At 43.7% G+C, this 227,367-nt stretch overlaps 1 protein-coding gene and 1 pseudogene across 1 annotated transcript; one reads left to right on the forward strand and one right to left on the reverse strand.

The window, feature by feature from the left end:
- Positions 1-49,589: 49,589 nt before the first annotated feature.
- On the reverse strand, positions 49,590-193,511 carry ST8SIA1 (ST8 alpha-N-acetyl-neuraminide alpha-2,8-sialyltransferase 1). Its single transcript, XM_061638386.1, has 5 exons — positions 192,622-193,511; positions 144,402-144,546; positions 121,350-121,459; positions 103,050-103,142; positions 49,590-51,837 (listed from the first exon to the last, which is right to left on the reverse strand). Exons 1-5 carry the CDS (start codon positions 192,870-192,872, stop codon positions 51,351-51,353), a joined length of 1,086 nt encoding a protein of 361 aa, XP_061494370.1. The 5' UTR covers positions 192,873-193,511; the 3' UTR covers positions 49,590-51,350.
- Positions 133,063-133,181, forward strand: LOC133363476 (5S ribosomal RNA; annotated as a pseudogene).
- Positions 193,512-227,367: the final 33,856 nt, after the last annotated feature.

The raw sequence follows: 227,367 nt of genomic DNA on the forward strand, positions 1-227,367 counted from the left end.
GATTGCTCTGCACTCATTAACTAATAGTGCTCTTAGTGTGAATGGCATGTCGTCTCAGAGAGTTAATGAGTTTCCAATGAGTGTGTGTGTGTGCTCTCGCTCGAGAGCATAACAGCCCTGTAGAAATGCACTGCTTTCTTTTAGTCACAGTTTTTCATAAGAAAATGAGGCTGGAGACTATACAATGCCTAGTGGGTAGCGTATACTGCTACAGGGCCCTAGCTCATAGGTAAAGTCTCTGCTTTTTTGCATGCAGAGGGTCCCAGGTTCAATCCCCGGCATCTCCAGGTAGGACTGGGAATGATCCTTGCCTGAAACCCTAGCAAACTGCTGCCAGTCAGGGTGGACAATACTGAGCTAGATGGACCAATGGTCTCAGTCGGTATAAAGCAACTCCCTATGTTCCTATGTCCAGGATTTGGTCAACCTTAAGTTTGAAAAATCCTTCCTAACGAAAACAGGAGAGGGCCTCCTCTCGGGAGCAGTGTGTTGGGGCACCAGCCATATGCCAATGGTAGGCAGGTCTGAAGCTGGTGGCATGTGGAGCCTTGATGTTGCAGGTTGACCAGCCTTGACCTCGAAACTAGTTTTCTATAGAGCTATGCATAGCGGCTAATATCTTTTTATTTATTACTTCTTCATCCCAGCCTTCATCTGAAGGTGCTCAGGGCAGCCTATTGTTGGCTTACTAGGCCGTACTACCAATGTGTTTTTTCATCAAGTCTGAAATGTTTCAAGATGTATGGGAGAGGAGCTGTGTTATCAGCTATGCCTGGCCTGAGAGAGCAGACTTCCAAGGCCAGACAGGTTGTCATGGTAACGGGAGATAACAGCTGGGAAAGTTGTAACAGCCTGCTGCTGGTTCCTTCTTCTGCTGTCTGTGTCTTGTCTCTGAACTGAGAGCTTCTCCATGAAGGGGGGGAGAAACTCTACTTGTATCTATTCTCTTATGCCTTTGGCCGTAATGTCTTGGTAAAGACTCTTAAAACCTTTGTCAAGCCTCTGTGAAGTTTCTTGCTCAACTGAACTCCAAAGTAACGTGTTGTTTCACGCAACAACGCTCACACATCAACAGGGTTATGGGCCCAGATCCACAGCACATTACACAGGAGTAAGTGGCTGGTCTGAACGGCAGACGGAGATCCAGAGGGCAGCTTGATTGATTGTGCCAGACAGAGGTGAGCAGAGATGGCTGCTGTAAACATGTCTGGAGGCTTGCTGATGGAACGACTTATGGAAAAGAATTATGGCAGTTGGAAGCCAAGGATGCGTGCTTTCCTAATAAAAGAGGACTTATGGGAAGCTATTGAAGGAACACCCCCTGCACCCCTTACAGCGGCCTGGGTACGGAATGATGAGAGGGCGCAGGCTTTTATTACTCTGGCTCTATCAGACTCTCAACTGCTACACGTGAGAGATGTTACAAACGCCAAACAGATGTGGGACATGTTGGAGGCCCTTCATGTGCAACAGACCGCGGGATCTAGATTGTGTTTGGCACGGAAGCTGTATCAGATGCACTTCACGGGTGAGTGCAAAATGAGTGAGCATCTCACGGAATTCAGACGCTTGTTTGCAGAGCTGACGGACCAAGGCGTCGAACACAGTGAACTTCAGAAGACCTATTTGATCCTGGCTTCACTCGATGGGAGTTGGAATAATTTTGTTATGGGAATTGAAGCCATGCCCGATGGGGGGCTCAATGTTGCGTTTATTGAGGAAAAGCTGAGCCAGGAATGGCAGCGGAGACAAGAGGCGAAGAAAAGTGCCGTGCCAAAGGAAGCAGTCGGAAGCAAGCAGGATTACAAGCAGGAGCAGCAGCGGCTAAAGGCTTGTTATGTCTGCGGAGCTCGTGGGCATCTCCAGAGAGACTGTGCAGTCAGGCGAAACTCCAGGGATGGAGGCTGGAAGCAGGGAAGTGTGAACTTTGTTTGTAAACAGACGTCTCAAGATTTAGGACCTGTTAACTGGATTCTTGACAGTGGTGCAAGCCATATATTAATTACAGACAGGAGTTTGTTTTATTTGTCTACAGATGAGCAGGACTTTGTTCAACTAGCGGATGGATCACAGAAAAATGTGGAGGCTCGAGGACTGGTGAGATTTGATAAGCTTGGAATACTGTCAGATTGTTTGTTTGTACCAGAACTGTCTCATAACATGTTGTCTGTGAGAAAACTGACCGGTTGTGGGTTTTCAGTGTTGTTTGACAGAGACAAATGTTATGTAATGAGGGGAGATCAAGTGTGCTTGCAGGGAAGCCTGAATGATTCCCAGTTTGTAATAAAAAGCAGTCGAGCAGGGTGTGCTGTGTTAAACGCTGAGGCACAGACACATCAAGGCTGCGTCCATGAATGGCATCAGAGGCTGGGGCATGCAAACTTTGATACGATAAAGAAAACCCCAATGCATAGTGAAAACATGCGTTTGAAAGACTGTGGGCAGTTAATGATGGATTGTGATGCTTGCCATAAAGCGAAAATGACAATTGCACCCATAAACCGGGAGGCTGAAAGGACCACATCAACTCCCTATGAACTCATTCATGTTGATTTATCAGGGCCAATAAACACTTCACGAGGAGGTGCTAAGTTTTTTATGGTAGTGGTAGATGATTTTTCAAGATACACTCATCTTTATTTGCTCAAGCATAAAAGTGAAGCTGAGCAGAAGCTGAAACTGTTCATTAAGAGAATCGAAACTCAACATGGCACCATGGTGGGGGCTATACGCTCAGACCAGGGAGGGGAATTCACGAGCAAAGCATTGAGTGACTTCCTTGAGAGTAAGGGAATAAACCAGAATTTCACAGCTCCGTTTAGCCCGTTTTCCAACGGAACTGCTGAGAGAAAAAACAGGGTGCTTCAGGAAGCAATGAGAGCCATGTTAATGGATTCCAGTTTAGGGAATTCTTTCTGGGGAGAGGCAATCATGTATGCGAATTACATTCACAACAGGGTGTTACACAGTGCACTTGGAATGTCACCTTATGAGAAACTCACTGGGAGAAAGCCGAAAGTGCAACACATTCAGAAATTTGGAGCTAGATGCTGGGTCCACATTCCACAGGGAAAAAGAAGGGCAAACTTGCACCCAGAGCACAACAGGGATTTGTTCTGGGGTTTCAGAATGCATATTTCAGAGTGTGGTTACCAGAAACACAGCAATTAATTCTGAGCAGAAGCATTAAAGTTGCAGAAAAGCCTTGGGATCAAAGGCAAACAGTCATTCTTACAGGGTCAGCCGACACACAAGCACAAACACAAGCACAAACATTTAAACCAAACCTAGATGTGAAAGTGGAAGGCACACAAATTCCACTCAGGGATGCATTAAATGAACTCATTTGTGGGAAACGAAGATCAAAGAAACGTAAGGCTGAGGAAATGGAATATCCTTCGCAGGCTGTACCAAGCACCAGCTCAAATGGGGGGGCTGAGAGAGCAGAAGCTCCAGTGCCTTTGAGACGTTCTGAAAGATCTAACATTGGAAAACCACCAGAAAGATTTACGGTGGGATTAATAACCAGTCCAGGGATGCACAAAGAGGTTGAGATGGATCCTGAGACACTGTATCTGACTTGTGTTCAGCCGAAGTTTGATTGAATCAAGGTCAAGCTAAATGTACAGAGATGTTCTGAAATGTACTGAAATGTAAACTGAATCTGTATGATGCAATGTATTGTAGAAATGTATTGTTATTGTTGTAATGGATTTACAGACATGATGAAAGGGGGAAATGTTGGCTTACTAGGCTGTACTACCAATGTGTTTTTTCATCAAGTCTGAAATGTTTCAAGATGTATGGGAGAGGAGCTGTGTTATCAGCTATGCCTGGCCTGAGAGAGCAGACTTCCAAGGCCAGACAGGTTGTCATGGTAACGGGAGATAACAGCTGGGAAAGTTGTAACAGCCTGCTGCTGGTTCCTTCTTCTGCTGTCTGTGTCTTGTCTCTGAACTGAGAGCTTCTCCATGAAGGGGGGGAGAAACTCTACTTGTATCTATTCTCTTATGCCTTTGGCCGTAATGTCTTAGTAAAGACTCTTAAAACCTTTATCAAGCCTCTGTGAAGTTTCTTGCTCAACTGAACTCCAAAGTAACGTGTTGTTTCACGCAACAACGCTCACACATCAACACCTATGTGGTCTTCCTCCTCCTCCCTTTTATCCTTGTGGCAGCCCTGCGAGGTAGGTTAGGCTACGAGATGATGACTGACCCAACATCACCCAGTCAGCTTCATGGCTGAGCAGAGTTGCACCCAAGTCTCTCCAGTTCTTGTGAGTTGCACCCAAGTCTCTCCAGTTCTTGTTTGACACTTTTCCATTGCAATCCTCCTGCTTAGACTACTGTAATGTGTTCTGTGTGGGGCTGCCCTTGAAGATGGTCCACAGGCTGCTTCTAGTGCAGAATGAAGCTGCTAAGTTAGTAAGTGGGGCAGTCCAATGGGACAATGCGTCACCAGTTCTGAAAGCTCTGCACTAGCTACCAGTGAGTTACTGCACCAAATCCAAAGTGTTAGTGATAGCATACAAATCCCTAAATGGCTTGGGACCCAATTATCTAAAGGAGAAACTCCCCAGATATCAACCATCTTGGATCCTACAATCAGCAGGGGAGGCTCTATTGGTGGTTCCGCCTCTGGCTGCTGTCTGGTTGACATTGACCCATGACAGGCCCTTCTCAGGGGTGGTTCCCTGTCTGTGGGATGTCCTCCCTGTTCTGTCTCCTTCACTACTTGACTTTCACAGGAAATTTAAAAACACTCCTGCTTACCCAGGAATTTGATGGCTGAAAGATACTGGCCATGGCAACCTTGAAATTAATAAATGAGGGTATGTGATTGCTTTTAAATGTTTTTTGGATCATTTTAAAATTGTTTCAGAAATGTTTTTAGATGGTTCCTAGTTGTTTTTAAATGTTATAGATGATTTGTTTTAAACATGTTTTTATTTTATTTTAAATGGTATAGTTTTAACATTTTTATCTTTGCCATCCTGGGCTCCTTTGGGAGGAAGGGCAGGATATAAATTTAATAAATACATAAATGTCTACTCAGATTTAAGCCCTACTGTATTCAATGGGAATTACTCCCAGGTCAATTAGTATAGGGCTAGAGTCTAAGAGCATATGTTTATTCAGAAGCAAGATCAGATTTTAACCTTAAGTAATCCTGTGGTCTCTTCTGCCTAAGGCTGTAGCAGTCCTATGTAGATTTACGACTGATCATAGCAGGATTACCTACCAAGAAAATATTTTATTTATTTACTATATTTATATCCTGCCTTTCCTTCAAGCACCTCAAGGCAGCATTCTAGGGTTGCCAGGCTCAGGGCCTGATCCTGTATCTTTAGGAGAAGAGAAAGTCAGCCAAGTTTGTCCAACCCTAGTAAGGGACAATGGGAATTTTGGTCTGGCACCATTTGAAGGGACACAGGACCCTACTCCTGTTTTATGTAACTGAAATAATGTTGTTGTTTTATAAAGCACATTATCTCAGGTATAAGAGTGATGCATGCTCCCAGTTTAATTTTTTAAAAAAAGCACAGCTCAGTGTCAGACATTTGGGGAACATTGGCCTAAGTGCAACTTTAGGCACTTTCACCGTCATCATCTTGAAAGATACTTGGGTCCCAAGCCATTTAGAGATTTGTATGCTAACACTAACACATCTTGAAAGGTTATAAAGTTTACCTGAATCCGGGTGTGGAATTGTCCCAGTATTCAAAGGCCTACTGTTATTTATCTTGGACTTCATACATATTTTTTTTCACATTTAGTAAATTGTGCAGACTAATGAGAACAGGATGACATGATGACAGAACAGCAGATTAGCCAGGCTTTGATTAAGACTTATACATCTCATTGAACTGGATGCCCTTAAGTCAGTATTTTTCCAGCGTTTTAAACTTGGCCTAGCCTTCTAAATTTTACACTACCTTGGGGGCGGAACTGAACCAATAACCTGTTCCTAGCCTCTGACTATGTTCATGCAGGCTAATTGGCACTCACAAAGATCTGTGGGGACCTGCAACAAAATGTTGCAGCATGGTGGGCCCCTGTTTAGGGCTCCAGCATACCAACCATAAGCTCTTCCAGGATATTCCATTCAATTCCCCCCCTTGTTTTCTGTCTCCTCCCCACACACACACCTGCAACAGAAACTCAGCATTCTGTGGCCACTGAGTACGGTTAGTTCTCATAAGGCTGTTTTGGGTTTCCCTACTTTACTAGATGTCCCTACTGTAAAATAATGTTTCTAACTGGGAATGTGTTTTAGAATGTTTTTACTAACTGTGTTTTAAAATGTTTTTAACTGTTTTTAGACTGCTTTTCTTTGTCTTCTTGTTCAGTTGTTTTTGTTGATGTGTTTGCTGCCCTGAGCTCCTTCAGGGAAAAGGGCCAGATATAAATTCTAATTCTAATAGTAGTAGTAATACTTGTCCAACTCTTGGGGTTCCCCTAAAGCCTGTTGATATATCCCTCTTGTGTGTGCGTGGTGTGTGTTGGCTACATAAGGATCAACACTCACAGGGCTTATGTTGGGAACATAACTTCATGCTAAAGATGCTGTTTTTACCTCCGTTTTCTGTTTGCAGTAAGGGCTCAATAGCTGCAAACATGGTGTTTTCTTGTCACACTTGGGGGGTATTATCAATCAAGCAGTTTCCTACAGACCATGCCCTCTAATTTAGCATTTGCGCTCCCTCTGATTACCTGGCAACTGAGCATGCTCAGTTTGTTCTACCAGTAAGTTTCATTTAAAATAATAATAATAATAATAACCCGGAAGTGCAATTATTTGTATTTTCACTGGTACAATACAGCTGAAATACAAATCTTTGTTTGAGCAGTGTTATGCTTTTGTGCACAAGTTGGGGGGGGGAGAAAATAAAGGCACCATTTGCAGCAACATAAAAAAGCCTTGCAGAACAGGAGAAAGCAGCGGAAGTTGTTTGTCAGCCCACGGGAAATGAAATGAACAAAGGGAGGAGGAGGGAGTGGGTGTGGCGAGAGGAACGATTGACACACCCACCTAAAAGCATCAGAGCAAAGCGTCTGCAAGCCCTAGAGATACAGAGCGAAGACTTTTCCCCTTCCCTTTTCGGATTGTCAGAGGAATGGGTTAGTATGGATTCACAGGGAGAAAACTGTGTGATAGGTTATTTATTTATTTATTTTATTTATTTATTAAATTTATATACCGCCCGACTAGCAATAGCTCTCTGGGCGGTGAACATAAAACAACATAAAAATACAATAAATAACAAAACAATACTAAAATACAAGCAACAATCCAACACAGTAAACATTTTTAAAATTAAATCAGTATAACTTAAAATGCTTCAGAGAATAGGAAGGTTTTGACCTGGCGCCGGAAGGAGAGCAGAGTCGGCGCCAGGCGTACTTCCTCAGGGAGACTGTTCCATAGTTCGGGGGCCACCACTGAGAAGGCCCTAGATCTTGTCATCACCCTCCAGGCCTCCCTGTGAGTTGGAACCCGGAGAACAAACCTGTTCTGTTTGCCAGTAATGTAATGTGAACCATGCAAATTAAAAGGGGATGCAAGTAGCACCAGACACACAGTAAAACCCTGTGTACACGAGCCCCAAGTTCACTCTTAGTATATGGGGTGGGGAAGTGGATCTGGCCAGTGGGCCAGATTCTTATCTCCATATGCACTCACATAGGCTAAGTTTGACAGGGGGTGGGGCGACCAGTCAGGTGACCCCTTTTTGCCTGCGCAGTTTGCAGTCAAACAGCAAGGGTAATAAAGTATGCTCAGTGCTGATAATCAGCTGATTGTGACACTGGGGGAACCCCTGAACCAACTGCTATCAGCTGATAGTAAGTTCTTGGGTAGCTCCCCTCTCCCTGATGTTTTCCACCCATGTGATAAGGCCATGGCAGCATTTCATGGAGGATAAGGCTATGAATGGCTTCTAGTCTCCACAAGTGGAGGTGGCACATAGCCATCATGGCTAGTAGCTATTCCTCACCTTATCCCCCATGAAATGCTGTCATGACTTTATAACCTAGGTGGGAAACATAAGGCCTGTCCACCCTCAAGACTGTCTCTAGGCCACACCTTCCCAGGCCACACCCCCTCTGCTCAGGCCACACCCCTCACCAGCTCTGAAGCCGCCTCAAGTGCTTTTGCATTGCTGTACCATGTCCTTGAAATTCAGTAACAGATTAGTCAATCTGGCTCAGAAAGGTGCTTAACCTAAAGAAAAAAGAAAAATGTGCTTAACCTCAAACTACCTGCAACAAAAACACATCATATGCCAGAATGCTCAGGAAGATGAGCTCTATCACACATTCAAAAAGTCTGCTGGAATCACCTCCTAGGAAAATTACCCACCCTTCCTTTTATGGTGCTTTTGGTGGACATTTGTGGGGGTTTTTTACATTCCTCTTCTTACCACCAGGAAAAGAGGTAATAATACCATCATTTCCCAATGCTGAGGTATCACTAGCCTAGCTGCTAATAGACAATATGCGATTGAATCTTTATTAGAAAAACCATCCTCATTGTCAGAAGCACCCAAGAGTTCTGAGTATGAGTCACACCTCAATCCATGGCTGAATTATCAGTCCAGTGTTCAGCTCTGCCTACAAAGCGTCCATATTCTGGGGGTGTTGAGCCATCACGTTCCCAAAATCTACCAGAAGGGAAGAGGGGCATCACATGGCAGTCAGGAAATGTAGACTTAGATGGATAAATTTTGCAATGAGTGCAAGTTATCTTCCTTAAGTACATCACCACAGATGTTCACCAATAGGTTTTGTTCCACTGGTTGATAACATTTAAACTATGCTGTTATTCTGCTTTCTAAAAAAAAGGCAATTATGCCAACAAGCATGTAGTCTGTGTAATTTCCCAAAGGGATTGTCACAAGCTCCAGAGAACAGCCACTTAGTAAACTGGTTATGTATGCAATTAACAAGTGCAGACATTAGCTCACCCCTGTCTTGCAGCAGCCTGTAAAAAGATGTATATATATCTTTGTGAACAATACAACCTGTCTGACTAGGAGCCCATTCCTTGGTCTTGGAGGAATCTGTGAAGAACATAAGAAGACCTCTGTTAAATCAAGGCAAAGGCCCATCTAGTCCAGCATCCTGTTCTTACAGTGGCCTATGGCAAGGCTACATATAGAATCTGAGCACAATGGCATTCTCCCCAGTTGTGTTTCCCAGCAACTGAACGTTGGAAGATTCAGGATTCAGATTTCCTTCCATCAGGAGTCCAGCCAGCAATCTAGATGCAGACTTGAGAACACAGACATAGGACACTATGAGATTTATTTATTTTAATTTATTTCCTTACATTTATATCCCACTTTTCTTCCTTCAAGGAATCAAGGTGATATACATGGGGCTACCAGGAGGTCATCCAACCTGCCTCTCCCTCAAGAAAATGTTGCTTGCTACATGAAACAGAGCCTTTTTGGTGGTTGCACCCTGGTTATGGAACTCCGTTCCCCTAATGGCATAGACAGCGACACCCTTAATGACCTTCCTGTGCCACATAAATAACATTTTATTCATCTTCGGAAGCTAAGCAGGGTCAGGCCTGGTTAGTACTTGGATGGGAGACCGCCTGGGAATACCGGGTGCTGTAGGCCTAGAGGAAGGCAATGGTAAACTCAATACTCAATCTTTATTTGTGGCCAAAGACCCATACAACAAGATTAGATACAGAAAAGGAAATTATAAAATACATAATTAAAATTCCAGCTTAACAAGAAACTAAAACTCTTCATGGTTAAAAGAAAATCAGACATAAGGTTGTGTTGGCCATTTAGGGTACAAGGTTAGTTCATTTACTTTGGGCTGCATAGATGAATTTGGCTACAGCAATTGTAAGATTCCTGTTTGTACCATTTAAAAGCTGTTCTATCATCCTCGCAGGGGGTCTGTTAGGAAGCCGATTGATGTGGGGGTAAAGGAATTTAGACCGTTCAAAGGAGTATATTGGGCATGCAAGAAGGACATGATACAGAGATTCTATCTCTCCCACCCTACAGGGACAGGTCCTTTGTGCATGCGGTATCCCCCGAAATCTCCCTTCCAATACTGCTGAGTTAAGGCAGTTAAATCTCGCCTTAGAAAAGGCTTGTCGGAATTTGGGAATAGTTAAAAAGTCTAAATAGTAAGCATGCGAATTTATGTTGAAGCTCAAGTTATGGAAGAGTGGGGAGCATATTTTGGCTGCTGCTGTAATTGTACTTTGTCTATCTATGTCTTTAAGTCTGTTTCCGATAAGATGGTTGGCCGTTGATGGCTGAGTTGAAGATAACTGTTCTAACGAGTATCCTAGTCTAGGGAGCTTGGAATGAAAGGTTTTCAACCAGTTAGAAGAATATGTATCTTCCCAGAAGCCTTTTAGGTATCCATTTACGAGACCAAAGGAAAGTTTAGTCCAAAGTTTAAAAGCATACGACCATGCAAAGCATTCGATCGAGTTTAGTCCGGCTTCAAGTCTAAGGGCGGCACTTGGGATGCACCTTGGTACTCCGAAAAGGTGACGTAAAAAGATAGAAAGAACTGCCTCTACTCAGATATTGAAGGCAGCGATCCAGATTGGAACACCAAACAAGAGTTGGGGGATTACCTTTGTTCTAAAGATCTGAATGGCTGCTGGGATAAACTGCCCTCCTTTGATGTAGTAATAGCGTAAGATAGATTTCATTGCTGTGCGGGCCGAAGCAACCGCCGCTCGGATATGTGAAGACCAAGAGAGGGAAGAGTGGAAAATAATGCCTAAGTACTTATAGCTTTTGACCTGTTCAATTTTTTGGCCATTTACTGTCCACTCCTCAGCCGGAGAACGATTTGAAAAGACTAATATTTTGGTTTTGGAGAAGTTTATTTGGAGCTGATTATCAGAGCAGTAGTTCATAAAGACACGCAGTAAACATTTAAGGCCAATTTGAGTAAATGCCAGAAGAGCATCATCATCTGCGTAAAGCAGTATGGGGCATCTAAATTCACCTGTTTTAGGCGAATGTAGGTTTGGGGTAATACATCTTGACCCCAGGTTGTTTAGGAAGAGATTAAAGAGTAGGGGTGCCAATATACAGCCCTGCCTGACACCTTTAGTAGTGGAGATCGACCTGGTCAGGCCCCCATTAGTACCACAGCGTATTCGCTCAGAGGTCTCCTGATGAAGGGAATAAATTAGAAAAAGTAATCTCTTATCTATTGATAATTTTGCCAGTTTGTCCCATAAAATGTCCCTGGGAATAGAATCAAAGGCGGACTTTAAGTCCACAAAAGCAACATGGAGGGCTTTTCCCATATGGTTCTTGTATTTTTCGGCCAAGTGGTGAAGGAGGAGGCAGTGATCCAAGGTTGATCTATCAATGGTAAACTACCTCTGAATATCTCTTACCATGAAAACCAGATTAATATATCCAAAAGTTTCATAGGATTGCCATAAGTTGTAGTCAACTTGAAGGCATATAACAACAACATGACTAGGGAAAGGGAACCTCTAGATGTCGTTGGACTCCAACTCCCATCAGCCCCACCCAGTAGGCCTTGTGCCAGCAGGCGCCAGGTTGGGCCCTGGCCAAGTGCCCTGTAGTCCAGAGGAGCCCTTCCTTAAGGTGCAAGAGTGGAGCTCCCACTCCTCAGTTGTGGAGTGGGAGCTCCCAGGCACCCCCTGATATAGGTGGCCCATGTGCCCACCTCACCTATCTGTCACATTAGTGTGTCAGGCAACATGACATCACTAAAGGGTTGACACCCCACCACCATCTTGGGTGATGGTAGGCATGTGTGGACAGCGTGTGGGGCATGCACACTGACACAGGAAGTAGGTGGGCCTGGTGCCCTCCAGAGGTCATCAAACTTCATTCACCACAGCCACATGGCCAACAGTGAGGGATGGTGGAAGTCCAAGAACATCTGGAAGGCGCCATGTTGGCTATCCCTAGCCAATGCCAAGACCTCCTTCCCCTTCACCATTTTGCCATTTGTGGAGAAAGATGAGATATAAATGAATGAATGCATGCCTAGCATGAAGGAATGAATGACAGGAATAAACAGTCTTGCTCTTGTAGTTTTGGACTTGAGTTTGGTTTTACTCTGCGGGGGTCATCGCACCTGATGGCACACACCATCTCCCTTTCCAGTCCATGGCCCTGCCCTGTCTGGACTTCCGTTTGGTTTACAGTCCTTCAGCAACCCAAAGAGAGGCAAGGAAAAGCCACTCTCCAAGCCGTGTCACATCTGCAGAAATGCCACAGACTTACAGCACAGTTGCCACTGTTGCTATTTGAAGGATGGATGCAAGCAACATCTGCTACCAAGCAGATCAATCTAAGGGCTTCAATTGCATTTGACAGGTATAAATGCTCCCAGTCAGAATCTGCCAGATACAGGCAAATGAAATATTGTGGAAGAAGCCAGGACTGGAGGGAAAATATGAGCTTCGAGTGCCTGGTTATTTGCTGATAGATAATACCTAAAAACATGCCTGTTTCACTTTCTCATCTATTATGGGATCCTTATAGAGCCAATGAGCCTCAGAGGGACCGAACTCTCATCTCATGGTGATACCGACAGCCCCTCGGTTATACCTAGTGTGGCAGATGATGTATGTTTATCCATGTGGGCTTGAGACGAGATGTTTGTTTAATGTCTCTGTTTTGGATTTAATTGGTTTCATAAATCTAGTTGCCTGGGGAAAATGGGGAATAATTAAATGCAGTGGCTGCTGGTGACTCCATGTCAGTGGGACAGTAGAATCCGCTCCGAGTTCGAGTCCGAACTTCGAGGAGTTTCAGTGTTTCAGTTCTCATATTGTTTTGGAAAGTGCAACTGGAAAGATTCAGCTTAAAATGCGAACCGAATCAAACATCTCTCCCCCTCCTGACTCCTAACGGTATTATATGCTGAAGAGAAGTCATTCCTTCCCTCATTTATAATACAACTTGTATTACAAACACTAATACAAAGGGGATTGTGTAGGGTTTCAAACTCCCTTCCCAGAGTGTGAAACTGGAGCGTGGCCTTCCACCAGCCATGCAAGGGATCCAAGTTATACCCAACCTGGCAGAGCTACCTCTCATGCTGATGCCATCCAAAGAAGTTTGTGGCTTCGTCCAGGCCGGAAACTCCCAGAATCTGTGGGTAAGGGGCAAACTAGCATCCCAGGAGAGAACTGCTGGTATGTTCTGTGACAAAGAAATAATTAAAGGCTCTTGTGAGTGCAAAGCACACTCCCGTAGAGGAGGATGCATGAGTTATCTCTGAATGATTACAGTGCTCTGGCTATCCTTCCTTCCAATCAGCCTCCAATGGAGGTCTGCAATTCTGATTAGTGCTATGCCAAAAGTTCTCCCCCATTTGTTTCATTGCTCTCCATCAATGAATGAGAAAAGAAATTGCGTTTGAAAATGATCAATAGGGAAAGAAAAATCTCAGTGCAGTTTGCTCTTACCTTATTTTCAAGAAATGTTTGTGAGTAGGGATGGGTGAATCCGCCAAAGTTGGTTTCTTTCTGTTACTCATTTTTCCAGTCTTAAATTCAGTCCTCTACATTTCCACATAGAAACATATAATTGTAGAGTTGGAAGGCACCTATAAGGCCATCGAGTCCAACCCCCTGCTGAATGCAGGAATCCAAGTTAAAGCATACCCGACAGGTGGCTGTCCAGCTGCCTCTTGAATGCCTCCAGTGTCGGAGAGCCCACCACCTCCCTAGGGCATTGGTTCCATTGTCGTATGGCTCTAACAGTTAGGAGTTTTTTCCTGATGTTTAGCTGAAATCTGGCTTCCTGCAACTTGAGCCCATTATTCCGTATCCTGCACTCTGGGACAATCAAGAAGAGATCCTGGCCCTCTTCTGTGTGATAACCTTTCAAGTACTTGAAGAGTGCTATCATATCTCCCCTCAGTCTTCAGTTCTCAAGGCTAAACATGCCCAGTTTCAGTCTCTTCTCATAGGGCTTTGTTCCCAGTCCCCTGATCATCCTTGTTGCCCTCTTCTGAACCTGTTCCAGTTTGTATGCATCCTTCATAAAGTGCAGTGTCCGGAACTAGAAGCAGTACTCAAATTGAGGCCTAACCGGTCTGTGGTTGTTGTGTTGTTGCTTTTTTTTTTTTTTAAGTCCTTATGAAAATTCATCAGCATTTTAGTTTAAATTTCTCCTAATGTACACATTTTTGTATGGGTTTTTTGCCAAATTTAGACATTTTCTATAAATGCACAAAATAGGAAAATTAACTTTATAAAAGGACCAAAAAAAACCCCTTCAGGATTTTTGATAATATTTCTGACTGAACTGCAAGTCCTCTCCTTAATTTGCCAGCTAATTAGCTTTGCAATGGATGAAATGTAATTATGCCTGGCTGTGTATGATAATGCTTGCCTCTTCTTCTTAAACAGTCAAATATTTACACAACTCTGAACTAATGATTCACATTATCTGACAGCTTTATAACATTAGAACACATCCTAGTTTTGTCAAGGGACCAGGAAAAGGATGTGTGCCACCTTGTTGTTATGTGCCTTTCAGTCAGTTACAGCTTATGGCAACCCTATGAATCAGTGACCTCCAAGAGCATCTGTCATGAACCACCCTGTTCAGATCTTGTAAGTTCAGGTCTGTGGCTTCCTTTATGGAATCAATCCATCTCTTGTTTGGCCTTCCTCTTCTTCTACTCCCTGCTGTTTTTCCCAGTATTATTGTCTTTTCTAGTGAATCATGTCTTCTCATGATGTGTCCAAAGTCGGATAACCTCAGTTTCATCATTTTAGCTTCTAATGAGAGTTCTGGTTTAATTTGTTCTGACACCCAATTATTTGTCTTTTTCACGGTCCATGGTATGCACAAAGCTCTCCTCCAACACCACATTTCAACTGAGTTGGTCTTATCTGCTTTTTTCACTGTCCAACTTTCACGTCCATACATAGAGATCGGGAATACCATGGTCTGCATGATCCTGACTTTAGTGTTCAGTGATACATCTTTGCAGGAAGGGGTCACAAACCGCCATAAACCATGTTTAAGGGTGGCACCCCAAAATAGCACTTTTGGGGGAAATCCTAAAGCGATCCTAAAAGAGGGTGGGACTTCTGGTGAAACGGGGGTGGGACACATCACTTTTTGGTTTGAGGACACATAGTACGTCCTGTATTCTTCTAGCGCATAAAGGTCCCCTCCCCCTTTTTTTGCTTTTGTTGAAAGGCACTTTGTGCAACATGTGACTGGTGTGGTTCCAAAGGCTGAACCTCGTCCGGATGTATATGCCTTCTCTCCCCACTGCCCAGCTGTACTTTCTGATGTGTGGCACTGCAGCTGTTCAAGGCAAGCAAGCAGTTTTATTCCAGGAAACAGGCAAGGCCAATCAATCAAGCGGCTTCTTCCTTGCGTCTGATCAATTGGCACCAGCATCTGCGATGCTCCCTGTGGGCTGCCAAGCAATGGTCAGGAAGACGAGCAAGTAAACAAAGCCAACCTAATTGCTATTTCGCCTTGCTCTCCTCTGACAAATGTGTTAGGATGAAGCAGAGACACAACTGAGTTACACAACTCTTGCTTTCTTCTCTGGTGGATTCTCCATCCACCCCACCTCTCCTGTGTGCAGAACATCAGCAAGAAGGTCCTTCAGACAACCTTGACTGTGCATCACATTTACTGTGGTTTGATCAAGATACCCAGGCCGGGGGCCAGCAGGCAGCCAAGTCAGGCATGGGCTGAGGACCCCTGCGGCTGGGGCTGGGAGGGTGGAGCTTGTGCTCTGCGATCTCCGTCCGCCAGCATCAGGTTGTGGGGTAGGACCAGATAGTTGTGCAGATGGGAAGCTCCACTCTCTCAGGCAACCCCACTCTTGCACATGCGTGCAGCTGGTGCGCACTTAAATACTCTTGGCCATGCTATCTCTTGTGTCAGCTGTATCAGTGCACTATGCACACATGCCTGCCATTACCCAAGATGGCGGTATCAACATGCCCCTGCCGCCATCATGGGTGATAGCAGGCATGCACGCTGACATGACAATGCAAAAGGTAGTGTGGCCAGGCATATTTAAAATCGCATGGGGGCCATGGGGGGGCAGGGCCCCATGGCAGTCTGGTGCCCAGGAGTCCTCAATGGTCTGGTGCCAGCCCTGGACATGCATATCTCACTCAGGAAGTGCTCAGAATATTCACTCGATCAGTTGACAACGTTGAGAGAGTTGCCAGGCCCTCACCCAGAGACATTCCCTATCTACATTATAATGCACTAGTGGTGGTGCCTTTGCTTGTGATTGGCTTAGCTGCCCTGATGTCACGGAGAAGGCAGGCAATCTCTGGGCTGCCCTAGGAAGCTGCCTTATATTACCCAACCATTGATCCATTGATCCACACCAGTGGGCATCCATCTAGCTCAGTACAGGGGTTCAGTACATCTAGCTCATTAGAGGGGTGACTGACCTGAGGCCCTCCGGCGTGACCAACAGACAGGGATGATGGGAGTTGTAATTCAACAGCATCTGGAGGGCCACAGATAGCTACTCCAATAGGCAACAGCTCTCTGTGTTCTTTAGCAAAGGTCCTTTTAATTAGAAATAGGAAGAGTGAGACTTCTGGTCTTCTGCATGGCATAAGCACCGCAATTCAGTCTCATCTATTGCTGCTTATGCCATTGGCTATGCTGCTCAAATCTCAGAGGAGGGGGGGTCCCTTCCAAGGGACACGTGCAGGAGAATGATCTAGGTAGGGGTTCCCAAACTGTGGTCTGTGTACCACTGATGGCCCGCGAACTTCATTCACGTGGCCCGCAGCGTTTGCATTAATTGTTCATATTGATTTTAAGTATCTTTTTATTGCTTCTTCCCCCCCTTATATTGTATTTTTATATATATAAGTTCATTTCTATGGAATCCAAATCGCAATACAGCATAAGCAATGGAAGAAGCAATGAAACACCATTAAAAATCAGACAGCATCTAGTGTAGTGCAGTGCACTGCAATTGGTACAGCAGGCAGACAAATCATTGAATGGTCTGCCAAGACCCTTGGCCATTTTCAAGTGGTGCCTGGGAGGGAAAGTTTGGGAACCACTAGGAAAGGCGGATTGGAACAAGGAGCAGTGTAAGGAAGTGAGATTAAGAGGAGAAAGCTAGAAACAGGAGTGGGAAAGGAGAAAGCAAAGTTTTACTGATTATAATGGTAGTGTTTCTGTCCTGAATTCTAACATTCCTTTCACACTGCAGCACTCGTCGCATTACGGAACTGTGGAGTTTTGACTGTGGAGTTTTGCACCACCACTTCGAGCTAAATTTCATTCACACCAGCGGGCATGGTGTGACACAAGAATGAGCACCATTGGACATGTCGCTACTCCCCTGTCCTTTCCGTGCATGCGCACTTCAGTTCCCTCCTGATTCCCCCATGAAAATGGCAGGATGTATGCTAGTATACTGCCCTAAATTCCATCTCTTTACCCCTGTGAGTTTCTGGGTTAATGGGGTTGCAAACAGATTTGTCCTGGAAGCAAGTTAACACATAAGCGAGTGCTAAACGTCCACTATGTTCTGCTCAATTTCCACAAGTGGCTCTGATGTTGTGGGAAAGATCAAATAAAATGTGGAAATTTATCAGGTGTGGAAGAATCAAGAAAATGGAACAAACTGGTGTCTGAATATAGCCTGGAAGAAGAACAGGCAGAGAGAAGTGGTGTGCGGGGCCAGGAGCTGCAGAGGTGAGTACGGTTAAATTTCATATATTGATTTGAAATAGCTGGCCAGCTTCTTGGCTGCCAACCTCTCCTGCCTTTCAGCACAGAGGTTGAGGGGAGCAATGAGCAGTCATGACATGATGAGTCTTGATGCCCTGCAGATCTCCTTCACCCCTTTCCCTTTTTTTCCTCCACACCTCTTGCCATAATATTCCAGGTTGTTTCAATTCAGCCTGGAAGGGCCATAGTAGCTCAGCAGTGGAGCGTCTGTTTCACATGCAGAAGGCCTCTGGTTCAATCCTTGGCATCTGCAGGTAGGGCTGGATATGTCCTCTGTCTGAATCCTGTCGTTAGGCAGGACAGCGTTTGCCCACTCTCTGGTCTCCCTATCCCTGTCTCTCCCACCCTCCCGCTATTGTTTCCATCAATTTTATTTTCGATTGTAAGCGCCTTGAGGTCAGGGACCTTTGTATTTGGCCTATATAACCTCTAAGGCAGCCTTTCCAGACCTTTGGCTCCCCAGATGTTGCTGGACTACAATTCCCATCGTTCCTGACCATTGGCCATGCTGGCTGGGGCTGATGGGAGTTGTAGTCCAACAACACCTGGGGACTCAAAGGCTGCCCTAAGGCAAGAGCAGCCAATGTGATGCCCTCTAAATGTTATGGACTGCAGTGCACATCAGTCTCAGCCAGCATGGCCAAGGATCAGGGATGATGGGAATTGTAGTCCACACTTGGAAGGCACTGTATAAGCTGTCCCTGATCTACAGGTACATTGGTGACACCCTGTATAATAATGTTATTATATAATTGATGATGATCATTAGCTAGCCTGTCTTTATGTTAGTTATATTAGGGGGCCCTAGGAATTGGGCCATCTCAGTAGCAGTCATTGGCATTCAAAAACTGTATTTTAATTGAGTTGTTTGTATTAGATGCTGCTGAAAAATGGCTTCTACTGCCTGAATCCTATTTTAAAGTGTTGTTGCCTCCCTTTGCATGTCATTTTTAAAGTATTCCCCCTCCCGCCAGGCCAATATCACGCTATCTCGTAGTAATTTTATGTTCATCTCATCATTCCCCACTGTTTGCTGCCTTGAGAGGGCCTTGCTGTGATGACTAGTACTAGCTACTAGCCATGATGGCTATGTTTTCCTTCCACTAACAGAGGCAGTAAATGCTAGGGCTGTGCATGGGCCCCTCCCCCAATCTGATTTGTGGCTCCAATTTGAAAATCTAAATTGGGTCCAATCCGGTCTGGACCAATTTGGACCTGATCCAACCTGAATCCAGATTGTGATCTAGATATTACACATCTCAGGAAATTCTATTGTCTTGCATTGCAAAACCAAAATGGCCATAACATTTTTAGTTTTTAACATAGCAGTATGAAATTTGGGGATGTGGAAGCCCCTATAGAGGGGATTAATCCTGCCAATTGTCAGATGGGTAACTCCCAAGGTTTTCATGCTAGCCACCTTTGAATTTTAAAATATTTTAAAATGAAAATGGCCAAATTCTTTTCGTTGTTCCACATAGGGTCATGACCTTTCAGGACATGGTAGCCCCTATAAAGAGGATTAAACTGGCAAAATTTCAATAGCATCTGTTCAACAACAACACGGTTTTTTCATGCTGTTGTTGTTGTTATGTGCCTCCAAGTCGACTACGACTTATGGCGACCCTATGAATCAGTGACCTCCGAGAGCATCTGTCACAAATGCTAGTCACCTTTAAAATCTGCATTTTCCAAAACAGATTTTTTAAAAGAAGACTGTGAGTGCTCAGTCATGCCAATCCCCATGCTCCAGTGTTTGCTCTGTTCTATCCACCAAGATTTTGAAAACATCTGAGTGTTTTTTTAAAGCTATATCTGAGATATTAGACATAGGCAGCCAGCATCAGGCAGGCACGGGCAGCCAGCAGCATAAAGATAAAATACATGTCGACACATGAAATTGAGGGACGTGGTAGCCATAGAGGGGGTTAACCCTGCCAAATGTCCCAGGGATTTCATGCTAGCCACCTTTAAAGGTTGCTTTTTTAAAAAATTTCCCCTTAAAATCATCATTTTTTGAAGTGTGACCCTGAGTTCTTCTTGTCATCTGAAATAGGGTGTTCAGTTACCATAAGACACCTCCTCGATTTTGACAGTCCTGTGTTAGGCTATTGAGCGCTGGGAGGAAGAAGAATTCAGCGATGTCCAAGGGCTGTGGCTCAGTGGCAGAACCTCTGCTTAGCATGTGGAAGGTCCCAAGTTCAATCCCTGATATCTCCAGGTCAGGCTAACAGAGAACCCCGCTTGAGATTCTGGAGAACTGCTGCACATTGTAGACAACACTGAGCTAGATGGACCGATGGTCCAACTCATCAAAAGGCAGCTTCCTAAGTTCCTAACGTTCTCCCCCGTACAAAAATGCAGCCTTCCTGAAGTCAAGAGCTGTGCTGTTAAAGACATGGAGATGTTTAAGAGCAAACAGAGTAAATGCTTTAATGGCTGGCACCAATGTGTTAATTATAATCCATTTTAGTAGCTTAGCATGCTGCTGGCTAAGAGGAGGCGTTCTGCTTCTTTAAAATCAGGGGAATAAAAGGTATTGAAAGGTTACAAACTCCCGGCACATGAGCTTTTATTTCATTTTTATATTTCTTTCTTTCTTTCTTTTTTTTCAGCCTTGTCAATGCCAAAACATGTGCCACCTAGCTGGGATAGCACTGCCTGGGTACTGAATGAATAGTTTCACAGGGGGATTTAAGGGCATGCGGCAATTACAAAATGAGTCACATTTACAGTGACTTTGCTCTTAAACAAATCTCAAGAAGCAGATTGGTAGGAGGGTTGCATTCTGCCCATCCCATTCCCCACCTCGCCATGGGGTAAAAAGAGGCACAATTCTTCTTGGTTTCAACAGCTTTAACACTACCAGTGTTGGGGAAATGGGATGGTGCCGTGGGAGGGGAAACTATATACAGGAGACTGTTGAGCAAAGCTATTTATTTATTTAAAATAGCATTTTTACTCTGCCTTTGCCTCCCTTCCAAAAAAGTCTCCCTGAGCAATATACAAAGAACAGAAATAAGACAGACCTCAGGCTTGCAATCTAAAAAGACATGACATAAAAGGAAAATAGAGGAGGAGGGAGGAGGGGAACAAAAGCAAAACTGGACACTAGTTACAAAGTTCAGCAGGTCATGGTGCTGGATCTAATTACAATGGAAAGGCAGCTGCTTTCTCTTCCTTGGCTGGTCTCGTCAATGGCAGTTTGTTGCTGAAGGAGGTCAAAGGAAGGCTCTCTGCTGTTGCTATAGGGAGGATACCTGGCAGCCATTTGCTCTTCCTTGGCTGGTCTTGTTGGGTGAGATTCAATATCAATCTCACTGTGCCTCCTTCCCCAGGTAAGGCACGAGCTGGATTGAACCCTGAAGCTAACTTAGGAAGGAAAAAACATTTACACACAATGAGATCTTTTGCCAAAGGTCCCACCTGCACAAAGCCGCCCTCAGTCCAACCGAGTGATAGTCTTGGTCAGATGGGCAACTTTATTTAGGAAGCATCAACAATTTATAGACCGCTAGGGCACGGTGAACAGTAAACAGATGAAAGACAGAGTCATCAAACAAAGCTGTAAACAGACGTAACAAAGGAACAAAAGGTGCGTTTTCACTCTTCCCGTCTTGCTGTTTTTAAAGTTATCACCCCCTTCAAACAGACACTTTGTGACCAGTGGTTAAATGCATCTTTGAAATGCGTCTCTGCAAGGAACATTCTCTGCCTTTGTCCTAGATACAGTAAGGCAGTTTCAACAGATTATAGATGTCATTGCTTTGCTAAGAATTAACACATACTTAGCACAAGCCTAAAAAGTTAGGGAGAGATACATTTTTTTATAACAAACATAAACCTCAGAAGAGGGAGAATTCAGATCCGGAGAAATTGCTTCTGAGGCACTCATATTTTCCACACCAACAGTCTCAATGATGGTGGTAGCTGCAGAGAGGAGGGCTGTCAGATGGAGCTCTATCTAGGCATGCATTTTCCTTTGAGAGTGGCCGTCCTTCAGTCCAGTTCTTTCCTCTAATCAGATCCACACCATACATTTAAAGGACATCCAGTGCACATTTAAAGCACATGACATCCCCCAAAGAATCCTTGGAACTGTGATTTTCCCATCACAGAGCAACGCATTCACAGCACCCTTAACAAACTACAGTTCCCAGGATTATTTGGGGGAAGTTATGTGCTTTATATGTGTGTGGATTTTCTGCGACCAGTTTCAAAAGACTGCTAGTTTCTACCTCTCTTCGTACATGTTCCAGAACTGAAGAAAAAGGGTGCTTCCAGGCTGTCACTATTTTCAGGTGGGATTCCATCACATAACACCAAATTCAGGTTGTGAAATTATATTGGATTGGGAGCTCTTGCACAACAAACCCATTTCCCCCAAAGATTGGACATTTTTGCAATAAAGAAAGTGAGGGGGAAATGCACTGGAAAGTATGTGATAATGCTTGTTTGACACATCATCAACTAATCTCCCAACATACAAATCAGGATAAATAATTAAATGGCTGGTATCCTCTCTGCAAACAAATCAGGTTGAATGCTCATGAAGCAGGTCATCTGGAAATGAGTATTGTCCCCATAAACAAGTAGACAGTATTCCCCCTAATTTGTTTTTATTTCAAATTGGCTAGGATGGAGTAAGACAGACACACAAATATGTATTGGATCAGAAGTCTATATGTGAAACTAGTAATATGCAGGCAGTTGGGATACATCCCACAGTTGTCAGAAACTGGAGCTCAGAGGTAATGCATAAATACATCACAAAAGGTTCCCTGTCATTAAACACATGGAAGTGATGGGAAATGCATTGCTACATCAACATTATCCCCACCCCCAAAATTGCCTTTTTTAAAAAGCCTTTTTTTAAAAAACACAACACAATGCCTCATCAAGGGCTTGGAAGAAACTCTCAAAATGTTCCATTCTATCAGACTAATGGTTATTTATATGTGGCCCAGCAGCAATTGGAAATGATTGTCACTCTGTCCTTTACTGTGATGTATACACTGGCCACATTCACACCATACATTTAAAACACGATTATAGCACTTTAAACAGTCATGACTCCTCCCCCCAAAGAATCCTGGGAAGTTTCGTTTGATAAGGGTACTGGGAGTTTTTAGGAGACCACTATTACTTGCACAGAGCTACAGTTCTCCGAGTGGTTTAACCATCAATCCCCCCTTCCCAGGGAACTCTGAGAATTGTAGCTGTTTGAGGGGAACAGGGATCTCCTAACAACTCTCAGCCCCCTTCACAAACTACAGTTCCCAGGATTCTGAAAATTTCTCACTAAGGATGACAGCTGATAATCTTGCTAAGAGTCTGTTTAACTTGTCCAACCATCTGAAATGCATCGCTTACAGAGTAGGCAGATTTACAGAGACTTAAAGGGTGAAGACAGTGGGGACAGTGAACTTGTTTGCCCCTCTCTCCCAATAATACATGGTCACTAGGGATGGAAGAGGAATTTGGTTTGATTCACATTTTAATATGAACCCACCCAGTTCACACTTCCCGAAGCGATACTCAAACCAACATGCAGCTATCCTTTGAAATCCACACTGTTCCAAATTTTGTAATACAGTTTTTCACCAAAACAAAGTGTAGGAAAATGCACATGTTAGGGAAAAGCATGCAATGAAGGTAACATGGAAAATGTATTACAGGAAATTGCTTGCAAAAATGTGTATATAAGGCAAAATTGCATACAACCATGTGTATGATGAGATGTGCTCTAAAATGCTGATGAATTTTTGTAAGGACATTGATTTTTTTAAACACACACACACTAATGCAGGAATGTAGTGAACTAAACTATGCCTTCTACCTTAAATGTTACCTTTGTAGTCCCTTTAGTACTAATCCCTATATATATGTATATATGTGTGTGTGTGTGTTGTATTTATAATATTTATATTTACAATATAAAATATATTGCATTTTATGTATTTTAAGTATTTTAATGTTTATGTGATTTTACTGTTTACAATTTTATTATGTACATGTTTGATTTTATTTTTGTAAGCCACCCTGAGTGCCCTATTATAGTAGTAGAAGGGTGGGATAGAAATATTTTAAATAAATAAATAATAAATAAACTTAAGATGTAAAAAAGGAGAAACTGAAACAAATGTGAAATTTACAGTTTTGTCCACCACACAGGGTCTTTTGTAGATCCTCTGACTTGATACTTATTTTATTAAGGCAAGTGAACACCTGGGGCTTTGAAGACCTTTGGGATCCATAGTGGGAGGGACTAAACTCTCACACTGGATGTGGAAGGATTCCTACATCAGCCCCTTAAGTGTACAGTAATACCTCAGTTAATGAATCCTCCAGGAACAAAGCTCCTTCTAAGGAAGGCTTTTTTAAAGGTAAAACTGATCAGCTTTGCTTTGCTATGGAAACTTTCCAGCCTGTGCCTCTTCTTTAAGGTGAAATTGACCAGCATGTGCCTTTGATTTGCTAGGGTGAAACTGACAAGCATGTGTGTTTGCTTTGCATTAAAGAGATCTCTTGCTTTCTCCTAGGGCTGGGGAGGGAAGGATCCAGTACAATTTCCAGGGGGTGCATGGGGAGAGGTGTTGCATAGGCACCCTTTAAAGCCCCTGTTGAAGCTGACCCCACCATCTATCAGCGGGTGTAGGAACCTGTCCCTATTCTTTCCAAGTTATTCCTACCTCTGATACCAAAGTTTCTGTTAAAGAAGTAATGTCCAGTTACGCATCTACTTTGTTAACTGAGGTATACCTAAAATAATGTAACATGGGCAGCAGCCCTTGGACTGCTTTAAAAAAAAGAAAAAAGAAAACCAGAGTGTTCCCTGTTTTCCTTCTAACTCCCAGCACCTGCTTGTCTGTGATATACAGGCTTGGATAGTAAGATAATTGAAAACAGCATGGCCTACAGGTTAGCAGTGACAGCCCTTGTAGCAACCGAAGCTTATTTGTCATGATGCACCAGGAAAACAGACTATTTAGACTACAACATGACAGTAGGAAAAGGGGGAGAATTTTGGTTCAGTTCACATTTAAAGGCAAACCAACCTGATCTGAATTTTCTGAAAAAAATACACAAACAAAACACAGCCATCCCTTGACATTCACACTCATTTGAATTTTGCAGTGCAGTTCTGCACCCAAGTAATATGTACAGTAATGCATACACTGGGGCAAAGGGTGCATAAAAATGCATATTTAGTGAAAATAACATTGCAACGTAGCCTAGCAAAGCTGCCTTACCCTGAGTCAGACCATTGGTCTATCTAGCTCAGTATTATCAACACTGACTGGCAATGGCTTTCCAGGTTGCAGACAGGGGACATTCCAAGATGTTCTGCTAATGAGCCACACCTCTTCTCCATGCTGAATTTCATATTTTGGGAAATATGCTTTGCAAAGATGTGTATATTTGGCCAAATTGCATGTATCGGGATAAAATTGCGCAAAAATGCTAATGAATTTTCTTGAGGGCTTCTTTTAAAAATAATAATTAAAAGTGATATGGAAATGTGGATAACTGAACTTAAGGCTGGAAAAGAATGAGAAACTGGAATTGACCATTTTGCTCATCCATACTTGACAGATTAGGGTTGCCAGGTCCATGGCCTGAGACTGAGCCTGTATCTTTAGGAGAAGAGCAAGTCAGCTAAGTGCAGGTGTTCTTCCAACCCTGTAATGGGAAAAACCACAAGGTGCAATTTCCCCTTCCCCCTCCACAACTTTTAAAGATGCAGAAGACCTCTTGGAGGCCAGACACTACTGAGATAGTTGGACCAGTGTTCTGACTCAGTATAAGGCAGCTTCCTATATTTTTAACTCTATGATTCTAAGAGTCAAGAGGGCCACTGCCTACAGGAAAGGTAGGAGTGGTGGGAAAAGGAAGGTCCTGGAAATTGTGGGTTAGGAGGATAAGGGATGAAGGAGTGGAGAGAGAGGTAGCTACTGTTGGAAGTGTTAGGGTGCAACTCAGCTTGCAGTGAAGGCTGATGTGTCTGCATGGGAAACAGCAGACAGAGAGAGGAACCTCCATGCTTCCTAGACTGTCCTTTCCCTTCAGTGTTGATCTTCCTTCCAGTGCTAGACTGATACTCTTAGGGTTGCCGACCTCACTTCCTACTTTTCTCTCTCTGTCTTGGAAAGGAGACCTTTTGGATCTGTTTTCTTTTGAGATGCAGGATCTCTTTTCTTTTAAGATGCAGGTGTTGCATCTACACCACTGTTAGCTAAACCTAGGGATCTTTTCTATCATATATATATTTCCTTGAATAAATGCTAGCTTATTGTTTTCTTAAAGCCAGAGTCTCAGTATGTCTGTATCCAGGACAAAGTGTGCTCCTTCAACAGAGATTCTCTGACAGTTTGGCTTCTGCCAGCATTCAACGCCAATGAACCAGATACACACATTCAGGACTCCTGAACTAGATACACACACACCTCTTTTGAGGAGATTCAGTTGGAACACACATTGGGTGATGAAGCTGGCTGCCCTGATTAGAAGTCACTAGCTAGCAGTCAACAGCTTGTTCATCCCCTTCTTCATGCAGAAAAGAAGATACCCAGACCTGTGAATGTAATAAATGGCCTTACTTACTTGCATCACATCTGTGTGACATTCTTTGCGGACCATGCTCTCCTAGAAGATGGACCACAAGGATCACCCACATGAGGGCCAGTTGTCACCCATCCATGTTTAAAGCTCTGAGCTTAAGAGACTAGTTCCTTGAAGACAAATCCACTCCTCTCTATCATGTGGATTTTGGTATACAAACACAGCCCTGCAAATTTGCAAGTTGATTGTCTTTGGGAAGGCAATTTGTGGTAAGTCAAGGAATGAGAGCTCATCCTTCTCTTGTAGTTTAATCATTTGCCAATCTCAAGAGCAACAGAATCACCACGAATGCTATTGATCGGTTGCTATAATCAGCTTTGTTTCACCTGGTGATTTGTTTAGAAACTCATTTCTGAAGGGCATTCCACATAACTGAGAGACATTGGCAGGAGGTGATTAAAAGTAAAGTTTTCACAGAGAACATTGGCTTCCTTTCAGTTTTCCAGTGGTGCTGTGAGTTCAGCCACTGATCAAGACAGAACACCTTAATGTGGTGCCTTCCAGATGCTGTGGACTTCAGCTCCCATCATCCCCAAATGGTACGGCCAGTGATCAAGGATGTGATCAGTGTTGCAGTTTGCAACTTCTAGAGGGCACCACTTTGGTACCCCTGGCTTATGCTACATTTCTTCTTCTTGGGGCATTTTTATTATATCAGAAAATTGCCTTGGTTTCTACATTATTGGACTTCATGATACTTTAAATCAGCCTTCCCCAACCTGGCGCCCTCCAGATGTTTTGGACTACAACACCCATCAGCCCCAGTCAGAATGGCCATGCAGGCAGCGCCTGATGGGAGTTGTGGTCCAAAACATCTAAAGGGCATCAAGTTGGGAGGGCTGAAATTTGAAATAGATGGTCGAATGCATTGGGACTAGGGGAAACAGGGAACACTTAAGGTCTTTTAAAACTAGCACAGAAGCAAATTTGCACCCACCCCTACAAAAAGCCTCCCTTATTTATTTATAAAAAATATTTGTATATCGCTACTTTGTTAAAAACATCAAAGCAGTTTACAACATGTTAAAAATGACAACCATAGAACAAAAAACATTAAAAAATACAATAAAAACAAAAACATCTTCTTATATAAGCCTGGCAGAATAGAAAGGCTTTCAGCAGGCGCTTAAACACTAAAACAGAAGATGCCTGCTCAATCTCTGTTGGCAGAGCATTCCAGAGAACTGGGCTGTTGACATGGAAGGCTCAGTTTTGTGTTGGTGTTTAGTGAGCCTCGCCAACTTGGGGGATGATCAGAGCTACTCCTGCAGATGGTCTCAGTTGGGAAACCTCGAGCTGGGATATAAGGGTTCACTAAGACACCCTGGACATAAGTTGTTCAGGGCTTTGTAAATTAATAAAAGGACTTTGAACCTGGCTCGGTATCGGATGGGCAGCCAGTGCAGATGTTTTAAGCAGAGCTTGGAAAGTTACTTTTTTGAACTACAACTCCCATCAGCCCAATCCAGTGGCCATGCTGGCTGGGGCTGATGGGAGTTGTAGTTCAAAAAAGTAACTTTTCCAAGCTCTGGTTTTAAGAGTGCTGTCACATGTTGTCAGCCATGTGCTCCCACCAGCAGTCTAGTGGCCACATTTTGCACCAGCTGGAGCTCCCAGGGCTAAGGGCAGCCCCACATAGAGAGCATTGCAGAGAGCAATCCAAACCCAAGATCCACTGGAATGAGCAGAGTTTGGAATAGGCAGATCTCTGGCTGAGCTGGGGTATGCCCCATCCTGGCTTAGCCGGAGAGACATGGTCATCAGCCCTCCAACTCAGCTCAGTTGGAGCTCAGCCGCCTGAGCCAAGGACAGGGTGAGTCCCCAAAAAGGGGCATTCTGGGGGAGCGGTGGGGATGGGGGGAGACTTACCCCTGTTCCAAACTCAGCTCAGCTCAGTCACATGACCTAGCAACCCAGGGAAAGTTACACTGACAAAAGGGTGGCGTGAGCCACAATCTGTTTTAAAGATTGTGCCATGCTTGGGCCAGTTCATCTGGCAGTAGCCCCATTCCTGGAGTCTGGAATAGAAGTAAATTGCATTGGCATAATTTCTCCCAGCATAAATTAAGCTGGCATCTTTGAATTTGAATTGCTCTGCCTGATCACATTATTGTAGATTCAAGTGTCTAGTATCCACCAATCAGTATCAGAGGCGTCATCACCACGGGCACACTAGAGACAAAACAGAAAAATCCCTTGACAATGCTATTAGCAACTAAATGCAATACAGAATTGTTTATTCTTAATAGGCCAACGGCAGCAAAGACTTCTGATCATTCCACTGTACAGTGCAAACATTTCCCATGTGGGAAAATAAATTAATTGGCGCATTAGAGTAAATCTGTAATCGCTGTGGAAAGAATTGCTGCACATATATAACTTAATTGTTCAGCATATACCACCATGAAATCAGGCAGAGCCACAAGAGAGAAGAAAAGAAAACCTGCAGAGAAAATAGCAACACACAAGGAGCAGGTAGCATTGAGATTATGGAGGGAGGTGAGAATTCCCATAGCCTTGGAGACACAATGGCATCCAATCCATTCCTTTTCACAATACATTTGTTTAGAACACATTCAACACACAATACAGTCATGCAATAACAAGTGTAGTTCTAACAACTGTTAGAAAGGGATAAGATGCTAATAAAGGGGAAAGAAGCTAGTGAGGGAATTATGAACAAAGAAGGTTTAGACAGAGGGAAATTAGAGCAAGAACGTCAAGGATGTCAAAGCATCTAAAAAGGAAAAGGACCGTAGCTCAGTGGTAGAGTATCTGCCTTGCATGCAGAAGGTCTGATGTTCAATCCCTGGCATCTCAAGGTAGGGCTCAGAAGTCTGGCTGCCAGTCAGGGCAGACAACACTGAGCTTGATGAAGCAATGGACTGACTCAGTATAAGGTAGCTTCCCAAATATACTGGGAGAAGGGACAGAGCTCAGCAGAAGAACAGCAGGTTTGCATGCAAGAGGTCCTCGGTTCAATCCTGGGAATGTCCCCTGCCTGAAACCTAGGAGAGCTGCTGCCAGTCAGTGTAGACTATACTGAGCTAGATGGAGCAACGGTCTGACTTAGTGTAAGGCACCTTCCTGTATTCCTGTATGACTTTTCATAGTCAAAAGCCCTATGCTTCACAGTCCTTCCTTATCAAATGGATCCCTACTCTGAAAGAATCTTGGCTACATGCAAGTAGGGACCTGACACTTGGAGCATTTCACAACATTTAGTGTGTCAGTATTCAGCGTGTCCCCCACACTTATTTATTTCATTATGTTGTCCATTTCTGTGCCAGCCAGCCATATAAATATTCCCAGAGTGTCTCACAACAAGGAGAAAAATAACTCCACAAAAAGCAAACTCAACGGGGAAACAGTAACGCCTGAAAAAAAAATAAAGCTGTGGTTAAAATGGACACCAATTGAAATAGTCACAGAATTAGCAGTTTAGAAGGATGGAAGAAAAATGATTTTTAAAAGACCTTTGGGACGAAACATGGGAGGTGTGTTTGTTTGATAAGTTTCTTGCTCCCTTTCCATTTAAAAATGACTGGGGAAGCTTCCTTATAACAGTGTGTGTGTGCGTGTGTTTGTGTGTTGGTCGAAAAGCTGCCACAACTGTGCAGACAGGAAAAAACTCTGAAGAACTCCTCAGGATATTTATTTATTTATTTATTACATTTATATACCACCCCATAGCCAAAGCTCTCTGGGCGGTTTACAATTAAAAACATTGAACATTAAAAACATTGACATTAAAGCAAATATACAATTTTAAAACCATACCAAGTTTAAAAACCATGAAGCACAGATAAACAAATTAAAAGACCTGGGGTCAGAGTTCAGCACATGCTGTTAGAATGCCTGGGAGAAAAGGAAAGTCTTGATCTGGCGCCGAAAAGATAACAGTGTTGGCGCCAGGGGCACCTTGTCAAACAGATCATTCCATAATTTGGGGGCCACCACTGAGAAGGCCCTCTCCCTTGTTGCCAGCCTCCGAGGTTCCCTTGGAGTAGGCACCCGGAGGAGGAACTTTGATGTTGAGCGTGGTGTACAGGTGGGTTCGTGTTGGGAGAGGTGTTTCGTTGGGTATTGTGGTCCCAAGCTGTGTAAGGCTTTATAGGTTAAAACAAGCACCTTGAATTGGATATCACACAGGGATACCAGGGATTGTATCTGGGACTTTCTGCATGCAAAGCACATGCTCTACCACCAAGCTCTGGCCATTCCATAGCAGAGTAGCTGCCTAGAGAGCAGTAGTGTTGTGGCAAATTCAGAAGTGCAGGGTTCCTTCCATGATAGTAAAATCCACGCCCCCCCTTTTTTTTGCTGCTGGGTTGAGAATGAGATACTTGTCAATGCTTTCTCCCACAACAACAGACATCCCTAGGAGCCAATAAGCATGAAAGGAGAGTGTTAGCCACTGAAAAGAGTCTTCTCAGTGGCTGACTCTCCTCCTTTCACTCTAATTAGCTCCAATCACCAGGAAAGGACAAGGCAGCATGTTAGAAGACTCTTCTCAGTGGCTAACACTCATTCTGATTGACTCATAGGATGCTGGAGATATAGGGTCCCTGCTAGAACCCTGCTCCCAAAAAAGTAAGACCCCCCGAGACCCCAGGCAACTACACCCCTGCTGGAGAGTCTAATTGGGGAAATAATTTCATAAATGGGGCACCCCAGCTGAGAAGGTGTGAACCAGGGACTCCATGGGGTAGTGGCAAAGAACTATAAATGCAACCATTCTGGTGATCGCAGTTGTGGCAGGCTTTGTAGAAAACTGCTGCAGGTTCACAAATGGATATTCTAATCAGATATATGTGTTGATCAACTCTTAATCCTCATGATTTGTCATCTCATGATGACACGTGTTGCCGTGTGCCGTCTGGAGAACAGAAGGATGTTGTGTACTAGAAACCAAACATAACCAAGAGATGACAATGTGAATGTCAGGCAAGGATGTCATGCCAAGACAAAGGCAGACAAATGTTCTGCTGTGCAGTTATTAACTGGAGATTCATGAATAAATCATGGGAGATGACAAGTTGCTCTCCTTGATCCTGAATAGCCTGGAATGTTTAGTGTCACATTTAATCTGCATGCTTGGGTTAATCTGAGGAAGAGAGAGAGATAATAGAGAATGGGAAAATAATTAGTAAATAGAATGTAATGTAGAGAATGCAGGTTCCCTTGGAGCAGGAAAACATATTGCCTCTGAGCTGAAAAGCAAGGAGGCAAGCATAAGCTTTTTACAAAACCCAAAACTGGTGTTGTATAGTGAACAAGGAACAATTGTTTACTTTGGCAAGGGGAACAAGAGGGAATAATGCCTGTTATAATAATCTTTCCCCGGGCTGAGAGGAGCACCATGTACAGCCCCCATAGTGCCAAAATTGAGGCTGCTTGAGGAACTTAGTCTTTGCAAATTCCTACATGAAATGGCCTGATCCACCAACATTAGCTGTCTACTAGTTTCCACACTTCACGATGTTGTGATCCAGCTGTTGGAAGTTTATACGGATCGAAAAACATTCGACTAAATACATCGTTTGAAAGCAAACACACATTTCAATTAACATTTTGAGAGATCATACACATTTAAATACATGTTAAGCGACACATTTGAGAACACATTTTGAAAGGTTTTTTTTTTTAAAAAGAATCCCAGATTAATGCAGAACCAGAACAGAATGGAATGGTGTGTAAAAATATCTGGAATGACAAGGGCTGGAAATAAACATATTCACCCATCCCTAGCTATGACGTTCCTTCCATAGCTGCAAGAATCTCTGATAAGCAACTTATTAAAAAGCTGCACAATACAATCACTTTTTAAAAACAAAAATGCACATCTAATCAGAAATGCACAGAGGGTCTCCAAACTGCATGAAAACTACAAAGTGAATGGAACCCGTGTACAGCACAAAAGGTAATCGTAAACCACCCAGAGAGCTTTAGCTATGGGGTGGTATATAAATGTAATAAATAAATAAATAATCTATGTAACTGACAGATCGGACAATACGATTACAGGAATAGTATATGAGAACACATGTGAAATCTACTGGTATTAAAACATACACATAATTTTGCATATACAAAAAAGCTGATCTTCTAATTCTTGGTCTCCCTGGTATTTCCAGACAGCAGGCCCACTGAGGATTCTTGAGGTGAGTGGTGCTGAGCAGTAAGACCTTGTACGGTCCATGATAGAGCCAAGACTTCCTTTGCTGGCCGTTGGCAATTTTCAGGCAACACTGAGGACCTCCGAGGCAAAGGAGTGGGGCTAATCAGCTAGAACTCGCTCTTCATGCTCAGAAAACCTCAGTGGGCCTGTGCCTGGAGACACCAGGGAAGAGCAAGAAAGAGCACATACAAATATGCCATCTCTGCCCCCTCATCTGCACTATACATTTATTCCACTATTATTCCACTTTAAACAGTCATGGCTTCCCCCAAAGTATCCTGGGAAGTGTAGTTTGTGAAGGGTGCTGAGAGTTTTTGGGAGACTCCTATTTCCCTTCACAGAGCTGCAATTCCCAGAGTTCCCTGGGGGGAGAGAGAGAGAGAGAGTGTTGGGGCTGTGCACAGCCCTCCCTGTCCACCCCGTGGTCCCGGTCTGTAAGCCCTGGGGAAGGCCAATCTGCCCTGTCCCACAGAGGGGTCCACCTGTCCTGCCACAGATCCATCCCTGAAACTATTTGGAGGCGGGTTTTTTTAAATTAAAAATATGGCCGGGGGGAGAAGGAGGCGCTACATCTCCTTCTCCCCCCACCCAACCCCTGACTGAGAGCAGGCGGGTGCAACAAGCAGCACCATGCAGGATGGAGTTGTTCTGCTTACCAACCGGCTACCAATTTGGATGGCTTTAAAACAGGATTCAACAAATTCACAGAGGATAAGGCCATCAATGGCTACTTGCCCATGTCTATGTACTATCTCCACTGTTGGAGGCAGTATGGCTGTGAACATCAGCTGCTGGGAATCCCAAGAGGGAAATTACAAGTTGTTGTGCTCAGATTCTGCTTACAGACCTCTGATAGGCATCTGGGCTGCCAATGTGAAAATGGCTCTTCTAATGTTCTGACAATTTACTGCTCAGCCTGTTTGCCACTATGTGATAAGAGATGAGTGGAGATGTGAACTCATACTTTTCCTGGTCCAGGCTCAATACTCTACATACTACAACACACGAGTATCTCTCTTCTCCAAAATGTCAAGCAATCCTAGTCTCTTAAGTGTCCCTTTCGTTCATAGCAGAATGGATGCATGGAAGGCAGCGCATTGCACATATAAAGGGCACATTTTACAGTGAAAAATCTCAGCATTGTAGCTCACTCTGAGCACTCTACAACTCCATTAATTGTGTAGCTGAGATTGCAAACTACTATCTTGTATAATTCTAACTGCAGAATTTGACTTTGTCAGTTGCAGAATCCAGAAGCTTATGGTTTGCAGAATTTCAAGTAATGACTTGAAATTCTGACTTAATTGCTGATGCTGCAAGGCAAGAGGCGAGGTGGGGTGGTGGAGGTGATGGCAGCAAGTGTGAGGTGCCCAGCGTCAAGAAAAACAAGGCGGCAAGTGCAAGGTGCCTGGTGGCGATGGCACAGCACGAGGTGCCTGTGATGTTCCTGCTTATAGTGTAAATATGGTAAGTGCTGTTTATATAGAAGACATATGGTAAGTGGAGTGAAAGAGGAGGGGGGAGTACATGAGCAGTAGAATGCTGGATGATTGGCTGAGCATTTGAGTGGCTGGGAGTATAAATGGAAGAATGACAGTTGAATCTGGGTGGAGGTCAGGAGTGTGGAGAAAGAGGGAGTTGGAGTTCTGATTAATAATAAGTCAAGTACAAAACAGGAATAGATGAAACCATATGCTTGTGAAACATTCTAAAACTAATCTTGTTATTTCTGATATTTAATAAATACTTATTTGGTTTACCAAAGGCCTGATCCTTGGCTGGCGGATATACATACCAGAAGGGAAGGCAAGGTAATTACCAAGGCTGAACAGAAACAGTATCTAATGGTGGCAGCGGTGAAGGGAGGAATAATAACAATTCAAGTATCCAGAGCAACCCAGAGTTGTATGCGTTATCTATAAAGATACAAGGGGGTTGGGAACAGCATAAGCATGCAGTCACAAAAGTAACCAGCTAGAGAGAGACTCAGGCAAAGTCTCTGGGAGTATTGGTTATAGGACGTGACTGGTGGTGCTGCCTAGCAGGGGGATCTAGTGAGATCTGTGCTAGAGTGGAGTGAGAAACCATATAAAGGACGGTCCGGACTGGTGGTATCCCTGGTGGTGCCTAGTGAAAGGCAGTAGCCACAAGCAGGTGCCCTGTGGTGGCAAAGCATGAAGTGTGTGGCAGCAGCAGCAGTGCGTGAGGTGCCTGCTGCTGGTGCCAGTGAGTAAGACACCTGGCAGTGGGTGAGCAAGCAAGAAGGGCAGAGGAGTAGCAGCTGAGTCTGTGCTTGCTGGAAGGGCTGCACCTTGGCCCTGTGTCTTGGTGAGTGGGTGGAAAACCCGAGGGGGGTGCTGGTGACCCGGGGGAAGGAGGAAGAGCACTGGTGACCTATGGAGGGGGTGGGAGGGAGGTGGGAGCGCTAGTGACTCATGAGGATGGAGAAAAGGGGAGCGCTGGTGACCTGTGGGGGGGAGGGGAGAGTGCTGGTGACCTGTGTGCGGCAGGGAGGGAGGGGAAGTGCTGGTGACCCAATGGTGGGAGGAGGGAGGGGGAGCACTGGCAACCCATGGGGGGAGGGAAGGAGTTGGAGCACTGGCGACTCGTGTGCAGGGGGGATGGAGAGGGAGCACTGGCGACCTGTCACAGAGCTTGGAAAAGTTACTTTTTTGAACTACAACTCCCACCAGCCCAATCCATTGGCCATGCTGGCTGGGGCTGATGGGAGTTGCAGTTCAAAAAAGTAACTTTTCCAAGCTCTGCGACCTGATGGGGGGAGACGGTGGGAGTGGGAGTTCTAGCAACTTGAAAGGGGGAGAGAAGAGTGTTGGCGACCCATGGAGGGAGCTCTGGCAATAGTAGGCAAGATTGGTGAGCGAAGCAAGCAGAGGCGGAGCCCCTAGTAAAGTTAAATTTTCACTGTCTGCAAGCCACCATGAGACTCCATCCTCTTCCACATCCTGAACCACTTCAGGTAGGAGAGGAGAAGTATAGCTAGAAAGCTGAGAGAAAGAAAATGGTTATTGAGTTTGGGAAATGTCTGAGTCTTTTCTCCTGGGAGAGAACTCTTGCGATGCCTTATGACTCTAGGAACAGTAATCCAGAAAAAAGCTCTCTTAGACTGAGTGGAGACCATGCATTTAAAGTGCATGTCTTCCCCCAAACAATCCTGGCAATTGTAGTTTACCCCTCAGACAGCTATAATTCCCAGTGCCCTTAACAAAAACTATGGTTCCCTTTATTATTTGGGGGAAGTCATGTGCTTTAAATGTATATTGTGTAAATGGAAATGGACTGCCTTCAAGTCGATTCTGACTTATGGAGACCCTATGAATAGGGTTTTCATGGTAAGCGATATTCAGAGGGGATTTACGATTGCCTTCCTCTGAGGCTGAGATGCAGTGACTGGCCCAAGGTCACCCAGTGAGCTTCATGGCTGTGTGTGGATTCAAACCCTGGTCTCCCAGGCCGTAGTCCAACACTCTAACCCAGCCTTTCCCAACCAGTGTGCCTCCAGATGCTGTTGGACCACAACTCCCATCAGCCTCAGCCAGCATTGCCAATGGCCAGGAAGGATGGGAATTGTGGTCCAACGACATCTGGAGACACACTGGTTGGGAAAGGCTGCTCTAACCACTACACCACACTGGCTCTTGTATATTGTGTATGTAGCCTTAATGCAGAGTTAAGGGCTATTGTGATGTCATCAGCCAACGAACCAATGCTGCCCCTCTGCCTTCTCCACTATTTGCATGTTTACAACTCCCAAGTTTAAACAGCAAACTGGGTAGTGCTGTAGATTTAAAGCATTCCGATCCGTTGGCCGGCATCTCACTAGTATGATAGTGTATATTATTACAGTAGGATAGGATAGGATAGTGTGTATTATTGCAGGTTTGTACTGAACTAAGCCCTGCTCAGAACAGATCTATTGAAATTAATGGACCTAAGTTAGCCATGTCTGTTAACTTCAATGGGTCTCCTCTAAGTAGGACTAGCTCCGAACACTGCCCTGTATCATCATCTTCTTTTGCAACTGGAAAGCCGGCAGTTGCATTAGGGGTGCTTGACTCAGACGTGGCATTGACTTATCAAGCCTGCCGCATAATAATTCCCAGCCATCTGTCGTTCTGGCACTATGCTGTGGCTGCTTCCGCTTAGCTGCTCTCAGTCATACCCGATGGATGTTTTAACACTGCTAGCAGATTTCGCAGTCATCCTTAAGATACATGCATAGAGGATAGCATCTTCATACTAGCTGAAGAAGAAACTAGGCTTGTAACTTGGACTGTAAAACATGAAATTAACTACGGCTGGATTTTTGAGTCTGGGAAACACACCCACCCACCCCTATTCCTATATTCTCATCCCTGATGTTATGGGGATATAGGCTTAGGCTGCAATCCAGTACACACTTACTTGGGAGTAAGTCCCATTGAACCAAAGTCCTGTTGAACTCTACTCTTACTTCTGAGTAAAGGTAAAGGTGTCTCCGCACTTATAGTGTGAGTCGTTTCCGACTCTTAGGGCGACGTCTTGTGATGTTTGCTAGGCAGACCATATATATGGGGTGGGATTGTGTATTATACAGCCACAAGAGTGGCTGTAGACTATAGCCAACATCTAAAAACTGCTCACTGTATGCACAGAGGGACATGTTACCAAATTCTTCCAAGCTACACGGGAAGTGGATGGGACTGTGAACGACCAACCCAAATTGTGTTTGCATTTTGACAAATTTGTAGGGCAGTACAATATCTCAGAGAGGAGGTCAGGTCTTCTGCTCCCCTGGTGCATTCACTCTAGATGCCCAATTTCCCTGTTTTTTAAAGTTTGATAGAAATATCTGTTGGCTATAGGTACGTTGTGTTTTATTGTACATTATAGGGTTGCCTTCCCTTCTGAGCAACCTTATAGAAGCCATATGCCAGTGGTGGGCGGGGTCAGAGGCAAAAGTGGGCAGAACAAAGAATGCAGGTTTTTACCTTTGTAGGTTAGTTTCTACGCACACTCACACACCCCTCTCTATTATTGACTCATTGATATACTGCTTATATGCCAAAACGGCTTCTAAACAGTTTACAGCATGAAATCAATTATAAAATGCATGCATGATTAAAATACCCTATTACATTTCAATCAAAACATTAACATTTTAATTTTTTATTTAACTAGGCACTCTGCTCCTGCTTGCTTTGCTCACCAACCTCGTCTATTGCTGCCAGCGCTCCTCCCTCTCTCCCTCCCTCTACCCCCATGGATCGCCAGAACACCCCCTCCCCCCCCTGCACACAGATCACCAGCACTCCCCCTCCCCCCTACAGGTCACCAGCCCTCCCCCCCATGAGCCACCAGCTCTCCCTCCCCCCTGCCTCCAGGACACCCCTACAACTACCCTGCCCCCCACTGATAATCTGGCTGAGGGCCAGGCCCAGCCAGCATGGCCACTGCCTCTGGGTGCTTTGCTTACCTCCATCCCTCTTGCTCACTTTTTTGCTCATTGCTGGGTGCCTCCTTTGCTGCTGCCACCACACACCTCATGCGTCACTGCCACTGGGCGCCTTGCATGCCACCTTTGCCATCACTGGTACAGGGCACCACAAATGCTGCTGCCACCACCAGCTGCCTCACCAGTACCAGATGCCTCGAGCGCCGCCATTGCCACCATCACTGCTACGGCCGCCTCTGGGTGCCTTGTGTGCTGCCACTGTTACAAGGCACCTTGCCTGCTGCCGCTGCTACCAGGCACCTTAAACACCGCTGCTGTTACCAGACACCTTGTGTACTGCTGCCACCACTTCCATCAGGCACCTTGAGCGCTGCCGCGTGCCTTGAGTGCCACTACTTTGCAACAACTGGAGGGCACAATGCTGGCTATCCCTGGGCTTCTTCAAGTTGGGAAGCAGAACTAGTGATGGGCGCCATGAGGCGCCATATAATGGGAGCAGGGAACTGTTGGCATTCCAGATGCTGCTGAACTGCAACTCCCACCAGCCTTAGCATAGATGGCCAATCGCCAGAGATGATAGGAGTGAAGTTCATCAACATTTGGAGTGCCAAAGGTTCCCCACACCTGCCATGTAACCTCTGCATAAGCAAATCAGAATGAATGCTCAAGGAACAGCAACGTCATATAACCTCTGTGCAAATGTTGTGCAAACAAATCAGGACGAACACTCAATAAACAGGTAATTGGAACACAGAGGGAAGAACAAAACAAAATATTGTTAGCTTTGCTTCTGCCTCTTGCACACTCTTACACTGTGTGGGACCGCAATACCTTGTGGAACGCCTCTCCCGCTATGAACCTACCCGTTCACTTCGTTCAGTATCTAAGGCCCTCCTCCGGGTACCAACTCACCAGGATGCCCGGAGGACTGTTACTAGATCTAGGGCCTTTTCTGTGGTGGCCCCCGAATTATGGAACAGCTTACCAGAGGAAATACGCCTGGCGCCTACGGTTCTTTCTTTTAGGCGCCAGGTTAAGACCTGGCTATACTCCCAGGCATTTTAATGTTTAATGCTTTATGTTTAATGTTTTTAGTTTAATGTGTTCCTTTGTTACTGATTTTATTCTATATTGTATTTTAATCTCGTTTTGTACACCGCCCAGAGAGCTATTAGCTATGGGCGGTCTAGAAATGAAAATAAATAAAATAAATGATAAATAAAATGACCTGCAGCTGGTTCTTCTAACATTGTCAGAACAGAAAACAATAGACTATACAGGAAAACTCAAAGTGGAAAAGAGAACAATTATTAAGCAAGGGCAATTAACACAAAAATGAATTCTTTGGTTGTGTATGTATTGTTTTATACTGTTCTGATATCTGTATGGCAAAGAAGAAATAAAATGTATTAAAAAACAGAAAACAAAATAATTGTATTTCAGTCTATCAAAAGCTTGCTGTCTCTTTGACCTGTGCACATACAGCATCAAGCACAGCCTTCACATTGACATATTGGTGTGCCTCAGCATATTAAAGGCATTGATAGGTATGTGAGAAGTAGAAAGGTCTAATGAAATCTGACACTTAATCAAACAAACAAAAATTAAAGGTTAACATTCACAATTGCCCATAACTTCTGGGGAAATGATGACAAAATGGTCTTGGCAGCTGAGCTTGGGAATCACATAAAATATATAACATTGGCAGCAGATATTGTAGGTTTTGAAGAAGCATTTATCCATGGTCTTGTAGCATCCAAGTCAAATTATTGTAATGCAGCCCTCCCCAACCCAGTGCCCTCAAGTTGTTTTGGACTAAAACTCCCATCATCAAAGGCTACTAGCCATGATGGCTGGATGCCTCTGAACACCAGTTGCTGGGAATCACAAGTGAGGAGGGTGCTGTTGTGCTCAGGTCCTGATTTCAGGTTTCCCACAGGCATCTGGCTGGCCACTATGAGAACTGAGAGCTGGTGCTGATAGGCCTTATCCAGCAGGGCTCTTCTTACAATCACAGTTGAGAACAGGGCCGGCCCCAGGCATGCCGGGGCCCTTGGACACCAGCCTGCCCTGGGCCCCTCCGCTCCCTTTCCGCGATCTGCGGAAGCAGCCGTGGCTCGCCAGACAGGAGCTTCCAAGCCCCACCATCCCCCGCTTCACCTATCTTTCTCTCTGCTGTTTTTTGCGGCTGCGCACACTGTGCACACAGGTTTGCCATCAGTCAAGATGGCAGCCGAAGTTTCCCTAAGGGGCTGAAGCTCTGCCGCCATCTTGGTTGATGGCAGCAATGTGCAAAAAACAGCAGAGAGAAAGGTAGGTGAACCGGGGGGATGGCAGGCGGCTCGGAAGCTCCTGTCTGGCGAGAGGAGGGGCCTCTGTAGCTCCAGGGGCCCTCGGGCCAGTGCCCCACCTGGCCGCCCTTTAGAACTGGCGCTGTTGAGAAATACCTGTGGTTTTGCTGCAGTGGTGCAGCCCCCCAGATGTCGTTGGGAGTTCAACCCCCATAAGCCCAGCCAGCATGGCCAATGATCAGGGATGATGAGAACTGCAGTCTAGGAACATCTGAAGGGTCACGTGGGACAGAACTGGGTTACAAGATGGGCTTTGTTTTCTCAAAAAAATAAGGGCAACAGCCATCTTTGTTCATCCCAGAATCTGAAGTGTGTACCCTGATATCTCAGCACCTCGTGTCATGAGCACTGCTGGGACGGGATGGACAGATGAGAATGAAACAGAGGAGGAGGACTTAGAGTGGGGTGTTTGAGCCAGTGAAGGGCCAAGCGGGGAGTGGGACCCAGAAGGCGCCCCAGCTGTGGACTTGGACAGTTCAAGAGCAGAAGCTCCAGATACCCCTGTGGAGAGTCAACCTGACCAGCCGGTTGTTTCCCGTACCTGACGCTTCCCCTCTCCATGCACCTGCGTTGCCAGCAGGCAGCCCCCCTCCCTTGAAAGGGGAAGATGGGACGGTGACAGAAGCTTTGTCTTCGCCTTGCGCCAGGAGGCAAATGTGACGGGAGATTCAACAGACATCGTTGAGGTGGAGGCTTCGCTTGCGTGGGCGCTCCCAACAGTGACAATTGGCACATGCAAGCAGGGTGCCTGCCCAGCCTTACTTAAGCCAAGTGAGGGGGGAGAGTAGTTGTTGAGTCAACGTCTTAATGCCACAAAGTAGCGCCTAGTTAGTCCTAGAGAGATGCCAAGTTCTGAGTAAGCCATAGGTAGATTCATGAAGTGCACTGAATTGAAACTGTCTCTTACGACAATAAAAGAAAAAAACACAACAGTGTCGGAGTCGGAGTTCTTCGAGTTCGGACAGGGCACGGAGAACTCTTCAGGGACTTAGACTTAGACAACCTCCATCTGATACTCTGTAAGCAGACCTCATAGCTGTATGCAATTGTTTTGATAGGTGTTTTAAATATTTTGATATATGCAATTGTTTTAACTTTTTGATAGATGCAATTGTTTTGTATATGGTTTTTATCGGTATTGTGAAATCGCTTCAAGATGCTTCATAAGAAGTGATTCACAAATGAAATAAATACACGATGGCATCCAACCTAATTTTCCCACTTTTTTGTCCATCAGTTTTTCCTCGTCCAGCCACCTCCTAACTTGTCTAACATCCTGATGAAAAGTTCAGGAGAACCTGAAAGCTTGTTACATTTTGGTGTGACTTTTTTTATTGGTCCTAATCAAGGTATTACCCGACTGTACCCTTTGGAGGGTTCCCCGGACTCCTTTGTGGACCAACATGGCTACTCTTGTTCCTTTATTGTTTCATTTGATTGATTTTTTCCCCACTGTCGAGTTTCACAAGTCAATTATTTTATAAACACTGACTTCAGCATTTCTTTTAATGGTAAGGGTGGGCAAAAATATTGTGTGTGTGCATGTGGGAAGAGAATTTAATTGCCACTGAACTTTCATATGAAGGAAAATTGGAAGGAAATGTGGCAAAGGAATTTTCCTCCTCAAATGAACAATCCGAAGGCGTTCAAGGACAGCTATACAGAATCTCAAGAAGAGCAATGTGACATTTCCCATTAAGTGGTCACAATTCTGTGCCTAAAGTTGAACAGGAAACAAAAGCCAAAGTTCCTCCTGCAGCAAAACATTTGAGTAATTTTGAGGGAAGCCACAACGTATGTGTGTGCAGATAGAAACTCACACATAGGCATATTTTTACAGAAATGCTTCTGTATTCAAATACCCTGAATTTGCTTTTAAAGAGTTAGGGAGAGAGAAAAGCAGACAGTTGAAAGAAAACAAAAAGAAAAGACATTCAGGCTTTCCAAGTTGCTCTCTGCTTTGCTATTATGAGGAACAACCCTCACATCCAAACGCAAAAAATATTACTGTCACATGCAACTGTATGCATTCATCATTCACATGCTGTATTAGGCTGCCTTCACAGTTTGTCCTCTTTCCTCTTTGATTGTTTTAAAGACAAATTTTATTATCATGAAGCACCTTTTAAAACGTTCATCCATTGTATCAGGGCTGGCTGAGATATAACCGCTTCTACACAAGACATTTTTTTTAGGATTTACAGCACAATCCTAACCACGTCTTCCCAGAATCAAAAGTAAGCGAGACTTACTCCCAGGAAAGTAGGGTTAGGATTGCAGCCTTGGCCCTCTGGAATCCGGGGCGGTGGGCATTTACAACGCAATAAACTATCTTCCAGGAAGATTCAGTGGCTTCCCTTCACATCAGGCTTGGCAATATTGCAGTGGAGGTGCCACTTACATAGATGCCTGGCAACATTCGCCAGATAGATGGACTCAGTTCATCCCCTAATTATTATACCACTGATCCAAACAATATCCAGCCCTCAAAGAAATGTTCAAAATGCTTGCACTAACAATCCAATATTTGTAATACTTTTTCTTCTTTGAACTTTGTGTATATATTGATACCACGCCTTCACATCCACTGGGATTTAGGTGAGTGGGAACATAGGAACACAGGAAACTGCCATATACGAAGTCAGACCATTGGTCCATCTAGCTCTATATTGTCTACCCTGACTGGCAGTAGCTCTCCAGGATTTCAGGAAATCTCTCCCTCTACCTGGAGATGCTCGGGATTGAACCTGGGACCTTCTGCATGCAAAAGCAGATGCTCTACCACTGAGCTACAGCCCTTCCTCTGGGAAACATTGCCAAATTAACAGCACAATCCTACATACTTTACTTGGAAATCAGTATCATGTAGGTCAGTGGGGCTTACTCTCAGGTACTCCCCAGAGTGCAGCCTAAAAGCAGGCGAAGACCTGATCAGATTGTGGAGTTGAGATGAACATCCATGCTCATTCCTCAAGAAATCTTAGGGTAATCTTAGGCACCTAGTTCACTGATCCTCACTTCCCCAATAGGACGAATAGAAATTTGCCTCATAAAGTTGTTTCCAGGACAAAGGAGATAGGTTTTGCAAAATAAAAACACTATGTAAAAGAAGTATTTTATTAAGAACAAGTCTCAAATGGCCCCAGGCAAGCTCAATGTCCCCACCCCAGAGGTTTCTTCTAAGGGACAGTTGAGCGGTTCAGTTCACATTTAATAAGGGCTAAGTACATTTAGACATTATGAAATCAATAATTCAGAATGGCTCTTACATTGACAGTAAAATATATTATGTTGTATCCTTTATTCAAATAAAGTCATCATTTGTTTATGGAAAGGGATGTATAATAAATTCTAATTTTTGTTCTACTCTCCCATGCTCTGCTCCAGCAACTCCCTGTAGAGTAGGAGCTCTGATGTTCATGCAAAGGTCTTTGGCTTGCAGCACTGTTTCTGTTCCGCTGCAGTTCGCCTCACTGTCCACTGTGACAAAATTATGTAACACATTATTCATCCCCATTCATTTCAATGGAAAAGAAACACAATACAAATTGTGGGGAGGGGAAGGTTGAACTGTAATTGTTTGTGGACTGAAAGCAATAGCAGTGAACACTTATCATATTCACTGGATTGATTTCCATTCCAAACATGGGACAAATAAGCAAACACTTGCAATTTCTGCTCCTGTTTCTGTTGGAATTCTTTGACTTCCCAAGTTGGGCATCTTTTTCAGCCTGAGGGCCACGTTCCTTTCTGGGCAACCTTCCAGGGGCCACATGCCAGTGGTAGGTGCGGCCTGAGGCAAAAGTGGGCAGACCAACTAATGTAAACTTTACCTCTGAATAGTAGGCTGGTATCTACACACACCCCTCTCTCTCCTCCACCCAGGCAAGCAAGAGGCATGAACAAAGTTAAATGACACATTCTAGGCAGGCAAAAACACTCAAGGAAGGCATGAGGCAGGGGCAGTGAGGGGTGATGTCTGGGGAGGGCTGTAGTGTGGAGCAAGTCGCAAGGCTCAGATAGAGAGACCTGCCATAGCACATACATTGTTTAAAGGGGGAACACACACACAAAAGATTTCATTTATGAGTATTCTAGGACTATTCAGTGCCGGAGAACAGTCAAACATAAAACAGCCCTTTAGCTGCCACGGAACGGGGTCCCTTATATAATTTACTGATTGCAAATGAGAGTGGCTACATTATGGAAGCCTCCCAACATTTCATTTCATTTTTTTTCTTTACATTTCACTTGCATTTTTTAAAAGAGCCGCTTAAAAACTGTTACACGTTGGTCTAACAATGTTTGGACCGAGGATGATCAAAAAGAGAGAAGCCAGGGATAGGAATCCACAAAGAGAGAGCAATAAATAATCTGGTCCCTCCCCACCTTTTAAAAAAAGCTTCTCAAGTGGGAGAGGCGTGAAAGAACCTTCTTGGCTTTTTTTTTAAAAAAAACCTGTTTGGCCATTATTTAGCACATTACGTATCTGTGTTGCATCGTGGCGTTATCTACATTCAACATTCATGTACGACTCTAAAATATTTGGCCCCGTTTTCTCTGGAACACCTCAGCAGGTGATTCTAAACCATTTCCAGACTTTTGTGTCATGCTGACATCATCCTGCCTTGATGTTATGAAGGGGGCAAACTGTTGCATGATTCCAGCCCCCTCGTTCTGAATTCCCCACCTCCTGACTCAACAAGATCTTCCAGGGGTACAGTCAGCTATGATCTGAAGATGTGTGGAAAGAACGGGCGAGATCCAATGGTTCCCTTTCACCAGTGGAAGGAGTTTCCTCCAACAATGTGACATAGGAACATAGGAAATAGCCTTTATACTGAGTCAGACCACTGGTCCATTTAATTCAGTATTATTTGCACTGACCGACAGTGGCTCTGCAGGGTTTCAGACAGGGAGTCTCTCCCAGACCTACCTGAAGATGTCAGGGACTGAACCTGGGACCTTCTGCATGCAAAGCAGATGCTCTGCCATTGAGCTACAGCACTTCCGACACCTTCCGTGGACAGTAGTCCTTCCAGTGGAAGGAGATCTTTGGCTCTAATCTACACACATGAGCCACCCACCATTTGTTGAAGTCAATGCGGAATGATTTTATCACACACAAAAACAATTGAGCCTAATGATGTCCTGTAAACTGGTCTGAAGCCTCCTCTTGCAGGCACAGGGTGTCTACACAAAATAATAACTAAATGCAACTTCCTCTCTAGCCCCATGGTTCCCTGCCATGTGCAAGTTCATTCAGCGCTAACTCGGGTCTGATTTTCATTTTTCAGGAGCATGCTGTCTCAGATATACACTCCTGCAAATGTGAAGGCCACATGCGTGGTAATTTAGGTCCTGCCTCTTTTTTAAAGAAGTTGGAAGTGGTGGCTCACTGCTTTTTATTTGAGATACAGGCCTATTCCTACATGTGTGCACCATGCATGACTAACATGCATGCATGTTTTGTGTACAAATCCAACTACAAAAAACGTTAAAATTGGCCCACTGGCTTTCAGGGTCAGATGGATGAATAGCAGGGCATACAAGCACTCATTATCAGTTAGAGTTGCCCTCCAAGGACTGTGCTACTTTGAATGCAGACTAGGGGTATAGTCATCTGGGGTTGCAGGGGTCATAGACCTCTTACTTTTTTGGGAGGAGGATCCCAGCCTGGCCTCTATGAACGAGCCAATCAACATGAAAGGAGAGCATGCTAACCACAGGAAGTTTGCTTGTCCTTTAGTGCTGATTGGAGCCAATCAGAGTGAAAGGAGGTAAGTCACCCACTGAGAAGACTCTTCTTAGTAGCTAACACACAGTCTTTCCTTTCATGCTGATTGGCTCCTAGGAATGTTTACTGTAGTGGAGGACAGCAAGGGAGAGGAGGGAAAATGGGAAAGGGGGTATGGCGATGAGGGGGCTTAGCGTGACTATCATGAAGAGACCCTACACTTCTGAGTTTGCCACTACACTACTGATGCAGAAAGTGGCCCAGCTCACACATAATGCTAAGCCAAACTATAGTTTGGTGTGAATGAGCAAATGTACAGGTTCTCAGAGTGTAGATCTCAGCCTTCCCTGTTCCTGCTGCTGCCATACAACCCTGAATCCAGGCTTGTGGTTTGTCCCCTAAGCAAAGATCATGAGTGGTAAACCAAGAACAAACCTTGGTTGCAACTAGTGATTTGTCTGGAGCAAGAAAAATGCAAGCCCAGATTTGGACACTACGCTAAGCCAAACCATGGTTGCTTAGCCCAAGAACCAGAGAAAGAGTGCTCCAGCCACAGTCTTTGGTCCAGGAACCTACATGTTTGCTACTTCATCCTAAGCCATGTGTGAACCAGGCCAGTGTGTTATATAACAACGCTCCTCCTGTCCAACTATTCCGTTCCAAGAAAGCTCACATATCAAGAGAAAGGCTTCTAATCTCTGCCTGATCTGCTACTTTTAAATATGCAGTGAGTATCTGACGTGGGGAAGCATCCATGCACACGACACCTACATCCCTACAGTCTGAAGTAATTGAAGAAAATGAGAGGTATATTGTGACTTTTTCCTGAACACGTAGATTGGCACTGAGTAACTTCTCAAGCATGTATATGCAGAGTTTGTGAAACTAGCTGGCTAGGTATTTCCACTTGCTGACCATTCCACCGCTGCAAAAATATGTGTATATTTAGGATCATTTCACACATAAGAGTAACAAACCCAGGCTTGCAACTTGCTGTACTCTCAACAGGACCTGCATCAAAATGCAGCTCCCTAGCAAGTATGCCCAGAGAGCCATAGGCTAAGGGCGGTATAGAAATGGAATGAAATAAATAAATAAATAAATAAATAAATGCCTGTAAGATAAATACATTTTCAAACACCTGTTTGTCTCATTGACATTTTATGTCTTTAGGTGTACAGTTGGATAAATAAGATTTTAAGGCTTCTTAACAATGCTGTCAAGGTGGTTTGGGTAAAAAGTTTCCCCAATAGCCTGTTCATTTTTCTACCCAAACCAATATTTCAAACTTATACACGTCAGCAAGCAACAGAATAGACTGGGGTTTAATGTTGTACTGAATATTCCCCAGCAAACATTTTTGCAACAAATTTGGAGTTCTGGAAGGTGAAATTTTCCCACCCCCAAGTTAACAATTTCACACTTGTTCACTGGAACTTTGAACCCCTCTCAGCTGTTGCTATAGCATATTTCCCCCTTATGCTGCCTGCTCTTGAGATTGTAATCTCAACCAATCAGAAATCACACTGATATCCAGATGTCATGTAGCCAATCACATGTCACAAAACCAATTCAGAGTGGGTACAATGTTTTTGCCATCACTCTGAAATGGCTTTGTGATGGTGTCACATAGTCAATCAGATTTGGCAATGTGATGGTGTTAAGAAGACAGGTTAGAGCAAATGCACATAGCGCAGTCCTCACTGTTAATAGGTACAGTGAAGGAGCCATGCTCCAAACTCTTTCATCTAGGTTTGCAGCTTCCCTGAAAATCGCTGAAAGGAGGGGTGTGTTTCATGGAGAGAAAATGCTCATAGGATCTCCCCCATTTTGGGTCAGCATTATTCTTGTGTTCTCATACTGATTTTCACCATACAAGTAATTTATAGTGTGAGGTTGTTCTCTATGCAGTGCTGCAGATAGCTCCAGTTATCACTGGATAACCTGAATGCACAAAACTGTTAATACTGATTAACACATGACCAAACGTCCTGTGTTTTGGATTTTTAGGTTGGAAAATTACTCCACAGTTAAACCCTATCACATGTTGGCCGCAGCAACAAGTACTGTAATAAAAAAGTGGTATGCCTCAAACTGGAGGAAAAATGAATGCAAACATTTTAAACACACAATTTCCTATTTTCATTTGTCAAATTCTAAGTGCGAAATTTCAGATCTGAGAACTCAATCCACATTCTGCACACAGACTTTTTACCTCCACATTTGAATTAAGTAGTAGATATCTCGACTGGCAGACATCTCCTATGAAATCTCATACCCTGCCAATCATCGCCTACCACGAACCTCTTAAAATGACATACTGAACATGCCAACTATCAAATACTGAAAAATATCAAATCGAATGTCATCGAAAGTCAAGTGCAGATGTATGTTAGAGTTGCAAGTTTTAAACTGATTAATTTGTTAGACTAAACTTCTGTTAAATTGACTAGAAAGGCATCCCTGGTTAATTGGCTGACACTAATTTTTTTTAAAAAAATGTTAATTATTCTGAAAACTGAAGATAGCAGGCCCCATCGCAGACAGCGTAGAATGCATATGGTAGAGCCAGTGTGTGTGTGGTTAGTGTTGGACTATGACCTAGGGGACGACCAGGGTTGAAATCCTCACTCAGCCATAACGCTCATTGCATAACTGTGGGTCAGTCACAGTACCTCAGCCTAACCTACCTTACAGGTTTGTTGTGAGGACAAAAATGGCTGGGTGAGTGAGAAGAACTATCGATGCCACATTGAACTCCTTGGAGGAAAGGTGGGATATAAATGTAATAAACAAATAATACCATTTCTAAGATGTCACCTCCTGCAACTTGTGCTATCTTCAAATGAAGGGCTATATTCAACTAAGTCCTACCCAGAGTAGACCCAGTGACTAACAGGTTCATTCAATTCAGGGGACTTACTCTGAGTAGGGCTAGTGTTGAATACCACCCAAAGTATACTCCTTCCTCGAAACTATTATGTATTCATATGCAAATATATGCAAACTTAATCAAGTAATTAGTCAAGTAAAACTAAATAAATATTAGGTGTTTAAACCTGTGTAAGAATAAAGCAATAGTTTTGATTGTGGGGTGGGATGGGGTCAGCATGTTGGCTGGACCCTAATTCATATTCAGTGAAGATTCAGCAAATATGTGAGTATCCAGTGAATATGTGGAACTGGGAAAGAATTTTGGGGAACAATTCCCTCCCCCTCAGCTGCACAATTGACATCCATCTGCACCGTACATTTAAAGCACCAAGGTATCAGTTTAAACTGTCATGGCTTTCCCCCAAAGAATTCTGGGAATTATAGTTTGTTCGGGGTGCTAAGAGTTATTAGGAGACCCCTGTTCTCCTCACAGAGCTACAACTCCCAGAGCAGTTTAATAAAAAATCCCCTTTCCAGGGAACTCTGGGAACTGTAGCTCTGTGAGGGGAATATGGTCTTCTGACAACTTTCAGCACCTTTCACAAACTACAGTCCCCAGGATTCTTTGCGGGACTGTTTAAAGTGATGTAATACTGCTTTAAATCTAGATGGGGCCTTTTTGTGGAAATACCCTCAGCAATGTCTAACCCTCTGCTTATTCTAGTGAGTCATGTTAGTTTGCTGAACCCTTGACATGGCTGTTTTCCAATAAGAAGAAATCACTGAAATATTTGCCTTTTGGAATATGTTTAACTGATTTTAGTTTTGTGGATGCCTACATACATGTTCCTTGCACCGAATTATTGGATTTTATTGTGTATATTTATATTCCTCTGTTGTACACCGCCCAGAGAGCCATGCTAGTCGGGCGGTATAGAAATTCAACAAATAAATAAATAAATAAATAAATAAATAGTGGAAACTCGCAACTGGAAATGCACAGCTGACATCATTAGTGGTTTGTGTCCAATAGATATTGGTGCAACATCTTGAAATTTGGAAACCATCCATCTTGGCCTTTAGCTCCTCGGTGCACCTACACAGTTCAAAGCGATGGTTTTAAACTAGATTGATCAGCTCTGTCATTTTCCAAGAGGGTAGATAGGGAGAGTGAAATTGACAATGGTCAGGTTACATACAAACCCAGTCAAAATAAGACAGCATTGACCTGAATCAAGGAGACTTACAGTTATAAAGTGAAATTTGTACATGTGAACCTGCTTTATACTGACCCAGGCCACCATGGTTCTCAGGCAAGCAGGTTCTTCCCCAGTGCTACCTACAATCCTCTGTTCTGGACAGACCAGAGATTGGACCTGGGACCTTCCATAAGCAAAGAATGTGCTCTTCCACTGAGCTATGGTTCTTCCACAAAGTCTGAATATCAGCTCTGACTCTTAAGCGCAAAATGTGAAGGAATGTAGAGTGAGGTCCATACTGGAAACACATAACTTTAAGACATTGCAAATTTCGCTTGAGTTAAGCTCCTACAAAAACCAGGGCTGACTGCCAAGGGCCTATCTACTAGGTCAGATTCTTGTTTATCATTGTGCAGATACCTGACACTGTGATATCACGAGGCCAGCTCAGAATTGTGCCCAGTTCTATATTGCAGGCTCGAATGGGACTTGCTTTTATGACTGGGAGCAACCATGACTGTCAACAGCAACTGTACTCTACAGTAATAGGCCTATGTGGGGGAAAACGAGCAATCATTTCATCAAAAAATAAATATTTTGCTTAAAAAACATTTGCGTTTCTTTACAAAAAGGAAAAACAAGTCCTCCAGTTTGTGCTAAAAGAACCAGAGAATAATGCTATTGAAAGGAGTTATGTTATTTTCTTTAAAAAAAAAAAGGTGGGGAGAAAAATTGGCACCATCCTAGGACTTGTTCAGTACTTGAAGGAAACAAGGATGGGTGACTCCAGGCACCTTTCAAGATCCAGATTTGGAAACAAACCAAGGAAACAAAAAAGAAACCATATCCCCAACTGTATGGGTGATCAGTCTTAAATCTGAGCAACACGAAATAGTCAGCAGAAGCCCTTTGGACCCTACCCCTCTTTAACCCCTTAATGTCCTTGAATCACAACACTGGCAATCCCCAGTCAAATCCCACCATTTTGCTGAGTTAACAGCCGGGTGTCTCATAAAACACTGCACATACAGGCTCTAATTCCACCTTCAAGTTGTCAATGGAGCAATTATCATTGAAGCAATCCATGCAAATCCATTCAAGGTTGGGTTTGGGGTTTTTTTTCCCCCTCACCCTCCCTTTCCCCCCCAGTTTGTTCATTTGGCAGAACATGAGACAGGCAAACTCCCCCAGAACTTCTCACGCTTCAGAGTGAAATGAAGAATCCTCACAACGTTCCAGCTGCATTCGCAACACACCACTTTTGTGAAGAAACCATAGTTGTAAGAATTCTTCAGGCATAGCATGGAACCACGAATCCGGCAAGACGTTATCATAGTAATGATGACTGATAAACTTCCCATGCAAGTCCACCGAAAAGGGCCAGAAGCCATAAATTGTGACTTCTTCGCACAAACCCAGGGCTGCACTGACCAAGAAGAGGCCCGTTGACAGCCGCTTTCCATGAATTCCTTTGCTCTTCCAAAACTTTCCAACGTTGCGCAAGAAGTTTGGGTTGGCAAAAATCACTGTTTGCCTGGCACCAACGTCTGCTAGGGTATAGTAGACCCTGAGAGAGGGCTCTGTCCCCGCTTTCATGGAGAAGGCTGGCATACAGATGTAGCTCCAGTTGTAGACTTTCACGGTGTCCACAAAGGCTTTTCGAGACCAAAGAAGGTTCTGGAACCTGTTCAAATATAGAAGGGGGAATGACAAATTAATGCCTTAGCATCAATTCAAAACTTACATTTGAAAAGGCCTTGCAAATACTGACGGCAAGGACAGGAGCTTCCAAGCCGCCTGCCATCCCCCCGCTTCACTTACCTTTCTCTGCTGTTTTTTGCAGCAATGCACGCGTGTCCCATCAATCAAGATAGCAGCCGAGGTTTCCATAAGGGGCTGAAGCCTCTGCCGCCATCTTGGTTGATGGCACGCGCGCGCGCGCATTGCTGCCATCAACCAAGATGGCAGCAAAGGCTTCAGCCCCTTACGGAAACCTTGGCCACCATCTTGATTGATGGCAAAGCTGTGCGCACTGCAAAAAACAGCAGAGAGAACGGCAGGTGAAGCAGGGGGATGGTGGGCAGCCCTGAAGCTCCTCCTGTCCTATGATCCGTGGCTCCTGCTGTGGATCATGGAAGGGGAGCAGAGGGGCCCCTCAGGTGCCCCTGTAGCTCCAGGGGCCCTCGGGCCAGTGCCTTTAGAACCGGCCCTGCTTGCAGCCTTCCCACAGGCATCTGGTTGGCCACTGTGAGAACAAGATGCTGGACCAGATGGGCCACTGGCCTGATCCAGCAGGCTCTTCATATGTTTTTATTGGGTTTAATGCAGGTGTGGGGAACCTTTGGCCCTCCAGATTGCTGTAGCTAAACTACAGCTTCTATCATCCATAGCCATTGGCCAGATTTGCTATAGCTAATGGTAGTTGTAGTTTGGGAACATCTGAACACTTCTTTTAATGGTTCTACCTCTGGTGTCAGAATTCCTTTTGTGTTTTTGTTGTCAACAGTTTTCCTCCTCCTATATTTCCTCTAGACAAAGAAAAAGAAGAAAACAGTAACTATATATCCCATCCTCTCTTATCTAGCAACTGAGTAATACCGACATATAATGGACATATAATGGAATAACAAAGGTTAACCTTTATTGTCTCCAACTTCCCTTCCCAGGGGTATTCAGCATTAATTCCCAGGCTGTCCCACTATCTCAGAGTAATCATTCAATATCAAAATCACAATGGTAAAAGTTTGCAATGACCTACAGTACAAGATAGACCAGCACCAGAAGTTGGATTTTGTCTGGAATTTCCTTCAACTTCCTTATCTCAACTTTCAGGATTCCATTTTTTTCAGAGTAGTTTAGCGACATTTAAGTAGTACATCATTTAGGGTCATGGAGAGATATTTTGAGGGGTGGGGGTGGGAATGTTAACGTTCGACAGCAGCATACCAGAGCCTGCCATTTAGGGGCAACGTGACCTATTTCTGCCACCTTATTTTGGCTTAGGGGACTAAAATCTCACCCTATTGGTCCGCTATCATATGTGCATAGAAGGATCACATGACTTCCATTTCCGGGACTGTATCTTCTGCGGTGGGATGTCATCAACCCAACCAAAAGGGGTGGGGCTTATGTGATTTGAAAGGAGGTATACTCACCAGACGTGACATTATGTTAATTGTGTGAATGCAATTAATGTGTACGTTTTTTATATGTAAATAGCAGCCCCGTGGAAGCCCGAACAGCTTCTAGACTGTGGTGTGTGTGTGGGAGTTTACTCCTTTCGTGCCACAATCCTGACAAAATTCACCCCTCCAAAGCAGCTACTTGCATTTCAAGGGACACTTCTGTTGGTGCCTATGGGATATCTCCTGGTAGGGGAAGGGCCTCAGTGGCAGAGCACCTACATTGCATGCAGAAGGTCCCTGGCATCCCCAGGTAGGACTGGGAATGCCTCCAATTTGAAACCCTGGAGACAATACTGTGTAGACAATACTGGGCTGGATGAACCAGTGACCTGACTAGTATAAGACAGCCTCCTCTGTATCTATGCAGATGCAGACAGGTGTCGGGGCAGAGGCAGAGAGTTTAATCTCCTCTCCCCACTGCCAAACTTCCTGAGGCTGTTCAGGCTTCCCCAGGACTGTTTTTTACAAGGAATGGAGAAAGCATTTGCTTGGTCTACATTTTAAGGCAAATTGACCAAATTTGTCAGCCCCAGACACATATGCAGATTGAAACACAGCTATCAAATGGATGACACACTTCTCTGAATTTTGCAGTGCCGTTTTGGGTGAAAAAAAATCACACAGAAATGTAGATTTTATGGAAGAAATGTGTACAAAAATGTGTATTTTGTGGGGAAATTAATAGCATGCAAAAATACATGTTTTAGAGGAAGAATGACTATTAAATGAATTCAATTTACATATATCTATCAATCTGCAAAAAAGCGGAATGTAACGGACCTATTATGGAGTGCATGAAAAACTGACATGCAACAGAAATACACAGTTCCACCCATCCTTAAGTACTACATAACAGAAAATTTGCATATAAACTGCATGTATGCCATTATTGTCATGCCTTCTTTGGCCTTGAAGGTACTCAAGGCTAGGAGCTGCAGCCAATCCTGGTTTTTGGATGTGTGTACCTGTATGACTCATATGTTTCCCAAAGTGTGCTTCTATCATTTGATATTCTTGATATGCAAGCAACTTAAGAAATCTTTACTGCAGTGGTTCCCAAACTTCCTTTTCCTATGGACCACTTGAAAATTCTGAGCCTCATGGCAGACCACTTAATGATTTTTCTGCCTGTTGTAGCAATTACAATGCGCTGTGCTAGATGCTGTATGATTTTTAATTGTTTATTTATTTATTTATTTCATTTATATACCACCCCATAGCTGAAGCTCTCTGGGCGGTTTACAGCAATTAAAACCATTAAAAACAAATATTCAAATTTTAAAACACAAAAAACAATTTAATTAAAAAAAAAAACAATTTAAAACACATGCTAAAATGCCTGGGAGAAAAGTCTTGACCTGGCATCGAAAAGATAACAGTGTTGGTGTCAGGCACACCTCATCACGGAGATCATTCCATAATTTGGGGGCCACCACTGAGAAGGCCCTCTCCCTTGTTCCCATCCTCCCAGCTTCCTTCGGAGTAGGCACTCGGAGGAGGGCCTTTGATGTTGAGTGTAGTGTATGGGTGGGTTCATGTCAGGAGAAGCATTCCATCAGATATTGTGTATTACAGTTTGCATTCCACAGAGCTCAAATTGTCATGCAATCAGTGGCGGCTGGTGGCTCCATGTCAGTGGGGCAGTGGAATCTACTCTTGGGTTTAGTCCAAACTTTGAAGGAGCTGTCAAAGTGCGGAACCTATTGTGGGAATAGATTTCAGCACCCTGGACAGCTCCTTGAAAGTTCAGACTAAAACCTGGAGCAAATTCCACTGTCCTACTGACATGGAGCCACCAGCTGCCACCTGCATACAATAGAATACAATACAAGAAATAAAAGAAGTAATAAAAACGCAATTAAAAATCAATACGAATATTTAATGTGTACATGCTGTGGACCACCTGAATGCAGCTTATGGACCAACCACAGTTTGGGAACCCCTGCTTTAGTGAACACCTCAAAAAGGTAAGGTATGAAATAGTCCAGGAGACCTGACTTCAGAAAAGCCTAAGTTGGAAATCAATTGAAACAGAAATGGCCTTTGGCCCTGTTCAGCCAAAGGGGCTGTGGGCCACACTTTCAGCACTTCCCCCATCATCATATGGCTATTTCCGGTTTCCAATCTGTTCAGGGCAAAAGTCTGTAGCAAGGAACCAGCTGTGCTCATGTAGGCTCCCTGTGCAACCAGGGTTCTGTATCAAGCAGGCAACCTGCACAGCCTGCGCACGATTACATCAGGCTCCCAGCTGCAGACCTTTGCCCTGAACATGTAGGCAGAAGCCCTGAATAGAGCTTTTGTCTCTGGATCAAATTATCACAGACAAAAAGAAGCAAGTATGACCCCAGGGCAAGTATGACTCCAGGGCTACCTGACGCCCTACTTTGGGGTTGATTGAATCCAAAGCTGTCGGGGAAAATCAAGGCTGTCACAATGTTGTCACTGTTAGATCTGATCCACCCTGGATCTAGGGAAATTGCCAATCTTTGGATTCCAGCCCAACTGGGAAAGAGCCAGCGTGGTGCAGTGCTCAGAGTGCTGGACTAGGACCTGGGAGACCAGGGTTCAAATCCCCACTCTACCATGAAGCTTGCTGGGTGACCTTGGGCCAATCACCACCTCTCAGTCTAACTTAACTCACAGGGTTGTTGTGCGGATAAAATGGAGAGGGAGGAGAACCATATGTGCCACCTTGAGCTCCTTGAGCTTAGAGAGGGGAAAGCAATGGGGATTGAATCTAGTCCCCTGTTCCTCCTCCCACCCACTTGTGTACAGTCTGTCTTCCTTGGTTTCAGGGGATCCAATTCAGAAGGAAGGAAGGAAGGCCAAGTTCACATTAAAAACTGGCTAAGCAATTTTAATATCTGACTTTGAAAGCCATAATAAATAAACTTAGTATCAGTGAAAGCATTTGTTGCTCTCCATAGGGCTCTGCAGAAGCGGACAAAGTGGATCCCTTTGTCCCCTTATCTCTCCTGGCATCGGGTTGACACGCTGCCTTTCGGTGAGATGGACTTTGGCATCAACTGAATGCTCAAGGGATGACTGCTGATTCTTGTCCTTGCCTCTTCCCTTCATTTGCCATCCTGGCAGAGGAATCTCAACAGGTGCAGCTAAGAGTGAAGCATCTCTAGGGGCCAGCAGGTAACCGACGCCGCACAGAAGGGAGATTTGCAGTTCTCTTAGACAAAAGGGATACAAGCCAACTTTTCAACAGGCACAAGGCCCAGTTCAAAAGATGGGAAGAAGCACAGGCAGCCAAGGGCCCCCCAAGGCTATGCACTCTGCCACAGCATTGCAGGCAAGGTACTACCAGCAGTGACTGAGCAAAATGGCTTCTCCCACTTTTTCTCTCATCTAAAAGATCGCAGAGCTAAAGGTGATCAAGAATGACTTAGGAGTGCGATGGTTATGAGAACAGAGTTTGCACATCAATGGGAACCTTCAGAGGGTTCCATAACGGCAGTAGTGGCCAGTGGGGAAGCATGGGTGGGGCTGCGTTGCTCTCCCGGCTTCCCTACACCATGCATCGTTGCTGCTTACTGAGAAGGGGGAGGTGTGAGGAGCTACAGTTCCCAGGCTTCTTCGGGGGAAATGATGTGCTTTAAATGGATGTCGTGTACACAGCCTCAGTGAGACCATTGATCCCTCTAGCTCAGTATTACCTATACTGATTGGAAGCAGTTCTCCAGGATTTTAGACGGAGGTCTCTCCCAGTCCTACCTAGAGATGCCCAGGATTTATCCTGGGGAATTCTGCATGCAAAGCAGGTGTGCTACTGCTGTCCTGTGGCCCATCTCCTACTTGTTTGATTAGATTCAGAGAGGGAAAAGAGAAACGTTCATGACTTAGATAGCAATCCTAACCCCTCTTACCTGGGAGCAAGCCCCCTGAATAGGATTTAGTTCTGAGTAGACATAGTTAGGAATGTGCGGTTATTTTTGTGGACAATTGGAATATATTTGTTGTTGTTGTATTGAAATGTTCCTTTGGAGGTACTTTTCTTTTAAAACTGTTATGCTGTTATCTTATGTGGACCTTATATTGTAAGCTATGATGTCAGCATGTCTTCTGGTATGGATTTTAATCAATGCAAAATATAATTATCCATACTGGGTAATTAGGTGCTGCCGTAAACAATGATGACCGCACGATCCTAGAACAGATCCTAGAACTGCCATATGCTTACTTACATGCGGCAGCTACTGTATGTTGTGGATTGCACATGTGTGCACATGTTCAGTCACATTATGAAATTCAGAAGCTGATGCTGAGGACATGGTATGGATCAGAGCCACCATGGCACATTCTGGGGCCAACGGCAGTAGTCATCACGTGTAAATGGCCATTTTGATCATGATTAAATGACACTCTTGCCAAGACAGACATCTGTATTGTCTGGCAAAGTAGTGAGGGCAATTTTACTAAGCTGCAGCTTCCTCAGATTTCTGATGAGGCACACAAATGAGATGACATTTGGGTCCAACTTGGGTAATCGTATGTCAGTTTAATAAGCCAAGAGGTACTTATGTCTTTAGCCTGCATGCTCTAGCTTGGTTTGCGCATCATGCTAAACCAAACCATGGCTTAAAGCAGTGGTTCCCAAGCTTTCCTCCCCCCCACAAATGACCACTTAAAAATTGCTGAGGGTCTTGGCAGACCACTTAATGAGATTTTTTGTGCCTTTTGTAGCAACTGTAATACTCTGTTCTAGGTGCTGTGTGATTTTTAATTGTACACTTATTGCTGTTTTATTTCTTATATTTTATCACAACTTGCATTCAACAGAATTTAAATTCTATGTCATATATAATACAATTAAATACAATATAAGAAATAAAAGAAGCAATAAAAATACAATTAATATGATTTTTTAATGCGTACATGCCATGGACCACCTGAACGAAGATTGCGGACCACTGGTTGTCCATGGACACAGTTTGGGAAGTCCTGGTTTAGTGGGCATGTGTGGGCTCTGAAAGAGAAGGTTGTGACTGCTTTGCTCTACCATGATTTGGCTTATCAAATGCCACTCAGGGTGAGAGCCTGGGTGGGTTAGAGAGTGGGGGTGAAAGGTATTCAGTTGCTCATAAGCACCAGAGTGAGATTCTGTTAGCACACAGTGTGGCCTTCTTTGGGTAGGAGACAAAAGGGGAGTGAGTAGGGTGCTCCAGGTGAAAGATGGAGTGGGGGATGTTACTGAGGCCATTTGGTTGTCTTAGTCAGTTGAACGTCCTGTTTTCTTTACCCAGGCATTTGGTTAAACTGGAACTTCCACCTGTTGTCCTCACTACGGTTTAATTTGGCTTTATGTTGGAGCAGTTAATCTGTTTGTGTTACGGATTAGACTTGTTCTATGGGCTTTGTAATTTTTGAATATTGTTACTTTGCTCCTGTATACTTTTCCTGGTATTTTATGTAAGTGTTTCCCACTCTGGCATTAAAATACTCATTGAAGAGTGGGTTATAAATACTGCTACAACTACAACTACAACTACAACTACTTGTTGTTATGTGCCTTCAAGTCAATTATGACTTGAATCTCCGACACTGGAGGTATTCAAGAGGCAGCTGGACAGCCATCTGTTGGGAATGCTTTGATTTGGATTCCTGCATTGAGCAGGAGGTTGGACTTGATGGCCTTATAGACCCTTTTCAACTCTACTATTCTATGATTCTATGACTTATGGCGACCCTATGAATCAGCAACCTCCAATTGCATCTGTCGTGAACCACCCTGTTCAGATCTTGTAAGTTCAGGTCTGTGGCTTCCTTTATGGAATCAATCCATCTGTTGTTTGGCCTTCCCCTTTTTCTACTCCCTTCTGTTTTTCCCAGCATTATTGTCTTTTCTAGGGAATCATGTCTTCTCATTATGTGTCCAAAGTATGATAACCTCAGTTTCATCATTTTAGCTTCTAGTGACAGTTCTGGTTTAATTTGTTCTAACACCCAATCATTTGTCTTTTTCACAGTCCATGGTATGCGCAACTGTCCAACTTTCACATCCATACATAGAGATTGGGAATACCATGGTCTGAATGATCCTGACTTTAGTGTTCAGTGTACATCTTTGCATGTATCATGTATTTTTACTACTACTACTACTACACATTTAGAAACTTCTTCATCAAAAGCCTCTTGAAGGAGTACCAAAACAAAATTACAGATAAAACAAAACAAAACTCCAGAAATCATGAAAAAACAGATCATTAAAAACAGAGATAAAAACCAATAAAAAAATAGGTAACTAAATCATGTCTTCAGATATGCTACTGAACCAGCAAAGTTTTTAGCAGACATCTAAAACAATCTAATGTCAACGTCAACCCTTTTCCTCTGCCTCATTATCATCCTGGCTTATTCACAGCCAGGATTTGATGGTTCAAATGCAGCCACTCTCTTCACTTCTTGGGAGAAGAATGGAGACAATCGGATGGATACGTGCAGAACTAGACGTCACAGAAAGCTAATGGGTTCCACTGGAAGCAGCAGGCTCACCTCTTGCAGCTTCCTCTCCTCGACACGTCTAACAGAACGAATTGTGTTTTGGCACCCCACTTTGTCCTCAGTTTCCTCGCCGCTGCACACAGAAGCAATGAAATGGAGCAAGGAAGGGAAACTGAAGGGTGGGACGACGGGGACGTGAAGGGCTAGCCAAAGCAAGGGCTATTGTTCAGCAGCAAATCATGGGATTTGTGTGTAGAAACTCCCAAGCTCCGTCCCTGGCTTCTCCTATTAAAACGATCTCTGGTGGCAGAGTTGGGAAAGACTACTACAAGTCAAAGGGGCCAACAGATGACCTGACTCAGTCAACAAGACCTTTCTCGGTGTAAGGCAGGGGCACGGAATATTTTTTAGCCCGAGGGCCACATCCTCTTCTGGGCAACCTTCTGAGGGCCTCGTGCCAGATATGAGCAATGCCAGAGGACAAAGTGGCAGGGCAACAACCTTTGTACAAGAGGCACGTTGCTATACACGCACAATGCACACCTCTATCCTCATTCCATGGAAGCAAGAGGCCTTGTCAGAATTCAAGGACATCATCCTAGCCAGGCAAAAGCACTTGGGGTGTGAAGAAGGGCCAGTGAGGGTTGTGGCCTGGAGGGAGGGGACATGGCCTGGGGGGGAGTCCCGAGGGCCAGGAAGACAGAGAGGCCTGGTTCCCCGCTCCTGATATGGGGCAACTTCATATAACATAATATTTTGTTTCATAGCACACTTTTAGGAAGAGAGTGGAACCAACTGCTGCTTTTGACAACAGCCATATGGCTCCTGGTAATTTCTGGTTCGACCCAAAGCAGTTAGACACTGCGGCAAATGGTCACCTCTATGATTCACCCAGCGGAAGAGACAGACAACTAGAGTGAAGGGGGGAGACTGCAGTGCGGCTGGCAGATTTGTCGCAAAGTAATGCGGAGTCACTTAATACAGGCTTTGTAATGGATCTGAAAATAATTGGCAAGCAAGGCCACATCTGCATCACACATTTTAAGCAGTATTATACTTCCCCCCCAAGAATCCTGAGAATTATAGATTTTAAGGGTGCTGAGAGCAGTTAGGAGAGCCCTATTCCCCTCGTAACATTTCCCAGAGTGGTTTAACAATCAGTCCCTCTTCCCAGGGAAATCTGGGAATTGTTAACTGTGTGAGAGGGAACAGGGATCTCCTAACAACTCTCAGCATAGTTAATTAACTACCATTCCCAGGATTCTTTGGGGGAAACGCCAAGGCTGTTAAAATGGTATGATACTGCGTTAAATGTAAGGTGCAAATGTGGCCCCAGTCGATGGTCCTGACATTCCCTTCGTATAACTCAGGGGCAGCCACGAACTGTTGGACTCCAACTTCCGTTAGCTCTAGACAGCATGCTCAACAGGAAGAAAGGGTGGGAACAACACTTCAACAACATCTGGAGGGTATCACTTGGCTACCCCTAATATAAGCAAGAAAAAATTGGACATCTTTTTTTTTTTTGGCAAATGGTTCGTTTTGATTTCAACCCAAGGTTGCGGGTTTGCTTCAAGCCTCTTCTTAGCCACCCTTTCCCTCCTATATTAACTCATCCTGCAATTAATGATCTGAAACGCTGAACTAGCGACTTTGCAGGCCATGCGCAGAAGGGAGAGATGGGGGAGGCGTCATGAGCACAGGATAAACATTTGCCAGGAAGATGAACGAGGCTGAGTTTGGTAGCAAAACATTGCTGCTATTATCCAAAGGTGTGTGTGTGGGGTGTGTGTGTGAAGAACCATATTTAGAAAGGCAGCTGCCTTGGGAGGTATAACTAAATCTGTACAGGAAGAATTGGAAAGGGAACAGCAGGGAATGGGCACATTAAATTGATGGATGTTTTCATATATATTACATATCTTAAGCCTCTGCTTCACCACGTATTTCATACTTTCATTTCTTGCTTCCATTTAAATGCAAATGTTGTGTTTTCAGAATAGCCTCAATGGCAGAACAGGCGGAGGATAACAATGTGTACGTTACAACGGCTGTGAAGGCGGATGAAGGCTGCAGCAGGTAAGAGACTTCCAATTGTCGTGGTATCCATGCCATTGGATCAAAGCCTTTTTCTGTCAAGATTGTGTGTTGATCGTCGTGTGCCGATCTCCCCACATAAAACAAATTCACACACAGGCGTCTTCCAAGCAAAGACCTTATCTTGGAAGACAATCTTACTCAGCCACGAGTGATCACCAATGAATGAATGAATGTTTAAAACGTAAGAACTGCTACTGTGGAGTCAGACTAATGATACCCAGCATGGTATCTAGCTACATACCCCTGGGTTCAAAAACCATGCATGATGGACATCCCCAGTATCCTGTTTCTAAACGTGGGGGTTGTGTTTAGCTGACACGGCTAATAGCCACTGATGGATCCTTCACCAACTCTAAATTGTGGTGTGCTCCAGTAGGCATCCAAGCCATGCCTGGATTTAAACACAGCACATTTAGCAAAAGCCTTTGAATCCCACACAAGCAAGGACTGTTGACTGCAATGTCTACAGGCTTTCACAATCAAGATGTGGCGGCTGCAATGGGCTGGTTCACATTCAATCACAAGTGTTCATTCCCTTGGGTATGGGCCATCACTGATATCTCCTCCTATCACCTCACGCACAACACATTTCAGAGAAGTCTTTATTTATTGTTACATTTTTGAGTGAAGTGACATCCAGTGATGTATATGCATGTGGGAATGAGCTCACTGTGATACTCAAGGTCTAGACCAGAGGTACCCAAAGTGATGAACTCCAGATCTCTTGGACTGGTGCTCTGGGTTTCTTCACTGCAACTCCAAATCATTGGTTGATTTTTTTTGTTGTTACCAGGCAGACAGAAATGTTAAGCACCATGATATCACACATCACATATATTCTTTAATTAATTTTACCAGGGATACAGTGGAGGAGACACAGATTGTTGCTGATTGTACTTTCACAGTAACATGTCATTTGGCCCTTCCCCATAGGCCACATTCAGACATCATGCTAAACCACTTTAGCATGATTAGAATGAATCACAGCAAACCTTGGGCCCATGAATGCACCCCTGGCCTCCTCTAGTGGAGCCACAAAGACTGAAAGTTAAGCATAGTTTAGCATGTTGTCGTCCCCAAATTCTAAACTGTGGTTAATATTAGCTATGGTGTGTTTAAACAAGCCAGCTTTATAGCCCATGGTTTCAAATGGAGATATTTCAAACAAGCCACAGTTAATATTAACCACAGTTTGTTGGGTCTGAATGACACAACCAGCTGTGGTTCATCTACAGTGGAAGTAAGCACCACCATACTACTCCTTGCAGCTGAGCTGGAGGAGGGAAAATGTGAGAACCCAAAGCTCATGATAGCTTGATGAGATGCTCAACTACCATGGTGATCAAACCAGGCCATAGAGTACAGACCTTGCAGGCCAAGTTTGACCATGACATCTATAATAAAAATCCCAATTAGCAAGATTTCCATGGGGATAGGATGCCACCTTATAATGGAGTCAGACTGTTGGACCACCTAGTTTAGGATTGCCAGCACTGGCTAGCAGTGGCTCTCCAGGTTTTCAGGCAGGGTTCTCTCCCGGCCTGACCTGGAGATGCCAGCGATTGAACCTGCATGCAAAGCAGATGCTCTACGACTTTGCCATGGCCCTTGCTCAAAGAATCTACAAAAGGGTACCCTCCCCTTTTATGGTTCCCCTCTCCAAATATTTTTTGAATGTCTTCAAAGGCCTCTGCCTGACAGCCATTTATAGTGTTGGCCTAGATGAGCCAATGGTCTAATGCAGCATAAGGCAACTTCTTCTACTGGAAAACGTTGAGACGCATTAAGTCTTCCCCACTTATTTCATTGTTATGATCCTCTCTCTCCTAGTAAACTAATTTATTCAAGTAAGCACAAACAGTAGTTAATCCGTTTATCCACCCACTTCTGTGCTTCTGGCTTTCCCAGTTGCTCTGCCTCAGGCTATTATCCCAGAACATTTATTTACTACAGAAACTGATAGCATTGCAGTTATGTGGGCTCACTTTCCCCTTGTTTCGTCTAAGAGGAGGAACGTTTCCACCAAACCCACCTCTTCACTATTCTTACTCGCCTCTATTCATTCCTTGGCATCATTAGGCACAGCAAAAACACTCCAGAGTACATGGCTTCTTCTACCCACTTAGCGCTCTTTGCAGTAGAAAAATCCAGTTCATTTGCGTGGTTCCTCAATGAAATGATGCTCTCCGGCATGAGTCGCATCTGGTTTTCAACCAAAATGTACCAAGTCCAGTGTAAAAAAAAAAAAGGCCAGAGAAATAGCACAAGGACCGCTCATAACAAGTGGGAACTGCCACAAATTGTTGCAGTTTCTGTGTTCCTTTTTCCAGGACACTGCATTTCAGCCTGTGTGGTCTTCCGTTCCCCGTTCCTGCAAAAAAAGCCAATCAGCATTCCATGCCTCCAGAGCATGCTCAGTAATCATCTGACTATTTTGGGTCTCCTCTTATGGTTCCCCTCCCCAAATATTTTTTGTACTTCTCCAAAGTTTGCAGTTCTTCCAGGCCTCCTGATACCGTCCTCTTATGTGTGGGTGGTTCCATTTTGGCTACATAGGTACTGGCAGTCACAAGGGGGCTGGAAACAAAGCCCTTTGGGGAAAGACTAAGAACAAGGCGTGTTTAGCCTTGAGAAGAGAAGACTGAGGGGAGATAAGGCACCACTCTTCAAGTACTTGGAAGATTGTCACACAGAGGAGGGCCAGGATCTCTTCTCGATTATCCCATAGTGCAGGACACAGAATAATGGGCTGAAGATACAGGAAGCCAAAATTGGGCTGAACATCAGGAACAACTTCCTTAGAGTGGTATGACAGGGAGGTGATGGGCTCTCCAACACTAGAGGCATTCAAGAGGCAGCTGAATGGCCACCTGTTGGGTATGCTTTAAGTTGGGCAGGGGGTTGGACTCAATGGCCTTATAGGCCCCTTTCAACTCTACTATTCTATCATTCTGTGAAGAACTGAGATCACTCTTACAGTATATTGGGGTAGCCAATATGGTGCTTTCCAGATGTTGATGGGCTTCAACTACCAACAGCTCCAGCCAGCACGGCCAGCGGTAGGGGATAATGGGAACTGTAGTCCAATGACATCTTGTTGGCTACCCTTGGCATAACTGATGATGGTTCTCTTCATGCAGAAGGTCCCAAGTTCATGAACTGGCGCCTCTAATCAAAAGGATCTGAGATAACAAATCTTTGTGAGATCCTGAAGAGTCTCTGAGTAGATAGTATTAGGCTATTTGACCAATGATCTGACTCGGTAGATGGCAGCTTCTTAATAAGTACGCACAATGGGTTGCATTCAACTAACTCCTACTTGGAGTAGATTCATGATATTAAAGAGCCTAAGTTAGTCATATGTATTAACTTCAGTGGATTTCTTCTGAGTAGGACTAGCATTGAATTCTACCCAATGTGCCCATGTTGGGGTGCAAGAACCAATCTCAGTGCACACTTTCCTACTGTATGTAGAAACACTGACTGTGAACAGGGACTAACACAAATAAATGCCTTTATGAATTAGAGAAACGTGGGTGCCAAATTAGGGTTGCAACCTGTTCATATTTTTTGATGGTGTCTCATCATGACCATCTAGAAAAGGATTCATTTAAACTAGTGGATATCTTCTGGAAATAAATGACACTAGTTAAAATTACTTATTGGGTGAAGAAGTGATTTCTTTTACCTGTCCTGAATCAGCTGCCAGTCAGTACTGTGGTCTCAATATACCTGTTAATTGTGTAGTACTCATTTTGTCCCATGTGATGCAATGAAGAACCAAATCAGGTTAAGAAGTTACCTATCTTTAGCAGAAAACAGCAATGTTGGAGATTTGCTAAGGAAGGAAAAAAGAAGCCTATAAACCAGGGGTAGCCAACGTGGTGTCCTCCATATATTGTTGGACTGCACTCCCATCAGTCCCAGCCAGCATGCCCAATGGTGAAGGATGATGGGATTATAGTCCAGCAATATCTGGTGGGGGGCACAGGTTAGCCACCCCTGCTCTAAATGAACATACTGAATGAAACAAAGAGAGCCTGTTGAAGGAGAAATTAGACAGATTGATATAATCCTTTTATACCTGCTTTTGTTTCACTTTAAGTCTATTGTTCAGAGACACCAAGATCTTGCAGGAATTTCCTGCCCAAAGGACCTTCCTCTGTTTTGAGGTAGCTGCTTTATTTCCTTCCTAAATCTGCATCCTTTGGCCCTCATACTCTTTTGCTCCTATCTTTATAAGATCCATTGTTCTCTTGGATAATTGCTGAGAGTTACGTCCTCTTGTTCAGTTGTGTCAGATAGTCTGACCTGGATTATTGTTGCATTGAGCCCTTTCTTAACTCATCTCCCCTATTCAGCTGAGAGGCAGACACTGACAGTCCATTGTCTGATCCATTGCTGGGCAAGGAAGACCAAAGCCAGCCAGATTACAAGCTCCAGGCCACTCGCTTTCCCAAACGCTCTCTGCCCTGTTTCCATGAAACGTAGATGAAATCTGCAAAGAAGCCAAATCCAACAAAACCAATTTGTGTTCATCCAAAAGGCAAACTTGGATCGCAAGATAAGTATCAACCACTTGATCTTCCCGGCAGCTGAGCTCTTTATTGCTTTTTTTATACAATTGAAGCTAGATGATGTGTTTTAAAATGGGCTAACGTGACAAAGGGCAATTTGCAGTCTTCAGAACCCTGTGCGTCACATTCCTGGAGGGGTGCAGAAACGGCATTGTAGTTCTCACACTACATGTGTTTTCTCTCTGAATGAGCTCTGGCAACAGCCTGTGGCAAAATACGCTCCCTGGAACTTTTCTGAACAAAACGGAGATCACAGATAACAGAAAATGGGACCTAAAAGAATCAGACACACTGAGCACTTCAATGCTCAGTTAACATGCAAAGCTAAGCCAAACCAAGGCTTAGCCCGAATGCAAGAGCATGCAGGTTCCTGGAGAGAAGACTGTGACTGCTGTGCTCCTCCCCTTGGTCCTCCTGTTGCCACACTACCCAGAACTAAGCCATGGTTTGCCTTAGCATTACATCCAAACCCATTCTTGTGTGCTGTCTCCTCCAGACAGCTCACAAGCTATAAACCAAGAACAAATCTTAATTACAGCTTATGGTTCTTCTGGAGTGAGACAAACCACAAGCCCAGGTTCAGACTGCATACTAATTCAAACCTGGTTTACCTCTGGGTAGCCTCAGGGGTGTAGTCATCCAGGGACTCGGGGGGTCTTAGACCCTTTAAATTTTGGGAGGAGGGTCCCAATGTCTCCAGTATCCTACAAGATACTCAGCATGAAAGGGGCGGGCATTAACCATTGAGAAGAAATTTCTAACATGCTTCCTTCTACTTTCCTGCTGACTGGAGCCAACCAGAGTGAAAGGAGGTGAGTCAGCCACTAGGAAGACTCTTCTCAGTAGCTAATACTCTCTTCTCTCATGCTGATTGGCTCCTAGGGATGTCTGTTGCTGTGGAAGAAGGTATTAACAAGGATTTCATCAATCCCATCAATCAAGGATTTCACCCTCAAAACAGCAGCAAAACAAAATAAAAGGATGGGAGGGGCATGGTTGTGACTATCATGAAAGGACCCTGCACTTCTGAATTTGCCACTGCACTTTTCGGGGGGAGCTGTCTTAGTGGCTGCCATCTCCTCTCCAGGAACCTTCACATTCGTGCATGCAGGCTAAGATATGGTTTAGCTTAGTCTGACATGTGGGCCAGTCCAATGAGCGTCTCTCACACATAACAAAATTAGAGCCCTAAATTAGACTCTGGTGGAAAAAATACAGAGAGTAGACAGTACATTTGGTGAAATGTCATTACAATTAATAGACATGATACAAAAGTGGAAAGGAATGTGGAGTGAAGAGAAAAATAAGAAAATTCAGGTGCAGTTAAGTTATGTAACAACCAGGTAGAAAAGCAGGTAACAGTTCTGGGAGGGGCCAAATAGCAGTTGCTACCAGCTGAACTGATGGAGTGGGCCTCATTGCCACATCTTTCCCTCTGATGCAGATGGGTGGAATGGCCAAAGATGCGTTGGAAGTGCAACAGCAGAGATCACTCAGTGTGTATCGTAAGGGTTAATTCTGTTGTCAGCAAGTCAGCTAACCAAGGGAGGTGGGGTGGTGGAAGAGCTGCTTAGCAACCAGGCAGAGTAATATGATCTTTAAAGAGGCAGCACATGCTCTGATTACTTGTTTGGTTCTGAGATTTTCCTCTATGTTTTTGGTTGAATGTCTCCCAGCAAGGCCTGAACTCCAAGACAAAACCCATATATAATAGTGGTATAATAGTGCTTTAAATGCATAGTGCAGATGGGGGCTAAATTTAGTGGTGTGGCCAAAGTGCTGCTCTTGGAATAGCAAGCCTCCTGCTTGCTCAAACCAGCAAGCAAGCCTGACCTGGAAGCTTTTACAGAGGTCAGGGAGTATCACCTGACCCACTTTGGCCTACTGTTGCAAGGAGGCTTCCTTGGCCAGTCTTCACATTTTGCTGGAGTTGGCTGGCAGCGGCACACAGGCTAAATCCCCACTTGATATCCCACTTGGTTATCAATCCAAGAGTTGCCATGGGCTTCAGTCCTGATAGCAGATTCTACATCCAGCTTGGGGGCTTGTGAACCCACTGCTCCTCTGTGCACTTAATAGTCCTTGACTGTCCATGATGGGCTTCTGGAAAACCATGTCCAGACAGTTTATATAATTTGTAGACATCAGTGCAGAAAACCCCCAATCAAAATGGTAGTAATACAAAAGCACCTGTAATCTTGGATCTGCTTTAGGCTCTCACCAAAGCAAACAAAGACACAAAATGAAGCGATTCAAATCTCAAAAGCAGATGATGACTTCAGTACCTAGACAAAACCTATACTTATCTTGCTAGCCACTGCTTATAAAAATAGAACGCTTCAGCTTTGAGAAACAGCAGTGTATTCTCAAGAAGACTGTTCCAAGAGAACATTTTATTCCTCAGAAGGGGCACCCATCACTAGAATTCCTTGCCTTCACTGTCTTCTTTCTGGAAATTAGCAAAAACTACCTTGTTTGGATTGACTTTTCCCCTGATGGGAATGTCCTGACGTAGGGAACAAATGTTTTGCAGTGCTGCGATTTCAGTGTGGTTTTCCGATTTTATGATGCTACCTGGAACTTATTTTTCAATCTTTTAAACTGTACTGATGAACTTTGTCTATTTTTGTTCCACATTTCATGCTTTAGAAATTGCAAGGATATGGAGTATATAATAATAATAATAATAATAATAATAGTTATCTAATTAAGGGAGCAACTGCTATTTACGCCAGGCTGAGGCGAGTTGGATATGGTGGACCCATGACTGAGCCAGCTGGCTCAGTTGTGGGTCCGCCATAGCCCGGAGGAAGGGGAGCGGGTGGAAGCCAAACGATGGCCCAAAAAAGGGGTCCTGTCAGAGGAGGGGCCAAGGGGGGGCTGCAGGTTTGGAGTGCTCCCGCAGGTCCTGATCAGGGCAAAAGCTATGTCAGAAAAAAGGTCGGTGTAAAAAAATAATTGCAATGGAAGTCAATGGAGAGCACTTACTCCCTGGTAGATGTATTTGTGAAGCCGGCTTTTACTTTTTGGTCCCTGCACACAGCTCCTGGCTGAGCCAGTGTTCAGCTGGCCTGGAGGCTTCTGAATGGTGACTGGATGTCACGGACCTTCTTGGCGGCTCCCCTTTTGCCAGCTTCCCCTGAGTTGGATTGCTCTGTGAGTAGCCTAGACTCTCTTAAATGACTGGACACAGCTACCTTAAGTCTACTGATTTCAGTAGCACTGCTCCGAGTACCATTTAATTGGATGTGGCCCAATACAGTAGGCCCCCATGTGATGTCCCTGCTTATAGTGTAAATATGGTAAGTGCTGTTTATATAGAAGACATATGGTAAGTGGAGTGAAAGAGGAGGGGGGAGTACATGAGCAGTAGAATGCTGGATGATTGGCTGAGCGTTTGAGTGGCTGGGAGTATAAATGAAAGAATGACAGTTGAATCTGGGTGGATGTTGGGAGAGTGGTGAAAGAGGTGTTTGAGGGTGGATGTTGGGAGTGTGGAGAAAGAGGTGTTTGAGGGTGGAGGTCAGGAGTGTGGAGAAAGAGGGAGTTGGAGTTCTGATTAATAATAAGTCAAGTACAAAACAGGAATAGATGAAACCATACGCTTGTGAAACATTCTAAAACTAATCTTGTTATTTCTGATATTTAATAAATACTTATTTGGTTTACCAAAGGCCTGATCCTTGGCTGGCGGATATACATACCAGAAGGGAAGGCAAGGTAATTACCAAGGCTGAACAGAAACAGTATCTAATGGTGGCAGCGGTGAAGGGAGGAATAATAACAATTCAAGTATCCAGAGCAACCCAGAATTGTATGTGTTATCTATAAAGATACAAGGGAGTTGGGAACAGCATAAGCACGCACTCACAAAAGTAACCAGCTAGAGAGAGACTCAGGCAAAGTCTCTGGGAGTATTGGTTATAGGACGTGACTGGTGGTGCTGCCTAGCAGGGGGATCTAGTGAGATCTGTGCTAGAGCGGAGTGAGAAACCATATAAAGGACGGTCCGGACTGGTTGTATCCCTGGTGGTGCCTAGTGAAAGGCAGTAGCCACAAGCAGGTGGGAACCTCACAGGGAGAACCAGGGAAGGACGTCACATGTGGTGGCAGGGTGGGATACAAACAACAGAGGGTCCCTAAAAGTGGTGTGGTTAAAAGAAATAACAAATAAAGATCACTTGTGAGAGTGACTGGCAAAGAGTGTGTGGCAAAGTGCGAGTGAATTCCTAAAAACACGGCTGAATATATAAAGATGAAAAGAGAGGAGCTGGTGGAGAAGTGCATAACATTCAATTTACCTCACGAGGGTAAAGGGGTAGATGAATTGTGAGTAGCATTGATAGCATTCGCATCTGTTCAACAAAAACAACCTGTCAGAGAAGAGAACCCAGAAGGGTACTCAAGCAATCCCGCTTATATAGAGTATTTGAGAGAGAAGTTAAAGTTGGAAACTGAGAGATTGAGGATGGAAGGTGTAGAGAAGGAAAAACAGTGAGAGTTGGAAATTGAGAGAATGAGAATGGATACTGAAAGGATGAGAATGGGGTTTGAGGACAGGGAGAAGCAATGAGCATTGGATGCTGAGATACAGGTGGAAAAGTTAAAATTTGAAAGAGAGAAGTTTCATTCTGATGAAAAAAGAAAGGACAGAAATGAAACCAAAATAAAGGTTACACCAAAAGATTCTGCGGTGTTTGAACCTGGACAAGACCCACAGATTTACCTCAAATAAATATATGCAATATTTATCAAATCTGATCAAAGGGGAATTGGCAAAGGTATACCAATATTTCCCATCAGACAGGCCTGTCACATATGCCGAGTTTAAAGAGGCAGTGTACAAAAGATTCAGACTGGGACCTGACTACTTTAGGAAGTTATTTTGAAACTGTCAGATCCAAGCAGGGAGGTCTTTTGTTGAACTGGGAGCAAAATTGATGGACATATTTGGAAAGTGGATGGGAAGTGCCAAAGCTCAGTCAGTGGAAGAGGTGAAAAGCCTCATGATACTGGATCAATTATACCATCAGTTACCACCAGAAATAAGGCTCCTTGTCAAAGACCGTTCCCCTACATCTGTTCAAGAGGCTGCAGAGTTGGCAGATCACTTTGCCTCCAATAGAACTGGCTGGGTGGGGAAAACATCAAGAGAGTTTAAACCCAGACCATATAATGGTGGCAGAAAGGATGTGGTACCACAGCGAGTGAGTCCTCCAATAAAGTCTGAAGGGCACAGGACACCCCAGAGTGGATCTGTGTACCCTAAAATGGAGGAGAAATTATATTATAAATGTGGTAGACCGGGGCACCTACATTTTCAATGTGAGGTTGCCAACCCCATTGGTAATCCTGCTCAGGGAAGGGCAGTGAAAACAGAACCAAGGGAGTTAGAAACGAAGAAGGTTCAGTTCTTCCAGATAAACTGGACAAATGTAAAAGACTTTGATTTGAGTCTGAGGGAAGAAGTGAGTGTGCAAGGGGCAAATTATTGGGCATTGCTTGATACTGGTGCCGCTCAGACGTTACTGAGGCCAGATTTGATAAAATCTGAGGAAATATTACCTCAGGAAACGGTGACAATCCAAGGAGTGAGGGGTGAACCAGAAAGCATACCCATGGCCCTGATCAAATTAAAGTGGAGAGGAAAGGAGGAAATATGTAAAGTAGGTATTAATGCCCAACAACAAGAACCAGTGATACTGGGAAGAGATGTTATGGGGGCACAAGGAAAAATATATGTGGTGACCAGACAACAGCTTGGCAAAGCAACAGAAACCATGTTAACAGAGGCCGAAGAAAACAGGGTGGAACCTGTTATCGAGCCTAAGGTCGCCATAGCAACCCCTGGCAGGCCTGCTAAAAGAGACAAACTGTATCGAATGGTCTCTAGTGAAGAGGCAGAGCAGTTCAGGGAAGAGCTGGATAAGGATGCAAGTTTGAAGCAAATGAAGGACCAAGCCCTTACACAAAAGATTCCCTTTACTGACAATCTGAGGAATCAAATTGTGTGTGAGAATGGGATTTTATATAGACTGTGGATGCCTGCCGAGAGAGAGAATGAATGTGAACCAGTGAAACAATTGATGGTACTTAGCAAATACAGAGCCAGATTGCTAGAGGTAGCCCATGATGTCCCATGTGCAGGGCATCTTGGAATAAAGAAGACCAAAAAAGATTGGCTGCACACTATTATTGGCCAAATATTTCTAAAGACGTAAAACAATATTGTTCATCTTGTGACATATGCCAAAAGGTGGGGAAAAGTGGAGTAAAGACAAAAGCACCATTGAAGCCCCTTCCTATAATAGGACAACCCTTTTATAGAGTGGGAATAAATTTGGTGGGCCCTTTTTCCAAACCCACAAGGCATGGCAAGAAATATCTATTGGTGGTGGTGGATTTTGCCACCAGATACCCAGACGCTGAAGCACTAAGATCCGTGGAAGCCCCTGTAGTGGCAGAGGCTTTATTAAAAATCTTTATGAGACTGGGTTTCCCTCATGAAGTGTTGACGGATCAAGGCAGTGTATTCATGGGAGAAGTGATGCAATGTATGTGGAAGTGTTGTGGTCTAAAACATTTAAAGACAACTACTTACCATCCAGCAACTAATGGGTTAACTGAGAGATTCAATGGGGTTCTGAAGGGCATGATAAGAAGTTATGTTCAAGATCACCCACAAGACTGGGATGAACGTTTGGGGTGCTTCTTATTTGCATACAGAGAAGTCCCTCAGGAGTCAACAGGCTTCTCACCCTTTGAACTGATGTTTGCTAGAAAAGTGAGGGGACCTTTGGAACTGTTAAAAAATTCATGGGAAGGGACCCTGGGAGAGTACAAAACATCTGTAGTCGATTTTGTATTAGACTTCCACAACAAATTAGCATCAATGATGGAAGTTGTGCAAAAGAATTTAAGTCAAGCTCAGCAGAAGCAAAGTTACTGGTATGATAGAACAGCCAGAGAACGTGTGTATGATGTGGGAGATATGGTTATGGCATTCATACCCAGGAAACACGATAAATTACAGGCCAACTGGGAGGAACCATATACCATAAGGGAAAAGCTTGACACAGTGACGTATGTGATAACCACAGACCAATTAAAAAAGCATAAAGTGGTTCATGTAAATATGTTGAAACCTTATCACACCAGGGATGCAAAGGTGTTGCAAGTTACCTTATTCCCTGAGGGAAGTGGGCCTGAACTTCCAGATTTGGTACAGGAAAGCAAAGCAAAAGGAGGGGTAGATCAATTGGAATGGTCGGAGGAGGTGAAGGAAGAAGTCAAGAAAGAGATTCTAAGAGTTTAAAAAAATTATGGGGATCTCTTCAGCAATAAACCTGGCCGAACCAGTATAGCCAGACATTCAATTGATACTGGAAATCATGCCCCAATCAGATCTGTTCCGTACCGTGTGAATGGGAAAGTTTTGAATGAAATTAGAAAGGAGGTTGAAGACATGTTGGAACTAGGAGTGATCAGGGAATCCATCAGTCCCTGGGCCTCAAGTATTGTACTGGTTCCGAAAAAAGATGGAACCACAAGGTTTTGTATTGATTATCGTTTAATCAATAAAATTACTGTCCCAGATGCGTATCCTATGCCTAGGGTGGACGCAATGTTAGAGCTATTGGGAGCAGCAACCATTATCTCTACCATAGATCTGTGTAAAGGATTTTGGCAGATGGAATTAGACGAGCAATCCAGAGCCAAAACTGCCTTCAGTACACCAGATGAGTTTGTGACTTTACCCATGGGACTAAGGAACTCACCAAGTTCTTTTCAGAGACTAATTAATACTGTGTTGCGAGGCATGTCAGATTTCGCAGTGGCCTATATAGATGATGTGGCCATTTTCAGCAAGTCGGTGCCTGAGCATGTCCAACACCTGACAGCAGTATTAGAGGCATTAAGGAAAGCAGGGCTAACTATAAAAGCTAAGAAATGCCAGTTTGGACTAAAGGAAGTGATCTATTTAGGACATAAGGCGGGGAGTGGGAAAATAACCCCCTTATGGAGCAAAGTTGAGGCAATACAATCATGGCCCATCCCCTTAACTAAGAAACAAGTTAGGGCATTTTTAGGTGTGGCTGGTTTTTACCGTAAATTTGTAAAAGATTTTGAGGAAATCGCAACCCCCTTGCATGAGCTAACAAGGAAAAAGTGTGCTGAGCGTGTGGTGTGTACGGATGAATGTCAAAAGGCTTTTGACCTTCTGAAGCAAGCCTTGTGCCAAGGGCCTGTATTAATAGCACCAGATTACAAGCAACCATTCATCATGGCTACGGATGCGTCGGACCTAGCGCTGGGAGTCGTCTTGCTACAAGAGAGAGGAGGCACCAGACATCCAGTGGCGTATCTTAGTCGCAAGCTGACATCGAGGGAGAAGAATTATTCGTCGGTCCAAAAAGAGTGCCTAGCGGTCATGTGGGGACTGAGCAATTTGCGCCCATACGTGTGGGGACGAAGATTTACAGTGACGACGGATCATCGAGCATTGTTATGGTTACAGACTATGAAAAATCATAACACTATGCTGCAGAGGTGGTCCTGGGCTCTACAAGATTACCAGGTGGACTTCAAGCTCAAAAAAGGCAAGGACAATGTATTGGCCGATGGACTTTCAAGGCAGGTGGCCGGGACTGCAGTGACGTGACCCAGACGTGGGTGCAAAAAAGACATTTTCCCCAAAGAGACTTGTTTTTTATTGTTAACGCGTCGTATGAATCCTAGAGCAGGAATAATACTTTGCTGTTATTTTAAGGGGGGGGGAATGTGATGTTCCTGCTTATAGTGTAAATATGGTAAGTGCTGTTTATATAGAAGACATATGGTAAGTGGAGTGAAAGAGGAGGGGGGAGTACATGAGCAGTAGAATGCTGGATGATTGGCTGAGCATTTGAATGGCTGGGAGTATAAATGGAAGAATGACAGTTGAATCTGGGTGGATGTTGGGAGTGTGGAGAAAGGTGTTTGAGGGTGGAGGTCAGGAGTGTGGAGAAAGAGGGAGTTGGAGTTCTGATTAATAATAAGTCAAGTACAAAACAGGAATAGATGAAACCATACGCTTGTGAAACATTCTAAAACTAATCTTGTTATTTCTGATATTTAATAAATACTTATTTGGGTTACCAAAGGCCTGATCCTTGGCTGGGGGATATACATACCAGAAGGGAGGGCAAGGTAATTACCAAGGCTGAACAGAAACAGTATCTAATGGTGGCAGCGGTGAAGGGAGGAATAATAACAATTCAAGTATCCAGAGCAACCCAGAGTTGTATGCGTTATCTATAAAGATACAAGGGGGTTGGGAACAGCATAAGCACGCAGTCACAAAAGTAACCAGCTAGAGAGAGACTCAGGCAAAGTCTCTGGGAGTATTGGTTATAGGACGTGACTGGTGGTGCTGCCTAGCAGGGGGATCTAGTGAGATCTGTGCTAGAGCGGAGTGAGAAACCATATAAAGGACGGTCCGGACTGGTGGTATCCCTGGTGGTGCCTAGTGAAAGGCAGTAGCCACAAGCAGGTGGGAACCTGACAGGGAGAACCAGGGAAGGACGTCACACCCCACTCATATGGCGGGTTACGTTCCGGACCCCTGCCGAAAAGTGAAAACCGCTGAAAAGTGGAACTCATTGAATAGAATGGCGCCCGATGCCCGAAAACCACTGTAACAGTGGAACAAGCGCTGTATGAATGGGGCTTTAGTCTAATTGTGTCTAATAGAGACCGCTGCATTAGTGAAGCGCCGTAAAGTGAAGCGCCGTAAAGCAGGGCCCTACTGTAATACTAATGCAACAATAAATCTGAACGCAGTACTAGGAAAAGCTGTTTATTTCTCAGTTTGTAACCACACCTGAAGATCAACTGCTGGAGATAGTGGCCTATCAAAGGCCACTACAGTCTCCAGACACAATTAGGAGTAAGGACATTCCCACATCCTCGCAGATTGTCAGGCTCAGCCCTTCACCCACCTGGTGTCCTCCAGATGTTTTGGACTACAACTCCCATCAGCCCCAGCCAGCACAGCCATGCTGGTACTGACTTACAAAACCCTATACAGCTTGGGACCAGAATACCTAAAAGATTGCCTCATCTCTTATACACCCAGCTGTTCACTGTGGTCTGCAAAAGGCCAGTATCCTGCCAATACCATCTTATCAGGTGGTTCATTCTGCACAATGTCAGAACTGGGCCTTAAGTGTGGTGGCACCTACCCTTTAGAACTCCTTCCAGTTACTCTTGGACTCCCAACTCCCATCATTCCTAACCAATAGCCTTGCTGCCTGAGTCCAGGCCCGGCGCTAGCACACAGCCAGGTTGGGCACCGGCCTGAGGGCTCAGGATCTCACGCAGGGCCATGGTGGCCCCTCCTGGGATGAGCACAGGCCAGCAGTGGACAGCTCCAGAACAACAAAGTCTTTCTTGCTCAGCTGCGCCACTGCTGTGCAAAAATAAGCAGCAGGCTGGTTGCTAGGAAGCCGCCCTGGTTTGTCCTGAGTTTCAGGCACTCGAGGAAGGGTGGAGCTTAGCGGCCTGTAGCAGCAGAAGCGAGGCACTGCTAAGGGGAGGAAGGGGCTGAAAAACCAACTCTAATTCAAATGTCTACTCAGAAGTAATCCCTGCTGAATTCAGAAGGGATTCCTCCCAGGTAAATGTAGTTTCTCAGGGCCTGAGAATGATTCTGTATCTTTAAGAGAAGAGAAAATTCAGCCAAGTGCAGATTTTCTTGCAACACTGTAATGGGAAAAACCACAAGGTGAAATTCTCCCTCCCCCCTGCACAACTTTTAAAGATACAGAAGACCTCTTGGTTGCCAGGCCCAGCCTCCAACTTTTCAAAAATTGTATTTGTTTAAGAGGGCAGTCTTTCATCTACTGTTCCGCCCTTGGCTTGCCCTGGTGCTCTGATACAACAGTGCCACGTGGCAATAAGGGGTTCTAAGATTAATTCTAGTTGTTGTTATGTGCCTTCAGGTCGATTACGACTTATGGCGACCCTATGAATCAGAAACCTCCAATAGCATCTGTTATAAACCACCCTGTTCAGATCTTGTAAGTTCAGGTCTGTGGCTTCCTTTATGGAATCAATCCATATCTTGTTTGTCCTTCCCCTTGTTCTAATCCCTTCAGTTTTTCCCAGCTTTATTGTCTTTTCTAGTGAATCATGTCTTCTCATTATGTGTCCAAAGTATGATAATCTAAGTTTCATCATTTTAGCTTCTAGTGACAGTTCTGGTTTAATTTGTTCTAACACCCAATCATTTGTCTTTTTTGCAGTCCATCGTATGCACAAAGCTCTCCTCCAACACCACGTTTCACATGAGTTGATCTTTCTCTTATCCACTTTTTTAACTGTCCAACTTTCACATCCATACATAGAGATCGGGAATACCATGGTCTGAATGACCCTGACTTTAGTGTTCAATGATACATCTTTGCATTTGAGGACCTTTTCTCTCAAAGCTGCCCTCCCTAGTTCTAGCCGCCGCCTGATTTCTTGACTATTGTCTCCATTTTGGTTAATGACTGTGCCAAGGTATTGATAATCCTTGACAAGTTCAATGTCGTTGTTGTCAACTTTAAAGTTACATAAATCTGTTGTCATTACTTTAGTCTTCATGATGTTCAGCTGTAGTCCTGCTTTTGTGCTTTCCTCTTTAACTTTCAACAGCATTCATTTCAAATCATTACTGGTTTTTGCTAATAGTATGGTATCATCTGCATATCTTGACTTATTGATATTCCTCCAATTTTCACACCTCCTTCATCTTGTTCAATCCCGCTTTACGTATGATATGTTCTGCATATAGATTAAACAAATAGGGTGATAAAATACACCCCTGTCTCACACCCTTTCCGACTGGGAACCAATCGGTCTCTCCATATTCTGTCCTTACAGCAGCCTCTTGTCCAGAGTATAGGTTGCACATCAGGACAATTAGATGCTGTGGCACCCCCATTTCCTTTAAAGCATCCCATAGTTTTTCATTCTAGAATGCCTCCTAATATCTCAGCACAGTTGAGTAAGTTGTGAGTGCCAAGAAAAGAGCCATTGCAGCATCTGCCTAGCAAGCAGAACGTCCCTCAGATGCAGTCCCCAACAGCATCTCCAGGTAAGGGAGGTGCCATCATGGATTGAACCCAAGGGACTTTCTGGGACAGACTCCTGCCTGAAGTTCTTGAGAGCTGCTGCCAGTCAGTGTAGACAGTACTGGGCTAGATGGACCAATGGTGTGACTCAGTATAAGGTAGCTTTCTATGTGAGAGGAAAATCCTGGTGGAGAATTGAAATGTTTATTTGAAGTGCTTTTTTCAAATATCTTTGCAAATGAAAAAGAGGATGGATTCAACCCCCTTACACACATTGCTTTGTCTGTGAAAACATTAAAGTAGAGAAGTCAACAGAAACAGAGAAAAATGAGAATTATTTCTCAGTACGCTATCTGGAAGATCCTAGGCTCTGATATTACTATTCATATAGTCTGCCTATCACTAACACGGTAAATCAGAATAAACTGTTAGGAGCTAAGACCAACAAAATAAGAAAATTTACCCCAACAAAATAAAATAAATCAAAATTTTGTATTTTTATTTTACAAGAGGGGGTTGCATTATTGGTGAAGATCTGTTTACTTTGAAAGGGGTGGGGCCACAGGGAAGGAGGAATGTGGTTTGAAGGGGAAAGGGAAGGCACAAGGGCCCATTGATATCCTGTGCCCAAGGGCCTCCAGACCCATCCCTGCCTGGGTCTGATGGAATTTGGAGTCCAACAACACCTGGAGAGCCACAGGTTGTCCATTCCTGATCTCAACAATCAACACCATCTCTCGCAAGTAATTATAGAGCCTTAATAAGAGCCTTCATTACAAGACAGGGACTACAGAGTTGATTCGCTCCCCCCCCCGTCCTGCCCTTAAAAAAAAAATCTGTGTATCCAGAAGATTACAAAACACCAAATTTATATAGGTTGGCTGGCATGTTTTCAGATGGAACAATCTGTACATGTTTCATTACCTCTATTGATCTGAAATGCAGCTTCTACTGAGAAGCGTAATTTTATTCACAGAGAAGGCTTGTGGAAACAGTAATTATCGCACACAGAAAATAACAAATCTATCACAGCACTACAAGGGAGATGTCAAATTGGAAATTCTGAAATGCATATATTTTCCTGAATAATTTTAAAGATGGAGACATTTTTGGGAGGGGCTGTAGCGAGGTGGCAGAATGCATCTCTTTTGCTTACAGCAAGTCTGGTATTGGTCCTTTGCATCTCCAAATAGAAAGGAATATTAGGAAGAAATGGCCTCTTTTCTGAGTTCCAGGCAGTGTCTGTCACAGTGGACTATAGCTGTGCCTCTTGACATTCTCCAGCCTATTTGTGGACAGAGAACTTGGAGGGACCATTTCCCCGGATTTCTTCAGTGAAAATTCCTCGCAAACAGTCATCATCTGCAAAATTCTGTCTCAGCTCTTGTCTGAAACCCAAGACAGCTACTTTGAGGCAGAGAGGAAGACAGCCCTGGCCATGGAACAGTATGTGTGACTCAGTATAAGGTAGGTTCACATGTGTGCAGCGCATGGATCCCAGAGTTCATCCTGTACATTTTCTCCTCAGCCATGTTAGGCCTGTTTGCACCTGCTCCAAGGCCCCCAGCACTGTGTGGAATTAATCTGTCAAGATGGCAGAGGCTTCTCAGCATATGCAGCAAGGCCTAGAGAAATCCCCATGCTATAATGAGCTTTATCTTCCATGCTATTTTCACAGCAGACAGAAATCTACCCAACTGCAGTGAGTCCCAAGTCTGGTTCAGAATCATTCTACTCTTTTAGTTTCCAGACCAAATTCCAAATTAGGGCAGATTTCTCCACTGCTTGAAGTAAACCACTTGCTAGCTGAAATCCCAGAACTATCACTAAAGCTAAAATGATGAAACTGAGGTTATCATACTTTGGACACTTAACGAGAAGACATGATTCACTAGAAAAGACAATAATGCTGAGAAAAACAGAAGAGAGTAGAAAAAGAGGAAGGCCAAACAAGCGATGGATGGATTCCATAAAGGAAGCCACAGACCTGAACTTACAAGATCTGGATGGTTTATAACAGATGCTACTGGAGGTCACTGATTCATAGGGTCGCCATAAATCGTAACCAACTTGAAGGCATATAACAACAAGAAGCAGGGACTGAATTTAGGGCCTTCTGCATGTGAAGGACATGCTCTACCTCGAGCTACAGATGCTAAAAAAAAGAAAAGAAAAAGTCATCCTCACAACTCAGGCCTAAAAACAGAATCAAATTAATCTTGATAAGCTCCAATTCAGCAATTTTCGTGTTACAGCCGCCTTGTGCTAGATCATACTATCTGTCCATGTAGCTTAACATTGTCTATTCTGACTGATGGCAGATCTCCAAGATCTCAGGCGGGTTTCCTTTCTCATCACCCTCTATCTGATTTTTCTTTGAACAAGACAAAGAATTGAACCTGTGACCTTCCGCTTGCAAATCACTTGCTCCATCACTGAAATATGAAGCTGCGGCAGTCCCTCTTTGAGACAGCGTGTACGACTATCTGCCTGTTGGACAGAAGTCGTGGGTGTGCTCTTGGTGCAATGAGCTCCTGGCTCTCCAGGAACGACTTCATTTCCTTGAGGCCAAGGTGGCGGACCTGGAAAAGCTGAGAGAGGCAGAGAGGTGTGTGGAGGAGGCCTTCAGGGATGTTATAGATGTGTCCCACTCCAACGATGATAGCTCTCCTGCTATCATGGAGAACGATGGTCTCGGGGAAGGAGAGCATCCAGCTGAGGAAGAGGGAAGCGATCCCTTAGAAGGGACCCATTCCTTGGGGGATGAGCAGCTATCCTCTCGTGCCGAGGATATATCTCCAGGGGGTGGAGGGATCCTTGTAGTGGGTGATTCGATCATTAGGAACATAGACAGTGGGGTGTGTGATGGGCGTGTAGACTGCAAGGTGTTTTGCCTGCATGGTGCGAAGGTTGCGGATATCGCCCATCGTTTAGATAGTTTGGTAGACAGTGCTGGGGAGGAGTCAGTGGTCGTGGTGCACGTTGGCACCAACGACATGGGGAAATGCAGCCGTGAGGTCCTGGAAGCAAAATTTAGGTTGCTAGGTAGGATGCTGAAAGCCAGGACCTCCAAGGTGGCTTTCTCTGAAATGCTACCGGTTCCACGTGCAGGACCAGCCAGACAGGCCCAGCTTTGCAGTCTCAATGCATGGATGAGACGATGGTGTTGGGTGGAAGGGTTTGGATTTGTTAGGCACTGGGGAACATTTTGGGACAAGCCGGGCCTGTACAAAAGGGACGGGCTCCACTTGAACCAGAATGGAACCAGACTGCTGGCACTTAAAATTAAAAAGGTAGCAGAGCAGCTTTTAAACTGACTGAGGGGGCAAACCCGACAGGAGCTGAGGAAGGTCCGCTTCGGAATAAACCTCCCCCCTGGGATAAAAACCAAAGAAATGATGAAATTTTAAAAGGGGTAGGCCTAGAAGTAGGCATTGTGAGAGCAGGGGCACAGGATATAAATTCAGAAGAGCAAAATTACCACAGGCCAAACCACAAGTGCCAAAGACACTTGAAGAGAGACACTGCTTACAAGTGCCTGTACGCTAATGCTAGGAGCCTCTGAACCAAGATGGGAGAACTGGAGTGCTTGGTCTTAGAGGAGAGCATTGATATAGTGAGCATAACGGAGACCTGGTGGAATGGAGAAAACCAATGGGATACGGTTATCCCTGGATATAAACTATATCGGAAGGACAGGGAAGGACATATTGGTGGCGGAGTCGCTCTATACGTGAAAGAAGGCATTGAATCCAGCAAGCTCGAAACCCCAAAAAAGGCAGACTCCTCCACAGAATCGTTGTGGGTGGTGATACCATGCCCCAGGAGGGACTTAATACTGGGAACGATCTATCGTCCCCCAGATCAAAATGCTCAGGGAGACCTTGAGATGAGATATGAAATTGAGGAAGCATCCAAACTAGGAAATGTGGTAGTAATGGGTGACTTCAACTACCCGGACATAGACTGGCCGCATATGTGTTCCAGTCATGACAAAGAAGCAAAGTTTCTAGATATTCTAAATGACTATTCCCTAGACCAGTTGGTCATGGAACCGACCAGAGGGACGGCAACCCTGGACTTAATCCTCAGTGGGGACCGGGACCTGGTGCGAGATGTAAGTGTTGTTGAACCGATTGGGAGCAGTGACCACAGTGCTATTAAATTAAACATACATGTAAATGGCCAATTGCCAAGAAAATCCAACACGGTCACATTTGACTTCAAAAGAGGAAACTTCACAAAAATGAGGGGATTGGTAAAAAGAAAGCTGAAAAACAAAGTCCAGAGGGTCACATCACTCGAAAATGCTTGGAAGTTGTTTAAAAACACTATATTAGAAGCTCAACTGGAGTGCATACCGCAGATCAGAAAAGGTACCGCCAGGGCCAAGAAGATGCCAGCATGGTTAACGAGCAAAGTCAAGGAAGCTCTTAGAGGCAAAAAGTCTTCCTTCAGAAAATGGAAGTCTTGTCCGAATGAAGAAAATAAAAAAGAACACAAACTCTGGCAAAAGAAATGCAAGAAGACAATAAGGGATGCTAAAAAAGAATTTGAGCAGCACATTGCTAAGAACATAAAAACCAACAACAAAAAAATTCTATAAATACATTCAAAGCAGGAGACCATCTAGGGAGGCGATTGGACCCTTGGATGATAAGGGAGTCAAAGGTGTACTAAAGAACGATAAGGAGATTGCAGAGAAGCTAAATGAATTCTTGGCATCTGTCTTCACAGTGGAAGATATAGGGCAGATCCCTGAACCTGAACTAACATTTGCAGGAAGGGATTCTGAGGAACTGAGACAAATACTGGTAACGAGAGAGGAAGTTCTAGGCTTAATGGACAATATAAAAACTGAGAAATCACCGGGCCCGGATGGCATCCACCCAAGAGTTCTCAAAGAACTCAAATGTGAAATTGCTGATCTGCTAACTAAAATATGTAACTTGTCCCTCGGGTCCTCCTCCGTGCCTGAGGACTGGAAAGTGGCAAATGTAACGCCAATCTTCAAAAAGGGATCCAGAGGGGATCCCGGAAATTACAGGCCAGTTAGCTTAACTTCTGTCCCTGGAAAACTGGTAGAAAGTATTATTAAAGCTAGATTAACTAAGCACATAGAAGAACAAGCCTTGCTGAAGCAGAGTCAGCATGGCTTCTGCAAGGGAAAGTCCTGTCTCAGTAACCTATTAGAATTCTTTGAGAGTGTCAACAAGCATATAGAGGTGATCCAGTGGACACAGTGTACTTAGACTTTCAAAAAGCGTTTGACAAGGTACCTCACCAAAGACTTCTGAGGAAGCTTAGCAGTCATGGAATAAGAGGAGAGGTCCTCTTGTGGATAAGGAATTGGTTAAGAAGCAGAAAGCAGAGAGCAGGAATAAATGGACAGTTCTCCCAATGGAGGGCTGTAGAAAGTGGAGTCCCTCAAGGATCGGTATTGGGACCTGTACTTTTCAACTTGTTCATTAATGACCTAGAATTAGGAGTGAGCAGTGAAGTGGCCAAGTTTGCTGACGACACTAAATTGTTCAGGGTTGTTAAAAACAAAGAAGGATTGTGAAGAGCTCCAAAAAGACCTCTCCAAACTGAGTGAATGGGCAGAAAAATGGCAAATGCAATTCAATATAAACAAGTGTAAAATTATGCATATTGGAGCAAAAAATCTGAATTTCACATATACGCTCATGGGGTCTGAACTGGCGGTGACCGACCACGAGAGAGACCTCAGGGTTGTAGTGGACAGCACAATGAAAATGTTGACCCAGTGTGCGGCAGCTGTGAAAAAGGCAAATTCCATGCTAGCGATAATTAGGAAAGGTATTAAAAATAAAACAGCCGATATCATAATGCCGTTGTATAAATCTATGGTGCGGCCGCATTTGGAATACTGTGTACAGTTCTGGTCGCCTCATCTCAAAAAGGATATTATAGAGTTGGAATAGGTTCAGAAGAGGGCAACCAGAATGATCAAGGGGATGGAGCGACTCCCTTACGAGGAAAGGTTGCAGCATTTGGGGCTTTTTAGTTTAGAGAAAAGATGGGTCAGAGGAGACATGATAGAAGTGTATAAAATTATGCATGGCATTGAAAAAGTGGATAGAGAAAAGTTCTTCTCCCTCTCTCATAATACTAGAACTCGTGGACATTCAAAGAAGCTGAATGTTGGAAGATTCAGGACAGACAAAAGGAAGTACTTCTTTACTCAGCGCATAGTTAAACTATGGAATTTGCTCCCACAAGATGCAGTAATGGCCACCAGCTTGGATGGCTTTAAAAGAAGATTAGACATATTCATGGAGGACAGGGCTATCAATGGCTACTAGCCGTGATGGCTGTGCTGTGCCACCCTAGTCAGAGGCAGCATGCTTCTGAAAACCAGTTGCCGGAAGCCTCAGGAGGGGAGAGTGTTCTTGCACTCGGGTCCTGCTTGCGGGCTTCCCCCAGGCACCTGGTTGGCCACTGTGAGAACAGGATGCTGGACTAGATGGGCCACTGGCCTGATCCAGCAGGCTCTTCTTATGTTCTTATGACAGCAATGGGTAAAGTGGCTCAATGATTCCCTGAGCAAGCAAGAACAGAAATGTTCAGACTTTCCTTCATCAGCATTCTTGCCCATGCTCATTTTAATCTATGAATTGATCACACTTAGCCTCCATCATTATTCAAATGGCCTCACACAAGTATGTGGTTAAGCTAATTAAGGGTGATTATACAGAGGAAGAATATCTCACTTTGCATTTGCTAGCAAACATGAAGAAGTAATTACCAGTATTCCCAGGCCTTGCTGCCGTGATAAGAATGTCTCTAAAAGGTAAACTTTCTGGCTGAAGTTTTGCAAATTGAGGACACCGTTGTGACTTTCGGAAAGAGACACTGCGAATGCTGTCCTTTATTGCAAACAAATCTTGGTGCTTCTGATCCAAGAAATCATTGCATCTCCGTTAAGGGGATAATATAAGTAAAGCTACTTTCTTTACAACATGAGAAGCATCTTTCAAACTCTTTGCAGCTTTCAAGGACATACTATGAATCTGAACAGAAACAAGTGGAATTTGCAGCAAAATGCTGTAGTATAAAAAAAATGCTGCCTTTCAAGGTTTTAGCCATGCTCTGTGACACTGTTCTTCGACATTGGGTCCCCAGACGTTGTTGGACTACAACTCCCATCATCCTTGGCCATTGGCTAAACTGGCTGGGGTTGACGGGAGTTGTAATCCAACATCATCTGGGGACCCAAGCTTGAAGAACAGTGCTGTAGGATACTCCATTCCCCTTTCCCACCCCCCAGTTTACCATTTCCCCCCCATCCAACTGTCAGCCAGCACTCCATGGACACTGAGCCTGCACAGACTTCATTGTCTGTTTTGGGGGTCCCCACTCCTTAAGTTGCTATCCCATACTTTCCAGTGTATATTCTCATCACTTTGCTTACTGCAAAAATCTGGGGGTTTTGGGGGGCAGAGGGGAAGTGGGTATGTTGTGAAAGAGTGTCTAATCCACTTTAATTGCACAGCCTGAATTTAGCAGAATGCAACTGAATCCCACCTGCAAAATAGCAACAGTGTGGAAATGGCCTGTGTAACAAATTGCCAAGGACCAGAAGACTGTGCAGTCCATCAGAAGGGCTACTTCTATGGGTTGGCATCTTGCTCAGTAGTCAACCTTTGAGTCCATCTGAAGCTCCTTTTGTCCTCCCCCTCCAGTATAGGGATTGGGGGGGGGAAGGGAAATTCACTTTTGTTTGCATTTTAATGAGAAACTACTTAATTTGCACTTTGCAAACCAATACGCAAACCAAACCACAGCCACCTTTCAAAATTCACAATTATCCAAATTTTGCAACGTAGTTCTCCAACCAATGTTTACAAAAATGTATCAGGGGAAAGTGTGTATAAGAATGAATGATAAGGAGGTGCAGGAAAGTGTGTATAAGAATGAATGATAAGGAGGTGCAGGAAATGCTTATCAAATCTGCAGACAATGCAAAAATGGGAGGGATAGCTAATACCCTGGAGGACAGAAACGAGTGATCTTGATAGGCTGGAGCATTTGGGTTAAAAACAACAGAATAAAATTTAGCAGGGATAAGCCAGCACCAGTCGTACACCTAGGAAAGAGAACAAAGTGCAGAATTATAAGATGGGGGATACTTGGCTCAGCAATACGACATGCGAGAAGGATCGTGAAATTGTTGTTGATCATAAGCTGAATATGAGCCAACAGTGTGATGTGGCTGCAAAAAAGGCAAATGCTATTTTAGGCTGCATTAACAGTATAGTTTCCAAATTGGGTGAAGTACTAGTTCCCCTCTGTTTGGCACTGGTTAGTGGCTCAGGGGTTATGTGCTCTGCCAGCTGTGCAGCCGTGGGCAAGCTGCATAGTCCCAAGGAGCCCAGTTGCCCCCCAGCTGGCAGTGGCGGACAAGGAAGGGGCTGGCTTGTGCAGCTGTAGCAAGCTGAGCAGGCCTTAGCCAGCTGGAGAGGACTAGCCTCGGAGGGAGGCAATGGTAAGCCCCTTCTGAATACCGCTTACCATGAAAACCCTATTCGTAGGGTCGTCATAAGTCAGGATCGACTTGAAGCCAGTCACAAATGTGGAGAACCGAATGTAAGACTGGAAAAATGAGAAACTGAAAGAGCTTCAATCGACAGATTCCTTCATCCCTATTCCAGAAATAATAAGCTAGAATTTGGATAATGACATAACGTCCCTGGGGCTGCCATAAAAACCTCCTCATATCCTTAACATATTGTGTTTGCAAAGCTTTCTTGGGAGCTCATCTTGGCGAAAAAACAACACCAACAAGTGGGGCATGCAACACAATGTTGCCGTGTGATGCATTCCCTATTCAGGATTCCAGACACTCTGGCAAAAAAGAAAGAGGCAATTTCTCCCTTGTCTTTCTGATAAGCAAACCCCTCAAGTTATCCCCTTAGAAATCTATTTGCAATTAGGCCAAAGACAGTGGTCCTCCTTAACAGCTTTCTTTATCTTCCAAAATTACCACAGAAAATCTAATCAATCTTGAAGTGATACAATTGGTTACTGACAAAACATGTCGATGCTGCTCTGTTAGTTTAGTTTATTTAAATTTGTTTATCACTCCAAACAACCTGAAAGGATTCCCAAATGGGCTTACAAGAGAAGAAAAACACAAAATTACATAATAAAAACTCCATAAAAACAATACAAATATACTAAAGGCGTGCATCAAAAACCACCTGAATCACAGAGAGAGTTTACGCCTTTTACACACAGGGATAATAATTATTAAGGAGGCAAAGATGCCTTCCAAGAATATTGTATATGCCATTTAATCTTGAGGGGGGGGAAAGAAGAAAAAAAGAGGGCAGAGCAATGGATGTGAATTTTACCTTTATAAAGGAAGCCACAGGTCTGAACTTACAAAATTTGAACAGGGTGGTTTATAACAGATGCTACTGGAGGTCACTGATTCATAGGGTCGCCATAAGTTGAAATCAGAGCTTGGAAGATTACTTTTAAAAAGTAATAAATTACAATTACACGGCCCCAAAAAAGTAGTAATTACAATTGCTCTGAAAGTAACTGATTACAGGAATACCCCGCATTAATGTACGCAATGGGTCCAGAGCGAGTACATAAACCGAAAACGTACTTAAAGTGAAGCACTACCTTTTTTCACTTATCGATGCATATACTGCACTGCAATCGTCATATACAGGCATAACTGATGTAAATAACGCATTTATAACTAAAATAAACACAGTAGGCCTTATTTTAAGAAAAAGTAGTTTGTAGTTGGAAACTGATCGGGCGGTGGCGTCATGCCGTTAAGTGTCCGTTCTTGCTAAGCGAACGTACGTAAACAGGGGAAGGGTGCTACTGTAAATATGTCCGTACTCGCAAGTGTCCGTAAAGTGAAGGTCCGTATAGCGGGGTATTCCTGTACTTTACTTTTTCTCAAAAGTGATCACTACAATTACATTTCAGTTACTTTTAAAAAATGCCTACAAGGTGCTGGCCTTGGTTGCTGCACATCTAAGTAGCCTAACATTAACAACATTAAAAATAAACACACACATACAGAGGTAGTATAATAATTCTTTTTATCCATAAGATAGCAATGGTGGTAAGGGAGGTGGGGAGGGAGGCAGGGGCACTACGCAGATCTTTGCATGTCAAACCAAGTGCAATCCCCCCCCCACTCAGCCAGCAAGCATAATCTCTCTCACTTAACCACCTCCCGGACCCTGCCCTGCCACCAACTAAGGGACACTCACCCAAGCAAACATTTTCCCCTGAGATGCAAAAAAGTCAAAATACTGGAAATAAAGCACAGTAGGCAGAGAGGGTGGTGGAGGCCACTTTGTGTGCCAAGAGCAAACACAGTATTCTCTCTCTCTCTCTCTCTCTCTCTCTCTCTCTCTCTCTCTCTCTCACACACACACACACACACACACACACACACACACACACAAACACACACACTGTCATCTTTCACCTCCACAGTTCTTTATCTCATTCTGCTGCTGCCTCCTTCTCCCCTATCCATGTTCTTGCCCTCTATCTCCTTTTTCCTTTCACTCCATACTTCACCACCACCATCCATTTTTTAAACAATTGTTTTCTTCACTCCACCCCATCTCACTCTTCACTTCCTCCCTCGTCACCTCCTACCCACCCACAGATAGTGAGGGAAGAGCGATGCTGCACAGAAGCCCAGTTTGAGTCACATGATTTTCATCCACAAATCAGAGGAGCAGAAGACTTCCCCTGCCATCTTATCAGGAGGTCTGTACCGCACAACATAGGAAGGGACCCTTGAGTGCTGTGGCACCAACCATCTGGCATCCTCTCCCCTTAAATATTAGACAGGCAGCATCTCTGTTGTCTTTTCGGCCCCTACTGAAGACCTTCCTCTTTCAACAAGCCTTTTACGCAGAGACCTTCTCCCAGTCTCCATCTGTGCTGGAATTGCTTTTTAAGATGTTTTTAAAGGTGTTTTTTTTAAAAAAGATGTTTTGTTTAATATGTTTTTAAAGATGTTTTATTTTAATATGTTTTAAAGTCTCTAGTTTTTAAGAAGTTTAAGAGTGCTTTTAGTGTTTTGTTTGCTGCCCTGGGCTCCTTCAGGGAGGAAGGGCAGGATATCAATGTAATAAATAAATAATAAAGAAAGAAAAATCATTTGTTGGGAATCTCAGGTGATGAGAATACTGTTGTGTTCGTGGCCTGCTTGCCGGCTTCTCATAAGCATCTGGTTGGCCACTGTGGGAACAGAGTGCTGGACTTGTGGTCTGACCTAGCAGGGCTCTTGTTATGTTCTTATAGTCAGTCTCTTAACTAAGGAAGACCTCTGGGAAGTAATTGAGGTGCCCCCCCCCGCGGCTCCGCAGCTAGCGTGGACAAGAAGAGACGAAAAGGCAAGAGCATATATTATATTGTCGTTGTCTGACTCCCAGTTGTTGTATGTTCAGAATGAACCAACAGCGAGAAGAATGTGGACAGTGTTGAATGGGGTCCATATTAGACAAACAGCGGGAAGTAAAATATTTCTGGCGAGAAAACTATATCAAATGAGACTGGCTGAGCGAAGCATGTCTGAGCATTTGATGGAATTTAGGCGGCTGTTTGCTGAATTGCGGGAGAGACAAGTGGAACACACAGAAATCCAAAGAGTGTATATCATCCTGTCCTCCCTGGATGACACGTGGAATTCTCTTGTAACTTCAATGGAGGCTATGCGTGACGCGGATTTAAGGGAACAGTATGTTACTGGGAAACTTATTCAGGAATGGGAAAGAAGAGAAGAAACCAAAAAGACGGAGTCGAGAAGAAGTAAGACGGAGAAGTACTTCAAAGAAACAGCTAATGGACTCAAAGCCTGTTATTCCTGTGGTGAGACAACACATTTATGGAGAGACTGTGCAGCCAAGCGGAGAGGACGAGGCTGGCAGCAATCAAGCATGAGATTAGTGAGTGCAGGGTCTCATAAATCTGTTTGTTCAGATTGGGTGATAGATAGTGGGGCAACTCATTGTCTGGTAAGAGACTTAAACTTGTTTAACACTTCGAAACCTGTGACAGAGACTGTAATTTTGGCTGATGGATCCAAACGGGACGTTCTGGGACGTGGAACTGTGAAAATATGTAAGCTGAAAACCGTTGTATGTGCCAGAGTTAGAATGCAATATTTTGTCAGTGAAGAAATTGAATGACATGGGATACATTGTAACATTTGAAAATGGGAAGTGTACTGTGACAAAGGGTGAAGAGGTCTATATGCAGGGGTGCCTGAAAGATGCTCTATTTGTCATTCAAAGCAAACACGCAGGGTGTGCTACACTAAATGCAAACAGACAGACACATGAAAGCTGCGTGCATAAATGGTACAGGAATCTAGGACATGTTAATGTGGAAACTGTAGTGCAAACTCCAAAACATAGTGAGGATATGAAGTTAAAGGAGTGTGGGCAGTTTCTTGAATGTGATGCATGCAATAAAGCCAAAGCCACAGTAGCGCCTATAAACAAAGAGGCAGAATGCACTACAAACGCACCATATCAATTAATTCACATTGATTTGTCAGGACCATTGCAAAGTTCGAAAGGAGGTGCGAAGTACTTTATGGTCATAGTTGATGATTTCACGAGGTTTTGCACTGTTTATTTGCTTAAGAGCAAAGACGAGGCAGAGAAGAAACTGCGTTTGTTTATTGAGAAAGTGAAAGTGCAACATGGAGTCACAATAAAGCGAATACATTCTGATCAGGGGGGTGAATTCACAGGCAAAGAGTTACGTGAATACCTGGAGAGTAAAGGCATTGAGCAAAGCTTTACTGCCCCAGATACACCGGTTCAGAATGGGACCTCAAAGATGAGAGGTACGTCACTGCAAGAGGCTACGAGAGCCATGCTTAGTGACTCAGAATTGACAAATGCTTTTTGGGGAGAATGCATCCTATATGCAGCATATATACAGAACAGGTTGTTGCATAGGGCCCTCGGGATGTCACCTTATGAGAAGTTGACAGGAAAGAAGCCACGGTTGACTCACATTGTACAGTTTGGGGCAAGGTGCTGGGTGCACGTTCCTAAAGGCAAAAGGACAGGGAAAAGGGCACAAAGAGGAAATGTGCTTGGATTACAAAATGCATATTACAGAGTGTGGGTGCCTGAGCAAAGGCAAGTAGCGCTCAGTAAAAGCATAAAGGTTCCAGAACAGGAATGGGAACAAAACAGAAGTGTTGAATTGAGTGGTTCACAAAACACACACACACCACAAGAGGTGAAAGATGAAATGCCTGGTAGTAGTGGCACAGGGGAAGCAGTGCCTACTATACCGTTAAGACGCTCTGAAAGGGCTAATTTGGGACAGCCTCCAGATCATTTCAGAGTGGGCAATGTCAAAAGCCAAGACTCATGCACAGACAAAGCAACAGATGGTGAAACTCTGTACCTAACATGTATGAAACCTCTTGTGTATAAATAAAGAAACTGGAACACTGAAAATGTAAATAATGCTGAAAGTGAAAATGTAAAATACTCTGTAATGAAATGTATTAATGTTTAACAGAAAATGAAATGTAACTGTCTTTCTGGAGGTGGGGACTGTTGGCCACTTAGGAGTTTAGTGAGTGTTTCCACAAAGACAGTTGAGAAACAGCAATTATGGAGTTAAAGCCAGTTAGGCTGGCGATGAAGATGTGCCAAGGTCAGACAGCAGATGAGGCTGCCAAGGGCACTGTGAGTGATATAATGCTATGGAAAACCGAAAGCAAACCGGTGGGGGTGCAGTAGAACTCAGTGGGGGTGCAGTAGAACTCGGTGGGAGTTGGATTGAGAGAAGTCTGGAAGGAGCTGGAAACCGTGTAATGCACAGACTAGGTGCAATAAAGACTCTTAATACTTTTTGCATCTGAACCTGTCTTGTTTCTGACATCCAAGCCTCAGGCTGGTACTTTATGCTGAGCAGTGGGTCTGGCTGAATTCCACACAGCACGACAAAGCCCACAAGCAGGACCTGAGCGCAAGAGCAATCTCTCCTCCTGCTCTTTCCAGCAGCTGGTATTTGGATGTATATTGCCTCTGATGGTGGAGGCAGGGCAGAGCATAGCCATCATGGCTAGCAGCCACTGAGAGGCGTATCCTTCAAGACAAGCAGAGCCAACTAATTATAGCTTTGTCCCTACTAAGTTCTATAATGGCAACCCTGAGATGCAGGGGGAGTTAGGGTGACAGGCAGCGTCACCCCCTGGACTGGATGCAAGTAAGGAGGCAAGTAGGTGGGGTCTGGCTAGGGGCAAACTGAGGTTGGTGGGGCAGTGTCTCATTTGCCCTACTGGATCAGCTCCACTGGTGCTACTCCAGCGCACTCTCTTTCTTTCTCTCTGCCCAGACAAAGAGCATCAATGCACATTGATGAGACTGCAATAAAATTGCAGGTCAGTCAGAGAAAAAACTCCTGCTGGGATCCAACTCATCCATCTTTTAAAGGCAATATCAATCAGTCAATCAAGGATTCTTCTTATGTTCGCATCTGCCTGGATGAGATGCTGAAGCATACAGTAAATTAGTAAGACATAGCAATCTGACAAGGTGTACTATTGTCAGGAGGGCGGGCAGGAGACGCAGCTCCAGCTGCTTCCCACGACATTCCTGTTCTGGCTCACTCAAATGAAAACAGAGGAGAACAGGGGGAGGAACAGCTGGATGGCAACAGCTGTAAAGTAACTATATAAAAGGATGTGGGAGGGTTTGTGGAGAGGACTCGGGAAATTTATGAGTGGAAGAAAAGACACTAGAAGAGGGAAAAGGAAAGGCAGCAAAGGTACTGGATTAGCTGCAATTACAGCCAAAGGGGAAAGAGATTATAGAATTATAGAACAATAGAGTTGGAAGGGGCCTATAAAGCCATCAAATCCAACCCCCTGCACAATGCAGGAATCCAAATCAAAGCATTCTCGACAGATGGCTGTCCAGCTGCCTCTTGAATGCCTCCAGTGTCGGAGAGCCCACTACCTCTCTAGGTAATTGATTAATTCTGGGGGTAACCCCAGGGGTGAGCCAGTAAGGGAACACTGCAGAATAACATGGACAGGCAGGTGAATGAAAGCACTATGCTACAGAATATTAGGCATGGGTGTATGCAGGAAAGCCCTACACTTTGGCAACAAAAATATGAAAGGGGCCCTGTGATGAAAAAGGGTTGTTATTTATTACATTTATACCACGCATTTCTTTTCATGATTGAAACCCAATTTATTTATTTATTTTATTAGATTTATATACCGCCCGACTAGCATTAGCTCTCTGGGCGGTGAACAACAGAATATAAAAATACAAAACATCTCAGATCTCATAATAAATACAGCATAAACATATATAAAACAAGAAATCAAAAACAATTACAACAAAATTTAAAACTAAAACGAGTTACATATTAAAACGCCATAGCAAAGAGGCAAGTCTTAACCTGATGCCGAAAGGAGAGCAATGTCGGCGCCATACGCACCTCTTCGGGGAGACTGTTCCACAGTTTGGGGGCCACCACTGAGAAGGCCCTAGATCTTGTCACCGTCCTCCGAGCCTCCCTATGAGACGGAACTCGGAGGAGGGCCTTCGATGTGGAGCGTAGTGTACGAGCAGGTTCATATCGGGAGAGGCGTTCCGATAGGTATCGTGGTCCCGTGCCGTATAGGGCTTTATAGGTCAAAACCAACACTTTGAATCTAGCCCGGAAGCATATTGGCAGCCAGTGCAAGCGAGCCAGAACAGGTGTTATGTGTTCCGACCGCCTTACATATGGTTCACAGGCGGTCTCCCATCCAGGCATTGACCAGACCTGACCCTGCTGCAGGCAGCTGGCTTTATGTGCCTTCAGACCATAACCTGGGACCAAACCAACCTGGGTTACCCAAGTCCTTGTGGTAAGGGTCCCACCAGGCAATCTCTGAGGCTAAGAGGCTACCTGGGATTCTGAGGATCCTAGAGACCAAAAGAGGAAGATATCTCACATCAATGTATTGTGCGTGTTGTATTCATTTTTGGACATAATCCTTGCAAATTTTTGTTAAAATTTACATTTAAAAAGATAAAGAAGCAATGGCTAGCCCAATGCCCGGTTTCAGCAATAATCTCATTCTCCTCAACATTCATCTGAATGCTTCAAACTGGCACACATTTCTGAGGTCAACAGGGGATTGGGGTGACTGCATGGCATCAAAAACTGCAGTGCTTATGCCTTAGCACAATAAAACATTTGAGATATTTTTGTAGTGTTATTTTGAACGGGGAAGGTGGGTGGGATCAACTGGTTTGTTCAGAATTTGACTGTCAGCAGAAAATCACAGCAAGCAACCACACCTCCAAGCAATTAAAAGGACATCCAGTCTAAAATTATCCTCTACTGATTAAATAAAACAGGGACAAATGCATTAAACTCTGTTGTGTGTCTTGCGCTTAGATGGCTTAACTCAGCTGGGAGGCTGGCTTGCATCTCAGGCATCCAGAGTATATGCAGAGACGTTATGGATAAGATTGTCATTGCCAGGTTGCTGTACAAAATAGAAGGCTGAGCTAATCAGATCCAGACACTGAAAAGGACTTACTTTATAACAGGAGTAGCCAATGTAGTGTCCTCCACACGTTGTGGCTGATGGGAGATGTACAACTCCCATCAGCCCCAGCAAGCACAGCCAACAGTCAGGAATTATGGGAGTTGTAGCTGAAAACATCTACACGCTGCAACATTGGCTACCCTTTTTATAAGGTCTGCCACATATTTGGATGCTAGATGAACAGAAGATGAAAAATATACTGGACGTCAAGTTATTTCAAGGGATTAAACTGAATGGATCAAAACCCTCTTACGGTCATTTATTGGCCTTGGGAGTTGTCCTGGGCTCCTGCTAGGGATGGGTGAGAATTTCAACTCAGTTCGCATTTCAAGCAGAATTTACCAAATGTGCAATTTCCAAAACAATATGAGAACCGAAACACAGCCATCCTTCGAAATTCGCATTTATTAGAATGTTGGGATGCAGTTCGCCAACTAAATAACATTTACAAAAATTAATATATTAGTGGAAAGTGTGCATAAAAATGAATACGAGTGAAAATAACAGGAAAAAGGCATGAAATGATAAGAAATGGCTTGCAAAAATGTGTACCTTTGTTAAAACTGCCTACAAAAATGTGTTTATTTGGAGAAATTCAAACTAAAATGGTGGAGAATTTTCATGAGGATTTTTTTTTAAAAAAAATTGCAGATCGCTGTAGAAATGTGGAGAACTGAACTTAACTTTGGAAAAATGAGAAACTTGAGAGAACCGAAATATGTCATAACACCCTCCCCCAAATCCTCTATTTTCCCAAATATAGTATACATTTGTGGAATTTTGTGTAAGCTGTTATGGCAGCCCATCTCTGCTGAAAAGAAAGCTATAGATGAATAATTTTAAAAAGGCTCTTCCTCGCATGTCGTAGTTATTCTGAGTACTCAGATTCTGAGTACTCAGCTAAGGGACCAACAACTCGCTAATCCCTGATGGGGACAATCTATCTTTAGGCACACACATTTGCCACCACCCAGATAATATTCTGAACAGATACCCGTCTCTGAAATTAAGCACATCAGTACCACCATGGGAGACCATTCTCCTCGGAAGAAGGCAAGGATGTCATAAGGTTATCCCTGGCTACTAGCCACAATGGCTATGTTCTACCTCCACTGGTGGTGGCAGTGTGCCTCTGAATGCCAGTTGCTGGGAATCACAAGTGCAGAGAGTAGTCTTGCACTCAGATCCTTCTTTTGGGCTTCCCACAGACATCTGGTTGGCTACTATTAGAACAGGATGCTGGACTAGCCTGATCCAGCCGGGCTTTTCCTATGTTGTTATATATTATTTATTATAAACATTGATAATTTGCCCTCCACCCAGAACCAGATCTGGGCTTGTGCTTTTTATCGTTCTTCTTCCTCCTTCCAGAGGTCCCTTCAGCTGGGCTCTGAGATATCCCTTGAGAGCCTTTTCCTTGACTCCTTCAGCGTCCTGTTCCTAGGAACCTAGGGAGCTATCTTATACCAAGTCAGACCCTTGGTCTATCTAGCTCAATACTGTCTGCGCTGACTGGCAGCAGCTCTTCAGGGTTTCAGAAAGGGGGCATTCCCAGCCCCACCTGGAGATGCCAAGGATTGAACCCAGGATCTTCTGCATGCAAGGCAGATGCTCTGCCACTGAGATACATCCCTCTCCTTCCTCTCAGTTCCTCAGGGTGCCCTTTAAATAGGTCCATCCTAACTGTGCATGTCCATTCCCCTCTGCCCTGTGCCGGCTCTCATGGGATCACCAGGCCAAAATCTTGCCTCAACCTCTCACAAGCTCATCCTCTGAACCATCCAGCTTGTAGCAATGGAGCCAGCTGTTGTTTCACCTTTTCTCTCCCCACCCCTAGACTCATATGGACCACCTATGCACACATGCACAACTGGAAAGGGCGTCCAAGCCTTTATGCTCCCTTAGTGCGCACAGTCTCTCTCCCCAGCTCTCTTGCCGGCTTTCAAATAACACAAAATGTTATGTGTTGATTTTAAACTTCTGAGCCAGCGTATCTGCCTCCAGCACCAGCACATGGTTGCTGCAGCAATGATGAATTGTCGCCAGATGGAAAAGTGTACTAGAAGGTCAGAGGGCAGATGACAAGTAGATTTTAAAAGGTAAAGGTGTCCCCGCACTTATAGTGCGAGTTGTTTCCGACTCTTAGGGTGACGTCTTGCGATGTTTACTAGGCAGACCATATATATGGGGTGGGATTGCCAGTTCCTTCTCTGGCCTTTCTTTACCCCCCAGCATGGTACTCATTTGACCGACCACAGATGGATGGAAGGCTGAGTGGACCTCGACCCTTTTTACCGGAGATTCGACTTCCTCCTTCCGTTGGAATCGAACGCCGGCCGTGAGCAGAGCTTCGGCTGCATTACCGCCGCTTACCACTCTGCGCCACGGAGGGTCTTCAAGTAGATTTGGCTGCTGCTAAATAGAAGAAGGAACCGAAGTGAAATTATGCTGCAAAATAAATACATCTCCAGCTTTGCCACAAGTTATTCAGCTTTTCTCTCTCCCTCCCTCCCAGTTTGCAATCTGAAATTTTGAAATGAAAATGGAAGGAGGGAGTGTACAGGAAGGAAATGGGATTTGGTTGGGAGAGTGTCTTCTCAGCTCTGGACTGCCAAAGAAGGGAAATGTGTGAGACAAACGGGAGAGGAAATCAGGACATGGGCCCATCATCCATTCATTCATTATTCATTCATTAACAAAGGGCTGTAGCCAACTAAATTCTACTCTTGAGTCAGTCCACTGAAATGAATGGATATGGTACTTATGTCCACTAATTTTAATGGGTCTACTCTGAAGAGAACCTAGCTGGATACATCCCAGAATTCAGATACTGTGTTTTGTTCTGCAATGAAATACCAAGGCAGTTCTTCAAATGTAAATGAGCATTATGCTCACTAATAAGGCTCAAGTAAAAATATTCAGTAAATAATATTTAGTTCTTCAACAAATAAAACAATGAAGTATCACAATGAAACCATCTCAATGAAACACTGAACACTGAACACAGGAACACTGGCAACCAATACTGCAATTGCCTTGCACTGAGGTGAAGAATCTTAGGCCACACCCCTTTCCCAGCCACACTACCTTTCCCCAGGCTGCCCCTCCTGCCATCCTTGGTTTGGGCACCAGCCACCATTGAGCCAGAGTATGAGCTTGGAAAAGTTACTTTTTTAAACTACAACTCCCATCAGCCCCAGCCAGCATGGCCACTGGTTTGCCAGCTTCAATCCCTTTTGGACAGAGATGACCACACCATTCCATACTGTGGTAACTTCCAGACTGGACTATTGCGATGTGCTGTACATGGGGCCGCCCTTGAAAATGACTTGGAAACTTCAACTGCTCCAAAATGAAGCAGCCAGATTATTGGCTGGGATTCAATTTAGATTTCATATAACCCCTGTTTTAAAACAGCCTTTGGTACTTCAGAGATATATATTTTAGGACCCTCTCTAGTTGTTAATGTAATTTGTTTTAAACTGTTTTTAATGTTCTTTATATTGTTGTGACTGCTGCCCTGGGATCTACTGGTGAAAGGTGGAACATTTATTTATTTGATTTATATCCCTCTCTTCCTCCCAGCAGGAGCCCAGGGCGGCAATAAGTAAATCATCATCATCATAATCATTGTCTTCTCATTTCTGCAAGGCTCCTGCCAGCTGGAGTTAAGGGAGGAGGCCAGCAAGCCCCCTGCAGCTTCTTATTCTGTACCCAATGGATGGAGCCACGTTGATATCAGTGAGTTGTCTGACTGTAGACCCTACAAGACTATGCACGAGGAAACTGACTTCATGTTTTGGAATGCAATCCTATGGATGCTTCTTTGGAAACAAGCCCCACTGAACTCAACGAGACTTACCTCTGAGTTAAACGTGCATGTGCTTTGACTATTGGCAGATTGGTAATGCTTCATCTAACAGCCAATTTATTCCAGGGAGATTTGACAATATCCAGAGGGGTACCTTTGTTAGTCTCATGCAGCAAATAACCCAAACAAACATAAAATCTTATGGCACCTTAAAGACTATATAATAGATGTATTGTGTCACAAACTTTTGTGTTTAAGTGAACCCCAAACTGTGACAGCGTAACCCCAAACTGTCAGACATATTACATTCCCGGCTTAGGTTGGGAAGGCAAATGAAGAGGAATGAGGTCAGAGGGAAATGAAACTCATAAGAAACAGCCAGCAACAATTACTGTATATAAACAAAATTAGTTGGATGACCTATTAGGGATGTGCTACAATTTATAATATTCAGATATGGTACAGAATTTTCCATTAATTCGCTTATTCTCTATCTTCGTGGATTGGATTTTTAGGTAGCAATTTTCCACGGCTACTTTCAAAAATTGATTTTCTTTTTTTAAAAAAGCCATCTCTAAAATACAGATATTAAGAACGATAATTTTATCAATATTTTCCTTCAAAATATTGATATCAATATCAATATATTTGTGAGGGGGACAAACAGATCAGTAAAAACAGCAGCTAGCAGACAAACAACAAACTCCAATTGTTACAGGTCTGTTAGGTCGACGGAATGTTCTCAAACTGGCACCAGCCAACGGATCCCTTCCCTACTGCCCATGAACAAGGCAGTGTTGGCGATAACACAAACGTACAACCTGGTACTGTGTAACCAAACAGTCCAAACCCTCTTTCTGCTGGGTCGGGCAGAAGGACACCTGTGTGTCTCCGCTTGAGGAGTGGTTGCCAGCATCACTCGCAGGGCTGTGGAGTCGGTATGTCAAACCTTCGACTCTGATTCCTCTATTTTTCTACTGTCCGACTCCGACTCTGACTCCTTCATAAATGGCAAATGTATATTAATATATTAATATTAATGAATTATCTGCTAACTAAAATATGTAACTTGTCCCTCGGGGACCTGTACTTTTCAAATTGTTCATTAATGACCTAGAATTAGGAGTGAGCAGTGAAGTGGCCAAGTTTGCTGACGATACTAAATTGTTCAGGGTTGTTAAAACAAAAAGGGATTGTGAAGAGCTCCAAAAAGACCTCTCCAAACTGAGTGAATGGGTGGGAAAATGGCAAATGCAATTCAATATAAACAAGTGTAAAATTATGCATATTGGAGCAAAAAATCTTAATTTCACATATACACTCATGGGGTCTGAACTGGCGGTGACCGACCAGGAGAGAGACCTCGGGGTTGTAGTGGACAGCATGATGAAAATGTCGACCCAGTGTACAGCAGCTGTGAAAAAGGCAAATTCCATCCTAGGGATAATTAGGAAAGGTATTGAAAATAAAACAGCCGATATCATAATGCTGTTGTATAAATCTATGGTGCGGCCGCATTTGGAATACTGTGTACAGTTCTGGTCGCCTCATCTCAAAAAGGATATTATAGAGTTGGAATAGGTTCAGAAGAGGGCAACCAGAATGATCAAGGGGATGGAGCGACTCCCTTACGAGGAAAGGTTGCAGCATTTGGGGCCTTTTAGTTTAGAGAAAAGGCGGGTCAGAGGAGACATGATAGAAGTGTATAAAATTATGGCATTGAGAAAGTGGATAGAGAAAAGTTCTTCTCCCTCTCTCATAATACTAGAACTCGTGGACATTCAAAGAAGCTGAATGTTGGAAGATTCAGGACAGGAGTTAAACTATGGAATTTGCTCCCACAAAATGCAGTAATGGCCACCAGCTTTAGAAGAAGATTAGACAGATTCATGGAGGACAGGGCTATCAATGGCTACTAGCCATGATGGCTGTGCTGTGCCACCCTAGTCAGAGGCAGCATGCTTCTGAAAACCAGTTGCCGGAAGCCTCAGGAGGGGAGAGTGTTCTTGCACTCAGGTCCTGCTTGCGGGCTTCCCCCAGGCACCTGGTTGGCCACTGTGAGAACAGGATGCTGGACTAGATGGGCCACTGGCCTGATCCAGCAGGCTCTTCTTATGTTCTTATGTTCTTAATATTAAAATATTAATTTTATTTTGAAGTCAGAGTCAGTACATTTCTACAATTCTCCACCCAGAATTGCTTCCGACTCCGACTACAACTCCACAGCCCTGATCGCTCGGCCAGTGTGGGGTTTCCCCTTATGCACGCTGAACATGTAGCATTCCAGGGATATGGTCAGTGCTACTGCCATCAGGTGACAGTCCCAGGCCTTATTTAGGCCTAATTGCTGGATCAACAGACACATCAATCTGAATTCCCCCTCCCCTCCCCCACGCCTTCTACCTTAGCTGGCATGCTTGGCAAGGCTGAGGATGCATGGTGGACCGACCGCTGTGTTAAGTCCCACTGGGGTTAGAATTGCACGTTAAATCCGCTATTCACTATGTGGGATGGGTTGACCACACTATGCACCATTGCTCATGAGGCCACTTACACGGGCACCAAGAGGGCCAAAGAAATACTACATTTAGCCCGTGAAAAGAGCACCACGAAGAAAAATAACGTAACGTGGACCAGAATACCTTGTCCAAAGCATAGCATCAATGTCAAGAGACAAGGAGAGAATAGTTGTTTATTAACTGAGAGCACCCACTAGCCACTTAATTAAAATGCATCCTGAGTAGATAATCTATCTTTTCAGTATGAGCCTGAGTTATACTGCACAGAGATTAAATGAAATGAAGCACTAATTAGTCAAATTATATGTGTGTTTGTGTGTGTGTGCATGTGCGTGTGTGTGTTTCAATCAGCAAATAACAGTCTTTTATTTTCCCTTCAGAATCAGATTCAGCAAAATATTAACTGATGCTAAACTAGACAGCTTGAATGGAAAGGAAGTCAGATCTCATCTAAAGTTGGTTTGAAGGAATATGATTAACATGGGTTTCTGGACATTCAGTAAAGAAAAGGATTAAAGGCACACTATGCTTCTTAAAATAAGTAGCAGGCGCATTATTTTTTATATCCCCAATAATCTGTCTTCTTCCTTGCACATATAAACTGTTCTGTTCCTTTTCAACATTGCTAAATATTTATTTAAGGAGGAGGGAATCTGCTTAGTGTGTTCTTCCAGACATCAGCTAAGCTTCTTTAACACCACAGAATTTAGAGCTGTGCTGAAATGCCCCCTCCATTATTATTATTATTATTATTATTATTATTATTATTATTATTATTATTATTATTATTATTATTATTATTATTATTATTATAACAATAATTAAATACAGCATTTTGTGCTGCTATTAGGTTTTTTTTAATTAATTGATCAGCATTTCAATTCTTATTGTTGAACTCATGACGTTTGAACCTTCTCTCAGTCCTGGACAATTAAGAATGGTGTTTCCCTTGAAGCATAGCAACAAGTTTTCATATTATTTTGCATAATTCATTCTGGCTTTGTTAGCTTTGCTAGCTGGAGCGGCACAGAACTCCATACTGACCTAAGCTCTAGCCCTGATTTATGGACACCCTATTTAGTCACGCTATGGATTCTCAAATGTTGCATTGTTGTCAAACATACTTTTTGTAGCCACAAGGGTTAGAAACTTGCTTATTATAGTTTTGAGCTTGAGACTCTCAGGAAATTAGATTCAGGGCTCACGGCTACATTCATCTCTTGCTCTATGGTCCAGCAACTTCTATGCAACCCTAACCTTCATGCCTGTGTACCAGAAACATGCCCACCTATTTTTTGAGTTACTTTGCTGCAAACCAATTTCATCTCCACTGAAGTGTGGCACAGTGATGCTGAGATGTATTAACTCATCAAATGAGAAATGGGTGTTGATTTCAGCCTGGCTGTGCTCTTCCAGCGCTGCCTGCTTAGGTTATAATTCTTCCATTCCCAACACCGTGACCGACAACACCCATGCTTTTTCCACCACCACCCTCCACCCTTTGCTCAGCATGCCAGTTCCTTGCAAAAAGAAAGAAACAATCTGCTTCCTACCTCTTCATAATTATGCTGGGATTTGCAGTTACCAGCTGCGTCTTGGATCCCACGTCCTTGCCATATTCACTGGAGAGAGGGGGAAGGTTGCATCTGAAAGAAACAGAATTGCACAAGATATATTATTTTTCTTTCTTTCCATCATTTAAAAAGAAAAAAAAATCCTATCAACCAAAGTCTGGCATGGCCAAGCTGTTGCTAGGGACCACAGTTCAGTGGCAGAACACATTCTTTGCATGCAGAATGTCCCAGGTACAATCTCTGTCATTTTCAGTTAAAAGGAAACTACTGAGGCAGGACTCCAGGGCCTCTCCATCAGCTCCGCTCAAAGACCAGCAGCATTTGGCTCCTTCGAAACCTGTCCATTCCAGCTGGATGTTACAAGAACTTTGTAACTAAGAAAGAGTGCCTGGGTTTTCTTCTTTCCTCCTCCCTCCCAGATCTCCTTTTCTCTTGTCTCTCTTGGATTGTCATGGGCATGGGTTGTCTTCCCACTGACATTTTAAGCCACTCTGGGAGTCTTTGGCAGCAGAGCAGCATAAAAATGCTTTAAACAACTATGTAAAGTACAATCTGGTTGGCCACTGTGAAGACAGGATGCTGGACGAGATGGGCCATTGGCCTGATTCAGCAGGGCTCTTCTTACGTGCTTAATTGATAACGTATCAGTGGATGGAACAGACTTCTGCCTGAGAGCCCAGAATGCCACTGCCAGTTAGCTAAATGGACAAACAGTGTGACCCGGTATAAGGCAGAATCCTATGTTCCTAAACAGAGCCTGTTATGGTTTAAGCAGTTTCCAGGTTCCCATCCCCAATAAAGTAACCAATGTTAAACTCGTGCAAACAGTAATGCATCCAATCAGTTCTATGTTAATGTGTCCAATTCTTATGTGTTCATTCCCTCACTTCAGCGGCACGGCATCTGCTTTTGCATGCAGAAACGTCCCAGATTCAATCCCTGGCAATTCCAAGCAGGGCTGAGAGAGAACCCTGTCTGAAAACGTAGGAGAGGGGCTGCCAGTCAGTGTCGGCAATGCTGTGCTAGATGGACCAATGGTCTGGCTTGGTATAAGGCAGCTGCCTCTCTTTTGGTAGTTGTACCTCAGCTATGGAACAGGCTCCCCATAAAAGCTCGCCAGGTGTCTTCTGCACCAAGTGACTGCACCAAGTCACCCAGGGTTTTAAACGGTGCTTTAAATCTGGGCTGTAAACTATTTTGCCCTGATGCGCATCCTATACTCTGGACAAGAGGCTACTGTAAGGACAGAATATGGAGAAACTGATTGGTTCCCCATCGGAAAGGGTGTCAGACAGGGGTGTGTGTTAGCAACCTATTTGTTTAATCTATATGCAGAACATATCATACGGAAAGCGGGATTGGACCAAGATGGAGGGGTGAAAATTGGAGGGAGAAATATCAACAATTTAAGATATGCAGATGATACCATACTACTAGCAGAAACCAGTAATGATTTGAAAAGAATACTGATGAAAGTTAAAGAGGAAAGCACAAAAGCAGGACTACAGCTGAACATCAAGAAGACTAAAGTAATGACAACAAAAGGTTGTCAACTTTAAAGTTGACAACGAGGACACTGAATTTGTCAAGGATTATCAATACCTTGGCACAGTCATTAACCAAAATGCAGATCATAGTCAAGAAATTAGAAGAAGGCTAGGACTGGGGAGGACAGCTATGAGAGAACTAGAAAAGGTCTTCAAATGCAAAGATGTATCGCTGAACACTAAAGTATTCCCAATCTCTATGTATGGATGTGAAAGTTGGACAGTGAAAAAACTGGGTAAGAGAAAGATCAACTCATTTGAAATGTGGTGTTGGAGGAGCGCTTTGCAGATACCATGGACTGCAAAAAAGACAAATAATTAGGTGTCAGGACAAATTAAACCAGAACTGTCATTAGAAGCTAAAATGATGAAACTGAGGTTATCCTACTTTGGACACATCATGAGAAGACATGATTCACTAGAAAAGACAATAATGCTGGGAAAAACAGAAGGGAGTAGAAAAAGAGGAGGACAAAACAAGAGATGAATTGATTCCATAAAGGAAGCCACAGACCTGAACTTACAAAATCTGAACAGGGTGGTTTATAACAGATGCTATTAGAGGTCACTGATTCATAGGTCCATAAGTCGAAATTGACTTGAAGGCACATAACAACAACATTGTTTTTAATTACTCCTCCATATTGTATTTTTAATAGTTTATTGTAAGCCTCCAAGTTTATTACAATATAGTATACAATCACACCAGTGGGGAGCAGGGCTGTAGTCATCCGGGGTCTCAGGGGGCCTTAGACCCTTTACTTTTTTGGAAGCAGGGTCCCAATGTCTTCAGCATCCTATGAGCCAATCAGCGTGAAAGGGGCGTGTATTAACCACTGAGAAGAGTCCTCTAAAATGCTTCCTTATCTTTTCCTGCTGATTGGAGCCAATCAGAGTGAAAGAAGGTGACTCATCCACTTAGAAGATTCTTTTCAGTAGCCAACACCCCCCCTTTCATGCTTACTGGCTCCTAGGGATATCTGTTGTGGGAGAAAACATTAACATGGATCTCATTCTCAACCCAGCAGCAAAAAAAGGGGAGGGGCATAGCTGGGACTATCATGAAGGGACCCAGCACTTCTGAATTGGCCACTACACTACTGGTGGGGAGAGATCTTAGGCAGGCCTACCACCTTTTCTTAAGCCCTGCCAGCTCAAGCTGGCTAGAACAGAAGCTCCCCTGCCCCCTATTTCGATTCCCTCCCATGGCCTCCAATGCTAGGTGTCGGGCTGGTGTAGTTTCCAACTCAGTTAGGGAAATGAGGTAGCCTAGGTTCCTCTGGATCCTTAGTCGTCCCAACACATACCCAAACTGGACCATTTTCACCACGACTTCGGCTAGTGAAGTACCACCACTGGGTCAGCCACAGGGACAGAAAACTCTGCAGTTATCCAGAGAGGACCTCTAACAGTGAGTCTTCCTACTTGCCTGCAGAGTGAGGTCTGCAGTACCCTATAGCCCCTGCAATGCTCTCCCAGGGATCACTGGATTGCGCCATTATCTTTTCGGCGCCAGGTTAAAACCTTTCTCTTCTCTGAGGCATTTTAATCTAAGTTATTTATGTAAATGTTGTAATTGGTATTTTAGATGATGTACTTTTATATTTGTTATATTGATCTTGTAATTTTATTATTGTATATGTTTCTATGTTTGCCGCCCAGAGAGCTGTTTGCTAGTCGGGCGGGATATAAGCTGAATAAAATAAATAAATAATAAATAAATAAATTGTCATTCTTTCATTTATTTAATACACATGTATCACTGTTTTTGTTCAAAGAGCTCAGAACTGCTGGTTCTCCACTGATCTCCTGTGCAGATAGTATCACTACTAGGTGGCACTGGACTTAGTTGCATCTAGGTGGAGTCCAGAGTTTCCTGCATCTGTTTCTGTTCTTGTTGAAGAGAGGCAATCAAGTTTTTGTCTAGATTGGCATGTCCTCTAAGCCTTCCATGTCTTCTCCCCTCCTAGGAACATATAAAGCAAGACCACCGGCTTAGCATCATCAGTTGAACAGCATCATCTGCCTTCTCTGACTATTCTCTGTGTCACTGTTTGAACGTGTTTCCCCCTTTATATCACTTTGGTTTGTTCAGTTGAGCAATATTATCTTCAGACTAATCAGAAGATACTGCTCCATTAGGAAGTCAAGTTTCCCCCACTCCAGTTGGGATTTGTGTTTTGTTTTTCTCCCTAGGAAGTCCCATCATGCAATATTGTGGAACATGAAATTGTCTGAGTATCCAGATGGAAACTCAGCAAGAAACCAGCTGTTCAGCCCAAACCCTGCAGCATCTAGACAACAGAGTAGGAAAAATAACGGCTGATTGGCTGCATGCATTTTAATGGCACCAAATCCACAAAAGCACTTTCACCAATCAGTGAAATGTGGAATTTGGGGTTGAACTGATCATGACTTTCACATGCCAAACTTTTAATAAAATACTGAGATTCCTACCTACAACATATGTATTTACCTATATATTTACTATTTGAAAATAGGATATGTATGATTTGTTTTAGCACCTTTCATTTGTTTTAATAGCCTTATATATATATATATGGGGGGTATTCCATATTAGTCCTACTCAGAGTATACCCACTGAAATTAATAGCCATGGCTAACTTCAGAGGGTGAACTCTGATTAAAATTTAGTTGGATACAATGCAGTGTTATTTGCTTTAGTGATGGTTGAAATTTACTGGGCAATCATCACAAAAATAAATTCCTGCCCTCTGAGCACCAGGTGAAAGTCTGTCTCTTCCTTTTTTTGCCCCTCCATAGACCAGAGTGGGTAAGGTGATATTCCTCTGCTAAAAGCTTCTGAGCTTTATGGACCTGCAGGGACATCCAGAGAGAGTGAAGGTGGGAAACTGCTCACCAGATGAGCTGGGAGGAGACATTCTCTCATTCGCTTCTCCATTAGCTGCATTGGGAAAAAGTATAATCTACTCCAGCCCACAACCTCTTCTGAATGACAATCAGAAAACGGTAACCAAAATGATCAATGAGTAAACATTAAGAGATTTGGAGCCTTTTAGTTTAAAGAAAAGGTGACTAAGAGGATACATGCTAGAGCTGAGTAAAATCATGCATAGAAAAAGTGGATACAGAAATGTTTTTCTCCCTCTCTCACAATACAACAACTCTGGGACATCCAATGAAGTTGAATGTTGGAATATTCAGGACAGATAAAAGGATACTTTTTCACACAGTGCATTGCCCCCACACTCCCAAAGAAGACTCAAGACACAAAACTTGGGTAAATGTAATATTTATTAAAATATAACATTGAACTTGGATAACCTGCAGACCAAACCAACCGAACTAACCAAATTAAACTCAGTTCAGGCAGGTAAGGTTGAACCTACTTCTGGCTGGAAAACCTCCCCACCAGACCCCTGGGCATGTCTCCAGCTGAAGACTGTGGGCCCCAGCCAAGGATAGGGATAAAATACCTCCCTCCTTGCTAGGCAAGCCTTGGGTGGGCACTGTCAGGATCCCACCTGTGACCACTGCCTTGTCACGGTCCCACCTCAGGGTCCTGCTCTCAAAACGGTTCTCTCACCGGCTCTAGCAAAGATCTCTCAAGATCCCACTGCTAGGCAGCACCACCAGACACTCTCTGTAAACAATATTGTCTTGAGACTGTGCCTTCGTCTCCTCCTGGCTTATTGCTACGTTGTATCTGCATGCACTAACAGACCACAACCCACCCCATATCTTTGTGCCTATAAAGATTACAGGCCTGGGTTGCTCTGGATACCTGATGATGTTACACTATCTCTTCACCACTGCTACCATTGATACTGTTTCCCAACCTTGGTATATGCCCTGCCCACCTTTCTGGTCTGTGAAAACCCAGCCAAGGATCAGGCGTTCTGTTAAACCAAGAAATATTTATTTATTTACACAGGGAATAACAAGATTACTTAAAGGTTTAGTCAAAAGCGTGTGGTTTCATAAGATGTGTTACTCTTTATGTTTCTTAGTCATCAGTAACCTGCTTCACTACCCACCTAATCCAATCCACCCTACAACCCTCTCCAAAGCCAGCCAACCAATCCTCCAAAACCCTCAGAACGAACCAACCGCCCTCAACCTCAACTGTCATCCTCTCATTTATACCTTCAGACACTCACTCAGCCAATCATCATACATTCTTCAACATTCCAACCCATGTACTCCCCCCTCTCACTCAGTCTACTTACCACATATACTCTAATAAACCTGCACTTACCATATTTACAGTATTAAATGTACAGGGACATCACAGGCACCCACCCTGTGCCTCCTGGTCCCACCGTCCTGGCATTCACCCAAATGCACAAGATCGGCCCCAGGGCATGAATCTCATACATGAAGCACTGGGAGATCCCAAAAGGGTGCCCCTAATTCCATAACTACCTCAGGATACCTCATGATAACCCTCCAACCTCCTCACCTGCCTGAACACCATGCCAATTGGCAAGCCACTTCACCCATCCGAAAAGCCAATAGAATTGAGCCCCGCTGGATGGAGTAGGCAAACCAAGGGGGAGGCTAAGAGCACCTCCCCCCAAAAAAATTCCTGCTCAGCCCCTAGACGACGACTAGTCAAGCTCATACTGAAAGGGCGGGAGGGCGGGTACAGCAAACGCAGAAGAGGAAGAGCTGAGGGTGGGGACTGCTTAAAAGGCAATCTCCCCGCCCCACCTCCATTGGCCTGAAGGCCCCATGTGACCTCCCTCCTCCTTCGGGTTAAAGCACTCGAGTCTTCCTTGTGACGGGGGATGGGCGAAGGCAAAGGCGCCCCCACATATAGTAGGAAGGGCATAGTTAAACTATGGAAGTTGCTCCCACAAGAGAGATTGATGTACACCAACCTGGACAGATTTATGGAGGATAAGGTTATCAATGGCTACAAGCCACGACAGCTATGTTCTGCCTTCACTGTCAAGAGGCAGAGTACCTCTGAATATGCTGTTGCTGGAGACCATAGAAGGGGAGAATGCTGTCGCACTTAGGCCCTGCTTGTGGACTTCCCATACGCATCTGTTCGGCCACTGTGAGAACCAGACGCTGGACTAGATGGGCCACTGGTCTAATCCAAGAGGGTTTTTCTTCTGCCCTTAACAAGGTGTCCACGCAAGTGGTGAAGGTGTGTGTATACGGAGAATGTGGCCATAACAAAGCAAGATGTTTTGGAAAGCCCTCCCCAGTGAGTTCTGTACAGAGTCACTGCATAGCCGTGTTGTCTTTTATATGTTTTGAGGATGTCTTATTTTTAATTGTTTCACTGATGGTCTTTTATATTGCTTTTGAAGGGAACTTGTAAGCTGCCTTGAAGGCCACTATGGGGAGAATGTAGGAAAGGACATTTTAAATGAATGAATGGATAATGAGCAACTGAATGAATGGATGGATGGATGGATATAATAGGCTGAATACAGCTGTTTATTTTTTAATGTTCGTGTTAGGAGAGCTGACCATGGTATTTAAAGGGAGAAAGTGATGAAGCATGCCTGTTGTTTGTTGCTGATTAGTCTGGTACTTGCCTGCTCCATAATATACATTCTGGTTGACTTTTATCGATGTAGTATGTTAGTCGGGATGGTCCCAATGGGAGTGTATTTCCTTATGCAGGAGCACAGTGAAGACTTGCAACATACAAGTTTGGGACTATGCCCGGAGGTACTTCCCAACACCTGCCTGGGACATTGCAAGTGATCCTCTCAGATTGCAAGCTTCTTTATTGGCCCCTTGTAAAACAAAAACAAAAGCCACTTGGGTGTTGCTTGTACTTTCAAAGCGGCCCCATCCATCCTATCCAGATGTCAGGGCAGACTATAAGCAGCAGTTATGAGGCCAACAAGTTGTGCTAGGAAATCAGAGCCAAGGTAGAACACCAATTGTCAGAGCCAGAAAGGCTGCTGTTGCTCAGATAAAGTACCAGCCCATACTTGGAGAGCACTTCACTACATGTAGCAGGGACATGCTTCACAGTTCTTAGGGTCCATTATATGGGCCACAGAACCAAGAGGTCCATTTGTCAGAGAAGTATTTGAATCACAGGTGCACAAAAACAGCCCTGCTACATCAGACGAAAGGGCCATCTAGTCCAGCATCCTGTTCTCACAGTGGCCAACCAGATGCCCCAATGGGAAGCTCACAAGCCGGACCTGAGTGCATGCCCCACTTTTGATACCCTGCAAATGGTATTCAGAGGAATACTGCCTCCGACGCAGCCATCATGACTAGTGGCTACCAATAGCATTATCCTCCATTAATTTATTTAAGCCCCTTTTAAAGATGTCCAAGTTGATGTCCAAGTTCTTGTAGGAGATTATGGGTAGCTTGTGGGCTTCCCAGAGGCAAAAAATAGGCTGTGAAATTTCACATTTCACTTCACCTTGATCTGTGAATCCATAGAATGTCAGTTTTCTTGTTTTCTCTTCTACGCATATCACATCAAAATTCATTCCAGCATGGGAAGAGAGAAGCAACAGCAAACCCCAGCTCTGCTACCTTTGAAATCACTGCAAAACCTCAAACTGACATTAGCAGTGCAAAGGCTAAGGGGCTGAGTGCACTCCACGTTCTTTCTACTTATTAAACTCTTCCATTTATGCCTAAATGATCAACAATCCTCAGTGATTCCAATGTATCAAGGAGACGGGCATTCCAGGTCAGACTACAGTAACTGAATACTCCAGGAGAAAATGGCCACACCACTCTAGCGGTGAACAGCCATTTCTCTACATCCGCAGTCGGCAATTAAATTTCTTGGGAAGCCATTTAGAGAACAGACTCTACAGAGGAAAGTCAAGGCCCCAAGTTGCCATCCACCGAACACCTGTTAGCAATTTTTCTGGCCACAGATTCTGCAGTTTTCTTGGCCCCTGAATTAGCCATTTGGAGGTCAGGTTACATAGGGACATAGGAAGCTGTCTTATGCCAAGTCAGACCACTGGTCCAGCCAGCATAATATTGTCTGTAATGAATGACTGGTAGTAGGGAGTGTTTTTTTCTAGGCTTACCAGTAAATGCCAGGGATTCAACCTGGGAGATTTTGCATGCAAAGCAAGCACTCTACCACTGAGTTATAACCTTTTCCCCTTTAAATATTTTACCTTTTTGTAAAGATTTTAGTCTAGAAATGTATTTTTTAAAGCCATAAGAACAGGAATTAGAACACAGAACACTGTCTTATGTCAAGTCAGGCTACTGGCCCCTATTGTCCACACTGACAGGCAGCGGCTTTCCTGCATTTCAGACAGGGGATATTCCCAGGTTTAGCAACAGATGCCAAGGACTGATCTCATCAGACTTTCTGCATGCAAAGCATCTTTTCTTTGGCCCAGAGTAAGTAAGTAAGTAAGTAAGTAAAATTTAATTTTTGTGTCGCCTATCTGGCCGAAGCCACTCTAGGCGACGTACACATTAAAATTAATAAAATACAATATAAATACAGAATAAAATACAATGCAGTCAACCATAACCATTTTAAGTAGCAGCAGTATAAAACAATGTAGGGCAATCAATAAACAATTTAAAACAATCATAGAAAAATTAGCCCACCCCGGAGATGCCGAAGGCCTGTCCAAAGAGCCAAGTTTTTAAGGCTCGGTGAAATGTATCCAGGGAAGGGGCATGGCGGAGATCGAACGGGAGGGAGTTCCAGAGAGTGGGGGCCACCACTGAGAATGCCCTTTCTCTAGTCCCCACCAACCTAGCTGTTTTCGTTGGTGGGACTGAGAGAAGGCCCCGTGTGGCTGATCTAGTCGGGCGGCTTAATTGGTGGTACTGGAGGTGCTCCTTCAGGTAAACTGGGCCGAGACCATATAGGGATTTAAAGGTTAACACCAACACCTTGAATTGGGCCCGGAAAACAACTGGAAGCCAATGTAGATGAAATAACACTGGCGTGATATGATCACGGCGGCGGCTGTTTGTAAGCAACCGAGCCGCCGCATTCTGCACCAGTTGTAGTTTCCGGACCGTTTTCAAGGGTAGCCCCACGTAGAGCGCATTGCAGTAGTCTAATCGAGAGGTGACCAAGGCATGTATTACCAGTGGGAGCTGATGAATCGGGAGGTAGGGTTGCAGCCTCCGTATGAGGTGTAGTTGATACCAAGCTGCCCGGCTCACTGCCGAAATCTGAGCCTCCATGGACAGCTTGGAATCAAGAACAACCCCAAGGCTGTGGACCTGATCTTTCAGGGGAAGTCTCACCCCATTAAGCTTCAGGTCAACAACACCCAACCTTCCCCTGTCACCCACAAGCAGCACCTCGGTTTTATCAGGATTGAGCTTCAGCCTGTTCCTTCCCATCCACCCACTCACGGATTCCAGGCACTTGGACAAGGTCTCCACAGCCAACTCCGGTGAGGATTTAAAAGAGAGATAGAGCTGCGTGTCATCAGCATATTGGTGACACCGCAGCCCAAAACTCCTGATGATGGCTCCCAGCGGTTTTACATAGATGTTAAATAGCATGGGAGAGAGGATAGAACCCTGTGGCACTCCACAAGTGAGGGGCCAAGGGTCTGAAACCTCATCCCCCAATGCTACCTGTTGATGCCTGTCAGAGAGAAAGGAACAGAACCACTGTAAAACAGTGCCTCCTATTCCTAATCCCTCCAGGCGATCTAACAGGATACGGTGGTCGATGGTATCAAAAGCCGGTGAGAGACCCAGGAGGACAAGAAAGGTGAATTCTCCCATCTAATGCCCTCCTCATATCATCCACCAGAGCGACCAAGGCTGTTTCAGTACCATGTCCAGTCCTGAAACCCGATTGGTATGGATCCAAATAATCCGTTTCATCCAAGTGTGCTGACAACTGGCTAGCCACCACTCGCTCAATGATCTTGCCCAAAAATGGCAAGTTCGAAATGGGGCAAAAGTTGTTCAAGACTTGGGGATCCAAGGAGGACTTTTTTAAGATGGGTTTTATAATTGCCTGCTTGAGGGCCGGTGGCATTACACCCTCCTTCAAGGATGCATTTACCACCGCCCTGATCCCTTCACCCAATTTCTCCTTGCAGTTCATAAGGAACCATGATGGGCAAGGATCAATCAGACAGGTGGTAGGCTTCACCGTTGAAAGTACCTTGTCCACATCCTCAGAAGGAAGAGGCCAAAACCGATCCCACTGAACCGGATTGCAACTGGTCAACTCTGGGTCCTCTACTGCATCCACAGTGTATGGAATCGAGTTCTTCAGGTGTTCGACTTTATCGGCAAAGTGCCTTGCCAATTTGTCACAGGAAGCCTTAGAATGCTCCAAGGGTTCCTGAGCGACTGGACCGACCAGGCTTCGGACCATTTGGAACAGCTTCCTGGGACAGCACTCTGCAGATGCAATAGAGGCAGCAAAGAAATCTTTCTTTGTTGCCTTTATTGCCACCTGGTAGGCAGCAATCGCTGCTCTAACCTGTGTCCAAGCATCTTCAGAGCGGGATTTCCGCCACCGGCATTCTAGTCGTCTCACCTCCTGTCTCAGACTACGCAAGCGGGGTGTGTACAACAGTGCTGTCTGAGTTCTGTTCAGGGGGAGAGGACGTTTCGGAGCCACCTGGTCTAATGCCCTGGTGATTCCCTCATTCCACTCCATCACCAGGGTTTCGACTGGGTAACCTTCAGCAGGTTCCAATTCCCCAAGCGCAGTCAGGAATCCATCCGGATCGATCAGGCGCCTGGGGCGGACCATTCTAATAGGTCCTTTACCCCTGCGGAGGGTGTGTGGCATCGAGAAGTCAAAGTTCACCAGATAGTGATCTGACCATGACACGGGGGTGAAAGAAATAGCCCCCAACTTCAGCACACTACCCTCCCCCCCTGGGACAAATACAAGGTCGAGGGCATGACCGGCTACATGGGTGGGCTCAGTGTTACTAAGGTGCAGTTCCCAGGAAGCCATGGTTTCCAGGAAATCCCGAGGGGCTCCAATGAGAGTGGTCTCAGCATGTACGTTAAAGTCCCCCAACACTAATAGTTCTGGGGTCAACATTTGCACATCCGAGACCACCTCCAGCACCTCGGTCAGGGAGTCTGCCATGCAGCGGGGCGGGCGGTACACAAGCAGGATCCCCAAACTGCCCTTCGGGCCCAATCTCCAGTACATGCAATCAACAAACTTGGTCCTTGGGAGCGGAGGCCTGGTGAAAATCAAGGACTCCCAGTAGATGACTGCCACTCCCCCTCCCCGCCTTCCTACCCTCGGTAGGAATAATGGAAACCTGATGGACACATGGCCTCAAGAATGGGAGCTGAGGCCTCGTCCAGCCAGGTCTCCGTAATACACACCAGGTCTGTGCACTCATTCAGTATCATATCATGGATGACAGATGTTTTTTGTGTCACAGACCTGGCATTACACAGCAGCAGTCGAAGGTCGGTAGGAATCCTGCGTCCCCCAGTTGACTTCTGGTTTTGGGAAGACCCAGAACAGGGAATGGGTATTACGCATCTATCCCCTGTTCCTCTAAATTGACGTGGTCTGCCCCTAGCATCAATCCAGCGCCTGCCGCCCAAACTTGGTATAACTTGGCCCCCATCCTTCTCTGTTCCATCCCCCCTTGGTTTACACATGCCCCTATCCCTGCTGCCTAATGGACAGGCCTGTCCTAAAACAATAATAAAAGCAAAAACCCACCCCGTACACCCCGGAGACTGCCAGCCACTCCTTTAAGACCACAGTAAAGATAAAAATAATTTAAATCATACACTGTCCACGCTCATACATTCCAATGTACATTATAAATTATATCATAAGCTATCCACACTCATACATTCAACATACATTTACTACTACACTATCACACAATCAATCTAACACACAGCAACAACAATCAAATTAATGGCTGTAAAGTGAAAGTGGAGTAGTAGAGATGGTATCAGATGGTGTTAGATGGCAGACGGCGGCACCGGAGGCAGCATGGAGCAACGTAGACAAACGCCGGCAGGCAGCAGCAGACAGCGGCGGCCATAGACAACACCCACCCAAGCAGCGGTGGAAAACAGCAACGGCGGTAGCGGGAGGCACAGCGAGGCGAGGCACAGCACAGCACCAAGAAGGTAGAAGGCCTTGCTCGTCCCCAGCTTCGGTTTTACCTCTCCCACTTCCACTTCCAGCTCCAGCCGCCCTTAGCATCCGCAATACAATTCGCTGTTCCACTGTTCCTCTGTTAGCAGGGCAGGGCGAGGTGGATAACTTACGAATGGACATAGAACACATACACTTCTAACACAATCAGGCATGCACACCAACATTCATTCAAAAGCAAACACACAAACACAGTCCCCTTCAGATGTTCTGTTCTTCCTTCTTGGACTACCGCTGCGGCCAATAGAGGGCACACTGTACTGCACCACCTTCGACGGGGGCGCCAAGCAGCCCAACAACGTGGGTACATCCAAACCCCCACGACCCGGTTCCACCGCGCCTCACCCGCCGCCCGCCGCTCCCCGCCAAATAGCAGGTGCTCCAAGACCCGAAGGCCCAACAGCGGCGGGAGCACAGTACACAGCGGCGGCGATAGAGGCACAGCCGCGGCAAAAGCTCGAACCGCAACAGCGGCAGTGGAGGAACACGGGCCGCTGCAGAAGCACAATGATGGCAAAGAGGCACAGTCAGCGGCAAAAGGAGCACAGCCGTAGCGAAAACTGCTGTGATGAAAACACAAGCTGTCATAGAGCGAAGTCTGCGATGAAAAAATAGTAGCGACAGGGGAGGAGGAGTCTCAGTAAAAAGCAAAAAGAGAAAGCCAGGTCACAACGGCAACAGCAGGAGGCATAAGCCACAGTAACAGGCAAAGAGGGCAGCAACAAAAAGGCACGAGCCGAAGAGGAACGTCTCTCACTCAACCTCAAAGCGCCAAGAGGAACGTCTCTCACCCGACCTCACAGCACCTGGCTCGGCAGTCGATGGTAAGCTCATGCCCGTTCAGAATAGTTTTCACTGTTGGCGCTCTTCCAGACAATATCTTCTTGCGCCTCCAATACCTCTGATCCACTTCACCCCGTTGCAAGGGGGAAAACCAGCTGGACTGAAAGAGGGGGGGAAACGCTCCAAAAGCCCCGTAAGTGATGTTAATAAGAAGGAGGTGTCGGAGCTCTAGCCGGAGCGAGCTACTACGCCACCGCCATTTTCATTCAAAAACACTTTGGAGAAAGAAACATATGTGAAGAAGAGAACTTCTGTCTGTCTGTCTGTGTGCGTCCGCGTATGCTCATGTGCATATTCCCTCTTTCTATGTGTGTGCATTCCCTTAACCCACACATTTCCTTGTAAAGATTTCTATAGTTAGATCCTTGCCAGAGGGTTCCAGCTGCTCACCTCTTGCCTATGGTCTATCTGCATGTTGATAGGGTGATGATTTAAGAAGCTGCAGAATTATCTTTAATATAAATCTTCTACTAAATGAGAGACTAAAGTGTCTCTAGACCTATACTGGGTGGATAACATAACATGCAAGCCATGTATCCAGTTGGCAAAAAATCCCCACTAATTGGTGTTAACTGGTACAGTATGTACCATATAGAGCATAAAACACCAATTTTGTTCCGTTTTCACTGCCTACTGATTTATTTCAGGTTCAAATGAAAGCGCTGGTAGTGAGCTGTCCTGGGAATCTAACTTCTCCCCTTGCCTCTGACTCAGGCACCAAGCCAGGGCCAGATCAAGGCAGGACAATTTAGAAGACACCAGTCAGGTTGCTATACAAGAACTTTATTTTGTCTCTCTCTCTCCAACGAGCAAGAGTTTAGTTGTTCAGGATCTCTGAATGTTTTAGATCCCTTACTTTTTGGGGAGCCAGGTCCCAGCAGGGTCTCTATGTCTCCAGCATCCTATAAGCCAATCAGCATGAAAGGGAGTGTGTTAGCCACTGAGAAGAGTCTTCTAACATGCTTGCTCATCCTTTCCTGCTGATTGGAGCCAATCAGAATGAAAGGAGTTCCTATTAGTTCCTACTTCAAAAAGCTAAGTTGTGGAGAGTGAGAATTCTATAACTGCAGAAGAAGAAACAGTGAATCATGATGATAGTAACCCATCTACATCATCAAGCAGTTTGGTAGCAGCAGGAGATAAATGTGTAGACAATGAATTCAGTAATTCAAGACATATCTCTGACAGTGAGAAAAGGACAGTCAAATGGTGACAGTAATAGAGGAGCAAAAAGCAGGATTCAAACCTGGCCAGATTATTCTATAATCTTAGAAGGCTGTATAGTATGGTGGTGAGAGGGCATGGCTGTGACTATTATTCACTAATAGACAAACAAAGCTTGTGGTTTCAGAACATACCTATAACCAACAGATATTTCCATCAAACTTTTAAAAGCAGGGAAACTGGGCAGCTATAGTGAATGCACCAGGGGAGCAGAAGACCTGACCTCCTTTCTAAGATATTGTACTGCCCCACAAATTTGTAAAAATGCAAACATAACTTGGGTTGGTCTTTCACAGTCCAATCCACTTCCTGTGTAGCTTGGAAGAATTTGGTAACATGTGCCTCTGAGCAGGTGGTGAGTGATGTAGCACCTGCAATCAGGACCACATCTCCAAGGAGAATTAAAATTTGTGTTTCAAACTGGAGGTTATGTTCTATTTCTATTTTGGGTGCATTAACAGTTGAATCTGAAACTGCAGGTTGATGTAAAATCAGACTAATTACAATATGTTGCTACTTAAGCAATGACTCTAGCTGTTGGAAAAAACAAACTTAGGCCTGCCCAAGATGCATGTCTTCAGCCTGCTATGCTTAAACCACACCTTTTAAGGAAGGGTGGGCATGTTCAATTAAAATCATAGAGCGCACCTAGAAATGTGCTAGAATATATTTGACCTCCCAGTGTTTTATGCAAACTGAGATACTCCTCGTGTCCGTTGGAAACTATTCTGCAGAATAGTCAGTCCCATTATTCCACAGTCGTTTTTGGAGGTTTTTTTTAGTGTAAATTATGCAAAGCGCTGTACTTCACATATTCACAGAAACAGAAGCAAAAGAAAATGATTTACCATAGGAAACTTCATTAAAATTGCGAATTAAATCAAACATATTTAAAGTGACTATCTGAACTATATCAACTGTCTTAATATTGTTGCTTCCTCCCTGCTAAAACAAGATCAGCACACCACATGTCTTGTTTCTGTTATTTGGGCTGATTGCAGGTGTTGCCACCACTTATAATATACTCAGAGGCACATGTTACCAAATTTTTCCAAGTTACAAAGGAAGTGGATTGGACTGTGAAAGACCAACCCAAATTGTTTTTGCAATTTTACAAATTTGTAGGGCAGAAAGGTCAGGTCTCCTGCTCCCCTGGTGCATTCACTATAGCTGCTCAATTTCCCTGCTTTTTAAAGTTTGATAGAAATATCTGTTGGCTATAGGTACATTCTTAACCCGCAAGGTTTTTTTTTTTTTTTGCCTCTTAGTGAATTTCTCTGTTTTTTAATCCGGGAGGTAAGAAATGGCATCCTGTGCAAGTTTGCTGAGAATGGATTGATCTTTTGCATGCTAATTGAATTCAATGGGATTTATTCCCCTGCAATCATGCTCTGGATAGGTGAAACTGACCACACGGAGAGGGGAAAGGGGGGAGGAGGAAGGGGAGGAGGAAGGGCAGAGGGGAGGAGAGGGTGGGAGCAGGCAGGAGGGGGAGGGGAGAGAAGGTCAGGTTTGATCATTTGCATGCTTGTTGAATTCAGCGGGATTTACTCCTATGCAATCATGCTTACAATAGGTGAAACTGACCATGGGAGAGGGAGAAGGGGGGGAGAACTGGAGTGGGCAGGGGAGGAGGAAAAAGGAAGAGGGGAGGGGAGGAAGAAGGGAGGAGGGGAGGGGAGGGGGGAAGGAGGGGATGGGAAGGAGGGAGAGAGGAGAGGAGGAGAGCAAAGGCAGTTCTGATAATTTGCATGCTTATTAAGTTTAATGGGATTTACTTCCATGCAATCATGTTTAGGAGAGGTAAAACAAACCATGGAGGAGGAGAGGGGTGGCAGGGGAGAAGGGAGGGAAAAGGAGGGGGAGGGGTTTGGAAGGGGAGGGAGATAATTGGGGGGTGAAGGAAGGGTGAGGGAAGAGGGCAGGGATAGGAGGGATGAGGAGGGGAGCATTGGTCATTTGAATGCTTTTTGAATTCAGTGGGATTTACTTCTGTACAATTATGCTTAGGTTAGGGGAGGAGCAGAGAGGGGAGGAAGGGGGAAGGGGGAGAGAAGGGGAGGAATGATAGGGGGAGGGAGGAAGGGGAGGGGAGAAGATCAGGTTAGTGGGCACTGGGCAGAGGAAAACATTGTGAACAGTATCATTGTTTTTCAGCATTTCCCTCACCTTTTTATTCTAGAACAGGCACATTTAGCCTCCCACCCAAGTTTAAACCAAAGCTGTCACTGGCCACATCCTTTATTTCACTTTAAACTGTGATGGCTTCTCCCAAAGAATCCTGGGAAGTGTAGCTAGTGAAGGGTGTTGAGAGTTGCTAGGAGAGGCCCTATTCCCCTCACAGAGCTACAATCCCCACAAGACGGGCTGACTGTTAAACCACTCTGGCCGCTGGAGCTCTGTCAGGGGAATAGGAGTCTCCTAACAACCCCTGATTAGCCGAGCCAAACAGCTGTGTCTGGCTTTTAGAACAGTGACAGTTGGTTCTTACTGAGCATGCCCGGGATTAGCACTGACTCCAATGTGAAATTTCTTAAATTAATTAAAAATCAGCTAGGCATTTTTTTTAACTTTTAAACTGCAAAAGATGAAGGTCAGAGTATAGGGCAAGGACAGTAATAGGATTATTACTCTGTGAACATAGCTGATTTTTAATTAATTTCAATAAATTATGAGACCTCTGATGGAAAAAAAATTCCAACAGGAGTGTGGATTTTTTTTATTCTCTTGTTTTACACTTTGAACTCTGGACTCTCTCTGTGTGTTTTGTTTATCACTATGAAAACCTAGAGGGTTGTTAAGCAAGCATTTCTGAGTTCAGGACTATACGTTTTGTAAGGTTTGTTTTGAAATGAAGGGACCCTGCACAAGGACAGAACCGACACTGGCAACTTCTGATTCCATCCAGATAGAACTAAGCCCAGGGAAGTCTAATGTTTGAAACAGAGGTGTGGAACATCAGGCCTAGGGGCCAAATGTGGCCCTCCAGATCTCTCTGTCTGGCCCTCAGGACTCTCCCAGGCCACACCCCCTAAGGTTTTTTGCCCCTCACAGAGCTACAATTCCCAGAGTGGTTTAAAATGCAATCCCTCTTCTCAGGGAACGCTGGGAATTGTAGCTCTGTGAAGAGATTTGGGTTCTCCTAAAGACTCTCAGCAGCCTTAACAGCCCCCAGGATTCTTTGGGGGAAGCTATGACTGGCACAATACTGCTTTCAGTGGACAGTGCCGATGGGGGTCTGTTGGAAAAAACAGGGCCCAAAGTTCTTCTGCGCAATGCAAGCCAAAGGGATGGGGTCCATCTCTACTCAGTTTTCAGTTTGATTAAAGATCTTTCCTTCAACCATCTCCCCCTGCTGCCTCTGAAAAGCTACATGCCTGCATTGTAAGGAAAGGGAAGACATATCTGCCACTATCCTTTTCCACTCCTATAAATCACTCCAAGAGAGAAAAAGAAACTGGTTACAGCTGGATTAATCACAAACAAACCAAAACAAACTGGAAGGTTGTGGAACGAGGAAGAGAGAAGGGGGCGGGAGGGAACAACAATAATGCCCCAGCAGGGCCATCGTCTTACCGCATGACAAAGTCCGCTTGATCTATTTGTCTGCCACAGCCGCTCTTCTTGAGAATCCCACCATTTCCTACCACAGAGCATTTCTTCAATGGCAGCTGGAACGGAGTTGCCTGGCAGCAGAAAACAAGGCCTGTTTTTATGGAAGAGATCACATAGGAGCTGTACACCAGCCACACTTCAAGGATTTTAGGGTGAAGTTAGGCTAGGGTAGCCAACAAGGTGTTCCCCACGTGCTGCTGGATGACAACTCCCGTCATTTTTCTCCCATTGGCCATGTTGGCTAGGGTTGATGGGAGCTGAGAATCTAATGACATACATGCCATTTTGTTTTTGATTACAAGCTGAATATTAGCCAACAGTGATGTGGCTGCAAAAAAGGCAAATGCTATTTTAGGCTGCATTAACAGAAGTACAGTTTCCAAATTGTGTGAAGTACTAGTTCCCATCTATTCAGTACTGGTTAAGCCTCATCTGGAGTACTGAGCACAGTTTGGGATACCACACTTTAAGAAGGATGCAAACTGGGACGGGTTCAGAGGAGGGCAACAAGGATGATCAGGGAACTGGAAACAAAGACCTATGAGGAGAGCTGAGGAGAGCCTGTGAGGAGAAAGAACTGGCATGTTTAGCCTTGTGAAGAGAAGACAGAGGGGAGATATGATAGCACTCTTCAAGTACTTGAAAGGTTGACACACAGAGGAGAACCAGGATCTCTTCTTGATCATCCCAGGGTGCAGGACATGGAATGATGGGCTCAACTGCAGGAAGCCAGATTTTGACTGAACATCAGGAAAAACTTCCTAACTATTACAGCAGTACAACAATGGAACCAATGACCTAGGGAGGTGGTGGGCTCCAACGCTGGAGGCATTCAGGAGGCAGCTGGACAGGCACCTGTCGGGTATGCTTGAACTTGGATTCTTGCAATGAGTTGGACTTGATAGCCTTCCAAGTCTGTGATTCTATGACTCTATGCCGACTCAATTGCTTCGATCTGCAGAACATGCACTTCTACAAGCATCACGCAATGTCTGTTCTGCATTTCTAAGGAGCCATCCTTTTAGTGTGGCAGCACCTGTACTTTGGAACTTGCTCCCTATTGACATTAAGCAGGCACCATCACTGTGTTGTTTTAGATGCCTGCTGAAAACATATCTGTTTCCGTGGGCCTATCCAGACACATAATTTGGTTATATGCTTTATTGTGCCATTATTGTTTTTAAGACGTTTTTAACAGTTTTTAAAAAAATGTTTTAAAATGTTTTTAATTGTGTTTTTATTGCAGATACATTTGCCACCCTGAGCTCCCTTGGGAGGAAGAGTGGGATAGAAGTATTATTTATTTATTTATAAAAAGTATTTAAGTACCACTTTCTTAGAAAACATGAGGGTGGTGTACAACAACATAAACACAAGAAAGCCAGGACACATTCATACCATGCATTGATTCCACTGTTATTCCACTTTAAACAGTAATGGTTTGCACCCCAAAAAATCCTGGGAAGTGTAGTTCATGAAGGGTGCTGAGAGTTGTTAGGAGACTCCTATTCTCCTCACAGCTATAATTCCCTGAATGTCAGTCCCTCTTCCCAGAGGCCTCTGGAAATTGCAGCTCTATGAGGGGAGTAGGGAGTTTCCTAACAACTCTTAGCACCTTTCACAAACTACACTTCCCAGGAGTCTTTGGGGGAAGCCATGACTGTTTAAAGTGGAATAATAATGGAATCAGTGTATGGTGTGAATATAGTCCCAGTGTGGCAAAGTGATGAGAGTGTTGGAATAGGGCCTGGGAGACAAGAGTTTGACTCCCCACTCAGCCATGAAGCTCTCTGGGTGACCTTGGGCCATTCACTGCCTCTCAACCTAACCTACCTCACAGGGTTGCTGTGAGGATAAAATGGAGAGGGGGAGATACATGTATGCCACATTAAGCTCCCTGGGGAAAAGGCAGGGTATAAATGCAATAATAGACATTTAAAAGCAATACAAAACTGTCACTAAAATGACTGGGCTACTCAAGAGACATTGTCAACAGCAGCATAAGCAAACAAGCAAACATCTGGAGGGTCACAGGTTCTCTCCTGCTGCTGTAAGGCAAGCCAGTGCTATTATTCATTGTGGATGGGAAGGGTTCAGGATTTTCATGGCTAAAATGAGGGCACCATGTTGGCTAGCCCTAGGTTATTTTTATTTTCTTATATTTATATCCCACCTTTCGTTCATTAGGGAACTCAAGGCTGCATATGTGTGTTTCCCATCCAGGCACTGATCAGACTCAGATCTGCTTAGCTTCAGCAAAGTGTTGGCCTTATGTGTTTTCAGACCATATCCTGGGTCGGTGGTGGCTCCATGTCAGTAGAGCAGTGGAATCCGCTCCAAGTTTTAATCAGAACTTTTAAGGAGCTGTGCAGGGTGCTGAAATCTATTCCGACAATAGGTTCAGCATTGGACGGCTCCTTGAAATTTCAGACTAAAATCCGGAGTAGATTCCACAGCCCCACTGACATGGAGCCACCAGCTGCCAGTGTCCTGGGTTAGGCTCTCAACATTTTAGGTCTTTTTTTATTCTCCATGAAATTAATACTCTAACTCATATTTTCTTGTGCAAAGTAAAGTTAGGCTGTGTATACAAACAATTTTTATTTTTTTGGAAGCAACAGTAGCCACTTCTGTGCCTTCTGCTGTCTCGTTATTTTTTTCGCTCTGGATGCTACAGTTGCTATTGAGCCAAACCACTTACAGCAGCTTACAAAAATCAAATGAGATGAAATCACAAAATAATAAAACAATATAATGGCCAAAAAAAGCACAGTACAGCACAACAGTTTAAAAATATCCACATAGAATTATATAACCTGGGAACCCACTGCAGTAGGGCCCCACTTATACGGCGGGTTATGTTCCAGGACCCCACTGAAAAGCGAAACCCGCTGTATAGCTGATCACACGCTACAGCTGATCGCTGTCAGCTGGAGCGCAGCGGCTAGAGCTCCGCATGCTACAGCTGATCACCCCACTGGCGCCGTATTAGCAGAACGCCAAAAACGTAAAGGTTTCCCTTTCCCATTACCATCTGACCAGTGCATTACAATCTGCAGGAGATGCCCTGCTTGCAGTCCTGTCTATTAAAGAGGCTAGCAGAAAGGTGGTGCGAAACAGGGCATTCTCAGTGGTGACACCCCGTCTACAGAACTCCTTCCCAGGGGGGCATCTGGTTGGCCTCCACAGTAGAAATATTCAAGCAGAGTCTTAAGGCATTTCTATTTGTCCAGGCCTTTGGAACACAGAATGGCCTGGTCTGATAGACGGCTCTCACTGCTGATTTGATTGTGATTTTGTGGTTTTGACTAAAATTATAACATTGTATTTTTCTGATTTTATTTAATTTATGTTCTTAGAAAGCTCCTAAATGAAAGAGAGACTGAGACAGACACATTGTACATCACCTTAAAGCCTGGGCAAATGAAAACATTTTCACAGTGCCACACTGAAAACAAAGATGGTGTCAGGCAAACCTCCCTGTGGAAGGAATTCTAGACGTAAGATGCCACAACAAAAAAGCCCCCCCCAATGTCATATCAATTAACTTCAATGGGTCTACTCTGAGTAGGATTACCAGTAGATACAACCCTAGTTCATTTTACCATCACATCTAGACATAAAAATCGAAATGGACCAATATACTTGATGCTGTTATCATGATAAGTTAGACACACACCATGATACACATTTTACTCCTTTTAGTCAATGTGATGACAGCCATTGAAATAAGGTTCAGCAGAGGCATTATTGCATCCTTCAGTTAAAAAACACACACGACAGAACAGGAATGCTTTTCTCCGAATGTTATGCCAGTTTACTAAATAACACAATATGTTATCAGTATTGTGTTGTGCATGATTCCAAAAGAGCTCCTGACAGCCTGGAAAATCCACTTAGGAGTCTAAAACGCTGAAACATAAAAGGATTACAATAAAATTGCTGCTGAATATGATTTAAATAATCAATTAATACTAATGATAATGGGTAGATTTGCTGCAAAAGTATTACACTCAGGATTCACTCCCACGAGAGGCAGTGACTGCCACCAACTTAGATGGCTTTAAAAGAGGATGAGACAAATTCATGGAGGATCTAGACACAATGGATATGTCCTACCTCCACTGTCGGAGGCAAAATGCCTCTGAATACTAGTTGCTGGAAGTTACAGATCAGGAGAAGGCTGTTGCACTCAGATCCTGCTCATGGGCTTCTGATGGGCATCCAGCTGGCCATTGTGAGAACAGGATGCTGGACTAGATAGGCCTTTGGGCTGATTCAGCAGTGCTCATTTTATGCTCTTGTACTCATAGAGCGATCTCAAATGTTTAATTTTACGTGGCATTTCCTGCAACAAAACTGCTGCAGTGTGGACTGCTCCACCTCCATTCTATTCAATTCCCCCTCCTCTTCCCATGGATTTTCATTCCACCACCACTCCAAACAGCCAGTTATCATTCTGTGGCCACTGAACATGCTCCATCTGTTTCTGGGGTTCCCCCATTAAGGGTTTTTCCCCTGAAAGATTTCTTGTACTTTTGCAAACATCACAATTACTCCAAGCCTGCGATACCACCCTCTTGTGCATGAGTGGTGCTGTTTTGGCTATGTAAGGTAGCCCAAATGATTTGGCACTCACAGCCAAGTCATTGGAAACAGAAATTTTTTTTTTTTGCAGAGCCTCAGATGTTCCAACCATCCCTATTTACCAGGTACCATTCCTATTTTTTTTAATATTTTAAAATATTTTTTCTTTTGTAGATATTTTATTAAAATATTGTTAATGTGAGGTGGCAGCATTGTCCTTCAGGGTTCAATTCTCTCTCCAAAGTCTAATTTCTAAATTCGAGTGAGTGGGTGGTGTCACAGGCCCCAATGGAGAACCTTTGGCAGAATTGGGAGAATGGAGAATGGGTAATAAATGTTGTGGAGGAGGCTGGGGAAAACACAGATGAAATGCTTCCAGAAACGTCTAGCAGCTCTATGTCTAGTGAGTTATTGATTACAGTAACCCCCCCTTGCCTATTCAAAGAGAAAGGAATTCCCACTGGCACCAAGACCAGACCTAGCTGTTGAATAGATAAAACTTAATGAACAGCTTGGACTCTTCTAGAGAGAGCAAAGAGGAAGTAGGTCAGAGTCAGAGATAACAATTACGCCAAGGTCACACAGACCTTCTCCTCATTAAAGGAGAAGGTATTGAATCAGAGTGAAGTAAGAACTATAGATTCCCTTTTCCTTCAGGAATTAGACCCTAGGATGTTTTAATATCACCCATATGAGGATAGTAGATACCCAGGGAAAAGAGTAATATTGATTGGGAAAGCTACTTGGTGGTGTAAGGGATCTCTGGAGTTTGGCTCAATTGATGTAAAGTTCTATTGGAATAGAACTTCAATATGGTGGGTTGCTTTCCAGAACGGCTCTATCTGAGAATTTTGTACGGGCTGGGCAAGCCTCTACTATGAAGGGGGTGCAATTTTCCCAGTATTGTTGCAAGAAAAATCTCAAAGAGCTAGCTGGGTTATTCATAATCCAGTGGACTCATGCTTTAATTGGCTATGTAAATGATGAGGATTAACCTTGAATATAGATTTGCTCTCTTTTGAGAACCTGTATAGGCTACTTTTCATGTAAGAACTATGTGCATGGTCAGCAGCCACAGAGGTCTCAAGGTAATAGATGTTAGATGTTTGTATGTGTTATTTGTTCATCTATTCTTTATCAAAGAAGGGCGGATCCTGAAGGACCCTCTGGGAAGAGAGAAAGTTTTCCATTCCTCTCATACATAGGTCACCATTAGCGACCTATACAAAAGCCACGAAACCGAAAGCACTTGCTACATTGCAGAAGTATCTTTGAACATATCAGCCTTGTGAAAGACCCAATCAATGTGCTCTCAGTATGATAACAAGGAGGCAGCCGAACAGAGTCCTGTCTCTTAACAGGCAAGAACACCAAGCGAGCAAGCAAAGCAAAACAGACTCACTTGAGGTAGTGCTGGACAGCTACTGCCATCCTGACTACAATTGGACAGACTGAATTCAGACTGCTCAATCTAGTCTAGTTACCTCTAAGTGCCCCGGTAACTGCAACAAGTGCTTTCCAGATTCCAAGGCAAAAGTCTCAGAGGATACCCAATGAGAGCAAAATTATGTTTTGAATGGTATACCTTCTCCCCTTACGGGTTTGAAGGGGTCACCAGTTCCTCTTCTGGAGGGCTCCACAGCTACCTTCCTTACTTATCAATGCACCCAGCATCATTAGGACAAACTGGAGCTTCAGAACTAAGGATTTGGGTGAGATCTTTCAAATCTAGCGCTGGTTGCAGGAGGGCGGAGCTTTGGCTCATTGGGCTAGATGTGAAAGTTTCTCTTTTAGCCTTAGACTCACAGCAACTCTCCAAGAAAGGTACACATAACTTTTGCCCTTTTTTCTTTCCTTTTCTCTTTTTGCGGGTGAACAGAACCTGGAAATGTGCATATGAGTTACGTTTAGGCTATCTAGAGCTATAGAACGAATGAATGAGTAATAGTCAGAATGTTGCTCACTATTAATTGTAATTGTAAACTGCAATATTTTTCTCTGTTTCTTCTCTTAATAAAACCAACCTTTATTTTAACTTTCTCTGTGTGCTATTGGGTTAAGGGTAGAGCTATACAAGCTTTAGGGGTGACTTGAGGGTTAACTCCAGCAAAAGGTCTCGCTGCCCTCACAATAGGGGAACTTGAATTTCTAGTGATTCACTATAATGAATCCCTCAAAAGTCTCAAGAGATTCATATACAGGCAGGCCCCGCTTATACGGCAGGTTCCATTCCGGACCCCCACCGTAAAGCAAAAATGGCCATAAAGCAGAACCCCATTAAGTATAATGGGGTGCGTCGCATGAAAATGATGCAAAAATGCTGCAAAAGTGCAAAAATCGGCTTTAAAACGGGAAATGAAAGCCGCTGCATTAGCGGAACGCTGGGAAGCGAAGCACCGGTAAGCGGGGCCCTACTGTAAAGTGATATTCACCATATCACATCACTGTCAGTTAGTGTAGGCAGCATAAGGCAACTCTCTCTATTCCTGAGTAAGTTTGGGGAAGGACCATATCTCACTGGCAGAGCATCTGCTTTGCATGCAGAACGTCCCATGTTCAATCCCCAGCACCTCCAGGTAGGGCTGGGAAAGACTCCTGCCTGAAATCTTGGAAAGCTGCTGCCAGTCAATGTAGACCACACTGAGCTAAATGGATCATTAGTCTGACTTGGTATAAGGCAGCTTCAGTCCTACAACCATATCTTCATTCATCTCTCTCTCTCTCTCTCTCACTCACTCACTCACTCTCTCTCTCACACACACACACAGAGGGAGAGCAGGGACATCACCTTGCATCAACCTGATGGTTGGATTTAGCCCCTGAGCTATCACTTTCCAATCACCACTGTGCACTCAGTGCCAGAGAGTCTATGCTAAGGAACCTTACCGATAATCACTTTGTCACTTGTTACTACTAGGTCGAAGTTACTACTAGGTCAAAGCCTGTTAGAAATCAATGATCAACAAAAGCTGTGACAACACAGTCTCTCTGAGCACGAGACAATGTGAAATCCAATTCACACCTTGGAAAACGGTGGCTCTGAGGGGGGGAGAGTGAGGGGCAAGCACAATGAGCTCATTGATGGTGTGCAGTCATACCTTTGAAAATAATTTCCTACAGAGGCATTTGCTCAAGTTTCAGCCTGCTTTTAGGAATCTAGGAAATCTTATACTGAGTGAGACCCATTGGTCCATCTAGCTCAGTACTGTATGCACTGGCTGGCAGCAGATTTCTAGGGTTTCAAGGCACCAGACATCCCCAGCTCCATCTGGAGCTGCTGTGGGCTGAACCTGGGACCTTCTGCATTCAAAGCAGATGCTCTACCCCTGAGCAATAGTCCTTCCCCTAAACTATTCATGGTACACAGTAACATAGGAAACTGCCTTATGCTGTTTACACTAACTGGCAGCAGCTTTCTAAGGTTTCAGGCCAGAGACATTCCCAGCTCCATTTGCAGATGCTCGGGATTGAACCTGGGAGCTTCTGCACTCAAAGCAGATTATGTACTCTGGAGATACAGCCCTACCCATTTTGATTCTGCTATTGGCTGCCAGCTTTCTTAAATCTCTTTTGTCGATTTCATCCTGATCAGGGTGGATCTTCATATAAAACAAGAACATGTTTTTTTAAAAAGCTCTAATTGGCCCGGAGGAAAAAAGGGATGATGGCATGCTTGCAATAAATATCATTTTCACTATTTATTATATTCATTCATCGCCTCATACTAATTTCTCTAGGCAATTTACAAAGAAAACAAGAAAACAAATACAAACTTTTAAAACTGGGCTGTTTGAAACACAAGAGAACTATTCATTCTGGTGAATGTATCAGAAAAAAACAAATTTCAATTAAGAAAAAAAACCCACATGTCCTCATTGGCACACTCCCCACATCAGTTTTTTTTTTAACTGACACCCACCCCAAGAAGCAGCAATTCATCACTCAAACACCCAGTGGTATAACAAAGTTTCGCCTGGCACCAAAATGCAATTCAGTTGACATCAGGTGGATCAAACAGCATTCAACTGTTTCTAACTGTCCATAGAGAGTTTGCAGCCAGGAGACCTTTTCAACAGCCTCCAATTCATTTTACAATCAAAAGATGAAAGAGAGCATTAAGGAGTAATTCTCTAGGAGTGCATATTTTGTGCCCAATCTGATTGCAATGATGTAGCAATAATGTATCTTAGAACTGATTTGATGACTGATCTTGATTTATTCTGCTCTTATTTGTCACTACATCTTTTAGCGGCCTACATTAAGTGAAAGGTTAGGTTCCTTCCTTGACTGCCGGCTTGTACGCTTGCAAAGGAATCAAAGATCAGGGTACTGTTGCTCTTTTCTGCATGCCTGAGCTCTGGTTTAGGCCACATCTGCATCATACCTTTAAAGCACTATTGCACTAATTTAAACAGTCATGGCTTCCTTCCAAAGAATCCTGGGAAGTGTAGTTTGTTAAGGGTGATGAGAGTTGCTAGGAGACTTCTGTTCTGCTCACAGAGCTACAATTCCCAGAGTTCCCCAGGACTGTTAAATCACTTTGAGAATTGTAGCTCTGTCAGGAGAATAGGAGTCTCCTAACGACTCTCAGTACCCTTAACTACACTTCTCAGGATTCTTGAGGGAAGCCCAATATAACACATCTCGACAAAGTGCAGCTAGAGGGTAAACCTTTATTCCACTGTTGCATTTCATGATGCCCGGCCAGTACCCTGGTGCCAGTTGACCAGTACTACATGTTTCTATCAACACCTGAAGAGAATGTCTCCAAACATCTACCTCTTTGCTCAGTTGAGCGAGCAAAGAAAATCTCATCTGTTAGTGGTGGGATTCCCTCCCCCCTTTCTCGGGTAGGTTCCAACAATGGAACTGGTTACTGTGATGCCCCTGTATTTATAATACTGTAAATATGGTAAGTGTGGGTTTATTAGAGTAAATGAGGTAAGTGGACTGAGTGAGAGGGGGGAGTACATGGGTTGGAATGTTGATGCGTGTTGTATTATGATTGGCTGAGCGCTCGCGGGTTTGAAGGTATAAATGAGAGGATGACAGTTGAGAGTGAGTTGGTTGGTTGGTTTTAGCTGTTGGGTTTAGGAGTTCGTTGGTTGGTTCTGGGTTTTGGAGGGTGGATTGAATTAGGCAGGTAGTGAGGCAGGTTATTGACGGCTAGAAACATAAAGAGTAATGCATCTTATGAAACCACATGCTTGTTGACAATACCTTTAAGTAATCTTGTTATTCCATGTGTATATAAATAAATATTTCTTGGTTTACCAGAACACCTGATCCTTGGCTGGGCTTACACAGACCAGAAGGGTGGGCAGGGCATATACCAAGGTTGGGAAACAGTATCAATGGTGGCAGTAGTGAAGAGATAGTGTAACATCATCAGGTATCCAGAGCAACCCAGGCCTGTAATCTTTATAGGCACAAAGATACAGGGGGGTTGTGGCCTGCAAGTGCACCCAGACACAAAATAGCAATAAGCCAGGAGGAGACGAAGGCACAGCCTCAAGGCAATATTGTTTTACAGGGAGTGTCTGGTGGTGCTGCCTAGCAGTGGGATCTTGAGAGATCTTTGCTAGAGCCGGTGAGAGAACTGTTTAAAGACCAGGACCCTGAGGTGGGACCGTGACAAGGCGGTGACCACAGGCGGGATCCTAGCAGGTGGCGCCTGAGGTGGGATCCTGACAGGAAGGGACCTGACAGTTACATGTGAAACTGTAGAAGCCAAATGCTATGAAAGGACAGTATTTTTCCCCTGAAGGAAAGCTTGAGAGAATTGTGATCACACTGTACTGAAAAGCCATTATTTAGCACTGTGTGGTAATGCTGTGTGTCTGACTCTCTCTGCACCATTTTCAGATAAGGAAGTGCATGCAGCATGCCCCTGCACTGTATACCTAAAGTGTTTCTATAGCACATCAACTTATTGCACCTATTTTGGCCTCTCTAGTCCTTGGCTTTTTTTCTCTAGTAAGAGGAGAAATCTTGAATAACCAAGTGCCCATTTGCAAAGCAGGTCAGAACTTAGTCTTAACCTGCCAGGTTCCTCACTAGCCAATCCTGAGCATTTGAACCTGCCTCAGACCTTTGATCTATCTAACACAGCACTGTCTACTCTTGAACTGCAGTGGCTCTCCAAGATCCTCCTTCTGCTCTGCTTACTGATCCTTCTTCATTGGACTTGCAGGAGATTGAATGTGGAATCTTCAACATGCAGAGCACATGTTCTGTCACTGAGCTGTATTGCCTCTCCAATCATGAGTAATGCACAAGGACTTCTCTGCACCATTGACTGAAAGGCACTTTGATCTTTAAGAAGTTTAGGAAACTTTAGCAGTCAGCTTAACTCCTCTGATGTTAAATACATTCCAGTTAACTTTTTTATTGTGCTTGAAGCCATTGCTGCTTCCACCAAGGCCAGTTAACCGCTGTGGATACTAAAACTAACAGCTACCTCAGGGCCAGTCATAAATCATGCTCTGTGAGGTCTATGGAGAGAATAGTGAGCTGCCCCAGCTATCTATGCACTTCCGCCTCTCTTTTTAAAATTCATTCAACGTCTTTGTCAAGCACAATCTTTATTCTTGATCTGTGAAAAATGTATACAGGGAATATTCTTCATTAAGATTATACACTTTGAAAACTAATTCCAGGTGAGTGCTGTGCAGTTAAGCTACAGGTAAAGAGGTTGAATGGAAGGTGGGGAGAATGGATTTAGTGGTCACACAGTTTGATGCTGCTTAGATAAAGAAGTAAATTGCTATTATATGTTCAACCTTACAAACCTTGGAGTGGGATTCTTCACTAGCCTATGTGTACCAGACCATGATTCCTTGTTCAAATGAATGTTTGCTGGGGAATAGCTGCATGAATATTTATATGAAATCTATAAGATTTGATCCTGTTTCTCATGTCTCATTACTGACTGCAACTGAATGTGTGAACTGCCTTGATTCCGAAGTGTTCTTGCTTGAAACAATGAGCATTCATATAAAAGCTGTGCCTGTGGTAGTTGTTTCATACATATGCGTCATTGCTAAATGTTCAGGTTATTGCACTTCTGAACTCTTACTAAGCAGGGGCCTACAGCCATACCACCCCGAACATGCCCATTCTCATCTGATCTCGGAAGCTAAGCAGGGTCAGACCTGGTTAATGCTTGGATGGGAGACCGCCTGTGAATACCGGGTGCTGTAGACTTAGAGGAAGGCAATGGTAAACCTCTGAATACCTCTTACCATGAAAACCCTATGAATATATCCAAAAAGATTCATAGGGTCACCATAAGTCATAATCGACTTGAAGGCATATAACAACAACAATATAATATTATAGTGGTATAATTAAATGGTGCGGATATGGCCTTAGTTCTCACTGGGGATGGGGAGAAATTCTATTTGGTTTTCATTTAAAGCCAGATTCATCAAATTTGCACTTTCTGAAACAATATGAGAACTGAAACACAGCCATCCCTTCAAACTTGCACTTATCCACATTTTTGGTGCAGCTGTCCAACCAAAATCTCTCCAATTCCTCTTCTGTGTTTGCCATTGGAGTGTAGACTTGGATGGTGGTTATGTTAATAGGTTTTCTGTTTAATCTCATTGATATCACTTGCTCAGACCTTGTGTTTTATCTCCTAATTGCTTTTGCTACATCACTTCTCACTGTTAAAGCAACCCCATTTCTTAATTTCTCATTTCCTGCAAAAAATATTTTGTAGTTGCCTGATTGAAAATATCCCATTCCCATCCATTTTAATTCAGCTTACCATTTACAGACACAAAAACCTACTGTCAGTGAGTGTCCCATGAATCAGAACGTGATGTCACAGGCACAGATGAAGGCTGTCATTTGATCCTTCTGTCCCCTCTGGCAAAGCTGGCCCTTTTCAGGCAGATTTCTGTCCCTCACCCCCTTCTCTGCTGAAGCCTCACCATCCTTGGTCGCATTTTGAAAGGTCAGCTGTTTGCATAACAGAGAGAAATGCCACTTACCAAGGACATTGTTGCAGGAAAAATTCATAGGCACAAGTCTCAAAATGCAGCATGACTAAACAGGTTTAGCTGAACATATTTATGGAAGATTCTGAGCTGGGAAGTGTCTCTCATGCCTTTGTAGCCTAGAGGCTAGTCTGCTGCTAATGTTCCATGTGGGACTGCCCTGAATGACTGTTCAGAATATTCAGCTAGGTGCAGAGCTTGGAAAGTTCAGTGTGGTGCTGTGATTAAGAGTGTTGGACTAGGATCTGGGGGACCAGGGCTCAAATCCCCATTCAGCCATGAAGCTTGCCGGATGACCTTGGGCCAGTCACAGTCTCTCAGCTTAACCTACCTTGCAGCATATGAATGTATAAATAAATAAATCACTTTAAGTTGTTCAAGATATTCAAAAAGAAACTAAGTTCAGTTCACGTTTGTCCCTTTACAAAGCAAACTAGTTTTGGTTCACATTCAGTTCACAGTTCAATTCAATTGATCTAGCATCTGCTGTCTGAGGTACTCTTCTCACTCTGCCTAATGGTAAAGCCAGCTCTGAGTAGGCATCTTTCCCATCACCTGCTTCTTCCTTTTTTAAAACCAAAGAATTGAACCTAGGACTTTCTGCATGCAAAGCATGTGCTCTGCCATCATGCTATGGCTCTTCCCACATTATGCCAGTGCACCAACATCTTCACCAGCTTTCAGGTACAACTCAAGGTGCTGGTTTTGACTAAGTTACACTTAAGTAGTTTAAATCCAACTTTCCTTTTTTTAAAAAACAAACAAACACTTTTCTCCCTCTGAAGGTCTTACTTTCCTTTTTGTACCAAGGATAGCTATCCATGCTTCTGAAGAGCTGGTCACCTGGGTGATTAAAAACTCCATCCAACCGCATAGAGCATGCTTCTTATCTGACAGCAGCAAAGAGTATGCTCTTTGCCCATATGGTTGTAAAGTTTAATAAGCTCTGGGAATTTGCTCTTATGGCCAAATTAACATATTACTTAAGAGCAAGAGGAGCAGGAGACAAAAGATTTAGAAAAAGATCGTTTCCTTTTATGCCATTTTTCTCAAAGGAATTGTTGTTTTCCAAATGCTCACTATGGCTTTGAATATTATGCACAGTGACAATATTTACTGTACATTTTCAGGATGTAATTGTTTAATTTACTTTGGCAATTTATCTGTTTATTCTGCTGGTCTATGCACCGTAATAAATATTCATTCATTCATTCAATTTATCTGTTTATTTAACGACAATCACAGAAACAGGAAAAACTATATGTTAATAAGTCAATTGTAAATTAAATTAATGTATTCTCAAGGTGGTATTTGAGTTTTGTTCTGAGATGGTTTTTTGAAAGGAAAACTGCTTGAAAACACAGTATGGGACGCGAGTAAAATTTCCCTCCAACTGATTAGACAGGGAAACATGATAAAAGTTGGTGATTAAAAAAACATTTTAGGTCATAAGCAACCTCATGTGGATAGATAAGCCATTCAAAGGGCTTGCTGGCTAGTAGCATTTTTGGACTGCAGTCATGGCGTGTGTGACACTAGTAAGGAGAGCTGTTGTAGCCCAGACTTTCTGAACTATGCATTGAATCCAAGAAAGTCAAACTCAGAATAGGCCCACTGATACCAATTGCCATGACTAAGGCCATGGCCGCATCATACATTTGAAGCAGGAGGGTACTGCTTTAACAGTCATGGCGTCCCCCAAAGAATCCTGGGGACTGAAGCACTTGCTAAGGGTTTGCTAAGTAGTCAACAAGCAATCCCTCTTCCCAAGAAAGTCTGGGAATTGTAGTTCTCTGAAGGGATTAGGGTTCTCCTGACAGCTCTTAGCATCCTTTACAAACTACAGTTCCCAGGATGCTGTAGGAGAAGCCATGACTGTTAAAGTGATGCCATTATGCTTTAAATGTATAGTGCAAATACGACCTAAATCACTTTCAGTGGATCTCCTCTGAGTATGTCTTAGGCTGCAATCCAAACCCCAGATGGGAAGCAGCAGGGCTTAAGGGAGCAGTCCACTGTCACATCCACAGCACTGCTGCTCTTACCAGCCAGGGAGGAAGGTGCAGGGCAGGGAAATCTCTGCACCAGCCCAGAGCTGGGCCCAAATCTGGCCCAATGCGATCACCTGTTTTGCATCATGGAGCAGATTCTCTTCTACGTTTGGATATAACTGGACACCATTTTGAATCAAGACAGCAGACTGAACCTTTCAAAACTGCACTGATTTTAACCACTGATTTCACAACTGCAATTATTTTTGAGTTTCTTAAAATTCCCGAGCAACGCCGGTCACAAGGCTGCAAGTTCAGGACTTTATAAGTGGGACAATAGCAAGCTCAGAATGAATCAATGCCTCAGGGATGCTGGTGAATTATTTATCTGCTATGAAATATTGCTCTGATTAGATTAACAGAGCTGCAGTCTTTTTTGCCACCCTGACATATTCTCTGAGCATTCCAAAGTATGACATGTTTTTAGAAGACGTTCCAAAGCTTTTGCAGACTTTCTGAAAGGAAAATTTATCTTCCTCCAAATTCCCCTCATTGCTGGGTAGGTGGAAGCAATGGGTGTCATTCTTCAATGCAGAGCTTTAAAGTACTTAATCTATTTTTTAAAAAACTGAAATATGAACAGGGAGCTAGGAAAAAGTATTGCCATTATGAATTCACAGCGAACAAACCTTCCAAGGCTTTTTGGATCAGTGTGGTTTCATCTCACAATGAAATAATGAGATTCCTCTGCGGCAAAACACACAGGGAGAAAAACATCATAAAATAGTTATGTGGTCATCCTGACCTCGTATGTGAACTATTCTGCCACAGGGAAATAGCTATATTTTGCAAAGCACCTTGAGAAGAGAAGACTGAGTGGAGATATGATAGCACTCTTCAAGTACTTGAAAGGTTGCCACAGTGAGGAGGACCAGGATCTCTTCCCGATTGTCCCAGAGTACAGGACAAGGAATGATTGGCTGAAGTTGCAGGAAGCCAGCTTTCATAGAATCATAGAATAGTAGTGTTGGAAGGGGCCTATAAGGCCATCAAGTCCAACCCCCTGCGCAATGCAGGAATCCAAATCAAAGCATTCCCAACAGATGGCTGTCCAGCTGCCTCTTGAATGCCTCCAGTGTCGGAGAGCCCACTACAGGAATGCCCCGCTATACGGACCTTCACTTAACGTACACTCGCTTTTATGGACATACTCCATACTCCACCGTGCCCCTGTTTATGTACGCTTGCTTCACACTTACAGACACTTAACAGTGCGTGGGGGTGGAAATACACGCGATTGCACCACCACAAATCAGCTGGGAGGCGTGATCGCAATCAGCTGAGAGGTGCAGCAGCGCAGCAGCAGAGGCTTTAGCGCAGGGCTTTGAGGCTCCGCATGAAGGAGAGGTAAAAAAAGTTTTAAAAGGTAGTGCTTCACTTTAAGGAAATTTTCGGTTTACATACTCGCTCTGGTCCCATTTACGTTAATGCGAGGTATTCCTGTACCTCTCTAGGTAATTGATTCTATTGTTGTATGGCTCTAACAGTTAGGAAGTTTTTCCTGATGTCCAGTCGAAATCTGGCTTCCTGTGACTTGAGCCCATTATTCCGTGTCCTGCACTCTGGGACGACCAAGAAGAGATCCCAGCCCTCCTCTATGCTGTCGCATGTACTTGAAGAGTGCTATCATATCTCCCTGCAGTCTTCTCTTCTCCAGGCTAAACATGCCCAGTTCTTTCAGTCTCTCCTCATAGGGCTTTGTTTCCAGTCCCCTAATCATCCTTGTTGCCCTCCTCTGAACCTGTTCCAGTTTGTCTGCATCCTTCTTGAAGTGCAGAGACTGAACATCAGAAAAAACATCCTAACTGTTAGAGCAGTATGACCATGAAAGCAATGACCCAGGGAGGTGGTGGGCTCTCCAACACTGGAGGGATTCAAGAGGCAGCTGGATAGCCACCTGTCGAGTATGCTTTAACTTGGATTCCTGAATGGAGCAGGGGGTTGGACTTGATGGCCTTATAGGCCCCTTCCAACACTACTATGATTCTATGAAAGCTGGCTTCCTTCAACTTCAGCCAATCATTCCTTGTCCTGTACTCTGGGACGATCGAGAAGAGAGCATTTTAAAAGGAGTAAAAGAAAAACATTGTGTGTGATATACATAGGTTTATAAAACATATATTATTTCCTTTTTCATACAGTTTTCCTATTCCTTTATAGTAATATATGGGTAAATATTGTCTTGAATCTTCTTGCTCCAAAACATGACAAATAAAGGCCACTGTTCTAAAAACCTATTTACTTGTCCATTTTTTTCTCTTCTAATGTATGTCAGTTTTAACATTAATATTGTCTCCCAGACTTTATTAAACCAGTCTAAAATTAATGGAGCTCCTTTCTTTTTCCATGCCTTAGTGATAGTTATTTTCTTTACTGCCAACAGATTTAAAGTAATTTCTAAATCAGATTTTAGAATTATACCATTGAGAAAATGTAACAATAATACTTTAACGTCATTTGGTAGAGAATATCCAGTCATGCCTGAGATTATGTTACAGTCCAATATACTTGCATCACAGGGCAGCTCCAAAATATAGGCAGACAATCTGCTAATCCCATCTCCAACATAGACTCTGTGGTGCAGGATATAGTTTTGAAAGCCTGTATGGAGTCGAGGTTGCTGATTCATAGGGTCGCCATAAGTCGTGATCGACTTGAAGGCACATAACAACAACAAATGGAGTCAAGTACAGTTGGTATTGGCCTTCATAGAAATTTTCTTTTAAATTGATTGATATTAATTGGGTAGGTATTTTTTTTACTAATTCCATGCCCATTCCATCAGATTTATTTCTGGTTGAATATCTTTTTCTCAATTCTTCATAAAATGCTTCTTTCTTATAACTACGTTTCATAATTTTAGAATAAATCTTTCCAATTAGACCCTTGTTTTTTCCCTGAGCTTAAGAGAGTCTATTTCTTATATTGTATCTTCTTGTATTACAATTTGCGTTCCACATAATTCAAACTGTAATACAATAAAGTTCAATATAAGAAATAAAGGAAACAATAAAAACACAATTAAAAATCAACAGGAATATTTAATGTGGACATGGGGATCATCTGAATGAAGCTTGAGGGCCACAGTTTGGGAACTCTGACAGAAAGAGGCTACCATGATACTAGACTACCGTGTTCTTCCTTCCAAGCCTTATTATTTTGTTTTATCAATTTAAAATATTTCTTAACAGCTTGCAGTGCAGTATACAAAAGTGTGAATAAAACCATTTGCACACCATATGAATACAACACAGAAGCCAATAAATAGACATAAAAACCCAACAGAGGCAGACGAAAAATAAAAAAGGAAGAGAATAATATAGGAATTCTAATTAAACATATGATCTAATATGTCTGGGCAAATATAAAAGTCTTAACCTCATGCGGAAAGTATTGCAAGTACCTCTTTAGGGCAGGGATAGCTAATGCCTGATGTTTTGGACTACAATTCCCATCAGCTCCAGCCAGCATGGCCAATGATCAGGGATGACAGGAGTTATAGTCCACAATGTCTGGAGGGCACCACCACAGAAAAGGCCTTCTTCTTTGGGAATAAGTAACATATGTCTGCTAAAGAAGAGTTTGAAGAAGGCCCTCTAAAGATCTTAATACACAGGCAGGCTGGTATGGAAAACAAGGAAAATGCACAATGAATTAGTCACATTAACTTCATTCATTGTAGTGATGAAAATGAGCAGGAACTCAGATGAAGGAAATTTTCATTAGTTTCTTCTGGGATGAAAAGACTGAAATGATGCATTTTTCATTAATTTCTGTTGGGATGAAAATTTGAAATGGTCTGAAACAGTAGATAGGGGTCACAGAAAGGTTACAGGGAAGGTGGGGACAGCCATGAAGCACAGTGGGTGACCTTGGGCCAGTCACTGCCTCTCAGCCTCAGAGGAAGGCAATGGTAAACCCCCTCTGAATACCGCTTACCATGAAAACCCTATTGACAGTGTCGGATCGACTTGAAGGTAGTCCATTTCCATTTTCCAGTAAGATTCCAAAATGATAAAACACTTTAATTAACATGACTATTTACAATACCTGGGCAAATAAATAAAGGAACATAGGGACCTCTCTTATACTGGATCAGATCTATTGGTCCATCTAGTTCAGTACTCTCTACACTGACTGGCAGCAGCTCTCTAGGATTTCAGACTGGGGTCATTCCAAGCCCTAACTACAGATGCCGGGGATTGAACCTGAGACCTTGTGCATGCTATGCAGATGCTCTACCACTGAACCACAACCCTTCCCCCTAAAGTCAGTGCTTAGTTTGCAACAGTTTTGTGCTGCACCCAAAACACTTTTATCGAGGTATAAGTACTGGCACCTCATTTTTTATAAAGGAAACACTGCCTCAGTGGTGGCCCCCAAATTATGGAATGATCTAGTTGACGAGGTGCGCCTGGCGCCAACACTGTTATCGTTTCGGCACCAGGTCAAGACTTTCCTCTTCTCCCAGGCATTTTAGCATGTGTTTTATATTGTTTTAAGTTTTTAAATTGTGTTTTAAATTGTTTTTTAAAAGATGTATTTTAAATTGTATTTGTTTTTAGTTACTGTAAACCGCCCAGAGAGCTTCAGCTACGGGGCGGTATACAAGTATAATAAATAAATAAACAACAAAAAGTTTTAATCTGTTGCCGAATACAATGGCAAGCTCAGTATAACGCTTCTCACTGTACTACAGTTTCGGATATACCATGGATATCACCATCTTCCCCGAGCTGAATATTTCTGACTTTAACCTTTTCATTGTAACGCAGAACCCCTATAGTGCACGCGCATCCTTTGCTCCCGAGCCACACCTTAAAACAAACTTCCACTGTAGATTGCAGTGCCAGCACCACTCAAATTTCTTTAGGGAGGGCATTCCAAAGTCATGGCCCCACCACAGAGAAGGCCCTCTCCTTTGTATAATGTACTTGGCTGCAGGGGAGGCACTCAAGAGAAGGGTCTCGAGTGAGGATCTTAAGGACGGTTAGGTTGACCTACGTACTGCACTTCCTGCTAAGGTGCTCAAGGCAGCTCAAGGTTTGCAATAACAAATTCCAATTCAATTGACACAATACAAAAGGGACAGAGAGGAAAGAAGAAAATAAGCAAATGCAGGCCCCATGGCCATGACATGAGACTGTTTGGGAATGGGAAGAGCAGAATGGCAATTGGTTCCAGCCATGGACGGGTGATGTAGGCAATTCCAGAAGTAGGCCACATCTGGACTATACATTTAAAGCAGTATCATACCACTTTAAACAGTCATGTCTAGGAACGTAGTTTGTGAAAGATGCCGAGAGTTGTGAGGAGACTCCAATTCCCTCTTCCCAGAGAATGCTGGGAATTATAGCTCTGTGAGGGGAAGAGGATCTCCTAACAACTCTCAGCACCCTCAACAAACTACAGATCCCAGGACTCTGAGGAGAACCACATAAAGTGGCTATGAACCTGTGTTAAATGAAATGGGGTCACTAAGGAGACCAATGGGAGTCCTTGCTGAGCCAGTGGCTTGCCTCATCCCCAGATGTAGCCAGGTGAGTTATCTGCTGACAGAGGCAGTTACAGAAGGCAGGCATGAAGACAAATGGCAGTTGGCTCCAGCCAGGCCAAAAGAGGTGACCTCTCCTGGAATGCTGCCCACCATCTAGATCCTGGTATTCCTGCTTCAGTGGCCACTCCTTCCCTAAACCATCCCCACAAGACTACTCAAAAACCATCTTGTCCTGAGGGGAACAGAGACCTAGTTTTAAAACAGATTCCCTACCCCATGTAGCTTGTATCTGTCATAATCCCCATGGAAAGATCCTGGAGTGATGATGATGAGGAGACAGATTTGGACTTGGGGGAAGGCCCTGCTGACATGCATTCAGACGCGGTTGAGCCTGAAGGCTCCCATGCTGCTGACAGTGACAGGTCCAATTACCACTGATGAAGTGCTGCCTGATCAGGAAGTTGCCTCTTCACTTTCCCTTCACCCCCCTTTCTCACTCATCACGCCATCACTGTACCACAGGATGTATATTTTGAAGTGTGTGTGAAGATTAAAAAAAAACAACCCACCACCCTAAACACCTTGGAGGAAAAGTGTGAGGGATACACTTGTAACAGATCAACACCTATGTCCTGCCTCAGAGTTGTGGGACATATTTTGGATACCTCCTGTCTTCATTATTCTTCATATCTTCATAAAATGTTTTTAAGATGTTTTGTTTTAATGCATTTTAAAGTCCGTTTTTAATGATGTTTTAAAGTGTTTTTAGTGCTTTTATTTGCCGCCCTGGGCTCCTGCTGGGAGGAAGGGCAGGAAATAGATAGATAGATAGATAGATAGATAGATAGATAGATAGATAGATAGATAGATAGATAGATAGATAGATAGATAGATAGATAGATAGATAGATAGATAGATAGATAGATAGATAGATAGATAGATAGATAGATAGATAGATAAAATTTGATGTGTATTTTATATTTGTGTTTATTTTTTGTAGCTGCCTTGAGGGCCTTTTTAGCCAAAGAAATAAAACATAACATAACATAAGGAGGAGGACCTTGCTGAAGTGGTCCAGCCACCCTTGCCTCAGACTCACAGGCAGGCTCAAAGGGTATCCCCATCCCCCTGAGGAGGAGCACTCATGTGCACATGCTCTCAACCATGACACTTCTCTCACACAAGTAGGGAGCCTGCCCATCCTTGCTTAAGGCTGGGAAGGGGGCGTGTTCAACTGCTGCGACAACATCTTAGTGCAGTGTACTTGTGCCTAGTTATACCTGGTAAAGATGCTGAATCCTGTGTAACCTGTAGCTGATTCATGAAGCACTCTGAACTGAAATTTTCCATTAAACCTATTCAGCACACCTTCGTGTCCACATCTGACTTCGACTGGTTTGAGCAGGGCGGCATCTGCTATTTTGTAAAAAAGTATTTCTGTGTAAATTGCTATGTGAGGTTCCCCTGAAAAGTGGTATGTGAGTAGCTGAAATGAATCATCTCTGCTCTCCCACTGACGCAGCCAGCTGGAATGCCCAATGATGGTGGCAGCTCTGGGAAGGGAGGACCCGAATGGGAGTTGGTCCTAGCTAGGCTAATGGACATATGCATCCGTGTGCTAATACTGATTAGGACGATGATGGCGGCATCCAATGTAAGTGCTGAGTTATAGTCACTTAGCAGTATACTTGTTTCGCTGGCGAAAATTTTTTGCACGAGGGGAACACTGTTGTGCAAGAGAATGCCTCAGCAGGTCACTAGCAACTTTGTTGCACAATACATTGTGCAATCTGTTGCACAGTGAGTTTCTGCTAGCACAGCTGTTGTGTTGGATTCCTCTACTGCACAACATTAAAATTCAACTGTCTGCTAGCAGAAGAGCCCTTGCGCTAGCACAGAAAACACTGGATACAGCTAGGAATGGAATTTGATTCTCTTAGCTTCACATTTTTCCAGTCTTAAATTCGGTTCTGCGCATTTCTGCACCATGTTGCAATTAAAAAAAAAAATCCTCATGAAAATTCTCCAGCGTCTTAGCAAGAATTTGTCCTACTAAACACATTTTTGTATGCAGTTTTGTCGAATGTACACATTTTCCTGCACTTTCTCCTAATACAATGCAGTTTTGCGGGTTATTTCTCTAACATGTTCCTTTTTTATACACGTTTCCCCAAAATATATGCATTTTTCAAAACATTATTTGGTTGGACAACTGCATTGCAAAAGTCAGACAAGTGCGAATTTCGACAGATGGCTGTTTTTTTCCTTTCTCATGTTGTTTTCTGAAAGTGCAAAATTTGACAAATTCAGCTTTAAATGCAAATTGAACAGAATTTCTCCTTCATCCCTAGATATAGCCCAATATATGTAGAAAGCGTTTACAATGAATCCGGAGTGGCTGGCTGGAGCATCACTGGCCTCCTAGGAGCAATGACACGGCTGCTTACCGGGTAGGTACCAGTAGGGGCAGGGTGCCGGGGGGGGGCAGGTGTACCTGTGAGAATGCCAAATTGGCTCTGCTGGTGCACCCATGGTATCCCGACCATGACCCGCCTGTCCCTGTGTTGTCCCAGCTTCCAGGAGGCCACAATGTGATGAGCATTTATGCTTCAGTCTGTTAAAGCCCTCTTGAGCTAAGCTTTGAATGGTAGTGTGAATTCATTCTATGATATATATTTTCCCCTAGGTAGGGTGGGTGGGTTGGTGAGGGGAGAGGAGGAGTTAGCAAGGAAGCCACCATCTAGGACTTACAATAGCACCCTATGAAAGAGGGTGATTTATCCAAGCAAGATCGTTCCTTTGGGAAGAAGGGTGGGATATAAATCTGATAAATAAATAAGTAAACAAAACACAGAAGATGGTTACTAACCTTTGGGAAAAGGGAGAAGGTTTTGTTGTCGATGGTGAAGTAGTATAGAAATTCGCCATCATACCAGAGATTCTTCCCCACGGGAGAGTTCTCTTTAGTCATCGCAAAGAACTGACCAGGGTCACAACAGTCTTTCAGTAGTTTCCTAATGGAAAGAGCGGTTAATAAAATAAAATAAAATACAGACAACTGAGGGGGGTAAATTGATGAGAGCCCTACTGAGAGATGCTAGGACTTGAACCTGGGACCTTGTCCATGCAAAGGATGTGCTCTACAGCTGAGCCATGGTCCTTGCCCTAACACCATTCAGCTGTAGACAGGATGGTCAATGGTCAAAACGTTGAGAGTTGTAGCTCAACAATATCTAGAGGGCAACAGGATCCCCATTCTAAAAAGAATCAACCAACATTTACCAAATTCCTGCCAACTCTACTCTTAATAAGACCATTCTATTTGGTTTTGTTGTTTACTAACATGCTCCTATGCCACAAACAGAGAAATAAGTGGTAGAGAAAAAGTTCTGCTTGCTACCTTTCTGTGTTTTAGGCTGCGAGAGTGACAAACCTAACCAGTAGCAGCCTACTGTAGGGGCAACCTTACTTACTGAAGTTAATGAATTGAATTAAGCTTCCAGTAAGGTCTGATGTACACATGAAGGAGAATGGGTGTGTGTGTCACTGAATACACCGCACCACTTCAGAAAGTGAGGTTGATGGTCGCATTTTGGAATACTCCTGTTTTTTAAAAAAAATCTTCCTGCAAGTAGCAAACTAGCATGTCAGGGAGAAAGCAGGGGTAAAACCTCTCTCATTGATGTGCTACTTTTCTATCTTCATGGAGGATTTCTTTAAAAAAAAAGGCAAAGCATTTAAAAATTGTATCCCTCTACAGCTTTGAAGTGGTACAGTCCACTCTACTACCTCAGGACTCTACCAGTTCATTCTGTCACTGCATGTGCAGAACAGGCTAAAGACAAAAGAGAAAAGGTGGTTAGGCCATGACTCTGGAAAGCACGCACATGACTCCATAATTTCTGATACAGTGGAGGAAGACAAGGCAGCAGCAATTTCTCCTCTAATTGAAAACTTGGCGCAGAGGTGGGAAGAATGGGACGCCCCCTCCCCATGTTGGTCATTCTACTCTACTGTCACCCAAACATTTTGGTGTAGAGCAGGGTTTCCTAAACTGTGGTCCATGGACCACTGCTGGTCTGTGAGCTTCATTCAAGTGGTCCACGCCATGTCCACATTAAAATTTTATTTATTTATTTATTTAATTTATATCCTGCCCTTCCAGCAGGAGCCCAGGGTGGCAAAAAACGGACCTTAAAATATATTAAAACAAAAGAACTTTAAAAACATTTTTTAAAAGCTTTAAAGATATCTTTAAAAAAGGATTAAAAAACATATTGTTTAAAAAAGAAAAGATTTTTTAAAAAGCATATTAAAAAGCAATTCCAACACAGACGCAGAATGGGATAGGTCTCAACTTAAATGGCTTCCTGAAAGAGGAAAGTCTTCAAAAGGCACTGAAAAGATAATAGAGATGGTGCCTGCCTAACATTTAAGGGAAGGGAATTCCACAGGGTAGGTGCCGCCACGCTAAAGGTCCATTTCCTATGTTGTGCAGAACAGATCTCCTGATAAGATGGTATCTGCAGGAGGCCCTCACCTGCAGAGCACAGTGATCGACTGGGTATATAAGGGGTAAGACGGTCTTTCAGGTATCCTGATCCCAAGCTGTATAGGGCTTTGTACACCAAAACTAGAACCTTGAACTTGAATATTTGAATAATACTTGAATATTTGAATACTTGAACTTGAATGTGAACTTGTAGATGAATATTCATCTTGATTATTGTCTTTTCATTGCTTCTTTTATTTCTCATATTTTATAGTACAGTAGGACCCTGCTTCTCGGCGCCCTGCTTTTTGGCGTTCTGCTAATATGGCACCAGCGGGGCAATCAGCTGGAGCTCCCCGCGCTCCAGCTAATCTCAACCGAGGAGAAGATCAGCTGTAGAGTGCTACAGCTGATCTCCTCCTCCTCCTCTGGTGCAATCAGACTCCTGCACTCGCTCCAGCTGATCTTCTCCTCCTCCGGCACGATCAGCGGGTTAGATTCCAGACCCGTGCTACAGCTGATCCGCTTTTCGGTGGGGGTCTGGAACCTAACCTGCCGTATGAGTGGGGCCCTACTGTATTACAATACAAGATAAACAAAAGACTCAGTAGAAATACAATGAAAAACCATACGGCATCTAGCACAGCGCACTGCAATTGCTACCACTGGCTGAAAGATCACTGAAGTGCTCCACAAGACCCTCAGCCTCTTTCAAGTGCTCCGTGGGGGCAAAAGTTGGGGGAGCAATGGTTTGGAGCCAAGTCATTCTGCTCATCCCTACTTGGTCACAAAAGACAGCTTCTTAAGACTTCTTCCAACCCCAGGACCATGACTTAATCAACAGCCTCCCATATGGCAGGAATAGCTTACGTTCATTTTTAGAACTCAAGAGGCCACTTTTCTGCTCCTCTCTAAAATGGCTCAGATGGCAACCTGCTAAGAATTCTAAGCAACTTTGCTGAAATGCTCAGTTGCCATTGCACTCTCTCAGTTCCTGACATCTGCTGCCGCTATACAATCTCTTGGCAACCCTCTCCCCTGCTGCTATCCCCATGCGTTATTTTGACATCAACCTGCCCTTTAAAGCAGCCTTCCTGTCGTTAATGGAATTATGTCTTCATCACAAAAGAAAATGATCCCCCCTACCCCATTTTCCTTTCTATTCTGGCTTGTAGGCTTCCTACTGCTGTGGTGATCATTTTTAATATTTGCTTAAAAAATGATTTATTTTAAAGCACCTGGAGAGGAAAAACAAAAAAACCTGCAGCGGGTTAACTCAGCAGTGGAGATTTACGCCATGCTGCGAAATTGACTTACAGGAAAGAAAGACATCAATGCAAAATTATATTACCTTGCACTGTTGCCAAAAATAGTTATTGTTGAGTATCATGTAATGGTGAATAAAAGCCCTTCTAATCTGAATACTGTGACATATTGACCTGGTTCTCACATAATGGTAAGCCAAACCATGGCTAAGAGTGAATGAGTGAGCGTGTGGGTGGACGGAACAAAAATCACACCCACTTTGCTTCTCCCTGGACCTGCTGCTGTACAACCCAGGGCTAAGCCATGGATTGGCTTAGTGCTATGTCTGAACTCAGGTCCATGGTTTGTCTTGCTCCAGACAAACCATGAGTTATAACCAAGGTTTGTTCTTGGCTTACCACTTGTTGTGGGGGCTCCTTAAATAGTTAAGAACATAAGAAGAGCCTACTGAATCAGACCAGTGGCCCATCTAGTCCAGCTTCCTGTTCTCACAGTGGTCAACCAGATGCCCCAAAGGGAAGTCCACAAGCAGGACCTGAGCGCAAGAGCACTCCCCCCTCCTGCAGTTTCCAGCCACTGGTATTCAGAAGCATACCATCTCTGACAGTGGAGGTAGAACATAGCTATCAGGGTCAGTAGTCACTGATAGCCTTATCCTCCATGAATTTGTCATAAGAACATAAGAACATAAGAAGAGCCTGCTGGATCAGGCCAGTGGCCCATCTAGTCCAGCATCCTGTTCTCACAGTGGCCAACCAGGTGCCTGGGGGAAGCCCACAAGCAGGACCCGAGTGCAAGAACACTCTCCCCTCCTGAGGCTTCCGGCAACTGGTTTTCAGAAGCATGCTGCCTCTGACTAGGGTGGCAGAGCACAGCCATCACGGCTAGTAGCCATTGATAGCCCTGTCCTCCATGAATTTGTCTAATCTTCTTTTAAAGCCATCCAAGCTGGTGACCATTACTGCATCTTGTGGAAGCAAATTCCATAGTTTAACTATGTGCTGAGTAAAGAAGTACTTCCTTTTGTCTGTCCTGAATCTTCCAACATTCAGCTTCTTTGAATGTCCACGAGTTCTAGTATTATGAGAGAGGGAGAAGAACTTTTCTCTATCCACTTTCTCAATGCCATGCATAATTTTATACACTTCTATCATGTCTCCTCTGACCCGCCTTTTCTCTAAACTAAAAAGCCCCAAATGCTGCAACCTTTCCTCCTAAGGGAGTCGCTCCATCCCCTTGATCATTCTGGTTGCCCTCTTCTGAACTTTTTCCAACTCTATAATATCCTTTTTGAGATGAGGCGACCAGAACTGTACACAGTATTCCAAATGCGGCCGCACCATAGATTTATACAATGGCATTATGATATCGGCTGTTTTATTTTCAATACCTTTCCTAATTATCCCTAGCATGGAATTTGCCTTTTTCACAGCTGCCGCACACTGGGTCGACATTTTCATCGTGCTGTCCACTACAACCCCGAGGTCTCTCTCCTGGTCGGTCACTGCCAGTTCAGACCCCATGAGCGTATATGTGAAATTCAGATTTTTTGCTCCAATATGCATAATTTTACACTTGTTTATATTGAATTGCATTTGCCATTTTTCCGCCCATTCACTCAGTTTGGAGAGGTCTTTTTGGAGCTCTTCGCAGTCCCTTTTTGTTTTAACAACCCTGAACAATTTAGTGTCATCAGCAAACTTGGCCACTTCACTGCTCACTCCTAATTCTAGGTCATTAATGAACAAGTTGAAAAGTACAGGTCCCAATACCGATCCCTGAGGGACTCCACTTTCTACAGCCCTCCATTGGGAGAACTGTCCGTTTATTCCTACTCACTGCTTTCTGCTTCTTAACCAATTTCTTATCCACAAGAGGACCTCTCCTCTTATTCCATGACTGCTAAGCTTCCTCAGAAGCCTTTGGTGAGGTACCTTGTCAAACGCTTTTTGAAAGTCTAAGTACACTATGTCCACTGGATCACCTCTATCTATATGCTTGTTGACACTCTCAAAGAATTCTAATAGGTTACTGAGACAGGACTTTCCCTTGCAGAAGCCATGCTGGCTCTGCTTCAGCAAGGCTTGTTCTTCTATGTGCTTAGTTAATCTAGCTTTAATAATACTTTCTACCAGTTTTCCAGGGACAGAAGTTAAGCTAACTGGCCTGTAATTTCCAGGATCCCCTCTGGATCCCTTTTTGAAGATTGGCGTTACATTTGCCACTTTCCAGTCCTCAGGCACGGAGGAGGACCCAAGGGACAAGTTACATATTTTAGTTAGCAGATCAGCAATTTCACATTTGAGTTCTTTGAGAACTCTCGGGTGGATGCCATCCGGGCCCGGTGATTTCTCAGTTTTTATATTGTCCATTAAGCTTAGAACTTCCTCTCTCGTTACCACTATTTGTCTCAGTTCCTCAGAATCGTTTCCTGCAAATGTTAGTTCAGGTTCAGGGATCTGCCCTATATCTTCCACTGTGAAGACAGATGCAAAGAATTCATTTAGCTTCTCTGCAATCTCCTTATTGTTCTTTAGTACACCTTTGACTCCCTTATCATCCAAGGGTCCAATTGTCTCCCTAGATGGTCTCCTGCTTTGAATGTATTTATAGAATTTTTTGTTGTTGGTTTTTATGTTCTTAGCAATGTGCTCCTCAAATTCTTTTTTAGCATCCCTTATTGTCTTCTTGCATTTCTTTTGCCAGAGTTTGTGTTCTTTTTTATTTTCTTCATTTGGACAAGACTTCCATTTTTTGAAGGAAAATGCTCTTTGTCCAATGCTCTTTTAAAGCCATCCAAGTTGGTGGCCATCACTGCCTCTTAGAAGTTATGTCATGGTACTAAGTTAAGTTTACTTATGGCACTTAAGTATTTTAAATAAATAGAATAAAAATAAAATCCCAATTCTTAGCTATCTCTTGAATAACTATTAAAACTAAAATCTCAGTTCTTAGCTACTTACCCACCTACCTAATGTAGGGATGGGGAACCTGGTGCCCTTCAGATATTGCTGTACTACAATTCCCATCATCTCTGACCATGGGATCAGGTCATGGTGGTTGGGTCTAATGGGATCTGGAGTCCAACAACATCTAGAGGGTGCCACATTAGCTACCCTTGACCAACAGTGTCTCATCTCAAACAGGTTCCTTTCCATCTCACTCTCTGGCTGCTGTCAGACATGGGGCTTACTGTGTTAGTTTAATAATAAATAATAATAAATTTAATTTTTGTGTCGCCTATCTGGCCGAAGCCACTCTAGGCGACGTACAAACTAAAATCCAGTAAATTACAATACAATACAGATAAAATACAATAAAATCAGAACGATCATTAATCACAGCAGCATGAAATCAGTTAGGGCGATCAATAGATAATAAAATATCCCAAAAAAGTTAGCCCTCCCCAGAATTCCTGAAGGTCTGTCCAAAAAGCCAAGTTTTTAATGCCCGGCGAAATATATCCAGGGAAGGGGCATGGCGAAGATCGAATGGGAGGGAGTTCCAGAGAGTGGGGGCCGCCACTGAAAATGCCCTCTCTCTAGTCCCTACCAACCTAGCTGTTTTCGTTGGTGGGACTGAGAGAAGGCCCTGTGTGGCTGATCTGGTTGGGCGGCTTAATTTGTGGTACTGGAGGCGCTCCTTCAGATAAACTGGGCCGAGACCGTATAGGGATTTAAAGGTTAATACCAACACCTTGAATTGGGCCCGGAAAACAACTGGAAGCCAGTGTAGATCGAACAACACTGGCGTGATGTGATCACGGCGGTGGCTGTTTGTAAGCAACCGAGCCGCCGCATTCTGCACCAGTTGTAGTTTCCAGACCGTTTTCAAGGGTAACCCCACGTAGAGCGCATTGCAGTAGTCTAATCGAGAGGTGACCAGGGCGTGTACCACCAGTGGGAGCTGATGAATAGGGAGGTAGGGTTGCAGCCTCCGTATGAGATGTAATTGGTACCAAGCTGCCCGGCTCACTGCCGAAATCTGAGCCTCCATGGACAGCTTGGAATCAAGAACCACCCCGAGGCTGCGGACCTGATCTTTCAGGGGTAAACTCACCCCATTAAACTGTAGGTCAACAGCACCCAACCTCCCCCTGTCACCCACAAGTAGCACCTCGGTCTTATCAGGATTGAGCTTCAGTCTGTTCCTTCCCATCCATCCACTCACGGATTCCAGGCACTTGGACAAGGTCTCCACAGCCATCTCTGGTGAAGATTTAAAGGAGAGATAGAGCTGCGTGTCATCTGCATATTGATGACATCGCAGCCCAAAACTCCTGATGATAGCTCCCAGCGGCTTTACATAGATGTTAAATAGCATGGGAGAGAGGATAGAACCCTGTGGCACTCCGCATGTGAGGGGCCAAGGGTCTGAAACCTCATCTCCCAATGCTACCTGTTGATGCCTGTCAGAGAGAAAGGAACGGAACCACTGCAAAACAGTGCCTCCTATTCCCAATCCTTCCAGGCGATCCAACAAGATACCGTGGTCGATGGTATCAAAAGCCGCCGAGAGATCCAGGAGGACAAGAAAGGTGGATTCTCCCCCGTTTAATGCCCTCCTCATATCATATCAAACAGTTTAACAGATCAAAATGGTAGCACTTTTGTCCCGATTTCTAAAATCCCTTTCACACTGCAGTACCTGTTGCGTTAAGGAACAGCAGCTTTTTCAGCCGATATACCCGCATTTTGCACAACTATCTTTCACACGGCTGCAATCAAAGTCAAGTGGTTTGTTTACTAATATATGGTCACAGACTCAATCAAATAAAATAGTCAGTAAACCATCAGAATAGTTAAGATACAGGAATATAAAAGGACAATATAAAAGAAATAGCAGTTAAAAGAGAAGAATCCTCTTATGACTCCTTTGGGCAGAGAAGAGGAACTTAGCCACTGACTCTGTTATAGACCTATTGAAATCAGCTAAGAAGTATTTTAAAAACCAGACCAATGGCCTGCCAGGAAAGTTCCTCATAACTGGGCCGAGTAGTCTATCGCAATCCTCCCTATAAAAATTACATACAAAAAAGACGTGAGTCAATGTTTCAACTCCGTCACCACAAGGACACAGCCGGTGTCCAAGAGAGCAGAAGGGAGACAATTAAACCTGGCTCTGGAGAATACATGCTGATACTTAGGAATAGACAGATTCTCCAAATAGTTAGGGTGTTTGGGGAACAGGAAATTCAGACCAAGATGGATAGGGGAGCACATTTTGCAAGCATTTGATACCGAAAGTTGAAAGTCGATATCCCTAATTTGTTGGTCTAAAATGAATTTAGCAGTCCTGAAATTTTGTGTAAGGATAAAATCAAAAGAAAAACCTAATGAATGCAGTTTAACAATAAAAAATTTAGACCAAGAACTGGTGAAAATGTCTTTCAAAAGAAGGTTTAAATAGCCTAAAGAAGGGTCGCTGAAGACAATCTTAAGCCAATATCTAAAAGCAAAGGACCATGCAGCACATTCAATAGAAACAAGGCCGGCCTTGAGACGTAAGCCTGCGGCTGTGACACACCTTGGCATTCCAAATAGAGATCTCAGGAATTTTGAAAGGACACTTTCCACAGCTGGATTAAATCCCTGGATCCAAATTGGAACACGATACAGTAACTGAGGCAAGAGTTTAGCCTTAAATACCTGGATGGCTGCTGGAATATATTGGGCCCCCTTTGTATAAAAAAACCCCAAAAAACTACCTTGGTAGTACTCTGGACTACCTGCACTGTGTGTTTTCTGCGGGTGGCCCAAGAAAGAGTGGAAGGGAAGATCCATCAAACTACCGACCTATCAGTCTATTGTCAATAGTGGGTAAGCTATATGCTAGTTATCTGAACTTGAGACTTGCCGCTTGGATAGAGGACGAAAATATTTTGGGAAATGAACAGGCAGGCTTTAGAAAGGGTCGATCTACCATTGACCACTGTATAGTCTTAAACCATTTGGCCGAAAAATATATGTCCTCTTTTGGAAATGGTTTGTTCACAGCATTTATCGAACTGAAGTCAGCTTTTGATTCAATCCCTAGAGACAAACTGTGGCTCAAATTGCTTCACTCTTCTATTGACAATCAAAGTCTTGTTTTTGTCCCTCACCCATTATACACATGCACAGTGTAGTTTCCCACTATGTAGGAAGTCTAAGACCTCATCCGGTCGCCATGCAACCCCTCTTCCTTTTTTTTTTTAGCTATATAGACACAGAGGGGTGTGTGGGAAATGCTGCTGCTACCTGCGCCTACGTCAGAATACCGATACAATTTTCATCAGGCAAAAGAACCCACACACACATGCACCTAAAGGGTGGAAATGCCCTGCATGTTGGGATGCCTGTCATGTGAGTGGCTGCAGCTAGTGAAAAACTCCTGCAATTTTCTGGGTTCCCAGGCTTGCAAACAGATTATTTCTGGCATTATTTGTCACAAAAATTAGTGTTAAACTTGCACTATATTCCACTAGAATTCCAGAATGTACGTCATGTGAAAGATCCAATATAATGCACAAGTTACCAGGTAAGAAATCATCAGACTAACAGAATAAAGTGCAGTGTGAAAGCAGCCTTCCCCTCACACACAGTTTCGTGGGGCACCTGAGCCACTGTGATGAAGTGGGATCAAGCCCCTGCCACCACAGCCAACTGAGCCAATCCTTCCCACCTTGCAGTAGGCCCTTCACATGCACATGTTATGTCCAATATATGCAGGCAAAGAAGGCTTGGAGGTGTGGTGGAACTGGGGGACTGAGCTGCATACTGGTATAACCAATGTGCCAAGATGTAAACAGGGCTTGTATGGTTGGAGTTGAACAGGGCTCAAGTACAAGTTAAAACCGACAAGATGATGGCTGACTAACCATAATCTGTGATTCTTGACCTAAACTCCCTACTTTTGTGATTCCTCTTAGGCGGTACAGACACTCTAGCAGTGCCCTAGATTGTTAATCTGACTGGCCATTCTGTTCAATCAGGTCATGTAACTGATGTGCTGCCAGTTAATGAGTCTAATCTTTTTTTTTAATTTGTTTATGTTTATTGCAGATTGCAGGGCCTTAGGCCATCACAAGATAGATGGTATACAACAAAATTTAATTATACAATTTAAAACAAATACTAATACATTTTAAAACATAATAGAACAACAACTGTTCAATAAAAGAGCTTCTATTTCATATAACGTTCTGAGATAAATTTAACTCGTAGTTTCTGGGCAGCTGTCACAAACAGGGATACTCTATGAGTTACCACTGGATTTGAATCAGACATTAATAAAAATATGTTATCAGCTTCGGTAAACAGCCCGTTGTTGTCTAACCACGTCTTTAAGAGCTTAGTTCTAAGATTCTGATAAATTGAGCAATGGAACAATATGTGTGGAAGATCCTCCTCCCCGTTAGAGCCACAAATACATTTTCTTTGATCCCTTGGAATACCAGACATCCGGCCTTCTCTATCAGTATTAGGCAGAGTGAAAAAGCGTAATGCTGTAAATGCATGTCTAAAGCTAATAGGGAGGGGCTGTGTCAGGTAAGAAGAGCAATTGTGGTCAGTTTTAAACCTCCAATACCATGGGGCCACTCGTGAGTTTAGTAAAGTTAAATGGTCTAAATACTTGCAATGTTGGAAAACAGCCTCACGTAATCTTTTGTTTGAGAATAAAGAGTTAAATTCCTGTGTTGTTATATGGTATCTGTGTAATCTGTCTCTTTGCCGCCCAGCGGAGCTCTTTCGAGTTGTCCGGGGGCTTCTCCATTCAAACCCTCCGGACACGGTGGAATCATCGGAGGCCCGCTGTAACCAGTTTGCCGATCACTTCCAGAATAAGATCTCATGTATCCGCCAGGACCTAGACTCTCAAGTTATAGCAGTAGATCCTAGTGAGATGTCCGGAGCACAGTCTTGTCCTGTTTTGTTGGATGAGCTTCAGTTGGTTCAACTCGAGGACGTGGACAAGGTGCTTGGACAGGTACGTGCAACCACTTCGGTACTGGATCCTTGCCCCTCCTGGCTGATAAAAACTAGCAGGAATGGAACAGGTAGCTGGGCCAACAACCCCACCTCCCCGACCCTCAGATCTACCATGATGCTGAACCAAGTACCCCGGTGGGCAGAGCTGAGAGAGACCAACTCCTCCCTGCTCACCCACCCAGGTCTCGGTTATACATGCCAGATCGGCTGCCTCATCCACAATCAAATCGTGGACGAGGGAGGTTTTATTATATACCGATCTGGCATTTAATAACAGCAACTGGAGATCTGAGAGTTGGCTGATAGGACTACCAACGACCTTGCGGGTGTGGGAAGGACCGGAACAAGGCACAGCCACAACATGTCTGGACCGCGTTCCCCTTACCTGGCACGTCCTTCTCACAGCGCCATACCTTCCTTTGCCCGTCACTACGGTAATTGGGGCCCCCTCAAGTCTCCCCGCCTGATGGATAAAACTCCCTCCGAAGCACATAATACAACTAAAATATACAACAATTAAACGTATAAAAACAGCCATATATACAGCCATATATACAGCATATAAACATACACACTCACTCAGACATACATTCATATAATCAGGCACCCATTCATCTCAAATTGCATCAACACACCAACAAAAAAGTAAAAAAGAAAAGAAAAGAAAAGAAAAGAAAAAAAGAAAAGAAAAAGAAAGCAGCAGCAGCAGCAGCAGCAAGAGCAGCAGCAGCAGCAGCAAGAGCAGCAGCAGCAGCAAGAGCAGCAGCAGCAGCAAGAGCAGCAGCCTCTCCTTCCCTTGGGCGATGGTTTATTCCTCCTGCAGCCACTGGGTCTCCCAGGCCACCTCAGCCAGCCAGCTTATGTATCCCTCCAAAGAGGGACAGGTGGTAAGAATCAGTCCTGGCTGGCTGGGTACCTGGGGCCTGGTCCTGCCAGGCAGAAGTCCCTCTGGGAAGGGTGGTGGAGGTGGTGGTCCCACGGCGGCGGCAGCAGCAGCAGCAGCAGCAGCAGCAGCAGCAGCAGCAGCAGCAGCAGCAGCAGCAGCAGCAGCAGCAAGAGCAGCAGCAAGAGCAGCAGCAAGAGCAGCAGCCTCTCCTTCCCTTGGGCGATGGTTTATTCCTCCTGCAGGCACTGGGTCTCCCAGGCCACCTCAGCCAGCCAGCTTATGTATCCCTCCAAAGAGGGACAGGTGGTAAGAATCAGTCCTGGCTGGCTGGGTACCTGGGGCCTGGTCCTGCCAGGCAGAAGTCCCTCTGGGAAGGGTGGTGGAGGTGGTGGTCCCACGGCGGCGGCAGCAGCAGCAGCAGCAGCAGCAGCAGCAGCAGCAGCAGCAGCAGCAGCAGCAGCAGCAGCAAGAGCAGCAGCAAGAGCAGCAGCAAGAGCAGCAGCCTCTCCTTCCCTTGGGCGATGGTTTATTCCTCCTGCAGGCACTGGGTCTCCCAGGCCACCTCAGCCAGCCAGCTTATGTATCCCTCCAAAGAGGGACAGGTGGTAAGAATCAGTCCTGGCTGGCTGGGTACCTGGGGCCTGGTCCTGCCAGGCAGAAGTCCCTCTGGGAAGGGTGGTGGAGGTGGTGGTCCCACGGCGGCGGCAGCAGCAGCAGCAGCAGCAGCAGCAGCAGCAGCAGCAGCAGCAGCAGCAGCAGCAGCAAGAGCAGCAGCAAGAGCAGCAGCAAGAGCAGCAGCAAGAGCAGCAGCCTCTCCTTCCCTTGGGCGATGGTTTATTCCTCCTGCAGGCACTGGGTCTCCCAGGCCACCTCAGCCAGCCAGCTTATGTATCCCTCCAAAGAGGGACAGGTGGTAAGAATCAGTCCTGGCTGGCTGGGTACCTGGGGCCTGACAATTTTAACAGCTACAGGCCAGTGGCGAATGTTCCATTCCTGGGCAAGGTCTTGGAACGGGTGGTTGCTGGCCAGCTCCAGGCGCTATTGGATGAAACTGATTATCTAGATCCATTTCAATCGGGTTTTAGGCCCGGTTTTGGCACTGAGACAGCCTTGGTCGCCCTGTACGATGACCTATGTCGGGAAAGAGACAGAGGGAGTGTAACTCTGTTGATTCTCCTTGATCTCTCAGCGGCTTTTGATACCATCGACCATGGTATCCTTCTGGAGAGGCTCGCGGAGTTGGGAGTTGGAGGTACTGCTTGGCAGTGGTTCCGCTCCTACTTGGCGGGTCGTCTCCAGAAGGTAGTACTTGGGGAACATTGCTCGACACCGCGGGCTCTCCAATATGGGGTCCCGCAGGGGTCAGTTTTGTCCCCCCTGCTTTTTAATATCTACATGAAGCCGTTGGGAGAGGTCATCAGGAGTTTTGGAGTGCGTTGTCATCAGTATGCTGATGACACACAGCTCTACTTCTCCTTTTCATCTTCTTCAGGTGAGGCTGTCGATTTGCTGAACCGTTGCCTGGCCGCGACAATGGACTGGATGAGAGTTAACAAACTGAAGCTCAATCCAGACAAGACTGAGATGCTGTTGGTGGACGGGTTCTCTGATCGGATGGTGGATATATACCCTGTCCTGGATGGGGTTACACTCCCCCTAAAGGACCGGGTTCATAGTCTGGGAGTCTTTTTAGACTCTTCCCTCTCACTTGAGGCTCAAGTAGCCTCGGTGGTTAGGAATGCGTTTTACCAACTTCGGTTGGTAGCCCAGCTACGTCCCTATTTGAGTAAAGAGGACCTTACATCAGTGGTACATGCTCTGGTAACCTCACGTTTGGATTACTGTAATGCGCTTTACGTAGGGCTACCTTTGAAGACGGTTCGGAAGCTACAACTAGTGCAAAATGCGGCGGCCAGATTGCTGACAAGGACCAAGAGGTCCGAGTATATAACACCTGTTCTGGCCAGCTTGCACTGGTTGCCAATATGTTTCCAGGCTAGATTCAAAGTGTTGGTATTAACCTATAAAGCCTTATACGGTGCGGGACCACGATACCTTGCGGAACGCCTCTTCCGATATGAACCGGCCCGTGCACTACGTTCTGCTACGAAGGCCCTCCTCCGGGTTCCAACTCACAGGGAGGCCCGGAGGGTGATGACAAGATCTAGGGCCTTCTCAGTGGTGGCCCCCGAACTATGGAACAGTCTCCCCGAGGAAGTACGCCTGGCGCCGACTCTGCTCTCCTTCCGGCGCCAGGTCAAAACCTTCCTATTCTCTGAAGCATTTTAAGTTACACTGATTTACTTTTTAAAATGTTTACTGTATTGGATTGATGATTGTATTTTAGTATTATTTTGTTATTCATTGTATTTTTATGCTATTTTATGTTCACCGCCCAGAGAGCTATTGCTAGTCGGGCAGTATATAAATTTAATAAATAAATAAATAAATAAATAAATAATAAATCATCTAATTTACTCCCCCAAAGGGTAAGCATAAATGGATGTTCAAGGCAAAGATTTAAAATTTCCTTATTCTGCTGTGTATTAAGTGATCTCAAAAACTTCAAAAGTGTAAAATGAATGTGCGCACTCAATGGAGGAAGGCCAGTCTCAGCTCGAAGCATTGCAGCTGAAGTTCCTGGGGGAAGGAATAATAGATGCCTAAGAAAGTTAGTCTGAATGGTCTCTAAGGATGAGATAGTTTTGTTATCCCATCCCCAAACCGATACACCACACAGAACTTGTGGAATTACTTTAAACTGAAATTTTTTTATAGCTGGTAGAATCAAATTACCTCCAACAGAATGATAAAACTTTAAAATTGCTCCCACCGTTTTTGCTGCAGTTAGCTTTATAGATTGCAGATGACTTTTCCAAGAGAGGGTGTCCAAAAAGTTTACTCCCAGATACTTACATACATGGCACTGTTCCAACTGATGGTCTGCCATTGACCATCGGTGTCTAACGTACCGCTTACCGAAAACGAAAACTTTCATTTTCCCGTAGTTTACATTCAGCCTTTCTTTTATACAGAGATCCTGGAGTCTTCTCATCAGCTTTCTCAAGCCGATAGGGACTAATGAGAGAAGAACCATATCGTCGGCATAAAATAATGCAGACACCTTCCTTTGCCCGATAGAGGGAGGGAAATATTGAGAGTCAGATAGATCAGAAATAATATTATTTAAAAACAAATTAAAAAGCAAGGCTAAAAGACATCCTTGCTTAACGCTCCTCTCTACCGCTATCGGGTTAGTCATATTTCCATGTTGGTTTACTCTAACCATGGCATTGGTGTTAGTATATAAAGCCCTTATAAGATATAATAAACGGCAATCTATTTTCATATTATATAATTTGGTCCAAAGGATATTCCTATCAACAGAATCAAAAGCTGCGGGCAAATCGACAAATGCCAATACAGATGTCTTGTGGGGCCAATCATATTTTGTTTTGCCAAAAAATAAAGAGTTAGACAATGGTCTATCGGAGAAGAACCTTTTCTGAAACCGACCTGTTCAGGATGTATAAGCTGGTTTAAATCCACCCATTGTTCTAACTTTTGTAGAAGAAATTTGCTATAGAGTTTAGACGCCACGTTTAATAAACTAATTGGGCGGTAATTAGAGGGTTCAGAGGGGTCACTTTTTTGTATATTGGGACTATGATATTCCGTCTCCACCCTTCAGGAATAATTCCAGATTCGTTGATTCTGGAAAATAAACATGCCAGGATAGGAGCCCACCATTCCGAAAATTGCTTAAATATTTCAGGCGGGAGAAAATCCTCCCCAGGAGATTTACCGTTTTTCAAAGAATCAATAAGAGATCTAATTTCTTCAGTAGTAACTGGGGGCCACACTGGGACCTTCATAATATCAATGTCTGGAATAATAGAGTCAGGAGGAGATATTGAAGTATAGTGTCTATGTAAGTGGGCATACCATACTGGGGTCGGGATTCGTTACACTTTTATAAGGTTAAATGAACCCATCCCCAATTTAACTAAGTGCCAAAATTGACGTTCTTGTTTTGCAGAAACCGCTCTGGCTAGCTGGTGCCAGCGGGATGCTGCAAAATCTATTTTCTTATGTCGCAGGAGGCCTTCATTGATTTAAAAGAATTACAAGAGTGGTCGCTTGGATACTTAAGTGTTAACCGTCATAATGACCTAAGTTTTCTTTTGGCTACTCTGCATTCTTGGTTGAACCATGAAAGCAGGGGGTATAACCTAGTGGCGGCATGAGTTTTTTGAGACAAAATAGGTTTAAGTAAAAAAAGAATAGTTTGAAAAGCCTGTATTGGGTCCAGAGTGTCCTCTAGAACTTCCTGAAGAATTGATTGGTATAGATTATTCCCCAGCTGGGTTGCTAAATGATCTCTCTTCTTTTCGGACCAATGAATTCTTCTCAGAGCCCTTGTTTGCCCCTGTTGGAGTATTGGGGAGATAAAACTCTTAGTGGTCGTCAGATTTAGTTGGAGAGGAAAATGATCACTCTCAGTCCTGCACTCCACCTTAAAATCAGTAATATACGAAAGCAATGATTGGGACACTATCATATAATCAATTAAACTTGCCCCGAGGGGAGACCAGTATGTAAAAGAACCATGGGAAGAATCCACTATGGACCTGTTTAGAATTTCAAGTGAATGTAATAAGGCTAATTCTAGCAAAAGGGGGCCCTGTTTATTTATCTTTTGGTCTTGGAGAATCCTATATTGACTATCGTTCTGGTGAGGAGGAACCCAGTTGGAAGATTCTATATTACATTGCGAAGAATTCCCAATTCTGGCATTAAAGTCCCCGCTTAATAAAAGTCTATCATTTGGGAATTGCTTCTCATATTGAGTAAGAGTCTCTTCCAACTTATCCCAAACATTAATAACCATTGATGTGTTGGCATAAAAGGGAGGAAAGTAAACACTGATACTTATCAAGGCTTCAGCCCATAAGCCTCTAATCCTAAGCGCCAAAATTGATTGAGGAAGAGGAGTTGGAAGATAATCAACCTGCAGTGAACAAGTGTTTGAAATGAAGGTTGTGAGGCTCCTCTTAGGGTGGCCTCTCGCCGAATGTTTTACTGCTCGAGTAGAGAAAGAATGATAACCTGTAAGGATCACAGTGTCCGGAGAGGTTGCCCAGGTTTCCTGTAAACATATGATCTTAAAATTGTTTAAATAGTCTAAAAAATCAGTATCATGAGTCTAATCACTGAAGTGCCTGATCTATCTCCCTTTTCACAGCACAGTTCTCAAGAATTCATTCTAGTCCTCTTGGTCAAAACAACCACCTGCTTAATTGTCCCTCTTATTGATTATTCTACATTTTATCAGCTCTTTACAGGCCACTTCTAAGGCTCCCTGACATACTGACTTCCCCCACTGGTGAGTTTATGAACTGTGATGAGAAATCACAGTGTCTTCTAAGCATTTTTTTAAAAGGCATCTGTGGTGTCCATGTACATAGATATTAGTGTAAATATGGTAAGTGCAGGTTTATTAAAGTATATATGGTAAGTGGACTGAGTGAGGGGGGTACATGGGCTAGAATGTTGGAGAATGCTGTATGATGATTGGCTGAGTGTTTGAGTGGCTGAAGGTATAAATGAGAGGATGACAGTTGAGAGAAGGGGGTGGTTGTTGTGGCTTGGTTGTGGGTTGGATTGTATTAGACTGGTATTGAGGCAGATTATATATAACTAGAAACATAAAGAGTAACACAATATATGAAACCATACGCTTGTTAAATATACCTTAAGTAATCTTGTTATTTTCTGGTGTTTATAAATAAATATTTTCTTGGTTTACCAAAAGCCTGATCCTTGGCTGGGGCTTTCACAGACCAGAAGGGTGGGCAGGGTATTTACCAAGGTGGAGAAACAGCATAAAATGGTGGCAGCGGTGAAGAGATAGTGTAACGTCATCAAGTATCCAGAGCAACCCAGGGCTGTATGCTTTATAGGCACAAAGATACAGGGGGGTTGGGGCCTGCAAGTGCACCCAGACACAAAGTAACAATAAGCCAGAAGGAGACTAAGGCAAAGTCTCAAAGCAATATTGTGAAATAGGGAGTGTCTGGTGGTGCTGCCTAGCAGTGGGATCTTGCGAGATCTGTGCTAGAGCCGGTGAGAGAACAAATAAAACCCAGGATCCTGACTGGTGGGACCTGGCAGGTGGTGGCAGCAGGAGGGATCCTGACAGCATCCTCATAATGCAGCACATCAGGGAGAATATTTCTCATGCAAGCCCTTGCTTGCAGCCTTAGGTTTACACTTTGAGAGTGTTGTTGGGGAAATCAGAATGTAAGAAGAGGTTGCTGCAACAAGCCAAAGGCCCATCCAGTCCAGCATCCTTGTCTCACAGTGGACAGCCAGATTATTATTATTATTATTATTATTTTATTTATTAAACTTATATACCGCCCGACTAGCAAGCAGCTCTCTGGGCGGTGAACATAAAAGCATATACAGTAAAATTACAGGATCTGATATAACAAATACATAAAAACACCATTTAAAATGAAATTACCACATTTACTTAAATTAACTTAAATTAAAATGCCTCAGAGAAGAGAAAGGTTTTAACTTGGCGCTGAAAGGATAATAGTGTCGGCGCCAAGCGTACCTCCTCGGGGAGACTGTTCCACAATTTGGGGGCCACCACTGAGAAGGCCCTAGATCTTCTTGGTTCTTGTTAGCAGTCTGGCCGCCGCATTTTGCACTAGCTGTAGCTTCCAAACCGTCTTCAGAGGTAGCCCTACGTAGAGCGCGTTACAGTAGTCCAATCGTGAGGTTACCAGAGCATGTACCACTGATGTAAGGTCCTCCTTACTCAGATAGGGACGTAGCTGGGCTACCAACCGAAGTTGGTAGAACGCATTCCGTGCCACCGAGGCTACATGAGCCTCAAGTGACAGGGAAGTGTCTAAAACGACTCCCAGACTATGAACCTGCTCCTTCAGGGGGAGTGTAACCCCGTCCAGGACAGGGTATGTATCCACCATCTGACCAGAGAAACCGTCCACCAGCAGCATCTCAGTCTTATCAGGATTGAGTCTCAGCTTGTTAGTTCTCATCCAGTCCATTGTCGCATCAAGGCAACGGTTCAGTACATCAACCGCCTCACCTGAAGAAGATGAAAAAGAGAAGTAGAGCTGCGTGTCATCAGCGTATTGATGACAACGCACTCCAAAACTCCGGATGACCGCACCCAACGGCTTCATATAGATGTTAAAAAGCATGGGTGACAGAACTGAACCCTGCGGAACCCCATATTGGAGAACCCATGGTGTCGAGCAATGTTCCCCAAGTATTATCTTCTGGAGACGGCCCGTCAAGTAGGAGCGGAACCACTGCCAAGCAGTGCCTCCAACACCCAACTCCGCAAGCCTCTCCAGAAGGATACCATGGTCGATGGTATCAAAAGCCGCTGAGAGATCAAGGAGAATCAACAGAGTTACACTCCCTCTGTCTCTCTCCCGACATAGGTCATCAAACAGGGCGACCAAGGCTGTCTCAGTGCCGAAACCGGGCCTGAAACCTGACTGAAATGGGTCTAGATAATCAGTTTCATCCAATAGCGCCTGGAGCTGGTCAGCAACCACTCGTTCCAAGATCTTGCCCAAGAATGGAACATTCGCCACTGGTCTATAGCTGTTAAAGTCCTCTGGGTCCAAGGAAGGTTTTTTCAGAAGTGGTCTCACCGCCGTTTCTTTCAAACAGCCAGGGACCACTCCCTCTCGCAAAGAGGCATTTATCACTTCCTTGGCCCAGCCAGCTGTTCCATTCTTGCTAGTTTTTATAAGCCAAGAGGGGCAACGATCTAGTACCGAAGTGGTTGGACGTACCTGTCCAAGCACTTTGTCCACGTCCTCGAACTCAACCGACTGAAACTCATCCAACAAAACATGACTAGACTGTGCTCCAGACACCTCATTAGGACTAACTGTCATAAGATGGGAATCTAAGTCCCGGCAAATGCATAGGATCTTATGCTGGAAGTGCTCAGCAAACTCATTACAGCGGGCCACCGATGTATCTGCCATGTCCTGTGGGCCTGGATAGAGTAGCCCTTGGACGACTCTAAAAAGCTCCGCTGGGCGGGAGAGAGATGACTTAATAGTGGCAGCGAAATGCTGTTTCTTCGCCGCCCTCACCGCTCCTACATAGTTTGGAAGAAGCATGAACCAGCGCATAATTGCATTCGTCGGGAGTTCGTCTCCAACTCCGCTCAAGCCGTCTCCTATCTTGTTTCATCGCTCTTAGCTCTGGAGTATACCAAGGAGCTATATGAGCTCTACAAAGGAGAGGGCGCGCAGGAGCGATCGTGTCTACTGCCCGGGTCATCTCTGCATTCCACAGATTAGCCAGGGCTTCGACAGGAGCGCCAGTCCTATCAGCCGGAAAATCCCCCAGAGCCCTTTGAAAACCTTCAGGATTCATTAGTCTCCAGGGGCAGACCATTTTAATAGGTCCCCCACCCTTGCAGAGGGAAAAGGCTACTGAAAGTCTAAACTTCAGCAAGCAGTGATCTGACCATGACAACGGGAGAGATGTAAAACTCCCCACATCCAGATTACTATCCCCATGTCCAGTAGCAAAAATAAGGTCGAGAGTATGCCCCGATATATGTGTTGGGCCACTAACATATTGAGACAGCCCCATGGTTGTCATGGCGTCCATGAAGTCCTGAGCTGCCCCCAACAAAGTAGCCTCAGCATGGATGTTGACATCCCCCAGTACTAATAGTCTGGGGGATCTCAGCAATACCTCCGAGACCACTTCCGTCAGCTCAGTTAGGGAAGCCATTGGGCAGCAAGGTGGGCGGTACACCAAACGGATTCCCGGTCTGTCCCTCTGGCCCAACACAAGGTGCAAACACTCCAGACCAGTAATTGCATGGACATGGTGCTTGGTGAGTGAGATGGAACTCTTATAGACCACAGCAACCCCACCTCCCCGACCCTCAGATCTACCATGATGCTGGACCAAATACCCTGGAGGGCAGAGCTGGGAGAGACTAACTCCTCCCTGCTCGCCCACCCAGGTCTCGGTTATGCATGCCAGATCGGCTGCCTCGTCCATAATCAAATCATGGACGAGGGAGGTTTTATTTTGTACCGATCTGGCATTAAGAAGCAGCAACTGGAGATCCGAGGGTTGGCTGAGAGGACAACCAACAACCCTGCGGATATGAGAAGGACCGGAACAAGGCACAGCCACTACATGTCTGGGCCGCGTTCCCCACCTGGCACGTCCTTCTCATAACACCATACCTCCCTCTGCCCGTCACTACGGTGATTGGGGCCCCCTCAAGTCTCCCCGCTTGATAGAAAGGCCTCTTCCCCAGGCACATTGTAAACTATAAATGCAAAAACTCAAAAGATAAAAACTCAATATAGATAAAAAGCACACTCATTCATAACATACACTCATACAGACACCCACACATTCAATTCACACTCTTGCAGCAGACATAGTCCCGCACTCTTTGCGCACAAACGTCAGCTCTGAACCTCTCTTCTTTCCACACGAAATGCCACCCTCGAACAATCCAGGTGATAACGATGACAAAGAGGCGTAGGCCGCCAAGGCAAGCACAAACCGCAGCGGCATGGATGGAACACTAACACAGCAGAGAGAAGCGCAGCAACAGCAACAGCAGCAAGGGTACAGCCACGCCCACAGTAAAGGACACACCAGCCGCAGCAGCGACAGCGGGATGAAACCCGCCACCAGCAACGACCGGTCACAGCCCTAGCGAGCGACAGGCAGCCCAGGCTACGAGGCGAGAAGCAGAGCCCGACGACAGAGCCAGCGATGTCACAGCGGTCGCGACGACAGAAACACAGCGCCGACGACAACACAGCGACAATGGAGAACGCTGCGGCGGCAGCGACAAAGGCCGCAGAGAAGAACACGGCACCGGAGGCAGCGTGGAACAGCGCAGGCAACGCCGGGAGGCAACGCCGGCCGCAGGCAGCATCCACCCAAGCCGTGGCAGCGGGAGGCGCAGTGAGGCACAGCACAACACCAACCAAAAAGGTAGAAGATGATGAGTGTGGGAAGCCCACAAGCAGGACCTGAGTGCAATTGCGCTCTGCCCATTTGAGATTCCCAGCAACTGGTAGTCAGAAGCGTGCTGCCTCCAATAATGGAGGTAGACCATAGTCATCATGGCTTTGAATTACCTCTTTTAAAGCCATCCAAGTTGGTGCACATCACAGCCTCTTCTAGACGCAAATCCCATAGTTTAATTATGTGCTGTGTGAAGAAGTACTTTATTTTGTCTGTCTTTTGTCTGAATTGTCAAATATTCAGCTTCAGTGGATGTCTACGAGTTCTAGTGTTATGAGAGGGAGAATTTTTTTTCTCTGTCCGCTTTCTCCATGCCATGCATAATTTTTTACACTCCTATCAAGACACCTCTAAACTATTTTTTTTTCTGTAAACTAAAAAGCCCCCGACGCTGCAACTAGAGATGTGAAGGCCCAGGAAAAAAATGGAAACATTAGGGAAAAAACCAGTTTTTTTCCATTTTTCCCCAAAGCCTTAGTTTATTTCCAAAAAATTGGAAAAATTGAAAAAAATGAAGAAAAAATGGATTATGGAATGTTTTATTTTAGCATCATGAATAAAATGTTTCACTGAATCTTGGTCCCCCCCTTTTTCTCAGTTCTTTTTATGGGAATGGATGCTTTATGTCTCCTTGACACTGTGGAGGACTAGAGGAGACATAAACAATTTTCTTTGTTATTAACTTTGATGGTTTCTTCTGCTTTTTAAAAAATTGTTTATGCTCCTCATAAACTGGCAGAAACGAATGAGGTTCCTTACAGTTCAGGTGTTCCTTACAGTTCAGGATCTTGTAGATCCATTTGTTACAAAAAAAGGAAAAATTTTAAAAAGTAAATTTAATTTGTAATATTTGTTTGAATAAAATGTACTTTTAATATACCAAATGTGATAACTTTATGCCAACCCAAGTTGTACATAATTACATTTGATGTTCTTGAAGTAACAAAGTGACTTTCAATCTGTAAAAAGTGCTAATATTGCATTTTTTCAATTTTTCTGAAAATTTCCATTTTTTTCTGAAACAAACCAGAAAAAAACATGTGTTTTTTCCGTGGCGTCAAAATTTCTGGAAATTTTGCATCTTTAGCTGCAACCTTTCCTCATAGGGGAGTCACTCCATCCCCTCAGTCATTTTGGTTGCCCTTTTCTGAACCTTTCCCAACACTATAATATCATTTTTATGGTGAGGCAACCAGAACTGTAAGCAGTATTCCAAGTGCAAGCAAGAGATTTGTGGTGGCCTTTCTGTACACAAAGCCATTGTTCTGCCACTGAGCTATTGGAAATGTGTCTCTACTGCAATCAGTGCAATCATAGCTGAGGAGCCATAACCAATAGCTAGGACATATTTACAATGCGCTAACCCATCCTGAAGACAGAGACTGAGCTGCAGTTCCATCAACGCATATCAGCAAGAGTAATAAATGAGAAGTTTCTCCTTCCTGTTCTTTGGCTGGCCTTATGCATAATTTTCACCAAGCTAGGTTTTTGCTGATGGGACATTAATTCTCCAGTAAAGTGATTGGGTGTTTAGGGGTGACCTCATTAATTCCTTGCAGGACGCAGAGGCATGATCACTTAACACTGATGAGCTATCCCTCAATGGCTTCCCTCCTTCTTGAGAACAGTGGCCTGCAGTGCACTATGGGCTTCGATGCCAACAGTGCATGCATAACAGCACACCACAGAAGCAACATGAGACTCCAAGTCATAAAGCGTGGGGAATTATGATAATGTACAAGTTGCCTTGCCAGATTCGTGAGGCTAGAATGCAGGGGAAACACCGCTCTGTTCAACACTGCCTTTTTCCCTTCCATATGTCAAGGCCCCACCTAGGAAACAGAATCCCTAGCAGACCTTGTGTAACTCCTTGTTTTGATGTGAGAAAGCTGAAATTGTCCTAAGACTGATGTAGAACGCATTCAAACCATACATTTATTCCGCTATTGTTCCACTTTAAATAGTCATGGCTTAAAGAATCCTGAGAAGTGCAGTTTGGGAAGGGTGCCGAGAGTTGTTAAGAGACCCCTAGTTCCCTCACAGAGCTACAGTTCCCAGGGACTCCTGCAGAGAGGGAATGATTATTAAACCACTCAGGGAACTGTAGCGCTTATGGAACAGAACGTAGCTTCAACATTTTTATTAATGACTTGGATGAGGAGGTGCAGGGAATGCTTATCAAATTTACAGATGATACAAAGTTGAGAGGAGGAGTTAATACCGTGGAAGACAGAAACAAAATTCAAAGGGATCTTGATAGGCTGGAGCATTGGTCTGAAAACAACAGAATGAAATTAAACAGTGATACGTGCAAAGGTCTACACCTAGGAAAAAGAAACCAAATGAACAGTTATAAAATGGGGGATATTAAGCCTTGAAAAGAGAAGACTGAGGAGATGATAGCACTGTTGAAGTACTTGAAAGGCTGCCACACAGAGGAAGGCCAGGATCTCTTCTCGATCGTCTCAGGGAGCAGGACACGGAATAATGGGCTCAAGTTACAAGAAGCCAGATTTCAACTACACATCAGGAAAACCTCCTAACAGAGCCATATGACAATGGAACCAATTACCTAGAGCAGCCTTTCCCAACCAGTGTGCCTCCAGATGTTGTTGGACCACAACTCCCATCAGCCTCAGCCAGCATTGCCAATGGTCAGGAAAGATGGGAATTGTGGTCCAACAACATCTGGAGGCACACTGGTTGGGAAAGGCTGAGCTAGAGGGACCAACAGACTGACTCAGGAGAAGGCAGCTTTCTATATTCTTCATTGATGATGTGTGGCTGTAAATCCAGTGGCTCTCCAACAATGGAGGAATTCAAGAGGCAGCTGGACAGCCACCTGTCAGGGATGCTTTGATTGATTTGATTTATTACAGTCAATAGACCATTCAGAAAAAGACATACAGAATCACATAAAATCACATAGAAATATTAGAACCATCATAAAACATCACTGTACATAGGTATTTAAATTCCATTAAAATCAATGTAAAATTTAATTGTCAAATAGTTGAATCATTTTATTTTTCCTAATTTGGATGGCCGCAACACTAAATTTGGCAACTACTAATGACACCTCAGGTAAATGATCATTTAAAAGATGGTTTAGATAAAAAGCTTGGTCCCTGCCTGGAAATGATCGTAAAATTGGAGAAATTAATTTACTTCTCAAATCTTGATAGTATAGACAACGAAAAAGGACATGAGCATTAGATTCTGGTTCTTTCATATCACAAGGGCATAATCTCTCTGAATAAGGAATTTTATTATATCTGCCAAAAAGAATAGCAGAGGGCAAGATATTTAATCTCATTAGAGTAAATGCTCTACGATATTTAGGGAGGTCCAGAGTCGTCAAATATGACATTAATGTACAATATTTGGGGTTATGTCTTTGCTTCTTGATAAGAAGGAGGTGGTTCTGAAAATCTATATCTTTAATTCGTTGTTTAACTAGGTCTCTAGCAGTTTCATAATTCAGTTGTGATATATATAATGGAGAGAGACCTAGCATTGATAATTTATGATGAATCATTGTTTCCCAAGGGGAGTGATGGGTATCTAAAAGAACATGCGGGGCCAAACTTGAGGGGTTAAAAATCAATTTTAACCAATAAAATATTCTTAACTTCCAGATAATTGCCTCTATGGATTGCATTCCACATTCTAATCTTAGAATATACAAGTCTTAGGTATACAAGTAGGAACTGCTAATATAGGTCTTAAAAAAGAGTTTTGAAGCGTTTTGATTGTATTAACCTGGGCTCCATATATAAATTGGGGAATTATTTTGGCCACAAATACCTTTATAACCAGGGAAATAAGTCGACCCCCTTTATTATGAAAAAAGGATATTAAAGATTTGGTCGTACGTCTGGCATTCAACAAGGTAGAAGTGACATGTTGCTGTTGGGAACCTGAAGATTGTAGAATGATACCAAGGTATCTAATATTTTTAACTTGTTCTATAGGTAGATTATTCATCCTCCACCGATGTTTGGTCCTTTTGTTAGAAAAGACTACTACTTTAGTTTTATTATGATTAATTATTAGATCTTCTTTAAAGCAAAAAGATGTTAAGGCTGACATTAGTCTTTTAAGTCCAACCGGAGTTTGCGATAAAAGCACTATATCGTCAGCATATAACAAACAGGGTCTTGGCGAATTGGCCAACATTGGAGGATGAGAAGAAATGGGTGCAACTGTAGCTATTAAATCATTTATATATAAATTAAATAATAAAGGTGCAAGAATACATCCCTGCTTCACACCCTTAGAGGTAGGAATTTGTTTCGTTAGGTGGCCTTTGTTGTTGCAATGAATTTGAAGGGATGTATTTCGATATAAACCTTGTATCAGAGCAAGTAAGCGGCTATCAATTCCCAGTTGTTGTAATTTCGCCCAAAGTCTCGATCTAGAGATCGAATCGAATGCCACTTTTAGATCAACAAAGGCAGTATACAAGGCTTTACCCTTACTATTACTATACTTAGAAATGATATGGTTCAATACCAAAACGTGATCATAGGGGGAATGACCAACCCGAAAGCCAGCTTGCTCTGGGACTAGTATATCCATTTGGTTAACCCAGTCTAAGAGTTTTCTGTATAGGTAAGTGGCGTATAGCTTTGATATTATATTAAGAAGACTTATAGGTCTATAATTTGCTGGGTCAAGATGAGAGCCTTTTTTAAAAATAGGAATTATTATTGCGGTTCCCCATCCCTCAGGAATAATCATAGAGGAATTAATATTGGTATAAAGGGCAGCCAAAAATGGAGCCCACCAATTAGCATTTGATTTAAAGACCTCAGGGGGTATGTTGTCAGGTCCTGGGGCTTTGTTTGGTTTAAGGGAAGCTATAAGATCTAAGATTTCCTCTATTGTAACCGCTGACCACATTGGAAATTCTGAAGATAGATCCAGCTGAGCCTCTATTTTAGCCATACTAGTTTGATACAGTTGCATAATATTTTTCCCACACAGAGGGAGCAATGGCACACTCTAATTTAAAAGTTGCTTGAGGCCAATGTTGAGTTATTATATGCCAGAATAACATAGGATTCTTTAATTTGGAAGCCTGGATTAAACTTTGCCATGATTCTTAGAGCAAGGTTCTTTTTAGTTTTTATTATCAGCTTAAAGTTTTTCCTAGCTTTTCTAAATTTCTCTAAATAATCATGGGTACCATGCGTTTTATATGCTTGATGTAAAGCTTTAAGTTGTCTCTTACTTTCAAAACACTCTTGATCAAACCAAATTTTGTTTCTATGACCACCTCTGCATGGGGGTGAAGTTGAAAATGATCTAAGTGTTTCTTGTATATTATTCAACAATTGATAGAGATGGTGATAAGATGGAATTTCTCTATAAGTTGAAAAAAATAGATTTTTAATAGAGACCAGTTCTGAAGAATTTAATCTATCAGTAATTTCCAACTGAAGTTTAGGAATCCATTTTATTCTGGCTGGACGTATTTCTACTTCTGAAACTTCAAAAGTACATTGTTCTAGAAATGGGAAATCGTTCCTACTGTAAATTGAAATAGTCAACGGAAAGTGATCACTTTCGAGTCTAGGTATTATTTTACAAAGTTCTATCAAGTTAAAAATTTCCTGAGATACAAAGATCATATCAATGGTAGATGCACCATTATTCGTTATAAAAGTTAATTCACCCTCTAAATCTCCGTTTGTACGCCCATTTAAAAGTATCAAATTTAATTTCATTGTCAAATGCAATAAATATAATCCAGCCTGATTTATGCCCTTGTCCTTAGATTGTCTCAAAGGGATGTTTACTGGACCGTCCAGTTCAGGTGGTTCTATAAGAAACTTAGTATACAGTGCCTTATCTGAAGTGCCCATTCTGGCGTTAAAGTCTCCAGCTAATATTATCATAGCTTCTGGAAAGGAGTCTATCAAATTTAACAAATAAGTCTCCAAATTCAAAAGATGGTTTCTAATCGTTTTTTTATCTTTACAAGGGGGTATATAAACATTGACAATTAGATAAGTAAAATGTGAAGATTTTAATAGTATTGAAAATGCTAGGCCCAAAAGGGGGTTCAAAGCAATCACTTCTGCTTTTAACCTGGTGGTAACTAGAATGCAAACTCCTCCTTTGGGCCTTCCCCCCTTGATACTTGGCAAGGCTTCTAAACAAAAAGGTGTAAATCCATCTAAATAAATTTCATTTAGTGCCCAAGATTCCTGGATTAATATAATATCATATTTCGATATAAAATCTTTAACTGTGGGAGTTTGGATTTTACTAAACCAACCCGCGATATTCCACGACACCAATTTCAGTGTCGAATTTGGACCAGTTATTCTTGGTCACTTTACTGGAGATCGAAGATGATTAAAGTTGCTTGATGTAGTTGGAAGAGGTATATTCCCCTGAGAATGATTAGATGAATTTTTAAAAATGTCTAAATCTTCTCTAACATGATTTAGTTGATCTGAATTGGTATATCCATCCTTTGTAATCCTATGAGAATTATTTGATATTTGAGTTTTTAAAGTCAATAGCAAAGACTCAAGATTTGTTATTATCTCTTTTTTTGAATTATCTGGCAGTGATGTATAAGAGTCAATTAATAACAACTCCTCTGGGGTAAAATTATTGATATTAGGATATGATACATCTCGTAGTTCTTCCTGAGATGGAGAAGTTACGTGGGATCTGTCCAAAGAGGGAGCATATTTGTCTTTAACTAGTAACTCAGGGGATTCAATAGCATCAGGTTTGTTTTCCATTAAAGGTCCAGGTCTAATAAAATTCGTCGGCACCAGAGGTTGCGGATAAGCAGTATTTATAAATACTCTAGAAATCAGTAAGTCCTGTTCTAAAAAACTCTGTCTTTTGTTGTAAAGACGTTTTGTTATAATGTCATCTCGTAGCGTTATCATGGCTCTGGCAGATGTATAATTGTAATAAATATATTCTATAGAAGAAATCTGATCTAGATATAATATACCAGGGCTTATAGTTTCTAAGATATCACATAAATGTTGTTTGCGCAGATGTTGATTTAGCCAACCTGAAGGTTTTGGATAATTTGATATGACTAGCATATTTCTTTTCAGGATTAGGTTCCATCTCTTAGATTTTAAGTTATGTAGTACCTCTGAATTCTTGATGACTTGAGTCTTCAAAGGTAGAACTTGGACACTTCCTGGAGTGGCAGATGACTGTAGAGGTATTTTGGGTATTTTATCAAAATGAGTAAGTTTTACTGGACTCTTTTGTAATGGTAAAAGGGTTTCTAAATTTATTCCATCAGGTTTGTTATTGGTTTTATTTTTATTTTTATTTTTCTTCTTCTTTTTTCCTTTCCTCTTTTGGTTCTTATTTTTGGATTTTGGTGGATCCAAAATTTTGAAGAGTTTATTAAAGTTCAAGTTGTTGGTTCGTTGTGATTTTGATATCTTCTGATTTTTTGATTTCTTCTTTTGTTCCTGTTTATAAGATTTTTTGGATCGTCTGCAAGTTCCACTTGAAGTCACTAGATGGGGCTGTTGTATCACTGTTGTTTGCGTAAATTTTGTAACAGCGTTCCGGGTTGGTTCCACAATATTTAGCATATTATCTGTATTTGATATAACCGGAGTTTTTCGAAGTAGCTTGGTTAAGGTGGAAAGTAATAAATTCGATTCAGCCACAAAGTCCGCAATCTGCATCAACATTTGAGAGGTTGTATGGTACCAATTATCTTCTAATGGCGGGGGATACACAAACGAAGAGTGAGGCTTTCTTGAGTCATTAAAATAGTCAAGTTCGGTCGCATGTGTTAATTCAAATGAGTCCCCCCTATGGGATGATTCCAAGGAAGGCATAGAAGAATTAGAAGGCATGTTGTTAAAAAAGGTATCATCCAAAATGCTTTTTGAGCCTAACTGTTTATCCTGAGAGATATGTTCCGTAGCTTGAATAAGTTCTTGGGCTAAATTTACTGCATCCTCTGTAATAAACTCCCCCAAATGCAACCATGATGAATTAGAAATTGACCAATCATGTTCATAAGGTGTATTTTTCTGCTCCGTCCTTGAAAGCGTGGGAGGACTTGTTTCTATCTTTGAAGTGCAGAAGTTAGTTATTTTTGTCTGCTTTGTCCGGCATCTTTGAGGATTAGCTGAAACCTCATTAGTTGCTACTGAGAGTCCTAATTCTTTATAGCTTTTTCTCGTAAGGACCATATTTGAACTGTATTCTTTTATTTTCTAATTAAATAGTCTTTAGTGTAATAGTAAAATACTGGGAGCAGTCTGGAGATTATTTAAAAAGTGTATCAGAGAGTAAACTTACTGAGGTCGGCTTACGGCGGCCATCTTTTCCTCCCTGTCGTCAAACGGAGCTCGATGCTTTAATTTGGATTCCTGCATTGAGCACAGGGTTGGACTCCATGGCCTTATAGGCCCCTTCCAACTCTACGATTCTATGATTTTATAATGCCCAGGCAGACCAATATGCTTTTAATTGACATCCTACATGTCTGCCTTTCACAGGGGATTAGAGTTTGGCTTTTAGTAGCTGAGACTGTAGTGCTGTTGGATGGCTTTAGCTTATGGTGCTAGGTGTTTTGGCTTTGACAAGTTATCTGGAAACTCGGGAGATTGAGTATGTTTAAAAATCCCCAAATAAAGCTATCTTTTATAGACCTTGGAGAAAGAGATCTGCCAGGAAGGGATTTTGTAAGCAGTCTGGGTGAAGCAAATGAAAAAAGAAGCTTTTCATTACAGTTTGCTGCCCCACTTACAATGGTTGAGGCAGTTAGAACAGGAGGCATGATCAGGAAGATTACCTTATCTTTGACAAGCATATTTTCTTAAATATTCAACCACAAGAATCAAAGTGTGTGGGATCTTCCTTTTAAAATATGTTAACAGGAGGCTGCACTTGAACCTTCACATTTCATCAGACACATGACAATTTTGTTCCTTGCGTAAGAACAGAGGGTGATTCCTGCTCAGTTGATGTTTCCCAACCTTTATTTTTTTGTTGCTGGACTACAGTTCCCATAATTCCTGACCATTGGCCATGCTGGCTGGGACTGATGGGAGTTGTAGTCCAGCAACAAAAAAAATAAAAAGAGGTTGGGAAACATAAGCTGAACAGGCTAGATGTTGAGTCTTGGCATGAAATGAATCTTGGAATTAAATGTGCAAGTATACTTGTTTATTTATTTAAATGCAGATAGCATCAGCCTGGAAGGGACTGAGAAATTGCAGAAGGTGGGGGGGGGAAAGAGGGATTTAACTCTTTCCTCCCCTGCTGTGGCCCTGAGGAAGATTTCTCTGAAGCTGGTATTTGCTTGAGGAGGAGCAAATTTCCCATGCAAATACCAGCTTCAGATGAATTTCCACAGCAGTGCAAAAGTGTAAGGTTAACCCCCCCTCCCATGTGATTCCAGTAATGATCTCCACCACCACCACAGCTAACATCATTTGCATTTTTGGGGAAAAAACACCTTGATCTGAAAGTTTGGCCCCAAGTCTCCTGTTGGGTTTTGTCTTACTCTAAAATATCTCTTCGGAAAGCAGGGTTTGAAGGCTTCCTGTTGGCAAATATTTTTCACAAGGGTTGCCAATTTTCTTTTCTGCTACGCCATCTCAAAGATGTTCATCACTTGCTAAGTAGGGTTGGCAATTGTGTGGAGCGGGGAGGAGAGAAGACAGCCTAGAACCCTCCAGACTGGTGGGCTTTTTTGCAGGGGTATTCTGCAACATGTCATTGATTCAATAATAGTGCACTAGTGGTGGATTTATGCTGGACCATCTACACATCGTTCCGCTTTATCAGTTGTTCAGCTATGCTTTCCCGATGTTGCTGAATGACAGATGCCTGGAGGGGTGCCCCTGTACTACAGCACAACCAAAGTGGGGCCAAGAAAAGAACCCTCAGACATTTCTGGTATAGTAAGTTAGAGGATTTCAGCAGGAAGTTACAGGAGATTGAAAATGAAGCAGTGTGTCTGCCCTGAAACCTTTGCAGACGCAAACAGCATTGAAAGCGGGATCACATATAAACTGCCCCAATATCCATCATGAGCAGAAATCTTCATGAACACACAATGAAAGCGACTTCTGGAGAGGAGCCCTGTCTAGTTCCTGTATCAACAGCTTGATCTGCAAAAATCAGCAGATAACGTTTATCTCCCTAACCAATCACCTATAATAATTGTTGTAGTCCAAACCACTGGCAGTAAAGGCACAGCTTAAAAAGTTAGCAACCCTGCCGCTATTGTGAGCATTTAACAGTTCATGCAGCAGAATAGGCGCTGTACAGCAGAGGCTGGTAGAAGAGACCTGCTGGTCTATTGATGGCTGATTTGCACTATTGACTGTCAAGGATTTTTGAGGTCCTGTTGTTGGACAATGGCAACAACACAGCAGCTTTTCCAAAACCAGACTATTAAAATCCTTGATTTGGTATAACTCAGATGTCAACTTTCAGTACACAGCTCATCCCAGTGTAGGGGTGGCTGGTGGCTCCATGTCAGTGGGGAGGCGGAATCTGCTCTGGGTTTTATTTTGAACTTTGCTTCAGGACCTTGGACAGCTCCCTGAAAGTTCGGACTAACACCCGGAAGGGATTCCACTGAACACTGACATGCAGCCATCAGCTGCCACTGTTCCAGTGCATGACTATTACAGTGCAGCTGGTATAGCTGGCTTCACCCCCTGATCCATGATTTTGCATCTGGCTCCACTCCTCCAGCCATTATTTTACCTATATGAGCCTGTCCGAGCCCTGAGATCATCAGAGAAGGCCCTTATCTCAGTCCCACCATCCTCACAGGCATGTCTGGTGGAAACACAGGAAGGAGCCTTCTTGGTGTCTGCCCCCAGGCTCTGGAATTCCCTTCCTAGGGAAGTTAAACTGGCTCCCTCCCTGCTGTCCTTTTTTCGGCAGGTGAAGACTTTTCCATTCCAACAGGCTTGTGGGAACTGACTGCAAGGGCTATTAAATAGGTTGCTGCATCATCATAGAATAGTAGAGTTGGAAGGGGCCTACAAGGCCATCAATACCTTGGCACAGTCATTAACCAAAATGGCGACAATAGTCAAGAAATCAGAAGGAGGCTAGGACTTGGGATGGCAGTTGTGAGAGAACTAGAAAAGGTCCTCAAATGAAAAGATGTATCATTGAACAATAAGGTGAGGATCAATCAGACCATGATATTCCCTATCTCTATGTATGGATGTGAAAGCTGGACAGTGAAAAAAGAGGATAAGAGAAAAATCAACTTATTTGAAATGTGGTGTTGGAGGAGAGCTCATGGACTATGAAAAAGACAAATAATTGAGTGTTAGAACAAATTAAACCAGAACTATCACTAGAAGCTAATATGATGAAACTGAGGTTATCATACTTTGGACACATCATGAGAAGACATAATAGATGCATAATATCCATCCCCTGTTCCGGGCCTGTCCATAACCAGAAGATAACTGGGGGACGCAGGACTCCATCCAACCTTCGACTGCTGTTGTGTAACGCCAGGTCTGTGGTACAAAAAACAACAATCATCCATGATATGATTCTGGATGAGAACGCGGACCTGGCGTGTATTACGGAGACCTGGCTGGACGAGGCCTCAGCTCCTACACTTGAGGCCATGTGTCCGGCCGGTTTCCAATATACACAACAGCCGAGGGTTGGTAGGCGGGGAGGGGGAGTGGCAGTCATCTATCGAGGGTCTCTGGTCTTCGCCAGGCCCCTCTCCATGAGACCAAGTTTGTTGATTGCATGTACTGGAGGTTGGGCCCAAAGGGCAGTTTAGGGATTCTACTTGTGTACCGCCCACCCCGCTGCACAGCAGACTCCCTGACCGAGGTGCTCAAGGTGATCTCGGGTGTACGGATGCTCTCTCCCAACCTGTTGGTTTTGGGGGACTTCAACGTGCACGCCGAGACCGTCCTCACTGGAGCCCCTCGGGATTTCATGGAAACCATGACTTCCTGGGAACTGCACCTTAGTAATATAGGGCCCACCCATGTAGCCGGTCATGCTCTTGACCTTGTGTTTGTCTCGGGAGGGGAGGGAAGTGCTCTGAAAATGGGGGCTGTTTCTTCCAACCCCGTGTCATGGTCAGATCACTATCTGGTGAATATAGACCTCGTAATGCCGCATACCCTCCGCAGGGGACAAGGACCTATTAGGATGGTCCGCCCCAGACGCCTGATGGATCCTAAAGGATTCCTGAATGCGCTGGGAGACTTGGAGCCAGCTGAAGCCCAATCAAAACCCTGGTGATGGAATGGAATAAGGAGATCACTAGGGCGGTACACCGTGTGGCTCCGAAACGTCCTCTCCCCCTGAATAGAGCTCAGACAGCACCCTGGTACACTCCACGGTTGCGGGGTTTGAGACAGGAGGTGAGACGACTAGAGCGCCGGTGGCGGAAATCTCACTCTGAAGAGGATCGGACACTGGTTAGAACAGCAATAGCTGCCTACCAGGTGGCAACAAAGGCAACAAAGAGGGATTTCTTTGCTGCCTCTATTGTGTCGGCGGAGTGTTGTCCCAGGAGGTTGTTCCAAGTGGTCCGAAGCCTGGTCGGTCCAGTGGCTCAGGAACCCATGGAGCATTCTAAAGCCTCCTGTGACACATTTGCTAAACACTTTGCTGATAAAATCGAGCGCCTGAAGAGCACAATTCCGTATGCCGTGGACACAGGAAGTGAGCCGGAGGCGGCCAGTAGCATTCCGGTCCGGTAGGATCGGTTTCAGCCTCTTCCTTCTGAGGAAGTGGACAAGGTGCTCTCTACTGTGAAACCAACCACCTGTCTGCTGGATCCTTGCCCTTCGTGGCTCATTATGAGCTGCAAAGAGAGGCTGAGCGTATGGATCCAGGCAATGGTAAATGCATCCTTGGAAGAGGGTGCAATGCCATCAGCCTTCAAGGAGGCAATAATAAAGCCCATCTTGAAAAAGTCCTCCTTGGATCCTCAAGAGCTGAATAACTTCCGCCCAGTCTCTAATCTACCATTCTTGGGCAAGGTGATTGAGCGAGTGGTGACCAAACAGCTACAGACACACTTGGATGAAGCAGATTATTTAGATCCATTCCAATCGGGCTTCAGGACGGGACATGGAACTGAAACGGCCTTGGTCGCTCTGGTAGATGATATGAGGAGGGCATTGGATAGGGGAGAATATACCTTCCTTGTCCTCCTGGATCTCTCAGCGGCTTTTGATACCGTCGACCACGGTATCCTTTTAAATCGCCTGGAGGGATTGGGAATAGGGGGCACTGTTTTACAGTGGCTCCGTTCCTATCTCTCAGACAGGCGTCAACGGGTAGCATTGGGGGATGAGGTGTCAGACCCTTGGCCTCTCAATTGTGGAGTGCCACAGGGTTCTATCCTCTCCCCCATGCTATTCAACATCTACGTAAAGCCGCTGGGGGCCATCAACAGGAGATTTGGGCTGAAATGTCACCAATATGCGGATGACACTCAGCTCTATCTCTCGTTTAAGTCCTCACCAGAGTTGGCTGTGGAGACCATGTCCAAGTGCCTGGAATCCGTAAGTGGATGGATGGGAAGGAATAGGCTGAAACTAAACCCCGACAAGACCGAGGTGTTGCTCGTGGTAGACAAAGGAAGGTTGGGAGATATAGACCTGGTGTTCGATGGAGTAAGATTACCCCTGAAAGACCAGGTCCGCAGCCTCGGGGTCATCCTTGATTCCCAGCTGTCCATGGAGACAGATTTCGGCAGTGAGCCAGGCAGCTTGGTATCAATTACATCTGATACGAAGGCTGCAACCCTACCTTCCTGCTCATTTGCTCCCACGGGTGATACATGCCCTGGTTTCCTCCCACTTAGACTACTGTAATGCGCTCTACGTGGGGTTACCCTTGAAAACGGTCTGGAAACTACAGCTGGTACAGAATGCGGCGGCATGTTTGAGTAAAAACAGCCGTCGCCGTGATCATATTACTCCGGTGTTAATAGATCTACACTGGCTACCAGTTGTTTACCGGGCCCAATTCAAGGTGTTGGTGTTGACCTTTAAAACCCTATACGGTTTCGGCCCAGTTTATCTGAAGGAACACCTCCAGCATCACCAATCATGCCGCCTGACAAGATCAGCCACACAAGACCTTCTCTCGGTCCCACCAGTTAAAGTAGCTAGGCTGGTGCGGACCAGAGAGAGGGCATTTTCGATCATGGCTCCCACCCTCTGGAATTCCCTCCCATTCGATCTTCGCCATGCCCCCTCCCTGTCAAGTTTCCGCCGGACCTTGAAAACCTGGCTGTTCAGGCAGGCCTATGGGACTTCTGGGGTGGGTTAGTCTTTTAACTGTTGTTATTAACTGGTGTTTAAATTAATTATTGATTACGGTCCTTTCTTGGTTTTTATATTGTATTTTACTGTATTATGTACGTCGCCTAGAGTGGCCGTTCATTCGGCCAGATAGGCGACTCAAAAATAAAATTTTATTATTATTATTTATTAAAAGACAATAATGCTGGGGAAAACAGAAGGGAGTAGAAGAAGACGAAGGCCAAACAAGAGATGGATTGATTCTGTAAAGGAAGTCACAGATGTGAACTTACAAGATCTGAACAGGGTGGGTTATAACAGATGCTATTGGAAGTCATTGATTCATAGGGTTGCCATAAGTAAAAATCAACTTGAAGGCATATAATGTTTTTTAAATGGTTTCAATTTTACAGTTAGTTTAATTACATTTTAATTATAACTTCTGTATGTTTTATTTATGTTTTAATTGCATTTGTTTTAATTTTTTGTAAGCCACCAAGAGTCCCAGTTTTAGTAACAAAATAATAATTACCCTGCCTGTGGTTGATGGATCTTGGGGTTCCAGTAAATAACCAAGTAGATCTCCCCAGCCTGGAATTTGCCCATGCTTATTGCACAGAGTCAGTGTCGGGTCCAGGTTTATGGACGGCCCTTGAACAAAACACCCTCCGTGGGCCTCCCTGCTGCAGCAAGTTGACCTCACCGCCACCTTCACCATCTGCTCCTCCTCCTCTTGCTACCAGCTGCTCACTTGCAAGAAACAGTGTTGATGAGCCAGCAGACAGTGACATACCATTCCTCCTTGTCTCACTGCCGGTGTTCTCTGGGCCAGAGCGAGAGGCGGCTGAACAAGCATGCAGCTGGCAATGGTAAAGAGGAGCAGGGTCAGGGAGACCCCTCTCAGTGGGTCCCCTGCTGAGGTGTGGGCCACCGGCAGATGCCCTACCATGCCAACCCTTGCTGCAGGCCCTTTGTAGAGTTACAGCAATCCCTGCTGTTTTCTCTCGGGGTGCTCCTGTTCCAGGTGTCTCTCCACAAGCCACTGGATTTACAGCCACACATCATCAATGAAGAATATAGAAAGCTGCCTTCTCCTGAGTCAGTCTGTTGGTCCCTCTAGCTCAGCCTTTCCCAACCAGTGTGCCTCCAGATGTTGTTGGACCACAACTCCCATCAGCCTCAGCCAGCATTGCCAACGGCTGAGGCTGATGGGAGTTGTGGTCCAACAACATCTGGAGGCACACCGGTTGGGAAAGGCTGCTCTAGCTCAATATTGTCTACACTGAATGGCAGCAGTTCTCCAGGGTTTCAGAGAGGGAGTCTTAACCAGCCCGACCTGAAGATGCTGGGGATTGAAGCTGGGAGGCAAGGCAGATGCTCCGGGGACCTTCTGCAGATATACATCCCCAGCCCCGTCCCTTGTAGAGAACGAGGGCTGTGCTTGCAAGCCACAAAGGGAAAAGCAGCAATGCAACACGCTGCAGCTTTGTATCTGCCAGGGACTAAACTGGGGCCATGCAGGTGTCACTTACGCTAAACAGAGGGGGAGTGAAGTCAGAAGAGCTGACAGGTACAATAAGGAAGTAGTAATAATAGGGATGGCTTAGTCATTAACTGTGAATGCTGGGGCGGCCAATCTTTGGCTCTCCAGATGTTGCTGGACTTCAGCTCCCACCATCCCTGACCTCCTTGGCCATGCTGGCTGGGGCTGATGGGAGTTGCAGCCCACAACATCTGGAGGGCCGCAGGTTTCCCCATCTCTCGGGTAATGTATTGTCCCCCCAAAAAATAAAACTTTAGCATGGCCACCGAGAGGGCAAACTTCATGGAGATCAGAAAGAACCAAGAGTGAGCGGCTACCATTCAGAAGAGAATGAACTTCGGCTCAGTTGGTGTTGTACAGCGACCCCTGCCAACCTGGCATCCTCCAGACCTTCTTGGACTCCAACTCCACTGGCCCCAGCCAGCAGGGCCAATGGCCAGGCATGGTAATGGACTCCAGCAACCTTGGGAGGCTGCCAAGTTGGCAAAAGGCTGCTTCAAAGAGTTGGGGGGGACGACAACAGGGATCTGGCTGAGGGAATATGACAACCAAAGTGCAGGGCTCTACAGAAAGTACCTTAAGATAGCATATTATCATAACATCTTAACGTATTATAGCAAGATGTAACTGGAACGTTCTGAAGCCAAGATTACATATAAATGTATTGTTTACTGGATGTAACCCTCAGTATTTTCTAAAAATAGGGAGTTAAAAGGATGATGGAGATGGTTATTTTTATTCTCCCCCCCCCTTTTATTTAAAGGAAGAGTGTGAAGGAAAGGCAGTGGAGAAAAGATGAAAAATATATGGCTAAGAACAGTTAGAAGAGGATAGAGGCTGTGTATACACTACACATTTAAAGCACATGACTCCCCTCAAAGAATCCTGGGAACTGTGGTTTGTTAAGAGTGCTGGGAACTGAAGAAGAGAAATAGGTCAACCAATCATCTACCCGCTTATTATCTGTTGCTCCCATGTGTACTGAGACATCCCCTGGGCCATCTAAACTGGGGATTTGCACATCTCTCCAGGGTCACCGGCAGAAAAATGCCTTTTCCCTGACTTGCTTTCTCTTTCTTTTAACTTGGGGATCGAACCAGGGACCTTCAGCATGAAAAGCAGGAGTGAACGGTGGGGAGGGCTTCCGGCTTAACCCTAGGCACATTTAGGTGAAAGGCCATAGCTTAGTGGCTGAGCATGTGCTTTGCATGCAGAAGGTCCCAGGTTCAATCCCTGGCACCTCCAAGTAGGGCTGGAAACCCTGGAGCGCTGCTGCAAGTCAGTGTAGAAAACACTGGGAGAGGTGGATCAATGGTCTGACTCAGGATAAGGCAACTTTCCATGTTTCAGTGGAGACTGGTGGCTCTGATGCCAGTGGGGCAGTGAATCCGCGCCGGGTTTTCGTCCGACGTTTCAAGGAGCTGTCCAAGGTACAGAACCTGTTCTGAGAATATGTTTTAGCACCTTGGACAGCTTCTTGAAAGTTTGGACTAAAACCTGGAGTGGATTCACTGCTCCACTGACATGGGAGCCACCTGTCTCCACTGTTATGTTTCATTTACTCAGAAGTAAGTCTCAATGAATCCAATAGGAGCTGACTCTCAAAAGTGGTGCAAAGGGCCTAGTCTACCCATTTAGCAGTCCCATTTCCAGCTGCAAATCAGGACGGGGAAGGTTTTTGGCTCCTAGGGCCAGGAACTAGCCTCACGGGCCAAATTTGGCAGGTGGGTGGGGTTGCCCACCTGTCAATCACCTGACATCACAGTGACTTCAAAGCACCATGCACAGCCCAGGCATAGGGTGGGGAATTCCCTCACGCACCTGATCCAGCAGGCTTTGGCTCTAATGCGTCTCAGCTGAAGCCTCCTTTCCCTTGCCAGTGCGCAACCAGGAGTGTACTTTAAGGGCCCTGACTGTGTATCCATGTCTCTACCTGCCCTGTACCTATGACATCAGGTGTGGGGCAGGTGGATGTGGTTTCAGGAAAACAGCCTCGTGGACCAAATTTGAACCCCTAGCAGGCCAAGTTTGAATTGTTTTTTAGATATTTTTAAAAGATGTTGTTAAACATATTTAATGTTTTCAGAAATGTTTCAAAGACGTTTTGTTTTTAAGATTTTTTTAAAAAAGATGTTTTTAAAGATGATTTTAGTGTTTTATTGCTTGTCATTTGTTGCCCTGGGCAACTTCTGGGAGGAAGGGTGGGATATACATTTAATAAATAAATAAGTAAATGTAAATGTGTACAGTAGTCTAGTTTCAACACTCTGTCTCTCTCTCTCTGGATCCCCCATCCAGGCAACTTTGAGACATGATGAGAGAGGAAGTCCCGAGGGCCAGACAGAGGCCTGGAGGGCCAGATATAGCTTCCAGGACTGAGATTCCCTGGCTCTGCTCTACCCCATACATGGGATGATCTGGTCCTCACAGACAAAGTTTCCATTGATGAAACGGGGGGAAGGCACAAGTCATTTTGCTGCACAGGGCGAGAGCGACACACCACCACCACAAGCAACCCTTCTTGATATACAAGCCACCCCCTAATGATGGGGATGTTGGTAGTATATTTATTTATTTCTTAAACTTCTATCCTGCCCTCCCTCCTAGAAAGGAGCCCAGGGAGGCAAACAAGTGATAAAACATTACAAACATCATAAAAACAAAACATCTTAAATCCATCTTTAAAAACATCTTAAAAACAATTGCAACACAGACAGAGACTGGGATAAGGTCTCTTCTTAAAAGGCTTGTTGAAAGAGGAAAGTCTTCAGCAGGCTGCGAAAAGACAACAGAGATGGCATCTGTCTAAGATCTGAGGGCCTGTCTAATATGCAAGGGGAGGAAATTCCAAAGGGTAGGTGCCACTACACTAATGGTCCACTTCCTACGTTGTGTGGAATGGCGGACCTCCTGATAAGATGGTATCTGCAGGAGGCCCTCACCTGCAAAGCACAGTGATCAACTGGATACAGAAGGGGTAAGACAGTCTTTCAGGTATCCTGGTCCCAAGCTGTATAGGGCTTTCTACACCAAAACCAGGACATTGAACTGAGCCTGGTAGCATATTCAATCAGTTCTCAGAATCCTCTGCCATGATCTTATAAACCCACATTCCATCACACTCCAGCATTGCCACAATCAGGGAAAACTAAACACTGTGGAGGGAGCTTCCATGATAGATGCTACCTACCAGGGAGGAGTTGGAAGAAGGGATGCAGAATGGGGGTGGTGAGGAGATATAAACCTTTGGGTCCTCCATTACACCCCAATCCAAATCTCCCCTCCCCATGAAATTTGTGCCCATCAGTATTCCCCATACTGTAGCTCACAGCAGCTGGTTTAAGCTGGGGAATCATTGTGGGGGCAACACTGTACACCTCCCCCCCCAAGCATGCTCCTTCCCCAATCAAATTCAAACCTCTTTACTGGTGGCTGCTTGTTAAGAATATGTAAATGATATGTAAACAGAGGGTGAAGCTATGCAGATGAAGGCACTCTCAGTTCTTAGTGGCTCCCATTGAATTCTATGGAGCAAACAGGTAATTGGGAATGCAGGTGAGATGATGGAAGGAATTCTGCTCTCTAGAAAACAACTGGGTTCATGAGAGGGCAGGTTTAGGCTTCAAGACAACAATCTCCCTTTCTGTACACAGCTTAATTTTCTCTTCTTCTTTGTCCAGGGATTTATTTATTAAATGCATATTACATTCTTCTTTGTTACAAGGTGCCCAGGACAGTATTTGCTCCCGGAAGTGGTGATGGTGATGTCCACCAACTTGGATGGCTTTAAAAGAGGATTAGACAACTTAATGGAGGATGAGGCTATCAATGGCTACTAGCCACGATGGCCATAATCTGACTCCACAGTCACAAGCAGCATGTTTCCAACTGCTGGAAACTGCAAGTGGGGAGAGCGCAGTTGCGCTCAGTTCCTACTTATGGCATCTGGTTGGCCACTGTGAGAACAGGCCAGTGGACTAGATGGGCCATTCATTGGCCTGATCCAACATGGCTTTTCTTATGTTCCTATGCCTTCCCATGCTCATACAACCAGATATCATTGCTGGTGCAGTCTGACCTCTAACACCCACCTGCTCTTCTGCCTCACCCTATTTCTTGAATCCTTGACTGACACGGTCTATGAGTTGCTGCACGCATGATGAAACACTCAAATCTGGTTCCAGAATAGGGAGACTGCACAGCATCATTTGCAACAGACAGACTCGTAACAGGGGGCCACCACCAAACACCATTCATGTTCATTGCACGTGTTTGCGTGCATGCAGAGCAGGCATACTTTCCTACAAGAAAGTGGTGTCCACGTAGAAGATGTATCCGGCGCAAACATCCCTTAGAAACCTGGTCTTTCTGTGTGTGTGTGAATGACAAATATAACAATACACTAATTACAAATAGCATAAATCAAGCCCCGTAGACCTGTCTCACATGTCATAGGAACCTAGGAAAGCACCTTACACTGAATCAGTCAACTGGAGCATCTAGTTCAGTACCATCTATTCTGATGGGAAGTCGCTCTTCCAGGTTTCAGGGATTAAATCTGGAGTCTTCTGCATGCAAGGCAGATACTTTTACACTGAGCTGTGGCTCTCTTCTTAACTCCAGACAGAAAACAAAAACACCTGTCCACATAGAAATGGCAAGCCTCTGGGAAATCTCCAGTTTTTTCCACAAATTGGATGTGATAAAGAAGGAAAAAACACATCGTGGATGATGTGGAGAAAACGGAGAGAAATGTGTCTCTCTCTCATAAAACTACATCTCAGGGACTGCAGAATAAAACTGATTTGCAAGACGTTCTAGACCAAAATAAAAACAAAAGCTCCAAGATATTCATTTTAATGTCTGATTGACCACTGGGAGAACAAAATGCTGGACTAAATCAACCTTTGGTTTGATCCAGCAGGGATCTTTTGATGTTCTTGTCATTTGGAATTCACTGCTGCAAGCCACTACAAGTTTAATGTAAACTCTGGTCTGAGACCATACAAAGGAAGTCTCATTTAAGCAGTTTACGTATTCCAGTTGTTTAAACCTGACCCTATCAAAGTTTCAATAAAATGGCATAAGGCAGTGAAAAATCAAAGCAGCCACTTTTGTGAATAATTCCTGCAGTCTTGTAAAACTGATCACCGGCAGCCCCTTGGTAAAAATCCGGAGTCTATTTAAAGCAACGCCAGATTGGTATAGATGCAACTGCTGTGCCGTGTGTCAATAGAACCTTGAATTTGTTCACTGCTGACTTAAGCGGACTCTCTCATATACATTCAAGGTCTAGGGTTGCTATTGATCTTGCAAAAGAGCCTAAGAAGAGCCCTGCTGGATCAGGCCAGAGATCCATCATGTCCAGGATCCTATTCTTATAGTGGCCATCCAGATGCCTATATAAAGCTTGCAAGCAGGACCTGAGAGCAAGAGCATTCTTTCCACTTGCGATTTCCAGCACCTGGCATTCACAGGCATACTGCCTCCGACAGAGGAGGAATGGTATAGCCATGGTGGCCATTAATATCCTCCATAAATCTGTCTAAATCTCCTTTCAATCCACCCAAACTGGGGGTGACCATCGCTACATCTTAAAATAGCAAATCCCACAGCTTAACTATGTCCTGTGTGAAGGACTTCCTTTGGTCTGTCCTGAATCTTCTAACATTCAGCTTCACGGGATGGTCCCAGTTCCAAAGTATCAATAAGAGAGGGAGAAAAACTCCTCCCTGTCCACTACTTCCATACCACTGCAACTCAGAACCTCCGCAGGGGTGGGGGACCAATTAGAATGGTCCGCCCCAGGAAACTGATGGATCCGGATGGTTTTCTGATGGCCCTTGGGGATTTTCCGGTCACCTCGGCAGGTGATTCTGTCGAAGCCTTGGTCGACCTTTGGAATGAAGAAATGACCAGGGCGGTGGACACAATCGCCCCTAAGCGCCTCCTTTTGCGGATTGGAACCAAATCGGCTCCTTGGTTTACTGGAGAACTGGTGATGATGAAACGCGAAAGACGGAGACTAGAGCGACGTTGGCGGAAAACTCTGAACGAATCTGATTGAACACGGGCTAGAACCTACTTAAAAACCTATTCCATAGCAGTGAGGACCCAGAAGAAACTCTTATTCTCCGCCTCTATTGCATCCGCTGAATCTCGCCCGGAGGAATTGTTTCGAGTTGTCAAGGGTCTTTTAAATTCTGACCCTCATGAATATGTTGACCACTCTATAACCCGTTGTCATGAGTTTGCATGTTATTTTGCAAACAAAGTCGCTCAGATTCGTTCTGACTTAGACACCAAGATTAATACAGTCTCTATGGATGTAACTTCGGCTCCTGCTTGCTTAATTAGAATGGATTCTTTTCAGCTTGTTCAACCCGAGGATGTGGACAGAATCCTTGGAGAAGTATGTCCCACCACGTGCATGTTAGATCCTTGCCCTTCCTGGCTTATAAAAACTGCCAGAGAGGGACTGGTTAAGTGGGTCATGGAAGTGATTAATGCCTCTTTGGGACAGGGCAGCATACCGTCCTGTCTAAAGGAGGCAGTAATAAGACCTTTACTGAAAAAACCTTCCTTGGACCCCCTATTATTAGGTAATTACCGCCCAGTATCTAATATTCCTTTTCTTGGCAAGATAATAGAGCGGGTGGTGACTGCTCAGCTTCAGGGATTTTTGGATGAGACGGACTATCTAGATCCAGCTCAGTCTGGTTTCAGGCCAGGTTGTGGAACTGAGACGGCCTTGGTCGCCTTGGTGGATGACCTTCGCAGAGAGCTGGACAGGGGGAGTGTGTCCCTGTTGGTTTTACTGGATCTCTCAGCTGCTTTCGATACCATCGACCATGGTATCCTTCTGGGCCGCCACGCTTGGATGGGACTTGGAGGCACGGTAATATGGTGGCTTCGGTCCTTCCTGGAGGAACGAACCCAGAAGGTGGTTATGGGGGACTCCTGTTCGACCACCTGGCCATTGACCTATGGGGTCCCACAGGGTTCAGTTTTGTCCCCCATGTTATTTAATATCTACATGAAACCGCTGGGAGAGGTTATCCAGAGTTTTGGGGTTCGGTGCCACCAATATGCAGATGACACCCAACTCTATCTCTCCTTTCCACCTGATGAAACCAAGGAAGCCGTCCAGGTTCTCAACCGATGCCTGGTATCAGTGATGGACTGGATGGGAGCGAACAAGCTGAAATTAAATCGTGACAAGACAGAGGTGCTCCTCGTCAGTCGGAAGGCGGAGCAGGGAATAGGGATTCAACTTGTGCTGGATGGGGTTACACTCCCCCTGAAATCACAGGTTCGCAGTTTGGGAGTGCTCCTGGACTCGGCTCTGACTCTGGAGGCACAGGTCTCGGCTGTGGCTAGGAGTGCTTTCGCTCAATTAAGATTGGTGCGCCAACTGCGCCCGTTCCATGACCAGTCAGACTTGACCATGGTGACACATGCCTTAGTTACATCCTGATTAGACTACTGTAACACACTCTACGTGGGGCTGCCCCTGAAGACTGCTCGGAAACTGAAATTGGTACAAAGAGCTGCAGCCAGGATGTTAACTGGGGCGGGATATAGAGAACATACAACCCTGCTGTTGTATCAGCTCCACTGGTTGCCCATTTGTTTCCGGGCACAATTCAAGGTGCTGGTTTTGACCTATAAAGCCTTATACGGCTTAGGTCCAGGCTATCTGTCAGAGCGCCTCTCCCTCTATGAACCTGCTCGGACTTTAAGATCCTCCAGCGAGACTCTACTTATTACCCTTTCCTTCCTGCAAGTTCATCTTGCAGAGACACAGAATAGGGCTTTTTCGGTGGCCGCCCCTAGACTGTGGAACTCTCTCCCTATTGAGGTCCGGTTGGCTTCCTCATTATCAAATTTTCGTGCACAGGTGAAGACTGTTCTATTTAGACGGGCTTTTAACCAATGTAGTTAGTTTTAACCTATGTTTATTTAATTCCATTTTAAATTGCTTAAACTGAATATCATGTTTATTAATTATTGCTGTTTTAATGTTTTAATGTAAGCCGCCCTGAGTTCCTCGGAAAAAGGGCGGGGTATAAATATTTTAAATAAATAAATAAAATAAATAATATTGCAGAATGATTCGTTGTTATTTTATTGTAGGTTTAGGCTGTTTGGTACTTAATTTTATTTATTTATTTATTTATTACATTTATATACCGCCCCATCGCCGAAGCTCTCTGGCTGGTTTACAGCAACTAAAAACAATAAAAACAAATATACAAATTTAAAAACACAAAAAACATTTTTTTTGCACAAAAGCTGGTGGGTTTTCATTTATTCATATGGATGGAGGCACAGCAGAGGACAAACCATGTTGGCAAGGTGAGAACAAAAGATAACAGCACTGTGAGAACAGCCCTTAACAGCAGGGCAAGGAAAAAGAAGCCCCAGCAAAGTACAATGAGGAGGCCACCACTCCAGCACCAGATGGACTTTGCAAAACTATTCTGGCAAAAGCACCTCTCCCTACCCTCCTGGCCATGGGTTCAAAAGCCCAGCCACATCCACCATCACTACCTGCCTCTCCAGGGCCTCTCCTTCCTAAGAGCTCAGCCTCCACCTGCCCACAGCTCAGAGGCACCTTTGCCTGCAGTCCGGTCTCTGAGGAATGATGTCAGCCAGAAAAGACCAGGGAAAAGTGGAATGCAAAAGGCCCACCTGCCCTAAGCGAAGCATCTCACTGGGGCGATATCAGGTAGCCTTCTCTATTATTAAAAGCCCCTGGGGAGGGGGACTTGTGAAAGGCTGAAGGACTGAGTGTGAATACACAATAAAAAATAAGATTCTAGTTTAATAGCTTTTTAAAGGATTGAACACATTCATGGAGTGTCTCAATGGGTTTTAGCCATAATACCTAAATGAACCCTCCGTAGTCACGTGCTGTTTATCTCCAAGTTATTAGATCCTAGGGCAGAACGCAAGGGGCATCCATCACATTTATTTATTTATTTATTTATTTGTTTGTTTGTTTGTTTGTTTGTATACCGCCCCATAGCCGAAGCTTTCTGGGTGGTTTACAGTTTAAACTTTTATGTCCTGCTTGTGAGGAGCACGTGGTTGAGCATAACTGGCCAGACTCCTAGGCTGGATAGAACAGATCTTTCATCTGATCCACAAAAGCAGTTCTTGCAACTAGCTTATCTCCTCCCACCCTTCAAAAAAACCACACTTCTCTTCTCTACATACCTCTGATATTCAGACTTGGCTCATAGACAATATTAAGATGACAGCGACAAACAAAGCAGAGATATCAAAGTCTCAGAGCCAAACCTTTCAGCTTCTGTCTTCTTCAGCTGTCTGACATGACTCAAAGGGTGCTGTGCAGCCAGGGTGGCAGTCACATAATATTCTGAACATTCTATAACTGCCACCTGGGCTGCAACACCCTCTGCTTTGCATTACAGAAGCTAACAAAGCTGGAACGCTTTGCTTAAAGACTTTCGTTTCTTTGTTAGTCGCTGCAATAAATATATGGTTTTAATGAGGATTCCTCCAGAGCAAAATAGTCTGCTGTTTGACACTTTGAAAATTCTTTCATATCGCAGAATTGCAGCCTGAATGGTATTTATGAAAGTTCATCTGCTTTATCACTCATTCTGATCTGATACAGATATGAAAATGAAATGGACTGCCTTCAAGTCGATCCTGACTTTTGGCAACCCTGTGAACAGGGTTTTCATGGTAAGCGGTATTCAGAGGGGGTTCACCATTGCCTCCCTCTGAGGCTAGTCCTCCCCAGCTGGCTAGGGCCTGTTCAGCTTGCCACAGCTGCACAGGCCAGCCCCTTCCTTCTGCAACTGCCAGCTGGGGGGCAACTGGGCTCCTTGGGACTATGCAGCTTGCCCACGGTTGCACAGGTGGCAGGGCACGTAATCCCTGAGCCACTCACTGTGGGGGTGACCTTTAGCTGGCCCTTGACACCCAGGAGACACGAGCAGGGATTTGAACTCACAGACTCTGGACTCCCAGCCAGGCTCTCCTCCCCACTGTGCTATACCAACTGTGATACAGATATAAAGCACATTATTTGTACGCAAACGCAGTCAGCCTGCCATTCTATGTGACTTACTTCCACGTGAGCAACCACAGCAGCTTAACGTCACTCAGACATAATTTGCTAGCAATGGACTCTCCTGTTATGCCAATAAATTGTCTCTGAATGCATATTTTTAAGGAGACGATCGCCAGGCAGAAGAGAGTTTCCAACAGAGGTGACTTAAAAAATAAAATGATACCACCCTGCCAAACTTTGATGCGCCCATGCTTATTTGGAAATCAGTTTTGTACTGACGCTGAAAAAGGTGAAAAGTGTCCTATGCACCATCAAGTATTATTATTATTACTATTATTATTTATATGAAGGGGAGGCAGGAGCTATTCGTCATGAGGACCAGCACCGGCCTTCTGCGAATGCGAAGGTTGGTCGTTTCCTTCTGCTGCCGCTGCTGCCACCGAATGTCCCCGGCTGCCCTTGTGGCGCCCCGACGCGCAGCCCGGCGGAGAATAACGATTGGGAAAGGGGAGCTGTACAACGAACCTGAAGCCGGCGACTGCGGTGAGGTTCCTCCGCCAGGGTCTGCCTTGCTGCAGGAGAACTCCTTGGACGATCTCCTTTTCGTCCGGCAGCCGGTAGACGGGGAAGATGTAGAGCCAGCAGAGGACAAAGAAGCCCAAGGCGCTGGCGCCCACCGGCACCCGGGTCCGCGGGCCTTTCCAGAGGCAAAACCTCGCCGCCGCCGCCGCCATCCTCCGCTTGCCGTTGGCCCCGGCGGGCTTGTCCTGGCTCATCGGGGTCCAGGGCGCAGCCCCCGGCGACGCTGCTCTTGTCGCTGAGGCCGCCACCCCCTCATCCTCCTGCCGCGGTCGGCGGTCAGGAAGGCGGCCAGACAAAGGGCCCCCATGCAAGGGCGCCCGGTGCCGCCGCGCACCTTGTCTTCGCCCTCTGCGATGCACCTACAGACGCCGCGCCGCCTCCCGCCGCCGCTACAGGCGCTGGGGATCGAGGTGGGGCCTGGAAGGAGGGGGAGGGGGAGGCAGAGCGGGCCAGCCGCCTGGCCCCCCCATCACTCCCCCGGCCTTGCAGAGAGATTGGGGGTGAGATCCGAGCTGTGCGCGCTGCAGCGGGAGCGGCAAAAGAAAGAGAGATTCCTCCGTTTGCCAAACGCTCTTGGCATGTGTTCGCTTCTGTTTGGCGTTCTCCTCGCTCGCTTTGCAAGCTCGGCTCAGCGTTGTACTCTGCAGCCCCGGCCCAAGCACAAGCCGTCTCGGGATCCTCTCAGCGCCGGCCTCGGTTCAGGAGATGACTGGAGGGAAAGGGGTGGGAGACCGGCGGGAGCTATTGAGATGGAAATGCAGCGTAAAAAGAGAGCGAGAGAAGGGGGTTTGGCGGCGGCGGCAACTTCTGCTTACGACGCTTTGAGGCTCCCGATTTCCTCCACGCCGCCTCCCCCCTCAAATCGCCTTCGCTTCCGCTCCCCTCCGCCCACGCTGCCGCAAAACACCCCCTCCCCCAGAAAGGGAACTGGGGCTTTGGGAGGGGGGCACGCGGTAGTCACCTTGCTGTCGTCTCTGGGATGCTGCTTTTGGAACTTCCTGCCGCAGCCAAATCAAGCGCGAAGAGAAATGCAGGGAAGCACAATTGAAGAGGTCAGACGCTCAGTGGTCTCCTTGGGAGGAAGGGAGGGATTAAAGCGTTGGATCGCTCCTAGAAAGAAAGAAAGGTTGGACGAGTATGTAAATAAAGGCGCGCACAATGGCCTCTTCTTCAGGATTTGGGGGCTGGCCGTAGAATCGGTGCGACGCGAAATTTTGGCTGGGGTGAGGAGACTCGAAGAAGCGGGATGAAGCCATTGATTCATCCACCTCAATATTGCCTCCAACAGGAGCGGGGAGCCCTTTACAGACCAAGAGCTGCATTCCATCTTGGCAACCTTCCGGGGCCGCATATCAGTGGCGGGCAAAAGTAGGCAAAGCAAATTAATGTATATTCATTAATAGGCAAAAAACCTTGCGGTTTAAGAATGTACCTATAGCCCACAGATATTCAGAGCTTGGAAGATTACGTTTTAAAAGTAATAAATTACAGTTACAATTACTTGGCCCAAAAAAGTAGTAATTACCGTTACAATTGCAATTGCTCTGAAAGTAACTGATTACTTTACTTTTTCTCAAAAGTAATCACTGCAATTACATTTCAGTTACTTTTTTAAAAAAACTCCTACAAGGTGCTGGCCTTGGCTGCTGCACATCTAAGAAGCCTAAAACAATATTAAAAATAAACACACACACACACACGGGGTAGTAGAATAAAAAAAATTATCCATAAGATTAACATAATGGCATAACAGAATCTCACATCCCCCTAAGCAATGAAGATACCCCAACTCCTGAAATCAAATTTTACACTTGAAATGCTTTTATAATATGTTTCTGTTATGTCTCAAAAGAACAAGATGCTCAAAGAGCATGTCAGACAAGGAATGTCTTCTTACAGTCATTACGTTGCCACCAGTACTGAACAGGCGTTCTACTGCGGCGCTTGAAGGCATGCCTGTGTTGTGCTGCAAAAAACACCGCAGCACACGTGGAAAGCCATGGAGTGATGACACTTCCCTGCTGGGAGACCTCAGGTACCTCACCAGTTCCTCCTCAGCAGTGTCCACTGCTGACTTCTTGCCCTGGGGCAGAAAGTTAAAGAAGTCATCTGCTAAGTCATCTCCTTCCTGGTCTTTATCTGAAGACTGATCACTGTCCTCATTAAGTACACCCATCTTTATTTCAGCTTTCAGCAAGGCTTCCATTGTGTATCTAAGAAAGAGAGAGGATATGTTAACACATATATGTTAGGAAACCATCATCTGCTCTTCATTTCCTGATGCTTGTCATGTCCCCTGGTTCAGGGTCCAGCCTGAGCCTGTGGATGATGACATGGAAGGTAGGAAGGTGACCAAGTCACCACACTCATGGGGCAGCACAGCAGACCCTTAAGGATTACCTGCAGCAACCCAAGGTTGTGATGAGGAGCCCCAGGAAGAAAAGGCCCAGCCCCTGCCTACCACCTTAAGCCCTCTGATGCCTCCCTTGAGACAACATTTCCCTTGGAGTAATCCACCCAAAGGGCTTCCCTAATGTTCTTACTTGTTGGTATGGGTGGTGGCCTGACACGATTCCAACCAATCTAGTTTGAAGCGAGGGTGTAGGCAGGCTGCCAGAAGAAGCCTCTTGTCCTCCCAGATAGCTGCAAACCGCTTTCTTAGGGCTTCGCGCACACCTCTCAGCAGCTGAAAACAGTATGTGTACCTCTCAGGTTTGTTTTCCAGTCCTTCTAACTTGTGGTCCAGATTGCAGAGCGTTGGTAGCAAATACCCCATGAACATGCCGTTCTCCCGTTGCAGGATATCTAGGGACTGGGCTAGTGGCTCCATAATCTCTGTGTATTCCTGTACCACTTCAATCTCAGCAGCTGTGATCCTGGACAAGGAGCAGCGGTCCATTATGGCATGCATTTTTAGTGGCACAGTTGACAGGAGCTCATGTAGTTGCTTCAACGCATCAAAGGTGGAATTCCACCTGGTCTTATTCAGTACCTTCAGATACACACCACATTGCGCATGGATATACTCAGCAATCTGGGCTGACTGGTTCTGCTCGGACCACAACTTGCTGCACTTTCCCATCAAGGAACGAAACTGTTTCTTGAAAGGACCAAGAAGACTACTTTTGGAGGAGTCAGAAAGCATGGCCTCTATGTCTTGTGTTGCCACAAGGTTGAGGGTGTGGCTAGCACATCTCTGGTGTGGTGGTAAGACAAAATCCTCTCCTGAGTCTGCAGCTTCTTCCTCTGCCTCAGGTCCTGTGTCCAGGATCTCACAGATAGGCACAAACTCCACCTCAGCCTCCTCCTCCTCCTGGTTATCACCATCATCGTCACTGGTGCCTGCAGCTTCCACTGGTTCTTTGGCCATGAAAACTCTGAATGCTTTCACAAAGTTGGAGCCATTGTCTGTAGTAGTGCACATAACTTTGTTGTGGATCCTGTACTGCACATGTACATCATGCAGTGCTTTTGAAAGGACATCGTATGTATGGCGCCCCTTCAGACGCTTACAAGCCAAGGCCCCGACCTCACATTTCAGGGTAGTTGGGTTGATCCATCTACCTGTGTGAGTTTCTGCAAGACCTGCTCCCTGCATTTCTGGCTGATTTCCACCTGGCCTGGAAGGGTGGGGTCCTGTCTCTCTCCAGCTACAAAAGCAGCAACTGCTGAAGGAGCCAGAGACCATTTACCTATGTGAGTTTCTGCAAGACCTGCTCCCTGCATTTCTGGCTGATTTCCACCTGGTCTGGAAGGGCGGGGCCCTGTCTCTCTCCAGCTACAAAAGCAGCAACTGCTGAAGAGTCCAGAGACCATCTACCTGTGTGAGTTTCTGCAAGACCTGCTCCCTGCATTTCTGGCTGATTTCCACCTGGCCTGGAAGGGCGGGGCCCTGTCTCTCTAGCTACAAAAGCAGCAACTGCTGAAGGGGCCAGAGACCATCTACCTGTGTGAGTTTCTGCAAGACCTGCTCCCTGCATTTCTGGCTGATTTCCACCTGGAAACAATATAAAGATGAAATGTATAGACAACTAATGGATTTGATTGCTTATAAGATTTGTCCATATGATCCTACAGATAAGATTACTCAAGAGATAAGAAATGTGTTAGAAGAAGAAGTTTGTTTGGGGTACATTACAAAGGAAGAAGAAAAAAATTTATTTAAAGAAAATCCCAGAACTCCTGTATTTTATGTTCTGCCAAAAATACATAAAGAAATAAGACCTCCCCCAGGATGTCCCATTGTATCTGGATGTGGGTCTGTTCTAGAACCTTTATCTCAGTTTGTTGATTTCTTTTTGAAACCTTTCATACCTTGTATTCCTTCCTATATTAGAGATTCTGCTGACTTTATTAATAAGATGCAATATGTTCATATAGATGATGCGGATCTTCTAGTTACTATGGACGTTAGATCATTATACACTAATATTCCTCAGAATGAAGCCCTTGATATCATACGTGCTACATTGGATTTAAGAACAGAGATTTATCCTCCTACCCATTTCCTTTATGATTTAGCAGAAATAGCTATGCATAACAATTATTTCAAATTTGATAATCATTTTTATTGGCAAATTAAAGGAGTAGCTATGGGATGCCCCATGGCTCCAGAAATAGCAAATCTTTATATGGCAGATTTTGAAAAAGATGTCAATAATGAATCTCGTGTTGTACAATTAATAGGGTGGTGGAGATATAGTGATGATTTTTTTTTATTTGGAGAGGCACCCCAGAATCTCTCAATGATTTTGTAAGATGGGTTAATAACAAAAACACCAATATTCAATTTGATTATCAATACAATTTGGATCAAATAAATTTTTTGGATTTAGACATTAAGAAACTAAACAATAGTTTACATACGAAAATTTATAAAAAACCTAGAGATAAAAATACTTATTTAAAATATGATAGTTCACACCCAAAAGTATTAAGAGATAATTTACCCCATGGTCAGTTTCTTAGAATAAAACGGAACTGCACTACAGAGGAAGATTTCTTATTGCAATCTTCATCCTTAAAAAAACAGCTATGGAATAGAGGATATCCATCCCCTATTATTGAGAATAACTTTAAAAAAGCAGCTAATAAGAAACGGGAGGAACTCTTCATAAAATCATCACAAAAAGATTCTAGCCGTGTAAACTGTATATTAACGTTTGATCATATCACTAATAAGTTAGAAAATAGTATAAGAAAACACTGGCATATAGTGGAACATCTTAAGGGCTGTCAGGAACCTCCAAGGATCTCTTATAAAAGAACGAAGAATCTTAAGGACATTCTAGTTCATAGTGATTTAAAAGATGCCACTCAACAAAGACAGAGTTTACTCCCAGGTACAACTTCTCCCCTGGGTCATCATCCCTGTGGCCACTGCATGTTTTGTAAAAACACCAGCAGAATGACAGTTTTTGTTAATCCTGCTAATCAGAAGAAATATCATTTGAGGCACTTTTCCACTTGTAATACAGGTAGAGTCATCTATATTATACAATGTGGATTTAAAAAACTGTACATAGGACAAACCTCAAGAATGGTGAAAATAAGGATAGGGGAACATTGGAGTAATTTAAGGAATAATAGAAGAGGGGCGCCTCTTGTAGAACATCATAATCAGTGCCCTCATTCTAGAACAGAATACAAGTTTTGGGTTTTAGAAAAGGTTTTTGGAAGAAACATAGATAATTTATTGCGTAGAGGATTATATTGGATTTTGGAACTAGACACTATGATTCCTAATGGGTTAAATGAGGAATTCAATCTGTTACCTCTACTCTAATTCAGAACAAACATAGTCAACTCAAGTCAGGTGTGGTGAAGTAATTATCAAGCAGGTTCAACTCATTACATGCTATAGAGTTTTATATTTCTTTGAATTTGGGTTTCAGTTTGCTTTACATGACAACAGCAATAAGGAAAATACCAGGTTGTCATAATACTTCACAGAAGAATTTATTTTGTAAGTATATTTTGAAAATATTGAAGCAATATTGACTGCAATATTATTCTGTGATTGGTCTTTCAGAATAAGATATGTATTTAAGTTGTTAAAGTTTTGCAACCATATTTTGATATATAATGAAAGTAACATTTGGCTGTAACTGTATCCTCCTAGAAATGAAAATGAGTGTGTTTAAGTTGTCAGTATGCATTTAAGTTGTTAGAGTTTTGTAATTACATTTTGAGAAATATGAAAGCCATTTTTGTAACTGTAACTGTGTCCTTCTAAAAATGAATGTGTGTGTTTAAGTTGTTAGTATGTTTTTTTAAAGAATATTCATTGTTTTATATTGTAGCCCCTGATGAAGGCTTGACTACACAGGCTGAAACGTGTTGGGCTTTGATATACTTTATACAGAAATTCATCTTTTTTATACACAAGAAATTATTAGATGCCTTTGTGCACAGAATAAAGCCATATCTTTCCAGCATTCTGGTTTTTGACCTCCTTTTTATGATTTCCACCTGGCCTGGAAGGGTGGGGCCCTGTCTCTTTCCAGCTACAAAAGCAGCAACTGCTGAAGGGGCCAGAGACCATCTATCTGTGTGAGTTTCTGCAAGACCTGCTCCCTGCATTTCTGGCTGATTTCCACCTGGCCTGGAAGGGTGGGGCCCTGTCTCTCTCCAGCTACAAAAGCAGCAACTGCTGAAGGGGCCAGAGACCGTGTGTGTGAACCTGCTGCTCGGGATGTCTATAGACTACTGGGGTTAGTTGTTTTTTAGTTGTTTTGGGGGTCAAGATTTAATTTTGGAGATTCATTTTTGCTGTTATTTGGACTATAGCATATTTTTGTTAAACACTGTTGTGAAGTGTGTGGGAATTGTTTAATTGTATATTTATTGAGATGTTCTCATTAGTTTGTTTATTATTATTGTTTGGCTACTTATATACTGTGTATATTTACATGTTAAAAATAAAAATGCTACTTATTTGCTGGGAAATTGAAGATTTTTATCTAGGCCTTTTTATAAAGTGTTTGGTTCTCTTATTGTGACACATTTAAATGTTTTTTCTTTTCTTTTAATAATGTTATTTGTTATTTAATTTTGAGAATTGCATTATTGTATTTATGCTTTATGATGTGTTATATTCGTGTTTTTGTAAGCCGCCTTGAGGGCCTTTTGGCCATAAGGCGGGATATAAATTTAATAAATAAATAAATAAATAAATCCAGTGGCCTGTTACCCCAAAGTAACTCTTCTTGCCATTGATCCAACAATCTGCAGTGGTTGCTATATATGCCACAGCACCCATTCGGTTTGCAAGAGTTTCTCTCATGTGGCATGCTCTCTTCTCAATTCTGTCTCTCAGAGTCTGAAGTGGTAATGTCTCCTCTACAATGAAATCAATGATTCTCCTGTCAAGATTGCTCTGGGTGACAGGCTCCCTGCCAGATCCCCACCTCTCAAGGGTTGTCTGCTGCTGCTTCAGCATTTTGGGAGGAGGGGTGTCATGCATTGGTTCAGGAAGGCCACGTCTCCTTGCCTTTATTGCTTCTTCAATTGCTCTCAGCTTCTCAGGGTGTGCCCTCTGAGGAAGAAGAACAAAGCATGAATCCAAGAAAAAATGGAAGAGGAACTTCACAATTTAAACATAAATAGACAATGGACACTCTTTGAGGACCAGCATGACAAAGGCTTACCTCAAAATGTTTCTTCACATTGGATGAGGAGGAAACAGCTGATCTCAGATTTTTGATCCTTGGAAGGCAGTAATTGCATCGTGCAACAACATTTTCCCCACTCTGGCTCACAAATGTACAAGCTTTCTCAAAGCCAAACCATGGTACTTGCTGTTCTGCAGATGTGGCTGGGGCAACTGGCACTGCTTCATGCCCTCCTCCTCCTCATGCACAGGGCCTCCTTTCTGAACCTCACTTTCTAGTTTTGCCTCCTCAGGATCAACAAGCTGTGACTCAAGTGGCCGCACTAACTGACTGCTGCTCTCAGCAGCAAAACCTGCAACAGGCGTCTCTGTAATAAACAAGAGATAATGCTCCTATATGGGTGAACTTCAGCTGTGATGTGCCCCCATCTCTTCCCCATGCTGCAAGATGCCCCAGTCAGAGTGGAAGTAAGCAGGTCGATAGCACAATTAAAAGAGATCCTATTTGCATCATTTTTGCTCACTGAATAACCCTGCCTGGGCCAGTCTAACCTACTATCTCACAGGGTTGTTGTGAGAACAAAATGAGACTAGGGTTCAAATCCCCACATAGCCATGAAGCTCACTGGGTGACCTTGGGCCAGTCACTGCCTCTCAGCCTCATGAAAACCCTATTCATAGGGTCACCATAAGTTGGAATCAACTTGAAGGCGGTACATATATTTTTTATTTTGAATATGATGATTATGATAATAAATATGCAGCATTTCAAATTAATTCTGTATGAGAAGCATTCCATGCCAAGCTTGGAAAACCAAGGATGAGATATAAAATGTAGACAAATACTTTTGACAAAATGCCGTTTATCTTTTATATCTATATCTATAATTAGCAATACAGCTGAATGATGTATGTAAAGTATTTTTTCTTTCCCTTTTCTTTTTTATTAATATTTTAGTACTACTGCTAAAGTTCTGATGAAAGAATAAAGCATTCATTAGCCAAATTCAAATGATTAGAACACATCACATAAATTCCACTGAAGCTGGAGTTTTTGCCATAGAAAATGAAAAAAACACATAACCTATGATAGCCCAATAGACAATCAGAACTAATATAAAACCCTATTGCTTCTCATTTGCAAATCTTGCAAGATCTAAGGTAACTCTAGGTCATGTGAGTTCAGGTGATGCATGTTATGTACATTTGTATAGATATTAGCAGAGATTGTCAACAGTCTATGATGCTTGTGTGTGCCAATGTGTGTGTTTGTGGCAGGCTTTTACCCTGCACTGAGATCACTGACACGTAAGACTTAGTAAAATAAGAAAAGCTATTTCATTTATAGAAATACATCGTAGATAGGAAAGGCATACCTAGTTCTAAGTAACTAACTTGGAGGCGCAACACCCAGGTTTGGGAGTTGCCCTCACTGCCCCTTCTTCATGTGTACTGGAGAGTGACAGAATAGGGCTAGAAGCAAATAGAAAGCAAAAATGGAAAGTAGGGTAACATCTAAAGAAATACTCCCCTTTACATCTCTCCTTTCTTTCTTTCTGTATATATATATTTATATATATATATATATATATATATATTTATATATATTTTTATATATATATATATATATTTATATATATATAAAATATCTTTTAAAATTGTTCTTTTCAATTCACTCTTGAATGAACATCATACCTAGGGCAGATCCACACCATTCCTTTAAAGCAAATTCAACACCCATTTGAAGCACATGAATCCCACCACAGAATCGGGATGACCCTTCAATCCAGTGAATCATCCTCTCTACACATGAAGATGGCCATCCTAAACGCCAAAAGAACCACCAAAGCGTTACTATCGTTTTTCTATAGTAAAGGAGGGCAACTCCCTATACCAGCTATTAAAATTTTCAGAGCCAAAATTATCCCTCAATTACTTTATGGGTCCCAAATTACAACCTGGTCTAATTTTGAACATTTGGAAGCTGTCCAAAATACATTTCTAAGATCAATCTTTGCAGTCCCCACCTGTGTCCCGAGTTTTATTTTAAGAATGGAAGTGGGTTTAACATCTATAGAGGCACGAATTTGGTGCCTAAGGATAAGTTTATGGCTTAAATTGATATTCAACCCCATAGGCCTGACACCTTATATTTTACAGGACAGAGTCCATTCGTCATGGGAACTGATGACAAATAATAAAATAAAAACTTTAGGTTTTTCAATCCCTGACATTCTACTTATGGGTCTTCCTAAAGCCAAGGAACAAATTTTACAGAGAATCAAAGATGTGGATAGCCAACAACATTTTGCTTTGGTTAGGAAACATATCTTTAACTCCAACCCACAACTTCCGATGCCCTATCTTTCTAACCTACCCATTCCAAAATTTCGAAAAGCATTTGTGTGGGCAAGGCTAAACTGCCTACCAAATGCATTTCTGTTGGGTAGATACAACAAAACACCTTACTGTGACCGAATATGTCCTTGTAACGTTGGGATGGTTGAAACACTAACTCATGTAATCTTGAATTGTATTCTGTATCTTGAGCCTAGAAATCGCTTAATTAAACCCCTAATTAGTTCATTGCCAGGGAGAAGTGAGGACTTCTATGTCAAATACCTCCTTGCAGACCAATTCGCCTTCATTACCAACTCAGTAGCTAAATTCTGCGCGATAGCCATTTCGATTAGAAATTCTCTAACTGAGCCCCGAAAAGAGACAAAATCAGAATAAGTCCTTTTTAGTACTAAAGCTGCATAACATTTTAATCTCTAATTATTTCTGTTTAATTATAAGATTCTTATATATGAGAACCAAATTTGTAGGTTACATGTCAATTTTATTAATAATTTTTAACTTTCTAGTTTAATAATGTTTTAAGTCTTTTGTGATTATATGTTTTTAATTGCTTATAACTGTATTATTGGTCTATGACTGTAATAATGAATCGAATCGAATCGAATCGAATCACCACAGAATCATGGGAACTGCAGTTTGTTAAGAGTGGTGAGAACTATAACTGTGAGGGGGAAATGACACTTCCCAGAATTCTTTAGGGGAAGTCATGCGCTTTAAATACGAGTTGGATGTGCTTTACACATATTGTGTGAATCCGCTTAATAAATTTTGCTTGCATGTAAATTGTTTTAATTAATTTTTCAAAATGGAAATAAGCTATAAAGTGTAGTGGGTGACCATGGGCTACTCACCATTTCTCAGCCTATCTGCCCCTCAGGATGAAAACAATGGAGAACCATGACTACCCCAAGGCATACTTAAAATGTAAAGGAAGTATTGTACAACCATAGTATGCAATTGGATACTTATAGGGACACAGCATGACAAAACTGGATGGAAGTAATGAGTGGGGTACCACAGGGCTCGGTCCTGGGCCCAGTGCTCTTCAACATTTTTATTAACTACTTGGATGAGGAGGTACAGAGCATGCTTATCAAATCTGCAGATGATACAAAATTGGGGGGCATAGCTAATACCGTGGAAGACAGAAAGAAAATTCAAAGGGACCTTGATAGGCTGGAGCATTGGGCTGAAAACAACAGAATGAAATTCAACAGGGATAAATGCAAAGTTCTACACTTAGGAAAAAGAAACCAAATGCACAGTTATAAGATGGGGGATACTTGGCTCAGCAGTACGACATGCAAGAAGGATCTTGGAATTGTTGTTGATCACAAGCTGAATATGAGCCAACAGTGTGATGTGGCTGCAAAAAAGGCAAATGCTATATCAGGCTGCATTAACAGAAGTATAGTTTCCAAATCATGTGAAGTATTAGATCCCCTCTATTCAGCACTGGTTAGGCCTCATCTTGAGTGCTGTGTCCAGTTCTGGTCTCCGCACTTCAAGAAGGATGCAGACAAACTGGAACAGGTTCAAAAGAGGGCAACAAGGATGATCAAGGGACTGGAAACAACGCCCTGTGAGGAGAGACTGAAGGAACTGGGCATATTTAACCTGGAGAAGAGAAGACTGAGGGGAGATATGATAGCACTCTTCAAGTACTTGAAAGGTTGCCACACAGAGGAGGGCCGGGATCTCTTCTCGATGATCCCAGAGTGCAGGACACAGAATAATGGGCTCAAGTTGCAAGAAGCCAGATTTCGACTGGACATCAGGAAAAGCTTCCTGTTAGAGCCATACAACAATGGAACTAATTACTAGAGAGGTAGTGGGATCTCCGACACTGGAGGCATTCAAGATGCAGCTGGACAGCCATCTGTCAGGAATTCTTTGATTTGGATTCCTGCATTGAGCAGGGGGTTTGACTTGATGGCCTTATAGGCCCCTTCCAACTCTACTATTCTATGATTCTATGAAAATATTTATATAAGCATGACTATCAAATATGTTTATTTATATAACCTGTAAAGATATTTATAGTGCAATCCTATGTTTGTTTACTCAGAAGCAAGTCCCAATGTATTCAATGGGGCTTACTCAACCAGGGAAAACTGCAGCCTTAACTGATAAGGAACTTGTTCTTTTAACAAGTCCTTTAAGTTGAGACCTTATCCCAGTCTGCGTTGGTGTTGAAATTGCTTTTTAATGTTTTTAAACTTTTTCTTAAAAAAAATGTTTTTAAAGTTTTTTAAAATGTTTTTAAAGATGTTTTGTTTTAATATATTTTAAAGTCTGTTTTTATGATTTTTAAAGTGTTTTTAGTGCTTTTGTTTGCCGCCCTGGACTCCTACTGGGAGGAAGGGCAGGATATAAATCAAATAATAAATAAATAAAAATAAATAAACTTCATTCATTTTTTAAAAAAACACAAGTCTGCGCTATGTTTACTCACAAGTCCCATTAATTTACAGCACAATCCTAACCATGTCTACTCAAAAGCAAGTCCTAATGGAGTTCAATGGGGTTTACTCCAGGTACATGCTTTACTCCCAGAAATGGCTTTACTCCCAGAAAAGCAGATATTGGATTAAATACTTTCATATTTCATAGCCCAGGGTCTGACTCTTGGACAGAAGAGGAAAAAAAACATTAAGCCATATTACTTACGCAAACTGCAAAAAACTCAAAGCCACCATATTCTGACGTTCAGCCTAGGCATGCCTGGATCAACAAGTCACAACTCTGGCGTCATTGGCTACAATCATGAAAGGGCGGGGTTACAGCCAGAGCTTTGAAAAGTTACTTTTTAAAACTACAACTCCCATCAGCTCCAGACAGCATGGCCACTGGATTGGGCTGATGGGAGTTGTAGCTAGAGCATGGATCTGTTTAAAAAAAAGTTTTGCGGGGGGGCGGTTGACGTTTTGGTGTATATCTCGGGAATTAGACCACCTAGAAACTTACTTTTTTTTTTTAATTGAAGCTGAGAGTCCGGAGAGTAAGGGGTGGTAGCCAGAGAGCCGGAGCCCCCCCAAAACCAGAGACTCCAGCCAAAAACACACACACCGGGGCACACACACACACACACACACACACACAAATCATCGTCACTCCCCTCCACAGCTCTTCGCCATTCTGCTGCTGCCTTCTCCTCCGTTGTTGTCCTTGCCCTGGCTTTTACCTTCGGCGTCCATTTTTTCCTCTCAGAGTCAGATGCTAGCAGGCCCCCCCTGCCTATTCACCTCTTCCCTCGTGCCTCCTAACACAGATCATGAGGGAAGAGAGAGTCTGCGCAGAGGTCCAATCAGTGTGAGGCACATGTCTTGTGTTAACCAATCACAGCCAGGAGCTGACTTCCCCTTGTTCCCGCCCCCAAGTAACGTCCAACCTAACGTGGAAACGTTAAAGTTGCAGCTGAAAAGTAGGGAAATTACTAGTCGTTCCGTTACTTGCCAAATGTAATGGAATTACCCACTCGTTATCTAAAATTATAACTAATTACAAGTAACTCGTTAAAAATAATGAGTTACTTCCAAGCTCTGCAGATATTTCTACCAAACTTTAAAAAGCAGGGAAATTGGGCAGCTATAGTGAATGCACCAGGGGAGCAGGAGACCTGAACTCCTCTCTGAGATATTGTACTGCCCTACAAAGTTGTCAAAATGCAAACACAATTTGGGTTGGTCTTTCACAGTCCAATTCACTTCCTGTGTAGCTTGGAAGAATTTTGTAACATGTGCCTCTGAGCACACTTTCCAGGATTCTTTGAGGGAAGCCATGACTGTCTCACATGAAATCAAAGTCTGGTGTGGGTGTGGCCCCCTGATTAGGCAACCCAGCAGCTATGAGGCTTTTAGTACTCTGACAGTTGGTTCTTACTGAGCATGCTCCGCGCTATCATTGGGTCCCAGCCAAAATTTATTAAATTAATTAAAAATCAGCCAGGCATTTTTTAAACTTTTAAACTGCAGCAGATTAAGGTCAGAGTATGGGGCAAGGTCAGTATTAGGATTACAGGTACTCTGTGAACATGGCTGATTTTTAATGAATTTCAACAGATTATAACTCTCAGAGAAAAAAGTCCAAAAGGGCTCTGAGGTTTTTCTCTCTCTTTTTACACTTTGAACTGTCTATTCTCTCTGACTGTTTTGTGTATCGCCATGAAAATTGACAGGGTTGTTAAGCAAGCGTTTCTGAGTTCAGGACTATAAGTTATGTAAGATTTTGTTTTGAAATGAGTTTATGGGAAGCATCAGAATGGCATGGGGGTATTTTCAATTTAACATTGTGGAATGTGAAAAATCCCCGCTGACTATAGTATACAGCCACTCTTGTGGCTGTATAAACAGCCACTCTCGTGGCTGTATAATAAGGTACATTTTACTTTGCTGCTCTCCAGGAATTCAGGCAGGGAATCTCCCGGCCTCCCCCACCTGGAGATGCCAGGGATGAAGCCTAGCCCTGCCTGGAGACCCTAGGGCAGTGAGCGCACACTAGTCGCCTATAGCAAAGCATCTCCATGAGCGGCATCTGGTGCAGGGAATGGGTTGATCTGCCCATCAATTGCAAAATCTATTTGAAGCTGATTTTTTTTAAAAAAAATGCACTCCAGCTGATCCCACCAGGTTTTACAGTAAAAAGTGACTAATATGGTGTGCCCCTGCTTTCAGAAAAGAAAGGTGGAGACTCACTGGAACCTGCAAGGTGGTGACTGGAGACTGAACCTTGGACCTTCTGCAAGCAGAGCAGATGCTCTGCTATTGAGCCACAGCCCTTTCCTTGGTTGTAAGCGGCAGATGTGCTGCAGATTCCAGACCAGTGCAAAGGCAGCCTCTGTTCACCCGCAGTCTTCTTAGGGGCAGAGCTTGGAAAAGTTACTTTTTTTAACTACAATTTCCATCAGCCCCAGCCAGCGTGGCCACTGGATTGGGCTGATGGGGGTTGTAGTTCAAAAAAGTAACTTTTCCAAGGTAACCTGAAACCTGCACAGTGTCTCAGAAGGCCTCATGTAATTGTCTGCTCCCTCCCGCCACGGCTTCAACATAAGGGAGCCTTTCCTCTCCCACCGTCACCTCCACGCTTTGTTGTTACAATCAACCTGATGAGGAGTTCTGGGGCGCTTGAAAACTTGCTCGCTATTCTGTGACATTTTGGTTAGCCTAAGAAAAGTATTGTCCTCCTATGGATTTTTTTCCCTTACAGACCAGCGCTTCTGCTTTTCCCCCTCTTTGCCAGGTTTCTTTCTTTATTATTGTGTTATTACATTAATATCCCACCTTTCGTCCAAGGAGCTCAAGGGGGCATACACAGTTCACCTCCCTCTCCATTTTATCCTCACAACAACCCTGTGAAGTAGGTTTGGCTGAGAGATAGTGACTGGCCCAAGATCACCCAGCAAGGTTCATGGCTGAGTCGGGATTTGAACCCTGGTCTCCCAGGTCCTAGTCCAACACTCTAACCACTACAGCAGTCTGCAAGACGACAGATGGGAAAGAGGTGGCAGAAGGTAAGCCTGGCAGTGTGGAACATCGGACGCTGCCTTATAGCAAATCAGGCCATTGGTCCATCTAGCTCAGTATTGTCTACACTGACTGACAGTAGCTCCCCAGGCTTTCAGGCAGGGTTCTCTCCCAACCCTACCTGAAGATGCTGGGGACTGAACCTGGGACTTCTGCCACTGAGCTACATCCCTTCCCTATGAAAATGAGACCCCTTTGCTTTGAATGTTTGGTCATCAGGACTAGCAACTTGCAGAGTCCACTCCATCATAAGGAGAAGCTAAGCCATGAAATTAGAGGCGTAAGTCTTGGTTAAAGAGGGCTGGTGCATACATGGTTGCACATAAGGTGAGGAATTGCAGGTGAACATGTGAACCGACTCCACTGAAAGGCATCCCATTTAAGATTTTATTCCCAAGTGTGCGATGTTACATCTGATGCTCTGTTCATACATGCAAGGTAGGCATCTGATGATGAAGAGGCCTGAGCTAACCAGTCCTGGAATAGTGAGGGGAATTTTGGCACTCTGCATGTGATCAAAAATACCTTTTATTAACTCCTCTAGTAACCCCCATGGCCAAACTAACTGGCAGCTTTCTGCTTCAATGCTGAAAAACCAGATTGTCCGCTTGAACACACACAAGTTGATCTTTCATCTTATTTTTTTTATAATAATTTTTTTATTATTCAATTTTTTATAAATACAAATACAACAAAAACAATACAACAGAAAAAAAATAAAAGAAAAAGAAAAACTTGACTTCCGATTTGTTACAGATCAGCTATAAGTATATAATATATATCAAACCTGTCTCCTAGAACATACGAAATTCACTTTTTTCCAAAGTCTATCTTAATTAATCGTCAAATCCCATTATCATCATTTCATTTTTTTCTTTCAACAAAAAGTCCAAAAGAGGCTTCCATTCCTTAAGAAATGTATCTGTCGTTTTTTCTCTAATAAGACATGTCAATTTGTCCATCTCAACTAAGTCCATTAATTTCAATAGCCATTCTTCCATTGTTGGTATCGATTCCATTTTCCACTTTTGTGCATATAGTAATCTTGCTGCCGTAATCATATATAATATTATTCTTCCATATTTCTTTTCCTTTTGTTTATCCATAAAACCCAATAAAAAAAATTCTGGTTTTGACTGAATATTTATCTTTAAAAATTTTTGCATCATCCTACCTATCTGTGCCCAAAATAATTTTGCCTGTTTACACAACCACCACATATGATAAAAATATCCTTCTTGTTGTTTACATTTCCAACATACATTAGAAACATTACTATACATTTTTGACAACTTTTCTGGAGTCATATACCAACGATACATCATTTTATAAAAATTTTCTTTAAGATTATAGCATAATGTAAATTTCAAACCTTTTTTCCACATATTTTCCCATTGATCCATTTGTATATTATAACCAAAAATTTTTGCCCACTTAACCATACACTCTTTTACTTGTTCTTCTTCCATGTCCATTTTTAATAAAAATTTATACATTTTTGCAATTATACATTCATCATTTGTACACAAACCTATTTCAAAATCAGATTTATTTATTTCAAACCCATACATTTTCTTGTCCGTTTTAAATCTTTCTAACAATTGTAAATAGGCAAACCATTGTGAACTATATCCTTCCTTTATTAGTTGTTCTCTCTCTTTCATTATATATTCACCATGCACATTTTCTAATAGTTCTTGGTAAGTTAACCATTTCTCTTTTCCAGCCATTTCTCTTCTATAAAATGCTTCTTGACTTGAAACACATAGTGGTATTTTTAAAAAAAACCTTGTTTTGTATTTATTCCATATATTCAACAAAGGACGTCTTATAAAATGATTATTAAAATCCACATTAACTTTTACTTTATCATACCATAGATATCCATGCCATCCCCACTTCAGGTTGTGACCCTCCAAATCCAATAATCTTTTATTCCTCAATAGAATCCATTCCTTTATCCAGACTAAGCAACAAGCAGCAAAATAAAGTCTCAAATTTGGTAATCCCAGACCTCCTCTTTCTTTGGCGTCTTGTAATAATTTAAATTTAACTCTTGGTTTTTTCCCCTGCCAAACAAATTTAGAAATATCTTTTTGCCATTGTTTGAAAGGTAGATCAGAGGATAAGACAGGTATTGTTTGAAATAGAAACATCATTCTCGGCAATACATTCATTTTTATTACAGATATTCTACCCATTAATGACAACTGTAATTTATCCCATTTTAACAAATCTTTCTTAATCTCTGTCCATAGTTTTTCATAATTATTATGAAACAACTTTGAATTTTTATTTGTCATAATGATACCTAAATATTTCACCTTTTCTTCTATTTTAAAATCTATCTTCTCCATTAACTCTTTTTGATCTCTTAAAGATAAATTTTTCACCAGCATCTTCGTTTTTTGATTATTGATCTTAAATCCTGCTAATGGTCCAAATTCTTCTAATTTATCCATCAATACTTTGATTCCTTCCAAGGGATTTTCTAATACAATTATCAAGTCATCAGCAAATGCTCTCAATTTATATTCCTCTTTTTTTATCTTTATTCCCGAAATCCTTTTGTCTTGCCTTATGTCTCTAAGCAGCACTTCTAAAACCAGAATAAGTAGAAGGGGGGACAATGGACATCCCTGTCTTGTACCCTTTTGTATTTCACATGAGTCTGTTAAATCCCCATTGACAATTATGTGTGCCTTCTGTGATGTATAAATCGATCTGATCTATTTTATAAAATTATCTCCAAAGTCCATTTGCTCTAGAACCTTAAACATAAATTTCCAATTCAAATTATCAAATGCTTTCTCAGCATCCAAGAAAATCAAAGCAGCTTGTATGTCATTTCGTTGTTCTAGATATTCCAACACATTCAAAACATTCCTGACGTTATCACGTAATTGTCTTTTAGGTAAAAACCCCGCTTGATTTTCCTGAATAAATTGTTGCAATATTATTTTCATTCTTTCAGCTAAAATCATTGTAAAAAATTTATAGTCATTATTCAGTAAAGATATTGGCCAATAATTTTTTGTTTTAGTTAAATCCTGCTCCTCTTTAGGTATTAATGTTATATTGGCATTTTTCCAACTATCCGGTATCTTCCCCTCTTGTAAAATAGAATTCATTGTATACTATAAAGGTAGTAAAAGTTCCTCCTCCAAGCATTTGTAATACATTGCTGATAGTCCATCCAGTCCTGGCGCCTTTCCTAATTTAATTTTACTTATAGCCTCAGATATTTCTCTTGACGTAATAGGACCATTAATAGCTTGTCTCTGAAGATCTGTAATTTTGGGCAAATTCTGTTTGGATATATACTCTTCTATTTTTTCTGAGGGAATTTCCTGACACTTGTACAAAGTTGAATAATATTGATGGAAAACCCTTTGGACTCCCGGAAGGAGTGCTGGCTGGTGATTGTCTCTGAGTGAGCTCTATCTCAGAGGAAGCTTATTTCAGTTAAAAGCCAGTCAAGAGGAATTTTTGACTGGCGTAAATGTTCTCCAAGATAAAAGGGGAACCAAAGAGATTATCCACGGAACTCCGTCGAGCTGTAGATTGCTAGATTTGATCAGGAATCCCCCTGAGATAAGAAGGCTTTTCTAGCAGCGGAAGACTGAGTCTGGATTTCCAACAGGCTGTGCTGAAAGTAAGCGAGACGTTTTTTTCTTTCTCTTTTAAAAACGTTTTTAACAAGCTAGCCTCCTTCTGTCTAAATCTTATCAACTAACTTAAATTACTATTGTAAAAGAGACTTGTTTACGAATCGGCAACTCAGAAACTTGGGTGAGTCACACTTTTTCGTATTATACAAAGCTAAGGAAGAAGGGAGCAATTCAAAGAACCTGCTTTATTTTTTATGACAAAAAGCTGGCTTAAAGCTGGAATTACAAAGATTAAACGGATAAGAGGCAACTTATTAGATAAGATGATTTGATTATTTGAAGGAAATATATCTGAGAATTTTTTTTTTATTTTGGATTAAATTTTTTTTTTGAACGAATCTGCTGTTCGTGTATCTTACTAACTGCTGGATGCTGAGAACTGGATTTGTTTTACATTCCTGAATGTGCTGGAGATAAGAACTGTGTTGGTTAAACAGGCCTGGAATATTAACTTTTTTGTTGCTGGGAGAAAAGAAACTGTTTGCCTCTACATTGGCTAATAATAGAAAAGGTTTTTTTTCCCCAAGAATGACAACTAGGAAAACAGCCAAAGTTTTGGAGCGAAGAGTTTCAATTGATACACAGGAAGGGATGGACATGTTCCAGAAAATTATGGAGGGATTTAGTGATTTTAAACAAGAGTTGAAACAAGAGATGAAACAGGACAGACAACAACTTAAAGATGAATTTTGCAATATGAAAAAGAATTTTAAAGATTTACAAGATCATATTAAAACAGAAGTGGGTGAGATTAAAAATAACATTGGGCAATTAACACAGGATGTAAAAAATGTTAAAGATAAGGTGCAAACCTTAGAGAATAGAATAGATATTATAAATATGGAATTGGAAAAAAATTTGGACTATATTGCTGTTATGGAACTTAGAGATAAAGAACATTGCTTGAGATTCCGTGCAATTCCTGAGGAAACAGGTGAAGATATCAGAGAGAAAATTGTTAATGTTTTGGCAAGATCCTTCGACAGGAACGAAGATCGGATGGAATTTGAAATAGACAAAGTTTATAGAATTAATTCCAGATATGCAACAATAAAAAAAATCCCAAGAGATGTGCTTGTTTATTTTTTAAAAAAGAGAACCAGAGATATGGTTTTGCAACATCATTTTAACAATGTCTTCAAAATTGACGGTAAAGAAATACAGGTGATGAAGGAAATTCCTGTTAGGCTTCTACGTAAGAGAAAAGATTACGCTTTCTTCACAGAAAAACTTAAACAATGTAAAATTCAATTTAGATGGGATGTTCCAGAGGGAGTGATTTTTACATTTAGACAACAGAAGTATCGATTAAATACTGTTCAAAAAGCAAGGGATTTCTTGAGAAATCTTCAAAAGACATGGAAGAAGATATACTCAAAGATATGGATATAATTCCTGGGAAACAAAGTCAACAGAAACAGGTAGAGGAAGAAAAGGATGATGATGGATCAAAGGGAGCAACAGGCACAGACTTTTCTAAAATACATGCTTAAAAATGGATTACAAATATCTAACTTGGAATATAAATGGAGCTAATTCGTCGCAGAAGAGCAAGAATTTCATTATTTGAAAAAATTGAAATTGGATATAATTTGTTTACAAGAAACTCATATTAAGAAGAAAGATTCTAAATATTTAATTTGTAAAAATTTGGGTGAAGAATTTATTTCAGCAGGATTAAAAAAAAATGGTGTGGTTCTTTATATTAATTCACAATTGTCTCCTAAATTGATATTATTGGATGATAGTGGCAGATTTGTGGGAGTTGAAATCACCATTCAGGGTACAAAAATTTTGATAGTGGGCATTTATGCTCCTAATGAAGATAAAACAAGGTTTTATACTGGACTTATGGAAAAACTATCAGAGTTTGCATATGATCATTGGTGTGTCATGGGTGATTGGAATGGGGTAATTTCACCAAAAATGGATAGACTTTCTGAGAAAAATATTAAAGAGACATAGGGCAAATTGCCGAAGATCTGTTTCGAATTGATGGAAAATTTAGAATTGGTGGATGCTTGGAGATATATAAATGACAATGCAAAGGAATTTACTTACTTTTCAGAAAGACATAAAACATTTTTGAGGATTGATATGATTTGGATGTCTAAAAATTTAGTGAAAGATATTTCCAAGATGGATGTGTTACCAAAAACCTTTTCAGATCATAATCCAGTGATATTGACTTTAAAAAAAAAAAATCTTGGATTTAGATGGAGACTAAATGAATCTTTATTACAGAATGATAAAATAGTGCAGGAATGTAAGAAGAAATTAAAAGAGTTTTTTGAACACAATTTACATAAAGGAACAGATGAAAATATTGTTTGGGATACAAGTAAAGCATTTATGAGGGGATATTTTATTAAATGTAATTCTGAATTAAAAAAGAAGAAACAACAGAAAATGCAATTGATCTTGGAAGAAATAAAACAAAAAGAGGAAGAATTGAAAAAGAATCCAACTAAAGCTCCTACTGTAAATCAAATTAAAATGTTACAGAAACAAGTGTCAATGTTGACAGTTAGAGAAATTGAAAGGAAATTAAATTTTGCTAAACAAAGGACTTTTGAATTTGCAAATAAACAGGGGAAATTGCTAGCATATAAATTAAGAAAAGAACGACAAAAAAATCTTATTTTAAAGATACAAGAAGGAGATGAGATGTTGACAGACAAATTTACAAGTTGATCTTTCATCTTACAAGATCATTTGCTACTTTGATTTTAACCCTGACAGGACTTCATTAATAAAAAGCTGCTGCAAGTTACAACTCATTTCCCTTTTGGCAGTCAGTTTACTCCTGAGTGTATAAATAGTGTAGGTGTGGATTTCAGCCTCAACTGCATAATGATACTTCAGAGAACATCTTCCAAATTGCAGTAAAGAAAGCCAGAGAGAGGAACTTCTTACAAACACAAATGTTTCTACAACTTTTGTTTTTCTCTTCCTCGGCCTCTAAAAATATAATAAATCTGCACTGGTCACCACAATTGTACACACATACAACTTGCCAGCTTTTCAAAAGGGCCTCTAGCTATGCCAACTCAATCAGTCAATTTTAAAAATAAAATTAGCAGCTATTCACTGTCTAGCAAAATTCGCCGTTTTAAAGGCTGCTTGAAGGAGGAATACCATCTTGCTTACACTCACCCAAACATGACCTCCAGATAAACTAGGACCTCTTTCAACCTATGCCTGACCCCTCTTTCATGTCCTCCAGGGGAAGAAAGCATGTATTGTACTTGTACAGAAGCATCCCTTTCTGTGAGACAGGTCCAGTGTTCTGTCTGCTCCCAGATGTGTGTCTAGACTGCCACATATGTCATGGGCCAATGCTGCTGATTTATCCCCTGGGGTGCATGTTTTCCAGACACAAAGCAATAAATCAAGACTGATCAAAGGGGAAACTTGGGGGGCAGTGAATCCCACTAATCCTGCCAGATCAACAGATTTTCCATGTGTCAAAGCGGTGTAACGCTAAAAAGAGCACATCATGATGTATAGATTTAAACGCACATGCACAAGACATGGCTGATGAAAGCCCGTCAGTGTCTCCATGCTAGCATTGCTCTCTGGCGCACCTAATACACCTAATTGGCATCGACATATCTAATTTCTGCCTGTCACATCAAATTTGCATCAAGGCAATGGCGGTACCACTACAGAGAGCTATTAGTATTTACAGGTTAGGCTTTCTAGGCACATGGGTGCCACCATTCACCCAGCAGCAGGGGTGATTTGCAGGAAGTAGCTAGTGGCAAAGATCTGCAGAGAAATGCATGTGGCTGTCTTCTGACGTGGCAGAATTCATACCGTGCAGCATCTTAGAGTCAACTCATGTGACATTTCTTGGCTTTCACTGTGTTGACTTTCATCCCACTCTTTTTGGCAGCCTGGTTCAAATGAACACACATTGACAGATCACATGTCCATCACCTTCCACCCTGCAGGGCTAAATGATACCAATTGTTCTTTGGGAAGGATCTGATATATCTTATTGTGACTTCATTATATAGATGTATATGTTTTCCATGCAACCACCTTTTGCTCCACATTACTGGTCACCTGGGGGTATGGCAGACCTATACACACAATCAGTTGATGACTGTTCTGCCCATGTTCCCTTAGCCCTCTTCCCATTCAGTTTGCCAGTCTTTGGCTTCCTTGCCAGCTCAGGACCAATGTCACTGCCTCCTTCCTGCTAATAGCACACAGCCTCTTTCTCTCCATAGATCCTAGAAAAGGTTCCTCCTGCTGCCACCTTAACTTTTCACTGCCCTCACAGAAGCTGCGACTTGTCGGCATTCTGTTCTTGACACCTTCACCCTGAGAAATCAGAATGTTCATTAACATTCTGTGACATCCTGCCAGCGCAACCAATGGCAGAAGAGGTGGGCCACAGGCAAGAAATGTAACCAGCTTTTTAAGTGTGTGTCTTAATTATACCTATATCATACATGCAGGAGACTCACAAATTATGGTCTGTCAGCTGTCCTTGGAGGCTGTTGGGAGCCTCTGATATTTTCCTCCTGATATTAATTTTCCTCTTCTTTGAGAAGCAGCCTTGCTGGGATTAAAGAATGCCACCCATTGCCTTCCTCTCAGCCTCCAGGGTAGCATTGCTGCTAATTTCCTCTCCCATTTGTCAGTGCTGAGCCATAGATTGCAACTGGCTCCAGCTGGATATGGGGAGGGGAGCAAGGGGAGGGGAGCAGGCAGGAGGGGGAAGAGGAGGGGAGGTTTGATCATTTGCGTGTTTACTGAGTTCAGTGGGATTTACTCCCGTGCAATCATGCTTAGTTTAGGTAAAACTGACCATGGAGAAGGAAGCCTGGAGTGGGCAGGGGAGGAGGAAGAAGGGAGGAGGAAGGGAGAGGAGAGGAAGGAGGGGAGGGGAGGAAGGGAAAGGCAGGCCTGATTATTTGCATCCTTATTGAGTTCAATGGGATTTACTCCCATACAATCATGCTTAGGATAGATGAAACTGACCACAAGGGAAGGCGGGCTGGAGTGGGCAGGAGAGGAGGAAGAAGGAAGAGGGGAGAAAGAAGGGAGGAGGAGGGAGGAAGAAAGGAAAAGGAGGGGAGGAAGAGGGGAAAGGCAGGTCTGATTATTTGCATGCTTATTGAGTTCAATGGGATTTACTCCCTTGCAGTCATGCTTAGAATGGGTAAAACTGACCATGTGGGAAGAGGAGAAAGGGGAGGGGAGAGGAGTGGAAAGGAGGAAGGGAGGGGAGGGGGAAAAGGGATAGGAGGGAAGGGCAGGTTTGAACGTTTTCATGCTTTTTGAGTTCAGTGGGATTTACTCATGTACAATCATGCTTAGAATAGGTGAAACTGACCTTAGGGAGGAGGGGGAAGAGAGAGGGGGGAGGAGAGGGAGGGGAGCGGGAGGGGGAGAGGAAGAGATTTGGTGGGCTGGCACTGGGCAGAGGGAAAGCCCCTGTCCTTTCGAAAAGGAAAACATTGTGAACAGTACCATTGTTTTACAGGGTTTCCCCCACCTTTTTATTCTACAGCAGGCACATGTAGTCTCCCACCCAAATTTAAACCAAAGCTGTCCCTGACCACATCCACACCAGGCCTTTATTTCACTTTAGACAGTCATGGCTTCCCCCCAAAGAATCCTGGGACGTGTAGTTTGTGAAGGGTGCTGAGAGTTGCTAGAAGATGCCCTATTCCCCTCACAGAGCTGCAATCCGCAGAAGAGGGGCTGACTGTCTAACCACTCTGGCCACTGGAACTCTGTCAGGGAAATAGGAGTCTCCTAGCAACTTTCAGCAACTTTCACAAATTTCACTTCCCAGGATTCTTTGGGAGAAGCTATAACTGTCTAAAGAGGAATCAATGTCTGGTATTGGTGTGGCCACCTGATTAGCCAATCCAAACAGCTGTGAATCTGGCTTTTAGAACACTGACAGGTGGCTGTTACTGAGCATGCCGGCACTCATCATTGACTCAAATGTTAAATTTCTTAAATTAATTAAAAATCAGGCAGGCATTTTTTTTAACTTTTAAACTGCAGAAGAAGAAGGTCAGAGTATGGGGTCAGTAAATGGATTACAGGTACTCTGTGAACATGGTTAATTTTTAATTTGTTAAACAAATTATAAGAGCACTGACAGAAAAAAGTCCAACAGGAGTCTGGATTTCCCCCCTATTGTTTTATATTTGAACTCTCGATTCTCTCTAAGTGTTTTGTGTATTGCTGTGAAAACTTAATAGGGTTGTTAAGCAAGCGTTTCTGAGTTCAGAACTATAAGTTTTGTAAGGTTTTGTTTTGAAATGAGCTTATGGGAAGCATCAGAATGCCATGGGGAGTATTTTCAATTTAACATTGCGGAATGTGAAAAATCAATGCTGACTATAGTATACAGCCACTCTTGTGGCTGTATAACCAATAATGAACTCGGTTCTCTGAGTGCTGATCTTGATGTAGCCAAAACAGCAGCATCCACACCATCTCATGGCTGTATAATGAAAATGTTGACTCTGTGTGTGGCAGCTGTGAAAAATGTGAATTCATGCTAGGGATTATTAGGAAAGGAATTCAAAACAAAGCTGCCGATATGACGCCGTTAGACAAATTTATGGCACGATCATATTTAGACTGTTGTATATGGTTCTAGCCTCATCTCAATAAGGATATTGTAGAGTTGGAAAAGGTTCAAAAAAGGGTAACCAAAATGATTCAGGGCATGGGGCAACTCCCCTATGAGGAATGGGTGCAGCATTTAGGACTTTTTAGTTTAGAGAACAGGCAAGTAAGAGGTGAAAAAAGTGTATAAAAAGTGGACCCAGGACAGTTTTTCTCCCTCTCTAATAATACTAGAACATCTGAAAATCTGATAAAGCTGAATGTTGGAAGATCCAGGAGAGACAAAAAGAAAGTACTTTTTCACACAGCATGTAGCTAAACTATGGAATTTGCTCCCACAGGAGACAGTGATGGCCACCAACTTGGATGGCTTTAAAAGAAGATTAGACAAATAATTGGAGGAATAGGCTATCAGTGGCTACTAGCCATGATGGCTATGTTCTGCTTCCACAGTCAGAAGCGGGATGCTTCAGAATACCAGTTTCTGGAAGCCTCAGGAAGAGAGGATGTTCTTGTGCTCAGGTTCTGCTTACGAGCTTCCCAAAGGCATCTGGTTGGCCACTGTGAGAATAGGATGCTGGACTAGATGGGCCACTGGCCTGATCCAGCAGGCTCTTCTTATTCTTTGTGGGTGGGGAATGTGCCTTCAATGTATGGTGTGTACACAGATTTAGTTGTTGATGTGGACTATTGGGGGGTTGGTTGGTTGGGAGACTGACATTTAGCCCCTGCCCCTGCAGCCTGCAATGGTACATCTATGACACAGACCTGCACCACGTCCGTGAAAACTAGGCCCTTGGCTTGTAAGAGAAAGACAGAGCTGGAAGCAGTGTGTTTGAAATTTTGGGATTTGGAGCAACAAATGACCTCTTGTGGTTATCCAGAAGGATGCTGCTGCTGCTGCTGCTGCTGCTGCTGCTGATTATAATTATTATTGTTATTAATTCAATTTATATCCTGTCCTTCCTCCCAGATGGAGCCCAGGGCGGCAAACAAATGACAATACACTAAATACATATATTAAAAAACCTACTAAAAACAAAACATCTTAAAACAAAATCATAAAAGCAAAATTTCTTTTTAAAAATATTTTTAAAAAAGTTTTTAAAACATTTATTTATTATTTGATTTATATCCTGCTATTCCTCCCAGCAGGAGCCCAGGGTGGCAAACAAAACCACTAAAAACACTTTAAAACATCATAAAAACAGACTTTAAAGTACATTAAAACAAACATCTTTGAAAACATTTTTTTAAAAAAAGCTTTCAAGACATCTTTAAAAAAGGTTAAAAACATTTTTTTTAAAAAGGGTTAAAAACATATTAAAAAGCAGTTCCAATATAGACGCAGACTGGGATAAGGTCTCAACTTAAAAGGCTTGCTAAGAGAAAGGTCTTCAGTAGGCGCCAAAAAGATAACAGAGACCTTTAAAACAATTCTAACATAGATGCAGACTTTTTCCTTTTTCCAAGGGACACTTTGTAGCAATCAAATCCTGAACACATTTCAAGATGGTAACAAGGATTAAAACAGTGAAATCCAGCACTGAGGGTCCCACAAGGTTAGCTGAATAATACAGAAGACAGTCATGTCTGCATAGGAAGTCACAAGGGATATATCATGCATCTTTCTCCTTCAGATCCAACCGTGATCAGTCATGAGCTGTACCTGAAAGTGATGATGCACTCAGCTGTTTGGGTGCGATTGTTCTGACTGAAGCTGAGAAGGGACATCACTCTGTAGAGCACCTGCCTTGATTCCAGATCTTAGTCCAATTCTCTATTCTCTGGTTCTCAAAGCAGTCACCACCTTTCTTCCCATAGCCCAGCACCAGTCTCAGGACTGGGAATGCTATCTTGATAGGGCTGGCCTTACCATGAGGCAGAGTGAGGTAGCCACCTACGTTGGCAAATGCTGAAGTGACAGGGAATGGACTGATCTCTGCATGTGTGTGCCCCATGGCTTGGCCTGTCCAAAGTAGCTCTCACCTGGGTAAGGACCATAGCTCAATGGTAGAGCACTGTGGAAATAAAGAAGCTAGGCCTTGACTTTGGTTCAGATTTGTGAATGCAAAGAATGATGGGTAGAATGTTTTTGTTTAATGTACTATGAGGGCATGCCAAAAAGATGTTCTGAGAAAATGCTGAAGCTGTAACGCAAGTAGAGAAAATGGATAAGGAAGCATCTGCAAGCTGCATGTTTATTTGATGCAACCCTTAAATTTAAACTACTGATAAACCTCTAGCGAGCACTGCAAACTGCAATAAGACTCTCAGCAATTTCCAAGTGGTCTTTGGAGAAAAAAATGTTGGGAATTCTTGGCATAGACAATATGGAGCTAGGTGGACCACTGGACCTGACTCCGTCATAAGGTAGCTTCCTGTGTTCCTACTAAAAGGAATTGTGTAAGCCAGGGATGAGGAACCTATGTCCCTACAAATGTTGTTGGACTACAGTTCCCATCTTCCCTAACATTGGCCATGCTGGCTGAGGCTGATGGGCACTGGAGTTCAACAACATCTGGAAGGTCACATGTTCTCCATCCTAAGCAGTCAAGTAAAGTGGCTCTCACCTTTGAGTATAGGAGTATCTTTAGAGCAAGGGTTCCCAAACTGTGGTCCGTGGACCTCAGAGCTTCATTCAGGTGGCCCGGGGAATGTCTGCATTAAATATTCATATTTTAATAGTAATTTATTGCTTCTTTCATTTCTTACATAGTATTTTATTGCATCACAATTTGAATTCTATACACAGTAATTTCTATATAAGAAATAAAAGAAGCAATAAAAATACAATTAAAGATCACACAGCATCTAGCACAGCACATAACAATTGCTGCAACAGGCAGATAAACCATTAAGTTGTCCACTGAGACTTTCAGCCATTTTAAAGTGGTCCATCGGGAAAAAAGTTTGGGATCCTCTGCTGTGGAGTATCTCTTGTGCTCCAGAGCTCTAGCATCCATTCGGGAAGCTGTTGTCAGGTTGAGCCCTTTGACTGCCAGAAGATGACAAATTGCTTTGTCTCATTAAAAGCACATCTACAAATGTTTTGTCAAATGATTGCATGATTGAGGCAACAATTACAAGTCATTAATTAGACCAGATGGCGGTGAAAAGCTTAACACGTCTACCGGGAAAATAAACACCAACAAATCCCTCCATAAGACATAACATACTGTGCATTTTGATCGACATGCAACATTTATGATGGCTATCAATTTTTCGTAGAAGGAACGCATGCATGCACCCTCAACAATTACCTGCTGTTGAAGTGCAGGGCTACGGATGCATGAAGGAAACCTAATGTCACAGGTGCGGGCAGAGGAAGGACTGCAAGGTGTGTGACTGTAACTCATATTATAAGAAACTGTTCTTGCAACTGATTGGATAAAAATGGGTTGTACCATCAAATCTGAGCAAAGTTGCCAGTTCTACTCTCTCTCTCTGACTTTGTATTTGGCTCACTTTTGTGGCCTATGTGTGGAATCCATCAAGTTCCAAAAACTTGTACAAAGTTGCTCTTAAGAACATAAGAACATAAGAAGAGCCTGCTGGATCAGGCCAGTGGCCCAACTAGTCCAGCATCCTGTTCTCACAGTGGCCAACCAGGTGCCTGGGGGAAGCCCGCAAGTAGGACCCGAGTGCAAGAACACTCTCCCCTCCTGAGGCTTCCGGCAACTGGTTTTCAGAAGCATGCTGCCTCTGACTAGGGTGGCAGAGCACAGCCATCATGGCTAGTAGCCATTGATAGCTCTGTCCTCCATGAATTTGTCTAATCTTCTTTTAAAGCCATCCAAGCTGCATTACTGCATCTTGTGGGAACAAATTCCATAGTTTGACTATGCGCTGACTAAAGAAGTACTTCTTTTTGTCTGTCCTGAATCTTCCAACATTCAGCTTCTTTGAATGTCCACGAGTTCTAGTATTATGAGAGAGGGAGAAGAACTTTTAAAACTGATTCCAGTTGAGAGGAGAAAGATTAATTTATTTGCTTCTTCCTTTTACCAGATGCAAATGTGTCTCACTGGGATCCTCAGGCAAGGAGTAGTGTGTTGAATTAGGTTTTAAATCAAGAGTTCTTGCATTCAAGAGGAGATTTTCATTATTATGTAAAAAACAATTGTTTTGGAACAGCCAATACAATCATAACTAAAACATTAAATGATTGCAGAGCTATCTTTCGCTCTGCCTTCTTCTGTGGTTTTCATCTTACCTATTTTTAGATTGTATGCTCCCCCAGGGTAAAGATCTGTTTGTCGTAAAGCACCATGTATCTAGATAGCAACATACATGCCTCCTCCTCCTCCTCCTTGTGACATTAGGCATAAAAGATCTTTGACAAGCTTGAGAATCTGTTTTAAAAAAGCACTGTGTGCAATGCTCTTATCACATACCATCAGTGGAGACTGGTGGCTCTGATGCCAGTGGCGCAGTGAATTTGCTCCAGGTTTTAGTCCGAACTTTAAAGGAGCTGTCCAAGGTGCTGATACCCAAAGCGGATTCACTGCCCCACGGACATTGGAGCCAGCAGCACACCATCCATCTGACCGTCAAAGACTCCCCCCCCCCCCACACACACTGCTGTTAAAGGCTTGAACAGATTTATTTATTTATTTATTTATTGCATTTATATACCACCTCATAGCCAAAGCTCTCTGGGCAGTTTACAACAATTAAAAACATTAAGAACAAGTATACAAATTTAAACCCTACCAAATTAAAACCCATAAAAAGTTATAGGCAAGTTAAAACACATGCTATACAAATGCTGTTTAAAAATGCCTGGGAGAAGAGGAAAGTCTTGACCTGGTTCCAAAAAGATAACAGTGTTGGCGCCAGGCACAACTCGTCAGGGAGATCATTCCATAATTTGGGGGCCACCACTGAGAAGGCCCTCTCCCTTGTTGCCAGCCTCCAAACTTTCCTTGGAGTAGGCAGCTGGAGAAGGACCTTTGATGTTGAGCATAGTGCTCGGGTGGGTTCGTGCTGGGAGAGGCATTCCATCAGGTATTGTGGTCCCAAGCCGTATAAGGCTTTATAGGTTAAAACCAGCACCTTGAATCGGGCTCAGAAACATACAGGCAGCCAATGCAAGTGGGCCAGAATTGGTTTTATATATTTGAACTGTCTGGTCCCTGTTACCAATCTGGCAGCTGCATTTTGCACAAGCTGCAGTTTCCGAACAGTCTTCAAAGGCAACCCCATGTAGAGTGCATTGCAGTAATTTAACTTGGAGGTTACAAGAGCATGGACAACTGAAGCCAGGTTATCCCTGTCCAGATAGGGCCACTAACCAAGAGTTGGTAGAAGGCACTCCATGCCACCGAGGCTACCTGAGCCTCAAGTGACAGAGATGGTTCTAGGAGAACCCCCAAGCTACGAACCTACTCCTTTAGTGGGAGTGTGACCCCATCCAGAACAGGTTGGGCATCCACGATCTGGTCAGAAGAACCACCCACTAGCAGCATCTCAGTCTTGTCTGGATTGAGCCTCAGTTTATTAGCCCTCATCCAGTCCATTGTCGCAGCCAGACACTGGATCAGCACATTGACAGCCTCACCTGAAGAAGATGAAAAGGAGAAATAGAGCTGCATGTCATCAGCGTACTGATGGCAACACACTTCAAAACTCTGGATGACCGCACCCAACGGTTTCATGTAGATGTTGAACAGCATGGGGGACAGATCTGACCCCTGATGAACCCCATACTGGAGAGTCCAAGGTGCCGAGCAATGTTCCCCAAGCACCACCTTCTGGAGCCAACCCGCCAAGTAGGAGCGGAACCACCGTCATGCAGTACCTCCCACTCCCAACTCAGCCAGTCTTCCCAGAAGGATACCGTGGTCAACGGTATCGAAAGCTGCTGAGAGATCAAGGGGAATCAACAGAGTCACACTCCCCCATCTCTCTGCCGACAAAGGTCATCATACAGGGCGACCAAGACTGTTTCCATGCCAAAACCAGGCCAAATTGAGGCTCAGGCTTGCAAGAAGAAACCACAGTGTCTTCAGCAATTATGGGGTTTTATCCAGTTGTTGCTTTGCACTAATGGGAAATTATTTCCACCTGTGTCAGGGGTGGGGAAACTTGTTCAGCTCAAGGGCCACATTTCCATTTGACAGCCTGCTAGGGTGGGCAGGCCAGAAGAAAAGTGCAAATTTAGGATGGGCTAGTTTCACTTTCTTTACACCCATACATCCCTCTCTTCCCTCCATCCAGGCAAGCAAGAGGCATTATCAGAATTCAAGAATTCATGCCAGCTAGGCAAAAAGGAGAGCACAGAGCTGGCAACGGGTATGGGCCAGGAGACCTGGGAAGCGGCCTGGAGCACTGTATTCTGAGCACTCCCTTCCTCCTGCAGCCTTTTGTGCCATACTTCAACTTGTTCCGGAGGGTCCCCCACCCTTTTCAGAGGGGGCTTATGGGTAGCTGAAGTGGTCAGGAGGGAACAGTGAAAACCAGATGCTCTGACTTAGGCAAAAGGAAGTGTTTTCTGCTAATGCACAGCTGCTGTCAGATATAATCCACAGTAATTAGTCTCAACTATTATGCACAGTCAGCATTCCCTACCCGCTCCCAGCACTATCACACAAAAAGGGTTTTTGTGACAAAGCTGAATTGGCACAGGAAAGTTCGGGAAGCATTATTTCTCTGTGTTTGTACTCAGTGCATGCAGGAGAATGTTCGGAGATATGCACCTTCCAACATTTCCTAGATGAAAATAGGGGCATGCATCCCTATCAGTACTGGTTCCATGATTTTAGCTCTCAGGTACTGCATGCTCAGTGGGGGGCCCTAACCTGGGAAAGGCGGGACATGCAAACCGAGCATTATCTTAGGTTGTATCTGATCTTCCCGGGCACTGTCTGCACAAAATGGAAATTGTAGCCTTGTTAGTGCAGTGGACCTTTTTTCTGAACTTGGGGCCCTTACAAACACCCAGCCTTGCCACTTGGAGAGGAACAAATTCTATGACAATGTACAAGAAATGGAACAGTAGTAATAGAACTGATTTATGGAATTGGTGATTCCGCCAACTAATCCTTAACGTAGGGCCATGGCTGCCAAGTGCACCCCATGGCCCCAGTACGGTGCCACTGCTGGGTGAAACCACTTTGTGTGAGAATGGGAGACAGCTGCAACCCAAGCCTGTCGCCTCATCATGCATTATCCAGCAGTGGTGTGCTGTAATGGGCCAGGGAGCAGATCAGTCGTGTGAGGGGGAGATCCAGGCTGGCAGTTATGGCGGTGGCATGGGGATGCTGGAGGGGGGCACTGAGGGCAGCTAGTGCAGAGACCCAATAATCTGGATCCAGCTCTGAAGGAAAATAGGGACTGGTCCTGGCAAATAGGGGCGATTGAGTCGGGATGGAGGTGAACTTGGAAGCAGTGGAAGACGGTCCATTAGGGAGAATGGGGCATCACCCCAACCTTAGCCATCCACCTGCCTTCTTACTTGCATCCAGTCCCAAGGATGGCACTGTTGTTCGTTAGTGCCAGTGCTGCCATGGTAGGACTCAACAGAGAAGAGGATGGGGACAAACGTAGCATTAGTTGGCTCTGCCTATCATAGGCTCTCGCTCCACACAGTGCTGGCCTCTCTGTCTTCTGCCCTACCAGTCCCTATGGGCATCAGCCACCACTGCTTGGAAGTCTCCAGCCACAACGCTGCCAAAGCTAGAAAGAGCAGCCTTTGCTCAGTTTTTGCTGGAGCATTCAATTTCCAACAGCTGTGAGTCTTAAGACTTTTAAGATGGAGGTTGCCATTCCTTGTGGGCATTTTTCTTGTGCTATCAGGCTCAGGCTAGGAAAAAGGTATCAAGTGTGATGGATGTAAACGGGAGGGGGGGGAAAGCAGCGCATTAACTAAACGGAACTGGGGGGTTCCCACCGGACTAGAATGAAAAATAGCTTTCAGCTGTCATGTTATTTCCTTTGTCCTGGCAGAACTTCCAGTGATAAAAATATAGTTTTTTATGAGTTAGAAATGAATAAGATGAAGAACAAAATGAAGAAAAGTGCCTCGTCAGCTTTCGAGAAGTCTTTGCTGCAACAAGGCCTGAGGAAATTATTTTTCTACACCGGTTTTTCTTCCACACTTCCATTTTATTGACTATAATGGGCTCTTCGATTTCATTTTGCCTCTTTATTAGAACTGTTTTTATATTTAATTATTAGAGAAGAGAAAAAAGTGAGTAAAAGAGCATGTGGCCAGATGGGCCAAAAGAGTGAAATTCTGAGTTGACAAAGTAAAATAGGACATTTGTTGAGTCATGCAGGGAGAGTGCAATTGATCATATGTTGGATTGTGTTGGTTTGGTGATGCAAAGGTAGGCATGGCTTGAAACTGGGACTTTGGGATGGTCAAAACTTCCCAAACACCAGAAACTTACCAGAAACCCATTGGAAGCAACATTTGTGCCTTCATCCTGACCACCATTGTCCCTCACTGGATACAAGTGATGTCATTTCCTGTTTTCTCATCTGCTTGCTCCATTAGAAGAAAACATGGCCATTGTCATGAGGTCCACTACCATGCCTCAGCAGACTTAAGTGTCTTTCTCCACCCATTTCCCCCTTGCTGACCTGTACATGTAAACACCTGCATGTGGAACCCTGTGTATGTGGCAATACCTTTCCTTCAAATTCTGCCTCAAAATCCACTTTTGGTTTATCCTGTTAATCCTCATTCCTATCTGTAACTGGAATGGAGCTTTCGAACACATTATTTCCTCCCTACTACTTTAAATTTAAATTGTAAGCACCTCGGGAGGAAAGAAACTACCTATGATGCCTACGTAACTCTGCAAGTCATTACATACACTGGTGGCATGGTATATATTACTAATATTAATTTCCAGAGAAAAATATGGGATACCCACTGACTTTCTGCGGGAACAACAATCCAATGACC

Source organism: Rhineura floridana, chromosome 8 (assembly GCF_030035675.1).
Source record: "Rhineura floridana isolate rRhiFlo1 chromosome 8, rRhiFlo1.hap2, whole genome shotgun sequence".
NCBI classification, from domain to species: domain Eukaryota; kingdom Metazoa; phylum Chordata; class Lepidosauria; order Squamata; family Rhineuridae; genus Rhineura; species Rhineura floridana.

Excerpts from the sequence above, each read along its gene's own strand:
- ST8SIA1 (XM_061638386.1), bottom strand. The coding sequence starts at position 192,872 with ATGAGCCAGGACAAGCCCGCCGGGGCCAACGGCAAGCGGAGGATGGCG. Across the intron at positions 103,143-121,349 it reads CAAGCGGACTTTGTCATGCG|ATGCAACCTTCCCCCTCTCT; the intron begins GTAAGACGATGG and ends TGTTTCTTTCAG. Across the intron at positions 51,838-103,049 it reads CCCAGCATAATTATGAAGAG|GTTCCAGAACCTTCTTTGGT; the intron begins GTAGGAAGCAGA and ends ATATTTGAACAG.